General features: G+C 37.0%; 7 protein-coding genes, 2 long non-coding RNA genes and 1 other non-coding gene across 13 annotated transcripts; 3 read left to right on the top strand and 7 right to left on the bottom strand.

Moving 5' to 3' along the window:
• Positions 1 to 4,156: 4,156 nt before the first annotated feature.
• On the bottom strand, positions 4,157 to 6,713 carry c9h1orf52 (chromosome 9 C1orf52 homolog). Its single transcript, XM_032573107.1, has 3 exons — positions 6,280 to 6,713; positions 5,092 to 5,302; positions 4,157 to 4,943 (listed from the first exon to the last, which is right to left on the bottom strand). The coding sequence occupies exons 1-3, from the start codon at positions 6,562 to 6,564 to the stop codon at positions 4,789 to 4,791; spliced, it is 651 nt and encodes a 216-aa protein (XP_032428998.1). The 5' UTR covers positions 6,565 to 6,713; the 3' UTR covers positions 4,157 to 4,788.
• A 666-nt stretch (positions 6,714 to 7,379) lies between these two features.
• Positions 7,380 to 7,452, bottom strand: trnak-cuu (transfer RNA lysine (anticodon CUU)). The gene has a single exon. It is a non-coding gene; the product is annotated as a tRNA-Lys (tRNA).
• A 6,783-nt stretch (positions 7,453 to 14,235) lies between these two features.
• LOC116725955 (uncharacterized) lies at positions 14,236 to 30,005 on the bottom strand. The gene is made up of 4 exons (XR_004340512.1): positions 29,540 to 30,005; positions 29,386 to 29,460; positions 15,439 to 15,515; positions 14,236 to 15,033 (listed from the first exon to the last, which is right to left on the bottom strand). It is a non-coding gene; the product is annotated as an uncharacterized LOC116725955 (long non-coding RNA).
• Positions 30,006 to 30,230: 225 nt separating this feature from the next.
• On the top strand, positions 30,231 to 114,026 carry col24a1 (collagen type XXIV alpha 1 chain). The gene is made up of 60 exons (XM_032572380.1): positions 30,231 to 30,723; positions 39,900 to 39,970; positions 42,952 to 44,327; positions 49,830 to 49,883; positions 52,602 to 52,655; positions 54,872 to 54,925; positions 58,627 to 58,680; positions 60,698 to 60,742; positions 61,429 to 61,482; positions 61,767 to 61,811; positions 64,223 to 64,276; positions 65,981 to 66,025; positions 66,541 to 66,594; positions 67,154 to 67,198; positions 69,677 to 69,730; positions 69,941 to 69,985; positions 70,969 to 71,022; positions 71,682 to 71,735; positions 73,262 to 73,315; positions 75,812 to 75,865; positions 75,946 to 75,999; positions 76,760 to 76,804; positions 76,910 to 76,963; positions 79,150 to 79,194; positions 82,272 to 82,325; positions 83,537 to 83,590; positions 85,194 to 85,247; positions 85,854 to 85,907; positions 87,839 to 87,892; positions 88,143 to 88,187; positions 88,444 to 88,488; positions 93,518 to 93,571; positions 94,217 to 94,270; positions 94,399 to 94,452; positions 94,671 to 94,724; positions 97,334 to 97,387; positions 97,894 to 98,001; positions 98,712 to 98,765; positions 99,197 to 99,304; positions 99,489 to 99,542; positions 99,747 to 99,800; positions 99,942 to 99,998; positions 100,588 to 100,641; positions 101,261 to 101,314; positions 101,467 to 101,520; positions 102,188 to 102,241; positions 102,888 to 102,995; positions 105,314 to 105,421; positions 105,548 to 105,655; positions 107,156 to 107,209; positions 107,314 to 107,376; positions 107,801 to 107,854; positions 107,972 to 108,007; positions 108,714 to 108,749; positions 109,023 to 109,049; positions 109,515 to 109,580; positions 110,431 to 110,602; positions 111,565 to 111,674; positions 111,824 to 112,054; positions 112,690 to 114,026. Exons 1-60 carry the CDS (start codon positions 30,671 to 30,673, stop codon positions 112,834 to 112,836), a joined length of 5,172 nt encoding a protein of 1,723 aa, XP_032428271.1. The 5' UTR covers positions 30,231 to 30,670; the 3' UTR covers positions 112,837 to 114,026.
• On the bottom strand, positions 70,326 to 70,541 carry LOC116725956 (uncharacterized). The gene is made up of 2 exons (XR_004340513.1): positions 70,469 to 70,541; positions 70,326 to 70,401 (listed from the first exon to the last, which is right to left on the bottom strand). It is a non-coding gene; the product is annotated as an uncharacterized LOC116725956 (long non-coding RNA).
• Positions 114,027 to 115,596: 1,570 nt separating the features above from the next.
• Positions 115,597 to 145,303, top strand: znhit6 (zinc finger HIT-type containing 6). The gene is made up of 10 exons (XM_032572979.1): positions 115,597 to 115,781; positions 116,102 to 116,167; positions 117,829 to 117,935; positions 118,516 to 118,601; positions 119,466 to 119,569; positions 132,354 to 132,422; positions 132,571 to 132,651; positions 134,880 to 134,960; positions 141,036 to 141,160; positions 144,691 to 145,303. The coding sequence occupies exons 1-10, from the start codon at positions 115,666 to 115,668 to the stop codon at positions 145,122 to 145,124; spliced, it is 1,269 nt and encodes a 422-aa protein (XP_032428870.1). The 5' UTR covers positions 115,597 to 115,665; the 3' UTR covers positions 145,125 to 145,303.
• A 10,624-nt stretch (positions 145,304 to 155,927) lies between these two features.
• On the bottom strand, positions 155,928 to 158,797 carry ccn1 (cellular communication network factor 1). The gene is given in 5 exon segments (XM_032571539.1): positions 155,928 to 156,936; positions 157,057 to 157,259; positions 157,364 to 157,708; positions 157,987 to 158,215; positions 158,360 to 158,797. Coding segments are annotated over 5 exon segments (1,503 nt in total). The 5' UTR covers positions 158,783 to 158,797; the 3' UTR covers positions 155,928 to 156,633.
• Positions 158,798 to 165,157: 6,360 nt separating this feature from the next.
• On the top strand, positions 165,158 to 230,875 carry ddah1 (dimethylarginine dimethylaminohydrolase 1). 2 transcript variants are annotated; one of them, XM_032571541.1, is made up of 7 exons: positions 165,158 to 165,176; positions 166,369 to 166,708; positions 209,568 to 209,667; positions 210,938 to 211,011; positions 215,216 to 215,335; positions 221,115 to 221,258; positions 227,840 to 230,875. In XM_032571541.1, the coding sequence occupies exons 2-7, from the start codon at positions 166,415 to 166,417 to the stop codon at positions 227,954 to 227,956; spliced, it is 849 nt and encodes a 282-aa protein (XP_032427432.1). In that variant the 5' UTR covers positions 165,158 to 165,176; positions 166,369 to 166,414; the 3' UTR covers positions 227,957 to 230,875. The 2 variants fall into 2 exon arrangements, with proteins under 2 accessions (XP_032427432.1, XP_032427433.1); XM_032571542.1 differs by lacking the exon at positions 165,158 to 165,176 and adding an exon at positions 166,193 to 166,211.
• Positions 230,876 to 231,836: 961 nt separating this feature from the next.
• On the bottom strand, positions 231,837 to 249,614 carry mpl (MPL proto-oncogene, thrombopoietin receptor). Its single transcript, XM_032571538.1, has 12 exons — positions 249,278 to 249,614; positions 247,099 to 247,219; positions 245,755 to 245,930; positions 245,149 to 245,300; positions 244,531 to 244,681; positions 244,313 to 244,421; positions 234,969 to 235,129; positions 234,455 to 234,597; positions 233,626 to 233,779; positions 233,338 to 233,419; positions 233,054 to 233,141; positions 231,837 to 232,448 (listed from the first exon to the last, which is right to left on the bottom strand). Exons 1-12 carry the CDS (start codon positions 249,390 to 249,392, stop codon positions 232,008 to 232,010), a joined length of 1,893 nt encoding a protein of 630 aa, XP_032427429.1. The 5' UTR covers positions 249,393 to 249,614; the 3' UTR covers positions 231,837 to 232,007.
• A 3,346-nt stretch (positions 249,615 to 252,960) lies between these two features.
• Positions 252,961 to 277,461, bottom strand: tie1 (tyrosine kinase with immunoglobulin-like and EGF-like domains 1). Of its 3 annotated transcripts, XM_032572774.1 has the most exons (24): positions 277,141 to 277,456; positions 274,897 to 275,187; positions 274,704 to 274,814; positions 274,412 to 274,567; positions 270,992 to 271,123; positions 270,463 to 270,609; positions 270,242 to 270,370; positions 269,740 to 269,885; positions 267,883 to 268,027; positions 267,626 to 267,784; positions 267,005 to 267,145; positions 263,234 to 263,536; positions 262,569 to 262,859; positions 261,984 to 262,177; positions 261,727 to 261,873; positions 261,569 to 261,632; positions 260,932 to 261,042; positions 258,312 to 258,502; positions 257,878 to 257,991; positions 256,904 to 256,974; positions 256,022 to 256,062; positions 255,639 to 255,735; positions 255,388 to 255,487; positions 252,961 to 254,744 (listed from the first exon to the last, which is right to left on the bottom strand). In XM_032572774.1, exons 1-24 carry the CDS (start codon positions 277,202 to 277,204, stop codon positions 254,673 to 254,675), a joined length of 3,417 nt encoding a protein of 1,138 aa, XP_032428665.1. In that variant the 5' UTR covers positions 277,205 to 277,456; the 3' UTR covers positions 252,961 to 254,672. The 3 variants fall into 3 exon arrangements, with proteins under 3 accessions (XP_032428665.1, XP_032428668.1, XP_032428667.1); XM_032572777.1 differs by lacking the exon at positions 263,234 to 263,536 and having other exon boundaries at positions 277,141 to 277,457; XM_032572776.1 differs by lacking the exons at positions 252,961 to 254,744; positions 255,388 to 255,487; positions 255,639 to 255,735 and adding an exon at positions 255,742 to 255,923 and having other exon boundaries at positions 255,975 to 256,062; positions 277,141 to 277,461.
• Positions 277,462 to 288,358: the final 10,897 nt, after the last annotated feature.

Below are 288,358 nucleotides of genomic sequence, written 5' to 3' on the forward strand. Positions count from 1 at the left end.
GTAAATAAACTGAATTTAAATGAAGTATGGTGGAGGATCTGTAATGCTGTGGGCCTGACCTCTGCCAGGGGATAAAATGGTTAATTATTGGGTCTTTTAACTGCACAATCACCCAAAACATGGTCAACACAATACAGAAATTGTTTACCAGTCAACTCCATCTCCATTTGCAGATCTAATTTGTATAAAAGAACTGTGAAGTGAGTGGAGGAGAGAACATGTGAGAAAACACGGCGCTGATAAACAGTCAGAGATCGATTTGATTGCTGCAACCCTGTGAAATGTTACAGAAGGAGATTTAAATTACGTTCGGAAAAAAACATTTGACTTTTTTTTTTTTTGTCAATGAGTGTGGAGGGTGTTGTAATTATCCAAGAAAAAATGATACACAGAGAGGGGAAATATTTGTTTCCTGATCCACAGAGAATTAGTTTTTCCCCAAGCACCTGTTTCACCACTGTCGAGCAGATTACTGGTGTGAAAAACAACCGTTTACCTCGAGACAACAGCGTAGAATGAGTGAAGCTGTTTGAGATGTGTGCAGACATGGGTAAACATAAGCTGAGAGAAAACACACCATAAGGAACCTGATAGCTAGCTTTCACCAAAAATAAATCTGAGTGTCCCATGGATTTGTTTCCAGCAGCGCTTTACTTTCACACTGTAGTTCAAGTAACAGCATCATGAAAACCAGAACAAGTTCAGGGATAAAGTTATGAAGAAGTGAAGAAATATCCCAAGTGTTGAACATCTCACAGATCAATATCCAAAAAAAATAAAAATAAAAACTGGCACAACTGCAGACTTAGGCATTGGCATCTTCATTTCTCTTTGGAATTTGAAAAATGATAAAGAACCACCAAAGTTTTTAAATGTAATAACAAATGAAGGTTATAGCAGTAGTTCTATCTTTTTCATGGAATGTCCATGACAGAATGGCACTACAAGCACAAGTATTATTTTTACTATTAGGTTGGAAAATATGTTTCCTTTACATCATTTCCACAGATATCAACATTCCATAGAAAAAAAGTTTCAATCTTATCTTTTTCTTTTTCCAAAACTGTTGAAATTTCTGTTTTCTTTATTTTAAAACCTAAAAGCAGAAAACAAATGTTGGATGACTAACTAAAGTTAGTATTACTTTATAATAATCAGTAAGATGCATAAAATAGGTTTTTAAATGTAAGAAAATGGAAAACTAGCAACTGAATCCTAACATTGAACCCTTACACACAAACAAGTATGTTTTTAAATGAAATAGAAAAGTAGCTATTGAATCGGTTCTGTTAGACGACGAAAAGCTCCAACATTGTGTGAACTGTGTGACAATGCCATAAGTCAGACAGTAGCAGCTGCTGGCAGCCAGCTCAGTGAAGATCCCTGAATACTCAGAGGAGATCATGAGGTCTTGACCTTCCAGTAAATGTGTCAGAGTAACAAAACATGTCTGTGACTCACATATTTCACAGCCCCTTGGGGAGCAAAGAAACAGCTCCCAGTTTATGCAAATTTATTTCAATTTGGCAAACAACCCGCAGTCGCTTTAATTCAAGTGATTCCACGTTTTTAAAAATTCAACTTACTTTCAGCTTTTTTTTTTAAAGTGGAACAGAAGTCTAAGACGTTCTCTTCCTAACATGGAAGAAAAGGTCAGTCATGTGTAACATCCAGGGGGATGGAAATGCTTTCCTCTTGTGACTTGATCTCTACTAAACAAAGAGGCTACAGTCAAAGAATGCACTGGGTATTATATCAAAGACAGTAACAATTCACCACCAGGAGAAAACACAGCACTCAGGGCACGTCCCTTTTCAAAGCATCCACCTGGGAAATTTCCAGCTCCGAGACTGACACGGAGATGATTAATTCCCACCGTGGCCTCGCCGCCGGTCGCCGCTCACACAGCCGCTCCACGGAGGGAGAGTTATTTGTTCGTAAATATGGCTGATAAAAATCACAGCGCCGCCGCAGTGGAGCAGGCCCAGGTAGACGAGGCCAGGCACATACCCAGAGGCTGGAATTTTATCAGAAGCACATTTACCACCACTTCATGTCAACCTGTGATGACAGATACGGCAGGAATTCCTCTGATCACTAAACTGTTGCAAAAGAGAAACTTTTTCAACACTTGGAAAACCATTATTTTTACTCCAGAGGCTATAGAAATCTTTAGAATGAACCTGGAAAATTATGTGTGATGCTTAAATATATACATTCTAAACAGGCATTTTCTAATTTTCTTTAAATATGAGTAACAAAGATCAGATATCTACAGACAACTTACTGTGTTCCTCCGTGTCTGATATTATTGGACTAAACATCTACAGTTATCCAAGATCACCTAAATTATTTCTATATGCCAAAGGCCAAGATAATGAGAAATTTTACATATTTTCAAAAAAAAAACTGGACCTCTTGCATAAAATATTTTGTATTATTCTATGAGTTAAGTAGTTTGCTGGAATTTCGCCTCATTTCTGCTGATGGAGTCAGTGCAAATAGTCAGCTTGGTGATGGCCGCTACAAAAAGTTAACTTTATTTTTCTTAATGGTTTACTTGAGATCATTAATTGTCAGTATTTACAATGCAGAGCAACTGTTGATTTGTTTTTATATTGTTCTTATAATGGTTTGTTTGGTGTAATTCTTTTATTTGTCATGTTTTGTATTGATGCATGTTGAATTTTAATACTACTATATGTCTTATTAGTACTTCAACTATCTAAGGTCTTTTTGGCTTTTTGGTTCAAGTCTTCTCTGCATCCTCAGAACCAGAAGCTAACTTGGAGAAGCAGCATTCAGTTTTTAAACTCCTCTAATTTGGAATAAGCTTCCAGAAAATTGCAAAAAAGCCAAATTCCTTTGAACTGAGGCAAAAACACTTTTGGTTAAGTGTTACTATTAATTAATAAGAACTGGAACATCATAAACTGCTGTCTGTTGTTCAATTGGAGATCATTTTCCTTTACTTTGCAATGCTCTTAGTGTACACTATTTTTATTCTTATTCTGTTTTTATATTCTTTGTGTGAGTTCATTTGCTTTGACTACATGTCACGTTGCTGCTGTTGCACATAAATTTCTCCATTGTGGGACAGTAAAGAAGGATTTTTTTCTGTTTTTGTTTGCTTACCACCTGCTGAAAAAAATCCATCTTAACGTCACTTTATTATCAAGTTTTCTTTGTTACATGGTGGTAAATACACAGATAATCACCAGATTGTGCCTGGCTGATGGAAGAAGAACTTTACTCTTCTGTTGTCAAACTTCATACTTCCTCTGGATTACTTCAGACTTCCAAGACATATATCGCCATGGAAACCAAGATATGAAGAACATGCACTTCTCCAAAGTTTGGTTTCTATTATAATAGCTTTTTATTCCTGATAGAGAAATGTTTATAACTGATACTTTTTGGCATTTCAAATTTGAGTGAATATATTAGGGCACCTAAATTTATTAATTACTTTTCAGGCTTAAAAAATATAATAGCCAGAAGCCCATTAAAATGCTGTCTACATCGTTTTAAACTGTGTGATTGTGAGCGTGAGTGGGAATAAAAATAGCAATAGGTATTTTGTTCCATATAACACAGTAGGAGTGTAACAGGTAAACCTTTTATGGATGCAAACTCGACTAAAAACCCACCTGTTTAAGATTGTATTTGAAACATAATCAATTACGAATTTATTGATGGAACCTGACTTAATGTCGTGTTTTGATTGTTGATTCTATGTTGCATTGTGTTTCTCTGTTTGATATGATGTAAAGCACTTTGAAATGACTTGCTGCTGAAATGTGCTATACAAATAAAATTTGATTTGATTTTGATTTGGGCTTAAAAAATATTATAGGAGTTTCACATAATGTCCTGTGTTCATGAGATGAGAATTGTTCTCCTGTTTTTTATGTCATATGTTGGAATGTGTTTTTCTGATAAGAGAAACAGCTTATGTGAAGTCGCTTCATCACTGGGCCGTCGGCCAAATGGTATCATGATGCATCCAGATGTTTTTTCAAAACATTTTTCACTCAAAATTCTTCTGCCGTAACTGTACAGGTATTCACTAGTTTCCAAACTCAGCACAAGTATGGCAGGAGATTTTAAAGCAGCTCAAGTGCGCCACCAGGTGCTCAAATGCAGAAAGAACAGGTTTAAAAACTGATATTATTAAATTTATTCCCATTTAAACATGTATTTGAAGAAGAGTCACAAAACAGTACTGAAAAAACACTCATGATAGAAATGACTAAGTACAAATAAAGCCAAATAATCAAACACCACAGTTATGTTACATAAAACACTGGCAGTTTGTCAGCAGCTTAATGCCTTTAAATTCAAATATTTGAGCTTTTTTTGGTTTTATTCTTGCTGCTTAGAGCAACAAGGTATTCATCTGCTTCACTGTCAAGTCAAATGAACTCAAATTGCATGTGTAAAAGTAAGTCTTCAATCCCTTCTCTATATCCAGAGAATTTGATATTGTGTAGTTATTTTGAGAATCAGGAGCAAATTGTAAATTATTACATTTTAAAACAAAAAGTCTCAAATCAGGTTTTATTCTAGATATTTCAACTTCTCATAGATACTCCTCAGTGACAGAAAACCTAATTAAAACATCTGAAAACAAAACCAAAACAGCTCTTAAAAAACGAGACATCAGACATCACACCAGATAAACACTAACAAGCCAGTATTTTTGCAGGACTCTACTTTCTTGTCCAAAATGATGACATCTGTGAATGTTCCGTGGTGACACATTTAAATCACAAACCGCTTTGTGCTTCACTCCACCTTTTGCCTGAGAATTCTTTTCTCCTCTTCTACAAAGTTCTTGTCAGAAGTGGCTTGTCCCAAATCCCTCTTCCTCTTCTCCTTCTGCTGAAACGTCTCCACTCGTCGTTTCTTGGCAGACATCGAGGCCTGTTGAGATTCCTCGTCTTTTAGGCGGATTGGAAGGGAAAATGGAAAAAGAAAAGTTTGAATTCTCGTCAACGCCAAATGTAGAATGTTGCAAATTAGGTTTTATTTCAGAGTGTTGCAGGAAATCATGAAAAGTAGAAATGGATGTTATCCTGCAGGACTCACCTGAGTCAGAGGGCTGTTCCTCTTCAGGTAAGAACCGGGCTTTGCCAGAATAAGCTTTGGGCGCATCGTCACCGTTGTCCTCATACACACTGGACCATTTTATGGCCATGTCCATTCCTGGTGGAGGCCCTTTCTTCCTCTCTGGCTCTGGAGCATAGGTCTCTGGAGGCGGCACTGCATTTGTCTTCCATGGCTTAAATTCTCTTGCAGGCTTCAGGGGAAAAAAAAGCACACAAGAAGGAAAAGGTAAAAAAAAAAAAAGTAACCTGATACTTGAACTGATGCTCTATCAGTGCTGTTACTGTACAAGAAAGTAGATTTGTTGCAATAAAGCTGCACCATGAGGAAGAAGCCTTAGAAAAAGTTATAATAAGGTAAATTGGTAGTGTCTCTCTTCTGAAAAACAAAACATTCTCAGAAAGTAGAAAGTAACTAGAACATAACAGTGACCATGAAAAGTTTCATTTCATTTGATAATTATCTTGGATCAGACTAGATGAAGATTTCATTGACCTTGGGAAACAGAAGACATTAAGATTCTGTACATTCTGCTTACAAAGTCACAATGAAGTTTCCAGTACAAGAGTGAAAATATGTGGTGGCATAAATGCTTATCAGACAATATTTACTTCAGACTTTACAGTTTACCCTGACCTTAAAACGGTGAGTTCTTAAATAAAATAAAATGTACTGTTGCAATCTTACTCTTTATGCAGCCCTAAATAATATTTAATGGTTGACACACAATAGTTTGCATTCACACCCCTTTAAGAATTTTGTTGCATTGCAACCACAAATGTCAGTGAATTTTATTTGGATTTTAGTTGATGGGAATGGCTCAGTCAGATTCAGTACAGTAGAAACCTTAAAGTTTGTTTTTTTACTCTTGATGCAGATTCTCATTTGAGTCTATGTCTGGAATTTGATTTCTAACAAACAAATATGCTCTCATCTAAACCATTCTATTGTACCGCTGTACGTCTTCTGGAGCTGAACTTTTCTCTTGCCATTTTTAAATGGCACTGTCTAAAATAATAACAAAAAATTGAACATAGAATATTAGCATAGCATAAACACAATTCAATATTATATCGCATTTTCATTTCCTGATTTCATTACATTGGCTGTAACACTTCTAATTTCTCCTCCCCTACTTAAACAGTAATAATTATAGCTCTCTATTTTTACCTCTTCAGGGGGTTTGACAGTCAGGCTGTCCCAGTCTATCTCCTTGTTCAGTGGGTTGTAAAGGAAAGTGGGCTTGGACACGGAGCTGAACAGCTCGTCGGGCCTTGGTAAAGCAGCTCCAACATCAGTCCGCTTGGCGGTGGACTGCGTCCCGCTCCCCTCAGCTTCTGTCCCCGCTTTCTTCTTTCGACTATCTCCCTCCTCTCCCGAGTCGCTGGTGCTGTCGCTCAAATCGTCGTAACTCGAGAAGAACCCCAAGCAGCCCGATTTATTGTCATCTGTCATTTTGTACGTGTTACTAGTTTTAAACGAGGAGCAGTCGTTTAAAGTTTCACAGCCAATGGGTCAACGAAAAACTGGCTTAAGTGTGCTTGGCTTGAGACGCTCCTCTGTAGGCTACTCCATTTTGAAAGAGCCTCCAAAACAGTCGTAAAGTATTTCGTCACTGTCGTGCAGCAGTCGCAAAGAGGAAAGGAACGGACATTAACCTTAAAATCAGAGGTGTCAAAAGTACATTCTCTACATAAGTAGAAGTACAGATATTTCTAAGAAAATATATTCTAGTAAAAGTAAAAGTACAGGGTGAACTATTTTGCAAGTTTCTCTAAAAAGGAGACATAAGCCGGCTCGTTATTTAAATAAATATTTATTAAATATTCCATAGCTTGTTCTCAGAAACATTTCCATTTTGAAAACTTAAAATACATTCAGTCCTTCATTATAAAATGTAATTATAAAATTCAGTTCAAAAATTTTTATCCTAAGACTATGTAAAAAGGATAGACTATGGATAAAACATATACTGCTTTATTAGAGGGTTGAGAATTAGGATTGTTTTTTTTTTTTTTGCAGTTACTTACTCCTAGACTGGAAGCTGTCAAATTTGGCAACCCTGCTGAACGGCGCCATCTTTGTTTTTTTATGAGCTTGACGCCCATAGACGATGTGGAACATGTTAACGGTTAGTGGCGGCGTCTCCGGAGAAAATGGCCGCTTTTAAAGTAGCACATTTATCTTAAAATGTACTACACAAAATGTATCTAAGTACAGTTTGCGTATATCTGAATATTTTTTTTCTTTTACAAAGCGTCAAAAACGTACGCCCAACGTGGGGCTCGAACCCACGACCCTGAGATTAAGAGTCTCATGCTCTACCGACTGAGCTAGCCGGGCTAACGTATTAGCAAAAAAATTGTTGGGTCCTTGTTACATTCAAGTCCGACTTTGCTTTTCTTTATGCTTTACAATAGTTTTTTCTAAGAGAGCACATAATAATCAGTATTCCAGTTCCACCAAACCACCGCGCGTTGTTTTAGCAATAATACTCCTAATCTGCAACTTGGTAGATTTGGAGTGCATAAAAACAGTCCTCACTCAGAACTTGATGATTCCACATACCCCTTAGACTTAATGTACAATCTTCTTTACAAGGGAGAATATTTTTTTAAAATACAGAAATAATTTCGCTAGAGCACTGCCCAGGACTCGAAACTGATACTATCAATCAATCAATCAAATTTTATTTGTATAGCACATTTCAGCAGCAAGGCATTTCAAAGTGCTTTTTTACATCATATCAAACACAGAAACACAATGCAACATAGAATCAACAATCAAAACACAGCATTAAGTCAAGTTCCATCAATGAATTTGTAATTGATTACATTTCAAATACAATCCTAAACAGGTGGGTTTTTAGTCGAGATTTAAAAGAAGTCAGTGTTTCAGCTGTTTTACAGTTTTACTGTAAAACTATACAGTACAGACTATACTACTAAGTCGAACGCCTCATAAATAATCAGTAATTGATCTCACCGTTTTCGCCACACGTGATTGCATTACACGCCAGCATTTTAACACAGCATAAGACGATGAGACAACTCTACGACTAGAGGGCAGCATAGTTACACAAATTTATGGAAAAAGTTGTTCGAAAAAAGCAGACTGGTGAGTTTACGATTGCTTCATTTTAAAGTATGCATTTCCCCATTTGGTGAATTTGTGTGTTTAGGGCCTGGTATTGATAATACAAACCATTTTTTTCTTTGCAAAACATTTGAAATAGCCACCAAAACTGATGAATTGTATATTGTATTAAATTTTCACCATAACACAAAACCTCCTGCTTATTCTTAAATATTAGGACCTTTCTCTTCTTTCTGCCCCTTTTTTGTTAAACATTAGGCATTTCACTGTTTAGGATTTTGTTGTGCCATTTGGACTATAAGTTGCGTTTATCATCCCATTATTGGCATTTGAACATGTTAAGGATCCAGGTGCTTTGGACATTGATAAACAAGACAGCATCTATTCATTGACTACAGCAATTGGCTCTTCCTTCTCCACTCTTTTCCCCTACTATGTGAGAAATTCCACATGGAGCTGAAGAGCCACACTCTCTACCTCTCCAAGTATTCATAATATCAACATACTGTAGGTACACAGCAGTTTATTCAGATTTACACTTAAAATTGATTTTTTACAACCAAGAACTTTGATTCTAACAGGAATTGAGATACGAATCTTAAAAAAAAAAATAATAAAACAATCCAAAAGAAGTATTCATTTTGAAAAATAAAATCTGTTTATATGTATCTCAAGGAAAATGGAAAAATAAATATTTACTGGCATTAAAATCAAATTGTTCGTATAATTGGTGACCAACGTTTTGAATGTTTCCATTGGTATTTTGAAGATTTATATCTGAAATATCTCTAATGATGAACTTTAAGACTTTGAGGTATGAAATATTTAGATGCAATTATGTTTATTTTATTTAGATGCAACCTGACAAATAAATTGATACATATCTTTTAGCAAGTTAAAAAGATTTCCATGAGCTTAGTATATATTTTTTTAAGCTGGGAAGTTTTCTGGGACAGACCCAGTTGTTAATAGCCGAAGCATTTCCTTCCCATTCAATTCTACCTGTTTCTCATCTCCCTTCAGTCCTCTGTCTTCTCTGTTTTCTCCCATTGAGGTGGATTTCTCCAAATACAGATTCTCTGTACAAAGCAAAGCGTAGAACCAGAGGATGGTTTTTACCAGGCTGAGCTTTTAAACAGTCCACAAACTTTCAATAAGGTTGAGGTTTGGGGAAGCTGTTTCTGAAGAAAATTGTTTTAATGTGTTTGGTGCCATTGTCCTCTAGTCGGAAAAAACAATTGTCTCCAAGTTTCAACCATCTTGTCCAGACTGTTCCTTATAGATGAAATAAAATTGGATAAGATGTTTAGCAACAACCCAGGAACAGCCAAAGGTCAAGTACCAGGCAACTTCTTCAACACTACTGTCTGTGTCGTTTAGCTTCTTTTTCAGTGGACCATTGGTTTTTCTGTGGAACATAATTCCAAATTTTTGTGGAAAACCCACCTGACAACAAAGCAGCCACTTATTTCCATTGATGCTGTTTGACTGTACCCCCAAGAGCAGAGAAAAGGAAGACTGTAGTTTTTCCAGTAGTGTGAAGACGGTTTCCACTGTGTGTATTAATGCAGGTTATGATATATTTGCTGTGTGAACTTTTAAAACAGGTGGTTACAAGTGTTTATAGAGGGATCTTAAGGTGACTAAGCCCTGAGAATACCACTACTGTTTCCACTAAAAGCTGCTTGGCATTGTCAGAGGGAACTTGGCAAGAACTTCATGGGTACAAACACAACTCTGCTCCTCAAACCAGGAATATATTTTTCTTACAAATGTGGCACTTTTCAACAGGTTTTAATGGTTTAAGTTTAATGGTAGAAAACCATTGGTACAAGAAACATCCAATTATAAATAATTATACATTTTAACCAATTCTTTTACTGGTTATTTAAGAACCTGTATGTCAAGTTTACTCCAGGTGGAGAAAAGAAAAAAGTTGTGAATGAATTAATAGTAATACATTGAAAACAACAAAACAACTTTTATGTTATGGCTAAATAACATCCACACAGAACTGTGTCAGCTGTGCTTTTCTCTAAATTATAGATAGATATTCCCTTTTTCTCTGTTGCTAATTTGGGTTAAGTGTTTTCTATGAGAGAAATGACCAAAGACGTTCATCGTTTTAGATGTTTTACTGCTTCACCTGCAAATACTTAAAATTTCTGGGCATATTCTACATGTTAATCATTGTGATCCTGTTAATGGGTTACGTAATTAAGCCCATAATTGCCATCTTGAAGATGTTTAACAACACCTGGAGGATAAAAAAAAAGTGGCTTTGTGATGTTCTCATAAAACCCAGATGTTCCCTGTAATCTACATATGTTTATTTGTAACCATCTGTAACTTTAGGATCAGCAATTGAAGAAGTACATCTAAATATTTTCATTCCTATGCACAATTTAATTTAAACTTACTTAAAGATTAAAGAGATAATAAAAGTACTGGCAACATCTGGTTGATGCAGCTGATCTTTCACATGAGACAGAATTGATGTAGGAAGATGACAGAATCATGACCAACAGGAGGTTAATGGAGAGAACAGACGCATCCCATCATGGTCAACATTCAGTTCACGGGGGAAGAGAGCAAAAACGACTCATCTGTTTGGATGTAGAGATGAGACATTCCTGTTGAAACATGTAATGTCACATCTATAAATGCTGCTTTTATTCTTGCTTCTGCAGACTTTGCGTAAGCTACCTTTCTTTAGCTTCAACATGTTTCCGATCCTCCTTTCTCCCCCCTCCTTTATTCAGTTTCCTTTGATTGCATTTCATTCCTTAGCCTCCTGTTTTTGTACCCCGCAGACACACAAGACTACACATAGACTCCAGCATTGTGTTTTTGCTGGCCATCTAATACTGCTCCATGCAATTTCAAACCGGAGAGGTGGCATTCCTTGGCTCATTACATTAACTACAGGCTCTGTAAGCACAGTGGCCTGTTGGGGCTCGTGGCTGGAGAACAGGATCCAAACGATGTGGATAAAGGAAGGAAAATTCAAAAAGTAAAGGGAAAAAAAAGAAGGCATAAGGAAAGGTAATGGTGGATTGTGAGAAGGTGTGAGACATCTGGGTCAAGCGGCGAGTCAGCGGGTGACTGGGGTGGTAGTTGGGGGTGTTCATCCTCCTCACGTGTTCAGCGGTGTCCTGCAGCGTACATGGCTCTGGACTAAACACACACACAACTCAACCTTTTGCCCTTTCTGATGCTTTGATTTTCTCTATAGCCTTTTTTCTCTCAAACCCTGGAATATTCTTTTTTCCGAATGTGCAATTTTAAGTGGATGACTGAGATATTGAGAGAATTGTGAGTGACAGCTTCTTTCACCCTCAAAGCTTTACATCTTTGGGTGAATGTCAGAATGATAAATGTGATAGTATGAGGTAACCACACAGTCAGCGTTTGATTGTCTCCAAGTTCAGCTACTTGAAAACATGCAGTGGAAAGCTCCACATAGACAGGCAATTTCAACTAAACCTCAAACTTACAAATATTTACCCTATCAACTGCATTCACAGCTTGGAAACATAAATAAATATATATTATATTTACAAGCTACAATATATTATAGCTTGAAAATATTCACAAAGTAATTCTTCATTGCTGTAGCTTTTATCAATAATGCTTTCTTGTGGTTTTGCTGCATGAACTGTCAAATACATGGTTGTTTTGGAAATGATATATCTTGGCTTTCAACTTTCCTTCTTGAAGGGCAAATCTAATTATTTTTAAGCCTTTTCCTTCAGTTGCGTTCAGGCTTGTAGCACGATAGTTGTAGTAATTTAAATGTCCAAAACTGAGAAATAGGTCAAAATGTGTGAAGCAAAAGATAAAAAGAGTTTATTATTTTTGCTGTCTTTATAATTTATTTGTTAGATTTGAATTTTTTAAGGTAATGTATAATTTCCTGTTTCTAACTTATGTAACATGTTTTTATGTGTCAGTGATTACAGATGGAAATGAGCTTTGATATCTGGAATCAGACATAAAACATATTTTCTTTTGAGATGAATGCTCATATACATGGTCCCTGCTAGATAAACTAATTGAACAAACAATCTCATGACATTGGAGAGCACAACCGAAAGTTCCTGAAGTGTGCAGAGAACTAAAGAATGACACGTAGACTAACCTAAAGAAAAGCAGATGCCAAAGTCTCCAGAGAGATTTATATGCAGGGTTGGTGACCTTGCAAACCAAAAGAAGAGGAGCTAAAAATGTTCACAGATTATCTGTCTCAGACTATGTTGCCACAACACAGACAGTTCCAACAAATATGTAAAAACATATAAAAAAAGTTACATGTCAGGATTAGAGTTCTGTGTGAATCTATGCAGGAATGAATGAATGCTTGTGACAAGAACTGAATATCAACGCATAAAAAAAAACATGGCGTATTCAAGCAAAGATTGGAATTGTCCTCCACTCTGTTACTCAAATGTGCATGACCATAAGCAAGCAGCTCACTGTCATCCAATAATTTTCTCACCAAGCTGATTTACATTAGAGAGCTAATGTAGTAATTAGTAATTTTGGAAGTCTCACTTTTTCCCACATTCCCACTTTTAGTAATGAGAGTTAGTGACTTAGCATTCTTCAGGTACATTAGCACATGTTTGTTCAACTAATTGAGAAAGCATAAAAAAGTAGAAATTATGGTAAAATTACAGATTTTCTATTGCTATCAACTTTATGCTCACAAAAGACACCCATGATGGCCTCAGTGGTCTGGCAAACATCCGCTGTAGCCATAACATAAAATGTGTCCACTTCCCTCAGGTTTGTGCCTTTTTTTTCTTTACTTAATTCTAACATTCCAATTGTTTTATAAGTCTGAGGCAAAAAATTGTTTCTAATACTGAGGTCATTTATGGTGTTTTAGGAGAAGTCCAGCCTCTTGTCCTGTTTACGTCCATGGAGTTTACCAATGTTTCCAGGGAAGCTGATGTTTGGATCTGTACTGCGTAATAAAAGACCACACATCTGTTTGACATATCCACATTTAAAATGACTCATTAAAGAAAAGCCTCTTTTTTGTTGTATGTATTAGACAGTCACAGGCTTCCAGACGGCGAGATAACAGAACTCGATGTTATCCAGATATATGCTCAGTGAGCATATATCTGGTTTTGTGTGTGTAACTCAAAAGGATCTAATTCTTTGTTAGAAAAGTGCATTTTAAAGTTATTTAATCCACTGCTACAAACAATAAAAATGTCATTTGTATTATGTTGATGTTTCACACTTTTCAAAATTTTAGGGCTTTTTTTTAGCTCTGAAATATATTTGGCTTTTGATGTTTGCAACATGTCCTGGAAAGTACTGGTGATTAATTATTACCTTAACTAAATATTACCTTAACTAGCACAATTACATCCTTTTCAATTCTTGTGCTACAAACTATCACATTTGTAGGGACATCAACAGATACACTTGATCACAGAGAATAATCTCAAAGACGACATCCAGACAGAATGTACAACACAGAGAAAAGCACAGAAGTGCTCTGCAAAGCACTCAGGTCACCAAATGGAAAAGCCTCCCTGTCTGCATGTTCTGCACATGTCACAGAAGAATGCTTTGAGCTGGAGCCAGAAACAGCTACTTTTCAACTGCATCATTTAAATAGCCCCATTAGGATCTCTCTGCCAATTATATCCCCAAGCAAAAGAGGATTTTTTTATCAAGTGTAGATAGAAGGTTATCATATAAAAAAAATATCTTGTCAGTGTGGGTTTGTGGTTTGTTCCTTTTACATCACAGAAGTTTTTGGTTAATTCTTTCCTTGTTTTCCCTCAAAGCTAGTGATTTTAATACCAGGTACAAGAAACATTTTTTAATTTTTCCTTTTAGAAAGAGAGCCAACAAGAGCTGTCAAAGCCTTGTTGGTATGAGTAGAGGTTTGAAAAGCTTACTGTAACAAGATTTATGACATTTTCTAACTTTAAGCAAAAAATATTTATTATTTTTTTTAATTATTATTATTCTATTTTATATACTGAGTTGTTTATAGGCTGGAAACATCGTCAGCCGTCAATGAGCAAGGTAAATCTTGGCCAGATTAACATGACATCAAAAGGGAACACAGAGAGAAATGAGAAAATAGGACTGCAAGGAAGCAAGAGTACCCAGAGAAAAGCCACTCATCCAAATGGAGAACACACAAAGGCTACACATTAAGAGTCTGCCTAGAATTTGAAACCATGTTGAGAAATAAACGTTTGTTGACAACTGGAGCATTATGGTATCCAGCCACAGGTTCCCAAAATGTCAGAAATACTGTCTCAACCTCAACTCAGTTATCCTTTTCTTTCTGCCATGGTCATAAACTTTGGTTTCTGTGTCTGTAATTGTGCCAGTGTTGTCTGGCTGAAGGTGTGATGTGTGATTAGGCATGTAGAAAAGGATCTGGTGAGACATTTCACACCTTGGGGGCATCGTAATGGGGGATTGACAACTGGTTGATAAACAGAGTCCACCTGGCTGAGAGCTGAAGCCCTTTGCACAGTCATGGTTTACAGATCAAAGGAGCAAATCCCTTCAGCCAATCGCATTCTCCACCTCCTACGCCTTTTCCTCTTTAAACTCCTCGAAGTGCTTCAACTCTCAAAGTGTTTGACAGTTTGCAAAATCCTCTCAATGAAACACTTCTCACCCTTGCTCCAGTGGACGCCTGAAGTACCTGTTTCACCTGATTCCAATGGCGAACCCTGAAACCCCGATTGTGGGATTTTCCAACTCATTAGCTCTGCTCAGTCAAGTGGAGGAGGCTGCAGATTCCTTCCAGCCCAGGTTCATCAACATGGCCTGTGGCTCCCGCTGTGAGGCAATAAGAGAAAGGAAGGTCCAGCCATTAGACACTGCTGCGATTTTGTTTAGTGTGAAATCAGATGAGAAGGGGGAGGACAAGGCTAGAAGATGGGAGTGCTAATCAAAGGTCACAGATGGGTTGGGATGGGGTCGGATTTGGGCAGCAACGCAGCACCTCACCTTAATGCGGTGCAGAGTATTAACACAGCTTAGCAATGTAGTTACAGGAGTGTTAACGCCTGTCAGTTACATGGCTACTGGTCTTTGCAACAGGTGTCTGTTTGACCCTAGACCTGATGCTCTCTCAGGATTTGTTTACACAAGATCGCTGTCTGGAAGCTGCTGATACTTTTGGATGTTGATTGGGGAAAAGTTTCATATTTAGACGGTATTGTGTCGAGATTATCAAAACACCTTGAATCCACTGTAGTTGTCATGCCAGGGCACTATATGGCGCTGTGGTTTTAGCATGTTCTTCTTTGCCTCAGTATCTGCAAAAAACACAAAGTCCATCTCTGTTGAACTTTGCACACACAGTACGATATGATCCATAATTTTTTACAGACATCTGCCTGTACATGCGTAGAACAAACCTACAGCCTTTCATTCTGTGCATGTGGGCTGGCAATTAGTTGGCAATTTTATAGAAGAACTATGGATTCAATACATTTAAATAACACAGATTAACAACTTGAAATGAGGTTACTGTCATGGTTAAATGTGAATCCAATCCTCAGGTCTCAAATCTTTTCTTAAAGGTCTTATTCCAGCGCCAACCTTTATTTAGCTCCTTTCAACTTCCCTTAAACTCTTACCATCTTCTTGGAACTCAGTAGCTACTTTCCATTTAAAGTTAAACAAGTTTACTTTTTTGTAAGATCAATGTTTTAAATCTGCAGGACAGACGTGAGTCAGCCCGGTCTCTTTAGTTAGAATTTTTTAAAGCTGCTGCGCATTTAAAGGATTAGCTGAGAGAAACTTGGCAAATATCTCTGAAAAGACTTTGTCCTTCAAAGTGTTACTGGAAACCTGACAGATCAGTAAGTGCTAAACTCTAAATAGTATCTGGATTAGATTCCTGGATACATTAGTTAAACTATCTTCATTTTAGTATTTATCCAAGACTTCCAAGTAAAAAAAGATTGAAGTTTTATTCAACAAATGTAGGCTCCTTGTGGAAGAAGCTCATAATTTTCTTTTTTTTTTTCTTGATTAAAGCCTTTGATGTTGTTCTTGTATTTTCTACTTGTTTTAGATGGATTTGGAATAAAAAACAAAAGGGACTTTACATGGCCTAGAAAAATAAGAAGACTAGGTGTCCTTCTTCCTGAGTTGTAAATAGATGAGTCAGACTGGACAAGCAGTCAGAGTGCCTCAAATGATAATATAGTATTATCTAACTCTAAAACATAATGATGATCCACAGGGCAAAGAGCAACATTGTGAACAAGTCAACCATAGACAGGATGCATAATGATGGAAACTGGAAGAGTTTGTTCTCCCTGTGTGTGCGAAGAGTTATTTATTTTTTATTTGTTCCTACTGAGCCTCACAAGGAACAATGAGAAAATGCATAAAGAAGTAAATGGATCCAGATTCACACTTGCAATATCATGCAAATCTTCAAAATATCGAGTTGATTTGCTTGATGTGTTACTTCGGTCTGCAATTCTATTTTGACGTGTTTTCCTTAAAGTTATCACCACGGCGACGTTTACGTTTTGAAGTACTGAAGATATGACACCAAATCAGTTAGTTATGGTGACATGCGCAAACACAGAAACTGTAACTAATTGGTCCTTAATTAGTCTAATTAGGTGAAACATATCAACAGAAAACGCAGCATAAACCTTAGTAACACCTGCTAAACTGTTCTGATTGCTGCAGATGAGCGTTAATGAATCAAACCAAAACTCTGAAGTAGAGTAGAGTTTACATTGAATGAATCTTCATGTGCTAAAAACTCCCTTGAGATTTCGCTCCCTCATATGAAACCATCATCTTGTGCCAAGCACTGATTTAATGCGTTTATAGTTTAGGGGAAGCTCAAAATAAAAATCTATAAATTGCACTCATGGATGTGTGTTCTCCATTGTTGTGGTTTAATTATATGTCTTGTAATTTACCATAATTAAATGTTAAACATTTTTGAGCGATATCGTAAAAGACTTGCAAGACTTTTGCAAGATCTTGTGAAAGCAAAGTCAGGATCTTTTTTTTTTTTCTCTCCTTGTGACTCAGCTCCCTTTCTCACTCCTGAAACCTAACTGGTTATACTAACTGGACCCTAGAAGCAAATCTGACTGTTACAGAAGTCTTTATACACTTAAGGTATATTTCACAACGATTACTACAATATTACTACACTTTCATACTCAAGGGATGTAAATGGTGCTGGATGCAAGTCGGGTTGAAAGGCAGAGGAATACCAATTCGAACTATAGGTGAGAAGAAAAAGAAATGTTGAATGTTGACATAAATGCAGTAATGTCTGTTAATTGTTCAGTACTTAATCTAATATGTCTTATTCCTGATCATATAAGTTCCATCACAGAATCTCAATTTGAGTCTGGTCTATTTTTGAACTGGGCCATTCTAATAAATGAACACACTCTGATCAAAATTGCTTTGTTATAGGTCTAGTTGCCATGTGGTTGCCATTAGATATCTCTGAAGCTCTTCTTGGCTGGTCTGTAAATTTAGGACGACAACCATGCTCTTTTCATTTTTGAATTATGTATTGATCTGTGCTTCATGAGACATTTAGCGCTTAGAATGTTGCTTTAACATAAGTTAAACATTGGTAAACATATATTAACTTCTCACTGTGAATGAGCTTCTGTGACAGGGTTAAAATATGCTTGAAGAAGAAGCTGACTGAGTTATTCTGAAGCAAAAAAATAAATAAATAAAAAAATTCTTGAAAATGGGCCACAGTCGTGAAATCACAGACAGATAGAGGTGGGTCATCTTGTTCCATTTTGGCTGATTCCCTACAATTTAGCTCAGTGTTTTCAAGAAGAGAATCCACTACATGTGGTGAACTACCAGCAGGCAGAGTGCAACATGCAGGGCAGCGGGAATAGTTAGATACCTTCACTGCCACAGGCGGCTCATTAGAGGATAATTATTCACAGATCACCATTGTCTAAACAAAAATGTCTCTTTCCTCCCTGAAATTACTGTTTGACTTTATACTTCATCTTGGAGCTGTTCTTATTTTTAAGTTTGACTCTGTGCTGTACTTTTTATACATTTTCTTACTTTAGAGGAAATCTGGTTTGTCAGCTTGGAAAGAATCAAGTCTTTTTTATGTTTACATTATTTTTTTTATCTCTGGTATTTTGGCTAAATTCTGACACAAGACAATTGTCAGGTGGCATGACATTTCTTGTAGAAATTTAAAAACTATTCTAAGTTGGTTTTTAATGTGTCTTTTTTTAAACAACCCTTTGTTGCCAATTTTAACATACAAAGGAAGAAGTGAGTGAAAGTTTCTACCAGTGAACACTTTAAGGGGAAACTCATCCCTTTCTTTTGCTCAGTCAGTCTCATTACATAATACGTCTACATCTGATCTGCACACTGTTGTGGCTTTTCAGTATTTGGGTTTCCAGTATTCAGCAAAGTCAGTCAACTAAAAACAGTGCAGAAGTCATGACATTGTTGAACTCAGGCCAGTCTCTGTCTGGTGCACTTGTACAAATCTTTTTTTTTAAATTATATTCCTAACAGGGTGTGTGACAAGGAAGAAAACAACATTCATGTTGTTTAACAACTGATGTTATTTTAAAACCTAAGGTAGTACATGTAAGAGCACGAGACTGATATGAAAAGTTGTTATTTACTTAATGCTCCAGCTTTGGTTTCGTATATGGTACCACGTAATAATAATAATATCGTGTATAATATTTTGATTTCACAGATTCAGCAAATAATTAGATAAAAATACTAACAGAAGTCCTCTTGATTGTCACTATTCTCATATTTATCAACTTCCTTTAACCATGTGGCGTGATATATTTTCATCATTTAACATACTCTAATTAACTACAGAAGAAAATACTAAATAGTGTTTAGTATTTTAGTGGTTAGTGTTTAGTATATAATTAAAGGCACATTTAGAATGTGCCTTTAATTTTGCTTGGAAAACTTTATAGTATAAGAAACCTTTGGGTTGTTTTAGATTTAGGCATGCATGTTGGTCAAAAATATCATTCTTGGTGGGTGTTCCTTCAGTAATGAGGTACTCTGAAATAAAATCCCTGTTCTTGTAAAACAGACCTCAGTAATCAAACAAAATTGTTTTAATTAAAGACATATTTGCATAGATTAAAAGACAGAATTTCAGATTTGAAAAAAATGACACTTTGTTATTCTGAAGAACAAAGATTTTTTCCATATGCAATTTAGGGAGTGTGTCGACTTTAATCATAATTTTATTCTCAAATTGTATTTGACAATCAGAGTAAGCATATGCTAAGTGGAAAGACTGCAAATGTCTTTATAGAGTTTGGTGGAAAGCATAACCAAAATGTCAGCTAGAAAAAAACTGAAAGCAATATGTCGAGCTGGAAATGAACACCAGCTTTATTCCTAATGTGCAGAAACAAGCATTTACTTAAGTTATGAAAATATCACAAAGATTGGGGAATGGCATACAAAATGCAAAACATAAATCATTATCATTAAATCATTAAAAAAGATTTGTTATTTAATTAATTTGTGAAAGAGAAGGGACTTTCAAAGGTTATTTTTAGGAAAGATATACCAAGAAACTGACAGGTTCAGTGAACAGTTTGGGTCTCAGGCTGATTAAAAATTTATAGACCGTGACGAGGCTGTAGAATAAAATTTATTATCTCCCCGTTTTTTGTTTTTTTTACAAGCATTTCAAAGTTTGACCTTAGCTGCTGGGATGTTCACTCCCGAGGAGATTGACAACTGTACTAAATGTTTTCCACTAGTAGCTAATTTTTCACTTTAGAACTACAGACTTTGACTAGGTTACCTACTTAAGCACTCTTCAGAATTGCTGTTATCGAGTGAGAAAGATAATGTAAACAAGTCGCTGTTTTTTAGACCAGGACACTGAGCTGGGAAGTGAGTCATCATGAGATAATGAATCATGATAGAAAGAAACAGATTCTGGAAACGTAGATAAAATCATCTTCCACCTTAGGGTTCACTCAGCCTTAGTGATAGGCTCTAGGTAGATACTTGGAGTACAGCCTTTGTTGCTCCGTTTAAAAAAAAAAAAAGTCAGTTTAGATGGTTTGAGGATCTGAACAGAATGCCTCCAGAACGCAATTCAATGATTGTTTTGGGGCACATCCTACTGGAAGAAGATCAGGAGTTATGTCCAGAACCCTGGAAAGGTGTTGGGATCCTCCATAATAAGCAATGAATGGTTGGATGGAGAGGTGAGATAATATAAAATACATTTTCTTTTGATGCAATACAATCACTGTTGAGGCAATTCTTAAAATTGCATCTTTTTATCCTAGAGTTGACATTGATCATTGCTCTTCTTGCTTTTGTAAAACTGACACGTGCCCAGGCGCCTACACATATGAGGTCATGATTGTGAAGTGTTTCGTTGCCAGTCAGTCGCACCAAAGCTGGCTGTAACCATAGCAGCAAACACATGAGGTAGTGGAGATTGTCCATGACTGACTGTTGCTTGGCTTTTTATCTTGAGCTCTGGCTGACAGGTGGTTCAGCTTTGGTCTGTCAGCCTCCAGGGAAGGAAAGTCTGAGCTATTTTTGTCTTGGTGACAACAGACTTTGACATGGAGTAGTTGATGGATGAGTGATAATCTGATTGTGAAAAGCATTTAGCCAGACCTGGTTATCTCCTCCTACAATGAACCTAAAACTGCACTCCCTCCCCCACTTGCTCTGTGTTGCACCTCAGTTGAGACAGGGAACAATTTTGGGGGCATTTCTTTTTAATCTTTATAGAGACACTTTATTTTTTTGTGTTCTCCCATGAAACAAAGAGACTGTCTGCTTTCCATTTCTTTTTTGGTTTGAAGTCTTCAAATCAAATCAAATCAAATTTTATTTGTATAGCACATTTCAGCAGCAAGGCATTTCAAAGTGCTTTACATCATATCAAACACAGAAACACAATGCAACATAGAATCAACAATCAAAACACGACATTAAGTAAAGTTCCATCAATAAATTTGTAATTGATTACGTTTCAAATGCAATCCTAAACAAGTGGGTTTTTAGTCAAGATTTAAAGGAAGTCAGTGTTTCAGCTGTTTTACAGTTTTCTGGACGTTTGCTCCAAATTTGTGGTGCATAGATGCTGAATGCTGCTTCTCCTCGTTTGGTTCTGGTTCTGGGGATGCAAAGCAAAGTCTGACCCAACTCTCCAGTCGATTCAGTAATATGTCATGGTCAACAGTGTCAAAAGCTGCACTGAGGTCCAACAGAACCAGCACTGTGGTTCTCCCACGGTCCGTATTTATATGGATATCATTGAACACTTTTACGAGGGCGGTCTCTGTGCTGTGGTGAGCACGAAAACCAGACTGGAAGGAGTCAAAGCGGTTGGTTATCGTTAGGAAGCTATTTAATTGTTTACACACAGCTTTTTCAATAACTTTGCTGTGAATGGGAGGTTGGAGATCGGCCTGTAATTCTGCAGTAGTGATTTGTTCAGATTGTTCTTTTTTATCAGCGGTTTGATTCAACTATTATATTTTGAGTTTCTAACTGCTTTGTAAGGCTGTAGTTTTTGCTATAGATAAAAAAGTGGTAGTGATCTAAAGACAGGAAGATCAGATACATTTCCTTTAACTGACCTTAAATAGGCGCCAAAAAAATCAATCATAACATGAAAACTGCATATTTCTCACCATGTTTTTCTGTTTTTTAATTTTGAGTTTTTTGGCACTGGACATCTTTTAGCCAGGCTACTTGAAAGCAAGAAGCTTGTAAAACCCAGAAAGAGTTTTGCTAACCTCACAAGAGTTTCCTGTGGTAGAATGATAATGGTTCATTTGTAAATAGTAACCAATAAGTTCCATGTCTGAAGATGGATTTTTTTTTTAAATAAATGGAGATGACAATTATGTCCTGTGCAGAATCACCTTCTGCTAAAATGAATAATTACATGATGAATAACAGACATAATGACATCCAGACTGACAGAGTGGGCAGGATGGGCGTTGACCTCTGATGTGAAGCAGCTCTGGGGTCAGAGCGGACATGCGAAATATTTCTGTCTCCCTTAAAGTGAGGGAATGGCAGCAGTAAGATGGTGTGAAGACATTTTTCTCTGAACAGGGAGGATGTATTGCTGAACTTAGTTGAAAGTAACACCAAGGTTACTGCCCTGCACCACTCCATCTGCAGTCTAATGCTGTCACTCTCATATTTGCACCATCCCCTCTAACATATTCTATATGGTTTAAACTCAGAACAGCAAACACAACAGGGACATACTGTATATGTTAGAAAATTGATGTCAGAATACCAGTAAATGTCTTATTTATGGAGTAGTGCCTCATTTACCGAACCAATAAAGGGACTTGTTCCTAACAGCTTTCTTGATTAAACTTCTGTGGTGAAATTGCTATGGTTTGTTATTGTTGTAGCATTACACCAACATCCACGTGCAAATCCTGCTGTAGCATCAGTGGTTTACCCACAATATGAGACTGGAAACTCCAAAGGGAGTTAGCCACTAATTACTCACAGACTGGTCTTGGTATTTTTCCAAGCAATTTAATGCAACATTTCTGGTCCTACTACAGCTTTGGATGCAACCAAAATGATCTCACCAAGGAGCAGAAACAAAATATCCACAATCTCCTTACCAGCAAACACAATGCCATTATCACATAGAGTTTGTTATACAGTATTAATCTCCGGTTCAGGTTGGTGAGAAGCATCCACATAGACGAATTAAAGTTGAGATCCAAAATGCATTTCTTATGTTTCTGAGAAAAATTCCTGGAGCTGTGTTTTACGATGAGGACAGCGGACACGAAGGCTGAGAGACGCAGAAGCCTCCGACAGATATTGGAAAATTCTGTCGATTTCAAACAAATATCTGAATGCAGATGCGATATTGCTGGAAGGTAGCAGCAAAGAACCCATTTTGTATTGTTTTGTTTATATCTTCAAGACTTGCAGAGAAATGGTCATTGAGATTTTGGACACTGTGGGCTGGGATGGAAGTACAGATGCTGGTTTCATACTTAACAAATCTGAACAGTGAAAAGAGGAATTTGATACTTTAGACACTTTGCTCAAAGATTGTAAATTAAAATATTAGCCTGGCTCTATAGAAAGGTGGTCAACTCTGACATCAAGCTCCTTGATAATTCGAGTACCTGTAAGAAATATTCAGAAAAAATTACATAATGTATGAGAGGTTTTTGTGTTTTTAAGGAAAGCTTTTCCAAACTGTTTGACTATGTCAGGCATATATCTTGCCTAGATGCTGGCAATGGCTTTGGAGGGACTGTACACATAAGTATAAAATGCAAACATTATGCAAAGTGTGATAACACCTGCCGCAAATACTACATGGATACATAATTGATGAGCAGGAACCCATAAAATAATACGTCTTTGACCCTCTGAGGCTTTATCATCACTTTATCATTGCATAAAGATTAGCATCATCAGCCCTGGCATCACTTCACACATAAAAAAGACATGGGATTAGGCCAAAATTGCAAGGAGACTATTAGTATCACTGAGATACGAGTCAACATGCCTTTCAACCTGCTCTCTCAACCCTCCGCTTCTAAAAAAAAAAAAAATTAAATAGGATTTTGTTTGAAGCACATTGTAGTTAGTAAGCATAAAGCCAGTCTCTGTTCCATGGCCAGCTCCTTTGAGACCTCACGCCAGGCAGAGGATGAACCCCAGAGATGAAAGTGAGGTCAAAGTGGCTTTTTTTCTTCTTCTTCTCTGGCTACTCTTCTCTTCCTTTCAAACTGGGAAAAGGCAAAGCTTTAGAAAATGTTTGATAGATCAGTGTTGATAAAATTGATCTTAGCCATTTTTGGCGAAGTGCAGAAGCACCAGACTTTCTTAATTATAAGTGAGAATCATGCATCCTATCAAACTAGATCAGTTTTACAAAATCCAGACCATAACAAAGAGACATAAATAGCAATACTGATAAGCAAAACAAGTTTCTTTATCTGTTAAATGGCCACACAACAATTTTTGAAGTCTTGTGTAAATAAACACCCAAAATTTAGATCTGGTGAAAATGTAGAAAATCATTGAAGATTTCTGATATATATTCTGGAGTTCATGACAAAAATAGAAGGATAGAGTGTCCTATCATTAGAAACATTAACAGTTCGTTGCGAAATAATTCAGAGTCTTAGGTATTTCCTAAGTATGTCACGTTGCAAGCTTAGTGACATAATTACAGTTGAAGCTTGATTGTGATATGTCTACAGCAGCTTTAACACATAGAAATCATTGTTCTTCGCAATATAAGTGTCTATGAACAAACCATTAGCCCTTAGAACCGCCAGTTGAACTGGCAAGCTCAGTTCACATCATTTACTGTTCAATAAATTTTATTTCAGGCCTCTGTGTCTGCTTTGAAGTCTCTCTATGTGGGTCAGAAAACTACCATTAAACATGACAAGATCTGTGGCTGAATTTTAGGGTGTTTGTTTTGCTGTCCAGTCTGAAATGCTTTGCAAGCCTCTAATTGGTTTTCATCAACGTTACCCTGCATTTAGCTCCATTTATCTCTCAGTAAACCCTTACCAACCTCACTGTCCCTGCTAAAGAAAATCATAACCACCACATTATGCTGTCAACAACAGTTTTCACCATTGCTATGGTAAAATCTGTTAGTTGTCCTACAACGTTAGGTTAGTTGTTGTAATGTGATAAAATGTGATAAAATTAAGGGCATTAATAGCTTTGCAAAGCACCATACATGCAGCATAGTTCAAAAGGTTTGATGTCTGATCTAACTCAGTAGATTCAGAAAGCAAAAGGAAGACTCCAGAAATTGAAGAAACTGAAAGAAGATCAGGGATTTAAAACTGGACAGAAACCACTTTTAGGTAAAACATACTTGACAGCAACTTGGAACCACTTGTGTACTTTTATCTAAGGGCTACGAGAGAAAAATCTCTGATCTAATGAGCCAATAAACTCAGAGGACTGGTAGAGATCGTATGACAGAATTTCTCAGCAGCCGCGGCACAGAAACTAATCAAGATAAAACAGGAATTAACTCCTAATACAAAGAGTTCCTTGAGGAAAAACAACTCCTATGGGTCAGTGATTCACCCATCAATACTGTGATGACCCAAAGCAAACGGACGATACTGCATGAAGCTGCCAAAGGATTAGGTGGTTCAAAGAAAGCACATACTCAAATCTCAAAAACATTATCATCACCTGTAGAGCCACCTGAAGACGGAAGCCTGCAGGTGTTTCTCATCCAGTTTCAGGAAGCTTTGGAATATTTGCCAGAAATAATTGAACAAAGAGCAAGGATTTAGCTATGCAAAGCCTGCACAGACCTAACCAAGATGTACAACGCAAATCCAAATTTATGAGAGCGCTCCACAGAGCAACTTCCTGCCGGGGTTCCTCTGAAACAAAACATTTGCTTAGCTCAGAGATTGCATACTTTTTCTTTTCACACTACAGATGGGAAAGCCAAAGGAATTCCACTTTAGGTGAGGGCCGGTGATGCGAAAGTGGAAATGAGGCAGGGAAAATAAATTAATTACATCTACTGTAATGGAAAAACAAGGTTTGACTTTTATCTCTCCCGATTTTAATTTCTTGTGTGTCAAGCATTTATTTTTGTTGGAGGCATGATGAAATTCATGTGCAGACATGGCTATGGTTTCCTACAGATGTAAATTGATGTTGAAGAAAACACTCACTTATTAAACATCCAACGGGCTAATTTATGGAGCCGTGGCATATGATTTTGGTTGCGTTCAGATTCCGCTGCTTTTTAAAAGTTGACAAATGAGCTTGTTTTTGTGGGCTGGGGCCGACTTCCACTCAGCATGTGCAAAACTAATTACACATACACAAGCGTTTCTTTTGCTTCAGCCGCACAGTAAGTTTTGGAGAGCAGTCTCTTTCTGGTGAACTCCTTCCAATAAAGAAAGACTGTAAAAGATGTTTGCTCTTAAAGAAATAATGAGTTTACATAAAGTAAGTGAAAATCGAGTTATGATTTTTAATGAACCATAAGCTAACTTGGAGTTGTTTCTTGAAGTCAGAACTGTCAAAAAACATTACAACTAAAGTAAAAGACACTTTTCCAGTGAACACCATGTGTGTTCCTCATCTGTGCCCTCTCTCCACCCCTGTGACCCCAGTAGGAGCCTTCACTTTCCCTGCATGCCTCCACACTTTCTCCCTGCCTGAGCACCCCCTTCGCCCTGCACTCCCCTGGCCCCTCTCTCCCCACTTTCCCATGATCCCTTCAAAGCCCTGCTGCCCACCACACACACACACACTGCATCTCGCTCACACACGTGCCCTTAGATAGAACATTGTTTCAGCTATTCGGCGCTCCATGTTTCACCATCTGTTGAGCACTCCCCCAGCTGTTGCCCACTCTCTCCTTTGCTGGGGAAAATAAGAGCCTTACAAGGCGGTGACACGCACACAGGACAGAAATTATACATGGCCCTGTCTGCTAATTAGAGACAGAGGCAGGTTCAGGATTTTGTCTGTCTGCAGGTAGTCAGCATTTAAAGAGACACATGCTGCATTTAAGGCAGACACTGAAAATATGTTGTGCTTATAAGGAACACTTAAAGTGCCTTTGCAAGCATAATTCAAACTTTAAAGCTGCAGTGTGTAGATTTTACAAATAATATGATTTTTAATATATTTGTTAAAACTGTCACTATTTTGTTACAGTATAATGAGACTAATAATCTGTGGGTAAAAATCAAGCTACTCTTCCTCCTCCATGTGATCCTACTACCACCTGCAGAAATGCGACACTCCTGATCAGAAACAACCAATCAGAGCCAGGAGGAGGGTCTTAGTGCTGTCAATCAATAAGTAGTAACGCCTTGTTCAAAAAATGCAGTTTCACAATATACACTAATTTCTATACAGCTAAAAATCCACCTCATCCTAGAGCTTGTTGAATTGAAAACGTGAGCTTTTTTGTAATTGGCATGCTTCCATTAAGCACATTTATTTTCGCCATTTCAGTTTGCGCATTAGAAACGCAGCAATGTCACAATGTAACAATGTTACATTGTTACTCTGGTCTGTCACATAAAATTATGAGTTAAATACATTGAAAGAGAATGTGAAAAGGCTAATGGGCTATGAATACTGGAAAACATTTTAAATGCACTGTGCGTGCTGCATTTTGTTCAAAATGCAAATGCACAACACACAACCAAAAAAGGCTATAGATTCTTCCCCCACTTTACAACTGACAGAGTCTCTTTTCATCCTGATTCTTCCTTTGTCTTCACTCTGCTTGGATAATTCACCAATGAGGTTTAAAGTCAAGATGCTCCCCGAAATTTACAAGCTGTGGCTTAATTTGAAATGTTATTCTGAGAGGCAGGACGGACTCCTTCCAGGACGTTTGGATCAAGGCCCTCCAATAGGGAGCTCTGAAGCTGAAAGTGTTGAAAGAATAGGAATTTGCTTGTAGGGATATGTACTCACATCTGCTGGGACAGAGACCTCAACCAAGCCGTGTCCAAAAGCACAAATCATTTCTTTATTGTTTTCATAAGCCTAACACCAGCACACTGCCAGTAAATGCAACATTTAATGAAAAATACAAAATGAATGTGGAAAGATCTGGTTTTAAAATGCAACTGATGTCAGAGCTGTTTATTGCTTCATAACGTCTTTCTGTTCTTAGGATGTTTGCTGTTGCATTTGATCATCTAGCTGTGCAGACCACATGCTGAGAGACCAGCATGTGATCAGAGGGATGTCTGGACATTGTGCACTTCTAAGCCACTGTTAGTGAGGCAACGGGTCTGCAATGTGATTCAGATTTAATTACAGATCATTGACTTGTCACCTAACAGGAAACACCTCTGAGACACCGGGAGGGAGACACCAGACGTTTCAGGAGGATCAGCATAAACTCATCTGCTTTTGCAGCTTCATCACGAGAGAAAAATGAGACAAGAGGTGATTTTAATTATCCATCACTGTTTGGGCCCAAGGTCCTGATGCTCGGCGCATGCCGAACTGATTAGCACGCATCTGGACACAAGGCAAAAAGAAGCAATTCGTCTAGAAAAGTTTGCTTTTAAACTAAGGATTTTTTTTTCCTGAAAACATTTTATAATATAATAAAAACGTTTTACAAGGCTGCCTGGCCATATGGGAATCTGTAACTTTATCAAAGGTCTATTAATATAATCCACATTGTTGCTTCTTGCTCTGTTTTTGCATCCCAGAATCATGGTTTCCCAGCAATGCAGACTGACATCTGCTCAGAACATTGTTAGAACAGGTAGATGGAAAAGCCAGAGAGAAGAGCGCACCCTGTGCACATCTTCTTTTCTAAGAGACCATCTTCTTTGATGAATTTGAGTGATTGACCCAAAGCAGAAGACATTTAAACATCTCTGCTTTGGTTGCTGACAACATGAAAGCTTTTAATAACTTCCCTGTTTATGCAGACTGTACGTTAGCCTGACATTTCTGTGTCAGGCTGACCTTTTATACATTTGGTCATTAAATCTACTTATTCTTTTTGTTGTAACCAAAGTGGAAAACCGTGTGAGTTCCATCTGGCACCAGAATCAGACACTGTAACATCCCACCCGCCTCCTGAACTGCAAACCATATGGACCGTCTCTCAGTCCGGGCCGATGTGTCGGCCGTCCAGAGGAGGATGCTGAGTTGTGTTTGATGTGTGTGTGGGGGGCGATGGGGTGGAGGTTGGATCTCCTCTGGGGAGATCCAATGGGGTGGAGGTTGGATCTCCTCTGGGGACTTACAGAGCTGTGTTTTGCTGGAATTAGAACCTGTTTGGGCAAATCTGCAGCAGACAGTGGTTTGCAGTGATGTGAAAAGAAAATGAAAAGGAGTTCTTTCAAAAATGAATCAATGCCAGCAGAGATGTTTTATGACAACATTAAAATGCAATTACTAAATGTCTGCAGCAGGAGCTGTGAGAAGATCCAAACTCCTCAAACTAGGTTGCCACAAACATTAACTTCTTTTATTGGGATTTTATGTGACTGAACTAGCACATAAAAATATGTGTGGTCAAACAGAATCCAACTGGCAGGTTTTGGATAAAGTTAGGGAGAAATTCAAAGCATTATCTCAAGGTTCAATCAATAATCTGAAAATGGAACGAGTTTGGCACAAGCGCACACTTACCTGGCGGTCCACCTGAGTTGGCAGGGTGTGCAGCAGAGCATTAACGGTAAGTCTGCAACTCTATAAATCTGTCCTCTGAAACAAAAGTTGCAAGAAGAGTTATTGTGAGTTGCTGTACCATTAAATTAGAACAAAGTTAAACTTTACAACTTACATGAGCAGAAAGATAACACTGCACATGAATCATGGTGAAGCATGGTAGTGGCTGCATCATGGGGTGGATGTTTATCTTCAGCAGAGACAGGGAAGCATGGTTATGGGTTGTTCTGTTTCTGAAAAGACGTGAAATGGAATCTACAGTATGGGCTCTACTTTTATTTTTATTTGTCTTATTGTTACAACTCATGCCAGTGTTGGATTAGGTTCTAAAAAAGAACATTTATGTCTTTTGACTCTAACTCAAAAACTGACAGGGTTTTCAATCAGTACAATCAGTTCAATCAGTATTTGTGCTAGACAAATGTGTTATGTAAGGTAACACTTAAAGAACTTCATCTTCAAAAATTAGAGTTAGATGTTGAATCCTCCCCAGTCTTCCCTACAAAGGATTAGATTGCTTATTATATTATCAGCAGTTGTTAATAAGGATCATAATTTATTGCTTGCACGAGTCAGATCAGAGTATTCCCTGAAAGCTGCTTCTATTCTTTGCAAAGTTCACAAGCAGCGGAAGCGAATTAACCGCGTTTTAGTGTAACAGTAGATGAAGACATCAGACATCCAAAGACCACTACCCAAAACTCTACGCGTGATGTCACGGAGAAGTCTGATGAAACCCAACACCACCAGCTGGTTTAGAGTTGTGATGGGGTGAATGCGGGTCCACTCGCATCGCTGCAAGTCGAGGCACATAGCTGGAACCAGCGCCTGGAGGAGAAGACGCACACAAGTCCGTCTCATGTTGTGGTGATAGACCAAACCGAAGACATTATCTGCATCCGTCAGAGCAACCGCGTTGATCCAGCCACAGGTCTACTTGCTGTCAAAGCCGCTTCCTTTTTTTTCCTCCCTCAAGTTTGCTGTTGTTGCGCGTCTTCACTTTGGATAGCAACAGCCAGACTAACCTCCTGCGCGCCGCAGAGCGCACTAGGTTTTCTGGACTTTTTGAAAAGGGGGAGACATCTCACCTCAGGAATTCGGTGCGATGAAGAATTTCTGAGGGCTTCTCGGTCCACTTAAACGCTTCCTTTTGAGCGTTTCCGAAGGGTCAGCCCATGTGCAGGCATCCCATTGAGTGTGATTCTATTTTCGCCCAGATCTCTGCTTCCTGGACAAATGCATACAAATGCATTTAGGAGCCCAACGGACAAGGAGTGGACACGTTTCCGCGGCTGCAACGTAAGTTTCAACGTACAGCATTGCATTTCCCTGCCTGTATGCACATTTAACTCCAGTAGCTCCATTAGCTTTCTGATTGGCTGTAGAACACTGGTCTGTAATAAAGGTGCCATTCTGATCTTACTTTATTTTTTAAATAAATGTATGATTTTTTTTTCTGTAACTGCATTGTCATCCCCATTTAGAGCTGATAACTGCATTTCTATTGTACTTACATTTGAACTTTAAACGTTTTGGAAACATTTTTGTCACATGATGTTTCATACTTGACTACAGAAATCTATGACCTGCATAATCTGTGAGAAACTGTGGAGTTGTGTAAAGTTTGGAGTAAAATGCAGAGGCTGGAGCAGAAAGATGAATGAGCACGCCTTGGGAGGAATTAAAAATAAATATTTCTAGCATGGGGATAAATCATTTGGGTGATGAGTGTTTGAGGTGGAAAGAGTTTAATTTTGGCAGCCTAACTAAAATTCCTCATGGAAGTGTGTGTTATGATGTTTGTCATGTAAGGTTTTGTTGTCCTGTTACATGCAGCTGCCACTCTAGAATATCAGGACTGTGTTGGAGCAAAAAGGGGCATTAAGCAGCAAATTTAATGTCCTTTATTTGAAGTGAGTCCAAACTGTCTTGGAAATCTCTTCCAGAAAACATCTGAAAAAGGAAGATGAGATCACAAAGGCCTCTGTTCCACTCTGAGACATCCAAGTTTTTTAATAATTGAGAGTAAAACTGAGCAACCTGATCTGACTGGGACTGACGGTGTGGCTCCTGAAACCCCCCTCTGTTAGAGGCATTGCTCCTCCAATACTACTGGCAACATTTTGACAATATGCAGTCTTGCCTAAGTGATGAGCAAGTGTTTGATCACCACTTAGGCAAACACTTGCTTATAAGTAAATTGACTCTCAAGGCAGAATTTATAATCACCCATCCATTGTCTACCAGTTTTTTTGTGCAGGGTCCCAGCTGTTTGTGGGACATATAAGGTGCTTTTCAAAACAATTAATGGTTTTCAAACCATTGTTTTGTATGTTACAACCAGAAACTTCCATATATTTTAGTGACATTTTATGTGATTGGCCAAAATCAATTAGCATAGAAGTATGAAGTGGAAGGAAAATTATAGAGATTAAATGTTTTTTTTATAAAGAAACATTCAAAAAGTTCATGGAAATTTCCAAATATTGCCAAAGCTTCTCAAGCAAATGCTTCCTTTGTTGTGCTTTGCTAGAAAATGAACCTCTGCTCCAGTCTCAAGTCTTTCACTGCCTCTAACTGGTTTTCTCCCATGATTGTCCTGCATTTGGCTCCATAAATCTTCTCATAGCCTTTGATTAACTGCCCTCTTCCAACTAGAGAAAAGTCATTCCCACAGCATGATGCCACCACCCTTGTGTTTCATTGTGGGGATTGGTTGTCAAGTATGATGTGCACTGTTCGTTTTCCACCACAACTCATGCGTCACATGTTGGTCACATGGTTACATTTCGATCTAATCAGATAACTTTCTTCCACATATTTGCTGTGTCCCCTGCATGGTTTGTGGTTAACCATAAATGGGACTCCTTATGGATATTCTTCAAAGCTAAATTTACATTTTTCATTCTGTCATAAACACCAGATTTGTGGAGTGCATGACTGGTTTGTTAGGTGAGGTGAATGAGGGTCTCTTGGTGATTTATTGTCTTTAAAAGCATCAGAGTATAGGAGGTTAAGTTCAAATGCATATCACCCTCTTTTGATTTGTATTCATTTTGGCTTGTCTCAGTAAAATACATATACATTTGTTATAATGTCACAAATCTCACAGATCGAAGAATTCAGAGGTTTTGAAAACCTTTCCACTGAGAACCTTGACTGTCAGTTCACCCAAGTCCTCACAAGAAGCCTATGGAGCTGCTGTAAAGTGTAACTACAGTTGTATAATAACTAACATCATATTTACTATTTTTAATCTGATTCTGAAAGGTTGTTGCAGGGTTTTCTGTTCATAAAATCCAGTTTTGATCCAAGAAGTACCATTTGAAGGAATGGAAAATTAGTGCTGGATTGAAAATCAGGTGACATATTACATAATACTTAAGAGGAAGTTTTTCATTACAGGGCGTACTTACGTTGGTGCTCATTTGGTGAATCAGAAACATTTACTGTTTGATTTTCCTGGAAAGTGATTTTTTTGTATATTATGTAAGGACATTCAACAATAATCCTGCTGTATTATTTAATGCAAATACTGGGAACAAGATATTGTTGACTTGTTAAGTCACTGCTGAGTTGGAAAACAAATGGTCATTAGTGGTTGTGATTTTTAGGAAGTAATGTGTGTGGTATTTTGAAAGCTTTTCCACCTTTTATTGCGCATATTAGTGTGTGTGTGTGAGTTAATCTTTTTTCGCCCTCCTAACATCTGGAACTGGAAAGAAGACAAACCAATAAAGAGTGGTAGTTTACTCACAGCTCTTTGTCTGCTTACTGTCTTGTGGACTAAGTCAATCTTTGCTGTGGCCAGTGCTGACCTTTTGACTTCAGCTGAAAGAAAATTACATGCTTGTTCTTGAAAATCACTCTAATATTTGCATTTATTCAGCAACTTTTTGAATTAGAATTCCTTCATTTTTCATGCCCTCTAGCCTTAACATACAGCAAACATTCAAATTTTTGCTGGCTGTCATTTGGAAAAGCTCATTTAGTTCTTTCATAATGAAGTCACTCAGATAAGGAGACAGATACTGAAGCTGAAATGCAGCCAGCAGGAAAGAGATGCTGGCTGCAGATCAGTTAGTTCTTCATCCCTCGGGAAGTCAGCAAAGCATGCAACAGCAGAACACCTTATTAGCATGAGACGTAAATGGACTTCCTGTTGAGTTAGCATCAAAACGGAGAAACTTACCGGTTTTAAAGATAAAACCAGTTCCTGTTTGACCTGTTCAAAAAATTTTGCTACTTCAGTGTTCATTTTCAAATTGAATGTGTTTTGTATTCACTACTGAATTCTCTGAAAATGTCAAGATGCTAACTTAGATTTAATAATTACAATTCATGACTCAGTCTTTGTCACAGCACCATTGTTAACACCAGAGTTTTACATACTCTGTATGAAAAGACACATGACCAGAATATATATATATTATTGAGTTATATATAACTCAATTATATATATTGATAAGTTTATATATATATAACCTTATTGAGTTATATATGACTCAATAAAGTGTATGTTAATTTTCCTGTTTGGTAGAATTGTGCTGAAATTGTATGGCTTTAGTTAAGTGTTTTGGTTACCCATCCACAAGCTTTTCATTAATTTGCTATAATTTTGTCCCATTCCTCTTGTAAGTAACTGAGTCAGGTTTGTAGACCTGCAAATTCATAACAATTTTAAAAGCAAAAGCAAATAGGCAAGTTATTATCTGAATCTGAAACACTGAAACATCTGAAATAATTGGAAAGATGACAGTCACTCCAAAACTCTGTTGAGACAGGATAACGGTGGAGCTTCACCCCTTTGAAAGCAACAAAGTAAAATCTGAGAATTGATGGTTTTATTGTGACCATTGAAAACATTGACATTGCTGTCCTTTACCCACTTTGTTGTAACTATTGTGATGTTGTGATTAAAGTCATTATCCATTTAGAAGATCCATTTGCACCCACTGTTCAACACCCTGGCTGATAGCTTAATATAATGCTTTAATATTTCCACATTATGTTATTCTCTCATCATGCCATCTATTATGTAAAGTGCACCAGTCCCTCCTGCTGCAAAATACCCTCACATCATGCTGCTGGCAGTGCTGTAATTCACACTTACTGTAAGATGGTGTGCTCATGCTGCAAAGCTTTCTCTTTCTTTTCACTAAATGTAACAATGGTCATTATGATCAAACAATTTATTTATAGTCTCATTAGATCACAGGACATGTCTCCAGAAATTAGGCTATGTTCTCCTGACTACATTTCCAAACTGTAATCTGATGTTTTTATGTTGCGTCAGAATATTGGCATCTTTTTTTCTCCGAGTGTCCTTTCATGTCAGCCAGGGACTTATTTCAATCTCTTATCAGCTTCAGCTGACATCTCTACAAGATCTTTTGCATTCAATCACAATGCATGTTTTGTACCTAAACAGGTTTAGGTAAGAGACATTTCCTGTCTCCTTCCTGAACAGTATGATGTCTGGTATTAATACTTGCACATAATTGCCTGAATAGATGAACACAGCAGCACACATTTCCAGTCAACTGGAAATTGTTTCCCAGATTGAACCAGACTTGAACCAGACTCTCTTCCTCGCAGGAAGGAACAGTTTGTTTCAGGTGTACCTTTAAATACATTGACATGTGAGCAATGTTTAAATGCCAGTTAATTAAATGAACTTATCCATGGCTGACAAATTCATGACATTATAATCTGAGTTTATCAAAATTGTTTGAAGGCATCATAGATTTATATTTTTTATTCTAATTTATGTCAGTGTCAGAATCAAAAGCTATCAACTGTATGTCTGAGTTACTGGTTTTTCCTTCTTTTGTCAAGTTCATAAAGCAGAGGCAGGGCTTTTACACTGGGTCTAAGGCGAAGCTTCATAAACCTTAATCACATAATGACTGTAACTATGTGAATCACCTCAGCTACTGGGATGATTTTTGCTAAAAAAAAGAAAAAAGCCATACAGCAAAGTGGGTTGAATTTTGGTCAATCGAGGGTCATGATATTCAGGTGCTACAATATGTCTTCTTATAAATTCAAGAACTTTCACTTTAAAACTGAAGTAAGAAAAAACAGCAGTTCAGCTTGTGTCCACCACCGCCAGTCAGTAAAAGAAAACAACGGGATCAATTACTATTTAATGTGTTTAATGTATTGAAGCTGCTTGGGGTAAATCAACAGCTTCACATACTTTGTTTCTCATTAGCAGATATATTTGATAGGCAATCTGCCAAGTCACTAACAGGCTCTCAAATTGGGATCCTGACTGAAATCTCTGAATAATGCAAGCAAATTAATAAACCTTGAGTAGAGCACTTGGCCCGTTTCTCTCCTGAATGAATCATTGTTAGAGATCCAAGCTAATTCTCCCATTCACTGCTGGAATGGGACTTTAAAGTTGTGATTATTTATAGTCTTGACATGACACCCACTCCCCACATACTGTACAGTGAAGGATGCTACCCAGCTCCTTGCAGTTAATGGAGCTGGCTGCTGAACACAGCACAAAGCTCCCCAAACAGAGCTCTGTTGACTGAGGGAAATACCAATACAGTACTGCCAGGAATGGCTTTCTATTTAAAGTGAGAACAGGAACAAGGATTCTAGGCACATAAGACAAAACAAAAATGCTTTGTCATGTCCTGGCGACAGTTATGGAGGATGTCCAACACCTTGTCTGCATGTGTTCCTCTACTTGTGCTGAAACAATGACCCAGGTTGTTTGATGTAGTAACTTAAAATCCACAAAATGGAGCTTGTGTAAGAGATAATACTAAGAGACTCTGAATCAGTATCAGATGCCCCACACATCTGAAACGTAATGGTAAATCTTATATTTAGCATTTCTCTTCTTTTGCCAATGTTTAACTGGAAGCAGATACTTTTATCCCTTTAAATGTTGATCCCATCATTTCAACAGATGAATTACTGTAATCATCCACCCCAAGTTCGGTTTTCTTCATTGCATTTTCTGGCTCTCCGTTCCCGACTGTGGAATGTCACACGACCTCTCTGAATGAGGAACAGGTGACAGTACAGCTTCCCACTTCTTGACTTAAAGCCAGTCTCTGTGTTGTTCCACTAGATTTCCTGTTGTCTTCTTCTCCTTTTTCCTTGTTATTTTCTGACTTTGATTGTATTTTTCTTTTCCCTACCAGTCCACAGAGCCACATTGAGCTGAAAAAACAAACAATGGTGTCTGTCTTAAACAGGACACTGGAAGCAGTTTTTTTGCTTGTCACTTTGAAAGGGAGATGCCTGTAGAAGGTCATGCTGTTTTGTGGAAAACAATCCCCTGTGATTTACAGAGTAACGAAAAATCTTGGTTGACAAAGTTCCCTTCAGTCGTGCAGAGACACATTTTAAAACAGCGGGAGTACTGTCTCTTCATGTCCTATAAACATCCTTCACAGTGTCAGCTGAAAAATTATGACTAGTTATTATAACTACTTTAACTTGTGAAAGCAGCTGTTGCTGGAGACATGATTGATCTGGTTGCAATATGAAGAATATATTTTAAAGTGTTTTTGGTGGTTTACATTTGACACAGTGTAAGGAAGGAGTCTCCAAGTCCAGTCCTCAAGGGATACCATCCTACCATTCTTTCTAGAGAGATTTTTGCTCTAAAAATGTCTGAATTCTCTCACCAGCATTCATTCAGCTCTGCAATAGACTGGTAACGAGCAGTTTATTTGATCCAGGTGTGTTTGATGGGACCCCTGATATAGAATATTATGTAAAAGTAATTTCTTATTGTTTTATGTATCCTGAAATGCTATTGGAGTTTTTCTTTTTTTTTTCCTTGATCCTTTTTACTCTTATTTTGAAATAAGGATGTAATTCTTCAATTTCTGCTCAGTTATGTTGAAGGTCAGCTAATAAATGCTCAACAGCAGACTTGCTTAGCAATTTGATTTTATTCCATTTTCAATCCATTTGTGATATTTTTATGTCGCAATTGTCAGATCTTGTAGTCTCAGAAAATTTCTGATTTTTTTTCTCAGAGATTTCTGACTTGACAATGCCTGCTGTAAATATAGTAAATCCATGCCTTTAATCCTGGAAAAAAAAATATTTTTCTTGTAAATGTATAACTTTTTGACATCAGAGACTATCCAAGTTTTTTCTCATAAATATAGAATATATCTTTTAATTTTTTTTTTGTTTTTCGGGGTGGATGTTTACTCCCTTGTGTCTATTTTCTTTCATCTATAGTAGCTCTGATATTCTGTAGTAAACACATACAGTTGAGGAAAAAAAATGACTATCTCCTCAAATGAAAATTTCCAAAGTATTTCTTGAGTTCTTTTAAACAGAACTAGTTCTTGTCTCAACCATCCCAGATTTATTTTGGATGCTTTCATTAATTTAGTTTGAATGTAGATGCAGGATTACTCACCCTGATAGCAAAAATCTACCGAGGTCAAAATTAGTTGCTTTTACTCATAGTGTATCCTCTTCTTCTGGGTAACAACCTGCAGGGAATTGATTTTGTTTTCAACAAGTCACATCTCTGTTGGAATTAAAGCTCATTCATCTTTTAAAATCTTCACACATTCTGCATGGTTCCTTCCACCACAGAATGCTGTCGCACTAACAAGTAGACTCATGCATTACTCATACTAGAGAACTAATTACATTTCTGTGTCAGATGCTTTCCCCCAGGTATTTAGTGTTCAGATGAGTGTCTTTATATAGACAGTAAAAGACGGAAACAGAAAGCCTGGTGCTCCCCTGAAAGGCATCTTAAAGATTAAAACGCAAAGTGTTTTTTACAACCTTAATTTTAAGGGCCGGATAAACACTTGTCCTATTAAATTTTAGTTCTGTTTTTTTTTTTCTCTTTCATGTCTTTTTTATTCAATAAAAAGCACTAAGTGTGCAATAAGCAACAAAAGCTTAGTAGGAAGAGTCCATCTTAGCCTGGAAACAATAAAACATGAGTCGGCGATGTTCACTGCATGGCTCTCGGCTGCATATTCTAACATAAAAATGTCAAATTTAAATGCCTACCGAGAAGATGGGTTACTTTTTAAGAACTGCAGGTTGCTTTTTGTCACATTTTGTCAATCTTTCATTTCTTTTGCATACAACTATGGATTCTGAAATGTAATTTTTGTCAATAATATGGAGATAATAAAAATGAAGAGGGAAACTGCAGTGATGTCACATTTATGCTACTTTGTACTGAAGTACAGTTCTCAGTTTTACTTGACAACCAGCTCTGTTCTCTAAATAACTGAGAACAGTTGTTTCTTTTAGTTGCTTTTATAGTTAGTTGCTTTTTCTGTTAGAAATGCTTTTATAAGTCCTGTTTGATCAGCACTAGACAAACATTCCTGTATCCAATCCCATTTGCTTCCAATACAAATGGATTTTGATTTCTTTTATTGTTGATTTTAAGTTTCAAGGCATGCATGTCATCTATTTTCTGCTCTGATGCTTTAGCATTTGCCAGTTTTGTTTGTTACTTTTTCATCTAAATTGTTGACTCTTAACTTTTTTGTTAAAGTCTTCTGCTTATAATTTGCCAGCGTCGAATACCTTTTTAAAATCTGAACACTTTCTTACTTAGACTATGGTTTCACATTAAGAGATGTCTAATTTGCACTCTGTGATGATATAACAAAGGTATGTAAGGGAAACATTTTAAACAGAAATGAATGTTAAAAATTGCAAATTAAATACATCAACAGCAACAATAGCAGTCAGTCTCACTGACTGACTGCAGATGTGTCTGCTTTCTTTATTTACAATAAAAGTCTGCAAATAAAAGAATAAAATAAAAAACAATAAATAATAATACATTTGCTCATTTTGCTCAGCTGCAAAATGAGCAAATTTCCACAGAGCAAAATTTAATATCTCAAGATTCAACTTTATTTAATATGTGAGTGGAAGTGGCTGCCATTAATTGCAGATTATCTGAGAAATTATATATTTCTAAACTGAGATTTTAAAAAAGCAGTTTTTCTCTTTTCTATCCAAATTTTCTATATTAATTGCTGTAAGTATCATTCTTTCTTGCAAACTGAATGAATGACAGACATTTCTCAATGTGTCATAGAAATTATGGCATTTCATTATTGTTTTTGAAATAATAACGGCTTCATGTTAAACACCTCTTTGATTCTGATATTAGCTAACTTGTAGCTTTCTTCTCTCAGTATCAGCATCTGCACCAAAGAGTGGATTTATTGGTGCACATTTGACAACAAGAACTTTCTTAGACCAGATTTGTTGCTTTGTGGCCCAAGAAAACAAATCTGGTTTTCTTGTAACATATTTCAGGATTTACAGAAGGCTCACACTTGTACAACAATTCTTATATAAAATCTTCCAATATTTGGAGTTTTATTGAATAACTGGTGCATTTTTACATGCATATATTAAACATGTAATTGTTTTTCTTTTTTTTGTTATGCTAATCTATAATAGTTACATATTATTATTTGCTCTTGTAGGTGGAACTTTCTCCTGCTCCTGTCAGTATGCTCAGCAGTACCCTCTGCAGAAGACACCTACTCTGCTCAAGGTAAAACAGCAACACTGCAGGCCCAGAGCTTATTTTACAGTTACAAATGTGGCATTTAGGGAGTTACATTAAAGAAAATAAAAATCCACAGGACCACTTCCTGTAATTTATATTACTGGTCTTTATGGCAAACATAACTAGCTTGCTTGTGCTTTTGGTTAGAGATTTTTATTCACCCATATAATGACTATTATAGTTAATTTTCTTCAGAAATAGCAAAACTATCTCCAAAATTATCTTATTTTTATCACATATTCATGAAAAGATTTTTTACTGAAAGGAGAGGGGATTTAGATTTACAAAAAAAATTGCATTTTATTTATTAATTTTAGTAACTGGATTCAGTAATTGTATATACACTGCAAGTAAAGTGATACATTGGATGTAAGTGAAGTCACAGCTTGTCAAAGCTTTACATTCGTATTCAGTCTTTACTGCTCCTCTCACCGACTGACTATAATGCCTCAAGGCTTCGGATTTTTCCATCTTGCATTGTCAATACTCCACATATCTACTGTAAATCAGATGATCCCACGCCAGGAAAAATCAATCCATCATAATGCAGGGTGGAGGAATGCACACATTGAAGAAGCAGCCTGTCTTAAAGTCTGAGACAAGTTAATTGGGATCTCGTCTGAAGTTGCCAACAGGCAAAGATACCCTGAACAAATTCTTATTGTGAATAAGAATTTATTAATATCTCACCTGGTTAAATAAAGGTTTAAAAATAAGACCTGATTTGTGGTGTGACAAACTTTTCTATCTGTGCTGTGGGACATTTTCCTATGTGAAATATTGTTCCCTGTGTCTCTCTTATGTTTATTGTACTTTCTCTGTTTTGTGCCTTCCCCTGCTGCTGAAGCACTGCAGCTCAAACTGAGTTATTTTCTGCCCTCATCAAACACAGAGGACAAACACAGTTCCTTCAAAAGTATGGGCAGTCCTTGAACTTTTCCTGATACTTCGAAATAAAATATTATATAACCAAAACCCTTCAGAAGGCACTTAGTAATTATCTGTGCATTTCTACACAGTATACACAGTTCTGAAAGTTCTCAGAGGTTTGTTAGAAACTGTTCTTTTCAAAACAGCATCATGAAGACTAGGGATAAAATGAATACACCATTGCCATGATGAAACATGGTGGTGGAAATGCTTGAAGTTGATTGAAAGATTAAATCTGACTTGAAGTTATGCAATGAGTTGTTGCATACATGGTAAAAACAAACAATTTCTCTACTTCTAGGTTAACAGGTTACAGTTATATCATCGTCATATCACACCGAAAACAAAATCTCTTAAGCGTTACGAACTGTCATAAAGATATCCAAAGAAAGATGTCAAACCTTGCAAGGCTAGGAAGTAGAAGATTTTAAAGGCACTAGGAAGCAAACTTGTGACAGAGGTCTATGAAAACCACAGAGCAGCTGCCACACTAATAAAGAGAGGAATTGCAGTGTTCAGGGTGACAATCAGCTCTGCCCAGGAATAAGCAAGGTAGCAGACCAAGAAAAAGAGGGGAAAACTTCAAGCCGGATGAAATATGCTAGCTAATGGCACATCACATGCTTCTCCATGTTGTCTTCCAAAATAACCATTACCCGCATTTTTAAAGTTAGTGAAGAACTTCCATCAAAAGTTTATGTCATTGACTGCCCTGCACAAAGTTCTGAGTTGAGTCCAACTAAAAAATCTGTGAGAACTAAAAACGAAAGTCCAGGCCAGAAAGCCGTCAGATCTGAAGGAAATTGGGTCTTTTGCCAAAGAAGTATGGGCTGGGATTCTTCAGGAGATATGCTGAAAACTACGACAAACTACTACAGGCAGTAATCCAGCAAAAACACAAATACCTGAAAGCATCATGGGACTTAAATGTTCTCTGTATTCTCATTCCCTCATGCTGGATTTTTGTGTCAAACATACCTGACCAGCATACAGAGACTCCAACGTTATATCAGTTACACCTTATACTTGGTATATCTGTTGTTGCTCATATTGGTTCTTTAGACTTAACAACATTGGAATTTATTATATTTATTTCTGAAGCAATGTTTAGTTCAACTTAAATTATCGTGCTTCCAATGTGAGCTCTGTGTATTGTTCTTGTCATTTTGTTATGCCTTTTGGGGTTTTTGCCAAACTGTGTATCACCTTTGACATATTTAGCATAAATTCTCCCTAAATTTGAAGTAGAAAAAGAATGAACAAGTAGTTTTTTATATACATATCTGATTACATATTGTTTTAATAAACTTTAAATGCTGGTTCTTTGAATTATTGTGCTGTCTCAAGCATTCCAAGTTCTTGCCATTCATCTGGACTGCAGCTGCATTCATCCTGTTGAGGAAAAGCAGAAGTGAGACGCTGTATTAATAGCACTGTGGTTGATCACCATCCAGATACGTAATATAAGACATAACTTATCCTTAGATCCTGAATTACATGTTAGCAATGTGTAAAAATAATATTGGCCAATGTCTTTAAATGGTAACAGAATGGACAAGACTTGTTGCCAATGTTTGGCACGAACCAGTATTTAGACTTTATAAAACCAATAAAATTGCTTAAGGTCTCACAAATTTATTTAAAACAAAAGCAACAATTATTCCAATTAGTGCAAAAAGAATGCAAAAAATGGCGATTATTCCACTTATGCCATAATTGAGAACAATTTTGAATTTATTGCAGAATATTTAGAAAAATAAATAAATAAAATAAGCACCAGCTAAATGTTGTTTTTACATCGTAATGGTTCAGAAAATCATCCTTGTTTTCCATTCTTTGAATTGGAAAGAGTAAGACAAGGAGAAAAGAGTAAGACAAGTTTAACAAGCTCAAAATCAGTTGCTTAGTACACATACTTCTTGTAACTTCAGGTTTGAATTGCCCATAAATTTTGTGAATAATTATGAAAGATGTAACAATAGCTTTGAGCAGAGTCTGGTTATATAAATCTTACCAATTTCTTTTCTTCCCAACAGGTGTGGATATTCTCTATCAACTGGGGCTTACAAATCAAAGCAGAACAGACGATCCCTACCAGAGGACAGACTCGCCTCACACCACTCATACCGATGTCCCTCTGCCTTCGAATATCCCACTTCCTGGCTATGGGGTGGTTTTCGACACAAACTCCCTCTATGAGATCCCAGCAAGCAGTCTGTTCCATTCAGAGTTTGGAGTTGAGTTTTCTTTTGTGATTAGCCTGAGCTCCTGGCGAGCCAACAATGCTTTTGTTTTTAGTGTTACAGATGGCAGGGACAGACTGCGTTTTGGCATTCAGCTGCTGCCACGAAAGGTAGTAGTCTACACTGCAGAGAAGTCCTCCAGCTACTTCACCCACAACTGGCAGGATGGACAGCAGCATGCTTTTGCTGTTGGTGTTCGAGCACGTTCAGTGTCCTTCTACGAGGACTGTGGAGCAGTGCAGCAGCGAGAGCAGACCTTGGGGAGGTCACAGAGATTGGGAGAATCTGGCAATCTCTTTACTTTGGGTAGGATGAACTCAAAGGCAGCTCAGTTTCTTGGTCAAGTCTGCCAGTTAGATATCTATCCCTCAGCTCAAGCTGCTGCACACTACTGCAAATACCTTAAAAAACAATGCCGGCTGGCCGACACCTATCGATCACCTTTGTCACATTCTAGTTTGGATTTTGAGGCTAATGACCATCCTTCTTACCCTTCGACAATGTCCACTTTTGGAGTAGCAGCTACACATCACGTTTCTAATAAATTTACAACAGCTGACAAACTGTTAACAAGTAGTCAAGTTGACACACAGTCTTCAACTCTGAGCCCAGTGACACAACTACATCCAAGGGAACAAAGCCACATTTTCACACTGAAACCGTCAACCTTCTCAACCCCGTTTTTGCTTGAGCCTAACAGCTCCACACAAACAACTCTGAGCGGGCAAGAATCGGACATTGCTCACAGTAGAAGGATCACCACTTCAAAAAGCGAGTTGGCCAAACAGAGTCAACCCAGGGTAGAAGAGAATCATTTGGAGAACAGTACAGAAGAAGAGAGCACTTCAGAAGATCTACATGTTTTTGAAGCTTCTCCAGGTGTTACTTTTCCAGTCCGGCAAAGTCGGGGGAAAGAAGGACTCAGGAACTCCTTCAGGGACTCTGGCCTCAGGCATCGACAGACTCATCAAGTTCTGGAGTCTCATTTCAAAGCCAATGGCACTACTTTGTACAGGGAAAACCAGGTGGACACTGCAGAACACCATGCTTTGGATGGCAGCTATGAAGACACAGACTATGGAGGATATGATTACGGATATGAGGAACCAAACATCTTTTATGAGTATGAAGATGGTTTAAATGGTCCTAAAGGAGAGCCAGGTCCTCCGGTAAGTGAATTAATGTGTGATTTATAATTTTTGGGATTTTGTAGAGTTTGGTTTTACCACTTCATTGAGCACAAAATGCAAGAAAACCTAAATTGGTTTAAGACCATCAAATTCTTATTGTAATATGACTTTCTAAAATAAACAAAAGGATACATTAAAGATTTTTAACTATCATAATGCAGTTCTTAAAATGTGAGGAAACTCAAAGCAATTGTCATTTTTCATGTGTAATAGCACTTAGGATTTGCAACTATGGCAGATGAACAAACTGTGATGTGATCACCACCTAATTGTACTGATATTTGTGATTAACATTAGAATAAATCTCATAAAAATACAATGGCTTGTTATGTAGTTGTAGGATGAACTGATAGCTCTGGCAGAAAAGATTTGTTCTTTGTAGAGGATTACCATGACGCTGACTGGATGGTTTAATAATGTTCTCAAATCAGTTTTTCTGGAGTTGATCTCAGCCCTGGGAGAACCTTGAGGACTCATTTAAAGTTGTCTCCACAGAGGAAATAAAAGTTCCAGAAGTGCTTTTATTGGACAATCAACAGTCAGCACCATAATCTCTATTAAATTGGATTACCCTTGTGATTTGAGTGGTATAAAATCAGATTTTTTCTGAAGTCTCAAACTCCACTTTCCAAAAACCAGTCCATCAACTTTTAGATGAATCCGAAGCACAACATGTTTGAATCTTGGGTTTTGCTAATGTTACTGTTGTTATTTGAGGCAGGTGTATTTAAGCAGATATGAATCTAACAGCTGGAGTACAACAACGCTGATGTCTGGAGTTTCAGACCCCTGGCCAAGACTCAACGACTGAGGGATATGCCTCTTTGCCTATCCCTCAGTCTTTAGCAGGTTTTTTGCTTGACGATGGAACTTTGGGCATTAAAGCCAATTTAGCATAATTGTGTAGCCCCTGGAATAGCGATCTGGTCCTCGTATTTATCTCAAGCAAACCCTTTGTTCCATATGTTACAAAGACAGAGCTACAGTTGGATACATCCAAATAAAATGATGCACACATTTGTTCCTTGCTGTCTCTTTGTAACCACTTTGTTTATATTTTTGGAGTTATTGTTCATTTGGAGGACCCATTTGAGCCCATGCTTTAACTGCATGGCTCATGTCTTTTGATATTGTTTCAGTATTTCCAAGAAAGGATATTTCCTCATGATGCTGTCTATTTTATGAAGTGTACCAATATAACATCAAAGGAGCTCCACAACATGATTCTGCCACCTCCATGCTTCATTATTTGGATGGTGTTCCCAGGTTTACCAGCAACCCTCTCTTTTTCAAGTGTAATGATGGTCATTATTGTCAAACAGTTTCACTTTAGTGCCATCACACTGCAAAACATGTCTCCAAAAATGAAGGCCTTTGTCCCTACAAGTGGCCAGATATATTATTTGAAAGTATGGCTGCACAGTAGGAGGACAATATTATGTTGTCTGGTACTGTTTCTAAAAATTGTGATAGCGATTTTAAATGTAACATACTCACATTTTTCTGATGCTTTGCTTTTATATCATTACACACTCTCTTATGTAATTTAGCATCTCAGTGACTAAATATATACTCTGCATCCGGTATGGGCATTAAGGGCAGAGTCCATCCAACTGACCGTCTATATTATTATACTGATTTGAATGCATGAAACTTGAATGCAACTCTATTGAGAAGTATAGTTTAAATCAATGTTACCTGAAATGTTCCTTAGAGGATTTAAGTGATATTGACCCCAGATCTTGTATGATTTTCCTTAAATAGTATATGTCTTAGCTACTCTGACAGTTTAGCTGCAGACATGTTTTGAATGTTGCATTAGTTGAAGGTCAGCGGTTTCCTCTGAGTGGTCAGCTTGAAAGTGTACTGAAGTACTTAAGAACAAGAACATTAATTCTAACATTTATTGTTTTTAAAGCCAGTTAAGCTTCTTAAAAATAAGACTCCTTATGACAAGTTTGGAAAATTCTGATTTAATTAATTGTTTTTAAGCTATAAGGAACAAAACCGAACCAAATTATAGTTAGAGAAACTCAGAACTCTAACTATTTTAAACCTCCATATAGCAGTAAACACCTGCTACCTATAATCGTATTCTGGTCTTTTAGCGTCCCTTCTAAAGCACAGAAGGCATATTTAAATGGACATACGTGATCGGAATAAACAGCCAACCAGAATAAGCATATGTCTTGTAGACGCCACAGTTGGAATAATCTGATCGGAATCAGCTTGATTGGAATGAATTGTAATCCGAATGAGTAAGGTGGTTTACGCTGATTGATCATTTGAGCAGTGTGCATGTAAACACTTGTTTTGACTGTGACAAACTCACCTGACTGCAAATATGTGCCATATGTCTTGGACAGATGTTTAGCAGCCACAGTTGGAGGCAACACAGAACTTTGAAGGATGTTCATTTCCTCACGCTCTGTCATCATGTGACGCAGGAAGACCAACAGCATGGGCTGCTTAGCTTGCAGCTTAATTATGGAGTGCAGTAATGTCTCAGCTGTTACTAGAACCTGCTGTGGGTCCATTCTGGGCATTTATAAGACTCAGAATGAACACACTACTGCGTTTATTTTTATGTTCAGTACAGACAGAACTACAACTACTTCTCTGTGTTTTCTTAGGGAAGTTTTACAACTCAGTGCATGTCAGTGATTCTGTTCTTAGTAAAGCCTGGTGCATGTTAACACTCATCATGATCGGATTAACTGATTTTGTGCCCATATAAATGATACATTTGGACGATTTAATCTGAGTACATTTCAGTTCAATGAAGGAATCTTGCACATGTAGACATAGTTAAAGATTCCCTTCTTCCTGCGACCTGTATATTTTCCTCGTAATGTTTATGTTGTCCTGACAAACTCTTGTGTTCTGTTTTAGATCTGTACGTTTCAGGATTTCCCCCCACAGAATAGAGTTTGTTTCTCTGTTTATAATAGCCCCATAAAGGAAAAATATAAGGATCACTATCATTTTCTCTTCAAGACATTTCTGACTTTTTTTTTTTTTGAAAGACTTTTATCGTTTCACTTTTGGGATGTGTTTGGTGTGGTCTTGCAGCTGCAAATAGTAGTTTTCTATGTTTATATAGTAACTAGTCTTGTTTGTTTAATTTTTAGTTGTTTTTTGTTTTTTGGGGGGTTTTTTTGACTAGTCTTGTCTCGGCATTTCAGGCAAAACTAAATAGAGAGAAACCGATTTCCTAAATGTGCTTTCAGTTCTGCAGCATTGATTATTTTTGTCTTGGAGGCCAGCATTTTCTTGTTCCAACAGCTTTTTAGTCTGTGGGAAGAATCTGACCTTGTGGTTTCTGGGATATTAATGACCATCTAATACAATTTCCTTTCACATAATGATCACAGTCGTTTATTTTTTTCAGACTTTCAATTCTAGTAACTTGCGCTTTCGTAGCAATTTTTGAATGTTATAATTATGGAATTTGACAGTATGTCTTATGTAAAGTTAGAATTTGGTTTCCGAGACTTCTTTGGGTCCATAAGACCAATTTGGACCCAGATAAAAGTCTAAGTAGTAGCTAGCTTACTGAAAAGCTAGCTACTTCTTAGTCATCATCAACGGAAAACTCTTAATAGACTTTAGCAAGCTAGATTGAGTTTGTTGCTTTCCACACTAGTAAATAATAATAAAACCTAAATCTGCACGTACCACAGTATAAATATTATCTCTCCTTAGAAATGAAAATGCAACAAATTTGAAGATTTAATAAATCCAAAATGAAATGGAATCAAATAGTTATGTTTTGACCATGTGAGTGTTTCTGTTTCTCTGGCCTGCACTGTTGTGTAGGCGTGGTGAAGATTCACTGTTTCCATTTCCCTGTATGTGGGAGTTTGGAGGAACAAACAGCTGTTTCTCTACTGATGTCCCCTTAGTAATCATTCACCACTCTGACTAATATTGTGAATGCACAAGTGGAACTTGTTGGATTCACTAGCTCGTGCAAAACTTTAAATATCAATTTAGCATTGAAAATATAGCACATAGAACATCATACAGACATTGTTCTTCCCCTTTCTACTCTTTCTCTACATTATATTGTGGATGTACTACATTAGAACAACAATATTTTTGTAGTTCAAAGTCACAAACGTCCACATCAGGGCAGAGCTGGGAAAGTCAATTTGAATTACTAAAAGTAATATAGACATGAAGAGTATAAATATGACTTCATGTACATGCCTTGTAAAGATAATCTTTTTTTACCTTTTTTTTTTTTGCTTCAACCACAAACGTTAATGTATTTAACATGAATTTTAAGGGATAAACGAACATAAGTTAGTACATAATTGTGAGGTGAAATGAAAAAGATGTATTGTTTTCACCTTTTGTTAGACAATAAAATCTAAACGGTTTGGGTTGGGATGTATCCAACCCCCAGTGTCACTATTTTGCAGAAATACTCTAAGCTGATCTTTTCTACCAGCTTTGCTGTCATCATCAGCAAAGGGTTCAGACAAAATAGCTGAACTTCTGTCCAATTGAACAGAGAGCTGCTGTGAGCATCAGATTTTACAGATTCTCAGTTGGATTTTGTTCTGGGCTGTGATTGTATCATTTTAACATCTTAACATGCCTTCAACTAAACGGTAGCGTCGTACTAAACTCGACCCCAGGCACTGCTGAGGTTCTGACAGAACAACTTTCTTTGTACATAAATTAAATTTCTTTGTGTTTGATCTGTCAAAAAAAGTCAAAATAAAATACAATGATGTGAGGCGACAAAAAGTTCACCTTAACATTCACTAAACTTTTTTGAACAAATCCATCTTTAAAAATGTGAATGCAGACATCAGCGTTGGGTACGTCGGTATACAATACTTTTGTAGATCTTGTGCTTTTGTAAAGATAGAAGCATCAGATTTAAATGTTTTTTTTCTTAGCCTGTTTTTACTTATTTAATTTAAGCTTAAATTTGAAATTTTCTGGTAATTACAATTAATGATGAACATGTAGAATGTCATGTGTTCTGAACTGACTAAACTTTTGTTGGCAGGTAAACAATCAGTTGTCTTAGTTACAAAGACAGATAAATAAAATATGTTTCAAATATTATGATAAAAACAAATGATATATGTAAAATTCTTTAAAGTGTAATAATTCTCATTATTTCATTAAACATTTTCAGAGTAGTGTTTATAGAAACTTAACTTGGTGGGCTTCATGTCAAGACAAGTGCTGCTTACAAAAAGTTATTTTAATCTCACTTTCTCATTAGTGTCTATCTTACTTACAGTTTAAAGACAAATCAAGTCTCTTTTGAGTTATAGAATTCTTGCAAAAGTGTGGAACATGCTTATGGAGTCCTGGGCGGCAGGACTACATGTTATCGCTTGCCATTAACACACACGGCCTCATCTTTCTTTTTTTTCCCGCTCACTCCCCTTTTTCTATTGATGCTTCTTTCCAACTGTCTCGATCTTTCCCTATCCTTGTGTCTCCCGGCTTTAGGGTCCTCCTGGCCCTCCTGGTTTACCTGGTCCTCCGGGAAAGAGAGGTTCAAGGGTGAGTCATTCATGCATATATGATGGCAAACTGCCAACAATGTGTAAAGTGGATGTAATTCATCGCACAGGGTGAAGCATACTGACATCCAGATATGCGAGGTTTTTTTCCATCATTATGCAATCAAAATATTTTAAAGGTGAATTCTGTATTTCTGTCTCTATGTAGTTTTTATACGAACACAAAGCAATACATTACAAAAAAGCACAAGTGTTGGATTAAATTTAAATGTTTTACTGTAAACAGAATTATTGCATCTTTTTGCATCCTGAGGATAATGTTGCAGTTTTCCTGACCTCAGGGTTGCACACTGATTTAGTGCAGACTTTTCTGGTATTTTGAATTGCAGCAGTCTGCTGAGCTGATTTGGAGCTGACGAATCAGATCAGTCAGAGCAGATGTGTGAGTGTGGGTGTGCGCGTGCGTGTGTGTGGGGGGTGTTTTTTTATTTATTTGGTTAGGTGGGGCTGTTTCTTCCAGCTGCTTATTTTACAGGAAGAAGTGTAAACACATGGAAGCAAATAATATATAAGGCTGAACCCCTACTATCCAAAAGCATGTAGATGGAAAATTTCGTTGAATTCTGTTCAATGACAATAAATGCTATCTATCTATCTATCTAACTATATTTCAAGAGTTTAACATATTATTTGTAAAATTGGCCTACCTGAAAAAAACAGCAGTTACTTTTTTAGACAGAGTTGCCGACACATGCTTCTGTTGTTGGTGTGACTGTAGTTAGGAAGCTTTGTAAGCACATATTAGGATGAAATAATTCACATAACTCAGGAAACACTGAACTACCGCTGAGCATCAACATTATAACAACTATACTGTACCATCTGCAACCAGCAGCTGCATTTAAACTAGATACATCTTCACTCTGATCTTCAGACTTCTCTTTAAGCATCTGCCAAGGCAGGGCTGTCATGATGCAATGCTGCAATAACGCCATGAGCCCCGAGGGACTTCTGGAAACAAAACACAACACAGTGTGTTGAATGGATAGGTTACGTGGAACCGTAAATGTCTATTTATACGATCACTTCTGGTTGTTGCTCTTCCTCAAATAGCATCTTCTTCGTGGATCTTTTATCAGAAGGAATTTTCTGTAAATCTCTACACTGTATAAGCTTCTCTGTAATGCCTTTAAAAAGCATAAAAGGCTTGAAGGGAGAGAGGCTGGCAGACAGGAAAGCATGTCTACTACTAAAAATTAATAAATAACTTGGCTCTTACAACGCCCACTCTAAGCCCCAAAGGCTACATCATAAAGTAAAACCAGAGTGTAGCTTGAGATCGCTCTGTAGTGAAAAGCTATTGCGTGTATTGTGGCTGACTCTCTGATTGTAAAAATTATCCTAGTTTAATCCTATGAATCACAGCGTACCACTTGATGTGGGCCTTTGTGATGAGGTGCAGACTAGTTAGAGTTTACTTTTAATTAGTCAAAACTGGATTGTATAATAAGTTATTGTCTAAAATTTACTGGATTGGTCTGCAGAACTATATTAATTCTTGTTCTTGTTTTTATGATCTAATTTCTATAATCTTTATGTTCTGGTACATGCTCTTGTACATACGTAGACATGCACAGATCAGAATTTAGTGGTTTTTATTTTTCTTCAAGAGCTATGTGTAGGAATATATAAGAATACCAATGAAGAGCAATCTGTTATTGTTTATGTTGGGAGGAGAGTAAACCTCACTGTACTGTGTGAGATAACAGTAATGGTAAAACATAAATAAAATTGAGCATGTTATAGCAATGTGCATGTGTATTCTCACAGAAATGTTGCCAATATTTCCAAACCCAGCATCTTTCCCAACAGACAGAGGTTGAAATCATAAAGCGATGAAACAGAACTCAGCTGCACTCTGTACATCCTTCCTGGTATCTGTTTTATACCTTTCTCTCTCACAGCCTGACTGAACAGACACATCTCAAGATCCAATGGAAAAATCTGGTTCACTTTTAAATTGTCTTTTAGATCATTATTAAAAAATGTTAAAAAATACATTCACACCTATAATCTGCCTCACTGACACTGAAAAGGCAAACGTTGAATTTTCTTTCACCTGTAATAGTAATTTTATTCAAGGATGTTAAACATTTTCTTCTATCACAGCATTAACACAATAGCAGAAGAGTTTAACATGATCTTGCTACCTGTAAGATCAGGGTAGCTGATACAACTAAACTAGCTATTTAATTAATCAGACTATCTGCTGTGGTAAGAAGTTCTCATTCAGCTGCATAATGGAAATGTTACTCTTTTTGATAGCTTCAGTTTTTATAAAAGAGTGCTGGAGCTTCTTAGATTTTTACACTGCTGTCATTAGTGTTATTTGCTGTAATTAGTGTTATTTGTAAGTGAAAACTGTAGCAGCCTTTTCCCCCAAATATGTCTTTCTGCTGATTAGTGGTTCACAGATGGAAAACCAGCTCAGTATTCTTCCTGTCACTCTTCTGTAACATTAAAAAGCCTTTAAGATGAAAGAATGGCATCACAGAAAATATTTGAGATTTTAAAATTGTACCTATTTAAAACCTCAAAACAATTTAATTATGGGGTCCGGACCATACCTGATTGTGGGCCTTTTCTATATTGATCCAATGAAAAAGCTTCTTAATGGAACTATGATACCTCACTTATGTTGATTTCATCTACATAATGAAAAGGATTAATATGTTATATTATTTTGATTTTGCTCTAGGGTCCAACTGGTCCTCATGGAAAACCTGGACAACCTGGACCACCGGGGCCAAAGGTGAGAACTGCTCTACAGTAAGAGAGAGAGAGAGAAAAGTTCCTCACTGTCTGTGCAAGAAAATAGTAATTATATAGATACATGCAAAAATTAATGGCGTTTTAGTGTAAGTCATGTCAACCAGTACAAGAAATACACAGGGCAATAGTTTTTGTGAAATGAATGCCTCAGAAGCCTTTGTATTCTCCAAAGAGCTCACAAATGTCAGAGCAAGGCTGATGCAAAATCAGAGAAATTTATTGCATGAAAAAGTAAAGAGCCTAAACAAGGTGCAAAAAAACCACAACCCTAATTTTCTCACTGTCTGATATTAAATCAGGCTTAAAGTTTCTGTTTTCAATGTGTATGGATTAACAATGTCATTTCTGTCAGCTAAATGTCAAAACATTTAGAGAACGTTGGGGTCAGAAGTTCACAAGCATTTCTTTATTATGAGATATAATTTCCTGTATGTATTATCTCAAACATTTTGGCAAACTTTCCTCAAGCTTTCACCATGAACACTTCCAGGATCCACCCAAGAGACAGTGAGGATCAAGCTGCTCCATTGAAGCACTGAGTCTGTATCAGGGAGATGACATTGTGATACAGGGGATGATCCTGGAACCGCACTTTCGGATGCACATCTCTTAAATTTACCAAATCAATCTTTGAGGACTTCTGTAACTTTATGTCACAAATGTTTGACTTTATAATCTCAGAAAGATACAAACATTACAGTACAAGTTCCTGGAGCTTGATGCCTCGATTTGTTTTAAATGTTTTCCTGCTGCAACAGCAGATTATCAGTGGTTATCAGTCTCCTGCAACACTTGATGGCATGATGAGGATGTAAAGCAGTTATTAGAATAAGGTGTACTAGAGCAGATACATCTAAAATATGAAGAACAGTGGTTCTTAGCGATTCATTAGACCACATTGTGGTGATGTCAGAGGCTCATTAAACTGTCTCATTAATCCTTCACTCTAACAAAAATGTAGACACAGTTTTTATTGTAGTGCAAATGAGTTCAATTATGGCGACTGACGAGATCAACATGCTGCTCTCTGAGGAAAAGAGATTGTGTGCAAGTGGAATTAACCCAGACACAGCCAGATGTTGCTAGCAGCTGAGATAATGAGGCAATGTGTCGCCATTGTGTGACAGGAAAGAAGAAAAACTTTGTTGATGGAATTGATTATAAACCATAAAGAAGGTAGGGGATCTAGACCTGATCGTGGGTCCGTGTGGTTTGCCACAACGCATAATGTCAGTTTCAGCTTTTAAGACACACACTTGATAAAATAAATAGGAAGAGAAAAAACAGGAAACATGTCTGGTCAGTTTTCTTCCAGTGTAGGAACAGATATGTTGGTACAACTATGCAAGGATGTGGGTAGCCTCAAGCAGATGTTTGTGGTAGCAGTTTTTCTAGATGGATGCCACAAAGAGGCTGCACCATGCAATCAGTGGTATATGAAGTAAGCCATGCTGCAGGCAGAGAAATAAAATACCAGTCGGTCTTCAACTCTAACATTGTTAAACAGATTTATCATCATTTTTAGTTTTAAACGCAACATAGATTTAAAAGTCGGAATTATTAAATGTTTTAGATCCTGTGAAATAAAACAGCGGTGCTAGATGGTTTTCTTCTGAGTCTTTTCTGACATTTTTGATTCACTGACATATGTTGTGCACACGAGCAGAGAAGTTGGCTGACTGCATGAGATGTTCAAACAGTCCACTTTGGACTTAAAAGAGCCTGACATTGGGCTTCATGCATTGCTGACTGTTGTTCAAACAAGACAGAGTTTTGGTTTTTGGGTTGTATGCCTCGCTGGGAGAGTGTCAAACTGTGGTCACATGATTCTCAGAATCTGGTTGATGTTAAATTGTTCTTGAGGAAATTCTGAGCCCTGGAAGGAACTATGTTTAAAAGATATGGGGTCTAATAATCATGTGGAGTAAATAAGCACAGGTATTTGAATCCCTTTTAGATGTCAGTACATTTCTTTATAGCTTTGGAAACATTGTGAGATAAGTTACGATAACTTGCTTCATGTCACTATGTCAAGGGTTCAAATTTTATTGAATAAGAGAGCAGATCTTTTTGGATAAATTTGCAGTAGTTGGAGTTTTGTAATGTCTGTGAAGGTCAAAAATGCTTCTCTGGTCTTCAACTTTTTCCCACTGTTCCTCAAAACCAGCTGACATTGTGACCTATTTTCTATTCCAGGGTTCAAAAGGAGACCCAGGTCTCTCTCCAGGCCAAGCTATGCCAGGGCAAAAGGTAAAAAAAAATCTTTGATGAATATTAAGAGCAAATATATTTGTTGACACAAAGATAAACAAAAGCAAACAACCTAATCAATAACTTCACCAGAAAAAGGCCCAGACCTGAATCTGACTTAAAATCTTGACAGGAGAAAGATTCATAACATTTTCGTCAAAGAACACTGGATCATTTTTCCAAGTCAAGATGTGGCATGCAGTCTTATCTATTATTAGTCTAAGTATATGTGTACTAATGTAGCAACATTACTTTATTTACAACCTCAAAGGATTTAAGTAGCTTCTGTAGCTGATGATCAAACCACCAAGGTTCCTGCCTTTGGTCATTGCTTTGGTTGCTCCCACAAGTAAAATGGCGTGTACTTGTCAAGGCCATTGTCAGACCCCAAAGAGCTTCACACTACATTCAGTTATTCACCCATTCATGCACATCTTGCACAAGATCACAACGACAGAGGCAGACAGACAACCCATCAAATGAGGGACGAACTGCCACCACTATTGCCACCATCATCCCACAAGTGATGAGCCCACGTTTCCTTTTTGGATTGTGCCTGACTGGGCTGCGTGGGTAAAAGCTCAGTCATCAGGTTCTCGCCAGTGGATCCAACCTCCACGCATGGTGTCACCACAGCTGTTCTCCAGAGGAGGGTGAGACATGTCCAGGCGAGGGAACACTGCTCCATAAAGAGTTAGCAGGCTGCATTTTGTCTGATCCCTCACCTAGAGCCTGTTTGCCATGGGTGAACCAACGCTTTACTGCTTTCCTCTTAGGATCATTCTGTCACTCAGTTTCAACATTGGCCTATACTTATATGAACTTTAACTAATCCATTTTCATAACCAAAACAAGCTAACCCTACAGTATAATGCAAGGTAAACTTTTTAACAAGCCAACATAGTCTGACACAAACAGCAAATGTTTACTTATAACACATTGTTTCATGTTAAGTATTTACTTTGTTTGATGCTTTACTACTTCAGTAACTTTTTTTGTGTTTTCATTTTTATAAGAACTTCTTATTCCCTCATTTAACATTTCTGAATCATGCTGCTAACACTGATCTATGTGGCGTCACCACAGCTGTTTTCTCTTATTGCGTCGCTCCATCCTCGTTTCATTCTCGTCCAAACACCATGAAAGTAATGATTTTTCTGAGCAGCACAGATAAGTATCTTGAACTAATTACATGCATCCTGATTCCATCGAGTTCAACAGTTTCTGTACTCAAAAAAGATTACCAGAAGTTATTTTGCTTTGAAATACTTTCTTGATAGCAAGACATTAAAGTTGAATTAGTTACAAACAAAATTTTATTGCTGTATTTATGAGGTGTCGCTGCAATGTCATATTGATGAGGTTTTCAAACATAAAACCCTGAATATTGAAATATTATCACGGTACATATTATGCCTCTTTCTGCAGGGGAAAGAAGTGTTTTTAATAAAATGATGCTGTTTGGAAAATGAAACCCTTTGCACTCTGCTTGGGGTTCCCATTGCCCCCGTGTGCAATGCTAGACAGTTAGAGACAAATGTATCACTCAAGCTGCTGCTGCTTTAAAGTGCTAGTCATGCTGTTATCTCATTTTAGACTGGGCCTTTCACCTCTTCGACTATTAGGAACCAAAATACATCATTCTTTCTCATAATGACTGACTGTATTCACAATGTCTTTTTTTATCTCCGTGGTTGTATTTTAACAGCCAAAATCATTCCCAGTTTGTTACTTTGATGAGAAGCAGCATTGTTTAAAATACATACAACGATGGAGAAACACTAACTTCAGTGTTATTTGCTATTTTCTTCAGAGGAGTTTTTTTTTTTTTTTTACTAGTGAGTAGTGCATTCTATTCCTTTAGCTTTTAAGTGGTATATGATTAAAAATGATTTGCTTTAATTAATTTGGTGGCAGTACTTATGTCATTGCATATATGAATTTATACAAAGGTATAAAAAATATTCTCTATTTTTTCCAAAATTGTTAACAAAAATCCATTGAAAGCAAACTACAATAATCTGGAAAGGGGGGCTGAAAAAGAAAATATGACCTAAGACAAGTCTAACTAAGGATAACAAACAACTGCTCTCTCACAATGAACATTCAGGGGAATTTATGCACAAAGGCTATTCTGCAAGAAACGAGGAGGGAAGGGGAAGGAGACCAACAATGGACCTTACCAGAGCGGCCGCTTTTCATTGGCTGATGCCCATTCTACGTGGTCGTCTCACAAACACACTTAGCTTCCCGTTAGCTAAGTACAGCATAATGGCAGAACTGATGCAACTTCTACACCTTGAAGCCTGTCTGCTACACAGTCTTACGTTAGCTAAACAGATCAATATGTATGTGTCTGTATCTGACATACACTAAAGATTTTATTTTAGCAGAAAAGGCTTTGGACTAAACTGTTACTCGTGTTAGCCACGTTAGCACCAAGTACAGCTAATCAATCAACCGTCGCTGTTTTCAGGGAAGCGCTGATTAATAATCCAGAAATAAATATCAAGCCTGGAAACTTGATATGTAACGGACTGAATGTTATGTTTTTAACGTAATCTTTGCTCGTCTTGCGGGGCGCAGGCGGTTGCCACGGTAACAGGTGTGCTTAAACTACAAAGAGAGAGAGAGAGTAAAAAGGTAGGAGTGGTTTTGAGTTGATCACCTGTTCGGGTTATTTTACCTTTGTTTACCTTTGCTGTGGCGCATTACAGCCGCTGTAGTTTCTAAGTTGGACTAATTACCTCGTTCGTTTGTGAGTTTACGTCATTCACAACAAACATCAAATAGAACAAATATATTTCATAAAATTTAACAAACAAATGGCTTCTACCGCGGTAATTATGTGAAATTAAATTAATTATATCCCAGCTTCAGAAGATTTGCCTTTACCTTTACAGAGCTCTTTGGTTCCTCCTATCAGTCTGTAGCTTCTCATATTGACGTCATCAAACCAAAGTTCAGATCTACCATAACTGACTGACACCTGCTGGCCTCAGGTTTGCAACCAGCTTGTAACTGAGAAACCAGTAACCTCCTCCCAGATGATGACATGAACTTGTTAGTTCCTCTGTCCATTGTAGTAGCTGATATATTGTGAAAATCCGGTAGAAATGATGCACTAATTGAGTTGTTTACATAGAAATAACGCTGCGAGGCTTTGTTTGTGAGACTTGCAGGGTCGGTTGTGGGCGGAGCTTGGTAAGGTCCATGATTAAACCAAGGCAACTAATGCAAATCAACAAACAATAACTACAACGCACATGTGAAAACTAAAACATCCTAACATCAAAAATGTTTCTAAATGGTTGGACTTAAAGAGATTGGTAGCTTCTCCAGAGTCACGTCCCCTGCTTCCAGCAGCCTAATGGATTGGTCCACTTCCTGGTGTTACATCATAACCAGTCCTCTCCCACAGCCACTAAAATAAATCTCAGCAAAAAAATAAATATAACGATTAGCAACCTAAACATATCTAGGTTGTTTACTAAATGTGTGCACCCATATTACCAAACATCTTAAAGTAGTATTACAGATAAAGGGAAATTATAAATAACTGTACTGCATAAAAGAAACTAAAATAAATAAATAATAACACAGAGAAATAACTGAAAGAACCTCCACTGTTGGTTTAATTTTTACTTGTTTTTTAATGTATTTGTTAACTTTATGCAATTTGTCTGTGTTTGTGTCAATAGGGTGACAGAGGACTACCTGGTTCACCTGGGCCGAAAGGATTTCCAGGACCGCCGGTAGGAATAAATGTGTCTGGTTTTGTGTGTAATGCATGAGCTGCATTACACACAAATGCAGCTCATTCATTTGTGTTGCTATCAAGACAACAAAAGCAGCCTTTGAATCAGTAAGAAACTTTGTGATTGCATTTGAGATTTAGTTGGAATGATACAATTTTAAAGGTGTATATTGTTATGTCATGAAAATCTAATTTTATTAGTCTTACCTCTTCAAAAGTGTCCATACCCCTTACATTTTTCCACATTACAGCCACATACTGGTGTATTTTATTAGGATAAGTTAGACCAACAAATTGTTGTACATTTTGTGAAGTGAAAGAGAAATAATACATGATTTTCAATTTTTAATAAAATTCAGAAATGTATGAGGTACATTTGCATACATCTCTAAACATTAGAATCAAAACCAACTTTATTTTGCCAAGTTTGCCATTCCATCAGCACTCTGAGCATCACCAGCAGTTTTTTGTTTCGTGTAAATATGTAGATATGCAATTCTTTTACAAAAATAGAAGAGAATACAAAGCAAACCAGCAGCATCATTAAAACCGAGGAGCACACCTGAAAGACCAGGGATAAAGCCATGGAGAAGTTCAAAACAAAATCACAAGTTTTAAGGAGCTCTGTTCATCCAAAAATAGAAAAAAGTGTAGCACAACTTCAAATCTATAAAAAACATAGGTGATTGGTAATGTCCTCCACAAATCAGGCCTTTATGAAAGAGAATCTGAAGGAAAGGTAGTGTTTGTTAGCCAAAATGAGACAAGACAAACATGTGGAAAATGGATGGAGCTAAATGCACAAGTAATGCACAAAGAAAACCTGATGGAAGCTACCAAAGAGCTTAGACAAAGGTGGAGTTTATGTATATGTCCCCAAAAGGTCTAGTCAAAGTCCAGGTATTTTACTGTGAGGTGTGGCATAGCAAAATGTGATTATTTAAAATGATCACATTGCAAAGCACAATTTCTTAACATATTTTATTCAGAAGATTGCTGCTGTGGTTTTTGTCTCGTGTAGCTGCATGTGTCAACATGCATTATGCACAGTTGACTCAGATTGTTATGTGTGAGTGTGGTCAGTGTCTGGCTGGAATGGGTTTAGTGTTGAAATTGTTTTTGGCTGGGATCACCTAACTTCAGATTGGTTCTGATCGTGATGACAGCTGTGTTATTGTAGTGGGTTCTTGTGCTGCTCACAGTCCTTCCAATGCAGCTGTTTCAGTAATCTACTACTGAAACTTTTATACGTTCCCTGTCAACATAGTTTACATTAACTTTGACCCCTAGGAAACCACACCGGTGTTTACCCTCATTAAACCTAATATACCCACCACACTCACTGTGTCGTATCAGCACATTTCAGACGGAATGACTGGCTCTGTGCTTTTTACCCCATGTGCGTTTTTAATTCAGTGTGGAAGTTCATGTGTCCCAAAATCTGAAGCACTACATGACAAGTTGCTCTTATTACTCCGGAAATAAATTGACCAATTGGAATTTTTTGTTGGTCGACAATTACGTCAAAACAAAATAGACTATAAATTAGCTTATAAATTATATAAGCTTATAAATAGCTTATGTAGAGCATTTGAAAATGGGTTTTGTTTTATAAAATTATCTGTACAAAACCTGGCATAACACCATAAATACACATATCCCTATATGTGTCAGTCAAGTACTAATGTCACTTGATTGACATTAGTACTTATGATCAAAAATATCTTGACAAGGAAGTTATTAATTTGGTATTTTTTTTATTTTATTTATTGTTTATTTTTTTTATCTATGCTGGAAATGTATTATGTTCAATATTCTTTTAGTTTATTCTCTATAATTTTGTAAAAAATTTTGCATTTTCTAGAATATTTTCTTGTCTCAAGTCATCTATCAGCAATGCATAAACAAATACCCACAAACTGTTGAGGTTCTTGTAGAACACACTTGTAAACTGTTCTCTGATGTTTTTCTTTTTAAAATTATGCTAAAAATATTTTCTTGTTCTAATTTTGAAGGGTCCTAAGGGTTATCAAGGTACACCTGGCCAACCAGGGGAACAAGTAAGTAATCATTTTTAATTCAGCCTGAATTCCAGTTAGTCCCTTCGGTTTTCTGTGATTCATGGAAATTCACGCAAAATGAACAGTTCCCTGCATTTCTTCGCACTGATGTACAATTGTGACTTAGCACAATTGCTAATTTTCCACAGAAATGGTCAGAAACATCGGCTTTATGTGACTGCTTACTCCCATCCCTAGGTGGCAGTATTTCTTACTATGCTAAACTGCTGCCTCATCCTTATTTGATATCAAGTTATATTTTGTAATGATACTATTTAAGTAAAAATGCATGCAGACACTTATTTATTTGTACACTCTCAAAACTCAGACAGGTTGTGTGAATCTAAGGACATCGGCTTGCACAATCCAGTCAGTGTTTTCTTTTATCCTCAGTTTAAATCCCACTTGTCCTTGATGGAAACACCTTCCAGGTTGTCAAAATGGTAACAAATGAGGTTAGTTTAAAAAAAAAAAAAGACAGTAAGAGGGGGCGGGTCGGGTTGGAGCTCTGCAGGAAGCAACAGTTAGCAGACGGGTTGTCTGGACTGAACAGTGTGTGTTTTATTCTTGCAGACAGCAGCAGCAGAAGCCTGTGTTTCTCCTCTTTCAGTTCATCCATTCCACCTAATCTCATTCATTGTTCATTCACGTTCTCTCTCTTGTTCTCACTCTTTTTCTTACTGAAGGGCATACCAGGACCTCCTGGGGAATCTGGAGCTGCAGGTTACCCTGGCAGGCAGGTGCAGTGAAAAACACAAGAAAAGTTTTTTCATGAATCCATTTTACAGTAAAACTTCCCTGATATCATCTGCTCTGCTGTTCTCTACACTCGTTACACTCTCATTTGATTTTAATTTAAATGATTTGAATGCTGATATACTCTCAGGTTTTCATCCATCTGACAATAGCAATTTTTTTGTATATAAGTGTGTTTTAAGTGTGGTTAGAATTACATTTTCTGATAATGAGGATGCCTGTTCTTCAAAAATGTGTCTTGTTGATCAAAACCTTGTTTTTCTTTTAGGGTTTAGCTGGGCCACAAGGTAGCCCCGGACCTAAAGGTGTCCGTGTAAGTAGCTTTCCGCTCTCATTCTGCCCTCTTTTCTTCTATAGCTTTGGATTAAACACTTCATTTCCTGAAGGGATCAAGACGATGTCAGGTGCTTAACTTTGCTCCATAGAAAAAGATCAGGATAAGACTCGCATTTTCATCATACCGCCTTAGGGGAGTCCTCATGTGAGGGCTAGTGTGACATCGGGTTGTCGCTTTGAAGCCTCACTTTTTCTTCTAACTGTAGTTCATTCTTCACAGAGGAATGCCCCCATCATAAAAACAAGAAAATCAAGGGAGGAGAAGAGGATAAAGGAAAAATAGATTAGAGAAAGTCTGAAAGCAGACAGAGAGGATGGCTAAAAGAGCTGGTGAGAGAAAGGGACTTTATGTGGAAAACTGCAACTGGGAGAAAGAGGATAGCTGGGATTACAGTGTCAGGCTGAGGTTGGCATGGGGAAAAGGACAGAAAGAGCTTTGATAAGGCTGAAGTGTAGGAGAAAGAGACATGGCGAGTTAGAAACACACTGACATATGCATAAAAAGAACAAAGATGATACATAACGTTTCTGTGCAGCAGTTTGTCAAACCATTGTGTATTGCTTTCAACAATGTATTATTTTCCTTTTCTGAAGCTTTTTGTTTACAGTACATTGCAAAAGTATTCATACCTCTTAAACTTTTTGTAACGGACCAACACAATGCACCATATCACTGTAAAGCGGAAGGAATGAGACAAATGCATGCACACCTGAAGATCTAAAAAGTGTGGAGTGTATTTATATTAGGTTCTCTGAATAATATTATGTGTAATATATTACCTTCACAAGCTTCCTTACTTATAAACATAGTCTACCTTTGTATAAGCGTGTGTTTTTCTGACTTCCCACTCATAACGCAACAACAACGCCCACTAAGTCGGAATTCCTATTGGGAAAATCAGAGTTCACAGAGCAAATCTGTCTCATTATCTAATACGGCTATTATTACAGATAAAATGGAGTAATATGGACAATATTCATTAGTTCTTCTGAGGGGTTGTATTTCAGTAAACCAGTGCAAATATTCCATTTGTGTTTGAATGCATATAATGGAAAGAAACATATTGATATTGGTTCGTAATATCCTTTATTCAGCACAAAATCAAACAGGCAGTCTCATAATTTTCTGATTAGCAGCATGATAGCACTCTGCTTAAGTATCCTGTTTATGATTTGCTATGTCCCGAATTGGAGGAAGGGTCAGCATGTGGATGAAGACCTGGTCAGATGAAACATTTTTAGCTTTTAGGCACAATGCTGCTGCTATTGCTATGTTGTAGGATCTCAGTAGAGTTAAATGCAGAACAATTGTTGAAGGAAATGCGCTAAAGGACACAGAAGACTTGAGATTAGAACAGCAGGGCAATAAACTAAAACACACAACTGTTACTCCAATGGAATGGTTTAGAATAAAAATATACATGTGTAAGAGTGGCCCAGTCAAATCAAAGAGCAAACATTTCATAGATGTGCAACGCCAAAGACATACCCCAAAAGACTCGCAGCTGTGATTGCAAAAAAAACTGAATTTTACAAAGTATAGATTCAAGGGTGCTAAATACATTAACAAACCACACTTCTTAGATTTTGACTTGTTGAAAAAAATCAAAAATTTCCATGTCTGCTCATGATTCGTTGTGGCTTTGTCTTTAACTGTCACCAAGAATCCCAATGAAACAATAATGGTTTTTTGTTGTAAGGTGGAAAGATGTGCTCCAGTGATGTGGGTGTTTTCACAAAACACTTTATGATCATATGAGTCACTGTTGGCTGCAGCTGTATCCTAACTTTGAAGCTTTACGTATTGCACAGTCGTCATAATGTGCTTCTAATGACTAATCTGAGGCTCATCGGGTTTAACGGGCTCATGGTCCGTTAAACTAAATTATGTAAAAACAAAAGCTCTGGAGCAAAATATCCTTGCTTTTCTTCTTTATTCCTTTTCCCTTTAACAAAGAAATAAAAGAGTGGGAAACAGTCCTGAAGTGCTTTGGACATGAAACATTACAGATAATTTAAAGGCTTCCCAATACATGTTACAAAGGATTTCCAGGAAGAGACAGTTCCTCTGTCACTGTATCACTTTCTCAGAACAACTGTCCCTGTCACATATATTTTAGGCACTGTTTCATGGTTTAAAAATTACTTCCAAATGCTTATAAGTACTACTTTTTGGCTAGCATTAACCAACAGCTGTAAAACCAAAATTTCATTGCTTTTAAAGAATCATTCAATTTTAATTGAAAGAATGTGTTCTGTTAATATAAAACAGGTTTATTTTATATCTGCAATAAAAAAGTTTAGTTTTAATTTTTTCCCAATTAAATATTGTTTAAAAGTATTCATGTAATGTATCCCAATGTTATGATATGAAATTGTTGTTTTTAGGGTTTCATTGGGCCTCCTGGCGTTGCTGGACCACCAGGGCTGGAAGGGGAGAAAGTAAGTGTATTATCTTTTTAGTAGTGCATGTTTCATACATGCATTAAAATATAAGGTTTTTTCACAATCTGTCAAGTAATCAGACTAAATTTTTGCCATTTTTAAGGTAAATTACCATTAGCTAAGTCATTTCCATTTGTCAACAGCCAGAACAATGAGCAATAGTATGTTTTTAGATGTTGTAGTTATTATTTTTCTAAAATTCAGAAAGTGACATGTATTAAAATTACTAAACAGGATTGTCAGGTTAATTCACAACATTTTAGATAATTAGAGACACCTGTGGATTTATTTTAAGGCAACAACTAAAATAGTCTGCTTTCTTTTGTGACATCATTAAAACACCTAAACAAATCACCTAAGATATCAGGAACTCTGGTATAATTTAATATGCATGAAGTGGTATTATTTGTTCAGATAATGATTTAGCAGTACAAACAAAATGGGAATGTTCTGTTAAGAAAAGAGACAATGGCGGTGCAACATGAAAAGGAATAAGGACATAAAAAAAACCAGATTGCACTTTTGCAAACGCTTTCAGATGTTCTTAATATTTGGAGCGATGTCTTGTGGTCTTCTGAAAGCGAAACGGATGTTTTTTTGTGTGTGTGTTTTTTATCATCGTTACATTTGGAGGAAAAGCATAAAAAGTCCAAAGAAAAAAGAAAACATAGAAATAAAATTAGCTTGAAGCTTGAAGAGATGAGTGTGAACAGTTTTTGAAAAAATATCATTGGCTCTCCACATGTAGGGGCAATGGTTATGAAGGCTCTGTGTCCTTCTGTCATTACCTTGGTATGACCTTGGTATGATGCTCAATCAGCTGGCCTTAATCACAGGGCCAGGAATATTCTAGAAACCAGCAAGACCACATGAAGGGCTAGCAGCTACTTTGATGTAGCTGGGCAGGAGCTTGTTCATGTAAAGTTCTGAGAGCGAGAAGCTTGAAGCTTGAACCTGCATTCTGAAAAACCTGTTTGATCCGTAAGGAGGAACAGAACTCCAAACTTTCTGAAAAGCTTGTGGAAGAAGAATACACATACTCTGAATTTAGAGAACGTTAAAAGAATATCTTTCATTTTTTTATTTTGGCATATAGGGAATATAAATGATTTTGGTAATACTAACTGACCTAACTCAGGAGATTTTTATTTTGATTTAATATCAGACAGTAAAAAAGCAGAAGGTGTGTATTTTGTCTGCTTATAACCGTGTCAAACTTTTAAAGAGTTTTTCTGAAAAACTTTACTTATGTCATCTTGTATATGCATAATGATGTGACTAATAGGATAATTGATTTTTTTGCCATATCAAGACATTTCAACTTAATCAAATTAGCAGTTTACATACACATTATGTGGGGTTTTATTCAAGGTATTGTGTCTGATTTGTGCTCCAAAGTCCAGATTTCTCAGTTCTAAGCTGGGAAAGAAACAGCAAATGCTCACTTGGAAAAATATGATATATAATAATAATAATAATAATAATAATAATAATAAAAATTCAGTTTTAGTGTAAATCTTCTTTCCAGAGTTGCACATTTATATACGTTTGACTTTTACTGAGAAGCATTTCTTATATGGATATCTCTGCAGAAGTGATGTGTTTTCCATCCATCCGTTGATCATACCTGCCAATCCCTGCAGGGTCACGGAGGTCTGGTGCCTTGGAAGGTTTGATTAACTACTTGGTATTATTTTCTAGGGCATTCCTGGTCCTGTTGGAAAACCTGGCCCAAAAGGAAGACACGTAATACAGTTTGTTTTTGATAATATTTTTTGTACTTATCTGTTTTTAGCTGTTTGAGGGTCAGGTGAGTTCTCTCTATATTAGTCTGGGAAATCCAATAGATTGTTGGACTTAAAGTGAACACATCCTAGAAACACTAGTGAAGCGATTTAGATCCACAAATATGTTAAAATAGGTGTATTTTGGTACGCTTATGTTTTCTAGGGCTTAAATTGGAAATAATTTCTGGTACATTGTAAAACGTATAAATACATTTTCTGGGTTTGGGCTATTAGTGTGTTTTATGCTAAAATTAGCCTGTTTTACTTTAAACTTTCATCTTAAACACCATCTTCCTCTTAGTGGTGTGTTTGCTTGTCTTTCCCTTATGGCATAGTGGCCAAAAGAAGTGTAGGTCTCATATATTTGGGACTTAAACTGTTATTTTATGCAAAAAAGAATGGAATAAACAAGGTGTGTCCTCCTTTGTAAAATTAATATTTTTACTTCTGGTATATTTTCTGCTTCTTCCACAGGGTGTGGTAGGAGAAGTCGGGGAGAGGGGTCCACCTGGTCCAGATGGCAGCCAGGTGAGAACGCTAATCTTTGAAGTACCTGTGGATTGGAATTTAAAAATGTATATATTACAAATCTCAGATGAAATTAAAAAAATTGCTGTAAAAGTAAAATGCTCCTTGAATACTCCATTTACTCTATTGGTTCCCTGCTTAAGTACCCAACTTCTGGACTGAACATTATTTCTCCAGTTGGATTCGAACTTTTACTGGACTGGATTCAGATTTGTTTGAGAATCTGTTTCTGCTTTTATCATCTTGTATTGTAGGACACTCTTTTATTTTACAAAATGTGGTTTTAAGATAAGCAATGTTAAGTTTAAAGTGTGCACACTTATCTTTATGTTTGTTAATGCCCAAGAGGGGTCTATTTACAGTTGAATGCATAGAACATAACATTATAACTTATCAAAAGTAGTGCATCTTTTTTTATTATTATTGTTTGTTGGTATTAGTGGCAACATAAATCAAAAGGAAAATGCATGATCCAGGGAAATAAATCTTTTGAGATTAATATTATATGTATGTTTGTAAAATGTTTCTGAAAATGTCTTGTGCTATGATGTTTCAACAGGGGCCTGTTGGTGGTTCTGGTATTACCGGCTTTCCTGGTTTGAGGGTGAGTATGATATTTGTCTCGTTTTCTTCACACTGGTACATTTTTATAGTTTAGATTGAAAGACACCACCGAAACCAGAAACTTACATTATATAAAAATTATATAAAAACTATATAAAAACTTTTTTTTATTTTCATGGTTTAACATTAAATTAAGCTAAACTTTCCTGTTTTGGGTCAGTTATGATAAACAGAAATAGCTATATTTGCAAGATACCACAATTGTAAAAAGATAATGAATGTCTTTTGTATATTTTTCATTAATCTTGTCAAATTTAGAAGCTTACATACACTAAAATTCCTATGCCAGAATTGTGAAGCTCAATAAGATCAGATTATCTTTGGGCAAAATCTCTAAATCCCTTTAGGTTCTTCATTCCAATACTTAGGTACAAGTAAAAATGTCAAATCAAATCAATCCTAGAACAAAATCAAAAAACCTTCTGAAGATTCTGGTTAAAGTTGGTGAGAGGGTGTCATTAAACATCAGAAAAAAACTCCTGTACCAACGTGGACCGAAAGGCCAGTCAGTGAGGAAGAAGCCATTACTCCAATAGCAATATACAGAACCCTCAATAATTACATTCTGAAAGTGAATCAACCTTAATTTTGGAGACGTGTTCTGGAGTCTGATGGAGCTTGCAAATGAGAGAAAACTAACTCAACTGTGCAGTTCGGGGGTGGCAGCATCATGTTGGTTGTTGCTGCAGGCGCACTTCACAAGACTGATTGCATCATGAGAAAAGAAAATGAGGTAAAAATATTGGGACATCTCTAGACATCAAATTCACACATGAGATCAAGAGGAACACGGAGATCACGCTGAGTGGGATCTGTAGAAGTTCCCACTGGGTTAATGATGGATGAAAATGTACAACAATTAGAATTTAAACATGGACAGAAGACAGTAGCAACACAAATTGGGATTTTGAGGTCATGAGATCTTCATAACAACCAGGACCCATAATGTGCATCATGAAGCTGTTTAGGGTTACGGTTTCCTGCATACTGATTGGACAGAAGAGGTCCAGAGTTCTCAAAAATGTGAGGTGTAGTCATGAGTGTGTTTGCTAAGGAACAAAATATTAGTGTGGGTGCTGAGGTTTTATGCATATGCATTTATTTGAATGAATTCAACCTTGTGTACACAATTCTTGTTTTCAAACTAAAAAATGATCACAACATACTGTAACTATTTGTAGCTCCCTATTTAAATTATTTCTGTAGGTAGACTGAGAGACAAATTGTTTTCATAGTGTCCCTCTCTAACAAGTATTATGCATAAAATACTTATGGCAGACGAAATCAAAAACTAGAAAAAGATAATTTATGACAGCATATTCCAAGCACACTGAATGTTGCTGATTTATTTATTTTTTGCTTTCAAAGCTGCACAAGTTGCCAGCTGGTTATGAAGTGCACAGTTAGCACTAGCATGAGTGGGAGAGCATATTTCAATGATGCACTGCTCTTCAGTCCAGATATGTGCCCTCAGGTCACAGAGTCAAGACCAATTCATCAAGGAGATACTGAGATAGGAGAAAGAGGCCAAACTATTTTACACTGAGAAGTCGGTATGTGTGTGTGGCGGGGGTGTGTGGGGTGTGTGTGGGGGTGTGTGGGCGTGTGTGTGTGTGTGTGTGTGTTTAATAGCAATCACTGGAGCAAAATCAGTTCATAACTAGTAAAAAATACTAACAATAAGGTGCAGCTACAGTTAGATCATATGGTTTATCAAATAAAAACTAACAAAGGGGAGACTGCAGTCATGATTATGGAAATACACAAAATGAGGAAACTAATTCCTGGGAGATTTTCTCAGGTTTCAGATGTAAGACACCAATGCCTTAATCTTCAATGCTTTATTGGTAGCTGTTATTTTTTTATTTTCATTTGAGAGCTTGAAACATAGAACTACATTAAGGTTTCATCTGTTTCATGTAGGTACCCAATTAGCCTATTTATAAATCATACTTGGAGGCTTGATTTAGATGCATACTTTACCCTCCATGCTTACTAGCCATGATAAAAACATGACTTTATTACAGTAGCATCATGTCAGAGTAACAACTTTGTTGATTGATATTTTGAGACTATTTAGACATGTTTATCAGAGATGCCAAAATGGATGGAGGGTTCAATATCAATGTCATGGCACCATTTTTATTACTAACAATTGTTGCAGATGTTTTGACAGCACGTTCTCTTGTGGGGGGGTCTAGCTCCATTTTCTGGTTGTTTTCAATCCAAGCCTCTTGGTTGGTGTAGATGTTTGGGCTGTGAGTAAGGAAGCCCACAGGCTCATCCAAAACAGATGGATACATTATTAACTCCGCTTATTTCTCTGGGTTCAAAAAATATGTTTGCCTTTGTGTAGCCAAAAGAGTTGAAGTAATAGTTTTGGGTTTTTTATCAAGAGCACGTGAATTTAGTTTTCAGTTTTGAAAATGCATATTCCGTTATTTTCTTCTTCCAACAGGGGGATCCAGGGCCAGAGGGACCACGAGGGCTGCCTGGTATGGCAGGACCTCAGGTAGCTTGATCTAGTAAATATTTAACTTATTGCACTGTTACTTAATTACTGTGTTTTAAAAAAGTCTCATTTGGTAAAGATGATAAGATCTAAGACATAAACTAGTAACAAAAAACGTAATGTGCAAATGCTAAACAATTACCTCAATGTCAACTTTATTATTGACAGTTTATTTTTTAACTTTTTTCTTTTCTTATATTCTTGCTGTAGGGCCCAGCAGGACACGTCGGCCTGCCCGGATTGAAAGGTGATAAGGTGATTTAAATATTTATATTATTGTTGTGAATATGTGTGTTATATTCCACTAGCTCAGTTCATGTAATTACACCAGTTGCAACTACCCTGTTGACAGTTTGATACACAACACAACTTCTACCACAAACTGTGACAAAAAGGCCAGAATAGTAAAAACAAAATGAGGGATTGGAGCAACAAACCAAAGCTGATGTCAAAGTGAATTATTTGTCCAGGTCAAAACCTCCAACGTGACATCAGACTGAAAGCACTTTGACTTTAGGGTTTTATGCAAACTATTTGGGTTTTAGCAGTGTAGCAGCTCCCCAGCAGTTGAATTTCTTCAGCCAGTCTCGACGGGTGAATTTAGCGTTTTTATTTTTTCTTTGGGTGATTCGTCACCACAGTCACCACAGTCACCACAGTCACCGTGAAAACTAAAACATATACAAATATTAAAATACAAACATAAACATACAATACAAACAACAAAACAAAACGTACCTCGCTGCTTTCACTGGGGAACACTTGATTTCTGCATGTTACTCAGCTTGACAGTTCAAGTCGTTGATTGGCATGAGATACTACCGGCTTTTAAAGGGCCCGCCCTCATTAATTACGGCAGCCAAAGAGGTACAACAAAAAAACCCCCAAAACATTACAAAGTGTAAATACCATTAAATCAAACAAAAAAAAAAAAAAAATACTAATCAAAACAGACAAACATCCATAAACAATCTGTCATACTTAATTTAGAAAACACTTAATTTATTTTAAATAGTGTATCCGTTACAAGCAGCTTTTTGCAACAAGTCGATTATGTGTATTCAGATAAATTTGTGGGATGACTAAGGATTGAAATAATCAAAGTTTAAAATATAGAATATAAAGTGCAGTGTACAAATATTTCGTGTTAGAATTGTGTTTATTTCTAACTTGTTATATTGTGATTACTATGACAGGTTAGTGTTGTGTTATATCTTGTGTGATACTGTAAAATCTAGGGTGAAGTGGGTCAAAGGGGAGAGCCAGGAGAGATGGGCTACCAAGGTGACAAGGTAAGAAGTGGCAAGTTCTAAAACTGCTCTGAATTTTGTGACTTATGTCGACATGAAACTTGTGCCTTGCAGTCATGAGTGGTACAGCCCAGGTCAGTGTGATGCGGAATGCTTTTTGATGATCCGGTGTTTTCAGGAGAGCGTTTCCACTGCAGGCAGAGGGGGTTAAAGCCAAACGCCAAATGTTGCGTCATATTAATGCGACGACAAGCAGTGACGTTTTTCTGTTCTCCAATCAATGCACTGTGATGTGTGACGCCAGTAGCTCCACCCTAACCCTACCATTGTTCTACGGACCCAGAGGCTTGATTTAAATGCATAAATCATTTTGCACAACTGAAGGGGGTCCAGGAATGGTGCGGTACAGGTCGGTTGTTTGTGCTGCTTTTACTATTGAAACAGACAAAGTAGTGTACCGAACCGCTCTGACTCATATCATACCGCTCTGTGGAAAAAAGATATATTTGAGATGTAAAATCCAATGACATGTCTGCAATGAAACCGCTTTGATTTGTTTGTATTTATATGCATTACATAAGTATGGAAAACCTAAAAATATGAAAGTCTTTGCAAATGTCATCAGACTTGCATTCTGCTGTAATGTTGCAATCTCACACAAAGCAAAACCAGTTGAAGATGATTGTGTTTGTATGTTTTAGGGTGCTGCTGGTCTTCCTGGTCCTGCTGGGCCCAGAGGGAAACCAGGACCACCGGTACGTTCCAGTTCTCCATGGGAGGGAGGGTTCTTTAATTGTTAGGGAATATGTTTAGTCTGGCAATTTTATAACTTGGGACAATTTTTACTAGTTTGACTTAGATGTGATGAACAAGGTGACATGGCTACAATAATTTTGTGAGTTTCAAAACAGAAGTTTAATTAAGAGATGTCCTAATTATGATGTTTGTCCTTAATACTGATACAACTAATTTAACAGTAGATATTGATCATACCAAGTCCTAGTCTATTACTTTCTTAAAGTTAGCAAATTCAATACCATGTATGAGCTCCAGCATTTCCACCTACCCAAGATATGATTTATTTCATTACCCTATATAAATAATGGCAGATCCTGTCATTGTGTCAAATATGAAAACAGCATAAACATGCTGGAGTCAGATTAAACCAGACCCTGATATATATAGAGACTACAAAACCCACAAACACAGTGCTTTGGTTTGACAGATGCAAATTTCATAAGTGTTACATAAGATCTTTGTCCAACATCTAGTAGTGTTGGTGAAAAGTGTAGCAGTGAGTGACTTAGACAGAAAACAGCAGCCACTTATATAAAAACATCATATTTTGGGTGAAATACACTCATATTCCTTATGAAAATTCTGTTAAAGATAATTTTGTTAGCCTATTAGCATAACTGACTAAGCCATTTTTTTAATGTTTCAGAAAACAAGAAGAAACAAATTTTTAAGCAAGCCTAGCTCAAAGGAAAGACTTAGGCAAATATGGATTTTGGACTGCAATAAGTGTTCTGATAGGCTGAGGAGATTGCAATTAGGCAGGGTGATATAGCAGTGTACAGATCTGCAGAGATCTGGCCAAAATATGACTTAGGCAGTTATGCAGTGAGGCTAAGGACTTTGCAAAACTGTAATATCATTTTGGAGGAAATAATGTGTGACTTTTATAAATTGCCCTCGAAAAAGCAAGAAAATTCATTTGTTTTTATAGGAGAGCAGGTGACGCAATTGTAGAAGTTGAGTTTTGTATGTAATTCCCAAAGCCATCCTGAGAATCTCAGTCTAATACCTGAGATCAAATCAGGACATCCATGGCTTATTTGTTCACATTATCAATGTACCTGTTTTTTTAATCACACCTAATCATAAAGATCACTGCTGGAAAAAGTGGCATAATTTTAAGGATACAAAGTAGAATAGATTAAGACTTCGGAGTAACTACTACAAAGAGGACTTGATGTTCAGCCAGGTTTTGAGAAGATTTAAGGGATTTATTTTGATGATGGAAACCTCTATTCTATTTCTGTGATGAAAAACTTAATCACTTTACTGAATGTGTTTTTACTAACTAACGTTTGTGTCAATGCAGAAACCCACCGGAGTAATGAACAGTTCATTTTTGTCAGAGTTCAATTCTGTCTATTTGTTCTCTAATTTCAGAGAAATAGGAATATAACTGTGCTCCTTATTCACATTTGAACATTGTCATATTCAGCTTTATCATGTGGTGATACATATATATTATATATACTTTGCTTTAAAGGGTAGAATTGGAGAAATTGGGACACAAGGACCACATGGGCCACCAGGACCAGAGGTAGGAATGATATACATGTTTTTTTTAAAATATATATATTAGTGTATAGTGCTGTAAATATGTGATACGTTTTAGGTGCAGCACACTTTAACGTATGAAGTGAGAAATAATAGCAGAACTAAAGTCAGACTGTTTTGAGTCCATTGAATTAAATATAGCACTATACTTTTTTTTAATTGTTGGAAAACTGAAAGAATGGTGATATGAAAAACTTTTAGTAACATGTTAAAGGAAATGATTGATATTTTTAAAGTAACTCCTCTGCCAGTACTAAGAGTTATTTTTGACAGTGTTGTGGTGATCTTTGAAGAAGCATCTGGCTAAAGATATAAATTTCTTTATTTAAAATTAATTGCTGCATAGTAAGCTTAGAAGCATTATTGCTATTGTTGCTTCTGTGGGCTCCTGTCAGTCCACACCACAGTGATACTTTGCTCCATTAGTGTTGGCATAGTTACATACCCAAAAGGTGAGAAGATGCAAATATATATATATTTTTTTTACCATGGAAGCATTTTTCCATGTTTTTTTTCCATGCTGAAAAAAATGAATGACAGAGTTCAGGTTAGGACTAGACAATGGCACAGTGAAAGATGCTGAATAAAGAAAAATGTATTGTGTGTCTGTCCAAACATTAACAGCTATAAAAGCATACTGAGTTTAAGTCTTCACTTTTGTGTGTTGTGGGATTGGAGCATAAACAATATATTGATTTTCATAGCTACCCTCTTTCTGGATTCCAATGACAATAAAGGGAATTCAGGTTTAATAATACTGGTACCATTCACATGCAAAACAGATGGCTTTACACGAAAACAAAGGAGAGAAAAATAACAAAAACCTTCCTGTTTTGCTTAAAAAGAGAGCTCAACATCTGAAGTTAGCTTCACCTAAAAGTACCCCATAAAATAATTTCATGTTAAAATGTAGGTTCAAAAGGCAGAGTTCAATCCGCATTAAAAATCAAGTTTAAATTTAGAATAAAATCAAAATGTGAACCCAATTCCCATGCGTCAGCTTCTGCAGCTTATTAGTCAGATTCTTTTATTGAAAATTGGAGGTATTAGTTCTGGATAATTAAAAGAGCGAAAGGTTTGTGCACCTGTCTGGTTTTATTTAGTTATTTAACTTGATATTGACAGACTGCAAATAACTGAGTAAAGAATGACTAGAGGATTGCATGGGGACATTTTTGATAAAAATCTGAAGATGAAAGACGTGTGGATCGGCAATAGTCCCAAACACAAGGCCAAGGAACTTATGGTCCTTGGTCTTGTGTCTTGTTTGAAACTTAACTGGGTTCAAACAAAGAAATCACATCTGCTAGAATTGATACAAACACCTGGCTTGTATCCAATATAAATCTTCAAGATTTGAAAACAGTTGTGTGGAAGAATGTGCCAAAAGTCACACCTGAGCATTGCAACTAATTCCTTCATACATCTTGAAGTTGCCAAGAAAATAGCCTGCCTTGAAGATATTAACTATCTTCAAGTTACATTTATTTAGTACATTTATTTAGTACTAAATGCAGTACTAAATAAGTACTGCATTTAGTACTTATTTGTTTTGTCATTCTATATTCTTATCCTTAATTCCATGTGCGGATTATTTTTACTTTGATTGTCTTTGCTCGTGTGGATAACTGGGTTACTGGGTGGTTACTGACATCTGGTTTGAATTTTGTAATTGGCTCCAGTTGAAACACTTAGACTGAGCAAAATTATGTGTTCAATTCTTATTTTACCCGCTGAACAACTCAACCACTAGAGTTCACCCAAGTGGTCAAGAAATGTTTCTTTAATCAGTCAAAACACACAACCAACCCTGTGATGTGTCAGCCATTTACAGCCTTCAGCAAACTAAATTAGCAAATCATAGCGTAGACAGAGCATCTGCACAGCATAGCATGAGAGTTACATCATCGAGCCGTTGGCACAACATCTATGTAACTCTTAGGGATATTTTTAAAACATGCGGAGTTTATTTAGAGTCACTAAGTTACAGCACCCATGACAGAAAAGTTTTTATCCGTAGGTCACATCACACACACTACAGTGTCAAACACACAAAGATAATACAATGGAGAGTATTAGTCACCGGAAGCTCTGTATATCCATGTGTTAAAGGAAAGCAAGCTAGATACACAATGGTGTGACAAAGGCATTACAGTTAAATCAGTTAGCTAGTTTTACTTTCTTATGGGTTATTTTGTTTTACAGTAACCCTAGCTTTGAAATTATGTCAACAAATGCAGCTCTAGATGGAAATTAAAGATTGTGCCAGGACAATCCTGCATTAAGGTTTTCAATCTCAGTCAGCTCTATTTGGCATTACAGTCTTTGTTTATACATAAACTTTGTAGAAAACTGTTAACAGATTTTGGAAGCCTAGGCTACTTTTCAATCTGTCAGTAGTCCTAACTAAAACTTGCTATTTTTAAATGGAGTATAAATTTGTCCAAGCATCTGTAATCTCTTTAATACTTTTTGTAAGGGGTTTCCTGGAGACATTGGCGTTCCAGGCCCTAATGGCCCACCTGGACCGAAGGTAGCAACTCTCAAATCATCCACAAATGAAGCATTTACTTCACCTAATTGTTAGTAATTGTAAGTTTGGTTGTGTTGCAGGGTTTACAAGGTGCGAGAGGGCTCCAAGGCCCACCAGGGCCAACAGGAGTACAGGTGAAATTGTTCAACACTTAAAATAGCTAAGGTATCTCATATTCTGCTCTGCTCCTGTTTCACTGCTCCACAGAAATGGAAAATATTAGACTAAAGCTTGATCGATTATCAAGGTAAAAGTCATATTGGAGTTAGATCTGAGTGGAAGACATTTTTACTGAAAGATCGCAGGGCATGTTCCACCAGGTGAAGTTATAATTTAAAATCGGATGCATATAAAAACTACTTTGAAAATTTTTCCAGTCCTGGAAAAGTGAACAGAAACCTTTGGAAGGAGTACAGCACACACACATGTGTACACACACAAACACTATTTTATGCTGTGTTGAAAGCATTGAGTTGGCACACATTCACAAAGGGGCTGAGTTGGCCAGCACCTGCCTTACTCAGAAGTACGAGCTAACTGAATTGCAGATCTTTTTCATTAGAATTTCTTCCAGTTTGGTATTAGTAATTCCTCTTAGGATTTACTAGACGTCTTAGAGAATTTAATGAATATGGAGATTTGCTCTTAGTTCTGTTTACGTTGACTTACAGGAAACAGGGGATGAGAACTTTATTGCCTGGGTTGGCATTAGTATTGCAGAGCTATTTTTGTTCATTAAGCTTTACTGGTGGACAAAATAAGTTCACATTTCTTTATATTATTAAGTGTGCTTCTTTTAGTCCTTTAACATTAATTATTCATACTTAAAGATATGCAGTTGTGTCTGTATGTTACAAATGATTTGGTTTTAATGACTGTACTGTGTTTATGCAGGGTGATGAAGGCCCACTCGGCCCACCTGGCAGCATTGGCCCAACTGTAAGAAATCTCATCTAAATGTGCACATACATATGTAAACAGTTTAGATTTTGGATGATATTAAATAAACAGCACCGCTTCTTTTGATTGCCACTTTTTACAAAGGGGAGATCTGGGAGGAAAGGTCATGCAGGTGAATCTGGACCTGAAGGCCTACTGGTAAGCCTTTATGTCACACTCTTTGTGTGTGTGTGTGTCATGAAACAATTGTTTTAAAATCTCTAGTTGTGTTATTGATTTGGCATTCTGTGGTTTTTCACCATAGAGATTCGCCAAGCAATTGGGCAACTGAATATGACTAATGACAACTATTAAGCCGTGTCCAAATTTTTATATAACAGGCCAAACATTTTATATGAGACTAAGTTCCGGGTGATGTGATTTCCTCTCACACACATGAAGTTTATTGTTCTTCAGCCACATTATAACTAATCTAAGTGTATCATTGCAAGTCATTGTTCGAAATGCCCATTTGTGTCAAAGATTTAACTCCTAAAGTTTTGCCATAATGTGTACCTGTGATGTCAACATACCAACACAACCCATTCTCACTCCCAACTCGTCATATATTGACGCATGGGACGGTCCGTCCTCGTCACATGTTGACGCGCAGGGTACCCCTTTCGCGTCAATATGTGACGCGAGGTGTTTTACACTATGCCTTACCGTAATTTTTGCCCTAAACCTAACCAAATCGTTGGGTTTTGAAGGTTCGGCAGCGGTTACGAGAACCCTTCGCGTGAAAAATCCACGTAAAACATGTGACCTGCCCAAATCGTCAACATGTGACGCTGAAGGACCCTGCCCAAGTCGTCAACTTTTGACGTCGTCAAATATGTGACGCATGGTCAGAAATTGTCCTAACTCGTCAATATATGACGAGTTGGGAGTGAGAATGTGTTGACCAACAACATAATGCTGCCACCACATATCTAACAGTCAAAATCATGACATTTTAAAATGTCCCTGTTTATCATAGCAGATATAACAATGATTATTCTGGTAAATGATCTCTTTTTATGAATTTCCCTCTGGAATTAATAAAGCATATTCAAATGCCAAAAAAAGCCTATTTCCAAACACTTAAATTTAAGTTCCATTTTGACCACAGGATATGTCAAATTTATTGTCCCTTAGTGCATTTGCAAAGTATAATCAAGCTTTTAATGTTACTTTTGTAGTAATGATTTCTTCCTGTCTGAGTGACATTGCTGGTCATGTCAGTAGAGGAATCATTTCTCTGTGGTAAAAAGACATTTTACAAGTTTCCTTCACCATCGTTTTGCTTTTGTTCTGGGGTTAAAATGGACATTTTGAGTCAAAACTCTTTCACATCTGTTACTCTGAACCGGTCTACTTCCTGAATGGTGTGATTGACTAGACATTTTCATTGGGTTTGTACTTATATCGATCTCTTGAAGGAAGGAAGCAATGGGTTTAAGGTGTTGCTCTAAGATTCATCCACAGGCTTGCCTCCATTTAACTCAACTGTTGTAAGCTGCTAAAAGCTTGCAAAGCCATCAGCATTTGGGGTCTTGCAAAAATGATGTTGGTGTAGGTAAGCATTAAAAGTATTCCCTATTTGGCAGTTACCAAGTAGAATTAATCATTTACTGATCTAAGACAGATAAATAGTCAAATTTAAAGTCTCACACTGGTAATAAAAAGTTAAGTTGTATGTGAATATTTTTATCCATTCATGGTTTTAAATGATTTATTCATTCATTTATTTTTTAATTTCTGTATTAAATGACAGAGGTGGATTTTGCCTTGTGTCAGTGCTTGGCATCAAACATGACTCTTACAACTGGAAGCCAACCAATTTGGCAAGATGCCACACAGCTACGCCACAGCTGGAAATGTTTTCCTCACTACTGACTTGTATATGTCAGACATATTTTTTTATGTTTCTTCTGGTTGTTTTATTTTAGAGTAATTTATTGACAATTTTTGTGAGTGTTTGTTGTGTTTAATAGGCAACAACTAATTGATAAGCTTTAAAACTCAATCACAAGAAGTTACGTTAATATAGTTAGAATTTCTCTTCTTAACCTGTCTTTTTATGGTTATCTTGTGCTTATTTTGACTTCCAGCCATTTAAACACTTAGTCTGTGCTGTAAAGATGGACTTAATTAAGAGGGAAAATTATTTCCTCCATGGTCGTCATCATGAAATGCATCATGGAACACCAAATTATTCACAGGCCTGTGCAGTCAATGTGTGTGTCCTGTTTTACACTTAATATCCTGTGAGCATACTGCCAAATTAGGAGTGGACTGATTATAGAGATCTCTTTAACTACAGTAGCTAAATAGTAAAGTTGTTCGATGTTTGCTCCTTGCAGGGAGAAAAAGGGGACATTGGCAATGTTGGAAAAGTTGGACCACCGGTAAGACTTTCCCACGCCTCTAATTGCTTGAATTAAAGTGAAGCTGCTGTGTAAGTTGCAAAACCTTCTAATGTTTCAATCTTGCCTCACAAAATTTAATCAGACATCCTATTCCTGTCTCCAAAACTACATAAATTAATGCAAATCATATATCTGTTTAAGATTTTAGAGTTTTACAACAAGAACTGGGCTCTGTCTCTTTTTGTGAAATTTCCACAAATACAACTACTTTGAACATTGGAAGAAGACCTGTCCCTCCAGTAGGCCCCTTAATGTTAATATTTGCATTCTGGGGATAGTAGAGGCAACCAATTGGGCCAAGCAAGCTGGACTGTGTTGTTGCTGTGCACATATGAGAGGCATTAAGCACTTACTGAACAGAGGGCCCTTTGAAGCCAAACAGGAACCATGGAGCTATGCAGCGAGAAAGAAACTCTTAAACATATGTTGGCTCTAATGAATCCCATATCATCACTTTTCAGATAAATAAGATGTGACTGAAACTAAGAAAGGGTTGATGACTTGATGCTTTAATACCACCTGTCTTCACTAAGTGACTCCTTATCTGTAAAATGTCTCAAGTGAAATTTTACTAGGAGCTTGGAACTGTTTTAGAACCACAACACACAAAAGATTCACTATGCAGCATTGTTAAAGTCAGCAGTACGTCTGAACATGTCAGCCTGCTTGGACTTGCACGCTGTCCTACTTAGATGAATCTAACAATAATGTCCTATTTGACCCACTTTATGCAAACTCTTGTTCGTTTGCCTAGAAAGTTTGGTTTGTTTAGGGAAATATGAATGGCAAGCTTGGACCAAAAAAGCAAACTCTGGTCCTCCTACAAACCTAGGTCTCGGTTGAAGTAAACTCTGATGCGGTTTGAATGCAGATGTGGATGCAAGTGGACCGGAAGCTGCTCCAAATACAGGAAGCAAATCACAGCACAGGGCATTCTGGGTAAATGCGCCCTAAATAAGAGTCTGACGCTAGAGAGAGAAATAGGCGATGGTCTTTTACCAAAACAAAAGAGAATTTCTACAAGTGCTAAAATATTACTCCACTCCATTTTTGTTTACATTTTGCGAAGACTTAAGTTGCGTTGGATCGTTTGACAGTGCAATGTGAAAGCAAACCACATAAGCTGAAAATTTAACAAATGTTTCAATGGGGTGGGGTTTTGGTCCTCAATTGAACTGAGTTTACCAGACTATCAGGTGTGAAAACACCCTAACGCTTATATTACAACTTCTGTCATCCACATTAGGCTTCCTAAGCAACCAGACTACCTAACCACAGAACCCCCACAATGAGTTATTCAGATCAATTTGCCATGTCACCAACTTTCTGTGTAGATTAAGGGATCAGAGATCAACCTTGTGCTTGTTCCTCCATCTGTAATCTGTATGTCTCCACCGTCAACTGGTGCTTATATGAATTCAGCAGGTTACTCCTTCTACGGTGATGATATATGAGCGGCATTTTATAGCTGTCAGATGTTTTGGCGAAGCTACAGAATTGCAAAAGGAGCAAAGCTTTATAGTGTTTATGTTAGTGGCCTGTTTCTTGTCTACTAGTTTGTTTCATTCTCAGGCTCTTTTTTTTTTTTACAGCTTTCCATGTAAACACACTGAGGTACAGGAATAAATGAAGTGTGATTACACAATGAGAATGCGTGTTCACTGTGTGAACACTATAAATCAAACTCTGCAGTAAAACTCTGTACAGTGTAAAGAGGCCACTATTGTCAGACTACTGTATTTTTTCTCATATTGGTCTGTAATTGTGTCAGCATATGAAATATTACCATGACATCATAAAATGAGTCGAGCCCAGCACTGTCTTAGTTTTGCTCAAGTACTTTTGGTGCTGTAAACTATAAGAATTGTGGCCCTCACCTCCATTTTATATTACTGTAGTTTACATCCAGACTAAACATAGAAATTTGTGGATGTGATCTACCAAGTCTCAGATTTCCAGTTTTAGCAAAGATACTGAAGAAAAGTAGCAGAGTCTGTAAAAACTGCTGCAGCTCCCAGCCTGTCTGTGTAAAGTCACTGATTCAAATGAAACCAGTGCAGAGCTGAATTAATTCTCCCTCAAAACTGCAGGAAAATCTGACAAAAAGAATAATTTTTTATTCTTTGCCACACTTTGGAGGAAAATCTAAAATTTATAAAGGCAAACAAATTACACTCAATGCAACTTAACCCACAGGAACAAAACATATGAGTCCAGAGACAAGGAGAGTTAGAGTTAGTCGCCATCTTCAATAAAATCATAAGGAGAGGTGAGATGCAAGTTTATGGATGACCTTTTAGATGTCCTGAGCCAATAGCTGATAAAAATATTTAAGATGAAGTGTGCTAGAACATTTTAACAAGTTTGGGAAACCTTGTTGCAGAGTCCTTGTTCAAACCTCGTAATTTCTTGTCTTGTCCGCCTGTTTTTCCATTTTACTAGATAAACATTTAAAGCAGCATTCTCATTAATTCTCTAAACATTTCTAACTTTGTTGTATAATCCTCTTTAAGTAGTATCAGATGTGTTGTAAATCAGTTCTGGAGCTGTTATCAAAATAGGTTGGTTAGTGGAAAAATGTGTTTACTAGACCTTCCTTTTCTTTTCTTTTCTTTTCTTTTCTTTTCTTTTCTTTTCTTTTCTGTGTAGCGTCACTTTCTTTTACATCTTTTATTAGCTCTTTATACTGAAGAAATGTTTTGATTTCCAGTTACACAAGGTTAGGTTGTTAGGTTGTATTTGTCCACAACTTTTTCTAACATTTCTAAAAGTATAAAAATTAATTAGGTTAATAGTTTTTTAAAATAAAATGCTAGGTTTTCAGACTGTGCTTATGATTTTTCTAATATTTTTAGCACTCTAAATCTATTATTTAAACTTCATTTTAGCTGAATGAAACTCACCCAAGACTTACAGAAACATTTCACTGGAACCTGAAGCGTCTTACATTCCCTGCATCACGGCAGTCTGGGAAGCAACCCTTACTACTTTCTCCTGACGTGTTTGTGTTTAACACGCTTTCTTCTTCTCTCCTTTCCTCTCCTCCTTCTCTCCAGGGTCCAGTTGGCCTAATTGGAATAACTGGGGTGATGGGAGTTCCCGGTGAAAAGGTAAGGAGTGTGTTTTTCTGTCATTAGGCTGTCAGGCAGCATCAGCTGCTCGCCTGTCAGCAACAGACCCCTATAATTAAGCCCATGTCAAAGCAGCCTGGACTAGAGACTAGAACACATGCTTGTGTAAACACTCAACACTCCCACATCCACATCAATAGCAGTATCGTCAAAGCTGTGTCACCTTAAACAAGCAAGTTTAAGTTGAACATAAAAATTATTTATAAGATGTAAATCTGAAAGTCTTTTCTCTTAAAATACTTAAATGAATCAATCATTCCCAGCTCAACAAGAACCTAATAAGTCTTTTCAAGTGTTTTTATTGAATCTTCTAAAGAACACCGAAGGTTTTGCCTTCCATCTCCATTTTTCCCTCCCTCTATCCCAACCTGTTTGCCTTTTCTTTCCTATCCAGAAGGCCCGTTTGTCAGAACATGTTCTTGTGTTGAGAAGCCATCTGCTTGTCAGATTCTTGCTTGTCCTCCAACTCCTCTCCCACAAACCTCTGCTCCTGATGCAGTCTGTCAGCACCAGTCATACCCTGACAGCCTACAAATTCTTTTGACATTATGCATAATTTTTTATTCTTTGCCACACTCTTTGTTTAAAATGTTGAGCTCACTATGAGGAAGTGCGTAGGTGGACTTATTGTGTTGTACAATGATGGATTTTACCCAGTTTGTGAAAAGAAAATGCATATTTTCAGTCAAAAAAGTTTGCAGGTTTACTGTTGGACATTGGCAGATTCTGGTCTTTCTGTGGATCCAATGGACTGTAACCTATTTGTGCTTTATCTTAGAAAGAAAATCACTGACACATTATCAAAATATTTTAATATTTTTATATGAATGCCTTAAAAAGCTTCTATCTTCACCTTACTTAACAAATATTTATAATTTTTTTAGTTATTAAAAGGCAGTTTTAACAATTGATTTGGATCTCTTTTTTTAAATAATAAAATGTCTTTACCTAATGGAAAGCATACACTGTAAAATGGTTTCAGCAATAAGAAATGAAATGAAAATCTAAGTAAAATTGGAATAGCAGTGGATTAAAAAAAAAGTGTTCCAATTGGGAAGTCAAAATTTTACAAATTCACTCAAAAATACACGACATGATCCAATTTTTGCTAATTCCATGAATATTGCCATAGTTGAACAAAAATCAGTTCTCAGAATCAAACCTCTTTTTCTTTCCATGTCCTTAACCAGGGTGACCGGGGGCTACCAGGTCCAACAGGTCCTGCTGGAGAGAAGGGGCCCGGGGTGAGTAAAGTCACAAGAGATCTTAAAACAAATTTTAATTGGGTTCTCACAGTGTCAGCCATATTTTATTGAGCAAAGGGAGTTTTCTAGTTATGTTATCACACCTAAAATTCACCTTTCTGCACAAATGTCAATATTCCAGTAGCGGATGTAATTTAAAAAGCTCTAACAATGGGAAAGTGGATTTTTAAATTGGAGATCATTTGTTGAACACAACATTTAACGAAAAATTGGTGGACCGTTTAGGTAACTAACTCTATAATAAAATTACTTAATTATTGTACATTACATTTGTTGCCAAATATCCAGGTTCATCTATGACTATCACAGACATGATCTGTCTTCTGCAGAGTGAAAGGTTAGGTCATCCTTTCATGTTAATGCACAGCAGAACAAAAACAGAATTGAACAGACTAAAATATTATAGTCTATATTATATTCACTTTCAAAAAATAATTTATTTCTTCTATTCTTCCCCAAAGATCAGATTTCAGAAACATAAAAAACACAGCTGTTAAAAAACTTAGATATTTGATTGCTGTAACATGACAAAGTTGTAAATGTGGTATAACATCCCGATGAGAGGAACCCATTTCTTTTTTTTAAATCATCATCGTTTTAAAGACCAGTGTTTTTATCAACAGAGTACATTGACCAGATTGTCCCCAGACATCAGGACTTAATGATAATGGGACGTCCCTTCACTGATTCGTCTGCGCTCGCCATGTTCTTTCATTCTACTGTATTTTTATGGGCGACTCTTTAAAAGTTATGTGGTGGAACATTGAGTCCGGTACATTCTTCTTGTGAGTATGGGTTTGAAACATCCATTGGACACATATGCATTAGTTTATCTTTTATGACGAGAAGAACTGCCGCACCCCTAACTAACAATGGCGTTAATATTTGGCTAATGTGTAAACCTGAAAAGATGACAGTATTGTCTTCTGCGTCCACTTTGATACATATAATGAAAAAATGCCTCAGGAAGGAATGTTGTTGGAGATTTTAATGGAACAGAAAAACCTAATGTATCAAGTCTGAGTGCTGTTTCAGCCTCAACGTTTGCAAAATCTGTGTGTTCCTTCAAGCACATCCTCACAAAACTTTGACTGGCAAGTTAGTACTGGTAGAGACTTGTGCTCTATTCCACAGCATTTCAATTTTTGCATTGAAGTGATCATTATACTGCCCAGTTTTCTGTGTCTGCTGCAGAGCTGTGAGTCTGTTGGAGTGCTTGGCCTTCATCCCACTCTGTCTCTGGGTTTTGGATTAACGTCAGATCTGTGGTTCTGGGCCTTGAGCTCTTATCTCACTGTCTGACACAGTGCCGAACAAACTGAATGATAGGTGCATAAACGGGGATTAACTTGATTTAACGTCTTTACATATTTGTGTGTGAAATAAATTTAAAATCATTTTTGTAACAGACACTGCTGACCTGCTAAAATCATGGATTTATTCTAAATCTCTAGTGTTGCCTGTATTTATATGAAGCTCACTGTGTCTTTCACCTATTTAACCGATTTAAACAAACAATGCCACAGTGTCCCATCTACCTGCACATATTTCTATTTATTTATTTTTTTCTGTTTTCTATTAGGGTTACCCAGGATCACCTGGAGGTCCCGGAGACGTTGGCATGCAGGGTTCACCTGTAAGCATTTTCACAAATTATCAACATGTATGCCCTTAGTGTACAGTATTTTATTGTTTTCTTTGCACAGAAAAAAAGTGTGGGACAATAAAGGATATTTCTATTCTATTTATGCTGACTGGATAAATAAATAAATAAATAAATAAATAAATAAATAAATAACCCAACAAATACAATGAAAATCAATCAAATCAGACTATTTTTATGAAGAGAAGTATCATTCTTAGCTGTACTTAATTTTAAAATCTCTCTGAAGTGTTAAGGAAACAAATCAAAGTACAGTTCATGTATACTTTCTACTTGATCCTGATTCTACTTGATCTACTTTCCCTTCTACTGATGCCACTGTGTGTTGATCAATTATATTATTAATATACCCACAACTTCCCACTGGTGGGAGGTGATTTCTCCCAGGATCCAGTGGAGTTGTGTTCATTTGTGTTCAAACATTTCAAATTAGGACCGAAATACACCATCATGTATCAGCTTTGGGACTCATGATAAAGCTACAGCTTTTTCTTTTTTTTTTTTTGAAAACTTACTTATTAATATTGGTAATTTTTTTGTCAGTACGTTTGTTTTTAAACGTGTTGTTTTGATTTACAGGGTCCTCAGGGACAGAGGGGCAGTCCAGGAATCGCGGGGCCAAAAGGGAGAAGGGTAGGGCCACATTACTTTTACAGGAAAATGTCTTCAAATGATTTCAGAACCAATTCTTTGTATATTGCAGTTGAGTTTATAGTTTTATTTCCATAATAAAACTAAAGCACCAAAGCACATACAGTTCCATTTTTTTCAGGTTTGAATGTTACACTGGAGGAAAAAATTATAACTTCTGATGAATGTATTTTGGCTAAGAGAAAAATGACCCTGAAGACAGAGAGATAATTTATCCCTGAGCTCTTTTTTGTTTTCTTTTTTCATTTTAGTCTTTTAAGGTAATAAGGTGACGTGTAAGGTAATATTATATATAATTCCTGACCACCTGTTAAAAAGTTTAAATCATGTCTGACGTTGGAATTAACTTACTCGTAAATCCGCTTCAGTTGTATTTGAAATCTTAAGATACAAAACAGTTTCCATGTGACAAATAGTTTTTATTTTACTTCACAGTCACATAACTGTGGATTTGTGCATATTCATTTCACTTAACTCAGAAAAAAATCAAAGGTAAAAAGGAAATTTAAAAAAATCTATTTGAGCTACTGCAGAAATGATAACTCTAGGTATCAGATGTGTATTTTTTTTTCTTCGATAGACTGATCAAATGCTAAATATTTAAGTAGGATTCTTAATTCACACAAAATTGAGTGTTTTTTTTCCCTTCTGCTTTTCATCTTTATTCCTCAAGAGTTAGTTTCCCAGATGAATTTGATTTTCCCTGAACTCAACACACCTGACTCACATAAATGGCTGATTACAGCCTGTGCAGAACTTGATTACATCCTGAGAAAGTTATTCAGCTGTGTAAATTCATGGGTGCATGGAAAACATGTTGGACACCAGCTCTAGAGAACCAGACCTGCTTGGTTGCCAGCAGTCAACTGCTTACACATTACCCTGGTTCCTTGATGACTAGTTTCACAACTGATTTACCATGATAATAAATATTTCCAAATGATCCTTTGTCTTTAAAAGGCCTTATTTAAGCAGCCAGACCAGTTGCACAAGTCAGCAAGCCGACTTCCGATATTCATAGAAATGGAGAACTTGTTAAAAACTCAGTACTTTCTTTGTCATCTCATAGAAAGGAGCTTAAATCTAAGGAATGGGATAAAAGAAAATTTTAGCTGTGTTAAATTAGCAACTTCGGCAAACCTGGATTTACGTCGTTACTCATAACTTCTCTGTTCCCAAATGTCATTCAGAATAGGTTTTGTGGGCTTTGTATGTGGAAAAACTTTAAATTTTCATCCCAACAGCATGGAAATTGCTGAATTTCTTTACTTCTCCAACTCTTATTACATATAGTATATCAAAGTCAACTTCTGCTGGGAATTCACTCATCGTTTATTATTATATCCATATTATTTATGCACAGGTGTATTTTTAAACTCCTGAATTTGAGGAACATTAAAATAAAATTCTCTCCCCAACTTTTCTTGAATCTAGCAAATAGAAATATTTTTTATGTTTGTCATACTTAACCTCAAACAGGACATGGTTAGTCAGATTTTTCTGTATTATCCTGTAATTTTAACGTTAATTATTTTATCTCACTTGCAAGCTTTTTAGAGTGACATCTAATGTAAGTAATCACTGATAGAAATACATGGAAGTAATGCTGAGATTGAGATATTTTGAGAAATATTTGTAGGATATTCGCCCAATTTCAGACTATAACAGAAAACAAGATGTTAAGGTTTAAATTTAAGGTTTAGGGTTTTTTTTTATTTATACCATTGAACATATAAGGTTTGAAAGCCCCTGACAATATAACCGATAATAATGAAGCATAGTCCAGAATAATATATCTAAGAAATGATAGAGCCATATATCGTTCACTTAACATTGCTTCCCTTTGTAAAGTAGTATATCATGCTCTTCTCTGAGTAAACGTCAGTCATGTGCCTCATGTTGGTGTTGTGCAGGGGCCCCGGGGTCCAGATGGCGCAACAGGAGAGCCAGGATCTGAGGGCACCAAGGTAAACAACGTCCATATTCTTATAAACACAGCGTAAATGTGGAAAAGGCAAAAACATGTAGCATGTATTTAATAAATGGGCAGCAGTAAAGTTCATGCCAGCTGTGGTATTTGTGCCAGGATTATAAGATCATATTTGGAATTCTTACTTTCAGATTTATTTCTTGATTTTCAGCACACTATGATGTATTTATAACTGTTTTGGGGGGGGAAAAAAAGAGAAAAACTCAATAATATTTCTTTGTGTCCAGGGTGAAAAGGGGGAAGTTGGACCAAAAGGAGAACCAGGATTAATAGTAAGTATTTTTCTAGATATGCTTAAATAAATGTACCAAAGAGTAAGAGGATTGGGTGCTTAAATTACATAGTTCAGAGGAATACCTACATATACCTATGTAATTTCTTCATCCTTGTTTTCATGCTTGCAATGCGTCACCTTTCCAAATGTAAACCAAATGTCTTGGTAATGGTTTTGTCGTATTAATGTGATCAAACCTGACCTGATTTAAACTGTTTTTAATCTGTTTCCGTCCTGATTTTGTCTCTTCAAAGGGCAAAGCTGGCGTTCCCGGAGAAAGAGGCCCTCCTGGAAAACCCGTAAGCAAAATCTTTTTTCTTTCACAGATTTAATCACCACCTACACATCCCCCGTCACTATAGCTACAGTGGAATAACACTCATAAAGCCCATCTGCCTCCTTTTTTCTTCCAACCTGCAAATCCCAATTTACCATAATTTAAGAGTTTGCTCCAGTCTTGTCATCCAGGAGGAAGTTTTTCATTAAAGAGGATTTGGTTCTGCTTCTGAGCATGCTGGCAGGTGTTAACAGATCTTCTCCCTTACCTTACCTGTAGGCTTTTAATTCTATCCTAAAATTGGTCTGCTTTGCTTTATATAAGAATTTAAATTAAAAAAAGCCAAACTTATTCACAGTCACTATGCATAGTTGCCTTGTACAAGATTTTGCTCAAAGCCGATGATGACTTCCAGTGTCAGACTGAAGTGGTGTGAATGGGCTTTACTGATACATTTGCATTTTTTTTTCTGGGTGAATTGAGGAGATGACGTACGACTGGAATTTTCTGTAATCCAAGGAAGTTCAAGTTAAACCTCAACTAAAAATCGAATAAAATATTTGTCTTTTCTCGCTACATCAGAATTGGCAGGGCTCATTTAGAGTGAATGTTTTTCTGGCGCAATTTAATTTAAATTCAATTTATTTATCTCAAAGGGAAATTAAGTGATGTCATAGCCAAGAGTTTTTGTGAATGGTGATGCTGAGAGCAGGAAGGTCTCTCTGGTAGCAGTCAGTCTGGTATTGAAATTGAAGACAGTGGATGCTTCAATATAACAGCTTGTTATCTAGACAGCAGATATAATATTCCACAATAATCAGATACTGGCTCACACTGCTAATCCACCTCATTTGCTTTTGCTGCTCCTCTTTAAATCCTTGTCCGGCCATATGATCAGAAAGCTGATCAGAGAGACGCTGGAATCAGGGTTACAATCTTTGTCCGTTATCATTTATGGAAGGGACTGTGTAAACTTCCTCATTCTCTCTCTGCTCTTTGGTTCTGCTCTGCATCCCTTTTATCTCTTCTGGATTTTGGATGTCAGTTCAGGTATTTTTGAGCTTTTGAGATGCTTAACAGTGGCTCTCAGTTCTGAAAGCAAAACCTTGTTGCCACAGTTTAAAAGTCAGAAAAGTAAGAACAAAAATCGTTCCAGCTGCAAAGCATCCAAAACAGCCCCAATGCCTCAACCCAAAAAATGATGGATAAAAGTCTACAAAAAGAACAAATTAGAACTAAAGTAATCGGGTGATTCCAGGATGCTGCCACCATGAGAAGTGTAGCTCTAAACACCTGCAAGACTTGCTTTTAACTATAATCTGTAAATTTTTATAATTAAGGTCAGGGCCATTCCAAAAACATAATCTTATCCTGCTCTGCAATTCCAAAACCAACTCTTCAGTGTGTTGGGATCAGGGCTCTGGCTGGAACACCCAGCTGTCTCAGAGTTACACTCATCTGGCCCAAACTTTGGTCTCTGATCAAAGGAAATTTGCTTGGGATGTTTAGGAACAACTCCAGAACAGCCAAGGCTCAAGGACCTCATAGACTGGAAACTTCCACAGCAACAGTTTTACTTTTTACTGTGAAGAGTTTAACATCAGCATGGACTGAGAGGGTGCCAACCAATAAAAACTCATTTCTCCAAATAGGACATCTTCAGTCAACACTTACATATATTTGCAGCCTGTCAAATGGATAAGCTGAATACCCTTTGAAGAAAGGCTTTATGGTTGGACAAGACAAAGATGGAGCTTTTTTGGCTACAGCAGCAAGAAGTATTTTTCAAGGAGACTAAATGAACCTTTCAAAGCAAACAATGCAGCAATAACTGTCAAAAAGGTCGTGATAGGAATCTGTTTCCCAGCGGTACTGGTTTTCTGCACAAAATAATTAATACATTGGTAGATTTTTGTGCCTCAAGCACATCAACGGTGCTTTTGGAATAAATAAAGCAGGCTTGACATCAACGTTCTGGTATGGCATAGAGTCCAAACTTATAAAACAATTGACTGACACTACTTAAAACAAGATATCAAGGAATTAGTACCATTTCTGAAAAAGAGAAAGTGAAAGATGCTTGCTGATTCATATAAAAGCATGTTGTTTCAAAGACCTCAATGGACTTACAAATCAAACAATGCAACACTAACTTGGTCAACTAACCAAATATTAGTTGATTACAGCCTTCATACATATATTTGTCTGTTAAAACTTATTGAAGATGCATGTTGTGTTATCAGACCCACAGTTATTATTCAAAACTAAATTCCAAAAGGAATATTACATTGAAGATGATTGCTTGTAAACATTCACTGGCATAGTATTTTGGTGAGCAAGGCTGTATATTGGTTATGATTTTGCCTTTGTATCAATGAATAGTAGTAGTTTAAGATGAACTGTGACTGCTTTCCTGCAAACAATAGGGATGCCTTACTTCAGATCAGCTAGTCATTGTCTCATTATTAACAAGAAAAGTGGACGAACTTTACAATGTCTTTTAATCCCAAAATGCTGAGCAAATCAAAACCAGCCTGCTTGGGCATACTGAATAACTTTTGCAACTTGTTTACATATTAATGTATGTTTCCTGTTTGCTTTAGACTAGGGCTTACGTCCTTTTTTGTGTGTTTTCAACAAAATGTCAATGGGGAGAAAATGCAGAGACACAGATTTGGGAGACTTTTGTTTCAGCTTAAAGTGTTTTTATGTTCTAAAACATATTTTCCCACTCGAGCAGTTTATGAATTATATTTCTTATATGGCTTTGAAGGAGGTAAAATGGATAAAAGAGCCAGTTTTCCACAGACGGGAGAAGAAGCAAACTAAGATCAAACAGAAAACCAGAAACAGAGCCATATGCACTCTCCAAGTGATTATACTAAAATACATCAGCAGAACATTTTTTTATTTATTCCATGGAGTAACTATCAGCTGCATAGTTAGTTTTGCTATGTTTCTACAGTGACAAATTCATTCCTGTACTTTTTCAATCTGGTAATTACTTTTACTGCTTCAAAGGTTGTTTACTCTTCTGTTTTTAGCCAAATGTCCTTACAACCACACACATACAGCGCATTCAGGCATTTCTCAAAATTTTCAAACCACCGTGCAATTAATATTTGAGATTAGATCGCAAAACTATTGTCCGAGCATATCTTTTCTAGACTAGCTGCAGATTTAGAGTGGCTGCCCAATATTAAATAAGAAATTTCTGCAGCTTATACATAATCGTAAACAACATCACTCTGACAAACTTCATGTGTATCTTGTGTGGGTTGGAGACTATAAACTTTTGTTCGTTTTACTGTGGACTTATGGCGCCATCGTGTGTCTGATAGCGTCACCTTCAAAACTTAAGCTCTGAGAAAATCTGATTACCTCAGATGTGTGTAAATGGTAGCAGTAAAGGCAACTTTAAGTGAAAGCACTTTTCAGTGGTTTTAGCTTTTATCCAAAAACGTTTATGCATTTCCATAAGGACTCTTGTTTCTCTACATGTCCAACACTTCCTCTTTCCTGCATTTTTGGGTATTATCTTATCTCTATTTTACTTTTGTTTTGTCAATAGAACTCCAATCCTAAGAATGCAGATGATGTTGAAATGATTTAAACAATTAAGCAGGTTTTTAGAGTTTCTTCCAATAAACAAAAATAATACATTTCAAATTGGAAAGTATTTATGTGATATTCAAAGTAATTGACATTAACGAATTACTTAAGTCATTTTATTAAATACAGCCATTCACACACACAGCAATTTCCACAAGCTTAGAGCTCATTAAACATCTCATGCAGTCAGCAGTTTTGTGCCCAGGTGTGATCTTCTTTGTTCCATGTTATTTATATCCTGTCAAAAGAGAGCTTTAGGAATGAGAAGGAAGCCATCATTACTTTGTAATGACAGACTTTAAGTTGCAGCCAAATCAACACCTTGCTACATCTTTTAAAAAAAAGAGGAATGCACTCATGAGCCAAGATGGATAAAAATGTCATTAACATCATCCTGCCACGTTATCTCTATGAATAGAAGAAGAAGAATGTAAAAAGTTTGCCTTGAAGAATAAAAATGCTGCCATTACACAACAATGTAAATGTAAAAATCAAATGATTAAACGTTCCTTGAATTAAAAGTGACCCATTCCAGAGCTTCCACTGTATGAAGCTCCCTGTTTTTTTAATTTTTTATCTCATCCAGAAATTAGATGTAGTGTCTTCCCGTTTACGTATGGGTGTTGATGATGTAATTGCATTAAACCAAATTCATTGAACTCTGATGTGTCTCTTTATGTACTGATTCTCAATTACTGTAAGTTCACAACTGCAGATTTGTGTCTTTTTTTTCAATTCCATAAACAATATTTAATGTTTATTTAGTATAAATGTGTGTAAAATACAAGTTTTTTTTAGTTCTGCAGTTCTAACACACAATGTACAGTATGCAACATGTGTAACTGGTACAAAATCAGACACTGCAACTTAAACATTAAAAGAACAAATTGGACATTGTGTGACTGTATATTTCTCTGTGCTGTACTTAGCAGCAAAACACTAAATTTCACACTCTTCCTCTCAATGTACTTGCACTATTCTGGAAGACATTGAATCAAAATGTATGAAAGACCAAACTGGAACTGTTTTGTTTTCCATAATTTCTCAAATTTTGTCACTTCTTTTCTGTAGAAGATTTAACTATTAAGGGAATCTTTTCATTTACTCCTCATTGATGACCCATTGGTGTAATAGTAATGAAACTATCGCTTTTCCTTTATTTTTAGCAGCACTATGGTATCACTACTTTTTTTGCAGTGTTTCAAATTATAAAATCTTTGTTACACATAATTCAATGAGCCCCAGATTACACCAGTGTCATAACGTTACAGGGTTAGCCTGACGATGTGTTGATTGGGTTCAACAAATGAGGCACTACAGGATTGTCGGTACTGTCCATAGCAATGGTCAAAGAAAGTTTTTTTTCTTTTTTTTGTTTGTTTTCTGTGTTCTTGTAATTGAGTGAAAGAATGTGTCGACATGACTGTGTTTGTTTCCAGGGAAAGTCAGGTATTCCAGGGAACACTGGTGAGAAGGGCCCACAAGGGGAACCAGTAAGTATGCTCATCGGCTCAATGCGATTGTTTTAGGAAACTGTAATCAAACTACACACCAACCATCAAGCTCGTCTGTAATGATAAAATACACAAAATGAGGACTGCTTAAAAGGCTTTTTAAAGTGGAGGTTGGCCAGGTTGGAAGTATTTATTAAACACTCAAGAACCTCTGATGAACATCATCAGAGGTTCATCAGAGGTTTATGAGGAACAGTTTAGTTCCTCATAAACTAAACTGTTTATGAGGAAGATTAGTGGTATGATAAATGTTTCTTTATGTTGCTTCCCCGCTTCTTTACACCTGAGCGCTCCCAGCCTTTATTGGATTAATCTTCAAGTTCTTGAATTACCTGGAAACCCACCAAATGCTCAGGGGTAAAAAGCATGTCAGACAATCAGACAAAGGCATGTTTTAAGATGGGAACATTGAGAAAAGCTAGAGGCTCTGGTAATGTAATGAGTCTTATCTTGTTTTTGGACAATGTTCAGCATCTTTATTCTCAGATCTCAAGCTGCTTTTCTCAAATAACTTCTTTTTTTTCATGTTGTGTTCCTTTATCATCACAAAGGAAACATTTTATTCATTATCAAAAACATCTATGAAGTATCAAATGACCATTTTTCTTTATTGGATGTTCGTAGGGACCGAAAGGACCAACTGGGGAGCCTGGATCCAATGGAGAGCAGGGACCTGAAGTACTTCAACATAACTTTTTATGACAAATAGTTTGTCTTTTACTTGACATTGACTTTAAAATCAGCATTGTTATAACTCCCTAAACATTTTTGTGCACTTCCTTCCTCTTCTTGTGTATTTCTTTTAGGGTGTTCCAGGTGTAGAGGGAGGACCAGGTGCCATCGGAGAGCCAGGGTTAAAGGTTAGCAAAACATCGAAACATTTTTACATCTTTTAAAACCGTAAAAGCTGCAATCAGAAATGTGTAAACTTAAGTTTGTTCAAGGAAACACTGTTACCTGTTTAAAAAGAAAATATATATATATTTTAATGACTATGAATGTTATGAATGCTGACACATGTATATTTAGTGTGTTTGATGAGCAGACAGTCATGTGTCGTCTCTTGCGTTTACTGTAGGGGGATGTTGGACTTCCAGGACCTGAAGGGGAACAGGGACATGAGGGAATCAGAGTGAGTGATTAAAAATTATGTATTTGATGTTCTCCTTTCATATGTCTTCAGATCATGCTTAATATTCTGTGTATGAAATATTTATACACATGCTTTTTTTTAAAGACACCAGTAAAGAATAACCTTACGCCTGCATTGTTTCTCAAATCCAGCAGGGGGAGACTTATCTGCCTGCCAGCAAAAAAACAACTTTCCGTTTCTAATTTCATAAACAATGTCAGTTAACATCTTTTTCATTATCTTGTGATGCTCATCAAAAATGTTAGACAAGGTTTACAATAGCTCTTCCACAGATGTTTAGCTGCTGACTGTAAAACATCAGTCCCTTAAATAACAGTTCAACATATGTTATCCATATGTTATTGTGACATAGAAAAGTATTTTCTTAGGACTGTTGTTTTTTCATGGTGGAGTGATTTGGAGTTATAGCAAAGCTATAAAACTTAAGAGATTTTATCAAAACAAATACTGAATAGATAATATAACATTTTATGTGGATTCTTTTTAATCCATGCTGTCATGGGTACATACCAATAAATTACACTACTGAAAAGGCACTTTTTTTTCATTAATTTAATATAAAATTTTCCATGTAGCATAAATCTCTACAGCTATCTTGGACACATGTGTGTGACTTGACTGTTGAAGTTGCTGTCCACACCTTATAAATGTGTCCTAAAGCCGGCAAAGTCGTTGCTTCACAATTCTTGCTCATCACACTTTTTCTTCCACTCGGCTTTCTATTATTATTATTTCATATAGCAATTTCTGAACAACTAACTTCTAAAACAATGATCTTTTATGGCGTAACCCGCTAATGGAGTGTGCTGATGACTGTCTGCTCAAACTTTGAAGTTTTCCACATGATTATGTACTTCATTTGTTATTGATGGAACATTTAACCCCAGAACTATTAAAACCTCTGAAAGATTTAAATTTAAAATGACCAGACACCATTTAACCTCATAGTCATGTTTTTGGACTGTGAGTGGAAACTATAGTGCCCACCCATTCACAGGGAGAACATTCAAACTCTATGTAGAAAGACCCCAGGCTGGGATTCAGACCCAGACTCCGTATTCTGCCCGGCAACAGTGCTGTCACCTGCCCCAGTGCGCATAGCCATGCATTCAAAACCGTTGCTGCTGTATGTTCTGTAGTCATTACAGACAACTCAACTGCTTTCCTAAAAACCCATAATTAATGTGACAGTAATGCCTGTGATGTGTGTAAACATCACATTATTTGATCCAGGTGTGTGGAACCAGAGAAGGAGCTAAAGCATGCAGGATCCCGCCTCTTGAGGACTTCTCCACCTGCTCATTGAGCTCCTATTGCCACCTGCAACAATGCACAGCTCCCGGCCAAAAACAACCAATCAGAGCCAGGAAATCAACACTGCTCAATGTACTAATGGTGGAAAAATGACTTACTGTTCCAGGAAAACTATTTATCCACTGACATTGGTGGCCATGCTAACTACTGTTAGCATTCATGGTGGGCTATGTACCAGATGTAGCATAGCAGAGATCCAGGGGAATGGATGAACATGAGAATGATTGACAGCACTAAGACCCTCCTCCTGGCTCTGGTTGGTTGCTTCTGTATTTCTGCCGAGAAGACAGAGGAGCTCAATATAATGCAGCTTTGAAGACATGAAAAATATAATATTAAATGCATTCAGTTCTTTATCTGTTTTTATCTGTGCCAAGCAAAATTATATGTGCAGTAAAACTTAAAACAATAAATAAAAAGAAACCACAAATTATACTGAAGTGACAATCAGAAGTCATCTGAGTGCAGTTGTCTTAGTTAAAGCATATATTATGAAATCTTAATTCTGTCCTAGTCTTCCCTTTCTCTCTCTGCCCTTCCACCTTTCAAGCTACTGTTGAATAAAGGCCACTAGTAGAGTATAAACCTTTAACATTTTTTACATCTAAACAAGCGTTAGGATATACAACAATCTAAGATCAAGAGTTCATGACTCAGACCGTAGTCACATAAAATCTGCTACTGACTCACTAAAACAGAGTGTTTTCCTTGTGTGTCCCAGACAGCTGCAGTCGTTCACCACAGAGACGTCCTTGTGCAGATTGTGCTGTGAATGTCTCATTGCTGACTCACTAATGGACTGAACATCTTAAGTGAAGTTTTTACAGTGCACATTAATAATGTTCAAGTGCTGTGATGTTCAAAGCACTGTGTTAGACTGCTGAGGCTCTGTGGACATAATATGTCAAAGTGCCACAGAAAGTAAAGGTGTTTTATCCTCTTTTATGTCTCAATGTATCTAAAGTCACGGAGGCTTTAGAGAGAAATGACAGTATTGGTCTATTAGAAACCAGACATTTGCACTTATCAGTTATTCTGAAGACAGCTTTGATACTGTTCAGTTAAGAAAAACAGTTGTACTGTTAAGTTAATGTTCTGGCACCACAATAAAGACGATGCTTACTATCCTAACTGTTCTTCTGAAATACACATTTAGTAAGAAACATGCTTATGTAAGCAGTCTTTTTTTTATTTTTCTTGCATTGTCTCTGATTTAGCTGGTAGATCTCTTCAAGAAAAAAAAGTTTTTGTTTCAAACTGTAATTCACTCACAGGGTCCGCCTGGCCCCCCAGGAGAAGATGGCCCACAGGGGAAAGATGGAGCGAAGGTAAGAACAGAAAATCTTTTTTAAAGACTATTTAAAATGTTTTTAATAAATTTGAGAGTTTAGATTAAAGCTAAACCTGTTTAGATTTGGAAAAATAATCCATTTAATTCCAAATCTTCTAATAGAATTTCAAAATCTTATAACAAAATGAATATTCAGTTGTTTCTGTAGCTTTTTTTAAATTTTTTCTTTAATTTTGAATGGAGTCAGTTGGAGCACAAAACAGGATTACAAGCCTCCTACACATGCCCGAAAAGTTTGGAGAAGTATAATATTTGATTAATATATTTTCCAGGTTTTCATAAGTATGGAAAAAGAAAATATGAATAAATATTTAGACTTCCAAAGCCATCCATCCCTCCATCCAAAAATAGGCTAAAAACAACAACGTATTCTGGAAAGTTGGGTTTGGAAACTATGGGATTTCTGCATGAAAAACATGAATCTTACTTGTCACCTCACCCACCCTGGGTATGTGTTTCACTCTTTGTCTCTGAATCTTTCAGGGTGACCCTGGTGAGCGTGGTCCTTTGGGGGAGCCTGGGGACAAAGGACTTGAAGGAGATCCAGGGCCCCAAGGACCAGCAGGAATACCTGGGAAACAGGGCTTTCGCGTAAGCGCCTTCCAAAATTTAATGTCAGATTTTAAAATTACATATAAATCATGCTCATAATTAATCATGGCAGAAGAAAAACAGTTCAGTGCATTGGCACTGTTGCCTTCCAGTGATAAAGTCCTGGGTTTGAATCCCAGCTTTAGCTGTTAGGTTGATTTTTGTCAGCACTGGAAATGAGCATCAGCACTCTCCTGACGCTGGATCAGCAGATAGATTTAATGGATGGATAGTTTCATTTATTCCAACACAAAGATGTAGTATTTTAACAGTAGTGTGTAAAACAAATGGCAGCTTGCAGTTTGAGATACAATGCAGCTAAGTCTTGTGTGTTTGAGGACAACTGACAATCTTCCCTAAACAAAGACTTTTATGATGATACATTCATGAATTCTGATGTTCTGCCACTAAAGCATCAAGGTCGTTATAAAGCAATACGAGATGTGATGTGGTTTATATAGTGTCAAAAATTACATCAGTCATGATAATAATATCACTGACGCAATTGTTTTCAGTAAATGCAACCAGATTACAAGCTTTGATGAACTTTTTGGTTGTTTTCTAAAACAAATCCTTCTGAGTTCCTTCACAAAAGGAAGTGCCTAAATTATAAAATCCTCTCAGGCAGTTAAATCAGGGGTTGACATACAGCAGTCCAATCAGTTGTGCCACTAAGCATAAAAACATGTTTTATTTCATGTTGTTGAAAGGGCCCAGAAGGAAAACTTGGCCCTCCAGGGAACAGAGGACGCCACGGAAAGAAGGTTAGGATCTTCCATATTTAAAAGCACCTTGCAAAAATGTACCGTACTGTTACCCTAAGTAATAAGAATCTATAGAGCGGGTTGTGGATTTGTGTGTCAGTAGTTGAGATGTCTTTCACCCTACGGCAGGCCTTTTGGGTAATGTCTCCACCAGTTTTCACCCTCGGAAACTGATATTCTTCTGCTTCTCTTCAAAGTCCAATTTTTGAGTCTCTTACTTGATTTACTGTTTTATATGCACATGTTTTTTTCTGTCCCACTGATTGCTTGTTCTCTTGTTTTTAAAAAAAAAAAAACAGTTTGAAATAAATAAATGAATAATATGACCTATCCCTGATCAAAATGTAAAAGGTGAATTTCTTTCCGTCTCCTTTTTATTCTATCCTGTGCCATTTTTTCCAACCATAAACGGATCTTTTGGATATTTGCAGGGAGAGAGGGGCCCTCCAGGTCTTGCTGGTGAGATTGGCTCTCGAGGGGACATCGGCCAACCGGGCGAGGCAGGGCTGAAAGGGGCCCGGGGAACTCGAGGCCCTTCTGTTAGTTCAAATTTGTTCTACTTTTCCGTTTGCTTTGGATTGCCTTAAAATCAAACTAAAACTACTGTAGATGGAAACAATATCATTGAATATGAGTTGAAAGCTAAATTAGTGAGAGTCACTATGGTGTTTGAGTAAAATAAAACAAAAGCTTTATGTAGTTATTTGATTTTTTTTTTCTCAGGGTCAGCCAGGAGTCATGGGGCTTGAAGGGCAACCAGGACTGTCAGGATATCCAGTGAGTTTTTCATGTGTATTATATTACAAAACACTTTACACTTCAGAAATACTACATGATCAGAGTCATAAGGATATTTTTGAGTTGAGAACACCAGTCCTCAAATTAGAGAACATTATTAATGATAAAATATCACATTTGATTTATATAGGACAGCCATTTATGTTTATTATGTATAACTAAGACAACTTTTGTCTTTCATAGGGGCACCCTGGCAAACCTGGGCCCATTGGACCACCGGGACCCAAAGGTGAAAAGGTAATATGATCTAAATTAGCTATCCAAATTAAAATACTTCCAAAGAATTTAAAGGTGTTTAAGTGTGAAAATGTATTGGCTTGAGTTGTTGCATAGATTGTGACTGTGACTGTGACTGTGTGCTCCTGCGATGCATCCCAGGGTTATCCAGGCGAGGACAATAAGACTCCGGGACCACCAGGGCCCTTAGGTGAACCAGTAGGTCTTGCTTTCCTTCAAACTCTGCTTTTTATGCAATTTTTACTCTGCCATATAAAAAAAAAAAATGTTTTTATCTTCCATAAAAACACTTATACTTTAGGAAAACTGCAGTGTTCTCTTTTTATTTTCCTTGCATTGCATTTATTTCCTGTGCATTAGTTGTTATACTGAGATCTACTGTTGTGTCAAATGGAAATTTGTTTAGTAAAAAGTCATGAGGCCTTTCAGCTTTGGTTGTGGCAAAAATAATCCAATATAATTTCAAGACATAATAGAAAACGTCCTATTTTCATCACAAAAAAATAAGACTATAACAACCTTACTCTGGAATTAATAAATGGCAACCTTATTTTTAGGATTTACAGTGCAGAGTATGATCATTAAAGTGGGAGTCACTTCTTTGATGAAGCTGAACAAGTACTGTATGTTGTACTTGTTCAACATACAGTACTTGAACAAGTACTGTTCAAGTACTTGTTCAAGTACTTGAACAGTACTTAACTATGTTCAAGTAGGATTGCAGCCAAGGAGAATCAAGCCAATGTATTGCACATGCTTTCATGTAGCTGCATGATTGTCTACTCAGGGGCCTCCAGGAGAGCGTGGGGAACGCGGGGAGCCAGGAGACGAAGGATACAAGGTTGGTAAAACCACAAAAACAATGCTGTGTGTTATAGTACAGGGCAAGGCTATAATAAATGCTAGTTTTTCTTTGTTTTCTTTGAGAGGTTTAGACATTTATATTTAACCTGTAAGTGAAGTGAGAAACTGTGTTCACTGATTTCAAACACTGATTCTTTCTCTGTTTGTTTGTGCTGCTTTCACGTGATCTCATAAATATAATAGTAATCTGTCATTGTAAGTGATAGATTAAGATTAATCTAACTAAGCAAATCAAAATATATATATATATATAAAATGCAACAAATATATATTAAAAAATAATGTATTATTTTCTTTAAAATGATTTGCAATAACATTTTTTTGTGGAAAGTTGACATACAAATATAAATATCTTTTAACATTGTTTTACTAAAATTTACTAAAGTCGCTGAAAATGTGACCAAAGTTGCCTTATTGTGTTATTAGATAAAAAATAAATGAACAATTATACAGTACTATTTACTCTAGTGACATTGTGGCAGATGGCATCGAACATGCAGCAACATTCCTTCAATCCAGAAAAATTAGTATCTAGTTTGAGTATTTAAAGTTGATTCGAAAAGCATATGATCATGTCTCAAATACCAATCTTCCAGGGTCATGTTGGTGTGATTGGACCTCGTGGCAGAATTGGACCACCCGGCCCACCGGTGAGTCAACAGACTCAAGCCTCTAATGGAATTAGCAGTATAAACAGAGTTTTATTCCATTACCTACTGCTCTAAAATATCACATTAACACAATTTTGATACGGATAATAAGTTTTATTGGTTGTAAGTGTTTATATTCTTGCATGGTGAAGGGACTACCTGGCCAGCCTGGAGAAGCAGGAGTTAAAGGAGGAAAAGGGCCTCCAGTGAGTCACTGCACATATTTTACTTGCACATTTAAAGTGTAACATATGTAACTTAAAAACAACTTGAAAACAAGATTAAAAAGTGTCCAGACTCTCAATTCAGAGATGTTCTAAGCTACACAATGTCATCAGACAAGCAACTAGGTAAATAGTTTGTCGTCGCCACTTATTTACCTGTTATTTTCTCTTTACCTGTTGGCTTCGGTTCAGTCTCTTTTTGTGAGGAACACTAAAAGCAACATCTGCTGCCATCTGTTAGTAACGTTCATCATTTGGTCTGACATGAAAACACTGGAGACTTTGTCTGGTTTCCTGTTTATGCCTGTTTCAAATTAAAACCTTTAGTAAACCATACCATGTTGGAAACCTCTGAAGCTACAAATAACTTCAGAGGTATTTTGTCTTTCTGGATATGACTTCTGTGTAATTATCTAGTGTGAAAGTGTGATATTGCTGTTTAATTTTTTAGTATTCAAATTTTTTATTATTTTATGATTTGAGAAAAAATTCCGCTTGACACAATGACTTGTTTACAGATGTTTATTCCATGTTTTCCTGACAGAATAGTTGAAATATACAAACACTGCACGACTTAAGTTGCTTGAAAGTCTTGTCCTCTACATTGACTTTTATTTGTGCCTTACATTTCCTGTTTTTCACATTTTAGGGCTCAGCTGGAAAGAAAGGAGTGAGGGGTCTGAATGGAGCCCCTGGTGCTGAAGTGAGTGTCACATTACATCAAACAATTGTCTGGTTTAGACAGAAACTACTGCAACATTTTTACTGCTGTGTAAATTTCATATATTTTTTAATAAAAAACAACTTTGCCTGCTGAAAAAGCCAGATACTATTTTATTTTACTCTGCACTGAGCAGCGATGGAAAGCATGCCTTCTGAAGAGACTGTGGCTTGAGTGAGAAATATTTTCATTGAAACAATTATGTAAAGGAAATTAACAAAACCAAGCTTTCAAGCTTCTCAGTGTTAAGTAATGAAGCTTTTTTAGCAAATGATTAAAGAAGGATACCTAGTCCCATTCACTTTGGAACAAAACTTAAAATTAAATTTTAGGTTTTCAAATATAGCTTTGGAGTGTCCATACAGCAAAAATACGACTTATTTTTTAAGGTTTATTTTAATCTTAAGACTCCAGACACTGATGTGTGTCCCAGTGTAAGAGGAAAAAGAAAACTGTTGACACCAGGTGCTTTAACAAGAATGCATTTGGGATTATCATCATATAAGGACAATGTTGGTATGTACAAATGGCCTTCAGCCTGAAAATTACTATAATTTAATTTCCTTTTGGGATCAATAAAGTATTTTTGAATTTGAATTTTTAAATAAGTGATGTTGTAATTCTCCAGGGTCCAACTGGTTTACCTGGGCTCACGGGACTGAAAGGTTATGCAGGTCCAGATGGTCTTCCAGGACTGAGTGGCTTACCAGGTCTGCCAGGAAAACAAGGCCGACAGGTAACAGCTGCATTGCATTGCGGAAGATTATGGCTGTTTGGTTGTGATTAAAGCCTTTAGCATACACAAATGCTACAAACAAGTCTAGAGTGCACAGATGTTGGAGATAACTTCTGACCAGCCTTAAAAGTATGTTTTCACAATCTGGTGGTTTTATAATCTTTGTAAAATAAATTAGTAATTTATTTTACTAATCTTTGAAACTTTTTTCACATTCATATCTTGGTCAGTTTATATTTATTTTGGTTTTATTTTCATTTATTGTCTGTGGCCTTTTATTTTTGCCATTTTTACCTTTAATCATTAATTTTTTTTTAAAATCATAACATTATTTTCTTTTATTTCACTCATTCCTTGTTTAGCACTTTGGTCATTGCCCTTTCTAAAGTGCTTCACAAATGAACTTGGCTTTGCTTGACTTGTTTGATTTTATTGGTCTCACCTGATTGTAGCACTGTGGGTTTATTTCAACATGTCAGCAGCCAAACTGGAGAATTTTATACAGGCTTGGAAAGTCAGGTTCCCTTGTGTGAATTTCATTTACACAACGTCATATGAAAATCTAGTGTGACTAATTCAGGAATCTCTTGCTTTTTTGGTAGTTTATCTCACAGAGTAATGCAGATATTGCATTTTAAGTCATCGTTTTTGGACAGGAATGTGTCATTTCATCACATTACCTATCCAATCAGTGTAATTTTGTTGACGTTTTATTGTATTGTATTTTTTTTTAATTTACCTCCATAAACCTCAGCCAAAGGAACGCAGATGGCCGAACCTAAGAATAGTTTTAATGTGCAAAAACATTGCATAGTCTAGTGAAGAGGATGTTAAAATGTTATGACATGTAATTTAAGTTGAAGTAATATGAGACTGACTTGCCAAGCTCCACAACAACATTGTAAAATTATCACCCAGGCCACGTAGGAGCCTCTGCTGAGCAGTTCCCATTTTTTAATGGCCTAGTGTGTGTTCAAAACCAGATATGCATTGATTTCTAAACAACCCATAAAGCCTATAGCCTCTATACTCAAGAGGGCTTGCATGTTCACATGTGTTTTAATGGCCACTGCCGGAACTGTGGGAATTTTCCTTAGCGTGGGATTTTGCCCAACTCTACATCCAACTGTAAATCAATCATCTTAGTTCTCCACAACATTTTCCATAGCTCCAGTATTCACCATGCATATGCGTGAGAGAGTTGCTGCTCCATCCTAATTAAATCTCAAGAAGTTGAAGGATTACAAAAACACCTTTAACTCCTTTTGGGGTTTCATGACAGCTCTGCAATTTTTGTCTGGTTCTCAACTTGTCAAATCGTCTAAAAGAGATTGAAGAATAGAAGCCGTATCTGGGATGACTGCGAGCTCTGTGTGTTTTCTAATGAGTCTTTCCATTTTGCTTCACCACGCAACAAATGGAGCAGAAAACCACCATACACTACAAAGGAACAACTGTTACTGTTTTAAAATTTTTTAATTAAAGGGGAAAATACTTGGTTTTAGTATTCATTAAGTTTTACTAGCTTTTATGGTGAAGCAGAATTAGACAGTAAGTCATTGACCACTGGTAGAGTTTGTGTGGCACCCTTAAAACTCAAGAAACAGTGTAATCAGAAAATCACGCAACTTTGGTATTTTCTCTCATAACTAACAAGCCCTCCTACCCTACATCAGGACATTTTCTTGCTGTTGTATTGCTACCTTCTTTGTTGCATCTAGCTGTGAAGCAGAAGGCATTGAAGAAGAAAGATACTTGTCGAAAACATGGGTGGAAATTATTTTTGGGTTCATAACGTTTAATACAACAATATGTTTTGTTTTGATCACATATTTAACATTAATTTGCTATTTTATTAGTCTCTTAAAATTAAGTGGCAAATTTCTGATAACTGGTTATGTTGTTGCAGCTGATCACAACAATGATCTTCTTTAACGTTTGTTCTTATTGTCATACATCATGCAAAGAGAAAATTCTGCCTAACCAATAGTTTCTCCCAAATACAATTTTCCCCACATTTAAGTATTATCACTCTGCGTTATTTAAAGATAAGTCTGCCTACATTTATTTATAAGTCAGACCAAATTGCTGTTGATTCCAAAATACTAAAGCTTTTGCCTCAAGACAGGTTGTGTGGAAAAATATCTTCTACTGAAAGTTGGTGATAATCCTGAATTATGGGAAGAAAGAGCAAAGCCAATGTTACTGATTTTGAAATGTTTTTCCAAACATGATTCTTACCTTATATTCAGATGTTCTTCTTCAAGTTGCCAGAAGCAACTAGCATTTTCTTGATTACACTTCTTGTTCACCTGAAGGGTCAACGAGGCTTGTTGGGCCCAGAGGGCCCTGCTGGGCGTCCAGGTTCCAGGGGAGAAATTGGACTTCCTGGAGCACCTGGAGAGAGCGGACCACCTGGTCAGAAGGTGAGAAGAACTAGGACGGGAGGAAAAAATAGAAAAAAGCTAAATTATCTGAAGTTGGTGTTTTACATTAAATTAAATATTTTTTTAAATAAATTTGTGAATAAATGACACTTTATAATAATTTAGGGAGAACTCGGCCTGCTTGGAGACAGGGGAGCTCCTGGATCCAAAGGCGTAGAGGGGTCGACAGGTGACCAAGGCAGGAAAGGTGATCCAGGACCTAAAGGACAACCAGTGAGTGGAAACTCCACATAGATACGACCCAAAGCTGTATACAGAACCCCAAATGTTTCTTTCAAGGGTGCTGTGCAGTTTAGAAACTTTAACATGAAAATCTACCTTTTGGCAGATTTTTACCTTCATCCGATTTGCATATTTTATCACCTTTTTTCCTGATGTGTATTTAAATTTCTCTAATTGTTATTCAAATATCAAGAATGTACATTGCTCCCTAAAGATGCAAAAGATAATTGCAAATTAAGAACTAAAGTGATTAGGTAAATGGGGCTTACACTTTAATTTATGATACAACAAAATAAAATTAATATCGCAAGAATTCTATGAAAGACAAAAAGAAAAAATAGAAAATGTCTAAATAATAGATACACTCTAGGACACAAACAAATGATTGATAAGAATTGCAATATACTGAAAGATGAAAGCATGACTGGGGAGCTGGAACCAAATGGGACAGAAAAGAGAAGCAGGCTCAATCATATTAAATATGAAAAGGAATCTTTACACAATGTAGGTGGAAAAATGATTACAAAATAAAGTTCTTTGGGCTACGTGACAGAAAGACGCACAACACAAACTAAAACCAAGCAGAATCTCCCAAAATAAAGGACACATGAAAACTGATCAGAATAAAAACATAACGGCATAATCCACCAACCGTACCACATTAATCTGGATAACTGATACCATCCTTGGAATGTTCTCGTAGACCAGGATTATAAACCGGCTTCTTTCCTAAACGTCTCTCCAAATATAACTTCAGGCTGTATGTAACTGATATGTATTTAGTCAAAATATCTGTGCCTGATGCTTTTCCAGCCTGGATAGAGCACCAAATTATTTGGGCGAGAACTGAAATGGAAACATTCCATTTGAAAAGTTATGTAAGAGCAGCATGCTGCAGTGTCCTGAAAAAAAAGGTGCTCCACTTATGTAACTCCCTCAAAAAAAAAAAGAGAATGAGAGAAAGGAAACAGTACTCAGTCCCCCCATCTCCCCTCTTTCCACTCGTTATCTCCACTGACATTTCTAAAACAGAGGGGGGATTTTTACCCCTGGGTCAGATTCCTTTACACTTCTCAGTGAATGCAGTTTCCCAGCCAAAGACGCTGGTTTGAAAACGGAGCTCTCCAAAGGATGTGAAAGACTGGCTGTACAAACATGCCACTAGAAACACCTGGGAAGCAGACAGACAGAAAAAGATGCAGACGTTCCCCCTGTGTGCGGGGTGTGCGTGTGTGTGTGTGCGTGGGGGATTTGGGTGTGTGTGTGTTTCTTGAAAGTTACGTGGAGGGTTGTTGGGGCTACTGTAGATCCAGACACAAAAGCAATATCTGTTCAAGTTCTTCCAAAATAGACACAAAGGGAATTTTTTGTGGGATATTGAATGCATTGCTTTGAAACGCTTTGAAGCATGACATAAAATCATAAACACTATGCATGTTCTTATTTTTTTCATATGTCTTTTTGGGGTCACTGATATTTTTGTGTCTGCAGGGAGAGACTGGAGATTTGGGAATGGTTGGGTTACAAGGCTTTCCTGGGCCAAAAGTAAGAAACATTTCAGTTGTGCAATTATAATGAAGCATAATAAAATATATATACTAGAAAGAAACATATTGATGACATTATTATTTATTTTTGCCTGGAAACAGGGCCCAAATGGTGACTTGGGACTGAGAGGCATCCCAGGCCCTAAAGGGCCTGTAGGTTCTTTGGTGAGTTATAAACTGTGAATGTTGATTTTCTCTCATTTGACACATAATATCAAAGTTTAATAGTAAAAGGTTGTCTTCAGTGCATTTTTAAAAGATCTGTGTCATTTCCATTTTGTTGCTCTAGTTAAAATTATGTTTTTACATTTAATTTTAGTTTTAATATGAGACCTAGTATAACCGAATATCTACTCTTATATTACTTGCGTGAGTATTAACAATCAATCAAGTTTTATTTGTATAGCACCTTTTAGCAACAAGGCATTTCAAAGTGCTTGTATTACAAACAATAAGATAATTTTTGGGACATAAATGGGTACGCAAAATACATGCAAATAATTTTTTAAATTAAGGCTAATGATAAAAATATTGTTTTGTAATTGCATTGGCAATTTGTGTTGATGTACAAATTTATTTCACCTTTCAGGGATTTGCTGGACCTGTGGGCCCTGAAGGAATGATTGGTCCACTAGGAAAACCTGTACGTTTAAACTTGTCTAGAGTCATTGCTACACATTTTATTTGCCTTTCATAAAATCAGCTTAGTGCAATGTGTTTGAAGTTAAAGTGAAAGGTTATTTTTTTTAACCTGCTTTAGGGCCCAAAGGGTCTAAAAGGAAGCAATGGTGAAGTGGTGAGTATCTTAAGTTTGTGAAGTTTGTGCTGCTCAAAATATATTGTTGTTTTGTAAGATGAAGGCGTAGATGGCAAAAAAGTATTCAGTTGTAAAGAGACATAGAAGAAAGCTTTAGCAATCTAACTACTATACATGACTTGTCAGAAATATAGCTCTTACTTCAAAAATCATGGAGCAAGCCTAAGAGTCTCTTGTTTTTCACAAAGCATTTGGCTTCTCATTTTAGACCTCTGGAAATTTTACATGTGCATGAAGGACAGTGACACTGACACTCCAACGTCTTCTGGTTTACGAATAGTTCATTTGTTGTTCCTAAACATCCTGACCAATTTCCACTCATTGGAAGTGAATGTTCTGGCCAAGTGATTCAACTTGGACACTGTTTGTTACAACAGTAAAATGGTTCTAAACACCAGGTCCTAAACTGGTTTAGGAAAAACAAATCAAGTGGATATTAACCCTCCTGCAGTCTTAAGAGATGGAATCATTTGGATCCCACAAATATTTTACGTTGTGTGTGGTCTCACTGACCCCGCGTGCGCTTTTACAAGGTTTTTTTTATGTGTGTTGTTTCGGGAACTGACGGTCTTGTTTTGAAATTAGGTATTGTTTATGAAAACATAATAAAAGAATAAAATTAATGTAACATTGATAATAATCATGAGTGTATGTAAATTCTTTATACTTTATGGTACACTTTCAGGGGCCTCAAGGACCACATGGAAGTCCAGGACCACAAGTAAGTCTTTACTTCAATATGACATGTCCATCAAACAAACACTGTACAGAATATGTTGCATTTAAATGATCTTAAAAGCTGGACTGACATGCATTAAAAATGTTTAATACTAAAAATCATATTTTTAAGTATTTTGTGTTTTGAGATAAAGCTGTTAAATCTATATCTTCTGGTAGTGCCACTTCACAGAGAATATCTTAGAAACTGATCTGATTGGGACCATTTTTTTTTTGCCAGTAACTCGTGTAATCTTAATCTTTTTTTCCTCTTTAGGGACCACCGGGCCCCCCTGGACCCACAGTAAGTGTTTTGTGGCAGGAATGTTTACACAGAGGGTAGTTTGAAAGTATGAAATTCTAAATGCTGAAAAAAATTTGTAACATTTTTGGAGAGGCAACAACTTTATAATGTTCCCATGTCCTGTTAAAATGTGTTCCTTTTTTTCTAGAGTTTTTTCAAAAACGACTAACCAACAAATCATGAATTTCAGAAAATTTTGTCTTGTAGCTCTTGGCAAAGTGAATCATTTATCAACTCCTATTATCTTTACTTCCAGTTTTACTTCCACTTTATCAGATTGCTCACTGTTTATTTAATCAAAGACTATCTGTAGTGTTTATAAAAGATTGTTACTGTTAATTCTGCTCAAATTAATAATGTGAGACTTTGTAGATACAAGCCTTCTACTGTTTTTCTCTATAATTACAGTAGATAGTGACTGTTATGGTTTGAATGTGTCTCATCTTGTTGGTTCTGAATCTACAGAGATACATTTATGATGACTCAGCTCTCCACAGGCAGTCTGACACCAACGCTGCCATCAGGACAGAGGTACATCACATAAAGACTGTTCTCACTATATTATAATATCATTGAAGGATAATTTGTTTTAATCATTATATTCAAAAATTGAAGCTTATAGATATCTTATTTTCAGAGGGATATATTTTAGTTTTTGTGATCATGGTGTAAAGCCCATGAAAACCTAAAATTCGGTTTCTCACGAAGTTAGAGAACTGGTGATAGGACAAATTTAAAAGATTGCTTAATATTGTAGAGCATATGCACATTTTTGGAGATTTTGTTTGAATTACTTCATCAGTGTAGCATTGCATGGAGGCAATCAAGCTGGGGCTCTACTGAAGAAAACCTTATGTTATTATTCCATTTCTTGTTTGCAGTGTTGGGTCTCATGTTTAGATTGTCTGTTGGGTTTTGGTCTTGCAACTCTCCTATTCATGCCATCGTCATTAAAGCAAGTACTGGTCATTTTTGTTCCAGAAGACAGGTGCTAAGTGATGCTAGTCTCCTCCAGGTTGGAGTATTTTATGGAACTGACGATTGGGATCCTGAGCAAGAGCTTTCAAAAGCTTCAACATATTCAAAACAACACTGGCAGGATTCTAAAGAGGGTGTGGGAACAGATAAAGGATTACACATATCTGCTGGACACTTCACTGGTTCCCATCCACTTCCAACAAACATTCTTTCTGTGCAATGAATCTGTATGATAGCATGTAATTTTCCCTTTATGAAAATTCCCTTTCAGATGAAACTCTAGTTTAATGAAGTTCACCTAATACAAATAAATAAGGATGCTATTTTAAAGGATGATTGTAATAGAGGTTTTATATCCTCATTACTCTGTAGTTTGACTCCTTTGTTTGCCTTGCTTAACCAGATCTTTCAGAACATTGAAATGAACCTGCCAGACCAGAACATAGAGATACTGAAGACCCTGCGTTACCTGAGCGGCGTGATTGAGAGCATCAAAAAACCTCTTGGCACAAAGGAAAATCCGGCTCGTGTCTGTAAAGACCTCCTGGACTGTCAGCACTTACAACTCAAAGACGGTAAGTTTTCTGAGTCACATGTTGGACAGATTAGCCAAATTATACAACACACCAGAATAAGATGGACTGCTATCTAAGCAAATGTGTTTTTAGTCTTGATTGAAACAAGCTCAGTTTTTTAGCATTTTGGCAGTTTTCTGGAAGTTTGTTCCAGATTAGTGGTGAATAAAAACTGAGTGCTGCTTTTCCATGTTTAGTTCTGATTCTGGGGAAGCAGAGTATTCTTGGACTAGAAGTCCTGACTGGTCTGGGTTAACAACAGGCCTTTAGGGTAAATTATTTTACAATATATTCTCTGAGCTATAGGGAGCAAGTGGGAGGACTTTAAAACTGAGGTGATGTTTTCTATCTTCCACGAACGTGAGCAGTCGCATTCTGGATCAGCTGCAGCTGTCTAATTGATTTTTTTAGGCAGACCAGTGAAGACACCGTAAAGTAATCAGTTCAACTAAAGATAAATATGTGGATGAGTTTCTCAAGATCTTTGTGGGACATTATTCCTTTAATCCTGGAATTTTATTTCAGCTAATAGAAGGCTGACTTTGTAACTATCTTTATGTGTCTGAAGGCCCAGATGTGAGTCCATCACTACACCCAGATTTCAGGTTTGATCAGTAGTTCTAGCTTTAGCTGGGGCCTTGTCTGCAGTGATGTGGGTGCTTCTCTGATTTTTTGTCATGAAAAAAGAACCTTGATAAATTTGTCTAGGTTCCAATCTTTACCCCTGGTCATGAGAAATTGATCACAATGGAGAGGCCAAGATCTCAGATACAAGTGACTGCAATCAGGTAGGGTGGCTGTATTTAGCCTTAAAGATTGGGTGCGGAACCCAAAGTCCTTCCTTCTTGACATGTTTCCAGGATCCATAATCTTGGATATTCAGACGACACAAAATTTGATGAATGTGAGTGTTGCATCTCTGTGTAATTGAACATTTTCTCCATTTTATTTGGGACTTTTAGATTGGTTCTGGATTGATCCAAACCTTGGCTGCACTTCTGATGCCTTCAAGGTCTTCTGCAACTTTACTGGAGGTGGACAGACTTGTTTACAACCAGTGGCCTCCAATAAGGTATCAGTGAAGAAGTAAAATACTAAACATGTCAATGCTTTGAGCATTAGAAATTAAACTAAATAAATTTTGGTAGCCTGAAAGAGATCTCTTACTATTATCTTTGTGCTTGTGATACTACAGTCATACTTTCTACTCCTTTCTTATAGCTGGAGTTTGACATTGGGAAAGTCCAAATGAAGTTTCTCCATTTATTGAGTTCTGAAGCAAGCCAAAGGATCACATTTCACTGTCTGGGTGATCCAGCCGACAAAACTAAAGAGAAATTCAGCTCCTCAGGATCCATGCAAAGAGAAGACTCCAAACCCTGGTTTATTGGTTGGAATAAACATACATCTAACACACTACTTGAACCACATCTGATTCAGGATGAATGCAAGGTAATGACATGGGTAGAAAGCACATTTTGAATACCAGGTGTAGTTAGCTTAACTCAGTCAGTGGATCTTTTCTCTAAAGGAGAATCATTCAAATGTTTTCTGTAAATCGAATACTAATGGAAAACATTTTAGTGTGAAGTATTTGTGGTTGTACGGTGTCGCACTTGGTGGCACCAAGAAGGTTTTGGGTTCTAATCATGAAACCCAAAACCCAACAACCACAGCAGTTAGACTTGTCCTTGGTTCTGAAAAAATAAGAAAGCACGACATCATAAACTCATTAATAAAAATTTTTAAACAACCAAATCTGTAGAGTATATAGCAAAACAACACTGAAATGGTTAAACAGAAACCAAGAGAAATGACTAACAATCCTACTACAAAAAAGTATCTTAATTAAAGGTTTGATCAAAAGTTGGATTTTCCATGAAAGACTATACCTCTGTCATAAAGTATTATTATTATTATTTGTATTTCAGATGGTTGTTTTTGCACATTTGAACCAGGGATGCTAATATGTGTGGAGGCTGCTTTAGATGAGCTGGGGAAATGGAAAACATTTGGATTGTTGAAGTGCTATAAATCATCTGAACCATAAAAAACTAAATATATTAATCACAGTTTTTTTGTTTCAGATTCAAGATGGCAGCTGGCACCAGTCTCATTTTTTCTTCCACACTCAGGACAGTCGTCAGCTACCTATCATAGACATCCAGGAATTTTCTTCTTCACTGCCTAACCATCGAAAACACTTAGAAATTGGTCCTGTCTGCTTCCTCTGACCCCTACATTGTCCTGTAACTAGCTCTCATAAATCACTCACGCCTACAGATGCTCGAACACACTTTCCTTTCAAAGAGATGCTGCCTCAGCTAGATCAAAGGATGGGTTCAAGGGAGTTGGTAGATTTTATTGAACAGCATTATTGAGACTTTGGAGAGTAACAATTTCCAGGTGCTGAGAACTCAAACTTCATGGAGCATTTGTGCCAGCAAGGAAAAGGAGATCTGTGCTTTCAGATAAATGCATAAAAATGGTTTGCTTGACATTTTTATAGTGCTTTGACTGACTGCATATGGGCTCATGTGTTAATCCTAAACACAGGGAAGGGCCTCCAAATGCAGCAGCCTCTCCATATTCTGAACCTTACACAAAGAGTACACCCAGACCATCCTATGCAGGGGTCAAACCAGAAGGAATGGGCCAGGCTTCTGCACTGGGCACTGTCTAACAAAAGTGTATGGAAGTGCAATAGTGTGTGGATATTATGTAACTGCTTTAAAATGCAAAGTCCCATCTAAGGCAGTATTTTTGATAGCCTTTTTTTTTGTCTTTGGTCTTGCCCAGTTGGACTCTGACATCTTGACCAATGGTGCTCTACCTCTACCTGGTTATTTGCTTTCTAGACTAGTTGCTATTGTCAAACAGTCCTTATAAATGATGTGTTGTATGTACCGGTTACATCAAGATTTTTTGTGTTATACGAGTACTTATGTTGATTTGGTCATTCCTAATTTATGAACCAATTTTTGATAGACGCAGTTTTGTAGCTTTTTCTCTTTTTGGTAGGTCCATGAACGTACCGTTGGTGCTGCAACAACAGACAACAAGTCATCAAAAGTTACTGTGTATATATTGACGGCATATTTTTATTTTTTATTTATAATCTTTTTTTTTATTCACATTGCTGTAGCACAGTAAGTTATACTCTCAGATAAACTGTTTGGCCAATCACAGCTCTGTTATTTATGTCTAAAAGGTACATTTGAGAGTTCATTCCTGTGACTGTTCATCAAATACTTTGTCACATTCAGAGGTTGTTTGCTGACTGGCAGCTATTTTTGGCCAGAGTCAAACAGTCAAAATAGTCTTAACTTATATTATATTATTAAAAGCGTTCTGTGAAGTTTTTGGAGTATAACAATGGATGGAAATGTGTAAATAAATAAATAAATGGTACATTTTATTCACAGATGGTTTGCTGCTTTTTTTCCTTTTTTTTTTTTTTTTTTTGGACAAACTAAAAATATTTGCATGATAATAACTGCCAGTATAAATACCACAGGTTTTAAAGGCATTTCCCAAGTCTGGCAAAATATGGAAAAAATGTGTATCCGTTTTATTTTCAGTATTCTGAACATCTAAAACTACAGTTTTCAACCAGTATGCAGTAGAAGCTTTTCATTTTAAACAATGCATGCACATGGAAAAGTTACATTCGCCCATCAATCTGTCCAAAATCCTTTTATCCACTCATCAATCTATGCACAAATTTGTCCATCCTTAATTAACATCTGAATTTTGAAATATCAAAAATTCATAGTGAACATTTATATATATGAAGTGCATAAAAAGGTCTGCATATTGCCTTTAAGATCTTATGCCTTGTGATGAAAAGCAAAAGAAACACATGATAAATTCTTTTAGAATTTTTGACATTTAGTGCGACCTAGAACCTGGTACAACTGGAAACAAAAAGGAATGTGGGTAGTAATCGATACCACAATTAATCACACCTCACTAAATTGTTACATTAGTGACAATTTAAGTCTTATAACTTGAGATGTGGCTATGTTTAAAACTTGTTTCTCGCCATTCAAATTTTATCACTACACCCCTACTGTCATTTAAGGTTCCTCTGATTAATGTAACATAATGTTCAGCTGTTCTATTTGGACAGTTTCTTAGTCATCTCTAACAGGAAAATATGTGGTTCATCAAAAGGATCTCATTGTTAAAAGGAATCAGAAAATAATTTCCAAGATCATGGAAATCAAGATCTGTAACATAATTAAGAACTGGACGTTTCTCCAAAATGGATGAAAAGATGAGACAAAAATTGCTCCTCAAGCTGCCAAGTGACCTACAGCAATTAAAGAAACTGTAGGATTTAGGTAGTAAAACAGAAGCCTCTGATAGAAGACAGAAACATAAGTTCTTGTCCAAAGTCCAAATAGTCTTGTCCAAATATGTTTGGTGTAAAAGCAACACGCACATCATCAGAGTGGACAGAGAATGCCTTTGAAATTCAGGATTTTGTGCTTTTTACAAAGAGGAGTAGATAAATATTGCCATAACAAGATGTACTAACCTGTTAGAGTCCACCTGAATAAGACTAAAGATTTTAATAAAATCAAAAAGTTCCTCAACAAAGTATTACCTTAAGTGTGTGCACACTAATTCAATCAAGTTGTATTACTGATTTTGTTTATGAGTATTATTCTTATTATTTTAACTTATAAGAACAGGTAGTGGCTCCATTTTGAGACATTTTATTTTCATAAATAGTGATCATCAAAATTCCAGTCATTGGTTGCAAACAAATTATACAGGTAAATCAAGTCTTATTTCACTACAGTTGAGTTAAAAAGTTGAGTTTTTAGTCCATTTAGTCCCATTACCAATGAAATCTTCTGAATACTGTTCAAAATGCGGGACATCTTTGCTGACTTCAACTTGAGATAGTTGCAGATTCTCCTTGCAGACACAAGGGGGCATCAATGAGCGGAATTTTCAACCGGAACTTGTTTCCACGTGCTGAATCGAACGGAAGTAGGTTTGTTTTGATGCCGCCAGCAACCTGAACAACGTGTAGTTGCGTTTTTCTTGCTATGTGCTCAATAATTTTGCAGAAAGTACAAAAAATGTCCAACTTGGAGGGTCACATCGATAACTACTGCCCAGAGGAGGAGCAGAAAAGGACCAAACGGAAGTTGTCTCTCTCAAAGTAGGTAGACATATGAGTCGTCGCTGCTTGAATCGTCAACTTGTGAATTCTAGAGCCTGCTTTTATATTTGTTGTACGGGGTTTAAAGTTGTTCCAAAAGGTTGACACGCTGTCATATACTTATGTGTTTTCACACAGCAGACTATCGTTTCTCTTACAGCTTCGTTTCTCTTACAGATTTGAGTTTAGTTTTTTTTCATTTATGTTCGTTATCACTCCTTTTTTTTATTTTTTTACCCCTTATTAGATTGTTTGTTTTTGTTTTTTTCCCCCCTCCAAAATAAGCCTATATCTTTTCCAATTTGTTTACTCTGGTCTAGTTGTGGAGTTTGTGGATCAGAGGAAGCGAAGTATAGATGTCCTGCCTGCCTCACACACACCTGCAGGTGAGTGGTTCTTCTTTTCTTTAGATAAGGTTTTTTTTTCTGTCAACCGCTTGTTTTCTCATCAAATGTAGACTAAATAGGATTGAAAATACTTTTTTGCTTTTTGATAGTTGATGTTTTCAACTCCTCTATTGTTTTGTCTCTTTAATGCGTCTATGTTAGCTTACCAAGTCTATGTTAAGGTTAACATAGCTTAGTTGTTAAGTTAACCTAGCTTAGTGTATGTACAGGAGATGCACAGCAACATTTCTTGAGGACACATCATAATGTGTACAGACTCTGATGTATGAATTTATCTTTCTTCCATTCTATAGGGCTTTTTATTTGTTTTGCCATATTTTCCCCCAGTGCTGTTTTTATAATATTGTGTTCATGTGTTTCATTTCAGTGGCATAGAAAGACAAAATAAAGAGAAGGTTTGATTACTTTAACAAGAAGGATATTTGAAACTGAAAGTACAACTGACAACATAACCTACATTCTGATAAATTGGGCTGAAAATGGAAAAATAAAAAATAAAAAGATGACACAGAGCTTTGTGAATTCTATGTTATTCGCAAAATATGTTCTCTATTCAGAACAGGATTACATTAGATAATCCCACAAAGTTTTGACTGCACAAAATTCTCAGAAATCCGTTGCATTTCCTCATGTTTAGTTCCATGTTTTTTTTTTCTCAATACACCAGCACATAAGGCATAGTAAGAAGCACTGCAACAGCAATTCAAAAATTATATTAAACATATAAAAAAATAAGTTTAAAAAAAATTCAGCTCAAAGTTTATGTGGGAACAGATATGTTTAAGTACTTACAGTTGTTTTTATATGGGTCCCATTTTATATTGCAAAAAGCAAGTTCTAGATTCTGTATTTTTGGTGTGTAGCAGCAGTTAAATCACATGTTTATTGCTTCCTTTAGAGTTCGGATGTCACATTTAGCTGGAATGACAGATGTAGTTTAATTTCATCAGTGGAAAAGAAGGAAAATGTTGCTATGTTTACCATGAAAGAGTCACTGTAGACTTTGCTAACACCAGCCTATAAAAATCCTGCACCTTTTCATACAGAAATCTAAAATTTATGATCAACTCCTGGCGGTGTTTTTGTTTTTACTGTCTGAACTTTACTTTGATTCACTTCCAGTAACAACTTGCCAATAGAAATGATTCATACTCTGTTCCTAGAGTTCTAGGGATCCTGAAGTATTTATAACCCAACCCTCAAATACAAAATGTCACAGCAGAGGTCATACCTGGAATATTTATTTGGCTAAACAGTCCTACCAAATGTCCTTCCCATTCTCATGGATGCCTGTTGGTTTTGGTTGCTGTTCGGCTTTCTTTATTGCGCCGTTTACTAAAGACACAGTCTCTGTTTGACATGAACCAGATACTTGACTGTGTGTGGAAGTCTGAACACTGTGTGCGCTAGGATTAACTCCCACTGTCACAGATTTAGTCTTATCAGATTCAACCAAAGTACTTGTATACTAATTCATTCCAAAGTAGTAATCCATCTAAGGAAACCATGACACATGCTACAGTTGTCACAGAAGTAATTCCAGTGTCAGAGTTTTAAAATGATATTGTTTGATTTTCATTCTCTTTGTGATTTTTGCTTAGAATAACTAAATTTTCATGTTCTGTATATTTATTTTCCAGTTTGCTGTGTGTGAAGAAACACAAGGATGACTCCGGGTGCAGTGGTGTTAGGAATAAAACAGCTTTCGTGACTTTGTCACATTTTGACGAAATGACACTTCTCAGCGGTGAGAATCTGCTCTGCAAAATATTTTATAAAGAAGACTTTAAGAGAAATATTTACTTAGACAACTTTTCAAAAGTATTTGTACGGTTTGTACCAAATAATTGTAACTTGTGTGGGTTCAGTTTTACCCATGTGTTACTGTTCTCGTACTCACAATTGTGTTTGCATGTGTGTGTTTGGGGTGGATGTGTGTGTTTGGGGGAGTGTTTTTCCAACACATTTATTTTATTGTTTTTAAATCTGTCTTTTTTTCTCTGTTCGGCCTTCTGTTAGTCTCTGTTCCTGGCAGACTTCTCCACATGCTGATGCTGCTACCTCTGTTTTTATTGGGGCTTTGTTTTCTTGTGGAAAATGACTTTTACTTTTACACTTCATTAGCACCAGTTTGCAAATCCAATGAAACATATACTTCTCTGTTATTAGCTTTTGATTTTTTTTTCTCTACAGTGCAGAACTCAGAAAAACAAAATATAAGAACAACTTTTTTTCCAACCATAATAATAACTGGCTCTTTTAGTACTTGGATTGTATTACATATCTACCCTTATATATTTACTGTTTTCCCTTTGCCTGTGATGTAGACTACAGGTTTCTAGAAGATACTGGCAGATTTGCTGATGGCGCCACCAGAGATGAATTCATCCAGGCTCCACGTACAACTTTGAAAGTAAGTCTGTGATTATGCATTCATTTACCACCCTTAACTCTTGCTTTTTTTTATTGGAACACTATCAAAGAATTAGTGTAGGATGTTTGAAAGTTAGGGTTACAAATTTTCCTGAAATATCTCTGTTTTATTTCACAGAACTTGAGACAAATAAATGCTGAGCTTAAATGAACAGTAAATACAGCGTTTTGGGTTGTGGCTGCAGCTGAACAGTAAAATAAAGCAGTGTAGCTCACAACAACTCTTTTTTCAATTGCAGTTAAACCCTCAGAAGCATGAAAATACATGATTAATAAGGATGTATCTATTTTCTGTATTTTACGTTTTATTCAGATTTATTACATCAATGTAATGTTCAATATTTAATGCACTATCTATGATTGCACAAACAGTAAATATTGCTATGAGCTGTAGTAGGGGGGCACCGATCTATTGGGCAGCCGATTGCCTTAATTTTGGGAGATCGGTGATTGGCCGATTTTTACATGTGAAGCCGATCTTATCCACTGATGTTATCAACGTCGGCAAAGGTCTAAAAATCAACCACTGTGCTTTTCTTTTCTCCTGTGATAGAGGTTTGACTGACAAACCAGCTGACAAGGTCATTTCTGTACATTTACAGTTAACAATAGTCACCCCATTGTTGCCAATTCAGCAACTTTCTTGATATATTGAGCAATATTTCAGACAAAAAACTGGTATCGGCCAAAATCGGAATTGTTAAGTTTGGCTTTTTAAAAGATCGGTAATTGGCGATCGGCCAGAAAACTGCAATTGGTGCACCCCTAAGCTGTGATAAAACCCCATGTTAATTGCACTATTTTCCTTATATTGTAACTGGATATTTTATTTCCTGTTGAACAGGCAAAGAAGTTGGCCTCCCATGCTAGAAAGATGAACATCACCCTGAGGTTTCTCCCTGTCACCTTCACAAAGAGCAAAGAAAACTCCACCTTCTTTCTTACAAAGTAAGAAAAACGATCACTAAACGAACATCAAGCCCATTGTTACACATGAGAAATCATCATCACAAGATGCATTTAGCCAGTAATACAGAGGCAAGCTATTATTTCAGAGTCTACTTTTCTATCCTGTGTACTAATTTCTTCTCTCCAGTTCTTAAATATTCATCTTCTCTTTTTTAAATGAATTGATCTTGTTTTCCAAATCCTGTTGAAACATCAACATAGTGAAGTTTCTCCAGACTATCTCACGTCGATGTTATGGTATAGAAGAAGAACCAGTTGCTGCTCCTATTGAAAATACAACAGTGGTCATATTCTTGCAGTCTTATCTAAACATTAGTATAGACTCAGTCACCCTGATGACATAAAGTCCTGATCCATGTGTTGTTTTGCCACATGATGGCACTCTTGTTAAGTCGTTGGTGCCGACTGTACTTTGTTTAGCACTCTTTTGTGAGCTGCTTTTTCCATGTCTGAAATTATACACCAGCTGGGGTAATTAAGCAATGATTGATGTTATTAGTTGATATTAGTTAATTCTTGTAAGCATGCTTGGCCTGTAAAACACATTTATTTGCTTTAAAATACTAGATTCAATTTACTTTCTGTTAACTGTCATTTCAGTGAGCACTTTAAAGGACAGATGTGTGCTTTAATAACCAGCCTTACCCCGTGTGATGTTGTGAAGACTATGAGATCAAAGACAACAGTATATTTCTGTCAATATGTTTAAATTAAAATGCTTAGAGTTGAGCTATTTCTTCCCCCATTTTTTTATTTCAGAAGTTTGAAGTTGTGCTAAAGGTTATCAATGTCACTGGTAAATGTAGGATTTGTCCTTCAAACTGATCAGTCATTTTAGATCAGGCATTTGCAGACACTAATCCTATGCAAAATTGCAGTGAATATAATTAGTGTTTTATATATATGCTTTAAAACCAGTAGCTTTACAAGGTAGTAAAATCACAAATTGCATTAAATGAGTATTACATGGTCTCTTTCCAACATAGCTGCTTCAACAGGGTCTTTCAGGGCTTCTCTCTTATCCATATTTCTTCATAGCAGCTGATATGTCACCACATCCACAGTTACTGCAGGGCAGTATTAATATGCTGCTTCCCATACAGAGTTAACCAGCTAATAAAAGCTACTATGACAGTGTACCACCTCGGACACTCTAAGCTTTATAATTTGTTTCTTAAGGTATTAATGACTCAACATATACAAACTTGAATAAACTGACATCTTTTTGTCACCATGTTCCTTCAGACCTGTTAGCTTTACTGCTCAGTTAAAGCTACCATGTGTGCTTTGTATTTTAATTTGACTCGGCTTCAACGTGGTTCCAGAGATTCTTGTGAAGAATAAGCTTACAGAAAAAAAGTTGACCTGTTGCTTCATAAAATTAGCTGTTTGTGTTGACCTCCTACCCTGATGAGCACAGCAAGCATTGCAGGTCATTTGTCATAGGCCTGAGTTGCAGCATCCAATTTATTTATTTTTTTGTTATTGTATATGCTATTATAAAAAACGCTTGGGCTGCAAAAGAAACCCCAGGTTTCCCCCAGGTGTGCATATTACAATAGGTCTGGATTCTTAAACTACAGCAGCATAATCACTTTGAGTGCAGCTGGTATGAATTGTTAGGTAAACACATCAAGTGTCAGCAGCTTGAGTTGAGCAAGTAGTGTATTTTAAAATATTTTGTGAATAGTTGTTAAAATTGTATTTTAAAAAATGTTGTGACTGTTTTCTGTTTTTTGCAAAGCTTTGAATTGCAGATTGAAGCTGCATGATATTAGGAAAACATGCAGTATGTGGAAGTATTGGTGAAAGTTGCTATGGCAATGTGATTTAAGATGAACAAATAAGTGTGAATGTTTTTCTACTTAAGGGTCTACAAATATAAACCCCAATTAGGTTTGTGTATGTTAGGCAGGATGAGATGGGTGCCAAGACCCCTGAAAGGGACCAGTACATTATTTAAGAGAACAATTGTAAACTGGTGCAGCATCGGATGAGCAGATTGTTTTTCTTGGTATTGACTCAAGGAACACTCTTGTTAATTGCAATACTTTTGAAGACATGGTGTTTTAGTTAAAACCAAAAGTTTGGTAAATACATTAGAACAAAACAGCTCTTCACTTTTATTGATTTTCTCCTGTTATTGTCTATATTTTCAGGTGAATGTTCTTTTCAATCCATAAACTTGTATAATGGTATTTTTGTAACGTCTTCAAAGCTTGAGTAGAATTGCTGGGTAATTTTAGGCATGTTTCATGGAAAGATTCACTTATGTCAAGTTGTAATTCAGTCATTGAGTCTCATTGTTGAGTTCACATTCACAGATTTCTTCATTTCTAACTTCCTATTTTTTTATCAGCCATCCACTTTCTTTCTCACCAGCGGCCTTCTACCACTCTTCTTACTGATTTATTTAAGGCAGAGCCTTTCTATTGTCATTCTCAATTGGGAAAATGGAATAAGAGTAGTTATAGGACTTCATCTTAAAGTTTTATACGTCTGGAATGTCAAGAATAATCAGAAGTGCCTGTGAAAAAAGTATGTTTTGTCTTTCCAGGAGATTTTACCCTGCTGCTTTACCTTTTACCATCTTTCTTACTTCAGAATACTGATTCGCTCTTGACTTTTGAAGCTTTACTTCAGGGTCTAGTAACAGATTCCAACTCCATCTGCTCCATATTTTTTCCTAATTCAGTAGATTGATGAATGTGGCAGAAAGTAATTGTGGGATCCCCTTGAAGTTTTGGTTTTTCATAAAAGTTTGCCACCAGGAAAATGCTTGAAGGTGCCATAATCACACAAGCAGAAACAAAATAAGCATAATTACTTTTATTGAACTGGAATCTGAGGAGGCTTTGGTACCCAGCTGTTTGTTTAGTCTGCTTAATCTCACAATGTCTGACAGAAGTTCTTTTCAACAAAGGTGTTTCATTCACAGGCCAGCAAATGAACATCCAGTCTGGGATGGAAAGGTAGACAATTATTAGCCTGGGATCATGTGAGAATGTGCTTCAGAATGTACCAAGTACATAATATAAGAAGCAGATGTGGGAGCTGTGTGACTGCAGCTGGTTAGCGACATACTCATGCTACATACTGCTGCTGCCAGAAGAGGATCATTACTGACAAACAGCTGACTGGAGGGCTTTCATGCCTGGCGATTGTGTGTGTATGTGAGTTTGTGTCCTTGATTAAATGTTATATGATGACAATGCAGCTGCTATTGCTTTTAGTTTTTGCCAGCATCTAACTTTAAGAAGATTGTACAAACCACACCAAGATTTACAAAAAGTCACAGACTGGCTCCCAGTTCAGCCTTTTGGAGGGTAAGTATATAATCGCTGGCATTTGGCAGAACATTGGGAGTAGTTGTGTTAGGGTGGAATTATGTTTTCTTTTTTTCTGCCTCAGCCTGGCATGGCTGGACATTTTCCTCGTAGACAGCCTGAGTGGACTCGACAACACATTCCAGCAGCAGTAACTGTGGGTAATAACTGAGCATATTTCTATAATAACTTGAGATAATTAGCAATATGAGCTGGTGAGGTTTTTGTGGCTGGCATATTATTTTACTATATATTGGAAATCAGGCCCAATTAACCAGGCTTTGAGGGTCAGAGGAGAATTAATTTTGTTTCCAGTTATTGACAGGTGTTGAAGAACACCAAACTGTAAAATTTAGTATTTTGTTGATAGAAGTGTAGGAAAATAGAGCTTTACTCCATTTGAAGATTAACTTTTTTTTTCAAAGTATTGAAGTGTCATCACAATATTTTTCCTTTTTCCCCTACAGCTCCATTAAGAAGAAATGATAGCTATTTCTATTTCATCTGAAAATTTGTGACAGAAAAGCTCCTATTTACTATCTGTTAAATTGTTTATTCATTTAGTATAAGTACCAAAGCCTGAAGCAGCCTGTTTTTTGTGAACTGTCAATAAATATTGAAATCAAAACCAGTACCAACATCATACCATGTGGGAGGAGGTTGTCAGTGTTAAGCTTTAATGATGCTTGACACGTCTATCATTACATCATGTCGGCAACCACACCCCTTCGTGCGGACCAAATTTTCCACACCTCCGAAATTTTGTGACTATGCTGACAGTTGCGTTCGGAAAAACATGGTGGACAAGCAGAGGTTTTTAAAGACAGACATCTTAATGATTCAGCCCATAAAGACAAAAATTCCACCAGCACACTCACGAGTGCCGCCATGTTTCAAATACAACTGTGTTTTCTTTTGTTTGTTTTAACTTCTATACATGATACAGTTCACATAGGCACCCAAGACTGCCCTCTAGAGTCTGACTGAATAAAGGCTACAGTGAGAATGAGCCACACAGAGTATAAATTCTGCAAAGGTTTTGTTGGCCTGATTAAAAGTCCAGTCACAAATGTATTTTTTGTTACATCCTTAATACATGCATTACATGGTAAAATTCTAAATACAGAGTTAAGTGCAACAAAGGCTTGTATGTTTATGTAGGATCAGAATCACCAGATCAAGATGAAAACAAGTTAGCTGTACTTTAGTCTGTAAAGATCTAAATGGCAAAGCAAATGTAAAAATCACATTATCCTGATCCTGCACACATTCAAGAATCATTTGAGAATCCAGTGCATCCTCTCTAAACCTTATGCCATGCCTAATATGTGGTTGCTAGTGTAATTTGTCAAACTTTCACCAAAGCTCAAGTCAATTTAAATCACATTACATCATTAAATGGACATTTGTTGCCCAAGACACTTGCTGGCATTGACATCATGGCATGACTCCCTTGTTTGCAATGGAAATACCATTATATAAGCCAAAAAAAAAAACATGCAAGTACAAAGACTTCACTAGTGTGTCTTACATGTTTTAAATGGCCAGCAAGGTAGTGTGTCTGATGGTAAATCTGGCTGTTTGGCATTACTGTCAAGCATAGTGAAAATATCACAGATTTGCAATTATCCCTTGCAATGGGCAAGCTGTGAAGGCTCACATGCATATTGTAACAGCCAAACTGTAATTTTGGCACCTCCATCAGACCAATTAATGCAATTTTAGAAAAGCCTTTAGTTTAGTTTTGACATTCATCACAGATTTTTTTTTTCACTTTCATGGCAGCTGAATGATTCAATGTGATGGATGACTGCGCAAATTGATTAAAGCGTAGAAAATCTTATTTCTCCCCCAGATTGGTGCGCTATCAATAGCGCATCAATCAACGTGAGCTCACCCTCATGTGTGTTACGACCTCTGCTTTCCAAACACTCAGTTGAACTTTAAACAGTGTTCTTAAGCTCCAGCAGACAATATTTTGACTCTTGTTGGCTGATGCAGGGCAGAGTCTCTTTTAGTTGTTTTTGGAGGCAAATCTTACATCAGACTGACAAGCAGTAGTTTCGTCAAACCTAGCCATTATAATTGGCTTATTGACTACAGTCTGAATGGTGCTCAAACTGAGTTAACCAGGAATTTTCCTATGCGCTCTGTTTATCAGAAAGTTGAATTAAAAAACTTCCAAACTTGAGCATCAGAAAAACTTTCTCTTCAGATATCTTTTCTGAACATCTACTTTGACAATTTCATTAGAATTATTGTAAAATTGATACAAATCTTATGTAAAAATAAATTTCCTCAGTTTTCATATTTTTTGTCGGCATGGGTTCCTTTTACTTGAGTTCAGTTCAACTTAGTATTTCTCTGTAGTGTCAATTTACAACAGATATCTCAAACGCATCCCAATTCAGCTCAAACCAGCTTTAAACATGTTTATTAGAGTTGGAGTTTGCAATGTTAATGGGTCTGATAGCTCAGTTGATGTTGCACAGAATCTATGTGCCACCATTACTTTCTGTGCAAAAGAAAAAATGAAAAGGTTACAAATAGTTATGGCAGCAATAACTTTGTCAGTGGTACAATCCAGGAAGGAGAAACAGCGAAACACAATGGCACTGGACTAGGCGTACTTTCTTTGGAAGAGAAACATAGACAAAGCACAAAGTTAAAGGAAATATGAATTGCAATGAATTAATAAAGTGACATTAATATCTTCAGGAAGCCCAAAGCTATAGCAATGTAGCCAAAGAAATGGCTTAGGATAATCTACGCCACTCTGTCAGCTTTATTTAAAAATTTTAAGTTTTAAACCAGTCGGCAGAGAGTCTGCTTCATTAAAATAAATTTGGTCATTTCCCACAACAGATACCTAAATATTCTTCTTCTCAATATCTATATCCTTACATTTTGTACCAATTGGTATTTTTATACCTTTTCTGGAACAGAAGACTCACCAAGGAGTAACCTATCTACACTACACCAATGGATAAGCCTTTGGTCCACATATTGCTTTAATTTCTCCTTTTGCCGTTTGCTTTTTTTTTTTTTTAGCAAAAGTCCTCAAATCCCACCATGTTTTTCTAGTAGCACCCAGTTCCACCAACATCCTGGCATGTGCTTTTGAGAAGAGGAAAGCACAGACTTGCGCATTTAGTTCCATTCTTATTGGATCTGTCCCATCTTTAATCCAGCCAGATGGATTTCAGCTCTTGATTGCCAGATTACCAGTCAGGCATTCTGTTAAAGTGATGATGGCACAAGTGACTCCAATTACTTATTTAATCAACATTGTGTGCTCTTGTTAATGAACTCATTCATCTTCGTCTGAGTCTGCTTTATTTCTTAGATGGTTTCTGGCACCAACTGTAGTTGGCTCACTAAAGTTTAACAGAATTTGTTCTTAGTTCAACATACCTAAAAGAACAGAGTTTAAAAATCGTGTCAATGTAATAAAAAACATAATCTCTGACTCTTTTTCTTGTGCAGGTTTTTGCTAATAAGTGTCTTTTAATTAGATGTGTTAGAACAGGGTAACAACTAAAACAAACATAAAACTGGCCCTTGAGGACAGAAATTTCCTGTCCAGGGCCTCTGGATAATCTCCACTTGACGACAAGACCAAAAGCTATCGTCATTGGATTCTAACAACATGTATCTTCTCTGTAACACTGGATAAAACTTGTGAGGTCATGGCTAAATACAACTGATTATCCTCCAAAGTTTTTAAAGTGGTGGTTCATTCTCTCTCTGTGACCAATATGCTTTTATGGTATAGCAAGTAATAACTAAAAAAAACTCAAAAGATTCACAGGCTTATGTATGAACTTTAAAGTAAATTTTTCAGTTTGACCTTTTTCACATCCATCCATTGTCTTCTGCACATCGAAGATCAGGTTGATGGGTCAACAGACTACGGGTTAACCCCAGACATCCCTCTGTCCCCAAGAAACACTTTGGGATTCTTGGGGATCCCAAAGTGTTTTTTGTCTTCCTGTGGGTCTCCTCCCATGAGTCATGCCCAAGTGGCACCCTGACCAGATGCTTGAACCACGTCAACTGACATCTTTCTATGCAGAGAAGAAGTAGATCTACTTTGACCCTTAGGTTGTGGAGCCCCCTCAAGGTGGGGGCACACTGTGAACTTCGTAGCGTTTTTCATTATGCAAGAATCATGAAAAAATCCCTGTTCGGAGGCTGTATGGGTGGTCTGTAATCAGTCAGTTTGACAGAAGCACTGACCAGTAATTTAGTTTGGGCCTGATTAAGGATGACCTATTACAAGTGTCAAACAGTGTCATAAATTTTCTGGGAAAGTTGGACTCCTCCTATGACTAGCATTTTGTTTTTGTCCCCTTTCGCTAATGAGCACTCCCAGAGCTGTTTCCTTTTCTTTTCCCCTCCGTCATTTCAGGATCCAGCTCTAATTAGATCATCAACACCTGTAGGTAGATTTGAATTTGTTGTTGGACTGATATCTTAGTTGTAGCTTTCTGACAGGACTGATGGTGTTGATTACTATGCTATTTCTAGAAAAAATATTTATAATATAACTAACTAAGGTCTGGGATTCATAAAGAAATAAACTGTCAGCTGTCTATTCTTGTCACAAGAATAGATTACCTAATAATCTTAGCATTAGTCTGAGCACATCTGCACTAACACCCACCTGCTGCCAATGTTGAACAAGAAGTGCATTGGTTGCAAACTGATTTGTTGCAAACTGATTGAACTTGGGGAGGATGATCCTAAAACCTTTAATGTTGCTGAACTTCTCACCTTCTACTGCATGAAGGTGCAGGAAGCTGTCCTTTCATGTGCAAACATCTTAGCAACTGTGTCCTTGCTTGAACAAGGATTGAATCCTTTTGCTAACAAGATAATGATATTACCAGGTTTGAAGCAAACATTTTTTTAATTAAAGTGATAGGATTTTATTGTTGTCTTCTGCTACTTCATTTTTATGGCTAACAATCTATTAAAACAAAGTTTTAGAAAATAGGCTTCCTGTTGTGGATTTAATGCATATTTAATCACTGTTCTCATTAATCAAACATTAGCTGTCAGGGAAACCAGAGCAACAAAGCTGGGAAAATACAGTGTTTGCATTGCTGCCAAAACTTTTGACCATTTTTGTATAAAATTACCTTTCATAACATGTTATATCAGTCAGGATGGTTTATGATTTGACCTCTGGGTATAAACTAAAGTTTACTATTTATTGCTTTTTGTTTCCAAAATGATCTATTCTATCATAAACACATTTTACAATGCACACATTTAATTCTAGGTTTTTAATGGCCAGCTAGTTTTAGAGATTGGTGATTAAAAACTGCTTTTTACAGTTCAGAAGTCAGTTAGGAGTGGGTCTCAAAGTCATGTCAGAGTCTTGCACAAACATCTAGCATAAAACAGTCGGAGGGCGGAGCTGAGTAGGAGCCAGAGTCAACGGGAGCTCAGGAGATTGAGTGAGGGAAAACAAAAGGGGAAAAACCCAGAGGAGGAAACAAGCCAAAAACATAAAAGAAACATGGATGAGAATATGACTTTTATCATTTATCTGTTTGTTTTTTTTTACATATGGCTTTATTTAATTAGTTATTTATGGAAATATTGGTGACTGTGGTATGCAGATCTCATGAAGCCTAGTGATTGTTTTTGAAAATAACTTTTCAGAAACAATCAAGTTTATTTGTATAGCACATTTCAGCAGCAAGGCAGCTCAAAGTGCTTTGCATCATGAAAACATTAAAACACTCTCTACACATACAGTCAACAATTGTGAAAACCAGAAAAAGCCATTGCATTTTGTCAGGTTCCATTGTTAAAATCAGCAATACACATCAAATATGTTTATCATTCTATCAAGTGTTATCAACGTCAGACTATTGCATCTAAATTGGAAAATTACAGAGCCAGAAAAGACGGACTATAATTCCCTTGTGTCTCTTTGGAAAGTTAGAAATCTGTTTTTTATATATATATTAAAAATATTGTGCTTAAGGGCCTTGTTAAGTAGTTGTGTGGGGTTCAGATTTGGCCCATTGGCCTTGAATTTGATACATGGTTTATATAATGTTGTGGATTATTTTTGTACCACACTAATAACCTTGTATAATGATGTTGTTTTATCTTTTGGTAAAGGAAGCAATGACCAGATGTTAAGAATGTTCACATTTGCAGCCAGTTTATTACAACTTACAGTATATAGTTTTACAAATTGTCTTTCTAATTCATTTGGGTCTTTTACAGTTGAATTGTATCAGACAGGATATGTATTACTTTTGGGAAAAAAGGTTTTGATAGAACATATCACTGCCTCAATGGATTACATCACAACAACCTGGGATTTTAAAAAGGGTGTTGGGGAGTTGGAGAAGGCTGTAGCTCAGTCAGAGCTTTAACAAAGATTTAAAAAGATCAAGTCTACTTCTTGAACACGTGTGTTGCATTAATGCTATTTGTTTACTTTCTTAAAAACTTTTTTTTGGTCTTGTAACAATCCGTATTCATTCAGAAAGACTTAGTTTCTGTTTGAAGAATAATCCCTCTAAAGCAAAAATGTTGTTAAATCCCGGCAGTGTTAGGTAGCAGACAGCTTATTGATAAGAATTGTAGCCCTTTCATCATAATCTCTGCATAGTTCAAAAGCCTTTTTTTCTGACAGGCATTTTTCCAGTGTGCATGATTGACCTGTTACACATTTATACCCTAATAGTGTATGCCCTGACTATCATTTAGAGTTCATATTCTGTGGATGAACTCTGCAGTGTGACCTCTGGAATGCAAACCTGTGTTTTTGAGGCTTCTGTTTTCAGTTTTTATGCTGCTTCCTTTCCTTCTTTTTTTTTTCCCACCAATGAGTGATGGTGCTTACCCCAGGAATGCATTGTGGCCTTACCTGAAGTGATTGAAAGCTTCTTTGGGCAAGTCCCTTTTCCAAGGAAAGACATAGTTTCCATTTGAGGTAATGACAGACTAATGGTTTCATCACACCTGCTGCTCCACCCCCTGTATGTATTTGCATGTACAAACATTTGCATCTGGAGACGTGCACTTAAGGGTGAAACTCTGCTGAAACAAAGCAAACATATTTATTCCAGTTCCTAAGAAGTGGATGTTGTTCCATATCTCCTGAAACAGGAAAGGCAGTCCCTTCACCCTAACCTTGTTTACGCTCCTAACATGCCGACTGCTACTCTTCTTGCAAACATCTCCCTTTCATTACAACAAAATACTGATAAACACCTTTCGTTGAGTATTTTAAACACACAATCTTTCTCCCTGCCTGTCCAAAAGCCCACTCTGAAGGAACCCTATGTTCTAAATCCATAAATAAATATCAAAGCTATTTAAGTGTAAGAGCTCATGAAATATTACTGTTATTTTTTTCCAATATGTTTCTATTTAATGTTTTTTTTTTCATTAGAAGGTATCTGTTCTCCTACACTGTTGCTCTCTGCTTACACTGTATAAGAAATTGCATAAAGATAAAGAGTAGAGCTGGTTTTCCTAGACTGATAACTTTTTACTAATTGACTTTTTAGACATCCCTTGACCTAATTGAGTGGAATTGGATTTTAACTCTGTGGTGCTAGTCTCTGTGGTCTGCTGCAGCTGAAATTGATTTAGAACTTAGATAAGTTGTTGCACTCAGGCGTGTATTTAAATAAACTTGAGTTGAACTGTAACATGTCAGGAAGATGTGCAACTGCGATGTTACTGTTGAATTTTGTGATCCATATTTGGTTGAGATGAGCCTATAGTTACCTAATCATATTATTTATTTCCAATCAATATAATGTTCCCTTCAGTTTTAAAGCTTTTGCATGAAGCCAGTGTCATCTGAATCTTAATGTGGGCAAGGAATGTAAAGTGCATCAAACTTAAATCTTCTACACAACAAGACATTTTGAAAAATTTCATGCTCTCAACTTAGTGGGAATAGTTTAAGCATGGTCTCTTCCTGTCCCAACATGGCTGCACATCAGGGCACAGAGCAAGATTCATAAAGAGATGGGGAATCAACTTTGGACTAGAAATGCTTGTCAGCCTGATTGGACATCTTTGGGATGATAACTCACCTCACTGATACTTAAAATAAACAACTTTTCGACTTTTCACCCAGTAACATCATCACTGAAGAGTGTAGTTAGAGCAACCTGACTGGTGCTTAATATGATGTGTTCACTGATGAGAATTTATTTTATTTTTAAGTGTCCGATAGGTTCATCGTTATTTAGTCGATCATGCTAAAATATGGCCCATTCTGGTTACCAGCTGCCCTTCCATCATTAGAAAAAAAAAAAAGGTAAAAAAAAAAGATAATTTCATCGCTCTGTGGATTTTCTACTCAGAGATGTTAGAAAATATTTTGCAGGCATGTTTGTTTCACCACTCCACCAATCCAAAAGTGGAATTCTTGGATTCATCTTTGCTAGTTGAAAAAATAATGGCAGCTTCAAAGACAATTTATTGATCTCATTTTAGTCTTGAACTTGTTTCTAACAGGAGACCACATTTCTCTTCCAACTCAAACAGGGTTGATACCTCTACAAAGTGAGTGTGCAGAAATTTAATGAATAAAAAGAGCTACAGAAACAAATATCTCAGATCAAACGAAAGCTCTAAGCTATGCTCTGAGTCTTTCTTAGAGAGTAGTGAAGCCGTAATAACAAGCCCTTGTATGTGGCATACAATTATACTTTTTCATCTTTCTGAGGTTGTGCTTGATCTCCATCTCATGGATTTCATGCAAGGCCTTGCTCTGTATACTTTGCCAAAGAAAATGGTTGATGAACCAGCTTCATCTTTAAATATAGTAAATTCTGTGGCTTTGGTCAATCAAGTCCTTGTAGTTATGTTCAGCATATGTAGTAATTGGATTGTCACACTGAAAAGAAGAACTTGCTGCTTTATTTGAACCAGAAACATTTAGTCTTTTCAGTCTATGTGGCAAAATAAACTTTCGGTGTTGTCTTTTTTATATTTAAATCTTGTGTATTTTTATGCTATCTGGAGTAGTTTAACATAGTATTAAGAGAGTTATTAAAAATAACATAACCCTGTCTTGTTGTCAATTGAAAACATTTATAAAGTACATTTTTTTGGCTGTTGTGGACAACTTGAACATGCTTAGAGGATTTTTTTTTCTTAAATACCATGAAAACTAAACTCTGTCCATCTTTACATGCTAAAGTATAGCTCTTAAAGAACTCAATATTCTGTGATATACATTAGGCCATTTTGTTCAATTTTCAAACAGAAGCAGAAGCTTGTGTTGTCCAGGACAGATTTTGGCCTAATCATTTGAGTACTACAATTTAAATATGGGAAGTTGCGTTTATATTAACATTTTGTGGTGGTTTCACAAAAGCAGGCAACAAGATGAATACTTTTATTTTTTTTAAATTAATTTATATTTTCTGCATCCTATTTAGGGAAAAGCAATTCTTGTGGTATCTGAAGCTCATATTTCCTCAGAGCAGCTCAGAGTTCAGTCAGAGGAGGTAAGTTATACTTTAAAATGACATATTTCTGGTTTGTTTCTCAGATGTTACAATACAATAATGTTGATTATGATATGACTGTGATTTGATTTAATTTTGACATTGTTTAACTCAAATTCTTTTTTCACCTCACATTTTTTTCTTCTAGGGTGTCTGACAGCCAGACCTTGATCCAGATCTTGACTGCTTATATTCACCCCACAGAGTCTGATCCTGTAACTCGTCAAAAGTGAGATTTCAGCTTTTCTTTCTTAATTCTTTTAATCTTTTTTTTACAATAATGAATATTAATCTCATGGAATTGCCAATGTTTTCAATCAAATTTTCCAACATAATTTCTACATCACTCAACTCTTTTTTTTTTACTTCAAGCACTTTTCCCCTTGATGTAGATTCTAAATGTCATCATATTGTGTAAAGTGAATTTGCCATGACAGATGCCAAAGTTTAACAGTGAGATTACAGGTTTTGAAATGTTACTTTGGCTTGAATAATCCTCAAGCTTCAGCAGAAAATTTATGGAAAAAATGTAATCTAATCAAGATCTAATCCAAGTTCTAATCCAAGTCTTGATAATAACAGAAAAAGAAAATATACATAAGGGATACAAAAAAAAGCTATCCAAACCAACCCTAGCTTTACCTTGTTAAGTTATGATTCAACTATGACTAACCACATTTCTTTGGAAAGCTTAGTTCAGTTTGACTAGCCACACCTCAGCGTGATTACTAACAGACCCTTGGAGTCAAAACACTGAAATCGAACCAGTCTGAAATCATGAAGTAAACTAAAACATCTCAAAAACAAGGCTAAATGACTCCAAGAATTATAGGGTACAAATTAATGGAACAAACGTAACATGTCATGCCCCAGTCTGAAATACAAATAGAAATGATTTTAGTAAAATAACCTCTGTTTTGCTTGCATTGAGGCTCAAAAAATTTAGAGCTAGGAAGGTGTTAGAGGGGTCAAGGTGTTAGAAGAAGGTAAATCAGGTAGTCATCTAGTAGTAGCAGTGGAAGGAGATGCAATATTTTCCAAGAATAGACCCAAAGGAAGCATGCGTAAAGAAAAAAAGAATTGGACCAATAATTGATACCTGAGGAACCCCACAAGAAAGAGAGGCTGAGGTGGACAGACAAATTTCTGTATTAGCACTAAATGGTCTATCACTTCAATAATAATGAAGCCAATCCAGTGGCACACCTTAAATCCAACACATTGTTCCAAACAAAAGCTGAGAGTACTGTGGTCCACAGTGTGAAATGCTGTTGAAAAAGTACCCAATTCACAAAGCTTCCAGAGTCTTTTGCTAAAGGATTTCAATAAAAAACCTTACCAGCGCTCATACTGTGAAAGGTAAATGTTTAAAACCAAACTGTAATGCCGTCAGTGCCCAAAAATAGATTCAAGTTGGTAAATTTTCCTATATCTATGAAAGGAATGGAGGTTTGAAGATCTATCTAAATTTAGAACAAAGTTAGGGATCAGAGCAATTTTTTTTTTCTTTTACCAAAAGATTTACAATTGGACATTCAGGGTTTCCCACAGAAAACTTGCTAAGCCCGGTGGTCGGGGCGTCGAGGCGGTCCACCATGTTTTTGTATTAAAAAATGTTAAGGTCACAGGAAATGTAAAAACATTACTGGGTAACTATATGTTACGGGAAAACGCCAGTGAAACACTATTTAAATCCACAACTAGCCTTAAAAACAACAAATGAAAACATACAATTAAAATTAATATCAAATATTTGCACTTCTGTTTAATCCAAATTAAGTCAGCTGCTCCATCAGGCCTCCAGGGCTTGAGGGGCCCATAAATGCTAATATTTTAACACAAACCACAGATACATAAATGTAACATTTATTTATTGACATTATCAATGGTGTTTAAGGAGCTGGCAAGTTTACTTTGTAAAACCTCAAATAGTATAGAAGTATAGTATTTATAATGTTGTGTTCTTTAAACCTTTCAGTCAAAGTTAACTCTCCAAGAGTTAAATAAGGCTTAGACCGTGTTGGTTAGCATACCTTCTGATGAAGTTCAGGAGGGACAGGGAGTGAAGCAGAGTAGAGCTTGGAGAAAACATTAAGCGAAAAGCAACAAAAAAGTTGTTTATGGTAAACTGAGCTTACGATGTCTAGCTGAGGGCACAAGTAGTACACTCCAGTGTGTGTAAACCGTCTTTAAGAGGGAAATTCCCTCTTTGTTTGGAACCTGAATTCCCAGCCTTGGAAATATCGGTCAGGATATTAGAGTGTGTTTAGGTTTCTTCTTTGCTGTGCTCAGTCAACACTTTGTGTTTTTCTCCATTTCTGTGACTATATGAAAAAGGTCACATCAGTCTAAATTGTATGCTTTTGTTGTTTTTTACTTTTTAGAATAAATCTCAAATGGATATAAATTTTTTTACAGTTATTGAAGTTTTTGTATGATTGTGAATTTCTATTTCAGATTGAAGATGTATGTGCATCATCAATTCGAACATGTGAAAGTTTTCATGAAAGCAGAGGGGAGAAAGGCTAACTCTGTGAGGTGAGACATTTTTCCACTTTTTGTATGTTTTCCTTTTTGGTGTACTTGGATTACAAAAATTTTTATTATTATGAAAGATATTTTTTGTCCTTAATCATAATGCTATGCGTTTTGTAAGTATTTCTTGCAATTTAGTATGCAGCTACAATTATTTCACTTGTCTACAAAAGCTTTGAAACAGTTTTTTAAGTCACTGCATCTTTGTTGTTTTCAAATAATTTCCGGAGCCTTTTAACCACCACAAAAAACATCCTAGAGTCACATCACTCATCTCACGCCCTGTTCGTGTGACCGCACTGTGTGCGGTGTGACCATTTGATCGATCTTACTAATCTTGAGTGATTTACTCAGTATGCTTGAAATCAAAATACGCAGTTTATGGAGATGATATCACTGCCTTGTAAATTCCACCAAACCTACGCAGAGCTTTGGCAAGAAGGGTTTAACAGCATCAGGTTCTATTTTCTTGCCTTTTTTTGGTGAGATTCCAGGATGGATGTGCTTTATCTTTATCCGAAATCCACTTCCCTTACATTGTCTCCAAATCTTCACAGTTTCTGTCTTGTGTGAGCAGCTTGATTTCTTGCTTTTTTGAGCAGATTAAAAAATGAGAGTATGGCGATTACGACATCCAATTACCTTGCCCAATTTTAGACTCTTTCTCTGCTTTCCATTTCCGTTTTGTCGCAGAGTGACTGATGATCATAAAATGTTCATAACCGTTATTCTTGGCCCAAATGAAACGTCATGCAACCTCCCATCCCATTTTTCATCCTTATAATACGCACAGATACTTGCTTCTTTTGTTTGGCCTGGTGGGCTGGGCTGCACTCCTATTTCCAAGCTATAAATTATATTTCCTGACAGCATAGTTAAAGAAATGATTGAAAGATGAGTGTAGGTATTTGCCAAGATTTAGCACAGGCTGTCAGACTGTCATGTTTTGCTTGCTTGTGTTAACACTTGAGAACAAAATCCTGGTCTTATGCTTCACCTTTACAATGTTACTATTATAAAAACAGTCATTAAAAGCTCATCTCTATCATGAAAAATGACATGCTGTTTCATTAAATTGCTATGCCAACCCTTTAATAGAAAGCCATGTTTTTATTTCTTGAGAAAACTGTTATGCATCCTTTGAAGACAATGCAGTTCAGAGTATTTAAGGGATAAAATCCCACCAGCTGGAGCCATGTCCAGCATTAGTCGACATCCTGGCTGGAGATACACAGAGTGACTGAAAACCGCTTAAATTTTGCCATCCTGTGGTGTAAAGTAGATATGTAGATAGTAAATATTACTGCCACATTCCCACATGACTGGCCTATCCCAAAAAACACAAACAGCAGCAAGGTAGAAATAAACAGTGGTTATGAATATCTGCTCGGTTTTTCTTAGATGTATGATACCCATATGTTAAGAAAGGAGAGTAGGTAGCGTTTCTTTTTCAAAACATTTTTGTAACTTCTTGAAATTCAGAAGTTGACATTTCCTTAACAAAACGTAGAATAGCCTTTTAAACTGTGTTACATTAATAAAGTTTTTTGGGGATCCTTTCACAAGATTATCTCAGTGGTCTGCTTCAACGTTAGTGCCATCATACCACAGGACATGTCTCCAAAATTAAGGTCTTGGTCTCTCAGTACATTTGCAATCAGTGTTTTTATGTTGCTTTTGGAGTTTTGGCTTCTTTGTCTCTGAGCAGCCTTTTAGCCTGTTCCAGTATAAAACTCATTTCACTACATATAATGACAGCAATTCTTCTCAAGATCTTTTGCTTGAGAGACTGCAAAACATACACATTTAGAGAGATACAAGAATGTCACCGTGCAGACAAGATCTCTATAGATTTCTATAGCTGTTAGCCTTGTTTTTGTCATCAGTGTTGGACAGCAAGTCTGGAAAGAATTCTTGGTGTGTGTCGGGTTAAGTCTACGGTAGTGAGTCACTAAGGGTTATAAATCATTCTTGCCCTTTTTCTTCTTACTTTGGATGACTACAAACCTTTCCTGCCCCACCTTACTATCTATCAGCAAGCGGTTGAATAACAGCAAATTGAGTTAGTAATGAATATTAATGGGCCACATTAAAATGAACATCATGGGAATTATCTTACATTAACTCTGCGTAGTTACATAAGAAGTCTTGGCCACTGATTACACCTCTAATTTGAAGTTGGGGCGCTGCAGAGTGACATCTCGTCCAAAACAAGTCTAAAACCTTTTGCAACCAAATGGGCTAGTTCTTCTGGAAAACTGCTTTTCATGAAGAAAACTCTTAATTTTTCTTGAGCTGCTGATTTAATGAAGTCATGGATACTGGTGGTAACGGCTTCTAGGAGGTTATTCACCACAAAGGGCATGACTGCATGTTGTTGTTGAACGACTTCGAGAAATATCCAAGAAAGAAGTTCTTGTGCTTAACTAAACATAGCTGTGTTAGCAGCATCCTCTTACTGGAAAAGAAGGCAAGCACATCAAAAGTACCATTCACACCTTCCTGGATATTTGTTTATGTAATTTTTTTCATGTTTGTTTTTTTTATTTTATTTTATTCCACTGCTGTAATCCAGAGGATGCCCTCTCCCTTTTTCCCTGGACTTCTGCTTTTCCTCTCAGCCAGCCAGGCATCCATGCCTCCTGATGTGTCAGATTTACACAAGTTGTTTTTACATTTCTGGCTGAAAAAGGAAACACCTGTCTGTACTTTGTTTGTTTTTTTTTGCTTATGCCAATGCCCTGTGAGACAGGGATGTTTTTGTCCCTTGTAAGCTGAGCCTTCTCTTACATATTTGTGGCCAACCTTTTTCGGACCTTGCTCATCAGCTGTTGCCCATCTTGCCCCAAAGCTTGTATTTATTTCTGCTTAACAGATGCTTCCTCGTGTCTCCTGATATGATCGTGTGGTGTTGTTATTGAAATTGTTCTAAATTTACAGGAGATAATATTCCATTAAGTTATGTGTTTAGGTCACACATGAAAAGCATGATTCTGCTTGGATTATTGAAACTAGTTTCTGTCACTCTTTTCCTGAATTTTTATAGGTTTGCTTAAAGAGCTGCTGCTGGTAATAAGGATGAAATAAAGGCGTAAGGACAGGTTTATTGTGCATGCTTGAAAAGCCTGGAAAAATATATAATTTTCTCAAGATAATTTTTGGATTTGTAGAAGTATGAAAGTCCCACGTGGAGTTTAGGAAAATACAATCCTCTACAAGACTGTCAGACCTCTTTCAAAATGTGTACGAACTACAAAATAAAAACACTTCCTAAGCTCCCGGTTAATGCTGGAAAGGAGATGTGTAACAACTGAACAGGACCAACTGCTTTGACATCTTTCAGTCTGGTTTCCGTCTTCACCACACTACTAAGACTCCCCTAGTCTAAGTGTTCAATGATATCCACATAAAGACAGACTATAGAAGAACCACAGTGCTGGTACTGCTGAATCTCAGTGCAGCATTGGCACTGTTGGCCGCTACATATTATTGAAGCAACTGGAGAGCTGGGAAAGACTCTCTGGTACAGTAAATACTTGACTGGCTCCAGTCTTACCAAAAGAACAGGGACTTCTTTGTGTTTCTATAGGTAACTTCACATCAGAGTGTACAGAAGTCAAGGGTAGGGTATCTCAAAGTTACAGAGCCAAGCACTGAACCAGTTCTTAGAATAGATAAATGTGTGGATGTGCAATGCCTTTTTTCAACTGAGCAGAAACAAAACTGAAATTATTGTTTTTGGACCACAAGAGTTGTGATCAATCAAGAGTTCAGTCATTACAACTAGAAATTACTGATCAGGCTCAAAATCTGGGTGCAGTGATAGACTCAAATATAAAATGTTTACTGGTTTCAAATGTTGACTGTGTGGCATCTTTTATGACTTTGTATTTTTATGTTTTTATGATATAAAATACTTGTTGCTGAAATGTGCTATACAAATAAACTTGATTGACCGATTCCCTGCCATAATACAGCGGTTGCATTGGTCTGCTACTGTGAAGAAAGTAAAGCTCTCAATTAACTGGTGCAAGTCCATCCCAAATCTTACCTATGGACTGTTGCACCAAGAACAAGATCCCAGATACAGCCAGGTCAAATCAAGCTGGTTGAGCTCCATTATTTGGGAACAGGTGTGGGAAGACTTTTTTAGTGCCATCCTGTAGGGATTTTCCAGGAAGAGACACTGTTTCCGAATCAGAATACCCAGAATGTTATGTTCTTATTCCTGAGTAAATTAGTACACCAAGTTCACCGTGGAAATGGGATTTGTTACAACAATCTCCCCCATTTAACATGTCACACTTTCTAAACTGGTTACGTGTAATTACCTTTTAAACCGGAACAAAAGTAGGTTTTTATATCTGCCCTGTCTCACCAGGTACCAGCTTGTGAACAACTTTCGATTTGTATTTATTCAGTATAGTAAAAATAATAATAAAAGAAGGGTTGATTTGTTTCTTCCTTTTTATACCAATGGGTTTTTTTTACAGGGGTTTGAGCAGAACGGTGGAGAAAACAACAAAAACTCCCCCGTAAGAGAGCATTAGCTGAGTCTTCTGTTCATTGAGAGAACGTTATATAGACACCAGATGTGTGCATGTTCTTGGCAGAGCTGTACAGCTCTGTATGTGGAAGTGGACAGAGGTTTAATAATCTCATTGACACCACAGGGAGGAAAAATCTGCTTTCTTTTATAGTTGTTTACAAACAAGGATGTATAAAGAAATTTATTAAATTTTTTTTGTTTGTATTCGTTAGATTTTTACCAATTAACTAAATGTCATGGACATAATGGGCGCCTCGTAAGCACATTCTAAGTATAAGTTTCTGCTTTTGCTTGCTATTTTTGCTTTTTACACACCAAGCAGTAATTTTAAAACTTTATGCTTTTTAATTTTGTTACATGGATGGAAAACAGTGTTATTATTGCTGAATAAACTTCGCATGTTTACGTTGTGTTAATAATGCCACTTTGGCAATTTGACAATTTCCAGATGTTTTTAAATCTACATCAGCTGTTTGTACTCATTTGACACGGCCTATTCAGGGAAGTTGTTTTCTTTTGGAGGGCAGTTTCTTTTAAGCTCCTTTTCCAGTGAAATTTCATTTATGGGCTTGTTCTAATAAAGCTTTTGGACTGACTTTAGAAGTGGGATGTTCCTTGGGTAATTGTGTCATTGAACAAAACAAGCAGGAAGTCCAAAATCTTTTCTATACTTGTACATTATTTTCACAAATGTTTAAGTGATTAAATAGGTAGACATATAGATATTTGTAGCAGGGATGTAGTCAAGACTCGTTTTTCCTAGACTACTCCAAGACTATGATCGAGGCTGAATCATTTATAACAAAATTTTTTTGGAGGGGGCCATGAACAAAATATAAAAATTAATGTAAAAACATCTAATTACTCTACCAAAATACCAAAGTATTACTCTAATGAATGTCAAAATAAGCTAATATTTCAAATGCAGCCACATTTTGATACACAATCTCTAAACTGAATTGATGGACTGACATTGTAGAATAGTTTAATTTAGAAAACCAGTAAGAAAGTAATGAAGATTTGTCAAATCAGACTTGGAGTCAAGGCCAGTTCTTTGGAGACCAAGACCAAGATGGAGACTGCACCCTCCAAGACCAAGACCAGGAAATAACAGCTCGAGACCGGTCTTGAGCCCTCCATCCCTGACATATATAATACATCCTATTTATCCAGTGAACCGTTTCGTCCTGTGATTTATGAAATTTCTTGACTGAGGCAATCATTGATGTCATCTTCTGCAGATGGTTGCACAAGGGTGGGGAGTTCTGCCCCATGTGCCTTAGTGATGCTGCTAAGTCTTGGCCAAATACTGCATCTGTCAATATGTGATGCCAGAAAATGATATTCATTTGGCTGTTGAAAACTCAGATCTTAATTATCTATTAATCCTTTGATTATTGTCAGCAATAGCTAAAAAACAGCTGCGCCTTCTGCGTCTTGTGATCATATAATTTACCTGGCATTCTGTAAAGATATTACATTGTAATCATGTCTTTGTTTTGCTTGATTCTCCCTGTGATCTGACATAGGTACCACGAGTTGGACGTTGAGAAAAGCCTCAGGGATAACCTGAGTTATAAAACAATCATTGAGTATCCCGTACTGCATGTTGTTCTCAGAGATCACTGGAAGGACTACCCACTCAAAGGACCAGGTAACCAAATCCCAAGTCATATATTTGATTCAAACTTTGGTTGATGAAAAACACATTTATCCACAGCTGCATTTGGATTAAGACTCAGTGGCAGTTTTTAATAGGGATATAGATTTTGATACAGTTAAGTCTAAACAAATGGAATTCGTACAGTCCAACATGAGTCAAGACCCAGAGCAGTCCCAAAACACCAAACTCTCTCGGCTCTGCCGATTCCAACCCCATTGTATCATGTCCCGCTTTCTCCAGCTGAGGCTCTGAAACAATCTGTTCCCTTATTTTTCTCTATGGTAACGCGTTAACCCAGCGGAAATGAGTGTGCTCTGCTCAGGATCAAGCACACCAGCTTAGCCTCGACAGAAACAGTAGCCAAAGAGAAGATCAAACACAGCTTGCTTATTCGACTGTGACTTCATGAGCTCTAAGAAGGAGAAAACAGGATATCGGTCTTTGTTTCCCCTCATTTTCTGCTCGGTTTCCTCTGCCCCTGAAGTGTTTTAAAGTCTACAGGTGTCAGTCGCGTGAAAATACTGCTACATTCCATGAAAATGGACGCTCATTGATGGATTTCTTCTCAGGTCTGCACACGGGAAGCAAATTGTGTGTAGAGCAGTTCAATTTTATGGTTCTAAAGTAGAACTCAAGCCTCGTTTCATTATGCTGTCAGAACAAACTGTCCAAATGACAAATGAGGTAATTTTAGTCCGAGAGTGTGTTTTCAGTGATAAGCCCTTGGTACCATGTTGTTTTCCTATAAACTTTGCCATAGAAACATCCTGATAATTACCCATGCCAAGCTCAGGGAAGCAGGGCAGGAAGTGATAACACACAGTCAGATACTGTGGCAGAGGATAGATTCTTGCTGAAAGACTGGCAGTGTATAAACAGAATTCAACCTGTATCTGTACTCAGCACGTAAAAGATGCCTGTGAATAAACTAGGTTGAAATGTTGGTATTTTAAGGATCAAAATGACAGTAGTGTGCCGATCGATCGGTCACCAATCATAATCGGCCGATTTCCTTGAAAAAGTGTATGATTGGTGATCGGCAACAAGAGACAGTGATCGGCGATCACTGTCTCTTGTTGCCGATCACCAAAACCGATCACATGTATCTCACTTCGCAGGCTGCGTGTGCAGCCATCTCCTCTTTCCTTCGCACTGCGCAAGCGCGCAGCGACAAATCCTGTCGTGTGAAACTGTAACGCTCTGAGAGTGAATGGAGACGTTTGCGGTGGAAAATTACCTCAAGGTTGAAACACGTCAAAATGCATCGACACAACTAATTTAATATGATATTTAAAAAACAAGCGCTTGACGGAGTTTGGCTATATCGAGGCTTAATGCAGGAAGAAAGGACATCTTTAGCAGCCAGATAGCAGATAAAGCAGCGCACAACTACCAACACTCACCCGGATTAGCATCACGGTCAGAAAGCTAAACGAATAATCTGAAAAATAATTAAAGTCTTCGAGCTGGCGATGTAAGACCCTGGGATCTACTCTCGCTTTTGGATTGCCGCAATGCGCAAGTAATATTTCACAGACAGAGCGCCACTCAACCCCCACAGACAGTGAACTCTCACACCGAACATCTGCTTAAAGCTGTAGCATGTAACTTCAAAAAAAAAAGATTTTAGATCTGCATTAATATATGCCTAGTATGTCTAAATTAGGTGAATTTATTGCCAGATAATCTTTCCATTTTGCCAGATAACATAGTACCATTTATAAATAAAGAGAAAAATTAACAGCCATTGCAGGCGATCAGCAGTGATTGGTGATCGGCAGAGATTGGCCTCATGGATGATCGGAATCGGCAGCAAAAATCCTGATCGGAGCATCCTTGTAATTCATACATGTACCAAAGAAATTACAGAATCAGGCAAAATGAATTTTTTCCAAATCAGTTTCTTTCATCAAAAAACTTATGAAACTAACAAAGGTGTGTGTCTGGTGAATCTTTGGTTAAAAATTCACCAAACATGTTTTTTTGGGGGTTAAACATGTTTTTTTTTTTCATTCAGTGGGTAGAGAATACAGAAACTTTACTCAAGTGAGAGTAGCGATACTTCATTAAGTCCAAGCATTTTGTTGGTTATCCACATAACAGAAAGTGATAAATTATTAATCTAATTTCTTCAACAAAGTGCAATAAACTTTGCCAAACCAAATTATGCTAGTGAGTTAGCTAACACTTAGAACAGCTAATTTTGCTACAGAAAGTACATTTTAGATTCTTTATAAGAAAGTTTGCTGATTCAGACGAACTAGATCTTATCCACTGTTTATGCCCTTTTGTACTGGCAATTAAGCTCAAGTAAGATTTCATTGTGACCCGAACGCAATGACATTGTGTACCGATAAATTGGATCAACAATTGGCCGATACTTAAATTTAATTAAAAAATATTTTATTGATCCCAAAGGAAAATTAAATAATAAGTAATTATCAACTGATCTTATACCTACTTAACAAAGGTCTGATACTCAGCCACTGTCCCGTTTTGTTCTGCTGTGGGTGAGGCCTGACTGACAAACCCGCCCTCCGACCCATTTCTTCACATGCGAGGTCAACAGTAGTCACTGTTGCTAACTTTGAGACTTTGTTGGTCTATTTAGCAACTTTTTAAACAAAAAAACAAAATTGGCTGAAATTGGAATTGGCTAGTCAGGCTTTTCAAAGATCAGTGATCAGCCAGAAGACTGCAATCAGCATACCTCTAATTTTGTCATTATTTTAAAACTATTCATTCTACTTTTTTTTTTTATTAACGCATTCTGTTAAAGGGGTAGTATTACATGTTTTACAGGTACATAGTGTCATTTTACAGCATAGTCAAGTAACTGTTACTTTTAGTTGTTATAAAAATGCCATACAGTATATGCCAAATATGACTTAAAATACATTTTACTTCCTGATTCAACGCCTTGAAATTGGGCGTCTGTTGCTTTAAAAACTCTGGCTCTTTCTGAAACTCCGCCTCCAGGAAGTCATCACAACATGGCTTCTCTATTAATCCTTTAACAACATTTTACCAGCAATGCACTGAGAAGTAGCTTGTATAATGAGCTCAGCAGATTCTCAGTTCCACAAGGTGTTTGCTAATTGCTGCTGGCTAGTCTGAAGGAGTGGAATGGGGTTCTCTGTGAGCCAGAAGCTCAGTAGCTTAGACACTGTAGCTCAAGGGAGCAGCTGCACCTTGAAGGTGGTGCTAGGTCCAACCAGGCGTTTTGGACATCTGCATAGTTGCTATGGGAGAGGAAAGGATTTCTCAAACATGAATGAAAGAATCAAGGCAACACTCCAGGTATGTTTTTGATGAGGGAATAGTTTTCCAACATGATGTAAAGTTCAAAAAAGTTGATTTTGCATAAGACTGCTCCTTTGATTAAACTTCAGTTGTGCTCCAAGTTTATGTTCCTTATGGAGATCATTGATCATCTGTACACATGACCAGGCAAGAATCTGTTCTGTATCCAGTTAACATAAAAACTATTGTTATTGAAAAGTTGGCTCATATCGTTTCAGCTGAACCTGCATCAGCCCGAACAAGTTCTGCAACAAGGTGTGTTTCAGAAGAGCAGACAGAGGAAAAGGGGGCCCAAGATCTACAACCAATTCAAGGGTCTTGCGCTACGCAGGAAGCAAACATTCACACAAGAACCCAAGACTTAACTCCTGAAACGGAACCACCGCTGCAGAAAAAGGCCAAGAGGGGCACAGGAGAGGAAGAACAAGAGGAAGGAGAGATTGTAGACAGCAGTGATGAAGAGGAGGAAACTAGCAGCAGGGATCAGTGTTTAAGCAACTACCTTCCTGGTGATGCCTCAACTTGTAGAGAAAGTGCTGAAGTCACAGTGACCAAGAAGAATAAAGTTGATGAAACAGAGTGTGTTCTGACTCATCACATTCAGGTTGGAAATGACTCAGCTGCTTCTTCAGACAGCTGTCAGATGGAATGATGGTAGAGAGGATGCTGTTAAACTGGGTGACGAAGCAGATTTGGCAGGGAGTAACCAAAATATGCCTTTACTCGGTTTATTCATACAGACTGTGTTAAAAAGAAAGAACAAGTACATTATTAGATCCAGAATCATGTGTTTTAAAATGTTTTCTCAAATAAAATTGTTCTTTGAAGTAATTGTTTTGAAGTCCAAATGTGTTCATGTTCAAGTTATAAGCAACGAAATATACAAAGCCATAAATTTTCTTAGAAATGTTATGTTGTCATGAAAGAAGGGGCTAATAAACCTCAAAGAAAGAAAAATGCCTTTTTAAAGATTAAAGAGATTCCATTCTGCTTAGCATTCATTAGGTAACATGTCCCTCCTGATTCTTTTTAAGCGAAAACTAAGACAAGACGCCAAAAATAACCCTCTGTGCTCTTTGAAGTTCCTAGCATCCCCTCGGTGTCCGCTTCGCTAACATTATTAGGCTCCCTTTTCCATTTACTAATAAAAGTTAATGTTGACATGCTCACTTTTCTGACACCTCTGGGTGTCTTCCAGTGTGTGTGTACTTGCGCATGTGGAGCCTCTATGTAACCTTTTCTTAGCTAATGTTAGCTTATTATGACAACAAGCTGCCAGTAATGCCTGTCACTGCAGGCCGTCACAGGGGCAGTTTTTATGGACGTGTTTTTAAAACCCCTGCTAACCTCTTTTTGACGACATCCGCGATGGATGGGGTTCTCTTTGATGCCTGGCCTGAGGTGATGCATTTTCCACCCTTTTGCAGTCGCGTTGAGCTCACATCTGTGAACTGACTCAGATCCACAGCTTAGGTTGGAAAACACCATATGACAAACAATTACCACAAAACATCAACCTAAACTAAAAGTGTCCGGTTCCATCCCCGAAGGGCGGGTGCCCTGCAGATTTTATGTTAACAACACAACTAAATTACCTCCTTAAAATGTCACCTAGTTTTGCAGAAGTCTGCCAAACTATCTATTTGATACAGATGTGTTGAAACATGAAGCATGTCCAGGCCACCATCTCCACAGTGAAACATGGCAGTGGCATCATCATGTTGTAGGGATGCATTTATCCACCAGGAACAGGTCAAATGGATCAAGCTAATACAGTGACTAAAGGGCTCTAGACTGGGGAAAAGAAAGGTTTGTACTAGTGCTTGCAGTTCTTGAAAGTGATTGAATGTCAATAAGGTGTTTTCAATGTTTGGAAAGTGCTTGATTTCTCTATGATGTAAGAAAACCCCAGTCCGCATTTTGATGAGTGAAGTAGGTGAATAGGACTGGCAGCTATAAAGGAGGTTAAGCGAGGATCAATAAATGAAGCCAAGTTTTTTTATTATTATTATTATTATTATTATTATTATTATTAATGATAACAGTGTTATTATTTTCCTTCCACTCCACAATTATATTACATTGTAATTTACTGTCATATAAAATTATCCCCAAAATATGCTAAGGTTTGGTGGTTTTACTCTTCTTTTTATTTTTAAATTAAAATTGCAGAAGGTAACAAAGTCCACCTTCCTGTAGCTTTGTTTAATAAGCCTCCCACAGTGTAAATCGAAATTGTCATTTTTGCTTGAAAGAAGTTATTAAAATGTAAGGATTTAGCCGGTTTAGCAACAGCTTGAAGACAACCTTGGTCTGCTGAAAGAACTGCCTGTCGACACCAGCCACTGCAAAACTGTGAGTTGGCTGTGAAAATAAGAGTATTATATGCAAGACTGTTTTCATGCAATTTTGATTGTTTCTTTTTTTTTTTTTCTTTTTTTAAATAGCTGAGCTATAACAATTTTAGACCACCCTATACCACACCTTGGCAGTTCTCACAGCATCAACTATTTATGAGAAAGTTTCTTCACATACATCTTTATTAGATTATAGTTAAAATCTGTTGTCCATCAAGTTTCAAAACTCTTCTGTAAAAAGTGACTTATCTATTTAAAAACTGATATCATACATCAGCAGCCTGATGAAAGCATAATGTTCTAATCTGTGATGCCTGTACATCTGTTTCTCCATTTTTTTTACAACTTTGTTGAATTACTACACGCTTTATTTTATCAGATCTTTTAACTTTCTGTGTCCATAAAATGACTCAATGAGACCACACAAAAGCATTTTTTTGTTTCTGTTTGCTGTTAAAAGTAATCCAGAGCTGTTTATAGTTTTTGATTATGTAAGTGTTGGAAATAATGTCTCAGTTTAACTTAATTATGCTTTGAACTTTCTGAAATTGGTTTTCACTTAATTTGCCTTAATTTGGTGGTTAGGGCACAATTTTTGCAGTGTGCAAAACGGGTTGCTATAAAGGCAGCTACGAGGGTATGAATTTACTTTGGTGGCCTAAACAATAGATTAGTTAAGTAAGGGTGAAATAAAAAAATAAAAAAAAGTTTCCCAAAAATGGTTTATCCCTAATTTTCACAAATATGAGTCTAAACTAAGAGTCACAGTAAATGTTTGGGAGCAAGGTTTATAACTAAACGGAAAATGTCCATGCAGCGTTTTAAGGTTTTAAAAAACATTCAGCCTGATGTAAATAATAATGAGCACTTATATTGTTTACTGTCACTCCAAGAAATGTTATAATGTGCTGGTTGGCATTATCTCATTATGCAGAGTCTTAGTCTTATTTTAGAAAAGACACATTTTGCCCAGTGGTTACTAGAGAATGCTTTAGAACAATAAGAACATTTGTCTTTAATTGATAAATATGGACTTACTGAATAGTATGACCTTATACTGTACCGTATACTCACTCAGTATACTTGAGCTCATCTTGCATGAATTACCAGGTTCATGTGGTGTGGTATGAAGGCATCAGAGGTGCCTTAAGGTTGCCTTAATACAAGCCTTCCCCTTGTCTGCATTATTGAACATTTCTTGTTTTATTGCTGACATTACTTGTCAATCAAACACGGTGAAACTGTGAGGTAGCATAGTCAGAGTGGCAAGAAAGGTGATATGAAATCAGCATCAGCAGACCGTGCAATGTTCCTCCTGGTAAATTTTATTCTTTGCCATCTTGGTTTCTGACATCATAGCGTCACAGTAGCCAAATTCTTACTGGTGTTATACAGAGTTGGCAACAAACTTCATTAAATTTAGTCTGTACCATTAGAAAATATGTCACAAAGAAACAGGAATAAGGTTACGGACCTAATTTACACTCATCTACTCAACTAAACATGTTAAAACGTCAAAAGGTTACTCTAACCCGGACCTATCAACTTCTATTAGAAGTATTGGCCTATTGAACTGGTCCTCTTCTGGGGCCTCATGCATAAAGCGTGCGTGCGCACAAAAAATGTGCGACGCCATATTTTACACACAAGTCGGCATGTATAAAAATGAACTTTGCGTCAAAGTTTGCGTAAATATACGCACACTTTTTCACTGGCGTGAAAATGTGCGGCAGCCATGCAAACTTTTTCTGTGGACAATATCAAACTACAAAGCGTCAAAACTCACCTAAAAACACTGAAATCTGACTACACTCGGTGTTATCTAGACCAAGAAGCATCAAACCCGATGTTTTTCATGATTTTAATATTTTAATGTTTAAACGTCAACGATGAAACTGAACCGCATTTATCCTCAGACAATAAGCTAACACGCACACAAAATAAAGAAAATAAAAGTATGTGAAAACCTCGCTCGAATGTAAATAGTACTTTTTCTCAGTTTTTGTCTCATAAAGATGTAACGCATTGGTCCGTGCGCCGAAGCGCCTGAAATGCATCTGTGGGGTCATTTCATTCTCACTAAAAGAAGAAAACAGAGTTAGATCAGCAGATTAACTCAAACCTGCTGATTAAAAACAATCAACAGGTTTGATTATTTTTAAGGTGATCAAGGTGTTTATGCAATCACACGTATATAAGTAGCTGCGCAAAGGTGAGCCGTGTAATTGTGGAGCGCTTTGGCTCTGATGGAGCACATCGCCAATGGGATGTCGCCAGAGGGAGCGATTGATCAGAGATCATACTGATCTGCTGGGAAATGTTGATGATGGTTTATGAGGGTTTAGATTGCTCAGACTGATCATCCTGGAGATCTGAGCAAAAAAAAAAAAAAAAGACGTGCGGTCCAGCTGCAGTCTTCCTTCCACCCGCTTTGTGAATGCGCCTTATGGACATAAAGCATTCTACTATTTAGAATAAAAGTCCACATTCCCCACTCAAATGACTCTCTGACACGCTGTCTGTCTTTAAATCCCGGCTGAACGCGCTACTGTTCAAAGAGGCGTTTGCACGATCTCTTTATTTTTTATTTATCAATTTAAACAAGAAAGGCTGGGCCGGTCCCTCCCATACACCTGCTCTGGCTGCAGTAACTAAAGTGGTGAGTGCAAAAGAAACAGAAGTAATGTACCAGAAATTTACCTTGCAACCCCTCCCGACCCCATTAGGAACAAGGGTGTTAGAAAATGGATGGATGGATGGATGGATTTACCTTGCAACAGAAGAAACAAGAAATATTCATGTGTTAGCTTTAAAAACAAATGTTTCAATGTAAACTGCAACATAATTCTATCACAAACAACCCCAGGATATTAAGTGAAGCAATGTTTAAACTAAAGCATATGGCCAACTATAGAAAGATTAAGTACATCAGAAAGATGTTTAAGGGACATGTAGTAAATGTGTCAGATACCTAGGTCATTACAGCAGGTATTTGTACTTTTGTCAGTATGGACAGTTGTCATGTCGTGCTGGGAACCAACATCCTGGTCCAGGAATGGCTTAATAAAAGAAATGTGACAGTTGTAGGCCTTGTTCTGCATATGTCTGTGTGTGGTGGCTCTTGAAACAATGATTGGAAGTCTCTCAAAACCTTTTGCTTTATGAAGACTAGGATTTTCCTTAGTCTTCATTGCTTGTGCACCTTTTTCCTACTGCAATTTTACCTTCCTGTTAACTTTTTATTTATATGCATGAATCCAGCACTTTGTGTACCTCCAGCTTCTTTGCTAATGACTTTTTAATGCTTGTCTTCCTGTTGCCAACTGATTTACAGCTATCAGTCAAGTTATCCCCATTATTGTACATTCTGTGATCTTAAAATGTAACAGAAATAAATGCTTGAAATATATCAGTCTGTGAAATATTACGTCTGAGTTTCACTTTTTTCAGATGAATTGCTGAAGTAGATAAAATGTTACGTACATTTTCAACACTTTTCATAAGACTGGCATTGCACGTTAGGACTGAACAGTGATTACTACTGTTGCCTAAAAGAAAAAAGATCCTGGAGTTAAGTATCGACTCTTTCTGAGTGAAGCTTGCATAGTTTGTTCGTACATTTGGGGGTTTTGTCCCTTTGTGCTCTATGTTTCACTACTTTACTCTGCTGGTGACCTGTCCAGACTTTATCCCAATCCCGGTGTGATTCTGAACAGAATCAAACATAGATGGGCATTCTATCTGAAAGCGTTTTAGTCTTGTATGCTTGAATGAATTAGATTTTTCTCTCAATAAAATAAATGCCACTGCTATGCTTCAGCCCAAACAGATCATTATCATTGCCCAGTGTCAATCATACAGTCTAAGCAAAAATACACAAAATGCAACCTATTTCTTTTTTTCTTATCGCTGTTGACAACTCTTTGTTGGCTAAAAATGTTCACTTCCCCTTCAGATCGCTTTTTCATCCTGATTCTTTCAGTAAGAAAGACATTTTGACTGAACTTGATCCAATGAGTTTTACAGCCTTCCACTCATTGATTTATCTGTCTGTGAGCTACTATGCCTAACCATCTGGAGAATGTCAAATTTGGAGGAAGCATCTTGTGCACAGGGATAGCTTAACATTGAATCATCACTCAAATCCAAGCAGTTTTTCACAAAAAGCTGTAAAACCTGTGCTATGTTTCATTGACTCTCTGGGTGGCCTTGTGGCTCTTCAACCTTGCATACAGTATAAGTAGAGTAAGTGCAGAAAACAAATAGCGTTGTTTTAGACTCTAAAGCTAGGTCACTGTTCTTCTTGAAGACTGACATCTTCACCTAAGTAACATGTGCCTAAAGAGAACTACATAATAAGCAGTTTCAGAAACACAGACCTTCTGCATGTTGATTGACTTGTAGCATCACCAGACTAAAATAGTCGGTCATCCTCCTGGTTTTTGTTTGTATGGTCTTGCCCTTGGAGAAAATGAAAAAAAAAAACAGTGATTGTCCAAAATCCTAAGTTCTTCTCTCACCATGTAAATTCAAACATTTTGAAGTTGGGGGGGCGTGCCGTGGTGGCGGAGGGGTTAGCGCGACCCACATTCAGAGGCAATGTGGCCTCGACTCGGCTGTCGCGGGTTTGACTCCCGGACCCGACGACGTTTACCGCATGTCTTCCCCCCTCTACTTCCCCCTTTCCTGTCAGCCTACTTTGGAAAAAGGGACACTAGACCCCACAAAAAGACCCCTTGCGGGGCGATAAAAAAACAACAAAATAAAAATATTTTGAAGTTGGCTAAGCAAGGCTGAGCCTGAGATTGACAGTGTGAGTTATGCATGATTGACTCTGGCAGTGCAGGGATTTTACTAATCTACACCCACATCTAAATGTTCATTCATGGTCATGAATTCAATACCTTCAAGACTTCAAAAGGAGAGTCAAAATGGAGCTCCTTAGCATTTAAAGAGACCAAAATAAAGTAGAAAGGCTGCCAGTCTCTCACTGCAGAGCTATAATTCACCAATTACACAAAACTCTGATAGTGTTTTTCACGCAGAATGTAATATTTTTTTAATTGGTGGAGTTTATGTTGAGAATCTGGAGACTTAGGTAAGTATTTGACATGTTTTAACAAAAGCAAAAGAATAATAAAATGTCAGATTCACAGTCATGGAGCAAAATCAGTTTAGCTTTATACTCTTAAGATGTTGTTTTATCTCTATTGACAAGGGAGATAAGATGATTAATGCTCAGCCACAGTTGATAAGCAAATAAGCAAAATATGTTAAGTCTTAACATCTTTTTAAATTTAAATACTCAATTTAGCTTTCATTTCATATGAAAGCAGTGAAACTACTGCATCAAAAATATTGTCAGTATTTCAAATATTTTAAAGTATGACACTGTATCAAAGAATATCCTTCTCATTATTCTGATTATTTTTATTATTTTCTCCCCTTATATGTGTCAGTGACTTTACACATGTAAAGGAGCCCTTTGTTTTTTTAAAAAAAAAATAAAATTACTGTTGCAATAATCAAGGTATGATGAAATGAAAGAATGTGAAGGAGTCTCCACCTTTACATTGATTAGTAAAAATCTATGATTTGCTATCATCTTCATCTAAAACATTGAGTTTCTTACAAAATGTTAAGAGTGATGCTTAGGAGCTAAAGATTCCTTTGATTCAACAAGACACAGGATGCTAAGGCCCCAATATGCTACTTAATCGAGATGATTTTATGATCTGGAACAATAATTTGGGTTTCTCATCTGTCAGAATATAGTTGTCAAGGTAACCACTGTTTGCATATTGTCAAGCAGCTGATGGAGGAAGGCATTTCATAAAAAAACTGGAACCGCATATACTGTACATCAGTAGAAAATGTCCTAAAACTGAACCTTGAGGTACATCACCGATAATTTCTGCACTAATTATTGCACTAAATTATTGTTTAATTTGAAAACTTGACTTTGTCAGCTCTATCAACGATGATGAGAATAAATTTCCCAGCAATGACTCTTACCTATTTCAGACAAGAATTGTAATTAAGGTATTGGTCAGCAGTTATGTACCTGTAAAGGTTTTAAAGTGGGCTTCTGGAGTGTATATGAATAATGTTTACAATTAAAACAAATCACTAAAGAGTTCTCCTTTACAGTTTTAAGAGAGTAAATCTTTTATTGTTGGACTTATCTGGTGTGCCTGTGCCTGCCAACAAAAAGAGTAACAAAAGCTTGGATGATGGTGTCCACCTCTTAAGACGCCCAATAAGTGAATCTGAGCTAATAATTTCTGCAGTAATAAGTAGTCATCTAGCTATAGTCACAAACAGGCCAAAGCCTGGGAGGAGAGGACAGATTTGCCCTTTCCAGGCTGCTCATCAGTTATATTTTTTTATGTAATTACAGCTGTAGATCCTATGGGTGTGACAGAAGACTTGCATCACTATCCATATGTCTCCATGTGTCCAGGCTCATTGCAACAACTTTCTCACAAATCCTGTGAAAACTTTACTCCATTTATTAATTTAGTTTAAAAAGTGAAAGTTAACTTTTAAAGACACAGAAGCTGATTACTTGATGCAAGATGTTTTACAATCCACAGTTTAAAAACAGAATGCTGTTTCAACTTTTGACCAGCAGATGGTACTTTATGTAACAAGAAGCTGCCTCTGTGTTTTGTGACTACCTTCCAACCCTCGTTCCCTCCTGCCTGTATAACAGTAAATATTAACTGAAGGTTATAGTCTAGGGGACTGTAAAATTGTTGACATCAGCCTTTAGCAGTATCCAGCATGTTGTAATGGTCTCTCTCGGTTCTCTTAGCTGCTGGTTGCACACAAGATTACGTAGCTCTCGATGAAACTTGAATGCAAATGTGTTTGTCATATAAACACATATTGGGTTTAAGGAACAAGGTAGCTGGGGAATTATTTAATTGCAGGAGCACCTATGTGTTTCCAGGACTGTTAGTTTTCACATTTGTGCTCTGTTTGAAGTTTGTCCTTGCAATAAACCCAGTTGTTTGGCTCCCTGAACATGCAGAAGGAAGGCCTGCCATAAAGGAATTTTATAGTTGATAGACGGCATCACTCACATAACCTATATATACCATTACATAACTGAGTGCCCCGCAGTCCGTTATCAGAATTGCTGATAACCAGATAGAACGACAGTTGGCAAAGTCTCTGAGACAAGACGGAAAGTTTCTCCTGCAGGAAGCGACAGAGCAAAAACAGGGCACCCTGAAAGTGTTTTGACTGTAAACCCTGGCTGCGAGGGGGGCAGCCACACATCTTTGTGATTAGGTAAACCTCAGAAGCCTTTCATGTAAGCAATCTGTAAAACCTCAGCTGGTACATCCTGTGAGGCATTCAGCTCAATCAAAGGCTATGCCCTGCTCAGTCTCTTATTAAACACACTTGATCAAGATTTACTGCCAGCAGCCTTGCAGGAAAGATAACAAAGATGCCATACAGTGTCAGCTAGACAAGTTCTTAACTGTCGCAGAGCAATAAATTGCTTTTGGTTTACACAAGAGAGTTCTTGGGAGTGTTTGGCGAATTTGGAAAATTTTTCCAGCTAAAGTGAACATGTTGCTCTGAAATATTTTCCAACATCTGCCGCCCATCAGGATGTCTGCTTTCTGAGCCACTGCTGCATTCCTGAGCCGCTCCCTCTACCTGGGTCTGAAAAGAAACCCTTCAGTGTCGTTGCCCCTGAGCTGTACTCTGTATGCGTCAGTTCAAACCCCACTGGTGGTACAAACATCAAACCTGGGAAGAAATAAAAACACCTCTGTGCGATTTGTTGTTGTATTCTTTAATCATTAAGTTTATATTATGCAGTTTTCATGGATATTGAAGGCCATAAAATGATAAAGAATACAGCTCCAGTGTGAAGTTAGGTCTAGTGCTGTAGTAGTAGATAAGCACATAGCAATCCCATTTTCTCCCCATCTTTAGTTTTCTCCTTGTTTTGTCCTCATGATAGTCTTTGCTAATGCCTGCTGATCTGAAACCTGAAAGGAATGGGTGACATTTCCTGCCAGCTTTGACAAAGTAATTTAAAGAAAATTTCTATAATCAAAGTCTATTGTAAAGAGATGTTTTTTCTCCTCCAATAAATAGATATGTACAAGTAGCAGGTAAACTACTTTACCTGCTACTTTACCTACTTTACCTGCTACTAAAGTAGCAGGTAAAGTAGTTGACTGAACAACTTCAGTTACAGTTGATCAAACTGTAACTTCAATTTGATCAAGGGGCAACAAACCCAAATATGGATGAGAAAAGTTAAACCAAAATATACTTAAGATTTTTCTACATCTCTCATGAAAATACTTTACAACAGGAGAAAGTAAACTGATATGCAGTGGTCAAGTGCATGAGTATAGACTAGCAGCACGTGGGCACAAAATCAGAGTACAAATAGACGAATGAGTGAATTGACCCAAAGCCAAAAGGGAGACTTGAGCCTTGTCTGCTCCTGAGGGCTGTTTACAACTGTTTAGCAGACCCCTGCAGTTTAAGAGCTTCTATAGACCAATGAAGCTAACTCATGTTTAAAGGCAGCTGCTAATGAATTGGGTCAATTTGGTAGAACTACGCTGTTATGTGTGAGAAGAAAAAAAACATGGAATGCATTCATTAGATACTGGCTATTGTACACAATTATAGTCTTTGTCCATGTTGCATGGTGTCTAATCCCAGCACATTGAGAGCAGCACTTAAGATTCTTGGCATACTACTGCACTCATTGCTACCCATGGACTTAATCTCCCTCTGAACCCTTCTCAGAATCAGTCAAGTGAATGGCTTGGGCAGATCAAGTGAAAGCAAGCTAGCTCTCCGCAGAATGGCATTCCAAAGCACAGAAAGTCAGTGGAGGGAGACTCCAAGGTTGGGTTATATAAAAACACAGTGACCCTGCTCCTTGTCTGCCTGAGAATCTTTACAGAATGACATAACTTGAGGAGTTCCTCTTTGGATATCCTCCCCCACTTCTGCACATGCGAGCATTGTGTTTTTGTTTTTTTGAAGGGGTGGCGTTGAATGTTTGTACCATCCTACAGCAAACTTTCAATAAACCAAAGGAGGCAAGTGTAATTTTTCATAAATAAATCAGTTTTATTGTTGCATATAAAATTAAATCATTTTACAATTTATTCCAGTATTACACCTAATATCCAAATAAAGTAGCTACATTTATTAGATAAATAATATTAATAATAATAAAAACATTCATCCTTTGACATGTTTCACTTTGTCTTTTTTTCATGAAGGGACATCAATAGCTGCCACAAAACATGAACAATAATGCCCACGTCAGGAAGGAATGAAACTACGCGCCTGTTAGACAAGTCGCCGAGTTACATTTCGTTGTCTTGTTCTTTAAGATATACCATGGTATGCTAATTGAAGATGCGCGTGTGCATATCAACATATACACACACAAGTCTACAGTCTGGGTCATGTTGGAGAAAGGATCAAAATATACACAGTGAATTGATATCAGCATCTAGCATAAATGTACAATTAGTAATTACAACCTGCTCCATGACGAAGCTACTTTCAAAGCTCCAATAATATGAAGCGATTCATGTTAAGAATGCTGATGTAGTCACAGCAAACAGTGCACTTCATTAAGTCCTCATGATGTAAGTCCACAATTCCTTGGGAATCTAGTTACAACAAGAAGATGGTAGTTGGCTGATGGTCTGCCTTCACCCCTGCAGTCATCTAGACTGCCATTGGCTGCCAATGATGCAGCTGATCTATTTCTCACTGAGGGGTTTGGATCCTCTTCACCAATCAGTCTCTGAATTTGTGGATGTCATTGGAGAGGCGGTAGAAAGGGTAGGAGGCTTCGTTGGCATGTGGACAGTTGTAAGTGCACTTGCAGGACTCAATCATCATGACGTTCTTGTGGAAGGTCTCGCCGTCCTCACAGCGGAACTTGACACGGATGGTTCTGGTGTCGTGGGGACTGCAGCAGCGACCATCCACGCAGGCCCCGCAGTATTTGGGCCGGTACTTCTTCAAGCTGGAGCAACCAGCATAGTTGAACTTCACTGGCTGGCTGGACTTCTTGGTTCTGCTGCACTTCTTTCCTTTCTGCAGAGGGATGAGAACAAAAAAGATGGCGATCAGTTGTGTGAGCAGAACCAGCAGTAAGATATTTTTCTGTTTCATGCATATTTCTATATCATTCAGTTGTGATTGGCTCAAGCTTACCTTCAGACTGGAGTAAGGTGACTGGGTGCATGGGCGCACTTCACAGATTCGTGTCTCTTTGACCAGCTTGCACTCGCTGTTGTTGTTGGTGACTCTGGTGGAGATACCGGTTCCACAGCTCTTGGAGCAATGGGACCAAGGTGTGGTTTGGACGATGCACTTTTGACTGTCAAACCTGTGGACTTCAGGTTCTGCTCTGAATGCTGAGAACAAAAGAAATAAACCAAATTAGCAAATCATTATATGCTTCAAATGTTAAGATAGAACCTACAACTATTTAGAAAAGATTGACTGAAATATTTCTTACCAGGTAGGGATTTGAGTCCTCCTTTGAAAATTGCAATGAGCTCATTCTTCTTGGTGAGGTCTTTCTCCAGCTCTTCACTCAGCATGTCTTTGCCAAAGATCTTTTCTAAGATGTCGGTCTCCTTGCCATCATTACACACCCATTCTTCACAGCACTGGCCAGCAACTTTCACCAGCCTGGGATTGGCACAGCCCAGGTTGGGCAGGGAGAGCTCTTGTGGACAAAGCGGGACGCATCCCACTGCTCCATCAATGCATGTGCATTGGTGTTTACAGTTGGGCTGGAAGCTCTCTCCATTCTGGTAGATCCTGCTGTTGTACTCACAGGGTCTGCCCTCTGATTTAGCTGTAAGAGGGGGAAAAACAGAAAGAAAGGAATGTTATTCTTTCCTGCTCTTCTCAAAGATGTCTGCTAAAGACATCACATGGCTGCCAGATAAGGATCAGTTCAACTGAGAAATTATTCAGGCTGCCTGAGGAGTCTCCCTCCACAGTGGGCTTTGAGGTTTGGACTACTTGCATTCCACAGTGTTGAAATCACCTAGCTCCTACTCCTCTCATTTACAGAGAGGGGAAAACAGACTGCAGGCTAATTCAAAGAGCAAGTGTAGTCTGAATACATACCACGACAGATGCCTCGAGTTGTAGCAGCAGCAAAACTGGCCCCAAAGTTACACTCCAGCCCTTTGGTGTGATCACAGGGCTCGGTCAGACTGCAGTCCTCATTCAGCTGCCTGGCGCAGACCTTGCAGCACCCGCAGCCGTCCAGGACCACACTCACGCCGGGCGCGCACTTGGGCATCTCCGAGGGACAGTCACACATGGAGGGGCAAGAGGAGGATGAGGAGAGGACCTGCGCGGTTGACAGAAAAAAAAAAATCTTGATTTAGACTTTAAATCTTGACCTCAAATCCAAAGGAAAGAACAAGTTGTTCTTTTCTCAAACATAATAATTGAACAGGATCTGTGAAAATGAAAATAACGAATAAAAACTCACCACGTGATGGCTTACGAGGAAGAAAAAAGTAGAGATGGTAGACATCAGCATCTTGGACAAATTTTCTTTGCGCGTAAAGAGGAATCCTTGTGAAAAGTCTGCGCCCGGTACTATTCCCTGTCTTGGTCGTTTGTCTCTCTTGTTTGCTGGTAGTCTTTGTAGCGTTAGAGGCTCGTTTAGAGCAGATGAGGCTCTCAGTAAAGCAGTTGCTGTCTGCTGCAGTCTGGCCACCTCCGCGCTTATATTGGTTCATGGGAAGCTGACGTCGTCCCCGCTGAAAGTCGGCCAAACTATGCCAGGAATGTTTCTCGGCGCATTTTCCATCCAAGACCTAAGCTCCACCCTGTCTATACCTTTCTCTTTTTCTTCTTGTTCAGATAGATTCCCCTTCCTCTTGGATCCCATCTGAATACTCTTTTCCATATTTTCTGAACTTGTTTATCCTCTCTTTCATTTCTTCCTCTTCTTGCTTTTCACGTCTCAAACAGATTACCTAAGATACTTCCGAGCATGTGTGATTACCCTGTGAAACTTTGATATTTTTATTTAGTTCTCCAAATTAAGAAAAACACGACGCTATAAAATAATATACACAAGTGCCACTCAAATCTAAACAAATCTGCAGCGGGGTGAAAAAAGTGTTGGTTTCACCTTAATTTGGCTACTATTAGTGACTAATCCCGTGGCATCGCTTATGCACATCGAATCCGTTCATCTTTATCAAATGTTGCAAACCCTGTCTAAGGTAAAAAATGTGTTTTTCTCTCTGTTAGTGTTGAAGGTGTGGGCAGAAATACGTTTAACAGCGTCTATTTCTGGCTCTCCGGTGCCTTTATTCAGAGAAGTCTAAGCGTTTCCAGATGCGCACCAAGAGCTCAGACGTAACAATATTGCCATATTTGGTATGGCAGTAGCCTACATTATTGACATATTTCTCCCTCTTTGGCCGGCATTCCTGACAGCTTAAATGCTGGTAAAATATGTTCCCCACGCAGGGAGATTCTTTTTTTTTTTAATTATTTTTATTTTTTTTGCACTCATTCCTTGGGTTCTCCTGACTTTTCACACAAACTGTCCACTTTTTGCTGGGTGGGGAAGAAATCTGCTCCTTTTGTGTGTCCATCTTTCCACATGATGTTGGTGGTGGGGAGTACAGAAAAATACTCGCCTACCTTTTACCTCGGGGGTTTCAGTAAGACCCTGCTACATGAAACGATTCCGATTTATTGATAGTTTTCAACCAGATGGGAAAGCTGTGCGTAAAGACGCAACAACATGATGCTTTAAACAGCTGGTAGACTCCCAAAACGTTTATAAGAATATGAACTTTTACCATTTCTATCTTGATATAGTCTTTTATATTTGTTTTAAATTACTTCAAATGCAGCGCCGACCAAGACGGCTGATGAGCCTCACTGGTGAGTTTGGATTTGGTTTTTAGTTTGTTCGTTTTTTATTTCTATGTTCTTTTTTTACTCTGTTCAGTATTAAGTATATGTTAGTAGCTTTTCCTTTACATGTATCTGATCTCTTTTTCAAAAAGAATTTATCAAATGGAAATATTATTCAATACTATCGTGACTTGTTAAAATAAATTATTGAAACCTTTCCCCCTCTGCGCAAAATGTCTTAGGCTGGATTTTCTTTTCCTTTCCTAGTTTTCATACTTCCAGTTGAGGACACTAGATGGTGATGTGACGGGATGAGTTTGGAGGATGATGTGTTTTTTTATTTTGGGACTTGCAGGGCATATCTTCGTGGTTGCACTATAAACCCTCTGCTGATGTCTGTTTGCGCTCAATGAACAGCCTTATGAGTGAGTGCGTGCGTGTGTGCGTGAGTGCACTCAGTCCGTTAGGGTAGGGGGTGTGTCTTTTGAGCACATGTGTGCTGTGCTGGACTGGAATGCAACTCACTTGTTATACAAAGTATTTCACAGTACTTTGCAAAAGTAGATCGTTTTGATATATATATATATATTTTTTTTAAATTGTGAGTTTATGTAATGGGCCAGCAAAGTATTTTATGATTGTGAAGTGAGAGGGAAATCTCAAACAGGTTGTCTTTCTGAATTAACTTATGTTGAGATTGTTTGATCTTTCCAACAACTTTGACCTGTTTCTTTGCAGAGGAAGGGCATCCCCCACAACATGATGCTGCCAACACCATGTTGTCTTGTTACCTTTCCGACAATGGATTATGAAGGCTATTTAATTTACCGCATACAGTCAGATTAAATGAGACTGACAACAATTTCATGCCAAATCTTTTAGTTTTTTATTGGTGAGAACGTTTGACAACCATATATTATTTTCCCTTGCCTTCAGAATTATGCACAACCTTGTGTTGGTTTATCTCAAAGCATCACAATAGCACATATCTCATATCTCAGCGTTTTTTCATTGTAATGTGACAAAATAGGAAAACATTTTAAGAGGTGTGAATGAGTTTACGTGTTTGTGCTTCTGACCCTTTGTTAATGTGACAGGAAACAGTGTTTTCATTGTACGTCAAAGGAAAAATAACATTCAGGAAACATCCCTGAAGGCCAATGTGTGTTTCTTTGTCCCAGTTACAAAATAGTTTCCATTCAGGCTTTTTGAGAACCTTCATAAATTATACATCACACCATAGAGACAATCTTTAAATATTCCTAAATGTTCTTCAATGTGCCTGTCCTTGCAGTTTCTCTGTGTCCAAAGGACACGTTTAAGAAAATTCACTGTTCATCCCAATCCAAGACATTGCGTGACTCCTTATACCTCAGTGTAATGGAAACCTGTTGTCACATCCCATAGTTCAGAAGACAGCAGCTCTCATAATCAATGCTGAGGAAGTCTGTGGCCAGCAGCCCACCGGCCTCTGCATTCAGAGAAACAGAACAGGACGATGTCACATGTTTGGACAATAGATTCCACTGTGGCGTTTTCAGGATTAAATATCATAAGCAGAATACTTTGTGCATGAGCAACACATCCTTTCAGTGTCAGGACATGGAACAGCCGGAAGTCCAAAAAATTATGGTCGGCACTCTTAAGAATGGCTGCCAGAGTGAATCCAACAATCAAAGCAGAGTCAAGCGCTGAAGAAACGCAGATCTTTAAACACTGACAGAAGGCAGAAGTTAATGTGTACAGACCATTTTTTACTGAATCTGTTTATGAAACAGTTTTCTGCAAAGGATTAAGATGCAATCCAAGACGATCCCTGTTGATATCTTGTTTGTACAAGGGCCATAAAAACGGATTATTTCAACAATAAATACCAGTAATAAATGAAACACTATTTGCAAAAGCATATTACACAGTACATGTGTTACCTTGTCATATGGCTGTGTGGCACTGAGATGACAGAGAGAGCAGATAATGAGTTTTATTCCAAAAGCCTTACATACCCTGACTGACTGTCAAAATAATCAAAGTGAAAAATATGCATAAAAATCTCTGAGAAGTGATGACTAAGTTGAAAAGAATGGGGATTTCCAAAGAAAGTGGAGTAAAGAGCTTGATGCCTGCAGGTCAGATTGCATATCCTGTCAGAGCAATCTGGGTTTCTTTTTTATCATTTTACAGCTGATTGTACAGGCAGTAATCAAATACAAACTCCCAGAGACAGCTGCTCATGCACAGCTTGGAAATGATCATGCCTGCGGGTCAGGTCAATTTTCGCTGCTTATCAATTAGGACAACATTTTTATCATATAGCAATAATATCAGTCACATGGTTGGAAAACCAGGGATCAGGAAGGCTTCCTGGTTCCTGGTGCAACCCTGCCTTCCTCAGAAGCACTCTTTGTGGGATGACTAAAGATGCCTGATCCCTAACAAAAGGCAGGTGTGGGAATAAGTGAAGTAGAAAGTGTTGTGCTCCTCAAATTAATAGAATTCAATTTTTAAAAAGCGGACAGAAAATATGTATTACAGGAGCAAATAATACTAAAACAGCTCAATAAAACATTGAATAATAACACCATCTAGCTCATATTATTTATGTTTTCTTCTTGTATCATGTTGGTAGAGTTTAAAGCAGCAAAAATGCACTTTTCCCAGCTTTTCTTACTATATACTTAGCCAAATTGTTGACATTTTAAAAATTTATTCTTATGCATTCCTAATGTGACAGATCCAGATTTTCTGCTTAGATATTGAAAAGAAAATGTAATTATGTTTGGGTGTGTTTAAGTTACTGTCCCCTCCTGACACATGGTACTGCTCAACTGTTCCCTCACAAAATAAACAAATTTAAAATGTTGCTTCACACAAACCATCATCACTATTGTAATTCTTTAAAAAGAATGTGCCAGATGAGGTTTGTAGCATTGAAAAAGGGAAAAAAATCCTGTTCAGTCTTTGGTGACAAGTTTACTTCAGTGTGGAAAGCACATATTGCCCCACTATGAGGAATGTGTGTTGTCAGCTGTGATGCTAAATACCAAAATTCAGCATCATGATGCTGCTTTCCATTCGTCAAAAACTCGAGCTGATCGGCCCCTAACATTAACAAATCCACACCTTCTAAGTAAGCCATCACCTTGCAAAAGAATTTATATCCCTTCAACATTTTTGCATTTTCTCAGCTGAAAAAAACAAAAACAAAACATTTACAATTGTTGTGTCAGTCAAAAAGGAAAACTCAAATTTTTGTTCTTTACATGTTATCTTAAGGCACTGATAAATCAGAACCTCTAATTCACCCGACTTTATTCTTGACAGTTTCTGGTGGCAGAACAACTTCATAACTTTTTCTGTAAAATAGTAACAAGACTTTAAATGTATCTTCATAAAGTAGGACAGATGTTAATTGAATATTGATTTATTTTCCAGTTGCTCTGGCACAATCATTGGAAATGATTGATTTGTGTTGTGTTACTTGTATGTCAAAACTGGATTGGAATTTGATGAAAATTTAGACAGAATAATGTTTTTCACACAATAATATCTTAAAGCTAGTCTATCTTCTGGAAAGTAACAAACGATGCAAAGGAAGGGATTTAAAATGAATGAAATGAACTCAGCCCTCCATCCTCTGTTATAGAGGAATAAAAGTAAGAAAACTCACTTCTGTTCAAAGGGGGGAAAAAAACATAAGCATTATCCATTCAGAACCAAGAATGATGGAAAAGAAGGGGGGCTGAGCAGGGGGCAGGTGCTGGTATTGGGAAGAGGGTGGGCAGTGTTTGGCCATCTTGGCTGGAGTGGAAAATGGAATGTGGGGCTCCTCAGAATGTGCTGGAATGTTTAGCGCAGTTGAGGATAATTGAGTGAATCTGGAACAAGAAAAGACAAACTGAGATCTTGTGGTGGAAAAAAAGTGCTTCTGGGACGTCTGAACAAAACATTCCATCCATTCAGACGGCTTCGCCAGGCCCAGAACCTTCCTTAGATGGCACTGTAGGGAATAGAAGCCCCCACCCGCCCGCCATTCCTCCCATACTTGCCCTACACTTCACACAAGCAGAAAGCCCCTTTTGATATTCTTTGCCCTTGAAGTTTGTGTGTGTTTTTTGCTTGAAGTCTGCCAAGAGCAAAGCTTTTAAACATTGGGTTGAAGAATGGCGCTGTGCTCTTATCTTCTTGCTTTTGAAAAGCATTTTATTAAACATGGCTGGAATAATGAAAATCAGTGCTGCAGAAATCAAGTAAGGATACATTTGTTTTTCTAGCATTTGAACTTCTTGTTTTATGTTGGTATGCATGTGGTTGTTCTCATTCATTTTTTTTTTCTCGCTTAAAGGTAAATGTAACTTTTATATTAACACCTTCATTAAGGTGAACCTCCACTTGAAGCTCAAGGTTATTGTAGTTGTTATACCTTATGTAGGTATTTTTCAAGAGTTGAAATAGCTTGATCCATCTTCCCATCAACTCTGACCAAGTTCACCGAATCTACTGAACAAAAGAATCTCCACAGCATAATGCTGCCACTACCTGATTTCAAACTGAGAATGGTGTCTTAAAGGGTGGTGTCCAGTGTTTCTAGGCCAAAAAGTGTCATTTTGGTTCTAGCTGCTGTAGACAAGATCTCTTATTAAAATAGGACTTCTTGTGGCTTGTTTTCAACAATGCCTTCGATGCCAAATAGACGTCCTAATAAGAGATTTGACCACCTGAGCGGAGCATTTCAGCAGCTCCTGCAGTTACCATTGGCCTCTAGGTGGCTTCTCTAAATAATGTTCTCCTTGCTAGTCTGTTTATCTGGTCGGTTTTAAATTGTGTCATACTCTTTACATTTTTGTATGATGGGTGGACGGACTTTGCTCTGTGAGATAATCAAAGCTTGGGAAATTGTTTTATGACCAAATGCTGCTTTAAACTTCTTGAAAACTTTATCCCTGACCTGTTTGGGATTTTTCTTGGTCTTGATGTCATTGTTTGTTCTCTGATTTGCCCCAACACCTCTAAGGCCCTCATTGAAAAGCTATACTTATACTTTTTTCCCCACATTATTTAGGAGTATCAGAGTAAAGCACATTAAATACACATGAATCCACATTTTTCACATTTTTATTGAATATTTTTTAATTGATTGCTTCTACTTTACAAATATGTGCAACATTGCACAGTAATTTACACCGAAGTGATAGTAAGATCCATCCATCCATCCATTTTCTTCCGCTTTATCCCTGGGTCGGGTCACGGGGGTAGCAACTTCAAAATAAAACAAAATCAAGAGTCATGAATACTACAAGTATCATCCAGAATCAGTGTTACTGCTACCGAGCAATACTGATTCTCGGTAGCAGAATCTTTTTGGTAATTGTTTTTTTTGTTTTTCTGATTTTGAGGTGTGATGAAGAAGTTGACAACAACATCTACAGGTAAGCCCAAAAATATTATTTCCCCTGGGAGATTTTACTTAAAATGAGTTTTATTCAACCAAAAAGCTGGTTTCTGATAAGAAACAAACCTCTTGCCTGATAAGTTTGTTTCTTGCCAGAAACAAACTTCAGGTATCTCACAGAAGATAACTAAACAATGTAAAAAGACTATAAGGATTTTAAAAATATAAAAACTATAATTAAGAACAAGGGGCATGTTTGATTTTTTTTAGGGATCTTTTTTAATCCTTCTGGATAATCAACAGAAAAATCCTTAATTGTGTTGCAGCATTTAAAGGATCAGGACCAGGACCAGGATTTTGTATGTTTCTTTTTAGTATTTTGACCACAAGTCCAAAAAGTCTTTAAGGTTTGAGGCCTCTGTGCCATCACCCTAATCTTTAACTCTCTCCAGAGAATCTGAATTGGATTCAAATCAGGACTTTTTTCATACCAATCTAAATATTCCTAAAACGTCAGTCAGAAGAAACAAGCTGATGTATTTAAAAGATTACAAATCCTGGTATAAAGATATTTGGGCTAAGTTACAGTTCTGCTAGTTACTGTTTGACTAACTGGAGTTACTGTTTGACTAACTGGAGTTACTGTTTGACTAACTGGAGTTACTGTTTGACTAACTGGTCAAGCTTGGTAAAGCTTAACGTTGCATATTTTCTTTTTGCAAATAATTAAAACAAAAAATAATTATTCATTTCACAAACTACTTCATTTTTGTAAACATGTTAACAGTAAGACGCTGGTTGTGGGTAATACCGTACACTGACACAGGGACAGTTTGAGGAAAAAAAAAGAAAAAGAATAAAGGCGTTTTACTCCAGCAGTCCTTTGATTTGAAGGCTCTGCTGTGCTGAGACAGCGTGAAACTGATTAATCGATCAGCCTGGTGCGTTTCGGTCACTTGTTGGACTGATCGCCTCTGAGGGCTGACAGCCTCGTAGCGCTACACGTGATGATCGGCGCGCGTCACCGAAAGCTGTCGCTCGCCCAGAGACTGGAGCTCGGCTGACTGACACTGTGTGTTGCAGGCTGTTGTAAATAAAGAATAAAAACCCAACAAACTGACAGAAAATAAGCAAGACAGGCAGCATTGCGTCAACAGGGTGGCTTTTTTTTCTTATTCATTCGCTGAATTGTCTCTTAAGGTGTTTTTTTCCCAATCCCTTTTCCCCAGATTTGAGCGTGCCAAGAAAGAGAGAGAAAAAGAGGAAAGCGAAAACATGGCTGGTTTGATGGCAGGTTTTGGTCACTACACCCATGCGGTTGTCCGGGGAATCCCCGCGTCCCTGGCCAAAGAGGCGCTCAGGACCAGCCAGGCGGAGGTGGACCTGACAAGGGCGCGGACGGAACACGAGGCGTACGTCGAGGTGTTGCGGACGAGGCTCGGGCTGGAGGTGGTGGAGCTGCCCGCGGACGAGTCTCTCCCGGACTGCGTGTTCGTGGAGGACGCGGCAGTGGTGTGCGGCGAGACGGCGCTCATCACCAGACCCGGGGCGGAGAGCAGGAGGAGAGAGGTAAGGGATGTGTCAGTATGATTCAACGTGCCCAAAATAATACAATTGAAGAAAAAAAGTTTGATGTGGGATTGTATGGGTTTGCTTAATCCCTCCTCTCCTTGTTGTCAATTGGATGCAATTAATAGGTTTCAGGGATGCACAGAAAGGTGACAAAACCTCCAGGTGACCAACATTAGAGCAGATTACTCAACACATAAAGCGCCCATGTGTGTGACGATGATGACATAGTTAAATATTAATTAAACCCTTTATCTCTCTTCAATGTGCAAATTGTAAATGCACAACATCCTCAGTTATGGATATAAAACAATAATAAATAACCAATATGTGCAGTCTGTTAACATGTTTTGATAACTTTGCAAGACAACATCCATGTCAGTCATATTAAATTTTGTATTGGGTGTTAATGCATTTTTTTCCTGTATATTTTATTTCAAATTAATTCGCAAGTTCACAGTGTTTGCTTTCTTTTATTGTAGATACTATGCATTTCAAGGCATCCAGTGCAGTGTTGCCTCATAACTTACAAAATTTTACCTAAGTTGGAACACATGGCTTTGAGCGAAACACAGTGTCTCCACAGATATGTCCAAAAAATGAAATGACTGGAAAACAAAGGAAACAAATAAAAACATTGTGTGACTGCACATGGTGGCCTAGAGAGGGGAGTCTGCAGTGTGGGGTATTCATGTGTGAGTGCTTGGCAATGAGAGGAGTGGTAGGACAGATTCTGTGAAAGCTCCCTGTCATTCCACATCAGAGTCACTTTACTTGGCTCACTGGTGATAATGGTCCTCCAGCCTCACTGACGGCACAGATATTGATCGGAAAGCTCAGTGCAGCCACCCTCAGCCCCGCCGCGTTTCACATCTGACGCACATGTTGCCAGTTTGGTTTGTATTGCATATGAATGCGCCCCATCAGCACTCTCATAATAATATGTGCATGCTTTTTGTGCACTGGTTTGGTTACTTACCTTTATTGCAGTAGGCAGGAAACATAGCAAGCCAGGGGCATATATAATGACAGTACACGCTTGTGCAAATCGCAAGTGCAATTTAGCAAAATTAATATTTGGCACTTATTTCTGCACACATGGTGTTTTAATAGCACTAGGAGATAAAACAAAGTTAGCTGCTTAATGTGCTGGTATGGTTGCAAATGAATTTTTGCGTTAAAGTGACAAAGAAGGCTTTTATTCTGGAATTGAGATTATGTATTTTGGTGGCCAATGATAAATTATGCTTTCATATAAAGTGTTTGGCAACTTTTTGCACTTTTGTTTTGCAGCGATGCATCCAAGCGCTGTCAGAATTACACTTAACCATTTGTGATGGGTTTTAACATTTCAGCTGTTCACAATTTTAACTCCAACATATTCCTAGACTTGTCTCCATTTTTTACTGCTGCCAGTTCCCTGTTTAGATCAGTAGTGCAGTGTTCAGGACTGCCTGTACTTGTTCTTCACATGGAATCAGGACGCAGCTGTGTCTGAACATGTGCAGACATTAATACTCCATTGGTTGTAGTCAGTTCGTTACAAGGTTTCATGAAAAACAGCTTGGTTTGTGTTCTTCAAGTAAAATTGTGAACTTTGCCCGAATCCTTCAAAGAGGTTAATTATCTCTTTGCTTTGATCTTAGAGAGCAGATATTGTATGTGGGACGATTGACATAGGAACCAAGGTGCTTGTCTAAGCTTAAAAGAAAAGCATTGAGTTGTTGGTTTATAATAGACATTTCAACCCCCAAAATCAGCTTAAAGTATCTTCATCTAATTATATCCCAAACTCACTTCAAAGAAACTTAATGACTTACTTGATGTATTAACATACTTCCTCCCTCTGTTCTTGGAATTGTGAGACTATCAATTCCTTAATAGAGCTGATGAATTATAGATTTTTATGATATGCCATTAAATAAGGTGTAGAGCCGCAGCATGTTCTCAGGCATTGGAGCAACGATCATCTTGAATGCATGTTGAAAATAAAATCTGCCATGACTTGCTTTTTCTGTACCTTTTAGGGTAGAGATTATTGTCTTGATTTGAATAATGTTTAGTTATTGTGACAAAAAATGTGTCTGGAAAATAATGGAAGATTTGGGTGCGTATCCAACAAGGCCATATTCATTTTCAAGCTGAGTTTGACGTGCCTGTGATTTATGTCAGGGTTAAGGCAGGATAAGAGACAGAAGTTAACCTGAGGCTTGTTGCAGCCCTGAGCATCCCACTGAGGCAAACTCAAAGCATTTGTAAAAAAGATCAATGATGGGCTGTAAAACTGAGCTTCTTTCAAAGTCAACATGTAAACCACTAGAGCAGGCATGTCCAGCAATGATATGTGCTCATATAAACAATGCCTGCATGAGGAAACTACCTTCCTAAAAGTACCTCTAAACAGTGGGACTGCTCACTCATTGGCCAAGTTCAATCATGAATTCCCACATCATTTTACGGTATACAGTGATTGATTTGTCAATATTCGAAGGGGGTTGCTTAAGTCCCAAGCTGGTTACATTCATAAAGTAGGCCTTGTCTCCATAATTAATTTAGCCAGAAATGATTACGATAAACGATAATATTGTTGTTTTGACACCATTTTCAAATGATATAATGATAATGACACTATAATGCAGGAACACATCAACAAAGATGTTTAAACTTTAAATTCTAGTCATTATTTAACTCTGGAACTGGAAGATTTTTTTTAAATGTCCAAAATAAATAAACAAAGCAACATAAACCACAAAATACAATGAATTATAAACAAAATTATCTGAAATAAAGGTCTAGTTGACATCAACGCACTAGACTTTTGTCCTCCAGAGAAGAGAAAAATGATAAATCATGCAAATGGAAATTATTGAGGTAATTTTAATTTATCAGGTGATTAATTGAATTCTTGATTACTGCCACAGACATATTCACAAAATGCTAACAGCCCGGCTGCTTTAGGTGAATCAGACAGAAATATAGGGTGTGTAGTCAGAATGATTACTTAAAACTATATAAGTAAATCTAAAGCTTTGCTTGAACCAACGACTGTATTTGTTTTGCTATGGACTATAATATGTCACACCATGTGAGCTCTACTCAATAAAATATCAGCAGTAACCTCTGTTGTGCTACAGAAGAAACAAGACTTCATGTTTGGATTTTTTATTTGTTTTTGCTTCAGCTGTATCATGACAGACAGATCCAACAGAAATATGAGTCCAACAACAAAAGTATTAAAAGTTTAGGATGTTAGTCAGCTTGATAATTGAAAGAGGGAAAGACGACTGAAGAAAAGTAGAGAGCAGAGGACACTTAGGGCTTAAAAAAGTGGACAATAATCAGATGTCTGTCAGTGACAGTGGTTTTCACAGAACATTTCTAATACTGATTGATGTTGTTTGTTGGTATTTGTTTACGAGAGTGCTCAATAAAGCAGTCAGTATTTTTGTCACCCTCACGACCTCGCCTTACGATCATAACCAGAGAATTTATTCATTTCTTTTTAGATGGCTGATAACCACACAATGTGAGCCCGACATTAGATGCAAGTATTTCTGACCTTAACACTCAAATATAAATGACGTTTCTATTGACAAAAAAAGTAAGATAGCATTCTAAAAATCATAAATGTACTTTTTCCAATTTACATAAAAGAAGGAAACGTGTGCTCTGCAGATATCGCATTGCCGGATGACTGCTTTGATAAATTCTCTGTCTCCTCTATTTTCCATTATTCTGAATAAAATCCTATTCAGGTTAAGGTGATAAGAAACATTTTTTTCTGTAATGTTTTTTTATAGGTTGTTAATGTCCTCATTTAATGCCGTAATGCTATACATGTGAACATTGTCACTGTCCCTGACTTCTGATCACACAGTTGCTGCGTAATAAAGTAAAGAGAATTGGAAATAGTAACAGTGGGGGAAAAAAAAAAAAAAAAATCCTCAGCGCTTTATTTTCAGTAGTTGTTTGTACTGCTCTTTGCTCATTAGGTTACTTCTGTTTATGCATTGGCATTTTAACTGTTTTTATCCACTATGACTTTTAAATGAGGAAGAAAATTCAGGTTGCAGGGTTAAAGGAAACTCATATTCAGGAAGTACCAAATCTGTGTTGAGGGCAATAATACGAAAAGAAGATGTAAAATGTAGGGGAAGAATGTAAGAGTGCAATAGAATTTACAAGTAGAGGTTCCCTTACATGATACAGTCTGAAGATGTCGTGTGGTTTCCATAAAGAACCCACAGAAATGTATCTGACTAAAATAGCCTTTTGAGCAATCCAAAAAAAGGTTTATGTGTTAAAAGCTGCAGTCATGCAGGATCATCAACCCATCCAGCCAAGTCTCCATTTTGATTTGTGCTGCCATCGATTGCTAGCAAAGTTCAATGAGAAGCAGAGTGACATGTGACCTTTTGGTTGAAAAGACACCAGATTTATCTTTGCCTCGTCCGTCTCTGGGGATTTCCTTTCTGGATCCTAGAGTAGAAAAACAGAAGCAGGAGATAACCATATCATCTGGAGCAGGGGCCCCCAAAGTCGATCCTTGAGGGCCGGCATCCTGCATGTTTTAGTTCTCTCCCTGGTGGTACCAACAACCTTTACAGCAAGTCAATGCTCTTCTTAGGCCTCTAACGAGCCATCATTTGATCCAGGTGCGTTAAACCAGGAGCCGAGGACCGACTTTGGGGATCCCTGATCTGGAGGAATACCAAGTTAAATTGAACAAATATGGAAATATTATGTATTGCTTTTTAATTTTGTATTAAGAGTGAAGCTGTTTTCTCCAAGTTTGAGTGTAAACAGTTAGCTGAACATTATATTTTTCTCAAACTATGAGTTTGAGACAGCCTACTTGACAAATTAGATTATTTTACCCTCATATTTTCATTATTCAGTGATTTGAGCTAAAAATCAGCTTAACGATTAGTTTTCAGTGGAACAGGGAGTTGTTGGAGTCAGGCGGAAAAAACAAAAACAATAAAGAGTCCACTCAGACGATTTCTTGTTTTTTTTCTCTGTGACAGAGTGGGCACTTGAGAAGTTTCCCATCAGTCTGCTTCTAATAAAATGTTTCCTTGATCTTGGTGATTCAGTAACATAAGGTATGATAAAGATCAAATTTGAAAGTGGCTTTCAAAACAGCAGCCCACTGTTTGTGGTTTTTCTTTGTAATAAAAGATGGAAGAACAATTTCATGGGCGAACGGTTTGAATGTTGCAATTCAACACACTATCTACTCAAACACAACTTTTTTGTTGCCTCTTCCCACACCAGGAGGTTAGCAGCTTGTCAGCTCTGAGGTTTTCAAAAACGTCAGAACATTTTCAAGAACCCCGACACAGGTAACTTCTGGAAATAAGAAATAAGATTTACTGCAGGAGTTTCAGAATCACGTTGCTGAGATTTGATCTCATACCTTCAGTTTCAGCATTGGATTTTTTAGAACTAATATTATTTAAGATGTTTTTAAATCAGTTAAAATCTGAAAACATTAATTTGACTTTAATATTAACTCTTCAGAAATATGTTCCGTCTATTATACAGCATTTTACAGAGCTGTAAACAGGATTACCCTTTTTCTTTTTCTCTTTGCTAAATGCCAGAACAATGAAAAGGAGAAAATTTAAGACAATTTTTTATTATTCTAGCAAATAGAAAACATTTTGGTCATCCTAATTGATGTAAAGGGAAATGTTCATTCTGATTTCACATCTGACAGTGTGGGAAAAAAATGCATGTCTTTGTGTATATAGTGTATGCAAACTTCTGGTTTCAACTGCGTCTTCAAATATCGATTGTCAGCCGTAACATTAATATTAGTAGCAAATATGGATCCAAATCATTAATAATTATTTTTGCTGATGGACTGTCAGGTTGACAATGCTGCCAAATTTAATCACCCAGAAGTACAGTATTTTTCTTTCATTTTTTTCCATTTTATTTCATTTTATTGAAACAGCTAAAACAGTTCACTTAACACCAGAGAACTTGGAAAATGAGTGCAATTAAAAAATTGCTAAATTCTGTTATAAAATAAGTATAAAAGGGTTGGGTAAGTCCAGGTCTGCAGTCTGGACAGAACCTTCTGCTCTACAGCCACAATATTTAGGTCATGTTTTTGTAGACCTAATATTTAAGTTCGGTCCTCGTTATTTGTGTTCCTGTGGGCCCCCTTTCCGGTCAGGCCTCACGTTTCCACCCCCAAACCATCACCAGACAGCAAAAGAGGCCTTGTTTTGACTAGACAACCTGCAGATCCTGATTCCTCTCCGCCCTCCTGCCTCTTATATGACTTCCTTTCCGGAAACAACTTTGTTTCCTACAGGGAGACATGACATCCGAGTGTGATCTGAGGGGAAGAAGGTGACTCAACTGCGTCCCACCTGCAGCAAGTGGGTCGAGGTGAACGTGCCTTGTCTGACACATTCCTCCCACAGTTAACCCACCCGTCCCCTTGCTGTTTTTTTTGCCTCACTGCTCAAATAGATGAAAACACTAAATTCTCCATCCTAAAACACTTGAGGGGTCAGAAAAAAGTTTCAATTGACTATAAAGAAGGTAACTCTGTTTTCAACAAAAGAGAATAAATATATTACGTAATGGTATTGGTAGAATACCACTCTACTAAAAAATATAAATCAGATTAGAAACTGGGTTTTAAGTTGGCAAAAGGTCTTTGAATTTAAATGAGGCTTTGAATAACTTAAAAGGTGCCAAGACATTCAAATATATTGACAAAGTGATGACTTTAAATAATTTAATGACTTCCTTTGGCAACTGCTTTTACAGAGATTGGCATGCATGTGTTTGGTACTCCTAGGAATAAATATAAAATATAACCAAACTATTAAATGGGTCTTAGAAGGGAGTTCACCCAATCATAAGTGGAAATTAACTGGGATAATTGGCTACTTTTCCTGTCCTAACTTGATTTACAGTGTCTCGCAATAGGATTTCAGCCCCTTAAAATTTTTTTTATGTTTTTGTGCATAGAGATTGAAATCTTTAGAAATTCCAATAAAGTCAGATACTTAACAGGCTATTACATCTCGTTGCTTGTACTTGTGACAGTGCAATGACACTAAAGTTGAATTCTATTCTATTCTATTAATTTCTTATTAGTGCAGGGTTAAAAAACAGCTTTAGAGTTTCAAAAGGGTCACTTGATCTGCAGAGTTCATAGCAAAGACAGTTGATTTTCTTTCCTGTTTGATGCGCCTGGTGTTTACTTTTCATATATGTGGAGTAGAAACAAAAATGTAGACCAGATGGCCCCCTGTGCCATCGCCTTGACCTCTAGTCCATTTTAGTTTGGTCTACTGTAACCGCCACCTCCCAGTACAGTGGAGAACTCTGTGAAACAGCTGCAGGACACTTGCGAACAGGAACTCCTTGCAGGATGACCCGGTCACACTCCGCCGTCACTGTGGGTGTGTGAATGTCTGGCTCGGTGTGAGTCGGAGTAGTGGAAGACACAGGAAGTGGGCCAGGCAAGGCGGTGCTAAGAGAAGTCTTGCTGAGCCCAGTGAGGGTTCACCACTGGTTGAGACAAAAGCCCTTTTACAGCTTGACGCCTTAGGAGCAAAAAACATGACATGTAATCTTCTTTTCTTTGTTTTGTAAGTTTAGCCTACTGCACTGTTATCAGCTTTCTTAGAAGACACAGTGGGAGGACATTTTCAGAAAATGCTGTTGTTTCAAGTAAACCTTATGGATAAAAGATAGGTACTTTTATGGCTTCATGTTCTGCTTCTGTTTTTCTCAAAAAAGGTTCAATGATTGACTGAGAGGCTGTTAATCTTTACCCTTGAAACTAGTTTGAACAGTCTCATGAAAATACTAGAAAAAACACACTAAGCTTTGCTGTTTCATGAAGTCTGAAAGCAGAAATAATGTCCTAATTCCTACAGCTTTTATTCATTACATTTTTTAATCCCATCTGTTGAACATTTGAATATTAAAAAAATAAATTACATTCTTTAAACACATGGTCATAGATTTATTTGCATTCTAAATCTGGAGATTTCATTGATGTCCTTAAACTGTAGCTTGTGCCAAACCATACAAACAACTCAGCTGCAGCTGGAGATGCACTAATAAATTGGTTAAAATTTGTTGAGTTTTGTTCTTGTGACCAGCCAGTCAGACACTGAAAATACACAATTTTGCACATAAACACATAAAGATAACATGGCATGAATGTTGTTACTGACTGAAGAAGACTCGAGTGATAGCTAGAAGTACAGAGATGTAAGACATTTTTTAAAGAGACTATTTATATATGATGCCAAGACTTGTGTGCAGTTCCTTCATTCTGCGATTCGGTGAGAGAGAGCGAGTCTTTCAGCTGATAATAGAAAGGATTGAATTGGAAAGGACATGCTGGATTTGGACAGGTTTGCAGTCTTTAGGAAATATTTATGTTGAAGACCTAAATTCTCTCGGGGATAGACATGAAAACATGAAAGTAGGCATTGCTGTTATGGCAATGCAAGCTACACTAATTATCATAATCACTAAGATTTTGACTTTCTGTGAAATTCTGAAATCCTGTTTTGCAGTTGCAGGTTTCTCAATGACCAGTCAAGGGGTGAATTATAAGAAAAAAACATGTTTTAAATGCTGTTCTTATACTTTTAGAGAGAGATTGAAAGCATCTAAAAGTACTATGGAAAAGTCAAAACTGTGCAAAGCTGGAGATATTCCAATTATGAGTCTCTAATTGGAATATTTTTTGTCATTTTATCTTTGTCATATGTGTAGATACATATCTATCAAGACTGAAATAAATCATTGTAGGTTTTATCTTCAATATTACAAAACCGCACACTTCCTTCCTCTCTCTCTTTTCCCTCCCTCTCTCTCTGAGATATAAACTGTCAACAATGTCTTTATTGATTGCCAGAGATGGAGAGCCTGAGGGAATATTTTATACCTTGCAGGCTATTGCCATTAGTCTTGTCTGTCATGCCAGCTGTCAGCTAGAATTAAATGTCCAGTTAACTCTATTGCCACAGTCAGTCTTTTAGGTTTTTCTCTTGAGGAGCATTAATGGGATTTAACGGTCACCATTATTGGCAGAAAAATTCTAAATTTAACCTTGCAGAACTTTTAATTAAATTTTAAGTTATTTATTATCACAGTTATTTGTTACCACAGTTGGTTATTACTGTAGTAGAACATGCAGTAGAAGCTGTAACTCTGATTAAAGTTTTCTATCCTGTCTTCGCAGGTTGCCATGTCTTGATAGGTTTGCAACTGGGTGACAATTTTTCTGTTGGTTGATCAGTGTTGTTTAAAATACCCAAAGCTTGGCATGTTGTTTTATAATCTAGCCAGTCGCCATAATGCTGTTTGCTTGCTGGTGTTCTTCACCCTTTGAGGCCTTGAGAGCACAGCTGTATTTAAACTCCAAATAAACTACACACAAATCAACTTTGTTTAGCTGTTTCCTAATTGCACAATATTGTTTGTTGAACAGTGGGTGTTGAACAGTGGGCTGCATATAGAGGGACATCACAGTTTTCAGATTTTTCAGTCCTTAGAAAGTTGCAAGAATTCAATGAACTAAAATGAACTTGGTACAACCCTGGGACAACGCTAACATCCATTCTGATGTAGGCTGCATCTTAAAGTAAAGTAGTTTTTTTTCCACAGTAGGGTGGGCTTCTTTCACCTGCCCTGTTTAACTTGTACATGGATGACTTGTCAGTGGATGTAACAAATCGGCTTATTCAGTTCTAAGCCAAAAGGACATGCATGTGTCTTTCTTTGAATTCCATTAATGTACAACACTACATAGAGAGAGTCCTGTGGACAAACTTGTTTTGGCAACAAGTGTCAAATCTATGGATCCTCAGTATCCCTGCTCCCATAGAAACACTGTTTTCACATCTGTTCAGAACATCCTGTTAATGTACCTTTAACAGGATTTTTCTGTCAACATCAATAAGCAATGTTTCTGTTGCACACACTTTATGCTTAATTTCTGTCAAACATTTTCAGTCAGCTGTTCTCTTTTTTCCTTTCATACATCATTAATTTACATTTATTTTATCCACAGGACACCGGGGAACTCATTAATACAGCAGTCAGTCGATATTAATCTCAACTATGACTTCAGCATATAGCCATGTGAAAGTCGTTATCTGGAAACCTTACTTTGACTGAGAGCTGATTTTTATCTCATGGAAACTTTGAGAGTTGATGTAAGAAATGATCGGTAGTGTGTGCGGTTTGGGACCTATTTGTGATGAACTTAGTATGATCTTCATGAAGAATGAAAGGTGTGACCTGTGGTCCTATGCAAGTCATTAATTTTTTCCATCTACTTTAAGATTAATTTATTTTTATTTTTGGCCACATTGCTCAGTTTTATGTTTTTGGCTTTTCATGTAATTTCACTCTTAATATTTAAGAACTGGTTATAACCACATTATTGTGAATCCTTACAGAGTTTACATTGTGTTCATTGAGTTGTTGGTCTGTGATACAACATAAAGCTGAACATTCCTGACAGTGTGATTATCATTGGCCTTGTAAAGAGCCAATCATCAGCTTTTAACAAAAGTGATAAATCTGTGTTTAGTAGTGCGGCTTTCAATTACAGCCCACCAAAATTAAACTTTATAGTTTACAATTTTGCCAAACTAATGAGAAAATCATATGTATTTTATGATTTTTGAACAGAACATTCTGTTTTATCTACTCTTATTTGCAACGTGAAAATTACATAAATTAGCCTTACTGGTAAACTAATTATGTAATTGGCAAACAAGAAGTCCAGTGATTTAGAGGATTGAGGAGAAGTACTCAGAGCAAATGTAAGGAATATCCTGTCCTGGCTAGAGAACAAAATCGGTTACATCAGTTCCTTTTGAAACAGTTTGAAACTAAATTACGATTCATTCTTAAGTTGTTAATGTTCAAAAAGGTAATCAATGTGTCAAGAGGAATTCACGTAGCTTCTCTCCATCAATGGAGGGTAGGATGAAACGGATTCCTAGTTTCACTGCAGGAAATTATACAAACGCAATATACACACGTTTTCATTCATACAAATATGACTAATACATGTGCGTCTCTGAAGGTGAGACTGAGCTGTTTAGTTTCCACGTCAGGTTGAGTCAGAGGGAGATGTTATCTATCAAATGGATGCTAAAATGTTCTCTTAGTGTCAGAAGGCTGGAGGCCCCTGAGGAGAAGGCATGTCTCCTGCACCTCTTTCACCTACATGTAAGTTGTGTATGTGTACAACATTGAGACATACATCTTTGTGGGCTTAGCCTTAATGAATGAAATTTGAACATTTGAACGTTTATGCTAACCCTAAACAAAAAACAACCTAAAATCAAACAAATTTTGATACTGTATTATTAATTGCTGGGGACAATCACTAGCTAAATGTAAAGTGAAGTAGTATTTCACTTTACATTTCACAATTTGATTGACCTAGAGTCAAGCTCAACTTTGATTCCATACGCAGCAGACCCTCACCTATAAACGGTTCAGTTGTTGCAGATTCTCCTGTTTGCAGATATTTCTATGGAACGTAACTCTAAACTATAAGCATTTGTACGATTGCAGATTTTTTTCATTAAGCACATCTAGTCTATGCTACATGACATTCTATTTACTGGCATTAGCAAAGTGGCTAATCCGGAAGCTGCAATGATTTTCCTTTCCATTGATAACCTCAAGAGGGAAATAAGGAAGATAGTGGATGTTAGCTTCTGCGGTAGTGCCAAGATGGCTTCCACAGTGCATATTAATGCATTTTAACATGTATGTTTATACCCATAATGTTGGTGGGTGAAGTTGATTCTGATTGTGATATCAGAGTCAACATTATGGCACTTGTAAGAGAGAGGTCTACATAGCACAGAGCACAAAGAAAAAAAATGAACAGAAATAACATTTTCAATCGTCCATAGGATCATTAATCTGAAAATCATCCAGTTCAGCAAATTTCTTGGTATATCTTGGCAAATATCTAAAATGTATGAAGCATATTCTCAGCAATACAATAAGTTGAGGCACTTTACTGGTGTCTGTTGCAACCAGCTAACTACATTGTGTTTTAAGTTATGTTTCTATTTAGGCAAAACGGATTTGATATATGCTTTTTACCTTTTCAGTTTTTTCATGAAAAAGTTGTTATTACTTGCATTCATGTATGTAGTTACATGTAGCAATTTTATGTTGATGGGTGACAGAAATAAAAAGGGAAGCTAGGCCTGGAAGCAGGGTTAGAGTGTGATAGAGAGCCATAGGGAGGTGTGTCTGTAAAAAAGTGTGCATGTGGGTGGGCGTGGGGGCGTGTGTGTGTGTGTGTGTGTTCCCTCCTCTGTCTGCCCTGTGCTGTCACAGTCTGGTGTTATATACACTCTAAGTCTGTTCTCACGCCAAGCTACACACTGGAAACACTCTGTCTTGCTTTGCTCTGCTCTCCTCAGTCACGCATACTCAAAAAACGTTGATAATAACTGAATATTTAAAGCTCCATAATAGTCTTCTTCTTAAAAATATTTGCAGAATTCAGAGATTAGGCTCCATAAACCATATTTGTCTTAGGTTCTCAGAAATGATCAACAAGCAAAGTTGTTTTTGTTAGATGTTGTTTGATGATTCCAAGCCTCCAGCATTGAGCATAAAATAACTTGTATTATCATAGTTTTGGTGATCCTTAGGAAAATTTGATTGGTCTACCCATTTTTCATTTTTCTACGGATCATTCACTAAACCTTGCAGTCAGAAAAAGAAAACAATGCATGCACAGTAAGAATGCTGTGTTTGTGCATTTATGTGTCAGTGGAAGGTTATTCATGTCTAGGGCTGTGAAAACTTACTTTTGGGCCACTGGATGGCTTCTTACATAAGATCCTCTTTCCATTGTGTAACTATGTTTATTTAGCTTTCCAGCAAGTGGTTTGGTGAAGAGGTGAATGTCGCAGACAGGCTACAGAGGATACACAGGCCTTAGAGGTGGAGCAGATGTTGTATTTTGTTTTCACTGTGTTTGGAAAGAAGGAATTAACCCCGCCGAAAAATTCCAATGGACTGTTTAGAGAGTTGACAATGACAGATTTCTTTGTTTTTTCTTTCATGTAGATAATTTTAAGATCATGTTTTAATTTGACCGTTTTTACTTTAGATGTGGAAAAAGTTAATAATTTTGCTTACTCTAGTGTCATGTTGGGGCCAAATACTTGAGATTTGCTCAACCATGTGTTACCTCTGTTGATATCTTTTTAAGCTGCTGTATGTTTACAGAGACTCTCTCTGCACCCCATAAATACTCACAGCACTAACCTGTTACGGCAGTTTTATCATTTGAGAATAAACACTGTGATGATAGACACCTTAAATGTGACAGGAGACTCGGAGCTGCTTGCAGTGTTTTCCACTTTTACCAGTAATCTGATGTGTAAAAGGTTTAAGGTAATAACAGCTTTAAAGCAGAAGCTTACTCTCACACTGACAATTTTGCCACAATTCCCAGCTAGTAGATCTTGTTTTTGTTTTTTCTTTTTGCACAAAGAATGTTCCTCCTGCCTTTATGCTTTTTAACTGATTGCTCTGACTGGCAAATTTAGGTTGGAATCTACTTTCTTGTAGTCTGATTTAAAAAGTTCAAGGCACTTACAAATTTAAGGGTAGATATGAGTTGCTGTGTCGAATAAAATGTATACCTCTCCAAAGAGTCATGAATAACTAATTAAAGGTTCCTGGAAGACTCCAGTCCACCTAAACATATGTTCTTACAATTTCTTTTACAGCTTAGTCTATCTCTGTGCTCTCTCTGACGTCATTTAAACATCTCACTATGATTAAGCGTAGCAAACTTCCAGACACTTTTCAGAAAAAAAAAAAAATTAAAGTCTGACTTTTCAGGCAATAGACTGGGACAATTCTTTTTATTGCATATTTACCTGAGATCTACAGTACTTTGATTGAAGGTTAATGATATTATACTTTGTCTTTTGAATAATATATTGCTTGACATTATAGTAACCATGTCGCTATTTTCTTCAAAATGTATAGGAACAAAAAATTTTGAAACAAAGTGAGAGCTGTAGGGTTAAAAACTTTTTAAAAAAAGTCCTATATTTGTCCACACTTTACAGCCCAGTGAAGTAGATGTTTGAAGTGAAAGGGGAAATCAGCTCTGACAGAATGGCAAGGTTCTCTGCCTCTTAGTGCTTACCATAAACTCATCTAATTGCTCTGAGGCTCCAAACCCACAATAAAAAGTCATCCGTTGGGGCCCAGAGCTGTGGGGGGCTCCGGTAGACTTCCGGAAAATTAGAAAGTGAATGAAAAGCTTGCATACAAGTACGCACACACACATACACGCCCACATGTAATGTGCTTAGTTAAAATGTTACATTTTCCTCCGCTAAGTAACCAGTTGTCCACAACACACTCACTTCAAAGGGTCATTTAGTACATTTTTTAACATTAAAGTATACAGTATTTGATAGCAGGAAAAATGGGAGTGAGAGTTTCTGCAAGTGCATGTTAAACTCATGTGTGGTTGCCTTTGTGTCGTCATGAAATCAAGTTAATAATATAAAAACAGCAGGACAGAAATCTCACTAGTTAAGCCAGTCTGCTGCTTACTGAGTTCAGTGTAAGAGGAAACAGTCTTGGCATGTGATCACAGGTCAGGGGCTCCGGGGTTATGGAGACAGACTGATGAACTGGAGCCTACTGCCCAGTAAAGGATGTGGCATATCACCCTGTTAGCGGACAAGATTAGCACATCAACACCCCAGGAAGCCAAATTGCCAGTATCAACTTTAAAGGTCACACAGTTATATGAGCAGCTGTAATTGAGTGCCAGTGCCCTCGCTTTGACCAGCTTGATAGTGTGTATCCTCTACAGTGTACTTATTGTGACTTGTAAAAAGATTACTTCTGACTTCTGAGTCTTTGAACTCCAACAAATAAGATGGAGTCTTATTTGTTGGAGTCAACAAAAAGCTCACCACCCAGACTGATTGATTCTGATTGATTGCCATCTTGTTGTATTGCAACTTCTACCCACATATAAGTTGCAATACAGAGAAATGAATCCTGATTTATTTGTAAAGTGTTAAATTTAGTTTTTTATAGGCACAGCTCTGTTCCTCATGCTCAGTGTTTCATCTGCCTCTGCCACAATCTGAATTTCATTGAATTGCTCGGATAGAGATGCAGGATGAAGTGGATTGAACACATTGAAAAAAAAAATCAAAGCACATGACACTTCTTGCACTTTCTGTTGGAGCAGGTACATGATGCCTCAGGATATTAAAGAAACTAGCTTCAAAGGATATCAGTAACAGTTTCAATTATTAATTTTAAAAGATTAATGAAACTGATGGCTAATCTGTTTGGCACGGTTTACAACACAAATATGAATTAGAATTTGTTGTAACAGGCTTTATAATTATCCTGGAATGCATTAGTCACAGTCTCTCCAAACATCCACACAAACATTTTCAGTCATCATGAGTGGTAGAGAACAGAGAAAAGTATGGATTTCTCACATAAGAATTGACTAGAGCCCCTTCTTTACATAATATAAGAATACATACATCATACAATCGCAACCATGCAGTCATTATAATCTTTTTAAAGCAAAAAATCTGATTTGTTTAGGGCCTAGAGCAAAGTAAGATGAGATTATTCATAGCTGTAACATTGTAAACTATGCTGTTCATAATTCTCTGCAGAAGCCGACTGAGACTGAGAAATGGCCAAGCATCTAAATGAATGTCGGGGTAGCACAATGTCATGTAAATGCCAGGGCCATTACAACAGAACTACTCGGAATAATTTACCCGTCCTTCTTCAAGTTAATGTGTTCATTTCCTGGTTGCACCTGTTGAAGGACATGAGTATAATTGTCATATAAGTCTGAGGATTAGTCAGAATCTTAAAGGAGTTATAAACAGACTGTACATGGAAAAATTTCTAATACTTTCAGACACATGTCAATACTTTTGGACCACTGGAAATGTCACACCCTGTTAACCAGAAGGCCTGCATGTGATGGAGATGAGAGTGCAGGGCTTGTTGTGAGTCTTGTTTGCCTTAAATGACATAGACAACTACAACAAAAATTCATTCGGCAGATGAGACTGCAAAAATAGCACCGTAATTTAATAATGGAAGAGCAGATCTTCCTAAACATCAGACAGAATGTTTGTTCTCGGGGATAGGCTTGTGGCTGAATGTTCTCAATAAAATGATACTGAGATAAGCAGATTGCTGACAAATTAAAGGAATAGTTGAACTGGGAGTCTTGTTCTGTAAAAAAACTCTTTTGTAATAATATTAGTCTAATTTGAGTGTCTGCAAAACTGCTTAATTATGTTTCTTATCTGATTAGAAAGACACAAAGTTCACATTTATGTAAGGACTTACCGAAGGGTTTGGCAAGCAGAAAACTATGTGAATCAGAATTTCTCTACAGATCTCAATCCAACAAACAAAGTAGGGCCAGGATTTTGAGAAGATGTATCTAAATGACAGTCTTTGAATTAGAGAAGGTTAATTCATTAAATGGTGCACCATCCCATTCTTGGACTCCCACAGCAAAGACTCTCACTGTTACCCTTTGTTAGATCTATTCCTAGTTAAAACATTTCCTACTGGTTTCTTCTTTAATTTTTTCAACATGCTAAACCTCTATTGCCTTTGCACCAGATTGTTGCAGAAAAGTGTATTTTGAAATTGCCAATACCCTATCTCCACCTAATAACTATTGACATATTTGTAGCTCCAATAAAAATGTTTAATTTGGTTTGCTTCTTCATTTAGTCTGTTTTGATTAATGTTAAGGGATACTGTAAAAACATTTTTGGTGGCCTAGATATGAAAACAGACATTATTTATATGTAGCATCACCTTGATGCATTTTTTAATTTTAAGAAGACAAAGCAAAGAATAATCAAAATAGATTTGCATGTCATGTTGTATTATGAGTATTGTTAATAACAAACTAATGGTTTGAAGCTCTCATCCGCATTCTTTGTACATTCCACTGAGTTCATGCTTTTTGTTTCTTCATGGCCACGTTCGTCCAGCCTTGGCTGTATAATAGAAACATGGAAAGCCAGTTTTGACTATAGATGTTTGTGGGTGGTGCGGTTGTATCAGTTAGAGGAATGGCCTCAATGTCAGACATGGGAAATCTTTGCTGTAGACTACACAAACAGTTCTAAGTAGTCTGGAAGGAAACACTAAAAAGAATCTGCCAATTTGGAATCCATGACTTGTTCTGTTCACTGTTGGTCTTAGTCCTCACACAGACGCTCTCAAAAGATTAAACAGACTATATACAAATACACCCTCAGGCAGACAAATACATGCACATACTGAAAATAAGTTCTGAAGCTAAAATAAAATCCATACACACAGACATCCCTTTCAGACACATACACAGTGCAGTTCATCCAAACGGGCGTAAATGTACTTCCTTAATATTTTATTGTAGTCATAACAGGCAGCACAGTTCCTCCTCATCAACTCTACACTGTGGGATACTATTCCTCTAACCATGTCAGGTCAGCCGTTGCTGCTCTGTGTGCGAAACAGTTTGTCCCACACATCAGTCCGCTGGAAGTCTCAGGAGAAATTCAGATGATGACTGCCATAGAAATTACCCACAGAACTGCCCAGAAGCAACAGGAGCGCTCTGCTGTTGAAATCATCTGCCTCATTAACAACGGCTACATAATAGCACATAGCACAAAGCCACAGTGTTAATCAACATCATAATGTATTTTAAGGACACCGGCTCTTGTTGAAGAGCTATGGAAAAAAGTCATGAGAGACATCACTTCTTGTTAGTAGCATGTGACATGACAGAAGAATAGAATAAGACAGACATAGATTTATAAGCCCCATGTTGGTGTTATGACAATTTTCCAGTGCAGTTAAGTTTTTACTGTGTTTTCTGTTATTTATTAGCTATATTCAAATATCCAGGTCAACTGTTTATAGTACTTTGATTTATTTGATCTAATCTGACTTACTCAAGGCCAATGTAAGATGTATGCCAATGGGTCTCTGTTTTTAAACCTGCATTCACAATGTTATTTCCCTTGCTTATTCTACAGCAATATAATTTTGTGGTGATTGAGCATGTGTTGCTTTAGGACATAGTTGAAAATATGCCTTTTGTGAGTGCGGCTTTTTTACTTCCGTTAGTTAACATCTTTCTTTTTTGTGGAGCTTTACAAAAATCTTTGAGGAAATATGAAGCATTATCCATTTTATTGCTGATTCTTGGCTCCCATTTATTTAAAAAAGTGCAGTTTCCTTTTAATTAGATAAAGTAGAGCAACCAATGTACCTAACAATTATGTAAAAATACACTATATTTTAGAATTGCGGGGTCAGGCAATGTATTAATTTACATTGGAGCCTCTAGTACATTCTGTATTCTTCAAATAAATAAATAAATTATAACAATACAAGAGCCACTAACTATTCAGCATGCATGAAGATCCATTTCAAGATCAAGCATTTTTGAGGTCTCATAGTCAGATTTATTTAATCAAAGCTTAATGAAATGTCCCATATCTGGGTTTGTTTGGGTAAATCTTTATTCTATCTATGCTGATTTGACTCAGTTCTGATGTCTCTTGAAGATCTGTAACTAGATTTGTAGATCATAAATGTCGATCATAATTGCAGTACCAGTGTGTCCAATATCAATTGCAAAGATCTGCTTGGATGGCAGTTCATTTTATTTCAAGTGTTATACACTAAAGCTGGATATGAATATGAATATTGAAAATATTTATTGTTTTCTATAGTCTAGTCATGTTCTCTCTTGCTGTCATGCAGCAAGAATAAACTTCAAATGTGTCTGGACAAAAAATAAAGTTTTCTTTAAAATATGTTCATATACTTCTATGAATTCCCTAACTTCATTTGAAATACTTCACATATACTGGAAATGGCAAACCAGGGCTCTTTGTGCAATACTAACTTCCACACTTTGTTCTTTTCCCTCTATCCTTGTAATTCTTGGAATGTTAAAGAAAAGATTGGATTTCTGAGTTTCCAGCTACCTAGACACCGGTAAAAGGTGAAAATTGGTCCATTCTGGTCACTAGTTGAGTTCTTTGCTTCCTCTTCTAAAGCACGTTACCCTTTAATTCAGTAATTGCTAAGAATAAGACTTATATTCTTATAAGTTATAAGTTTTAAGTTACTTATATACAAGAAAAGTAAAAGCTATCATCAATAGCTCTACTACAACATAAACGAGAAGACAGCAGTACCCTCTGCATGTTAGAACATTTAATGTAATTAAGCTTGTTGAGTTCATTGATTTGTCCTACTAACTGAGATGCTAATTGAGGTAACCTTTACCGATTGCTGTAAAGTAGTGAGAAAGAACCAGATGCCATTTCCCTTTTTATCTCAGATAGTTCATACGAATTTTATAGCTTGTCCACAGCTGTTGATGTTTAATTATCAAACTGAGTGTGTTGCTTGTATAGAATTAAATTGTTTGATTATGTGAGTTGGATTTCTTTGTTGTATGTTGTTTTTTTAAAAAAAAAAGTAGCTCCCCATAAAATGCTTATGAGTTTGGAACTAAAGATAGGTATTACATCAGCCCTTTAAAAAACATGACACACTCAAACAAGTATCAGCATGCTTTCTGCATGCTGTCATCCACTTTGAAGGGCCATTCTGCTGGCGTGTAGATAAAGTTGAGGTCATTAACCATTTCTGCCCCCTGAACTGCACAAAAGCCCATGTGTTGCGTCATTTGATGTTGCTCTGTGAGTTTGCATAATATTGATTGTTTCTCCAGGCTACTGTCTATAAAGAAGATGACATCAGTCTGATATCTGCTAGAAGACACTTCCTCTCCACACAGACGAGACCAAATATCCGCATCCTCTTCTTTTCCCATTGCACCCACGTATAATTATAAGTCTAGGAGTTGTGCTGGCCGGAGCAAAACTAATCCCGTTGCGTACTCTGTCTCACACAGAGAATAAACTAATGCTCAATATGTTCCTATTTCCTCACTGATGAGCCTGCCAAGAGTTTGGAGATGTGAGGTGTAAGGGTTGAGGAGGGGTAGGGTGGTTGAGTTTACTACAGTTTCTAAACTTTATTATTCTTTTCTAAATTGGCCTAAACTGTGAGATTTTACAACATTTTTTTTTTTTTTTAAACGTTTGGACTTTTCTGATCTTCCTTGTTGATGATAGACCAAATCTACTGATCTCACAGCAGAGGAAAGTGGCGGCTAAATGCAATCAGACAGAGTTGGACCTTGTCAGAGAAAATTGGGGTAAAAAATGATCATTGTTGTAATTTTTCTCTCTCTACCAACATTTCCCCTTAATTTTTTCTCCTCGAATCATAACACCTGTTTTACCCATCGTCTCTATGCATCCATCCTGCTCGGTACACAGTGCACGATGTGCTGTTGTACGGCCCGCTGACTTCAAACATGAGCCACTTCAGGAATGATAATGATAGAAACATGCCTGGAAAAATTCAAACTGACGACCAAAAATACACTCTGGTCTTTGTGTTTCACGTCCTTTTTTTTGTTGTTTTTATTCTTTTTTGCGGTTCCGCATTTGTGCATGTAAGTAACAGGAGTTTGGCCTCAGTGTACAAAGTGATTGATGGCTGTTTTCGTCTACCTGTTCACCTGTGTTTTGCATGTGATCGGCTGCATACTGTGTGGCAATAAAAGGCTTTCTGGGCAATAATCGAGATGGTTCTTTCCCAAGAAAGCACACCTGTGTCATAGCAGACCTGAGGAGGGACAAAATCATTGCACACTCGCGCACACACACACACCGCAAATTATGAGACATTCCCACTGTGCTCGATTTCACATTCCAATCTGGTGACACCATGTCTGCATAAAAATGATCATATTCAACCTTTGCAAAAAAATAAAAATGACACTTTCAGCTTTTGAAATAATAGTTCGTCTCTGATTTGTCTGCCATTTGGAAATAGAACCCAGTAATTTCTCAGATGGATATCAGTTTGGTTGTATTTCACAGAAAACCAGACAAATCAGTCTCTGTTTGACTAATTTTATATTTTTGGAAGGCAATTTTGAGTTTTCTGTGACATTATCCAGCTTTTCATGAGGTCCACATAAAAATAAGACCCGAAATAAATGGACAATTTGAGAAAGAGTAGTTATCTGAAACTGCAATTAAATATACAATTTCACATTATATACTCAATCTCAATTGCTTTTGACTCTTTTAATGGATAAAGTCAGTGAAAGTTGAAGAAAACTGTGCTTCAGTGAACAAAATAAAAAAAGGCATGGGTGTGTTTACAGAGTTTGGCTTTAGAGTTCAAAGCTGAAGTGCAGCACATTTACATGTAAAATGAAGTTCTTTACACTCAAGACTCACAAATCATTAACCTCATCAACAGAAAGAAAATTTCTGTATTTCATTAAATGTCAGTGTGAAAGGTTGAATCTACTGGCTTCATTGTTCATTTCCGGTGATAAAAGTTGAATATGTGAAGGGAGTCAAATAATGCTCTGCTAATGATACAAGTTAAGGTTGTACCTCAGATCCAACTGGAGGAAGGTGATTAGCATCACAAAAGCTCAAATTATACATGAAATATGAAGTCTAAATCCTAGAAAAGTTTGGAAAGCAGTCTTCATGGAGGCAGAACAGAACCACTTTGTATTGCCTTTTTTCCTGAAAATGTGCTATATAAATAAAATTACCTTTACCTTTCCCTTTAACCAAAGAGAGAGAAGGAAGGACAAAGTTCAAATCATCTCTTCCTATTTTGCGAGGATCATATCCGGTACTCCAACATCTCTTGCCATCAGCGTGGCTAAAGCAAGTGAAGTATTTTAGCAGTGATTGCTCACAGCTGATGGTGTCTTCCAGGACATGTTGATGTGAAATATAATCTCTGTTGCCCAGATATTGAGCAGATAGCATATCTTAAAAATGACAGTGTTCAGTCAGAGGCCTCTTTATATTTGATATGGTGAAGGTTGAGTGGTACTGGTGATCACTACAGCATCAGCATCCACAAGGACTACTAAGGAAAATACTACAACAACATTTACTTTCCTTCTGGGTTAAATGGTTTTTTTTTTTATTTAAATTGAATTAAATTTCAGTTGTGTAGACAAAGGATTGACCGCAATGTTGACAATATGCTGAGACTTCTTATTTCCAAAACATGAATGAACTATATTCATCTCACATGTTGAATGTTTCTGGTCAACATTGTGTATGTTTTCAAGTAACCACAAGTGTTTTGAAAGGGGCAGCACTGACGTCTACAAGTTTCTCTGATCAGTTTTTGGGAAAACATAGAACTTTTACTAATTTTAAAATCATTTGAAAAGGGTGAAACATTCTGTACTTGTGTAGGTTAGCTGCAGAAGCTTTCTTTATGGTCAAAAGTTAATGAAAATGTAAGATGTACGAGTTATTTAAATGTCACATTACCACTGATGTAACTTTACTGATAAACAATTATAAAAAGGCAAGTTCTTCTTCACATATCAAATTTATATATGTTGAATATTATTTTCACAAACCCTTAGTAATACTTGAACTGCTCCTTTTTTGCCCAGTAAGAGTTATGACATCATGTTTGTCAACATGCTGAGCACATTAAAGATGCACACAGATAAAAATGTCACAATGGAATGTTCTTACTGTGGTCTAGTGGCATTAAGTTTCTTCTGGAATGTTGCAGTACCCTCGGCCTTCAGCTGCTCGCTGTTAGTCAGAGTGACTGCTAGGCACACAAACAGATAAGGTGACCATGAAAGGCTTAGGTCCAAGTATGGAGGGTGACTCTGTGCCATATCTGTGACCTTATCATTCAGTCATTCACAAAAAATGGATAGAGAGGGAGGACTGCTTTATTAAGATAATGCAGTCATATTAATTGCTGAAAGTCAGTTTTAACCTTATTATTTGTGTTTATACAATCTGAATACTTCTGCTTAATATTATTTGTTAATTTGTTAATTTAATATAGTCAATTTTTCAATTAGGGCTGCACAGTGGCGCAGTTGGTAGCACTGTTGCCTTGCAGCAAGAAGGCCCTGGGTTTGATTCCCGGCCCGGGGTCTTTCTGCATGAGTTTTCATATCTCTCAATTAATGAATGGTGCCAATAGGGTCCAGAAAAACTGTAACCCTGCAGGGATAAGAGGGGGTAATAGACAATGGATAGATGGATGAGTGCATATTTTACTGAGTATAGGTTAAAGATTATTACAGGCAACCCATGCCAAAAAAAACCCCCAAACCTACTTTCACAACTCAGTTCTCACTTTCAGAACCAACTTTTCCAAAATGTTGATTGATTGAAGATTTTGTCCCCCTCCTCCATCACCCCCAAAAAGTATGAAATAGTTTTACCAACAATGGCTTTGTACATGAACAGAAACCAGTGACTGACTCATGGGGGGAAAAAGTTACATAACAGTGGAGCAAATAATGATGAGTCAGAAAGCCACAGTACATTTTGGTGCCCTGTCCTATTCACTGTTCAACATGTGAAAACGACCCCCTTTTGCTAATACTGTAGAAGAAACATGCATCTCAATTGCTTGAGGTCTAAATAAAGAGTTAATATGATATTGTAGCTGTCAGTCCCAGTGTTGCCCGAATATTGTTTATCCAATTTGCAAATGATGTGGAATTTGTTTGGGAAAGTGACTGTGATGCAGCAAGAGATTGTGAGGGGGGTAACTGAAGCAGAGAAGCAATGTCAGCAGTATGGGTGTTTTTTTCTGTGTCAAAAGAGTAAATGTATATTAATTATTGGTGTGACAAGCTCACTTATGCTTGACTTAACTTATTAAAAGATTTAAAGAAAAACTATTTCAGTCACAGTTCCCACTTCCTGACCTCAAGAGGCTCTTATTGGAGGAAGACAAAGCCATTTATGGACTCTGTTGGACAAATGAAGATGCACCAAAGCAGACCTTTTTGAAATAGAGACCTTTTTCATGACAGATGCTCTTAAAATAAACCCTGCTGAATGTAAATTATGTGTAATTTTCAAGCCTGGAAGGTTTTATTTGTCACACAAACCATATTTTATCACTTAGTGACCTGAAGTATTTTGTTGTTGGAAAATGTGCTGCTAAGGTTGATATGTGATGGAATGTTATCACAATCAGGGGGTGGCTGCATTCTTTCACATCACTTGTTCTTTTCAAGGATAATGACTAACATGACCAAAGTAATCAAATCTTTTGCTCTGATTGTTTAGCAGCTCTTTTTGTTCACATCCTTTTATTGTCTAAGGCTGATTTTATTATTTCCTTGCATCTTTAAGTCACAAGTTGCCCATGTTTTGGAAATAAAACCTCAAGGGTGAGATGTTTTTTGTTTCCATCAAATCCTTCTCCCTAAGAAGGAAGAAATAAAAGTGAAGGCAAATTCCTTCTCATTCTTCCATAGTTTGTCAGCAGGAGTTCACATTTTCCTTGTGCGTAGACTCAGTTCATGTCTCCTACCATCTGCGTGATCTCCTCATGCTGAATGCATGAGGTCATCGGGAAATGGAAAGCTTTCAATTTGCAAAATGTTAAAATGCTAAAAGGATTTTAAAAAGCAGTTTCTGATAGGTGCCTTTTCTAAATGGCTACCAGTAACTAAAATTGTTTACTTATATAATTTTTTTCTGTTCCTTTTGCAATCTATTTTTCCTATGCAAAAGTAGGATAAATAGATTTATCCTACTGATTTCTCAGAGTAATTGAGACTATATCCATATATCTATAGTATATCTGTGTTTGTAATGATGTAAAGCACTTTGAAATGCCTTGCTGCTGAAATGTGCTATACAAATAAAATTTGATTGATTGATTGATTGATCCACATAACTGTTACTGTTTTGCTTATGTACCTTTTTATACTCCAGATGTCGTGTGTTCTTTGCTTTGCTGTGAACAATCATTACTTGATGAAGTGGATAGACTAAAATGCTATAAACTATGAATCTTTTCATGGTAATAAAATTTTAACGCCTACTAAGATATCTTGTCTTAAATGTCAAATTTCTGAAAATTTGTTGTGTCTATTGTTTGTTTTTGAAATGGCTGTTTATTAATAATTTTCCCAATTTTATTCATTGAATAACTTTTCATATTTTGCGACATTTCTTATGTAACATAAAAGTACCATAGTGTTACACATCTGCCATTTAGCAAACTATCATGGCTATGCATATTGGATGCAACATTGCAGTCTGTATGAAATAATAGTTTGATCACTTGTGAGAAGGTTTGACAAAAAAAGAATATCGCGTGTTTCATGGTATACTTGTCAGTGTCGGAACGCAGCCCAAACCTTATATGAACAGGTTTAATTTAGCTTCCACACAGGTATTTGTCTTCATGTACTACATAGCTATGACCTGTGATTCACTGAGTGAGGTATTTGTATAATCATTGGCACTAAATCAGCACACATGCATGAGTACCTCAGCAGCTGTTGATTGGACAGTTGTACAGCACATGCACGCTTAACTGATTATGTCAAGGCTCTGTGAGTTTGTGCTTTCACTGTGATTCACTGCTGGGGTCCTGGCTGTTGAACTCTGTGACCTTGTCCCTGTAAGGCAGCAGGCTGCACATACTATTTCTTCGTGTTTGCCATAACGAGGACACACAGTGTATGACGTTACTATGCAACATCAAAGATCTAAGTGACTCAATAAGTATTGCATTTCAGACCTCAACAGCCATGAATATCTGTAACATTCTTTTGGTTCACACGTATTTTGTGTCCTTGTGCGACAGAACAGATGTAGCCTGGACATTTTCTACTATTGACATTACTTTTTCTACATTTGTAACTTGAATGAAAGATGTTAATCTTTCTTTTGAGATGTATAAAAAGTTAAAATAAATAATACACCTTTTATAGTAACATAAACTCTATAACTCTTATAAACTTTATAATTTAAAAAAATGCACCTACAACTTTATTTTATGCTCACAGTCCCTTTGGAATAAAGGTAACTGATGCATTTTTGTTATTACTTTTTAACTGAGTAGCTTCTGAAAACACCTAATTAGTAATCTATGTCTTTCAGTTTCCCAAAAAATGCTTGCCACAGTCACTGATTTCTCTTTGCCTCTCTTCAGAATGGGAACAGAAAGAGAACATGTCATTCAAGGGCAAATGTGGATTCTGTTTAGGTCAGGAAACGGACAGAAAAAAAATAACCTACCACTAAACTGGGCAAAAAGATTTAAGTTTATGTTGCTACCAGGTGCTGTCATAGGGATGGTGAGCGAACCAAAGATCTCAACAGCTCACTGTCAGAAAACTGCAGGAATGAGCTGCATCATGGTAATTAAGTCTCCATAACAACCTTTAGATGTTATCTGCATGACAAGATGATATTTTGGAGGTGAAAATTAAAAGTTTGCTAAACTGTATTGAGACTTTAAAAGAACGAGATCCAAACACTCCATTTGGGTTTGAGGTGAGATTAAAAAGGCACATGTAGAAAAATAAACACTCCCCACAGTTAACTATGGAGGAAGATGTGTGATATTATGGGTTTGTTTGTTTTCCAAAGGGGCCGGGAACCTTTTTAGAGTGCATGGTATTATGGATATTTAAGATTTTAAATGAATAACCTGTTGGACTTCACTAGTAGACTGAACACAAAACATGAAATTAACTGTCAAAATAAAGAGTTCTTATGAGAGTATCCAAAGAATCTGAGGAGTGGTCAAAGATGGCTCTCTATTTTATTTTCTAAGTGTACACTAAGTGCTTTCCCATTGGCAAAATAGGCTTTTAATATAATTTCATAACAGGATTTCCCCTACTGAATAAATATACTTAAAGTTTTTTCTAAAACATAACATTCTGCTGCAATAAAAAATGCTTTTATTATTATTTCACTCATTTATAGCAGTGGAAATGTTTATCTTCTTCTGCATCTTCAAAGCTTGCTGATTTTCTTATGATATTGATGTCAATATTCCTAATCCCAAGAAGCAATTGCTTGGATGTTCTTAGATGTAAATCCCAATAACCTTTCCATAGAAGGATTATATCCTACTATGGAAAAGACCACAGAGGTTTACTGCTTACTATGCGGTTTCAACAATTTTCCAGACAACCGTATATGTTTGCCTAAATGGTTCAGAAGCTTCAAGAATCACAAAACCTTTGCATCAGTGGTTGCTTGGATTTCAACAATGTTCCACCTCAGACCACCACCAGTAGGTTCTCTGTGTGTGTGGGTGTGTATGGGGTGTGTGTTGATAGCATGGATTGGTTAAATGGAGCAATGTTGGATCAAGCAGTAACTGTGGAATTTCTTTGGTCATCCACCTCAAGCTTTCCCAAACCACTACTGACAGCGCCAGAATCATCATTTCTTCATGATAACAAAGACTCACCAGCTGGCGGAAATATTCTTCCCTAAAACTAAACCTGGCTTCCACAGCCTCCCTTCAAGCAAAAAAAGCTGGTCTGGTCATATAAACCATAGAGACCCTTATAAGGTAAAATCACAAGTAGTTCAAAATGCATTTGTTCAAAGTTGGCTTTTATATTTGCAGCTGCAAAACGCATCAACTGCTCAGAAAAGACTGTTTGTTTATTTTGCTGCTTCCCAGTATTCACCTTGTGTATCTGAATTACTGGCTGCTGGCACTACGTAAAAGCCAGACTACATGCTTCTAAACTTTTTTTCCATCTTATTTATGGTAAATGATTCAGCAGAGACTGACATAATGGATGTTTTTAGTTCCGGGATATTTCTCTTTATGAGAGTATGTGAGGAAGTTTTTTGTTGATTACTCAAAACTCTGGCTTCTTTGTGTTTTGTACAGCTAACAGCTTAGTGTTAGGGAAAACTTGGCTAAGATCTGATTAAATATCCTTGCCTTTTTAGGAAACAGATCAATCTGTTGTCATCTGCGTGCAAGTGCATGTGTTTGTGTGTATGTTAATACCTGTCCTCTTACACACAATTATTTGTAGTTATTCATATCCAGTCAACTTCATTTGGTAAACCCCAGTAAAGTAAGAGACCCACAGCTATTCCACCATTCAACATTCATGTCTGTTTTGTAATCACGCGTTAGCAATTATGGATTCCAGTGAGAGGTCTGCAAATAACTCGGCACAAACAAACAGATTTAGCCTGATTAACAAACCTAATGGATCAACTTTATTTGTATTCCAGAATATTGCTTAAAGCAGAGATCGTGTAATTGTTTTATGGTGTCAAAAACTGCCACAAGCACAACTCCAGGGCACCTTGAAGGAATCTGATTGCATCACTAAATTATTCATTAAATAGATGAAAGCTAACATTTGAATAAAGACTTTTGTTAATTTATACATTGTCAAATGGAAGTACGTTAATAAGCTATTATCGAAATCCTAATGGAGTCTATATTGTAAGCTAAGTTAGTGTACAGAATTTTGTGTGATTCATTAGCCTTTCATTTTTGTGGCATTTAAAAATAGAGTACATTATAAAAAATAGAGCTCAGACATAGTCTTTCTCTGGATTTAACGCTGTAGCATAAACATATTAACCAGCCTGCTACTAATTATTTGGACCTGTCCAAATAATAGTAGCAGCAAAGTTCTCACAAGTCATGTAATCTGCAGATAAGCACCACTTGAACAGAATCAGTGCATGCTACCTGGCTATCACAGCTACAGCACTTTAAAAACAATATTTACTCTCAGGGAACATTAGTGCACAAAGAAAATTATGAAGACTGCTGAACACACCAGACAAGTTAAAGATGAAGTAGTGGAGAAATTGAAATCAGGGTCAGTCTAGAAAACAATTTCCCAAGCTTTGAACATGTCATAGATCACTCTTCAATTTGTCGTTTGCAAATGGATAGAGTGCTGAACAACTTCAAACCTACCAGGACATGACTGACTACCTGAACCTACAGGCCTGACAAGCAGAGCAGCCAAGAGACACATGGTAACTGTAGAGGGCCACAGCTAAAGTGGGAGAATCTGTCGACGAGGCAACTCTTAGTCACGCATTCACAAAAATAGCCTTTATTGAAGAGTGGGAAAAACAGAAGCCATTGTTATAAGAAAGCGGTAAGATGTCATGTTGGCAGTTTGCTATAAGCTTGGGGGTCAGGTGAGAACAAACTGTCATTTTCTGGACTACTTGCAAAAATCTACAGTAGATCCAGCCTAAATGGCTGTGTTCAGATATGGAAAGTACAGAATGTGGCGTTGTCGGTGTTCATTGCTCAGTGTATCCTGCACACATGTGGAAGACGTATAAGCGTTTCACAGCAAGGGTAGGAAATTTGAAGCACACAGTTTGCACATACAGTCTGATCATCAAATTGTCTGCAGAATGCACTTTCAGAAGGGAACATTTTGTTTTCACTCAAACTTGACCACAGCAACAGTCAAGTTAATACGAAGTCATGCATTTTTGTTAACTTAAGTTTCCATGTTGAAGCAAAGGCTCAGCCGGGGGCTATTTTCCTACTACCTCTGCTTGCCCAATGAGATCACACCGTCCAGTATCCAGAGAATGTGAAAAATGGCGAGGTTTAAGAGCTTCTGAAGAGCACTGCATGTTATCAGATGGAAGAGGCTTATTGAGAGGAGGGGTTGGGATGAAACGTGATCCACTTCTATTACAACAAAATGAAGGAGAAGGGAGAGACTGAAATGCTTCTTCAAGTTATAGCTGCTTCTCTAATCTGCTTTCACCTATAGCAGATGCCAGAATTCACCTCAACACCAGTTAATTTTCACAGTTTTAAATATTATTTGGCGCTTATGTGTTGTGTGGTTAAAAAAAAAAAAAAACAGGATTCAAAACAACAATCTATATGATCTGAATTAGACTCAAATATCTGTTTAAATGTAGAATATGTATGACAAGCTAAAATTTTAACCTCGACTAAAATCTGGGGACATAAAATAAATATATTTGATATTACAGAGGTGCACTGTCTGGTTAAACTAAGCAATTAATATCCATTTAATAACCAGTTTCTGAAATCCATGCAGCATTTTTCATTAAATATTAATTTAGTGGATATATTCAGTACATAAGCTTGTCAGATCAGACATACATTCAGACTTAGCAAATTATTAATTAATCCATTCATAATCTATCAAAGATAATCCATATTGGACTGTTGATAGTCGTTTTTGCTTGCCAAAGCCCACATTGGGAAGTAAAAGTTACACTAAACCTTATCCTTAAATATGTGCAGACCTCTGCACTAAGTGTGGAATGTAACTTCCACAGCCAAAATGGGATACCTAAGATCCTTTAGGACTTGGAGCTCCGTACTTACAATCAGGTAACGGCTAGCCAAGCAGACTTCATAGTAGTGTCCAAAGTTGACAGGCAGGCAATAATGATTGACATAGCAACGCCAAGATAAACGAACATTGAGAACAGGGAAAACAAGTGCCTTAATAAACATTGAAACCTTAAAAAGCAAAGATAAGTTATCAAGGCTTCAATGGGATCAAGGATCACCAGAGCACTGAGGGGGACACCCTTCCACTCTGCAAGAGTGGCTATTGCAAATTTCAGAAAGAAACAATTTACCCAGAGGAGCACATTCTTTAGGAACACCTTCCATCTCACAGGCTGCATTCATTTGCAATATGATTGTTATGCAACACGGTTTCTACAATTTGAATCAGAAACATGTCTCTTTGCAGCAGAAGCTCTGAATTCAAATTAGGAAGAAAACAACTGACAAAATCAAACTATGTGGTCATTTATCTACATTTTTGTTTTACTTAAGAATTGATATCATGTTGTTTCTGCTGTTTCTGAAATGTTAGATTTGGTGGTTCATTATCAATTGTGCAATTTTGTCATAAAAAAATCTGCTGTGATATTTCCCATCAGTGTCCCTCAGTTGAGACATGGTAGGAGCCATGATTTGTGTTTTTTTTTTTTTATGGGGCACAGTCATAGATGCTTGTTGTCCCCTAAAGTGTCTGGAAAGTGTGCTGTTTCCATTACAGCCTGTCTCGTTTTACTGCAGTACTATGTTTGTGCGTGGAGAGCCAAGGTTTAGAGGCGACCATTGTAGCCTCCAAAGTTTTTGTGTGTGTTTGTGTGTGACTCTTCTGGTTACACACATGGGCTACATGTGGAACTTCAAAGACTTAGCGAGTCACTTTGACGGCTGGCAGTCGGTTATCACTGACAGGAAAGCAGAGGGAGGCTGCCTGGCACTGGGTTCCAACTAGTTATCTGGATGACTGTTGTTGCTGAGAAGTGGGATAATAGGGGAAGCCGTCAAATTGCTGACTTGCTGACAAATCGGAAGAAATACCATAGTGCATCATCATATTTGGAGCTACAACGTGGAGTCCCTGTTTAGACTTAGACTTACAGTACAGACCAAAAGTTTGGACACACCTTTTAATTCAATGAGTTCCCTTTATTTTCATGACTATTGACATTGTAGATTCACACTGAAGGCATCAAAACTATGAATAACACATGTGGAAATATGCACTAAACAAAAAAGTGTAAAACAACTGAAAATACCCCTTACATTCTAGTTTCTTCAAAGTAGCAACCTTTTGCTGTGATTACTACTTTGCACACACTCTGCGTTTTCTTGATGAGCTTCAAGAGGTAGTCACCTGAAATGGTTTTCACTTCATAGGTGTGTCCTGTCAGGTTAATAAGTGGGATTTATTGCCTTATAAATAGTCATGAAAATAAAGAAAACCCATTGAATTAGAAGGTGTGTCCAAACTTTTGGTCTGTACTGTACACTTAGACTTAGATTTTATTTTATCGTCATTGCACAAAGAAACTAGTGAAATTGGCAATGAAATGTCATTGCTTGGCCACCGAAGCACACACTAAAACACAAGTGTGCCTATAATTACATAATAAACAAATAATGTTTTGCTAAATATATAAAGCATAGTATTTTTCAAGCATTCTCAGACAGTCTTAGTGATGGGATTGTTGAGCAATCTGATGGCCAGTGGGAGACAGCTATTTCTGAGTCTGGCTGTTTTGCAGCAGATGCTACAGAATCTTCTGCCTAATGCCAACGGGATGAACAGACCATTTGATGTTTGATGTTGATGTTCATTAAAAACATTTGTTTCACCACAAAAGATTAATATCATGAATCATTATTTAAACCTGAATTTCTTTAGTGCTTTTCTGGAGATAAAAACAGGAGGCAATAACAAAAATTACATCCAATAGCTCACCTTACCTATAAATTGATTGATTAATAAGATGGGATATTTTCCAAGGGCATTCCTGGTCTACAGTTATGTGCACCAGGAAGGAACAGTAGAGAGCTGGTGACAGTGGCACAGATGGCCTAAACATGTCCATGTAATCTGATCCAGGAAAAGCTTAATTCCTGTCTTGCATGGTGTTGCATTTATGGCAATCATGGGATTTGAACCTGGGAATTTCTTGCAAGAATGCTAGCCACTGAGTCACAACAACCTAATATTTTTGCTTTACAAACATGTCTCTCAAAATTATTAATAAAACATGTGAAATTGTCAGAAATCTAGATTTTTTTCCTTTTTTGAAAATGTCAGCACTACACATGTGAGTGCAGATGAGGTTCCTCAGGAGATTCTTTGAATAACAGATGAGGTGTAGAATTCAGCCTGTGGCACTTTAAGAAAACACTTTTTCTTGACACCTTTTACTAACTTGGGACTGCACCATTTTTAAATGTATAATTCAGTGGCTTATGAAGCAGATATTGACTGAATTTGTAGCGACAAGTTGCTTAAAAGGGTGCTTGGTCAGAAATAATCAGTTTTTATTTTGCTACTACACAGTTATAGATTGAAACTTGAATGTTAGGCTTCAATGTCATATTGCTTTAATACGTTTCTAGGACAACACAGAGGTTTTCAGCTCTTATGCCAGTTATTTTTAATAGTACAAGATGATTCATGCAAGTCTGATTTAGGCCCTTTTATGACTAAGGCATGTTGGTTTCTCTGACCGATCAGGCATTGTTAGTCACCCCTGTAGTACCTCTGCGGTAAGATTATCTCCACGTGGTTTTTCTCTTGTGCACATTAAAGGAAGATTTCTTGATCCATCCCTGCTGTTTAGCATTAGCATTTGACCTCCTGTTTCAGTTTGTAAGAAGGAAAAAAAAATCTTTCTTCTGGGAAAGCCCTTCATTAACATTTATGAGAAATCTTTTGGTCCATCTTTTTTTTCCCTTTCTGCAATAAACATAAGCTTGGTTTTCTAATTTTTCCATACAAGGCTGTCCAGTATGTTTAACTTCACATACTGTGGAGGTTCTTTTGGGAAATCCCTTTTAACTGGGCGTTAGTGGATAGCATGCATGGCAAACTGATTTTCCTCTTTTGGGACTATTTCCAATTTCTTTCTTTGGAAAATGTGGGTGTAGTCATAGTGTTATGATAGTGTTTCCTCTTCACAGAATGTACTTTTTCCATTTTTGCCATTTTTATGGAACGCTGGACAGAACAAAGGCAAACATCTGGTGGAACACCTCAACAATGAGCAGAATGCAGATGTGAAAGTGCATGAACAGATTTTCTTTCAACCTAACCAATATGCACAGCTTCAAAAATTACTCACGTTCACAAATATTAATGAAATATTAGCTGCATTATGGGCTGGGCTTTGCTAATACACAGAAAATGCACTTGTCTTTCACATTCTTCAGCTTCTGCTGCTTGTTAAACAAACAGTGAATCAACCAATCATGTCAACAACTCAGTTCAGTTGGACTTCTAGTCATAAAATAGTGGTAGTGAAGATGAGTTATTGAACTTCAAGTCAAGCATCAGACTGGGGAATAAAATCTCCCAAAAAAGTAGGAAATATCCAATGAGCATGAATTATTTGAACAGTAACACTTTGCTACTGTCAGAAGGCAACGAGCAAAATGTTGTTGGTGTTGAGAGAAAGGTAGCAGTAGCTAAAATTGTTCACCTTTGGGATGTGTTGAAACTGGAGATTTACAACATGAATCTGCAGCTGATAGGTCAGCAGCCACTTCATGATGCTACAGTGTCAATATGAACCAAAATCTTAGAGGACACCTTGTTGGATTTTTGCCACAAAGTATTGAGGCAGTTTTGAATTCCAGGCAGGGTCTAACATATCTACAATTACTATTACTTCTTGCCTGGTACACTTAATAAAGTGGCCAGTAAGTGTAAGTGACGTAAAGAAAAATAAACATGATGAGAGGAGTTTGAAAAGGAATAGTTACTTTCTCACGTAGTCCTTGTTTATACTGAGGTTCAGATTCTCCCTCTGCCTCTGTGAATCCTCCCTATGGCTTTCCTGACCTTTGAGCCTGGGATTCCTCTATTTCACATAAAGCCAGTGCCATACATAAAGAGGACTCCCTTCATGGGAGTTAAGAGCAAGAGAGGGAAATCCTGCAAGGAAAACTTTAACTTTATATGACTCACTCAAACTCTCCGCCTCTTCCTTTGACCCTCTCTACTCCCCAAACACAAGGCATATTTCTCCTCGCCTTGAAAGGCCATGATAAGTCAGACTCTGGGCCACATAAATCTAGAGAAACCTTACAGACTCTGTGTGGTTGGACATTCTGTTCTTTGCCCCATCTTTGGCCTCACAAGTGTTGAGATAGCTGAACTGTGTCAAAGCTCTAGGTATTTTTTACTTTAGCTTTCCCAGGGCCTCCAGAAAATGGAACTAAAACAAACACAATGGGGATCCCTGCTCAAACCATCTCAATTGAATCATTTTTTGTACACGTGAGGCACATGTCGAGCTTTGCTTCTGTCAGGCTAATAAGAGTTTGTTGGCCAGAGGTCTGGGAAAGCCTCACAAACTTTGGGAAAATATTTCTTGTGACAGGAATTGTCAGGAATTCCAATTTCCATTTAGCTGTGAATTATCCAACATCTTCCAAAAACCTTTTTTTGCACGTCTCCTGAAGGTTGAATTGCTTTGCTGTCATGCATCAGCTCAATATTTTAGATTTTGAATCGTCAAATTTAAGTTTTGCGTATTTTATACACTTTCTAGATATTATGGTACAACTTTTGCTTTATAAAACCATTTTCTAATATATAAAAACAGAGCTTTAGCACTATGAAATGAAACTGCTTTATGCAGAACACTGTAGTCACGTGCTTTTTTCAGACTCTTGGAGATGACACAAGGCAGAGTGTTTACATTTTTTTACTGATTTTGTTACTTCATACATTGGTTATCTTTTGGAAATTGCTTTTTGTGTAAAATACTTTGAGTACTACAGTACTACGTTAACTTTGTAGTGACATTTAAACTAATGAAAATTATTTGCAAAGGAATGAATGTTCTGCTCTCACGTAGTGTTGCAGTTGAGTTAAAAATTAAGCTGATAGAGCCAAAGGCATTCAATAAGTGATTTCCATCTTTTACTTTCATGGTGGTTGTTTTCATAATAAGTTATGTTTATTAACTTATTATGAAAACAATAAGTTATTACTAACTTATTATTTAATAAGTTAATAGCATAGAAATGAAGAACATTTTCTATGCATACTTTTATGTTCATGTACTTCCTGTTATTTCACGAATAATTAAAGAAATATGTTATATTCATGAGAAAAGTTGATTAGGTCTGTGGCCACACCCATGTTTTTGCATGAGTACTTCTACTAGATTCGCCTATCTTGTGGATGACTTTTCTTTATCACTGTAAATGTTAAGTATCTGTTCAGGGTTTGAAGGCCTGACAGGCGCTCACATTCTTTTCCTTTAAGAAATAGCAGCCACTGCTGACGTTCTATTAACCTGCATTGCTGCAAATGTTGGCCTTCCCCCCCACACAAATCAGTTCAGCATGAATATTTGGCCGAGTGTTTGGTGTGTAATAAATCTTCCCTCTTGTGGTAGCAATACTTTTAAAGAGCTATTGTTTTATAGAACCTGTTTTGCCAACCAGTAATGAAATGAATTTCTCCATGAGATATAGTAGTTTATTGGTTTTTCCCACTTGTTTGGTACAGAGGTTCAGTCTGCAGGGGTCAGATCCAATAAACATGGAGGAGTCTGTGCCAAGCAGAGATGTGTTTGCTAAAGCCCCCCCAATGTTTTTCTCCGCAGCAGAGGCTCAGGTCCATTCATAAGCTGCTTTCTCTATAACTCGACAGTCCAGCCGCTCCTAGCCTGCAGCTCTGCTGTGTTTGTGGAGCCATGACATTGTGGGTTATGCAGAAGCATATCTCTGCAGCCCCGCTGATCGGAGCAAGTCCTTTATTTGCTCTGGGACACACACTAGACTTGTCAAACATACTCATATTTCTGTTTATTTTTCTAGTGTTTGACCCTGCTTCGGTGTCTACGTGGGCTACGCTGTGAGCAGCAAGATGTCGCTGTACAAAATGTTCATTGAAGAATACAGTGCCTTATTGTTAATTAAATCATGAAAAGAAAAATGTTGATAGATATAAGATAAAAAACATATTTTTATATGACCATTTTGCCTTCATTTTATAATGAAAAAGCTTCCTTTTTTTTTTTTACAAATAACAGTTGGAAGCTTTTATTTCTAAGCTTCTATCTTTCAAATAAAATCTACAAATTGTAAGAGGTGACTGCGTATATATCACAGACAGTTAGGGTGTCTCTTATCTAAACATTAAGTTGCTTCTTTCTTTGCCATTGAAACTGCTGTGTGTGATAAAGCGTTGCCATATCTAGTCAGAAACCATTAAGGTACACCTAGGCCTGTCAGCAAACAAATGGAACCATCTCTATGACGTCCGCTTTGCTGTTCCTCAAAGGTTCAAATCTTCTTATCCGTTTAGCTGTTGCATAGTTGAAAACATTTATGTGTTCATTTTGAATTCCACTTGCTTGATTGCCCTGATCTGGAACCATTATTCCAATTTTGTTCTCCATTGCTCTTTGAACTTTACATGAAGCCTCTGATATCAGTTAGTCTCATCACCGGTGTCTAAAATCTCAAGCCAAAGTTCCAGTTATGACGCACAAAGTGCATGCATCAAGCATATGTCTGTCTTATTTGAATAAAATCAGTTGGCCTCTCCGTCATGTCCGTTGACGTTTTAATGTCAGTGAGTGCTTTGATAAACGAACCTTGCAATTTAATCAGTTCTTTACAAAACTCTGATGTCCTCAAGTTAGATTTTTTTGTTCATTCTTAAAGCTTTTTCTACTTTACTCACTTCTTCTTGGCTTGATTTTTCTCAAGGAAACTAAATGAATGCCAATAAACTGTAAAACTGAACTGTCTGTCAGATTTTTAATGAATGTAATAATTTGGCTAACAGTGACAGCTAACAGTCATTCAAGTAGGTTAATCCCATTGTGTTTGAGTCTGAGAGGAATGCTGCATCCCCATTATACTGGAGCGTGGGACTCTGTTGTCTGGTCCAGGGAGGCTAGGATGACCCTCAGGAATGCTATTGTTGTGTTCTCAATTCCCTTTTCCAAGCGAACCATGCTCTATCAGACTGATGGTCCTCTTTAGCAGAATGCGATATCCACGGGTACCAGGGGCAAGAGAGGGGAGAATCGCTCCATAAAAAGGCCCATATAAAAGGCTGTTCTCTCTTCTCCGTCTGTGCTGTCCTGTGTTGGAACGGCAGGAATGTGGCAGGCAGACCGGCTGGCCCTCAGAGCCTTCAGCCCCTAATGAATTTTAAAAGGCCTTTTTCATTCAAAGTAGGGTGCTGACTAACAGCATGTCGCCTGGCCAAGCACTCAGAGGGGAGAAAAGGGGAGTGAAGAGAAAAAGTAAAGGATGCCTGGAGAAGGAGGACTGGCAAAGTGAGTTAGCACCTAGACAGACTTTGGTATTGGATGTCCCTAACTGTAAGAGATAATGGCCACTCTGCATGAGAAGACACTCTGGAAGCATTCTTGACCTCGCCACGAGGGTCCAGAGAGAATAGAGAGAATGCGGGACAAAAAGCAAAGCTACATCTGCTTACAGGGTGTTACGCAGATGTTTCTGGGTCAAAATGTGTTTATTTTGTTTTGAATAAAAAGCTATTGATACCTTATGGGTCATATGTGAAACTGTTAATCCTCAAATGTTAAATAATAAATTAACTATTATAAATCATTTTTTTGGAATGCTGGATTTAATTTCACTAGCCACAAACTGAACTCAAGAAATCACATAAACAGAACCTTTCCTACAACAGTTAGGCTAAATGACGAAACAACAATGTGGATATTGATCAGCCTGGGAAAGGTTACAAAACCATATGTAAGACTTTGTACCCCAACAAATCATTCTGAATACATTTATCCACAAACAAACAGTGTTCAAACCTTGAATATTGGTCACCCTGCTGCATTTAAAGAATTATGCAACCATCCATGTAGGAGGTCACAAAAGAACCCAAAAATACTGTAAGTAGACTAAACAAAGTTTAGATGTAAATGATATTGAGAAATTCGATATTGGATGCCCTTTACATAATTTTTTCCAATAAATACTTTAAAACATGGACATATGTACTTTAATCTTTTTAGGATTCTCTATGATTTAAGTGTTATTGGTTGAAACAAGATAAGAAAAGCACATGTGCTGACTTTTAGCAATTAAGACATGAAATGACTGAAGGGAAAAATTCTTTTGCACACAACACTGTAGATCCTCACTATTTTTTGCACTTGTGAATTTTTGCCAAGCATGTGGGGCTCAGAAGTCAGTGGAGAAATGCATAAATGTTAAGCCTAATGTACTTTAATTGGCAGTGTGTCTGTGGGGAATGTTTTAAACCATTCTTTTAGAGACCTTTGACAAAACCTATCAATCTTTTTTTTCTTTAAACCAAAATGAGAATAGAGTTACATTTGAAAAAATAATTTGCTTTCAGCATGAGCACACCTGCTGGTGTCTTCTGTCAGGAGTTTGGCTTTGACTTTAACTGTATGTATGGCAGAGATATGAGCTTAGGTTATACTTGTACATGCTGTAATAGTGCATGTACAATGATCTCATTTTAAGCACACTCATTTATTGGGATATACATATTTTAAATGACATGTCAGCAATGTTTTATAAGCAGTGAACTTTGCACTTAAAACATCGTTTTTTTTGTGTATTTTATGGTGGCATCTTGAAAATAATTATGTTCAACTATGTCAATACAAAATGTAATTGGTCCTAGATTTTACAGGTGTGAAAGTTGGAAATGATTTTATTTTAGTCTTGTCTGCATCTCATATCTCAGTCTTATCTCAGTTATTCAGTTGTGTGTATAATAACTATGTGTTGACTGCAGCCCCAAAACACCATGAACAACATGAGGCATGTGTTATATTGCCACCAACCGTACTGCCTGTACAGACCTTATGACTGAACAGACGAATCCATTTTGGATGCTTCTTACATCCTTTTTTTTTTTTTTTTTCCATTTTTTTCTCCGAAGAGTTTTTGCGGCGCTAGTGGCTCGTATTTTTTGTACAGTAGGCAGACAGGAAGGAGGGTGAGGAGAGGGGGGGAAGACATGCGGTAAAGGTCGTCAGGACCGGGAGTCGAACCCGCGACGTCCGCGTCGAGGACTAAGGCCTCCAAACGTGGGGCGTGCTAACCCCCTGCGCCACCACAGCACGCCCCACATCCTTTTTTCCAATGAATATATCAGACATGATTTAATCCTTTTAACACTCTAGGTTTCTCATGATTTTAACTGCCACTGCACTTATCTTGATTAAAACAAGATGACTGTTGCATCTGGGATTTTCAGCAATGTTAGAAATGTTTGGATGTGTTTAAAGCAAATTTCACAAATTCTTACCAATCCTAAGACCTTCCTAAGACCATCTACTGGTCTTAGGACGTAAAATCTTATAATCCATTACAATTAAAATTTACATTCCCAATCTGAGAACTAACAAAATGCTATAAATTCTACTCTGGAAATAAAAAATATATATAGTTTAAAGGTAGTTACATATTGGTTTTTAGGAGACAACCTGTTCTAACTGGGGACATAAAATGTATTGGAATCATTGATACAATGATTATTGTTCAGATAGGTAAAAATGTGGCAGTACTAATAACCTAAACCTAGTGCTAATAACCAAGTTTTATTTACATGTTATTGCTGTTAGCTGAGGAGCCTCTAAAATGAGCCGAGTATTGTGGGAATATGTCTGGATGGATAGATGGTTGGACAGTTTACATTTTACATGGCATCTTAAGGACTTTTGCGTGTAACTTGTTGTTCTTTCTCCTTTCAAATAAGTCTGTATTTAATTACAGCTAGAAGTGGATGAAACCTTTTGTCTCATTCATTCTTACTTTTCATTTAGATTTGAACATGAAGTTTATTTGCAAATGTGTCAGCACATTTAGAAGATACCATACAGTTGAGTGGCGAGGCAGCGTAAACACATTTTGGGCCACATTATTTTCAGTGATGTTACAGGAAATACTTGAGTGTTGAAAGAAGGGAGTCTCATTTATTTTACAAAATTCCAAAGAAGAAGAATTCTTCAACAAGACCCAGCTTTTTCACTGCACATGTGACCTTGGTGGAGGAGAGACTCGCTCAAACATTTTTCCTAAAGAAATGTTTTTGATGAACTCATTTAGATGAAGTTGATAATGTTCGATGAATCACTGATTGCACAGGAAAAATGTGCAACAGTCATTGATTATTCCACTGAACTGACACACAGAGACAAAAATGTGCTAGTTGAATGAAAAACAAACATCTTACCCACCTGGCTTCCGTTTTATTCCTACTAAATAAAACCAAAGGTGTTTGGCAGTTCAGAAATAGAAATGAAAAACAGCTGGATTTGTTTCGACCTGTAGTTATTATGCTGTAACTTTTAGAACATTTAAGAAACCATCAAAGGATTTGTGAGCACAGTTCAAAGCATAGAAGCATGCCGTGTTCTTGGAGCAATAATGAATGATATCTGTTAGTTACACCTCAGTACACCTCAACAAGACTATCCATACTTTTTCTTCATCTGAGATTGTCCTCATGCTTAGACACAGCTTGGAAGAATGCTGGGTGGAGACTGTGCCTCCTTTGACAACTGAAAGAAGTACAGCTAGTGTAAGGAACATCTTCTATGCTGCTACTATTCGGTCATTAGGAATGACCCTCAGGTTGCAAGTTTAGGGTCAAGAAAAAGGCAGCTAATATCTCTACAGACCCCACACATCCTGGACACAAACTGTGTAGACTTTACCTTCAGGTTGGGACTATTTGCAAAAACAAACTGCTACAGAGAGATTGTTGTGTCTCTGATGAACACACAACATCAGAGCAGCATATTTTTTTTTATTTTTATCACCCACCAAATTGATATACTTGTTTGAAAACAACATGTACACTGAGAGCAAAGTAAACAAAAGCCAAATTTCTTGTTTCTAGGCCAAAAAAGCTAATTCTGATTCTGGTATTTTTTACACAAAGCTCTGCCTGTGTTGTGCATAGGAAATTAAATCTGTGGATTCAAAGGGGAGAGAATGATCTCTGACCCCCGCTGCATTATCTGGGAGCACAAGCAGCGTACCTGGATGACCTCATGGTTCGGTGTTTCGTGGCTGAGGAGAAGCAGAAGCAATGTTACCCAAAATCACTCTGAGCAATGGGCTGAGGTCATAGTGAGATAGGGCTTGTGGAAACACTGATGCTCACGGTAACATGGAAAGTACTCCCAGAGGAACCTCAAAAAGCAGGACAGTAAAATCTCTCATGGCGGTTCGACAGGAGAGCAGACTTATTGGGAGCTTTTTGTGTTTAGTAGAGATGATATGGAGACAGAATGTGGATTTCCTCTAATTTTACTTCAGGTGATTCACAATAAAATACATCTTAATGTTAAACCGGTGGTATGCCTGAACTTTCTCCTTGTAAATTTATGAAATGCAGGTGGTTCTGAAACAGGAGGAGAGGAAGAGGCATTTCTTGAATTTGCAATGATCTTTTAGCATACCTATTTTCCCTGGTCACTGCCTTGTAAAACTTTTAACGTGCTTCCTACTAAATTACATCATGACCCGGCTCATTTAAATGATGTAATGGCAACCTGCAGGATAGAAAGTGTTTAGTTACTAGTCTCAGCAACTATCTTAAATATGTTGAAAAGTTGAACCTGTACAATTTTTTAATTATGTGAAAAATGTATCTTTTAAAAATTGAGTCTTATCATCGCATTACTCTGTACAAAAAATGGCTTGAGGTAGCGATTTCCCAATTTGGAAATATTGTCCTCAGTCTCTGTCTGAGTCATCAGACTAGGATTTCATTGAAATTTGTCTTGATTTGTAAAGTCAGAAATTCAGCAGTTTTAAAGGGCAGTGAAAAAAGTTATAACATAACATCAGTGAAAAGTGATCTACATTAGCACTGGGACTGGGTCCCACTTACCTGACTCACCTGTGATGTTGGTGATGTGTTAAGGCAGGGCAGCATTTATATAGTGCTCCAATACGGTTAGTTCAGCTACAGTGTTCTGACAACACAGTAAGTCCAAATATCCAAATCAGTCTGTCCTTCGCTGTGGAACATCATTGTAAATGGTGGAAAAAACTTAAGCTTTGGCTTAGGATATGTAAAAGTAAATAAAAAAAAATTAGATCTTTAGCACAGTTGCCATATGCACATATGCTAACTGTGCAAGCAAACAAAAATACATGTTTAATAACTGGCAACTGAAGGCTCACTGGGTGTGGCTATCGTAAAATAACAAATCACTTTAATACTAATCATTTGAAAGTGGCTTGATTATAAGACCGTGACCTGATACTTGGGTGTGGATCAGGATAGTTCTACCTGGAAGAGCTCAATTTCATTTTATTTACAAGGTATCCTTTTCTTTAAATATTTGTTTTGTTTCAGACTGAAGTGATGAAAGAGGCTCTAAAAGATCTAAATTTGAACATAGTGGAAATGACGGATGAGAATGCAACGCTGGATGGAGGAGACGTTCTGTTTACAGGTAGGTTTCAGTTGCAATCTGACTACTCAGCGATTTTCACCTGAGGCTTTTCTTCTGTGCTTAACTTTGCCTAATTATGGTTGACTCATAAGTCATCAAGGTATGTTGTAATCTAATTACTGCAAATATAAACTTGATCCAATAAAAGCACATCCTATCCCTTTGATTTAGGGAAGATTATGGTGAAAAAAAAAGGTCTATGAAAAATGTTATAAAAGTGACTTGCTCAGCTGTTATTGCTTGAAATATTTTAGGACAGTATGATGAATAAATACTTTCCTGTAGGATACACCATTTGACTTACGCATATCACTTATAGTGCACCTTACTGTTAGTTAACATTCTGGTGTGTCATTATTTTTAGAGTAAGATACACTAAATTAAGAAGAGGACATTTGGATTTTATTCAGTTCACTTTAGTACACAATAACTCAGATGACCATTGCTTTTCATGTTGTCAGCAAATATATTTCACTTTATTTGAAATGTATGGCTTTAGTTACATTTTTCAGCAAGACACCTGCAGAGAAAATATACATCACTTTGAGCTCAATGTAAGAAAGTAAATGTATAAGTGGCAACTAAACGGGAAATTGCAGAGATGGATGAAATAAAAGAGCTCCTATATTCCATATGCGAGCAGACGAGTCTCTAGCAAAACATTCCTATGTGTGACCCCCATGTCCTCATGCCCATGTACACACACCGGAGTTTCATCTGTAGTAAAACTGTTGTGCACCATCCTGCGGATCACCCCAACTCACCACAACTGTTAAATGTGTTAGGCAGCAGCCAACAAAACCAATGAACACACTCAAATCAGAAACATGGTGGTCTACATTACACTCAGAACATTGTGTTACACTCCGTGGCAATGTAAAATGTGGGTCAGTGGCGTCTTCACTGCATGAGCCAGATGGAAAAAGTACAGTACACCTAATTGAGTTCCTAGACATTGGCTCTGTGGTGTCTTTCTTTTCAGATGAAATCGGTTTCACATGGTAGGGTAAGAAACATTTCCTGCTGGCAGGGCCCAGACTAATGGCTCATATTGTAAAGACTCAGCAGCAACATAAGGAACCCGTCCCTGAGCTCAGTGTGCGGCTGCATTCTTGCTGAGAGATTCAAGGATTTTTTTATATATATTTCCCACTATGTCTCCACCGTTCATGCTGAATGTAGTGAAAATTAAACTGATAAAACTGCCTGATTTGTTGACTACTTCTGCTGACTTTGCAAAATTCTAATTTTGAGATGTTCTTTTGTCCAGGTCGAGAATTCTTTGTTGGTCTTTCTAAACGGACAAATCAGAGAGGGGCGGAGATCCTAGCTGATGCATTTAAGGTGAGTTTATGTTGTATATCCATTAAAACATTTAGAATACCTTCTTATTCATTACTGGGGCACAAAGCCAACATGAGTTGAGACACAACCATGTACACGCACACATCCTGGGGCAACCTAAAGTCATCATTTACCCTTAAGTGCATGTGCTTTACACTGTGGGAGTAAACTGAAGCACCAGGAGAAAACCTACCGGTACATGCGTCTGAACCAACTTCATTGTTGGCCCCTTAGGAGCCAGATGTATTTAAATAAACACAATACTGTAAGTGAGGAGCTCCATTACATTACATCCCTGGCTTGCTTGTAAATTGATGTTTTAAAATCCTGAAGGAAAAAGTGAAGTTTCAGAATGAAACTTTAAACCTTTAACTTGATTGGTTGGTGAATGTAAAAATGTCTGTTTTCAGTTAGGTAGCATTGTGCAAAGTCTAACATATTTTATTTGCTGTTGTTGCTGCTCAGCATCATTGAAGCGGATGTTATTGATTGACACATCTGTAAAGAGTCCCTGTGATAATTATCTTTTAATGCTTTGGATGAAGCCTTAGCTGGCTTCAAAGCATTTTTAATCAACATTTGATGCAAACTTTTGCCAGTTATGTCCACGGTGATTAATAAAGCAGACAATAAAAAAAGATTTTAAAAGCTGATGTGAAGGAGTAAACCTTGCATTAATTACCTTATGAACAATTTCCTCTTTTGTCATTATTATAAATCATCTTGTTTACTCTTGGCTGATGTGTTGCTAAACTGTTTATGTGTGCCACTTAAGCAGATGTTTCTCACTAGGCGCTGATGATTCATATTTGTAATTTGAACCTATAACTTGGGTTCAAATAATCCCTTCATAAGCAAGTGCAACCTGTGTCAAAATTATGCTTTTGATTATAACATAAAGAGTCATCCAATATGGCTCTTTATGTGATATTGCATAACACATGCAATTGTGCCAGCATAAGCACAATTGCATATGCAGGTTGGTACGTATCTCCAGTAGTCATTGGGTGAGAGGTAAGGTTCACTCTGGGCAGGATGTGGACAATTTAGAGACTGACTGCTGTAGGAAGCCAGAGTATCCTGAGAGAACATGCAAACTCCATACAGAAAGACCCCAGGCTGGAATTTGAACCTGTAGCTTCTTGCTCCAAGAACCCATGTTTCTAAGTATTTAAGGTAATAATTATCTAACCTCTTGGAGTTATCTGCATAACTTAATGATAGAGTGGATCAACATATAAAACAAATACAACATCTATTCTCTTTTTCAATGCATGGCATACTTGAGCATCTAAGTAACTTCAAGACATGTTACTGCACAAAAAGTGGGGCCATTCACTGAGTTGTGGAGTCTGATTTGATGGGTCAAACATCAGTTTGTGGTAAGTAAAGGAGCAATACCTATTGGCATGATTTTTCCTATTTTGTAGAAGTTTGGTCTCAGTCTTTTCAATGAGTGTTTGCACAGAATAACTTCAGTTAATTTTTATTTGGCTTGATCATTATACCATGCTCACCAAAACCTGCATCTAGCAGTTATGAAAATATGCCAAAAATTTCTGCAACAGCAAGATTTATTTCAAGCAGGATTAAAGGCATGCCGCCTTCAAAAAGAGTCAGAGTGACTGATCTAATCCATCTCCTTTGCTGCCGGTATAAATTAGAGACACTTTCCGCTGCGATCTTTTGTTCATCACATTTGGCCTCTCTCCGAGAAGGTGTAGCAAAGCCGAGAAGCACGCTGACAGGCAGATTCAGCGCTGGGTCATAATGTCAAGAGTTCAGCACATTACGGTAACTTGAACTGCCTTATTCTCCCCTTGTCCCATCTGTATCTGATTTGAGAACCTCATTACGGATTCCTCTGTGTTTTCTGTTATCTTTGATAAGATGGGACTAAATGATGCGTTCCTGGCAAATAACAAAAGGAAAAATTACTTAGCCATCAATTAGTGTTTTTTCCACTTTTTATCTGATTGCTCCATCCTATCACTGTTGGTTTTTCCTTTAATTATCAAATGAAGGATCATTGTGTTTCCAGGTTTGTTTAGTGCTACACAACTGCATGCAGATGTGAGGGCTCTTTGCTTTAAGGTTCTTACAGATGTTGGGATAATGGTGTTGCTGATGGAATCAATTAGTTTGGGAAGTAGTGCAGAGGTTAAATTATATTTTCTTCTATTTCCATGTTGTAAAAGTGTTGATTTCTTATTTGGGGTATCTAGCAAGGAACTGTCTGACTTTCTTCTAAGTAGTAAATAGACTCTTTTAGTTCAAAGTATGAAAGTATCTCAGTCCAGATGAAAAGTAACAGTTTCTGCTTCTTTATCACATTTATCTTGATAAGAGAAGAAGAATGGCTTCCATTTCTAATTTCACACAGACACTTCCTGTTTGTGGATAAGGAATGGAGAAAGAACATCCTGTAATTTCCTTTGGTTCCCAGTTGAACCCATAAGCACACTCAAGAAAAATAGTTCAGGAGTATATCATACCTGGCTTTTTTTGGCATGATGGAGTACAAAGTGCCATACTTCAGTTTGTTTTTAGTGATAAATAGAAGTATTGTGCTTAATTTGAACTAACAATGTGCTACAATGTGGTCACAGGAACATTTCACAATGGAGTCTATCAGGAAAACAAAATGTTTGTAAGTTTGTGTAAAATCTACTAATTAAAAGAACAAAAAAATATTATATCTATGACTTCAGATATTTTAAAAAAATTTCCTGCATTCAGCAACTGTTTAAAAATATTCCAGAAGTGTACTTTCAACATTCAAAAGGAAATTTCCATCATGGTTTGTCAGGATGTTGCTTCTAAAATAAAGTTGATTTTGGAAATACAATGTTTTCCCAGGCTATGCAATAAATTTTATAAGCGCAGGTCACTTTTTAGCTGGCTTTTGAGCCTATCCGTCCAAGATCAACGGATGAAGCCTTAAGTTAAGCATGAATCTTTAGGTCCTAAAATCGTACCTCTGAATTAATTCTGTTATAGACAGGATGTATTCAAAGTTGTTGATTTGAATACATGCTGCGAAAGATTTTGAGAGATTTTAATTCCAAAAAAGTTTATATTCAACATTATCTTGTAAAAACTTAATAGAAGCGTTGCGCAGTAGTGTGCTGATTCAGGTTTCTGTTCAGATGTTTCATTTTCTCTCTTTTCACAATATTGAATTCAGCATTCTGTTCATCCACAAGTCTAAGTTAGGGAACTATTTGTATTACTGCTGTTTGGTTAAACATGTTCTTCTGCCAGTTTTGTATCAACTGATTAAAGATATGGGGAAAAAAAGCAAACAAAAAAGAACCACAGTGGAATAATTTTAGACAGAAAATAAAATATCTAAATCCAAATTTAAGTACATGTGCTCAATGTGGAGTCTTAAGAAATAGTTGTTTATGCTATAATCACATATTTCACTGCTGGCACCCTTTATAATTATAAAACAAACGTAAACAGTACTATTCATTGTAATTCATGTGTTCCATTCCCACCTGTTCTGATGTTTTCTTTCACAAAAAGACAGTTTACTGCCTTCATTCTTTACTCACAGACTTGAGTAGTTTTTACCTTCAAACAAGCTAGATAGATGGAAATAAACTGTTTTCAGTTTCCCGCTGTGAAAATACAATTTTATGTAACTTTTGTTTTTGTAACAATAGTAATAACAGCATTTGGCAAGCAGACTTCCTGCAGCCAGAGAAAGTGGCTTAAATCAGGTTCTTACAAGTCCTGTGTAATCTTCCCGTGAGCCTGAGGCTCAGTGACATCACCTCTCAGACACTTCTGCTGTTTCCACCCCTAAATGGTGTTACTTTATTATAAATGGGCCCTCTCGAGAGCCCTAAACACTGTTATTATTTTTATTATTATAGTGGAATCAGATGTATTCTCCTTGATTTCTTTCAAGGCTTTAATTTTTAAACTCTATTACGATAATTACTTTTTTGTAAAATGCCTTTGTCAAATGTTCTCAACCCTATATAGCCAAGGTTATTTTACCAGGATTACATTTTTGGTGAAAATGTTAGACAGCAGGTGGAAAGACACACTTCTGAAAAGTATTTTCACATCACTGGTTCTATGTTTGACTCTGGAATGCGTAGAGACTACTGAAATCATTTCCATCCTGTATGCATCCTGTGCTCTTGGGACTTATTTTATTTAGCTCCTATAATTGGATTGTGTTTCACAGGACTATGCTGTTTCCACTGTGCCTGTGCTGGAGGGGCTGCACCTGAAGAGCTTCTGCAGCATGGGAGGACCAGGACTTATCATCATCGGCTCCAGTGAACCAGCTCAGAAGGCTCTTAAAGTAGGCAGCTGCTTATTCTACAACGTTGGTCTTGACACAAGTTGACAGATTGAACTTCTTTATAACTTTATACCTTGATGGCACCCTCTTACTGCAACCATATAAAAAGCATGGTCCCTTTAATCCTTCTACATTAATTCATATTCTCTGCTAATTTCCAGGGAATGCCTCTGGCATTTGCTCTCCAGCTTTAATTACAAAGGTTTTGTCCTCCTATTACACAGCTTGAGCTCATTACCGCATGAAAGGCTTCTAAATGGAAATTCACAGGATGTTGGGCGTCCAGACAAGAGACAGCTTACAGCCTGACAGAGACAGATTGGTGGGTTACACCAAGAGAGTACTAAATCTCAGCACATCCCGGCTCGAGAACTATCCCAAAAATTCACAACCATCTGCAAGTCAGTTGTTTGTTCATGCTACACTGAAGTGAAGCTCACACACACATACGCACACCCACCCCCACACGCCTACACACGTTGATTCTCTAATTCTATAAGTCCAAAAACATACACTAGATCATACAGTACACTCTTGGCGTTCTCCTGTCTGGTGTGACAGCTCTTCTCCGCCGTTGCTTTCAGAGTCAGAACTCCCCCTACAGGTCAAGCACATCATTTTTATTGTGTAAAATACTCGTTTGGTGTATCTCTGCCAAAGTGTACACAACAATAGAAGAATCCGTGAATAAGTACATGAGATAATTACATTTATTTTCCAGCTCCAACTCATTAAGACTCCTGGCTGTTTGATCACCCGCAGTAATTAGCTGCTGGAATGAGGAGTGGCCTTTAGCGATACTTAATAACAGAGGGTTCGCTTGCTAATTATGGCTTACGTCACCCTCTCTTGCAGCAATTAGCTTCTGTTTTAAAGGACTTTCAGCACCCCAGCATCTGCAGTTAGGTGATATTATGTCTGTGAGGAGAGGGCGCTCTTATGAATGCAGCTTTAATGAATTCGGACTGCTTGTTTTGGATATGGATGCTGGTCTCATGACAGTACAGGTCTTCCTATGCATACTTATGAAACAAATTCAGTTTTTTCTATAGACAAAGAAAATGTTAAATGGAAATTTTATGGAAAGTTCCACTTAAACCTTTTCACATTTTGTGCCTTTTTAAGCACAAACTATGGTGATTTTTTACTGGAATTTTATGTCACAGATCTACTCAGAGTGTTGCATGTGAAGTGTAAGAAGAGTTGTTTCTAAAATGGTTTCTTCTTTCCAAGATCAATTGGATTTGATGGACAACATTTTGCATTGCAATTTTTAACACTTGCTCTACATCAGTGGTTCCCAAAGTGTGGGGCACGCCCCCTGGGGGGGGCGCAGTGCCATTGCAGGAGGGGCCCGGGAAGCGGTATGGATAAAAAAAACAAAAACAAAAACATCTTTACAGTGAAACACAAAAGTGTTTCACTGTAAAGATGGTTTGTAGTGTGTTTTGTTGCAACCTGAAGTGTGAAATAAACTTCAGTGGAGTTTGAAAACAAAATATGTGTATAGATTTATGTCTGGTTGAACAATGTGTGTGCCCAGTTGATTCTTTTTGTTTCTGTTTTGGGGGGGATTTTATTGTAATCCATAGGGGGGTGCAGAAAATCTTTGGGAACCACTGGGGGGGCCCAGAAGAAAATCTTTGGGAACCACTGCTCTAAATTAGTAGTTAGATTTAGTTCTGGAGTTTGACTGAGCTGTCCTGTTGTCCTGCCAGGAGATGTGGTTCAACCGTAGTCTCATGTTTTTCAGCCTCTATCCAGCTGTCTTCTGTGTTTATTTGGCTCCATCCATTTCCCATCAATGCTGACAGCTTCCGTGTGTTGTCGGTTCATTTTTGTGTGATGGGTTGAACAGCACTTTGTGTTATAGGCAGGGTAACAATCTAACCCTGCTTTGAATATTCCCACATGTGTTGTGTTCCTCTGTCTGCACGCTGCTGTTTTTCACTTTATAGATTTTTCCCCCCTTGTTTTATGCTTTTCTTCCACGAAAGATTAAGGGAATTAAATTTATCCCTCATAATGTTTAAATATCTATTATAGGATTTTTCAAAATATTTTTTAAAGAACCACCACTTAGAATTTTATTTAACTAAAAAAACATGTAAAACAGTTACAAATGAAGGATGGATATCCTTCATTTGTAACTGTTTTACATGTTTTTTTTTATACATTTTATTATTTAGGATGTTTATTTGTGGAAAATTATGTAAAGTTTCCAAGTTTCATGACAAGAAAAATAGGCAGCAATAAACTACTTGTACTTTTAGTTTCATTCTGTTGTGGAAATTCCCTGCAGTTATTTTATAAGAAACACAAAAACATATAAAACACAAAAACCTGCATTTTTTTATTTATCTTTAAAAACATTAGTTGCTTCTTTATAATTTTTAGCCAAAACTATTAAGAACCAATGAGTTATGTCCAAAGAGCCTCTTAAGCCACATGTGGCAGATCTCGGGTCTAGTGTATAAAATCCCTGAAATTTGTTCCTGAAATGGGAAAGAAATGTGATAAAGTTCATGGGGCATGAATACTTTTGATTAAACACTGTTGTTTTCTGATGCTTAAATAAGCTGATGGCTTTGCTTTTGCCTATGCAACGGGACTCAGAACTGTGGATCTGTGTTTAGCTCTCATAGGAATGGGAGTACACACTGATTTTACTGATTTCGTCATCTATCTGCGGCCGTCAATTCCCAGCTTCACCCAGAAAGTCATCATCCTAAAATACAGCCCCTGTCACAAGCCTCAGCTCCCACTCCCTGTAATCACACATACACACTAACCACACCCTACAGCAGACTGCCGGCAGGTTTGACATCATCAGTCACCACTTCACATAGCCCTGCTTGATTTATGAGGTCATCCCTTCCCACTGGTCAGCATCTGATCTCTGCCTCAAGGATGCTAACATGCTTCAGTTTTCAAAGATGATGAGCTGACCACACACTAAAGGTCAGATTGAGCCAAATTGAGTAATTTTTCCATATTTTGTCAACATGACTATAGGTTTTTTGTTCCCCTCTGTATTTTCTGGAAACAATATATATATATATATATATATATACATATACTGTATATACAGTATATGTTAAGTTTTAATATTTATAAGGCCAAGATGTTAATCTGTAAAAGTAGGTACTTTTACACAGATTAGAAAAATCCTCTTGCTTTTAGGCAATATAACTATAGTTTCACCACAGCTCCATAGAACTGTAGTATTTACCAGAAAGACAATAACTAACTGTGTTCTTCAGTAAGAAAAGTCTGGCATTTTTCCTCAGGATTTTGTTGGAACCGTAAGCAGAATTTACTTCATGTGTTGCTGTTGCTTAGTGAAAAGGAGAGTTGTAAAACTTTTAAAGGCACCATGGGAAGTTTTATAAATATTCATACCGGGGTTCAAAATGCAGATTATGCTGATTATCACAGTGGAGGGCATCAGATCCAGTAAATTGTGAGACTCCTTGTTATCTGCTTGCCAGTTCTTTGCCCAGTAGGGATTTAATTACTTTCCCGTAAATATTTAGATTTACCACCTTTGACTGGGCACTTTATGCTGCCCCGGTAACCACTCTCTGTATTAACTGGATCTAAGCCAGTGTCCAGGCAAGAGTCAATGTTTATTTGCGTGAGACTTAGACTACCATTTGCAGCTAGGATGACTATATTGAACTTCAGGCCCAAGGTTTTATTTCATAATTTTTGCCTGGGATTCAGTCAACTTCTAAATTATTTGAGTATAAAATTAAGAAGATTAATAAGGTTATGCTATTTGGAAAATAACGTGATGTTTGGTGGAATCAAGGTTTAGTGCTGTGATTTTAATCCTCCTTTATAAGAGGAAGCACATCCACTCATGACCTGAGTATTTACCTGGTCTGGTTGCACATATAGAGACATTTTCACTCACACTGCCTATACTTAGCAATTTGGAAATTATTTTAGCATCATCAGTTCATTACAGGGTCATAAGTTGCCAGCTTTCAATTCTGTTATATGCATGGAATTATTAGTTGCACATAATAACTAATATGACTAGCAAAATTGACCTTTTGCTAGTCCATTTCATAAATATTAGATTCCTTATTATTAGTTTTTAGCATTTTTGCCCCCAAAATTTTCACTTTAATAAAACATTTATTAAAATTTAACTAAACCCTGTGAGTAAGTCTAACCCTACCCCCAGATTTTTTTTTTAATTCCACAAAAGTGGGCGGAGCCAAGAGACTGAGGGACACTGTCAAGTGTGGGGATGAGTGCAAGGGGTTAAGCAGGACTGTTGCCAATGTAACAACTTTGTTGATATATTTAGCAACTATTCAGACCCCTTTGAAATTTGTTTTCCCTTTTTTTTTCAAAAAGGCAACTTTTTTGTGTTATTGAAGACATACAAAGCACCAAACACTACCTGTCCGGACTGTGTCAGAAGTGAGTACTGCTGTCAGTCCTTCCTACTTCCTAATCACTGCAGTGAGTCTCAAGCCGCCTGCAGTCAGAACAGAGGAGATCCATTCTACTCCGTGTACACATTGCAAATTAATCGCACATGTGGATAACAGAAAAACACTATCAATTAATTCACACCACAATCGCTTTTCCAACTCCATCTCAGGACTGTGACATAGACATCAACCAAGCTGTGGCATTGTAAGAAATAAGAGAATTCAACTGCAGCAACTACTTTTCAGCCCAATAAGACAGCAATAGCATGTTTTTAAACCAAATATTGGAGAATTAAACAAATTTACATAAAAAATGCAATTTGCACAAAAGCATAAAGATGGCACTCTTATGGACCAATTTAGACAACTTTTCTAAAAAAAAAATGTATTTGGAGTTCAGTTCTTTTAGAGTAGTGACAATTTGTCGTAAGCCTTCTCTTTAAAAGTGGTATTTATTACTCTCTAATCACAGTTTTTTTTCCTTAATATTATTGATACAACTGATCCACTTCCTGCGAGCTGTCTAGGTTCTCCTATGAAGATAATAAATAAATAAATAAATAAATAAATAAATAAATAAATAAATATACTTTATACATATGTGTGTGCATGCGTGCGTGTGTGTGTCAGTAGAAAATTAAATTAAAACTTGACCAAATGAAAACTTTGTGCTTGAAAATTTTCACCAGAAAAAAATCTATTGCTCCTTTCAAAAACACTTGGCTGAGTTCAAAGAATTCCCCAAAATCACAGTCAAAATATGAAGGCAGGCTAGTGCATGCTGCTAAAATGTTATGTGCCGCTATTTAAAATGCAAATCAGTAGCAAGTATGGCCCCCACATGTTTGTAGAGATCCAAATGTTTCTGTTACAACGTCACGTGCTTCCAAGGTGCACAGAGATGGACAAAGAAAAAAAATATCTCTTGAAGAAAAGAGATATTCATCCACAGATGTTCTGCTCATAAACCTGCTTTACTTCGAGTCATAACATCCTCAACACTGACTTTTTCTCAGCAATATGACCATCTTCTTTTCCTGGCCCCCACTTCTTAGCCTCTCATCCCACCTTAAGCTCCTTCTGATTACATAAAAACATGACATCTGCTGAGAAGGAATGTCTGTCTGCTCCTGTGTTCTCCATTAAGCCCCCCCCAACCCCCTCAGTCACCCACAGCGGTTTGGCGAGTCAAAGGATGCTGAGCTGCTTTTGGGATTGTGGGCTCGATTCTGAGTCAAGGAATCTGAGTGGAAGTCTGTTTTGTGTTTGTGTTTCTATCCACTGTGTGGACTCTCATATTTACATCAAAATGTATGTTTCCTCATCAGATTATGCAGCAAATGAGCGACCATCGCTATGACAAGCTGACGGTGCCAGATGACATTGCTGCCAACTGTGTCTACATGAATCTTCCCAACAAAGGACACGTGCTTCTTCACTGCACAGCGGAGGAGTTTCCAGAGAGTGTGAAGGTAATATTCATCTCAAATCCCATACTTACTTTCTCTCAAATGCACAATTACACTGTCATCAAGGATGCTAACGGTAACACCTGCGGTAGGAAGGACCACCATCAGGACAGCCAGATTGGCTTGGCGGCTTAGATTTAAGGAGAGGCTGTCTATGTTGCACTTCATCCTCCCCAGAACTCTGAAAAAAACAATTGGCAAGAGAGAGAACCCCTGCATGAGCTACATAGTTATTTTCCTCTGACCACAGTGGGCTTTTTTAAACAAAAGAAGCTGCAATTTTCAATGAATTGAACTGTTGTGGACCAGGTTCGGACAAGTCTAAAACCAAGGAAAGCGTTTTATCTTCTCCATCAAAACTTGAGTCGTTCATTGAGGCGGGTCCAAATGGATGTTTTCAGTGACAATGAATCAAATATAATTTTATACACAAAAGAGTTTAGTTATAGCGATTACATTGAAAGTCTCCAAACCTTTACATCTTCGTTGAGAGGTGCAGATTTTTATCATGCCTGTCCTATCCATTCATATACATCCGTTTGTGATGGTCATCATTATGGGTGAGTCCAGAGGAGTCCCAAGGAGTGGCACTTTTTGGAAATATGGCTCTCACCCATGGCAGCATAGATAGCTCTGCAGAGATCAATAGTCTTCTCAGTCACTCCCTGGGCAAGTTTTTTATTGCTTTTTTGCAGCCCAGCTCTTACTTAAAATGATTTTTATTCCATTTTGAAGGTCTTTCAGCTGTGTTTGAAATCCTAAATATTTAAACTAAAACCTTAACTTGACTACTCTAAGCTGAAAAGTAATTAATTGTTGTTTCAGACAGGTACCAAACTATAGATGATAAACTGTTAAAAGAGTACATTGTGAGAAAATATTTTTCTTGATAACTTTAAGAAAATGCCACATCAAAAATTATTTTAACCCCCCCCCCCAATAATCGGACTTTATTGAATGGTACAATTCCAAAGTTTAAATTTAAACCTTTTATTCTCAAATGTCTGCACAGTACTATTATGTAAAAATATATAAATAACACTGACCATTTTCAAGTATTTTTATTGTTGAATAATCCATCCATCCATCCATCCATCCATCCATCCATCCATCCATCCATCCATCCATCCATCCACCCACCCATCCATCCATCCATCCATCCATCCATCCATCCATCCACCCACCAATCCATCCATCCATCCATCCATCCATCCATCCATCCATCCATCCACCCATCCACCCATCCATCCATCCATCCATCCATCCATCCATCCATACATACATACATACATACATACATACATACATACATCCGTACATACGTACATACGTACATACGTACATACATAAAACACCTTTCATTTGATTTTCTAGATTGAAGTGAACCAAATTGATTTTGTTACCCAGGTAGTCCTTGTGATTTGTGAGCCTCTTCTTCACAAGAAACACCATTCATACCAAGCTTACCAATGACCAGAGGAATGCCATTAAAAAAAAAATCTTTAAAATTGTTTTCTTTTATTGAATCACCCTTTGTGATTAAAATTTAATCACAAACTTAAGAAAATATGTTTGCACAGTCACTTGTCTAGAAACATACACGGCTAAATGTTCCCCACAAATATACAGTACAGTAGCATTAAAGTCTCAAACGGCTTAGATTTAAGGAAAATTGTGTCTCTGACCCATGACATGTATATTCCATGTGGCTGCTTGACATGAATTATGTGTTATTTTCTCCATTTGTCTACTGGGTCAGGGAAGACTGAGCAGTAGCTGTGTTATTTTGATTCTTTGGGGTGACTCCAAATCACAACAAGTCATAATGGTTCTCACAAGATTAAACTTGGCAACACACAGTCTGCAGAGACAGTGTTCAAACCTCAAAATGTACTCTGTGGTTAAAGGCCCAATCCTTGCCAGCTATTTTTAGAAGGAGGAATTCACAAAATGATGTGTCTTTGGACCTAAATCTGCAAAGAAGTCTCTGTTTTTTTCCAGGAAGAATTGCTGATGGAATTTAGCTTGAGCATGATAAAAATCTATTTGTGTATATAATGCTGCTTGCTTTGGGAGTACCTTTTAACAGTCTATTTGGATAGGTTTGTGAAGAATGTACAGTGCCTTGCAAACGTATTCCTCCAGAACCTTTTTGCCATCAGCCTCAAACTCCAATAAATTTTACAGCGATTATATTGGTAGACCAACACAAATTAGCACATTACTGAGGGTTAAAAAGGAAACATCTGTGAACTAAAGCCTCATGAAGACTAAGAATCATACAAGGTCAGGGGTGAAGTTGTGGAGAATCATAAGGGGAGGTTACAGTATATAATAATATCCCAAGCTTTGAACATGCTATACACCACTACTCAGTTCAATGCAATGATAGTACTGTTCAGAAAAGCAGGTAAGAGTCTGATAGAGACTCTGAAGGAGCTGCAAAGATCCACAACTCAGGTGGGAGAGTTTGTTGCAAATTTGAGACTGAACACAATGACACGCCATGCATTTTTTAAAAATCATTTCTGAAAACCATGTATTATTGTTTTTCTCATATTACCCCAAGTTGAGTTGGTCTATCGCATAAATTCCCCAAACATTTACATTTGTGGTTTACAATGTCTAAATATAAGTTCAACGATTAACACACAAGGCACCATTGCTGATTTGTGATAGAGTTTCATCTATGTTTTTCAAGCATACCAAAAACTATTACAAAGTCTACTTTCTGTGCCATATTTGCACATATATAAGATTTTGTAACTTAGGGAAATATATATTATTAACACCAGACGCAGTAAAACAGCAGGAGCTGCTTAATCAGAGCAGACTGTCATGTTTTGCGCAGTGGGTCTGGAGTAGGTACATTTTTCCCAGGGGAAATTTTTGCTTGCTCTTCCTGTGAGATGTGGAGATTTGTCTACATAATCACCGAGGCACTCTGCAAGACATCTGCCTCCAAACACTGACTGCCCTGACCTCCGCTCTATTTTTAGCTGCTCGTGAAGTTACATAAGAGTTTTACACAAACAAAACCAGGGGGTCATGAGAAGATTGGTGGGGTATGACAGACTAAAGATCTGGCATATGAAAGGGTTAGCTATGTCTTGGAAGTCCGGAGTTAAATAAATGAAGCATATAAAAGCCCCAGTAACTTATGATCCTACTATTTGGGACTATGTCAACCTGACCCAAAACACAAGTCCTTACTGCTGTAATAAGAAATAGGCTTGATATGATTTAAAAAAAGAGGGAATATGAGGGTGAACAGGTTCTATAAACAGAAGAAAAGTCATTAATGTGAATGTGTTTCTAAAAGCCATGCAAAGTCTCATCCTTTCCTGAAAAAACTTTTATTTGATAACCTAAGGGTAAGACTTCTTGGTGGCAGTAAAGCAATCCTCTAAGTCTTTTTCTTGACTGAAAATGGAACTAAGAAAATGAAAAACCTGTCACTGAAATGTCTACTTTTGTGCACAAGGAAATCAAAATGGCAAGATAAAAGCAAATGCCATTTTCAAATATAGACTTTTCAGTTTGGCTGTCTAATGCTTCTGGAGTTCTGGAGAGTGCATGCAACTATGTCTCTTGGGGTATTTTGTATGGGTCTTGTGTTGGAGAATTAATGAGTGCTGTGTTGGAGCTTTAGGTGTGAAGGTTGCTTTTAAGCTGTTCGGTCCTTGAATAGCCAAATTTAGAGCTGCCTCTGCGTTTTGGACAGAAAAATGAAGTCTAAGCCTCGTGGCTTACCCTTGTCATGGATAAAATCTTAAAGTGTGGGGATAATGGGGTCTGATTTGGAATCTCAGGCTCTGTTTTTTTGCCGATGATCTGATTTTGATGCCATTTGAAGATAACAGCCATATACTTATCCTCGGTGAACTGTATGGTTTCTGAGCTGATATAAGAGTCAGCTCTTTTGCCCTACAGCTTGGTGCTGAGCCTTTTTTGCTGAGGAGTTGAGATATCCTGGAGTTTTGTTAACAAGAATATAATGGGAGATGGATAGACTGTCTTAAGGACTTGGGCTGTTGAGGTAAAGAATGAGCAGAGCCAAATAGGGAAATCTTATGGTTTATTATGACCGTTTAACGATGAAAAACTGAAAGAACAAGATTTCGGATATAAGTGGCTAAAATGTGTTTCCTCCATAGGCTGGGTGGGCCTTAGTGAGAGGGAGAGAACACAATCATCCAGTGGCAGCTTGAAGTGGAACCGCTGGTCCTCTGTTATGAGTCATTTGAGGTTGTTTGGGCATCCAATCAAGATGCCTCCCATTAGAGATTTTCTGGGCACCTGCCTGTGAGAGCAGACTCTTGGACAGAACCAGAATTTAAGGCTTGGGTGTTGGGGTCCTGCTGATGAGCTGGATAGTGTAAGTAAGGAGAGGATAAGCAAAGTACAATATATTGATGGATATGTAAAAAAACATAAATTACTTTTTATGGGTGTCTGTATTAACAAAAGGTCAAGAAGTACAGAAGAATGGAAATGTTTGCAAATTTCAATGGACAACTAATACTGCTGAACATTTTAAGCATTACAGCTAAGTTCGTCATCACATTCCCGTTGCCATGTAGACATTTCTTTTCAACAGACGGCAGTTGGGGACAAATGAGCACAGGCAGATTTCCACAGTATAGTAATTTAGACAATGTACGAAAAAGGAGTAAAGCGAAAACTGTGTAAGAACATGCATTAACACCATAGTTTTGAACACTACAATACTGTTTGTGAAAGGGGAGTGTCATTGTTTCAGCTGAGATCTGGCTTATGTTGCTCCATTACACAACATTCTAAGCAGTCATTGTAGTGACGTTAAAGATATCATCTGCATCAACAGAAGCTTTGTACGCCATATTGCATCACTCCTTTATAAGTGTGTTTAGTTGGTCCCCCCTGGTTGTGCTTTAAGGCCTCACTTGATATCACTACAGGGTTGAAGCAAAAGTTTAAAGAGAAAAATGTCCTGGTTTGGAAGTGCAGTAGGAAAACAGTGGTTTTCTTTTGGAAAATGGCCACAGTGTGACACATTACTTTACAAGGGTCTTTTGAGAACGCTGTAATAGTTCTCACTCCATTTTCTTTTCTTTTTTTTTTGTTTGGAGAATTTGCTTAGAGACGAGAAAATGTTTAGAGCTGTTCTCTTGCTTAATATTTTGTGTCTCTCCCCTGGGATCTATGCCAACAAAAGCGATTTAACAATCACTTGTCTGTCCACAAATAATTATATTTCGTTTGTAAAGTTCATTCCGGTTAATGCTAGAAATGACTGGCGGAAGCAGTATTTAGTTTATTTATATAAAAAAGCTGCAGCTACAGTGAGAAAACCCTTAGTATGTTAATACTGGCAAAATTTACCTTTCATATGAATAGTGCTAAATGTCCATAGAAGACATTTTGTGTATTTTGCACATTTCCCTGTGGCAGTTATGTGTTCCTCATACAACATCACTATGATGTACATTATTTTTAATTTGTGGAATATTGCAAACAAAAATAAGTTACTTTTGGGTTTCTTTTTTCTCTGTCCTGTTTTCATCTAAACTACAGATAGCCCAACTAGCATCTCAGGTGATTGGGATTTGTTCTGTAATCGGTGGGTTGCTGGTTCGAACCAGTCCCTCAGTTCTTGTCTCCTGGCTATGATGCTTTACTTGATTTGCCTGCTGGCTGTGGTTAGAGAGTCCAGTGGCGCTGATTGCATAGCAGATGTGCTTGTATCATTCTGCCCCAGAACAGCTGTGGCTACAATGTGGCTTTCCAACATGAATGTGTGTATGAATGGGTGAACTGCTCTGAAATCATCTGACTTGATAAAGTGCTATACAAATTCAAGCTATTTATCATCTTACCTGTGAAAAAACACTTTAACTTGTTTTTATTTACTTTATTTACCCAGGATCAATGGGGGGCTGGTGTCTAACTTCAGTGGTCAGTGAAACAAAATTGGGGTACATCGTGGACAGGTTTTCAGACCATCACGGGACAAACAGTCCTAAGGGCAATTTAGAGAAACAAATAAATCTAAGATGCAAACTTTGGGACTGTGGGAGCAACCGAGAGTACCTGAAGAGAACTTGGAGTGTACTTTCTACTAGAAATGTGGTAATGTAAAGACTTCCCTTGGTAACGCAACTCTTGAATCACCACGATTGCCTGTGGCAATAGCTGTCATGTCTTGCAAGCTTGTTACGGCTAGAATTTTTGCAGCATTCAAATTTTATATTTGCATTTATTAAGTTGTTTAGCGTTTCTGAAATGAGGCAAATGCACAAGATTTCAGGATAGGGTTGTAAAAATCTGCTTTACAGATGGATTCACTCTGAGTTCCTATCTACCTGACTATCTGGCAAGATCTTCTAATTATTTCTCCTAACTTGGATCATCCAGACACCTTTTTTTTGATGCAGCTGAGCCACTGACTGAACTGGGTCAGAAAAGTAATGAACAGAGTCAAATTCATAAGACATCTTTTCCAATTTCACTAGACTGAATGTGGCATAAATTTTCTAAATATTTTGTAAACACAAAATAAAATTGAATGTCTGTGCTGATACTCTTGTCTTTGTGTCTTGCAGGTGTTTGAAAAGCTGAAAGACCACATGCTGATTCCTGTGTCCAACATGGAGAAAGTGAAAGTGGATGGAGCTCTCACATGCTGCTCTGTGCTCATCAGCAAGAATCCAAACATCTGAGCATGTTGAAAAGTGATCTTTCAGTGCATGGTAATCAAGCACTGCAGCTGGTAAACAGCTTAATGTTGAACAAAAAGAGCAAGTTAGAGGAGAGAGGAGCACTTTCAGTGGTTTTTATTGCATAAAATCTAAAGGGAACCATCAGGTCATCTCTCAAGTACGCTGAAATTACAATAAGACTACCGGTAGTTAAAATGTGAGAGTTGTTTAGACGATCAACATAAAGCATCAGGTTACCAACGTCTTTATAAAAAATCAGGATTGATAATCGAGCTATTTTGCCCCAAAACTTAACACTGACAGTGCTCACTATGTAAACGGTGAACAACAGGACCAAAACAGCTGTCTCTTATAATGTTAGATATGGTTTAAAATCAGTAGAGGAATGTATGTGCCATGTTGATTTACATCCTTGAATCTTATGAGGATTCATAGCTTATGTATTGACTAATCTGTGAATACCATTCAGTGTTTATGACCCTTACAGAGAACCTCAATGAAATTAACACAGATTCAATAGATTCCTATTTTGTCATTGTAAGCTGAAATATTAATAACATTGTTCAACAGATCCAAAAGAAGATGTGTATAGAGTTAGCTTATATTGTTTACATGCACCATTTTGACTGTGATTTACCTTTTGTGTGCTCTTGTGCCTACATAGTGTGAGTAAACTTGCATTTTTAAAGAAATGTATTCTGGACCAACATCAAAGAAACCAGTTCAGCTAGAACTGTCACCTAAACCATAGTTTCACTTTTATTACCCATTCACAGCAAAATTCTGACTGTTTCCATACACTTGGTGCTGAATCTAATTCTGAAAATACATAAATATGTTTAAAAATGGCAATGTAGCAAAAAGCTTGAAAAGTCTTCTGGTATGATGATTGTAAACTTCTTTTTTTAATCCATTCTTGTTTTGATGTTAAAATGTCTGCCCCTCAAAATCCATTATCACTCTTACTTTTAATAACTCTTGATTAAACAAATTGTTCGTTAAAATCCAGTTTGCTATGTAATACTACACAACCACCAACAGTTACAGCATGTTTGTTGGAAAAAAAAAAGATTAATTAAAATATAGTGTACCAACCATGCAAAGATCATGAATGTAGTGCCTCGCATAAGAAATCACACACATTCAACTTTTTTCACATTTTAGTCATGTTACAACAACAGATATTGCATTTCACTTCATGTAATAGACCAACAGAAATTAGTGCATATTTGTGAAGTAGAAGAAAATTACACATAGTTTTCATTTTTTAAAGTAAAACTTTGAAGAGTTACATTTATTAGTATTGAACCTTCTTAACTCTGATACCTCCAAATAGCAACCAATTGCCTTTAGAAGTCAACTAATTAGTTAATAGTGCCACCTTTGTGGGATTAAATTTCAGTATTAATGCAGTTATTCCTTAAAGACCCAATATTAGACCCTTATCAAACAATCATGAAGACCAAGAAATACAATCATTTTGTTGTGGCATAAAATACGGAGAAGATTATACTGTACAACCCTATTCCAACCTTTGAAAACCTCGTTTCTGAAGTTGAACAAACCATTTCCACTTTGAAACAAGGTGTTGGTATCGTCATACTATGGTGTTGCTTTTTTATCATCTCTTACCAGGAGCTGGTAAAAGATGATAAAATAATGATGATGGGGAATATGACCATAGTTTAAGGCAGGGAAATACTGGAATAAAAGCTGACTGGGATAGATATTCATGCATTGCTTTGTGGTAAAATATCACATAAAATACAAGGTAATGTATGTACCCTATTTACATAAGGTAAGAACATTAACATTTGTGGTTTTAACATGACAAAATGTAGAAAATACTTTTTAAGGCACTGTATGTTTTTATTGAAACCAACACAACCCTCCTTCCTACTTCTGCCAGTGCCTTTGTGGAAAATCAATGACTTTTTTCCCGCTGAACGACTCTGAGGTTGCTGCACTTTCTCCAACATCATTAGTTCTGCCTGTGTTTTTGATTACACTGGATGTTTGTTATTCTTGTTTGGCAGTTTTTCCGTCAGAATCTGATGTATGCCATCCTGTCAGCACTCTCTATAGCACAAAATTCAACAGGACCAAATGTGATTGCAGTCAGAGTTTTCAGGACCAGTTAACCACAGCCGTGTGATGAGCTTCCAGTAGAAGCCTACCTGATGTTGTTGCTGCTTAAGTAGCTTCATTTCCGTTGTTGGCGAATTCGTGTTTGAGGCCTGTAAACATGACAACACGATAAATACAAACACATGTCCACAACCCTGCATGTCCATCACATCTGAGGCAGCTCTGGTTCTCGGTGTGATTGTCTGTGAAAGTTGAGGAAATGACATCAGGAGGTGACTCAACCTCCCCCCATAGACATTAGCGTATGGGCAAGTGGGCAGTGATGAAACATGGAAAGAATTCATGTCGGGAGGAAAAGCAGCTTGGGGAGTAAACACTGGCCCTTTCAAATTTTCTTCTTCTGTTGCCTCTCACTTTGAACACATTCTGTCTCTCACCTTTCTCCTAATTCCTCATGGACAACATTGGGCTACTTTATGACTGTGACATCATATGCCCTGGCAGACGCTGCTGATCTGCTGCTGGTGTGATAGCAAACAGTAGTTGGACTGGATAGTTTTTTTTCTAATGCCTTAGCTGCAGTATAATGATCCCCCATACTTGGACTGTAATTCAGAACTAATATAGATAAATTGCAAAATTATCTAAATTTGGGTTCAGATAAAAATATCTTAAAGCTGTTAAAACGTCAAACATGTAGGGTTTACATCCACTCCTAGTTGTTAAAGTGTTATTGTTCCATCTCAGGTGTTTTGGTTTTAATTCAAATTGTTGAACTCCTCTATACTTGAGCCTTTTCCTCTTTTATGAATAAATTAACATTAGCTTTCATCTGTGTTGTGAGTCATTTATTAACCTTAGAGTTGAAACTTCTTTTAAAACAAATAATGACATCTTAATCCTCATATCTCATATGAGTATGCAAAAAGTTCACAAGATCACAAAGCCTGAGAAAATGTGAGTTTATGATTTTGGTTCAGATTCAGTCCGTGGCCCCTTGAAGTCCCTCATTGCGGTAGCACATATCGGCAAGTTGATGTGTGCTGCCACCTAGTGGTATTAAACAAGAACTACAGAACAAAGTACAAGGTGCCTGCGCAATGCGCATAATGTACTGTATATGTTTCATACTTTTCCAGATTTACGACTTACTTTATTTAAAACAGCGACAGTATACAGTACACATTAACCACAAGAGGAGAGATGCACTGTATCAGGATATAGCTCATAGTACTAACTTTGCATTTCAAAAATTGCCTGATACAATTAAAAAAAACAAAAAAAAAACAACATAAAAACACCTGAATTATTATTATTATATTACTTCTGTTTTATTTTTCTATACTTATCAAAGACTTTGCAAGATTTTTCTCTCTAAGAACCCTGACGGCCTTTATTTTTTAAAAACGAAATTTCAAATTTATTATTCTTAACATTTACATGTTTATATTGTAAGTATACAAGCTCTGAGGCAATAAAGTAATGGATTACTATACAGAACAGCTACAAGTAGTTTTAAAAAATTTACTACTATATTGCCCCATACAACAGAATGTAAAGTTAGTTGTTAATATTTGAACTTAATGTTACATGAAAAATATAAGAACTGTTATTATATGTTCAGCATAATCCAAAATACTCTAAAAACAACTGCATAAAAAAGAGCATTTATGACACCACTTATTGTTACACCGGTTATAATAAACATTTCAAGCTTTTTTCTATATATCCGTAGTAATGTTTTAACATAAAACTTCCTTTTAATTTTTGTCGTCACCTTTCTTGTTTTTAATTGTTTTTCAAATGTAGATTTTACTGAAAATATAACAGGACAGACCAGCAAGATGATTTGTTCAAAACTTGCTAACTATGCTTTGGTGAAACCAGTATCTGTTAATGCTCTATGTGAATTGATCGCTTCAGTACAGAAAACTTAAGTTGGAAGCACACTTGTGTTGCATGTTTAGTCGAGGGAAAGGTTAGTATAGAGGTTACTTTCATCGTCTCTGACATTAATATTTTTACTCAAGCTGTCTGTAGACTGAGACAAAGGTAGGTAAGAATGGTTAAAATAGTTGTTGCACGAGCAAGGCTTAAGACAGCAGCATGTAGTATAAAGTTTATCTCCTTCTTCAGGATCTTTTCCATCTTTAAACTGCTCATAAACATAACAGTTTTCCTTAAGGCAGTGAATGGAGAGATCTTTCTTCAGAGTTACATAGTCTCTGAGGGTTTCGCTCCCAGAACTTCCATCTGCCTGATCCTCAATGGAAAAGCTTCCATCAGAGGAGAGGAAGTCAAATTCTTCAGTAGGCTTGTTGAGTACTGGAAGCTCAGCAGACATGATTTCCACTACAGAGGAGGTTGTTTCTTCAAAATACAGCTTCGATGTGACTGGAGGGTCCTGTAAGGTGAGTACAGTAACTCATGTTGAATAACTTAGAATTTATTTAGACATTAAGCTTTAAATGTATTAATTCTGTTGGCATTTATTATACATTTGTATTTGTTTTATGATGAAGTATAAAAAAAGAGTTTTTGTAGTGGTGAACATGTGGGGGGACAAAACAAGATTATAATTTGTGTTTTTTTTCTTGAGGATTCTAACAAAATGAGAGCAATGTTAAATAAATTAGAAGTTTTACAAAGTGGTGGATTTTTATTTAAAAAATGTCTCAGTGACAGCAACATTTTTTTATTTAATGGAGCCTCTTCTTTCATTTTTTTTCTGGGTTTCCCAGTTTGTTTCCTGGTAACCTTAAGAGTTACTTTCTGGACTATTCAGTAAAGTATCTGAAATGTCTTACAAAGTAACTTACAAGTTGCAGGAAAGCAACCACTTTGTTTCATGAAATTTTCACAAAGGTGGCTGGTAAGTCCTGGAAATGACTTTTAAGTTCTGGGAAATTACACACTGTGTTATTTTGTGCTACCATTTTGTTTTTATTTGTTGTTGTTTTGTGTATGATTGCTTATAATTACTTTAAATCCTGTCACTAAATGTTTTACCCATTTCTGCTGGTTGATGTCTGTCAGGAAGCCCTGCAGAACCTTTTCAAGGTTGGGCACTGGTGGCCAAAAAAACAGCTTGAGCTTCCTAAAAAAACCAAAAAACAAAAATTAATTCATAAGGATGTTGTTTTTTTTTCCCTAATACTTTTCAATTTCTTCAAATACCAGATCAGTTTCAGAAAATGTATTATTTCTAAATAGTGATATTTGTTTTAAAAAGGACATAAAATAAATGTATAATTGCTTTTACAACAAAATGAAATAGTTGAAAACAAAAGTACCTGCGACAAAGTAAAATGGTTGTGATGAAGCTGATAGTTATGACCAGGATGGAAATATAGAAACACCACACGAGCTGCATGTCTGGAAACAGTGGAACTAAAGTTAGAATTATGCATTTCTGCAACTATGTTTTTATTCATGAAGCAAAATTAATAAAACTACATTTAATTAGGTTGCCATTTTTATTTTTTTTAATAAAAATAAAAATGGAACATTTTCATACTAAACAAGTTAAAAAGCTTTTTTTTTTTTTACTTTAATATTTTTTTTTATTATTTCAGACTTACCTGTATTATCAGTAGTAGTACCTAAGAGGACATCTGACCAGTCACTCCAGTGTCCTGAATAAATCGACCCATCAGGTTTAGCTCTAACTTTTACACTGAACTGGCCTCCTGATGAAAGACGTACACACATGCTGGTGTTTCGCTGTTTTGTTATCTGCGGGTAGAAATAAAAAAAGTAATTAAATAAATCCATATCCATACTATTTGTCTTCATATTTGATGCATGCATTCTCATTTGTTTATGCATTTTTTGGTACATTATTTAAGGTTTTGTAGTACCTCATAAATACAAACCTTTAGAAACCTTAATTTTACATACATTTGAAATTTTGGAACATTTAAGGCCTATCATGTTGACGTGACAATTTCTTTCTTTTGGCGCCATCTTGTGGTATGATAATGAAATTTTCAAGACAGGATTAACACTAACATTGAGTACAAAAGGTTAAAACATAATACATCTTTTTTTTTTTCCTTTTTCAGATTACCAAGAACAACAAGACTGTACATGATTGTAGAACCGTCATGATGAGCTCTGAACTTCTGCTTCTTTTGTTTTTGTTTCCATATTTACATAATAAATGCAATTAATTCTGCAAACCAACCAAAATTTGAAAAGTTTGTCTTTGACTAATGCTGAGTATTTTCTTTGTGTGTCTTGTTTTGTTTTGTGTGTGTTGTTTCCTTTACTCCTTAACTTTTTTCCAGATGAAAAAAAAGTATGTAGGGACTAAAATGTTGCCCACCATTGTTATTCTCATTGAAAGAGTGACTATTTTATTTTTTAAGTTGTTGATCAGTTCCGCTTTTGTTGGTGGATCTAACTTACCCTGAAGTCTTCGACTGCTTTGATCTGAACATCAACCTCAAACACCATGTGGTTTAGCAGAGACGGGAGAGGAGCTTCCCACTCCAAGCACAACTTGTCGTTAATCAGTTCTCCTTTCAGATGACTTGGTGGGCCACTTTTAACTGTTGACATGAATCACAAAAGGTTATGTAAAAATCTTACTTTTTTGATGAATCATGGCCTGTGAGAAAATCAATAACTTACTGCATTGTTTAAGAAATTGAGCACAAGAAAAGATTCCATTAAATTTATTTGTGTACTGTGATGACCTATAGAAATAAAAATATTATTGATTGTCCATGATTGTTTCTCTTACATATACACCAAAGTTGTGCATATTTGATAGATTTACAGAAATAGTAGTGATATTCTGTACTTCCTAATAAGGATTGACCTCATAAACACAACTTCCCGTAAGAACTTGAACTGTTCTAAACAAAGAAAGCACATCTTAGAGTTTCTCTTCAGTGAAGTGTAACTCAGTATTACTCACTGGACTTTTTCAGCTCAATCTCTTTGCTGAAGAACAGTCGTTTGAGTGGAGCTGCAGTGCTGCTGAGCTTGACCTTCATTGCTCCAGACTTATCTCCATGAAAAGAACAGGTGTCAGAAAGATTTCCATCATCCTGACACTCCATCCAGTTCGAAGGTTGACTGTAAGAATTGGAATATAGCTCATCAAAATTGCAGAAAAACAAATAAAAATCACAACTAACTGTTTTGACAAAATCTCTTTGAAGGCTCTGTATAATATGTCCAGAATTTAAGCTATATAAACCCTTTTTGCAGACATCCTAGATGCCCATATAATATCCACACGTAATTTACAGTCCTAGGAAACTGTAAATGCAATTATTTCACTTGTAAGACTCTACAATGACATATCAAAAATGCTTTTGTTGATATTTTTTTGTTTTATATTAAAAAAAAGGTGTTTCCACCCATGTTTCAATATCTTTAAGAACCACTGCTAATAGCAATGCCTTAGATTGTTTCTATTTGTTTACGTCCCCATATTGGCCAACGTTCAACAATTGGACAGATGACCTCATGATTTATTCTAGAGTACTTTGACACAGGGAGAAATTTGTTGCCAGCTGAATAACTTTCCGCAGGTTCTCTGCCTGCAAAACAAGACCAAATCACCATCACCACCCCACCACCATGCCTGACAGTTGCTTTGAGGTCTTTCTCTTAAAATGCTGTTTGGTTCTCATATGGAAATCTCTATTTTGGTCTCATCTGCATTTATAAAGTTGTAGTACTGTATTGTTTTTTTGTGAGAAGTGTTCTCCAGGCACTTTAGAAACTTAGAAAGGAAACGGGTGGCATGGCTCTCCCACAGCTAAAGCATTGTTGGGGCCTGCCATGCAAAGCAATGGCAGGAACCTATTACTATTGTCGGAGAGAAGCGTCTCTTTAATCTTCTTTATTTTTCTTCCGTCACCGTTAATGCGGCTCATACCGCTGGGTGCTGTTAAGGAATCATGGCTATTTTTGATGGTTTGATATAGGTAAGCTAATGCCATGTGTGTTTAAGTAGACCAACATTCCTTTGGACAAAAGCAGATGCAAGCAGGAGTTCACAGATAAACATTCTTTTGGCAAGGCTGTAATTTAGACCAGCCATAAAACACAAAGCTCTTGAAAGGTTTTAAATTAGGAGGCCATAAAGAATATCTTCCCCGGCTCGCAGGTCAGAGGTCGGGGGTGTCTCAGGAGTTCAGAGTTGTATCTGGAGTGGATCACAACTTAGGAATCTTGGAAACACTGAGGTTTAATTTCTGATACACCTTTTTAATATTAATAGCAATAGTGTGTTAGATTAAAGTATATTACCCAAGATACAAATACTAATCTAGTAAATGGAAATGTATTCGAAAATGTACTAACTATGACAATATTGGAACCCAAAAAGGGAATGGTTTGAATGTTATGTTTTACAGGTTGAAAAGACTTCTATCTCATTATTGTTTGTGATAAGGTAAAGATTCAAATCTTTGGAGAAGCTGACTGCAGAGGAGCAAGATAGGTTTTGTGAAAATAACTTATAACTTTAATAACTAGAATGACTCTTGATATTTGTCATTAAAACTCAGGGGAAGGTCTAAGTATTTTCCAAGGTAGCTCTTGGTTGGTCAAAACAGAGGTACGCCCTATTTGCATATATTAACAAAGAGAAACGCCTTCACTAGAAAAGGGAATGCTCAATAATAAGAATTCAGACAGCTGCCCTGTTTTGCTTTTATGCATCAGCTGTCTCCAAAAGCGCTTTTGATCTTATTCTTTTAATTCTTTTGTCTCAGGTAAAGAAATGTACTTTTGTGTACTCTGAAGTTTTCTTGTTAAATTCATACGGTGTTTTCTATTGAATTAAACTTTGTATTTCTGTGACGTCATCGTGCCTTGCCGTTTCCTTGCCGGCCGTGACGACATCCACTCGGGACCCGGACATCCAGGAGGAAAAAGGAGAGCCATGCTTTTTCCAAAATTAAGCTAACCTAATAACTTTCCTCCTTAATAGTGCACACCTACAAATGAGGTATCAAAACGTGCAGAAAATTCACGCCATTGGAGCTATTATTTTTGGTGGGATTTGGGCTTAACGTGGCGACATAATTCGCAAAAAACTGCGAAAAAAACCCCATTATAAGTCAATGGGAAAAATCCTGGAAATACCCTATTTTTGAGGATTTGCTGTGTCGTCACAAATTCACCTAGAAATGCCATTCAAATTTCATTTTGTAGATACGTCTGTGATCTCTTCGAAAGTGAAGACGGCTCGTCGATACCAATTACGGTTTCTCCACAATTTGCCTCTAAGCGACCCAAACTTTCTCATTTTTGCTCAAATTACAGTGACAGCCGATCTCGGTTCAGATCTGGGCACAACATTTCTTTCTCTCATCACTGTAAATGTTCTGAGTGAGGTACAGATATGAATCTCGGGACTATCGCAGAAGACACATTGAACTGTCATACGCTTAAAACGCTTTTCGAATATGTATTACGGTTCCCGAACAAGAAGGATTTGTTTCCAATGCTTTTTGTCAGTAAAACGTGTTTGCTCTCAAACACACAATTGTGTGTTTGAGAGCTCAGAGCTCACAGCTCACACCTGCTGAGACCATTATTTGCCATAGCAACGGATCTCAAGAGGCTATTGGCTGCTGATTTGGACTACGAATACGCATCGCTGTAGTTCTATCTATCCTCAGTTGAAACAGATCAGGACTGAGAACTGGCCTTTAGAACTACCCGCTGCTATGGGCTGTATATAACTGATTTAACTCAGTAACTGTTACACATGGGATTAGTTTGGAACTTTAAAATTAAGCATACTGAAAATTTCAAAATAAAAGCCTTGAATATTTTACATGACGTAATTGCTCTTTTTGGCCGTATATGACTTTTTCATCCAAAGCAATGTTACACATGGGATTAGTTCGGAACTTTAAAATGGAGCATAATAATAATTTCAAAATAAAAGCCTTGAATATTTTTACATCAGGTAATTGCTGTTTTTGGCTTTATGTGACTTTTTCATCCAAAGCACTGTTACACATGGGATTAGTTTGGAACTTTAAAATTAAGCATAGTGAAAATTTCAAAATAAAAGCCTTGAATATTTTACATGACGTAATTGCTCTTTTTGGCCGTATATGACTTTTTTATCCAAAGCAATGTTACATACACATGGATTAGTTCGGAACTTTAAAATGGAGCATAATAATAATTTCAAAATAAAAGCCTTGAATATTTTTACATGACGTCATTGCTCTTTTTGGCTTTATTTGACTTTTTCATCCAAAGCACTGTTACACATGGTATTAGTTTGGCCCTTTGAAATGAAGCTTAACAAAAATTTCAAAATAAAAGCCTTGAATATTTTTACATCATGTAATTGCTCTTTTTGGCTTTATTTGACTTTTTCATCCAAAGCACTGTTACACATGGTATTAGTTTGGCCCTTTAAAATGAAGCTTAACAAAAATTTCAAAATAATAGCCTTGAATATTTTTACATGACGTAATTGCTCTTTTTGGCTTTATTTGACTTTTTCATCCAAAGCACTCTTACACGTGGTATTAGTTCAGAACTTTAAAATGAAGCATACTGAAAATTTCAAAATAAAAGCCTTGAATATTTTACATGAAGTAATTGCTCTTTTTGGCCGTATATGACTTTTTCATCCAAAGCAATGTTACACATGGGATTAGTTCGGAACTTTAAAATGGAGCATAATAATAATTTCAAAATAAAAGCCTTGAATATTTTTACATCAGGTAATTGCTGTTTTTGGCTTTATGTGACTTTTTCATCCAAAGCACTGTTACACGTGGTATTAGTTTGGCCCTCTGAAATGAAGCATACTGAAAATTTCAAAATAAAAGCCTTGAATATTTTTACATCAACTACTTGTGTTTTGAGCATTATATAACTATTTTAACCCAATGACTATTACGCAGGGGATTAGTTTGGCCCTTTGAAATGAAGTTTAACAAAAATTTCAAAATAAAAGCCTTGAATATTTTTACATGACGTAATTGCTCTTTTTGGGTTTCTTTGACTTTTTCATCCAAAGCACTGTTACACATGGTATTAGTTTGGCCCTTTGAAATGAAGCATACTGAAAATTTCAAAATAAAAGCCTTGACATATTTTAGATCAGATAATTGCTCTTTTGAGCAATAAATAACTGATTTAACCCAATGACTATTACACATGGGATTAGTTTGGACCTTTGAAATTAAGCTTAACAAAAATTTCAAAATAAAAGCCTCAACATGCCCCTGAGGTTAGTGCACCGCCGCAGGCAGTGCAATAATATTATTCTGCATTATCTGTTTCTCTCAGGTTAGGGAACTGCCTTGCGCAGCAAGGCAGTTCATTAGCATTAGCATTTTAGCTTAAATAAGCTATTAGCTATTTATTGGACTTATTAGCCATGTTTAGTATACTGAATGGAGTAAGTCCATTATAGAGAACATCCTAGTGATGTCCCACATGCTAGTGACAGCAATGATGCTAACATTAGCATTTTGCTAACTACTTGCGTTTTCAGCATTATATAACTGATTTAACCCAATGACTGTTATACATGGAATTAGTTTGGACCTTTGGATTGAAGTTTAACAAAAATTCCAAAATAAAAGCCTTGACATATTTTACATCAGATAATTGCTCTTTTGAGCAATAAATAACTGATTTAACCCAATGACTATTACACATGGGATTAGGTTGGCCCTTTGAAATGAAGTTTAACAAAAATTCCAAAATAAAAGCCTTTAATATTTTTACATCAACTACTTGCGTTTTCAGCATTATATAACTGATTTAACCCAATGACTGTTATACATGGAATTAGTTTGGACCTTTGAATTGAAGTTTAACAAAAATTCCAAAATAAAAGCCTTGAATATTTTTACACCAGCCACTTGTGTTTTGAGCATTATATAACTATTTTAACCCAAGGACTATTACGCATGGGATTAGTTTGGCCCTTTGAAATGAAGTTTAACAAAACTTCCAAAATAAAAGCCTTGAGAAAATTTTAAATCGTACTGAATGGTGCACGTCCGCCTCGCTTAACGTTCTTGCGGTTCTCCGCGTGCCACTGATTACGTTGCGGCGTTCTTTGGCGTCGATGCCGATTTGTGGCGTGACGACGCCGGGCCCAAAACCCCACGGGCGCGCCTTGGCAGGCCCCGGCTAAATTTCTTCCGAAATTTTCTAGTTATTATTATTGTTGTTATTATTATTATTGGGGCCTGCCCATAGCAATGCATAAGGAGAGCAGTACTGACTTGCGAAGCAAGTCAGTACTGCCTCCATGCATTGCATGGCAGGCACCTATTATTCTACACCCAATAGAATGTCTCTTTATATCTTTATTGGGGCCTGCCATGCAAAGCAATGGCAGGAACCTATTGCTATTGTCGGAGAAAGTGTTTCTTTATTCTTTATTTTTCTTCCGTAACCGTTAATGCGGCTCATACCGCTGGGTGCACACCTACAAATGAGGTATCAAAACGTGCAGAAAATTCACGCCATTCCAGCTATTACTTCTGGTGGGATTTGGGCTTAACGTGGCGACATAATTCGCAAAAAACTACGAAAAAAACCCCATTATAAGTAAATGGGAAAAATCCTAGAAATACCCTATTTTTGAGGATTTTCTGTGTCGTCACAAATTCACCTAGAAATGCCATTCAAATTTCATTTTGTAGATACGTCTGTGATCTCTTCGAAAGTGAAGACGGCTCGTCGATACCAGTTACGGTTTGTCCACAATTTGCCTCTAAGCGACCCAAAGTTTCTCATTTTTCCTAAAGTTAGAGTGCGTCTCTGGCTGCTTAGAGTGAGAGATGAAGACAACTTTTTCAGCCCAAATCATTTTTGAAATCGCCATCACGCCCACAAATATCGCACGATTAGTATCACAATCGGTCCTGACATTGATACGCCTGTCTGCTCCGGTAAAATGTTTTCGAAATTTATCTAGACCGTACGGTTTTCTGTCACGGTGCTTCAGAGCAAAGTCATGCGACAGGATTTTCTGAGGCTGTCTGAGGCTCTCTCCCATGTATTTGAATAGAATTTCAGATCTGGGCACAACATTTCTTTCTCTCATCACTGTAAATGCTCTGAGTGAGGTACAGATATGAATCTCGGGACTATCGCAGAAGACACATTGCCCTCTCATACGCTCAAAACGCTTTTCGAATATGTATTACGGTTCCCGAACAAGAAGGATTTGTTTCCAATGCTTTTTTTCAGTAAACCGTGTTGGCTCAAACACACAATTGTGTGTTTGAGCATGTATGACTCACAGCTCACACCTGCTGAGACCATTATTTACCATGGCAACGGAACTCAAGAGGCTGTTGGCTGCTGATTTGGACTACAAATACGCATCATTGTAGTTCTATCTATCCTCAGTTGAAACAGATCAGGACTGAGAACTGGCCTTTAGAACTACCTGCTGCTATGGGCTGTATATAACTGATTTAACTCAGTAACTGTTACACATGGGATTATTTTGGAACTTTAAAATTAAGCATACTGAAAATTTCAAAATAAAAGCCTTGAATATTTTACATGACGTAATTGCTCTTTTTGGCCGTATATGACTTTTTCATCCAAAGCAATGTTACACATGGGATTAGTTCGGAACTTTAAAATGGAGCATAATAATAATTTCAAAATAAAAGCCTTGAATATTTTTACATCAGGTAATTGCTGTTTTTGGCTTTATGTGACTTTTTCATCCAAAGCACTGTTACACATGGGATTAGTTTGGAACTTTAAAATTAAGCATACTGAAAATTTCAAAATAAAAGCCTTGAATATTTTTACATCAGCTACTTGTGTTTTGAGCATTATATAACTATTTTAACCCAAGGACTATTACGCATGGGATTAGTTTGGCCCTTTGAAATGAAGTTTAACAAAACTTCCAAAATAAAAGCCTTGACAACATTTTAAATCGTACTGAATGGTGCACGTCCGCCTCGCTTAACGTTCTTGTGGTTCTCCGCGTGCCACTGGTTACGTTGCGGCGTTCTTTAGCGTCGACGCCAATTTGTGGCGTGACGACGCCGGGCCCAAGCCCGACGGGCGCGCCTTGGCAGGCCCCGGCTAAATTTCTTCAGAAATTTTGTTTTTCTAGTTTATATCTTTATTTATTTTTCTTCCATCACCGTTAATGCGGCTCGTACCGCTGCGTGCACCCCCACAAAAGTGGTATCAAAACGTGCGGCTCGGTGCCGAGAAGGGAGCTATTATTTTTATAAGGAATCGGACTTACGATGGCGACGTAAAAAGCGTCAAACGGGCCAAATTTCCAACTGCCGAAACGCAGAGCCTAACTGACACCAACTGCCGCTTTTTTAGAGTGAGAAATGAAGAGAATTTTTGACCCCAAACTAATTTTGAGATCGCCCTCACGCCCACAAATATCGCCCAATTGGTATCAAACTCGGTCATGACATCGATACGCATGCCTGCTCCGGTAAAATGTTTTCGAAATTTCTCTAGGGCTTACGGTTTTCTGTCAAGGTGCTTCAGAGCGAAATCATGCGCCAGGATAACTGACGCTCTCCCAGATTCACTTCCATGTATTTCTGAAAAATTTCTGAGCTCTGCATGCACCATTTTTGTCTCATCACTGCAATTACTGTGAGTGAGCTACAAATATGAATCGCGGTACTATGGGAGACGACAAATAGCCCTCTCATATGCTTCAAACAGTTTTCCAATACGTCTCTCGGTTCCTGAACGGCAAGGAGTTGTTCAGGCTGCTTTTTCCATGTAAACCAATGGGGTGTCTCACAAAGATAGAATTTTTTGTCCACCTTTCTCTCACACACACATGACAGTTAGCAGAGGATTGATAACCATAGCAATGGAACACAGGAGGGGATTGGCTGCTGGTTAGGACTACAAATACGCATCACTGTAGTTCTATCTATAGTGGAACCCTCAGTTGAAACAGATCAGGACTGAACTGGCCTTTAGAACTACTTGTGTTTTGGGCTTTTTATAACTGATTTTATCCAACCATTGTTACACATGGATTTAGTGTGGCAATTTAAAATTAAGCTCACTGAAAATTTCAAAATAAAAGCCTTGAAAATTTTTACATCAGGTATTTGCTCTTTTGAGCTTTATATAACTGATTTAACCAAATGACTATTAGACATGGGATTAGTTTGGCCCTTTGAAATGAAGCTTAACAAAAATTTCAAAATAAAAGCCTTGAGAAGTTTTACATCATGTAATTGCTCTTTTTGGCTTTTGTTGACTTTTTCATCCAAAGCACTGTTACACATGGGATTAGTTTGGCCCTTTGAAATGAAGCTTAACAAAAATTTCAAAATAAAAGCCTCAATATGCCCCTCAGGTTAGTGCACCGCCGCAGGCGGTGCAATAATATTATTCTGCATTATCTTTTTCTCTGAGGTTAGGGAACTGCCTTGCGCAGCAAGGCAGTTCATTAGCATTAGCATTTTAGCTTAAATAAGCTATTAGCTATTTATTTGACTTATTAGCCATGTTTAGTATACTGAATAGAGTAAGTCCATTATAGAGAACATCCTAGTGATGTCCCACATGCTAGTGACAGCAATCACGCTAACATTAGCATTTTTGCTAATTTTAGCTGATACACTTACTTTATCATACTGAATGGTGCAAGTACATGTTAGTAAACATTCTTGTGATTCTCCTCATATGATTGCAGCTTTCTTTAGCATTGATGCTAATTGCTAGCATCAGAACGCTGGGTCCAAACCGACGGGCACACTTTGGCAGGCCCCGGTTAAATTTCTTCAGGAATTTTCTAGTTATTATTACTATCATGTTTTCCAGCTTGCTCCATTTCTCTGTTGGTATAATGAGGACTATATGGCTAAGTGGAAGGAAATGTGGGAAACTGGATTTCCTTTAAAAGCCCTGATTTGTGATAGCAGTCTGTTGGCTCACTTGGGAGTGATAAATTGTTGGATACATCTAACATAAAAAAGTAATGAATGCTTACTCCAGTGGTGCCCAAAGTCTGTCCTCGAGGGCCGGCATCCTGCATGTTTTAGTTCTCTCCCTGGTGGTAGAAACAACCTTTTCAGCATGTCAATGTTCTTCTTAGGCCTCTAATGAGTTGTCATTGGATCCAGGTGCGTTAAACCAGGGAGAACTAAAACATGCAGGATATTGGCCCCCGAGGACCAACTTTGGACACCACAAGCTTACTCTTTTTCTATCACAAATATCAACATTTACATGCTGAGCCCTGCAGAGATTGAACACACACCTATAGATATATAAGGATATTAGTACCTAGAGTTATAGAAGAGCTTGTAATCATTTTCTGCACCATATTTGGTGCTATTCCAATGACAGGTAACACGTTGCAGGTCAGAGGTGAAGCATACCAGGGAAATATCATCTACAAGAGAAAGGTTGTTATTTTTTAAGTATAAGCATCAGTTGTAAGAAAGTATGTATATGTATGTGCAGGCATTGCATCCAGCCAGTCTGTTTTCAGTCAGACACACCTGCACTTTGGGGAACTATTGCTCGCACAGGTTTCGACCAGGCACTCCAGTATCCAGGATGTGCGTCTGGTCCATTTTCACATTTCACAGAAGCCTGAAACTCAACCTCCTCACCTGGTTCCAGTGAGAGCAGAACGCTACTGTCTTTTCCCTGCAAACAAGAAGTATTACTATACAGTAAGTATTTATCTTGAACTATTACCTTATAGATTGATTAGAAAGAAATGGCTCATGTTTTATCCTTTCTTCTTTAAAATAGTTAAACTTTCTAGCATATGTTGGTCCCAGACTAATATTTGACCAGTCATTTGTTATTTATTCAAGTATGAATACTTGAATAAATAGTATTTATTGTGTACACAATGTGTGATTGTGTACACATCAGGAACATAAAAGAATGTTCCTGATGTGTCAATCCTATAAAAGTGAGTTGGAAATGCATTTACGTTTTGACCAAAATATGATAAATTCAACTATTATGTTTCATTTCAAGGTGTTTTATGGCTCGGCTTAACTAAACATGGGAAAGATCTGTGAGGTGGCTTTACTGAGCACTGTATGGTATAAATTCAATTTAAGCAAAAAAAGTATAATAAATGTACTTAAAGCATATATTACCTCTACTGTTTTTTCCCCAAGTGTCTTGGAAGAATAGCAAATTCTATATTTCTCTTTCCATATGTGTTTTAAATTTGTGTCCAGAGAAATAAGCATTTTTCCCACAGTGTCTCCTGGCTGTAGGGAGACAATGGAGGGGGGATCCAGAAGACCTGCACATAAAATATAGCAAAAATAAAAAATATTTTTCCTAATACGACTGGAAGTTCTCAAAACTTTGACTAAGATACATCAAAAGGCTAGCCTTGCTTCTTGGTTTTACATCACAGCCCAAATTAAAATGCAAAGCAGACATGAAATTCAAATAGAAATATTGAATGGAATCAGCAGCTTGAGACGAAACACAATATCTCTAAAATAGATTTAGTCTCTATATTTATAAATTTAAAGAGAACTCAAAAGAGCAAGTGTGAATCAAACACCCTCACAAACGGCAGGGAAAACTGCATTAAAACAATATAAAATGCTTAAAGGGGGAGATCCATCTTTATACCTATGTTTATGCATGATCATAGCACTGAACACATCAAACTTTGAGCATACAGTGTTAATGTTTGTTTATGATTTCACAAGAAAAAATTAATAATGTTAAAACAAGTTTCTTACAAAGATCCTCCACATAGACTGTCCGCTTATACAAAATGATGTTTTTGGTCTGATCCACCACTTTCACTTCCGTCCCAACGTATGTAAAGATATCCCACCGTGGAAACGAACAGACATGTAGGAAAGTTCCGTTTTCTGTTCCATCGGTAGACATTTTACACTTCTTACTTGGGTCCCTTTAGTGATAAATTTGTGTATACAAGAAACATGATGTATTAGAAAAGAAAGACATTTTTACAGAAAATGTCACACAGATCAAAAGCAGTTTAAACCAAAATATTTTCAAAAATATAATTTCAAAATCCTCTGCTTTAAGAAAGCTTAATGATGATCCTTTTGGCTGCAGCAGGGAAACAAAGCAAACACATATTGGAGCATATACACATTCTACACCTCCCATATAGTTTTTTTCCTCCAAGCTCTTTGTACAAAAGTAAGTTTCCATCAGACTCCACCTCCATGTTTGATAGTTGTAGGAGATGTTATGCATTTTAGAAATTTGTGCTGCTAATTTGCCACACATCTCCGAATCTCACATCACTCCTGAAGTCCTATGGTAATTTTCATAGATAACTTTAGAAACCTGAGGTGCACTGCTTTACACTTTTCAAAGAAAAAAAATCCTTTCTCTTTTCTCTTTTTTAAACAAGTGATGTTTGCCAACCTTTCTTATTAGACCAGACTGACAGTTACAACTAACAGCTGATATTTGGAAAAGGCTGATATTGAAGTTTCATGGACTTTCCTGTGATTTAGAACTGTTTCAGGATTTTCTTACAATTGATATTTTTCAAACTGCAGAATAATGGACCTCTTGCAGCCCTTTCTAGATTGATGCTATTCTAAAATAAGTAAGTAAATAAACGGTACCTTTTACAGGTAAGAAACAACAGAGTGCTTTACAAAACATAAAAAACTAAGAAGATAAAATTTAAGTGGAGATAAAACAGCATACATGTGACATAGGACAAAATAAAACTACCGTAATTAAAAACCACTCCGAATAAATGTGTAAAAATAATTTTTTACACATGTACATGCTGTAGTTACTACAAACATGGTTTCATACAGTAACAATGACATGTTGTTTTATTAGGGGTGGGTTCACCTACAAAAAGAGAAAAAAGATTTACTTTTTATTATGACTGTTTATATCAGTGGCTGACAATTCTGGTCTTCAAAGGACCAAATTCATGCATTTTCTTGCAGAAGTTGGTGAAAGGCTGCAGAGATAATTGAACTATTTGATTGAAGACAACACGTCCGAAGAGCCCAATTTGTGTACCTGAGGTTTAAACTGACTTACAAGTGTTACAGAGAAAAACTGGACTATTAAAAACATACCATTCAATATTATAGAGAAAATCATACGTCCCGTTGTCTGTGGTCTCAAAGAAGCAGGTGAAATCAGTCATTGTTCGAGTGAAACACTTTGGATCTTCTTCATCTTGTATGAGCAAAACATCTGGTCCAGAAAAAAAATCACATAAATATGATGCATATATGACAGAAAATATAGTTGCCAATGAGAGCCATTGAAACATCAGAACATCAATAGTTGGTAATATCCACTTTGGCTGATAGAACACTTAGTCTTTGTTTATAACATTTTACAAAGTTTGAGCATGCAAAGAAAGAAATCTTTGACCGTTCATCTTTACACAATCAAATGACTGAGATGACAAGAGTTCAGCTTTCTGGTCTGCTCAATTATTTCTGAGTTGATTTGGTCAAACATTTTCCTGTTGAAAGCGGCAATTTCCACGTAGACCAAAAACGACCTTGTATTTTAAAGCCCTCATGACACCATACAACAACAAATGGGAAACAAATGAGCCCACAGCATCACAGATACTACACCACGTTTAAAAGTGGGCATGAAGGTCATGTCTACATTCAATATAATAAAACTTATGTACAGAAATGATTTAGGTTATTTCTTTTAAATGAATTGTTGGTGGTGCCAAACAATTGGGGCAAGGAAAAAAGTTCCCTTTTAATATGGGTTTGTTGTTTCTCAAGTTAACTGTTTTCCAGTTCAACCTGCTGGATTGGTAATTCAGGGAATTACGAATATCCCAGTTTATTTGGTAAGGAAAAAGTGAAGGGTTCACTATGGAACTTTACAACTTAGAAAGGAAACGGGTGGCATGGCTCTCCCACAGGTAACGCATTGTTATTATTATTATTATTATTATTATTATTACTATCATGTTTTCCAGCTTGCTCCATTTCTCTGTTGGTGTAATGAGGACTATATGGCTAAGTGGAAGGAAATGTGGGTAACTGGATTTCCTTTAAAAGCCCTGATTTGTGATAGCAGTCTGTTGGCTCACTTGGGAGTGATAAATTGTTGGATACATCTAAAATAAAAAAATTGGCAGAAGCTGGGTAATTTGACAAAAATGGATAAATCATTAAACTTATTTAGGTGAAATGCATTTGTTACAGAATTCCCTCCCATCTGAGACTTCAATTTTAAATCCTGTGGATAAAGAAGGGTCTTACAATGTGCCTCACACTTACAGAAAATTATATTCTGTTAAAAGTTTCCAGCTTATGCAGAACATACAGTATATGGCTTAAGGAAAAAAAGATTTCTTTTAAGATCTCTAAAATTTTACTGCAAGTGGCAAAACTACACGGTCTTGCGACAGTTGATACAGAATTCTACGAGATTTTAAAGTCAGCGTATTGGTCAAAGACACATTTATTAACATACACCTTTGTTGATAACTGATAAACAAATTATAGGTTATTGTTCCACTAGCTCCTCAAAAGCTAGTTTGAGCTTCCACTGGCTCTTCATTCTGGAAAGAACATTGCTACAAAGCCCTAATAAGATAAACTAAGACACCAGTCCAGGATAAATATGATGCGCATAGTTTGTATCTTTACTATTTGGAATTAAAAAGATGCTATGACACATCTAATATTTGTAGGCTAAGTCAAATCTATGTAAGAATATACTATCAGATTGTGCAGATGTTTTGCAGTAAATAAGTGGTATTGTAGAGTTTGAAAACAAAAAAAGGAAAGATGTTTGTAATAAGCAAAATGTAATTTTTTGTACAGCTGTCATTCTCTAAATAGAAATGAAACAATTTCTAAAAATTCCAGTGTGACATTAGGAATTTATTTTTAGACTTTTCAGGTCTCCTTGACAATAGGTGCGGACCAAAAATATCTCAACAAAACTTGTCATGTTTTTGGGAATACAAAATCAGGCATGAGGAGTCTTAAAGAAAAATAATATTTGTTTTCCTCCAAAGCCAGAGTTGCATTTTTTGTACCTTTGTCTTCTGCAAGATGTTATCTTGTTCTGACAAATATAACTTTAACCTAAATTAAATTAAAGATAAAATTATACACAGTCTGACAACAAACTTAAAATATACAAAATAAATGTCTCTATGAATTGATAGGCATTTCCAACAAAAAAAAAAAAAAGTGCAGTTAGTACAGCAAGGGGGGTAAACATAATTTAAATTTCATCGGAACGTTTCAACATATATACACTTACCTTGCTTTGACAAATTATGCTCAATGTCAGCATTGCAGTGCAAGAAGGGCATCAAGTCAAAATGCATCCACAAGCTAAAGAGAAATATCTCCCATATGCAATGCTGAGTCATCATTGACTGAGGAGTTGTGCTTCCAATCCTGATTTAAGCTCAGCTCATGTTTGTGTTTATTGTGTCTACTTCATGCAGTTTTGAGTGGGTGTATGTGGGTGGGCTTTAACAAGTTCAGAAGGGTCGAACTAAAAAGCTGAGCCTAAAACAGGAAGTGCGCTCTATCTGTGGTGGAAGCTGACACCAAAAAAGGCAAAATAGGAGGAGAAATGTACACTGTTTTTTTTTCTTCTTCTTCATATTTTTAGGACACAAGAGCATAACAAATGACTGCTGGAGATTCCAATTATCATGATCTCCGTTGTATGTATTGGTAGATATTCTTATTTGTTGTGTTGAGTAAAAGATTAGTAGGTGAATAATGATAGTTAAGCCAATATAATCTTTAGAAGACTTGGGACTTACCATTTCTCGGGATAATGTACTTTACAATGTAAAGCACAGGACTTCATAAGCTTTCAAATTCTTTGTTCTACAGTTTGTGAGACAGTCGTGCCATCCTGAAAAACAAATAAAAAATGTACCCAAAGAGAAAACCATGTGTGCTGATTAACCACATCCTGACCTACTGCACAGCACATTTGGTTTTATTTCTCACGTACAGAGGCAGGCCCCTGTTGCTCATAGCCCTGGCAAATTTAGATAATATTAATTACTTTCATTGGTTTGTCTTTGATAGGAAATGAGACTGGCATCTCCCGAAACATAAAACAGCATAAATTATGTATCAATGTAAACCATATAAAGAACGAGAGTTTTTATTTATATATATTTTTTGACTCACCCCACAACAAAATGTGACGGTGTTGTGGGAACCACTGAGGCCAGAAAGTTAAAATTCTCCTGAATACATGTTTATGCTCTAATTTTGTTGTTACAGCAAATAAAAAATACCATATTTTAAAACTACAGAAGTCAGATGTTAACAATGTGTGGATTATAGTTAAATATTGACTTTGTATCGCAGTAAACGTTATAGCAAGTCCGTTATAGCAGCTGTTACACCGCTCGCTGTTGTTTACATCTATGCTGTATTTGCACAGTTTTTCTACTTCTTTCAGAATGTCCTATTTTAAATAACTTGTCACATGCTTGTCATGGAGGTCGAGCAGTCATGGAGGTCGGACCCAAACGGTTGAAAGAATAAAGCTCAGATTGATATCAGTTGAAGCTTCAATGTTAGTGCAGCAGAATAGCCAAACCACACTAACCACATGAACAATGAAAGACAAACTGCTTAAGTAAGAGCAAAAGTAAGAAATCAATGTAAGAGAACTACTAAACTTGCTAACTAAAGAAGAATATTTATACTAAATGAAAAGCTAACGAAACAATACATTATTTATTTACTATAATGTATTTACTACAACACATTATTGTAAACACCATAATTCGTTTACAGCCTACTCCCTGGAGTTGAGTATTCATAAGAACAAACTAAACGGTCATATTTTACTTCCTTAATATGTTTACATTTTGTGTAATTATAGTTTCATTTCATTAAGTACTGAAAAGTTAAATGATCAGTTGTATGTTTTTATCTGTGTGCTAATCTGCATGCATTAATTTTGCATGTCACTGCTGCTGACTCATCTGTATTTCCCCACTGAGGAATAAAAACATGTTTCTATTTCAAATTTTCTATTTCTAAAAGGGACTTTCTCACACTAAGCACTACTGCTTAAAATGAAACTTCTGAACAGAAAAACAAAATGGCTGGTAAAAGAAAAAAAAGAAATCAAGAGGTTAAGTGTCAAACTGATTAAATCACCTATTATCCGAGTTTCTGAAATCAACAAGACACTTCTTAAAATGTTATTTTTTTAGGGGAGGGGTTATCTTAACATCTACTGAACATTCTGTGCTAGAGTATGAACTCCATTTGATTAACAGAATGTAATCAGGTGTGGGTATACTATTTTATTATTTGAAAGAAGTAAGATAGAACCGGAAGATTTTTATTACACAAAACGTACAGCTGAATTGCAATGCTTTCCTGCAAAGCTTTACAGATGACAGATCTGTTGCTGGCTCTGATCAACCAAATAATGGCGGCATCACCAACCACACTGGTAGATACAGCAGCTACTGGTACTCCAGAAAGTTTGTCTTTCAGATCTAACAGTGTTCTTTCATAGTGCTCTGCAAAAGTTGAAAATGTTTCACATGCTGTCACGTTACATCCACAGATTTCTTTTAACAAGTGCGTCCGGCAAGTATTTACAGCGCTTCAGTTTTTCCACATTCTGTTATGTTACAGACTTGCTCCAAATTTTATTACATTTCCTCAAAATTCTACACACAAATACCAAATTAAGACAATGTGAGAAATTGCTTTTGAGTGTTTTGCCAATTTATTAAAACTAGAAAACCAAAAAAATAAGTTAATACTTTGTTGATCCACCACTGGCAGCAATTCCAGCCATAAGTCTAGAATATGATACCTCAAGTTTAGCTCACCTGTGTTTATGCAGTTCTTCCCAAGCTCCATCAGGTTGGATGGAGCCTGAATCCGTCAGCCATTTTCAGGCCTCTCCAGAGATGTTCAGTTGGATTCATGTCTGGACTGGGCCACTCCATGAGATTCTCAGTGAATCTGAAGCATTGAGTTGTTGTCCTGCTGAAAAATTAACTGCTTGCATTGTATTTCTTTGGGGCTTCATGTGATAAAACATTGCAAATTAGTCTATTAGTCTGGAAACTAATGAGTCCATGACTAATGGTATCTCTGCCAACAGATTCTCCCACCTGAACTGTGGATCTCTGTAGCTCCTCCAGAGTTACCACACACCTCTTGATTGAATAACTGATGCTCTAAATCAGGGGTGCACAATATGTCGATTGTGCTCGACCAGCAAAATGATACGTTTTCTTCTCTAATCTTCTCAAATTTTGTAATATTCTTGCTCTAGATCACCTATGAGATACTGAGTTGTGTCTAAATTCATCCTCCAGGGTTTATAAAATGTGTTTGGTTCAGTTTTCAAAACATATCAAAACGTTTATGTGTTATTTACAATAAACCTGCTTAATGTAGGTAAAAATATTATATGGTCAGACAAAACGGTAACACGTTGGTATAAAATCTTCATAGAGCTCACATCATGGGGGTCAGAAGTTCACCCAGACTAGTTCTTTAACGTAAAATTTTGAATGCTGTGAGCTATAAATAAACCTTGGGCCCATGGTGTTTTCCTCACATGTTAGAAGGTCCTCAGGAAGCTTGGTCACAGAAACCGTGTTTGACAGACAGCTCTGTGCATGTGGTCGGTTTGTGGAGGAAACCCGGTGACAGATCAGCTCAGTGCAGATGGGCACATCAGGATTTCTTTTTCTTTTTTCACGTGTCCTGTTGCAGCATTTCACACACACACCATATAGAAAAGCCAGTTGTCGACATGTGCGAAGACTGTTTTGCTCTACAAAAATGTTACCTCAAGACAAACTTTATAAAATCAAGACTGCAGATCAGCTTCCCTTAGCTCTCCCAAGACTCCAGTTCTCTGGGATGTACTTTTTATTCTTATGAACAGACAAAAGATGGGAAAAAATAATTGTTTAAGAACCAATATAAATCCATGACAACCATGCTAACATTTTTATTACATGTTTCCTAACAGTACAACATTCAAACTGATCACTGCTAACACAGCACACTCCATACATAATGACACCCCACTAAACATGAGTAAAAAGCTTAACAGTAGATTCATTTTTGATTGCTTTAGATTAATCACACAGAGAATCACTGGTGGAAAACTTCCTAGCACCTGCTGTTAACACAAAAGCATCTGACATACACTTCTCCAGTAACACTCAACCAGAGTCCTGGATCCTTTGCGCTATTAACCTCAACTCACCCCAAGGTTTACACCAGGGTTTAGACCTTGGGGGTAAGATAAATGTATTTTCTATTTGATGTTAACTGGGCCATGCATTTTTTTAATCCTGCTGAGAGATTCAGTTATGACCCATTTTATATTTGCTGGCAGAGCTCTTTTCAATTAACCCTAACCCTACCTAGTTACATTTCCAGGGCATTTTGTAGAGGAACAGGCCCACAGCATCATAGATCCTCCTTTGTACTTGGACATAAGGTCTTTCTTTCCCAAATTTTGTTTTTCAAAAGCCTCAATTTTAGTCTCTTTTTCAGATTTTTACCTAACATTCCTCCCAAACTATTGGTTGTCATGTAGAATCCAATAGAATCTATGAAAACTTGATGACTGCAACCCTCTAATAGTGAACTTTGGGATTTTTTAATTTTACTTATTTATGTTCTGCTTTCTTTATCCATCCTGCTCATCTGTGTATGGTTTCAACTTTTAAGAGTTCCAGTAAGTGTGGCAACATTGATTTTGTAAAACAAACAACCCCGCTACCCCCCAAAAAACTCAGAAATGTTTTCCTAATAATCCAGATTTTTTTTATAATTCTGTGTGAGTGTGAGATAACAAAATATAATTTCGTTATAAGGTTTTTTACACATATTTACCAGGGTTCCTTAAAGTGTTGAGTGTGCTTTATGGTGTGGAGATAATTTCTGATTTCAACACGCCTTCCACATTGTCTAAAAAATATATTGTTCTACAACTCTGCCTAATTTGAATACATGGCTCTAATACTTTTTCAAAATTCTTACAAATGTATCAAAATACAAACAGCGGTATTTTCACAGGGCAGCGATAGGCAGTACACGGATAATAACTATGACAAATGGCACATATCATGCTACTGTAAGTGCTACAATGGTATCTGTCACAATTCACTCTCAAAAAAGTTTAGAACTTCTGTTTGCAGTCCAAACTGTGTCCTTTAAAGTTTTCTCCACAAAAATAGCTCCTCCTCCACGAGTAAAAAAAATAAAAAATCCAGCAGACACCCCACAGACCCGTTGGTGTTTTAGCAAATCACATAGCTCCACGTTTGTAAGTCCCCCCCTCAGGGATCAGAGGAAAATATAAAATCAGAAGAAAGAAAGTTACGTCTGTTGATTTTTGTTTTTGCATTGAATAGAAAGAGAGGGGTATTTCTTCCAGAAGGCTTTCTAGCAAATGCGTCTTTCCACCGAAGGCTCAGCTATTCTCCACATCTCCTCATGCTTTTGGTAACCCAATAAAGTGTCCTGTCACAGTCCTCCATCTATAGCTGGGTGGTTGCGGTGAAGCGCCCAGTCCTCCTGTGTTGCCGTTGACTGGCGGGATGGTGGCAGTAACGTGGCGGCCTGCCGCTCGTCTTTCTCTTGGAGCTACGTGGCGTGCGAGGGTCTGGGGGGGCTGGTAGTCAGGCCTCCTCTGCGGTGGCATCTATCCCAGCGTAGGTGAAGTTCTCAAACAGAGCCATGTTAACGTAGGCCTGGAAGACAGGTGAGGTTTGGAATTTCAGGGAAACCGATGGAGAAATATAAAAACTATTTACAGCATTCAATTGAAATTAGCAGCTAAACTTCAAGTAAGTGACCACATTTCTACCTAGTTCATCGTGACTGTTAATTTGTAACAAAGGGTTAAAGAGTTCAAGAGAAATTGCAGCAACATGATGATTTATGATGCAACACTTTTTGTAATACAGTGCATGGTGCAAGTTTTTATACCCTTTGAACTTTTTCACATTTTGTTAAACTGTCAGAAATGTTACAAATTGAAATCTAAGAACTATTATGTGTTTTTGTAATCAACCGTGTCAAAGTTGCTGATTGGAAATAGACCTATGCTTTGAGTAGGCCATTTTAATACATGATTAGGCTTTGGTCTAAACCATTTCATGATAGCTAAGGATGTATATTTAGTGTCATTGTCCTGCTGAAAGATGAACCTGCAGTTTCTCTTCCAGTCTGGAACTTCTCAACAACTCTGACTAGCTTCTCTATACCTGCTGAGGAAAAGCATCCCCACAGTATCATGCTGCCACCACCATGCGTCATTCAGGTAATGGTGCATTCAGGGAAAAAGTGAAAAAACTTAAAGCGGTTTGAATGCTATTGTGAATCAAGAATTACCTTCCTGGCTTCCTGCATCCGGCTGAGTTGGACAGAGATTTGTGAGAAGGGTGGTCTCTCATAGGGACGATCCCTCCAGCACTGCCTCATTAGTTCATAGCTGGGATGACAAACAATGACAGAACTTCCTAAATAATGTTTGGATAAAAATGCTAACACCCTATCATTTTGATAAAACTCCCAACAATTACTAAAATAGTAGAACAGAGTTGAATAAATCAGTTAATTGCCTTTTGGAACAGGATACTTACACCTCATCATCACAGTTTTTGGGTTTCTCCATCCTGTAGCCCTGCGGCAGTTTTTCATACAGTTCGGCACATGTCATTCCACAGTATGGTGTACCACCTAATTCACACACAAACAAGAGGCAGAAAATAAATGCAATGTAAAAGATGAGACCAGGAAATGCACAGCAGAGGTTAAAGTAGATCTATTATTCAGACAGTCAATTGTGCTACACGAGTAGATTTGGAGAAGATAGCTCTTCCTGAAACTATAAAAAGAATTAACGAAAAGCAGAAATAAAAACAGAACTTTTCTGGGACTTGCACTGAAAGGCCTGTGGCTTTGCAGTCTGTACAGAAAAGCAAATTGAACCTGCATTTTATTACAATGTTGTAAGCATTCTTACCCAAGCTTACAATTTCCCAAAGTAGAACTCCAAAAGACCATCTGTGAGGAAGAAGGTCAAAAAATAGTTGAGATCAAGCAAGTTAGAGAGAACATAAAAGTTTTTGTTTTTTTTAAGTCATAAAAGAGCAGATGCACTTTGTTGATGATATCTGGTGCCCTGCAAACAGAAACTAGCTGTGCTAATCTACAAATCAAAAACCGTACAACTTCAAAACAATCTTATCTTGCATTCATACAAGTTTTGGCTTTGACAAATGCATGAACTCAAAATGCATGAACTAAAAAACTAGAAATTAAAAAAACTACACAAAGTTTTTAATTTTAATCATTTAGTAGTTGAGGTTTCTATTTAAAAATGAAGATGTGTTCATGTCATTCATTTCCAAACATAAAGCCACAATCTTTACTAGATTGATAAGCAAAACCTTCTGACACGAATAACCACCAGTTTTATATGTCACAAGCTGGTGTGGTAGATTACAAAATCAGACAAAATGTTGTTTGTGCTCAGTCTGTCTTTTTGCCCCACAGGTATCTCTGCTGCACTGGTTCCTACTAACATTTCACTCATTCTTTTTTCACTAATTCTTGGTACTGTTTTAGTCCTCATAAGCAAGGTTTTTTTCTTCTTCCTTTTGCTGTCCTGTGCTCTGCTGGCCTGCTCTCTGCTGTATAAACAGGCTCCAGTTGACAGAGAGTCAACTGGCAGTCTGTTTCCTAGGCTTCCTGGTTTGTGCTTATCAGTTACGTTGCACACTTTTATCAGTGTAACAGTGACAGGGGATGATTTGTTGTTTTCTGAAGAAAGACACTTTGTGTTGTACATAATGAACAACTTTACAACTTTAATACCATCCTTTTGTTCAAATAAAAGACTCACACGTCACTCTTGCTCGTATACACGCTGTAATTCAGGGACTCAATGGCCATCCATCGTACAGGCAGTCTGCCCTAGAAGCAAACCAGCACATTTATGTTAAGGTGGTTAATTTTCACAAAGTAACTGGAATGTCAAATCCTGAACAATATTACACTGTCTTTGAATCAGTTTAAACATACATCTGTTTTCTCAACGTGATGATTTAAGCAATACAAAACACAATACAATTACTACACACGAAGATAGTTTGCATGTTTACAGAACACTGCCCTCTAGAGGAGAACCTTTTATTGATCCATTACTTGTCTGGATGTTTCTGTAAAAGAAAATGGACCCAAAAGTTTAAAAACAATTCATGGGTTATGTGCTTTCTTTTGTGCTGTTATATATATATATATATATATATATATTAAATTTATTAAGGTAAGATGTTAAGGTATTTGTGTGTGAATGGTTGTTGTTGAAGCACTTGACAAAAAAATCTGTCATTAACTGGGTCAGATAATAAAGCTTTTCTATTCTATTGTAAAAGTAAATTAAGATTTGTTCATGCTGTTGGTTGTGTTCTAAGGTCTGGATCAACATAAAAAAAATTGTTTAAGGTTACTTTGCCATTCATAATCACCTTTTTAACCCCTCAAATATTCAGATTATGTCATCTCAATCAACCTGACTTACCCATTGGTCAGGGCAGATTTAGTTCCTCCGCTAGCCGTTCCCCCATTTTGTGCCCAGTGAATGTACAGTTTAATTAAACTGTATGTGAGATTAGACTATGTTAATGAACATGTACAGGATTATAGTGTGCTAAACTAGCAAAAGATAAAGAAAAAAAATGCAGGACAGCAACCCCCAGGTTTGGTATTGGACACCAAATTACACGACTGGTGTAATTCATCTACTCTGAGATGCTTTCATTGCCCTCTCTAGGATTACTTTGTTAAAAACAACAACAAAAAAATCAAACAACTCACCATTGTTTTCTTGACATACACTTCTTCTCCTCTGGACAAACCAAAATCTGCAATCTTTGCCACTAGGCTGTCCCCTACAAGAACGTTCCTTGCTGCCAAATCTCTGTGAATGAACTAAAACCAACACAGAGGAGATGAGAAGGGAAGTAGTGATAATTGTAAAATGAACATGCTTTACAAAAGGGTGAAAATAAACTTTACCTGAAGTGTGAACATAATTTACAGACAGAATAGAATTTTGAGTGAATTAAGTCATTACTGAAGCCTCTTTGCATAGATTAGTGAAATCTTGTATGTAACATTTAAAACATAATGCAGCATCGCAACATCCAATGACATCAACTACTAGAAAACAGCTGTTTTTGAAGTCCAAGCTCAATCAGAGATAGACTATTCACTATGAGGCAAATTAGAATTTTTTTTCCCTATCTTACCTGCTTGTCACTGAGGTAATGCATGCCGGTGGCCACATCAACAGCAAACTGCAGCAGCTGCTGGGAGGTGAGGGTAGAAGCAGTCCCATGTTCTTTTGCAAAAGCAGGATCGGTCTCCAACACGCGACTCTTCCTCAGAAAGTCCAGGAGGTTCCCATAGGGAGCGTATTCTATGGCTATGTACAGGTAGCCTGAAAAAAGACACAGTTCTCGAAAAAACTTCCTGGCTAGCTCGCCAATTTTAACGCATAGTTCTGTTACTGTCAAAGTGGCAGTCACTACCGCTCCAGCCTGCTATGATACACATACGCTTGCTGTACGCTGGCATATCATGCACATTTAGGGTTTTAATGATTTATTTGAAGCATAGCTTTTCAAATTGGCCAATAGCATCCAAACAAGAATTAGATTTTAAAATTAATGTTCAAAATCAACTTCCCACTTTGGGTAGCTGAATGTCGTCTATAAATAACTTTTATACTGTACTTTGATAACAAAATGAAGGTTAAATTATTTAGTGGCACTTCTACAAATTATGCTTCTAGTTGTCAACTTGAGATTTTCATATAAAAAAACACCAACAACTGTCTAACATGGTGTCATCCTTTGGTAGTAGTGCATTGCACCATGGAATAAAGCAGGAGGACAATCTCCAAGTTCCTGTACTTTATGTTAATTCAACTCAGCAGATCAGCATTTCTCCCACCAAGGAGGAAGACATACCAACCAATACCATGATATAGATACTGTCAGGCCCAATCAATATTTAAAGACCAAGAGCCTTTCAGCATCGCATTCAGTTAGTTTAAATTATTCATTTTTATTTTTATTCCACAACAATATCCTGTCTGTCTACCTAAAAACCCTGAGTGAGGCCTTGACAGACTTGGTTGCAGTTGCTCAGAAAGGCAACCGGCTACAGATGGTAAGGGACTTGGCCTTGAACAATTTAAACTTGACTCAGACGTAGGCCGGACCTTTTTATAAAATCCTCATTGAACTCAACCAGATGGCTGAATCTCTGTCAACAGATGACAGCTTTCAGCCTTTCCACAGGCTATTAGGCATTTGTAGCTGTTGGAAAGGTTTCATGCTGATTTCACCAGGATCAGTAAGAGTGCCAACACAATTAGTGAGGACCGTATGGGGAAGGAAGGAATAACAGTCTGATGGAGAGGCTGGATAAATATCTCACACAGAATATTCTGTATTTCCAGCAGAAAAAAAAACAAACATATCTGCCACACAGGAAAAATGTAACAAAATATATTAATAATTAAACAAGATTTGAAATCACTAATCTTATCAAAACTTAACAGACTTTGATCTTGCTTCATGTTTGTAAGTAAGAAGCTCAATACGTTAATAACAACCATGATAATCATTTAGAATTTTATTGTGAAAGGAAAGAATTGCAAAAGGTACCCACTTGTAAATTCTATGCAAATAGTTTTTTTTCCACTGCCTTATGGCTCCTTATTTATTCCCTCAATTATTAACCCACACTTTCTCCACTGTTTCCCCTTGAAAACATATTTAGCTTTCACACATTTGTTGTTGTAACTATTCACAATAACCTAGCAAAGCTCTTTTTGTTTTGTTGTCTTTTTTGTTCATATTATTCAGTAGATTTGTGGCGTAGATTCTTGAATTTGCCAACCGTTTATATTTCAAGGCTAAATTGGATTAGTAATGCTTCATCTAATGTGCTTACCACTAAATTTCCTCTCTCATATGTTATCAGTCTTTGATCAAACAAAAGTAATCACATTATTTGGGTTGGACTGCTATTAAAAGAAACTGATACATCATGGCAGGAATTGTTTTTCAGTTCAGCCATGGAAAACAGATAGCAAAGAAGTGAGATGTATGGACAAATCCCTTCAAGCCTCTGGAGGGCGAGAGGTTTTCATTTTGGATTCCTTCCTTCTGGTGCCTTCAGTTCAAAGATGAGAGAAAACAGTTGGGAGGAATGGCCACTTATTATCATTATAATTATTCATATTACAAAATTGCTCAAACTGATTTTCATGAAAAATACCAAAACCTGGATGTTCTTTATTAAAAAGAGTTTTTACAAAAATGTTTTCTTATGTTTTTTAGATTGTAACATCAAGCACCTCACAAATGCGCTTCAATACCTTTTCACATTTTGTTACGTTGCAACCAGATTCAATGTATTTATCATGCATTGTTTCCATGTATGACACTACCACTATGTTTCAGTATGTAAAATATGAGGTGGAATGATGGGAAATATTAATTTTGTTTCACTTAGCAACTTGTATGAAGGCCAAAAAGTTCATATTTTTTCACGAGATAAAAATTGCAAACTAGGTTATTCACAGTTTTCTTTTTCAAATTTGTGGACTTCATTACTTTTTTTTTTCCAACATTGTTATGCTCTTTTCGTTTAGGATTTTAAATTAGGCAAACAAAGCTTACTTTATTACTTCATAACTTATTGTGGTGAGTTGTGTAAGGAAATAGGTGCACAGGATTTTATTTAGGGGCTCAATGGTGGAACAGTTGTTGGGACTTTTGGCTTGAGAGCATAACCCATCATCGACTTCAAAAATAATTCCAGACCCAAATGCACCACTAGATGTCGCTCACTCACCTCTGTTTTCACAGGCTCCTATCAGGTTGATAATGTTGGGATGCTGGCCCAATTTGCACAACACTTCCAGCTCTCCAGCAAAGTCTCTGTGGTCATTCTCTGAGGCAAACTCTGCAGGCAGAACAGCATCCTTCACATTGTTACACAAAACACAACCAAAAATAATTTTCCAGAATAAATCTCACTGGCGTTCACTAGAATCTCAGAAACTTGTCTTTTAAAAACCTTTCAAGCTTTTCTATGAATATTAGTGGCTTATTCACAAATATCCAGAACACTATTTAAACATTTTTATGCAAACATTTGCTCTAACCTCTGATCTCTCAGTCATTTGGAAATAAAAGAGATTCCTAAATTTCAGCTCTTTTCTCTCTAGATACAATGAACAACTAAGAAAAGAATCAGTTTCACTGTACTTTAAACAATGTAGATCTGTTTTTTTCCAACTTGTAATGCTGTCATAATTAGGTAGAAGGACAAAAATGAGTTTAAAAGCTGTTAATATTCAAAGAAAACCTTGGGCTTTCAATAACCTTGAGAATGCCTGATCAAGACCATTTTAAATATCAAACTGTGTCTCATTGCAAGACAAGTACAAAGAAATTTGAGTTGGTTTAAAATGTTGAAAAGTACTTACCTTTTAGCATTTTGATGGCTGCACTCATTTTGTTGCCATCCTTTTTGATCATAGCTTTAATGACCTGTTATAAAAAATATGGTTAGCTTAATTGCTTAAAAGCTTGATTGCCATTCATACATTGATCAATGTAGTAAAAATGAAATAGCAGTATAAACCTGGCCAAAGTTGCCCTCTCCAATGACATCTTCAAATTTAATGTCCTCCCATTCAAGGATTGGATAGGTGAGCGGTTCTGGCGTGGGCTTGGGTCTTCTTGTTAGGGTCAGGGTTCCTGAGTTAAACTGCAGAATAGTTTCTTCTCCCTACCATAAACGTTGGCAAATAAACAAATAAATGTGAATGTTTTGTTTTCACATGTAGTCTTGAAAAACGTTTTTATATTCTTCCAAAGTTAATACTAGCACACCCTCACCGATCCAGACTGATAGGTAAATGTGCGCCGACGGTTGAGCAGCATCTTCCTGATATAGAACAGAGCCAGCAGGGCGAGCAGTATGGTCACACAGGTAACAGTTACTGAGCCCACCACTGCCACCAGGAGCTGATTACCGTCCCCGATGGGCTTTCCAGAAACACCTTGGGTGGTTGGTGCTAAAATCTGTGAGTCTGTTTACATGGAAGAGACAAAGTACAAAGGAAAAAAATGAGAAGAGAGACGGGGATTATTTCTATCTACGGAAGCAGCAGATGTAGTTTTAGTAGTCATCTTAAGAACTTCTGTTCCAATTGCCAATGTTATCAAAAAAAGAACATAAAACCTACTTCAAAAGAAACAATAAAATATTTATATTCTTCTTATCATAATTGAAAAAGCAGCCCAAGGACATTGGGATTTTCTCTTTCCCTTCATGCCCTGAGACGCAGTGTTGTGAGTGTGTTTTGCTTGAACAATGTTAACGTCATGCAATGCCTTCAAAGAATTTTTACGTCCAACTACATTATTACAATCCTAACCCCCCAAGAAACACTTAAACATAGAGTAGAAGCTCCTTCTTACCATCTCCTTGTGTCTTCTCCTGAACAAATGTACTCCACTCTCCAGGCACTTTGGAGCAAGCTCTTACTCTGAACTGGTAGAGGGTGCTGCTGTTGAGCGCCGTCACGTCTTTTGTGGTCTTGTTTCTGTCATTGATGTCCAGCCAGTGATGAGGGCTTCCCTGGCCGACTGGCTGGTACTCTATGACGTATTTAATTATGCCTCCGTTTGGATTCTCTGGGGGCTGCCAACTCACCTGGACGGCAAATGTGGAAAGGGCTTGGGCCTGGACGCTGCGGGGAGGTGAAGGCCCTGAAATGCAGACACAGTCACTATTAGCTATTTTACAACAAGTTTTGCAACAACAACAAAAAAGCTGGAATAAGAATTTTTTTTAACATTTTCTTTTAGTTTGTGTTTTATGCTTTTTAGTTTTATGTGCTTTTGTGACTTTCGGTAGCTTTGATATGTTATTTGAGACACCAACATTTTCGTGTCAAAGAATTATTTAAATTGGGTAAAAGAACAAAAGTTGGGTCTCGTAGCTCCTGTTTGTCTTGTAAGGTCTCTAAACATCTGTACATATCCATTTAACTATTTTAACAGTAAAATTTGCAGATCTCATTTATTTTTCCACAACCATGAAAAAAATTGAGCAATAAAAGACATCAGAGGTTTCCATTTACCCTGGCTGTTGATGCGGAAGAGGAAAGGTTTGGAGGCTGGCCCCTGGCTGCCACAGTTGATGAGGCGCACCACCACACTGTAGTCATGATGATACTTCAGGTTGTGAAACTCGGTAGAGAGCACATTGAGCAGGGTGGTCTTCTCCCAAAGTTTTTCATTGGACGGTGGGGGTTCAAAGAGCTGCACTAAAAATCCAGTGGCTGTGCCAGAAGTGATGTCACTATTTGTAGGTAGTCGCCACCACACTTTAGCATTATGGCCGTCTACTGTCCTATTTTCGATCTCGGGCTGAACCGTGGGTTCTGCAGCAAACAAGTAGAAACAGTTACACTTACACTTAAAACCAGAAGTTTACATGTGATATGTAAAGCTTTATTTCTTGCTGTCTGAAGTTAAATCAGTCCAAACTTATTTTGATTATGTCCGTTAGAATTACCAAATTCATTTCTACTTGCTAAATGCCACAATCATAAGAAAAATAATATGAGAATTTTTTAATGACGTTTACATACATAATGATTACAGTCTTTTCAAACTAAGAGAGTCATCTGGAAAGCCCAGATGACAATATTATGGCTTTGGAAATTTCTGATGGGTTATCTGACACATTTGAGTTGAGTAATTACACAGGTGTGAATATATTTAAAGGCCACACCTGAAGCCTGCTGGTTTCCAGTTTGATAAGACAGGAAGGTCAAAAGAAATCATCCTAGATATCAGGAAAATAACTGTGGAGCTGCACAACTCTGGTTCATTCTTTGGAACAATGTCCAGATGCTTGAAGGTGCCATTTTCATCTCTTCCAACGATTAAACGCAAGTTTAAACATGGTGGGAATGTCCAACCATCCATATTCCTCAGGAAGGAGATTGGTTCTTTGTCCACAATGTGCAGAATAAAAGCCAAACATCTAGTTAAGATGCTGGCTGCAGCTGTTAAGAAAGTGTCATTAAGACGTTAAGACAGTGAAACGTATCCTGTACCACCATGGGCTAAACAGTCATGCTGCAAGGAGGAAACCATTAATCCAAAAGAAACATATAAGCAAAAGATTGCAGGTTTACTAACACATACAAAGACTGTCATTTTTGGAAGCATGTTCTCTGCATCTGATTTAACTAAACAATTGCACTGTTTGGCCATAACGGCCATCATTACATTTGGAGGAAAATTTGGGTCACTTGTTAGCCTGAGAACACCATCCCGGGAATAAAATATAGAGTCAGTAGCATCAAGCTGTGGTGCGTTTTAGCTGCAGAAGGAACTTGTACACTTCATAAATTGAATGGCATTATGAGGGAAGAACATTATGTGGAAATATTGAAGCAACATCGAAACACATCTGCCAGAAAGTTAAAGCTGGGGTGCAAATGAGTGTTCCAAATGGATAATGACTCAAAGCATAAAGCCAAAGTTGTTACAAAGTGGCTTAAGGACAACAAAATCAATGTTTTGGCATGGGTGTCACAAAGCCCTGATCTCAAGCCAATGGAAAATGTGAAGGGGGATCAGAAAAAGCATAAAAATAATAAAGGGTGAAAACTGGGACATCAAAGGTTAGCACTGTAAGTTCAAATAGGAAAGCTTTAACAATGACAGTCTTCTCTATTTTACCTCTCATTTCTTAAACATAAGATTTGAAGCATATCTACATGGACTAAAGAACAAATATAAACTTTTCCAAAATGCCACATTCATTATTTCAGTGTAGACAGGTCATTCTACATCAGTAGTCTTGCTGTTTTTTGAGTTTTGGGAAGTGTTATAATGGTGACGTCCCCTTGGCATTTTTTGTGTTGGCTTATGATTTTGTCACTCATGCGTAACCCTGTTTCTGTTTCCTGATCTCTGTGTTTAGTTTTTGTTAAGTAATTTCCACCAGTCAACTTCTCTAACTTGTCTTATCCTTTTGATTCCCTCTCATTTGCTACCATTCTGTTAATTAATTAGTAATTAGACTTTCAGTCGCTCCTGGTACCCACTCAGTCTAAATGCCTGTTGTGCTTCCCTCGGTCCCCATGTCTCCATGCAAGTTATTTCAACTCATGTTGCCTGATTTGACTTCACTCCTTCTCCCTACTATATTGGGTTGATTTCATTTTTAAGTTTCTTTACAATTAAGTGTTTTATTTTCCATCTCCTTTGGCTGTTCGCCTACCTCTTGTATTTGGTTTCATCACTGGAACAAATCTTGATAAAAAAAGATCAGACCTGAACATGGACCTCAAAGGTGAGCTTATAAAGGTTTTGCAACATGTGATAATATAGGAAAGCAGCGGCTCACCTTTCTAGGATTGAAGACGTGAATTTGAAAAAGATAATATTGCCCCCACCCAGCAACTCCACTGTTGCATGTCCACGTACCTTTCCTGCGTTCAATACTTTATTGCCACTGCTGTCTGAACACTGCAACGTGTGCTGCACTTCCTTTCTGCCGCAGTTTCAAGCATGACATCACAAACACAACCAAAAACGTCATTGTGAAACTTTGTCAGAAAGCAAGAGTTTGCTAGATGCGTCACTGTAAGTCTTTAATGGGCTGATCAGTGACAGCTTATCGTCCGTTTCTAGCAGCCTTCAAACGCACAACCTAGACCATGGCTTTAGCATTCTACGGACTCCTCATCGTCACCATATTGGATTTATCATCATCACAAACATACCTCCACCAGTCTTTGTTCCTGTGCTCTTGAAGGAAGTTGTGGACGAGTCACATCCACTACAGAATGTTTCAGTGTTCTTGAAAATAATCTTCCTCCTGCCAAAGACTCTTTGAGCAATTTAAGTATGAACCCAGATCTGACTGTTTCTATGCTTTGGGAGCTAGTTCACTTATTTAAATGGCCCAAAAGTTATCCTCTAGACCTAGACCTTTCTGTCCTATGGCTGTATTCTGCTCATACCGCTGTAGCTGTAGAGGGCTCCCCGTTTACTTCCACAGCTACTTGGCCTCCATTTCTAATCCTCTTTGCCAGATCCTTCAGCTTCCAGGCCAGCTACTATTTCTGTCATTTCTCGTAATGGGCTCCAAACCACCCTCCAGAGCTTCATCGTTGGACCATTTAGCTCCCCACCTGAACTCGCAGCATTTTTGGGCCAGCCTCCATGCCCCCCACCTGAATTATTTGCCTCATTTGCCCTTGTGAACTCTCGTTTTTTTCTTTTTTCTTTTTTTTGCTCTGTTCTTTCAGGCTTTGCTTCCAGTTAGTTTTATTTGGACCCTTTTCAATGCATCTAGAGAGGTACATTGGGAGTGGTTGTACTATGCGTAATGTTGAGATTTATGCTAAGTTTTGTCAGCTTTATTTTCACATTAGGATAATATCTGTCCAATGAGAATAATTACTTTCCCTTAAGCAGGTGTTTTGAGTTAAAATTTACAATGTCCATTCACATAGCATAAAACTGTGATTAATTCTTGTATAATTATAGTGTAATTAAAGTGCAACTGTAATAATATAGTAACTGTAATAATATGTAGTTAAGTGAATCTTATTATTCTTTCTCTACTATTGTTGTGCCCCCCCAAAGAGGAAGAGTTTCTTTTTTCAATATCTTTCTTGCATGCACATACTAAGACAGTTGTTTCATTTATGATTGTAATCACAATACTAACTCATGTTTAATTAAATTATGTCTTTATTCTCTGGCAGCTTTCCCTGTCCAGAATATGCCTGATTGTGCTCGGGTATTTTTTTCAGATCAACAAGCTTTTGTTTTGAACGTGTGTGGCTGTCTGAACTAACAATTCAGTTATACATTGATCTCACCAGGACAGTCTGTCTCCATAACAGCTTCTGGGCCAGATTCTCCCTCTCCTCCCTCCCCAGGACGACTCAGCTGGACGCGTACGCGATACCTTGTTGAAGGCTCCAGGTTCATCAAAGTGATGGGTTCCTTGTCACTATAAACTGAAACAAAACAAAGAGTTGATAAGATTACCAAATATTTCAATTGTGGTTGTGATGTTTAATTTAAAGTTTGGCAGTCCAGGTCCTCAATGGTATTCTGCTGCATCTATATGTGTCCCTGGTCCAATACACCTTAATGTGTATAATGTAAATATGTCTAATCAGATACATTTTAGTTTAAGCAACAAAAAATGTGGATATTGGACCCTCCCGTGACCATCTGTTTAGAGATTATTATAAAGAGTATTCTATGTATGTTTCTCACAAATATTAGTTTTGTGAGCAGTCTCTGTGTTTATGATTAATTCTGATCCCTTTTCCTTTTATTGCCAACTTAAGCAAAGCTTTGTTGCTTTGGCTTTGGCTAACATGTTACAACATTTGAGACTCCATGTTTTACAACTGCTAAGGGGGGAAAATTGCTTGAACATAAAAATCATAAAAGCAATTGTACTGGCTTTATGTTTTTTCTCAGCCTACCTATAATTGAGGACCAAAAGTCTCTGTTCTCCACAGGCTTGTACAGAAGTTTGGTTGAGATTATGGGGCCATCGCCTTTGTGTGACTCCACCGGCATCACCAGCAGCTGCTTACTCCTTTTTTCAAGCAGCTTTGGAGCTGTAGTTGGCACTGGGGGCACTGTGTAGAAACATGAGATGAATCACCAACAAATGTGACAAAATGTACCCTTTGTACACACACGTAAGCACTGCTCATAAGAAATTCCACACTCAGACCTTTAATAGTAACGTTGAACTTGCGAGAGTCCCGGCCTCCATTGGTGGACACCCGGCACTCCCACAATCCCCCTTGTTTAACGCTCAGTGGAGGGATCTCAAACAAGGCTGTGCTCCGATTCGACTCCTGAATTGTTTTAGAGGCCTAAGTGAAAAAGATGGAAAATGGCTGAGCAATACAGGATGAAAGCCACATGTTCATTTCCTGTGCCCACTTCTGTTCCTGCTTAACTTTTCCTCAAGAATGTCCTCCCAAGGAAAACGTTCTTTGTTCCTGTGGGAAATGCTGGCACAACTATTCATCAGATTGTTTCTGTTATTAAGGAAACAGAGCAGTAACAATAACATAGTCTGAACATATCACATCAAGGCAATGCATGGTGACTGCTGCAATGTAGAGTGATACAGCCTTATCTGGTCAAACCATTGTTGTGTTGACTTCCTCAAAATGTTACGCCGGCTTTGAAAGCATCACTCAAGGCATAGTTCAAGTACATTTTCCCTCTCAACTTCCACATTTCTGAAACTTTAGTCCTTAAATCTTACAGCTGAAGGGGTCTTTATGCCTCTTTATGAACATTTCTTCTCATCCATTATTGTCAGTTCACGTTTCTTTGCCTTTTTGCTGTTTTCAAAGCGCTAATTAAATGATGAATTGAATTATCTGATATAAAGCAGGGGAATGGGATGAGGCTTGAAAAGAAATTTGCACTACTAGGAAAAGTGATTACAATTTGTGAAAGAGAAGAGAGCAGAGTTTTCCTGAAACATTTTGTAGCAGCAGGGTTATTAAACAAGACAAAATCTTAACATTGTATGAAAGAATAACACAAGAATGACTGAGGGGGCAGTAGTCTATGTGGCACACCACAATCAGCAGCCAGACCATGTAGACTCACTGGGAGTCTTTGAGGAAGCATGACTGTTTTTTTCAAGTCAAAATATGCATTACAAACAAATAAACCAAAATGACATGACCCCCCCCCCCCCCCCCCAAAAAAAAAAAAAAACAGAACAAATATTCTCACATCCACAGACTGTATAAAACTGAATTAACCACAGTTCTCTCCCAAACTTGTGTTTGACCCATAATTACCCGTAGTATTTTAATGTATATATGCTAGCTGTAGAAAAAGTCGTATAATTTGAGTGGAGTGACAGTCGGTGTTCTCGGAAAATGTTTTAGAGGCAACTTGTTTTAGAGTTGCAGAACCCAAATACAGTGAAACTTAAACTAGTTGTGCGCAGGAAAAATGTTAAAAGAAAAAAAAAAGTTTTACATTACCATAAGATGCTAACACAAATAGTTCTGGTGACATAGTCCATGGAGGACTATATCACCTGCACACAGGTCCATCCTTTCTGTGCATTACAGTAACACTGGTAGTTAGAATTGAATCACTTGTGAGATATAACTACATGCTGACTGAACTTCCGTATTTTTCTTTTTTTAATTTATCACCTACAACCATTCACTGTTATGGTAAATCACAGATAGACGAGGCTCACCACAGAGTGCTTTTAAATGCCTGGGTAAAGTGCCAGTCTGTTAGCTCCCCAAGGTAGTTTCAGCAAACATTTCCCCTGAATTCAACCTGATCAGAATATAAATGAATTTCCACAGCAAAAAACCATGTGTGATTTTTCCTTCATTACATTACTTTGTGTTGGCCTATTACTTAAAATCCCAATAAAATACATTCACGTTTGTGATTTTAACATGAAAAAATGTGAAAACAAAATACCATGCATTGTGTACATTTGCATTTTAACTAATTTATATGCTATATTTTCATTGTTTATTTTAGCTAGGCCTTCAATATATTATCCTCCCAAGACTGTTTCTGATCTACTGACCTTCAGCACAGTGTTGTCCAGCTTTCGAAGCTCAAAGCTGTTGTGGCTGGGTAGGGGGTTGCCTGTAGCTGAACATTTGACCTTGGGACTGGAATTCAGATTACACTCCAGGTCACAATCCAATTCCAAAATTTGAGGAGCCCGTTCTGGAAAAGAATGGAAAATATTTGGATTAATGGTTTATAGGTGATATGAAAAGGTTGCAGTTTAATCTATAAGAATATTTTGAAAGTTTTGATTTTGAATCATGGGAAAAAATACAGTTTTATCAGTTTGGTATTTGGTTAAATGTGGTGTATTTATTACTACATAAAAGCTGATTAGCCTTTTAAAGTTTCAGCTTTCAAATGTTTGGTGAGCAATACTCAGACTTTAACAGCTTCTACATCTTTCGAAAATTATGTGAGACTGCTATTTTATTTTTGTTGCCTTAACTCAGAATAGTAAAGCTTTTATTTTTTATTTTTACATAATGGGTTAATATGTCTGTTATGATGCTCACCAGACTTCTCGCAGTTCTGTCCTCTCCACCCTGTGGGACACTGACATCCACTGAAACGGTTGCAAACTCCTTCATTCTGGCATTTGCAGCTTAACCGGCAGTCTGGCCCATATGTGTCATTAACACAAGCTGAAAAAAACAGACAAACCGAACATCATATAAAATTTAGATAGTTGAATTCAACTCTAATATGGCTACAAGGAAAGTCAGGTTTTACACACCTTTTTCACAGAGCCTCCCAAACCAGCCGCTGGCACAGGAACAGCCATAAGGGTCTGGGAGGCAAAAGCGAATCTCTTTGCAGTTGCTGTTGTGGTTGGTTCTGCAGGACTCCTGGCAGTTTCTCCCAAACATTCCTGTCCTGCAGGCTGCTCTCCATCAGTGGAAGGTAAAAATTACAAATGTATTTATTTGCATTCCTAAAAATGTGCTGTCTTTCAAACTGTATTGCAAAACACCCTGACTGTAACCAATCTGTCAGCATCATCAGCCAGAAAAGCTGCTGAAACATCTTTTCAGTTATTTGTTTTGTCACACAATAGTCAATGACGTTATAGTGAAAGCAACACACTCGCAATCCAAATGTTACAGATCATAACATTTACATAGACTAGGTGTTTAGATAAAGTACATTTAAAAAATACAGATGACCTTTTTTGTATATTTTTAAGAGACATACAGACAGATACGGTAGATAATCAACTTTTATGGATATTATTCTGCTGTATTTTGTCTCAGTGTAGTACAAACCTGTCTCACAGCGTGTCCCCATAAATCCAGGAGGGCAGACACAATCCCCATCTAAATCATGACAAACTCCTCCGTTAAGGCAGTCTGGGCAGTCTTTGTCGCAGTTATGACCCCACTTCTTACTGGGACAGTCTGCAGAAATAAAGTACTTTATTATAAAATATGTTTCTTACTTTGTCATGACTTGATAAGGTTTTGATATGTCTAAAAAGTAATTCCTGTATATGTGTTTTATTTTTTTAAGCATCTACTGCATAACCCTTCTTTACAAGGATGCGAAACACTTTTTACATGCTTGTAAATATTAAATAAATTCACCCATACATTTAAATCCAAAGCAACATTTTTTAGTCATTGAAAAGAATTTTTGGTTACAGATAAATGTAAGCCTTTTAATACGTATTAATTACACCATGCCACTACATGTTATTATTGATGCATAAGAGTGTTGGTGTCACAGGACGTTGGTACTAAGTTTAACCTATGTCCAGATGTCTGAACACTAGTAACAAGATGAATTGTGGCTAATTACAAAGCAAAGCTAACAAAGATTCCTCAAGGCTCCTATATTGGCCCACTTCTCTTCTACAGTAGGTCAGGGACACACAACTTTATATTTTAGTGTAACTACATGACCACAATCCATTCAGTCACTACGTAGATGTCCATTTTATTACAGAGTACATAGATAGAAAAATAGAATTTCTCCAGCTCATCACAACAAACCAAAACCAAAGTAAACAAAAAAGAAAACATAAAATGATAGATTTTGGTTCAAAAAAATGAAACATTGTTCAGTTGTTGATGTTGGCATTAAAAACAACAGAACAGACAAGAAACCTTGTTTAGGAGCTTCTCTGTAGCTATTAAACAATCATCTCAAATAGCCAACATGCAGAAATGTTGGCTGATTTAAAGGAAGGCATCACCTTGCCTTTAAATCAGGCCTGAATTTTATTTGTCATCAGTTTTTATCATACTGCCTCTTAAGGCTTGAATTAGAAAAATTTTCATAATCTATCTTTTGTCTTAAGGTCATTTTTCTTAGAGGTTTCCTCTTTTTCATGTAGAGCTTTTTGACTCGCATTATGTATGAATGGGGACACATAAATCAACTTGCTTATATTTTGTCCACATATCATCTTTATAAAAACATAGAAGTAGAACGAACACCAAATCATGAATCTTAAGCTTACTGTGAGCATCTGAGTTTCAGATAACTTTGAATATTCAGAAATTCCAGTGTAGATTAAAAAAAGAGACTGAAGATCAACTAATGAAAATTATCCAACAACACTTGGGCAACAAGTTGTAAGTTGTAAGCAAGTTTTATGCAAGGAAGAGTTTTAAGAATGAAGCAAAAATAGCAAGGACACAAGCCAGGAGGCAACTGATAAATGTTTTATGAATACGCAACCGCATGAGTGTTTTTAGAGCAACATGTTCTGCTTTTTTATGTTTCGTGCAAACCACATGGGTGAGAAGCAGATTCATACCTCTATCTGAATGTCAGCAAAAAGGCAAAAAACATCCACAGAATACATTTGGATTTAAAAATCACAGGCATCACCTGCTTTCTTTCCACAACAGACACAAAATCAAATTGGCAGGGTTTTGTTTTGCAACTCTCTATAAGTGCGTAAGCTCAGCTGAAACATTACTAGTTGGAGAAACCACAACAGCTTTTGTGAAGCTATGAGAAACAATGTGAAACATGAAAATCTCTCAGACTGGAATGCAATCTCATCTGGTACTGTGGTAGTATTATGGTTTGGGCCGGCTCCAACATCTGGGCCAAGAAAGCTTTCCACAATTAATGAAGTAATTCTGGATTAACACAGTAAACTTTGAAGAAAACCACTAATGTGTGATAGAGTAAGACAATAAGAACACAGTGGTTTTAGGAAATACCGTGGCTATTTATTTTCCCAGGGAAAATCTTTTTTTCCAATATAAGGTTTTTCAAATATATATAGCAAGAAACCTATTTAAGAAAACTAAAAAGTTATTGCACAGTTAAGTCAGGCTCATACAGAGCAATGGTCAAAAATGAATTCAAGCTGTTGGAATGATCAACAGAAGCTGGAAGTAGTTAGTTGGAGTTGTTGCTGCACATGGGCTCCATGCAAGATAGTGAAACTGACGGTTAGTGCAATTCTACCACTCTTAAATAAAAGGTTCCCACTTTCAAAGAGCCTTTTTAACCTCATGCTGAACAATGTTTTAAAATGTGCTTCTTATTCTCCTATTGCATCACACACACTCACATAGTGCAGTTCAGTTACATGCAATGCTTTTCATCAGAGTTTAGTGTGCTTTGTCACATTTTATCACACTGCATCAACAAAACCAAAGAACCACGGCACTGTAAAGTAGAAAGGAAAGAACACAATGCTTTTAAGGCGACTGCAAAAAAAATGAAAAAAAAAATTCAACAGAGTGACTTTTATTTGAATACAGCTCCCCAGAGTCAATATTTTATAGCATCACATTTTGATGCAGTTACAGCAGCAAGTTTTAGGGAGTAGTAGGGACCTTTGCCTTACTAGAGTTTGTATTTTTGCCTATCTTTTCTTCTAAAATAAATTTTCTCCAAAGATTGACACACATGTAGCTCCACTCATGTTTCTACTATCCCTAGAGCATAATGCTGCACCACCATCTTTCACCATCGGGCTGATGTTTGCTGGTTTTTTACTCTACATAGCATTCATCAGATACTGTCGGTCAAAAACCAGAGAAGCATCTTCCACTGCTGTCCCCTGCATAGGATGTGACAAACTGCAAACATTGGGGCTTCTTGTGACTTTCTAGAAACAATGGCTTTTTTCATGAAGCTCTTCCATAACAACCAGATTTGTGAAGCATATGACTTATAGTTGTTCTTTTTTAGAAATTATTTCACCTGAGCTTTGGAACTGTCTAGCTCCTCCAAAGTTACTAGGGTCTGTCAACTGCTGCCATGTCTTTGTAGGTTTGAAGTGTTGCTACAATCTTTCCATTTTCTGTTCATCGAACTCTGACATATTGTTTTATAACCTAACCTTCTTTCAATTTTACCGAAACTTTTCCTGTGTGATTCTTCATCATGTTTGTTTTCTGACTTTTTCCTACAATGCTAAGAGACCTTCACAAAACAGCTGTATCCATGCAGGGATTAAATTACACATGGATGGACTCTGCAAGGAAATGCACAATTTTATTGGACAAAGTTCCAATAAATGTTTGACTTTGGGATTGTAATGTGAAAAAAGATGAGAAAATTCAAGGGTCAATTTTACTTTTGCAATGCGCAGCATCAAAAATATGTATACACAGCACTGCTTGCCCTACCACATATGCATGCGAGCAGTCTTACATCTTCATCCAGATATGCTCCTCCAACATAGCAACTGGTCCAGTGTGTTAGATTTCACAAACCTCTAACGATAAGTCTCATCCAGGCGCCGTGGAGGGGGCTATCCGCAAAATAGCTGGCGCTGTAAATGCCTTGATTGGCCAAAGTTGCATTCTCCACTGTCAGCGTAGCAGTGCTGTTAGTCACCTCAATCCAGTGTGTCATATAGTAGTAGTTCCCTTTGAAAACATGAAAACATTTTTTTACAATACACTGTAGAGTGTAGTTTCTGTTTCCACTTCCTTCATTATATTTGTGTGAGTATTTTGACTGGATGGTCTTTTAATGTGTTTTGAATTTCTGTGCTTCCCTTACCGTTAAATTTCCAGGTCACGTCCCGCCGTTCAGAGCCCAGCATCTCCATGCTGAGATGTGCAGTCTCTCCTTTGTTCACAGTCATTGTAAGGTACTTTGGAATGAAAGTAGCTGGAAACGCAAAGACCAATGATTTTCCAGCTAGATAAATAAACTCATACTTCAAATCTGGTTGTCTAGAAGCTGAACATACCTCCAATAAAGTTGTTTATCATTGTGAGCTTAAGTGGTGACTCCTCCGGAGTTTCACAATAGAAGATTCCAATATTCTCAATTTCACGGAAATCCTTTGCCACAACAATTCTGTGAGAGTCCTTCTGCACTTTAAAACTAGTTGGTCTTGGTAATTTGAGGATACTGTTATCTCTCCTGACATTCAACCTAACCTCCGCAGGGCTGTGCTCACCATTGATACAGGAGATGGTGAAGTGACTGACGCTGGTGATCTTTGCTGTTGAGGTCATCGTCAAGTCCATCACTGCACCTGCATTACAGGACAGCACATAACAGTTCCTGTATGCTAAGTTGTTTGCTTTCAAGTCCAGAGTACACATATTTTACATTGAGATCCATAGCTGGATGGGAAGTTAAAGTTCAGATAAAAAGAAAATACACAGGTCTAGAGCTTAAACATTAAAATAATATACCACAAGTAACCCATTGCCATTATTTACTAAACAAAGATGAGGTCAAAACGGGAAACTACTCTTCAAAACTGAGGCAATATTTTGTTGTTAAATAGTTACTTATATGCACATATACATATGCACATGCAGTAATTTCCTGGTCACATAAAATGTATGTATCATAAAATGTTAGGCTAATTAGCCATGGATCTCAAACAGTACAAGTTCCACTGATGGTACTTTTGCAGCATGTAGTGGTACCTAAAAGAAATTTTGACACAATACAAAGTAAACAGAAACAGATTAACTGTGATGTATAATTAATTAATAATAAAAACAATAACTGTTTCCATAGCATGTCATTTTATCTGAAACTACTTATCAATAGAGAACAGAGAAAAAAATATATATATATCCAGAATTTTCAGTTCACACCCAACTTTAGTTAAATTGATATATTCTAGTTAGCTTCAAACAACAGAGCTTCTAACTGAAAATCTCAATGACTGTGCTAGCTGCTGTTAGCAACACAAGCCAATGTTTTTCTCTGTGATTTCAAAAACAAAGTGTGCAGTTTGCTGTAAATTAGTTAATAGGAGAAACATTCGGAAGTGCAAATTGCATTTTTCATTTTCTGCATTATTTTTTTTGCTGCTGGTTAGTTTTTACATGCAAAGCCACCATTATGGATTGATTATAATAAGAGATCTTACTGGTGCATTGAAAAAAGTTGATACAACTGAAATAAATTGCTTCCATAAGTAGCAAGTAATTGAATAAAAAAAATCCCAAATGATTTATAGCGTGTACAAAGTTGTAATGCTAAGCAAACTTAGTAATTTGACTTCAATAAACTTAATTTAATTAGATGTCAACTGAAGCAATTATTTTGCTGGAACAACCTTTTTTTCCAGCGTAATATTTCAAAATTTTAACATCTGCATAAAAATATAATGCACAACCGGATTCTTTAATAAATTTGAAGTGCCAATTGAAAACAATAGTTTTGTTTATTTTTTATTTTTTTGTTTTCAAACAATAACTTTAGGTCCTGTTGTTCTTCTGTCTCAAAAGCGTATATCAGTGTTAGACAGCTTAGTATTGTATTGCAAATTTTATGAGAACAGGTTGATTCCTCTGCAGTTCATTAGCCAAACATTTCTGCATTCAGATTTATTCACATTTATTTTCTCCTCTTTGAGCCACATACATTTTTCATACGTGATCAAATTATTCCAATCCCCAATCTAAGAGCAAAATTTGGCTTCAAAAATTATCGTGCGAGTTGTTTCTTGGTATTCTGAGATGTTCTTATGAAACACTAAACCTCAATCTCAAAACACAACTGATTACAGCTGCGTGATCCAAACATCTCAGGAAACGGTCCCACGAGCAATTTAGGATCATTTGGACCTACAACCTCAAAAAGGTTTCAAAAAAACATAAATAAAAGACTCAAATATGAACGTTTTTAGACTGATACTAGAACAGTTACCTAAGACATATCGCTATCTGTTAAGTCGTGCCAAACACATTAAAGGTCGGCCTACCCAACATCCCTTCTCCCTGCAGTCCACAGAACAATGGGAGGAAACTTGGATGAGCTTCGTTTTCCCCTGAGGGTTTATTGAACTAAACTCTATCATGCCAAAGTTTATGATACTATATCAAATTATTATAATTGCAAATTCACTTAAGTCATAAATTGTTAGCTGAAAGCGACACATAGTCGATATCACGGTTTTCCTTAAATACAGTTAAACATTTTCTGAGTTTATCTGCTGCCATGTCTTTAATAAACTGCCACTCACCTGATAAGTCACAGAAGCAGAATACCAACACCCACAAGATCCCCATGGTTTGTGTAATCCTCATTGGAAAAATAAGACACGTTTTCCACGAAATCACTTGCCGACCGAACTTTTGGAACTCCACACCTAAAGCGGCGCCGCTGCGAGACGACGACGCGTGTTTTTACGCATGGCGTATTCCAGAGCTCGCGGTCAGGTGAGAAAAAAATAAATCTTTTCGGTAATAAAGCAGTTGTCAGAGAAGGTACATCAATACTGTCACGCTGACTGCGGTCTAAGCTGTGGTGAAGCTCAACCTCTTCTGGGTGGGAGAGGAAGGAAGAGCGTCACCAGACAGCGGAGAGCTGCTGGCGCTCCAGACCTTCCCGATGCGAAAGATGTTTTAATTAACCTAATGTGCTCAAGTGATTTTCTCCACACACACAAAAAAAAACAAAAGACACGAACCCCCCCCCCCCCCCCCCCCCCCCCCCCCCACACACACACACACACCAACACACACAAAATAAATAATAAATAAATAATAAAAAAATAGAACACTATAATAACTACTGAAATTAACCTGAAAAGAGATAAAAGAAAATCCGCTTAAAAATAACAATTTGTTAAGGAAACGACAATTTGAAAGTTTTACATAAAGTTGATGTCTTAAAGTATTTTATATTAGATGTAATCCTTTCAAACTGTGTTACTTTGCAGGAACAAAGGAAAGCCTAACACATATTCTTGCTGTCTTCAAAATCCATCTGCGTGTAATTTAAACTCAGTATAAATACAGCTGTTTTTCAAAGGACTCCAAGGTTTGTTAGACAAGATGAGAGAACAAACAACATCATGAAGACAAAGTAACATCACAGACAGGTCATCTACATTCCAGAGAGAGGTTTAAATCATATTTATCAATATCCCAAGCTCTGAGCATCTGACAGAAAGCTGTTCAGTCTGTCACTGGCAGATGGAAAGAGTACAGCACATCTGCAAAGGTGGGCACAGCTGCCCACCTAAACTTACAGTGCAGGCAGGGAGACCAAGGTAGATCTGATCTGATGGTAGATTCAGAAATAGATGACTCAGGTGGGGGAATCAGTCAACAAGATGACTATTGTGCACAGCACAAATTCAGCCTTTGTAGCAGGACATGAAGTAAGAAATAGTTAAAAAGCTATAGGTTAACTCCAACTGTAATGTATGCTGCTGAGAAAAGTGTTTTACTCATTTGTATGACTCATATTCAGCTATTTGGTGTATGTGTATATTGTTTGCATTTGACCCCCCCCCCCCCCCCCCCAAAACACACTCCCTAGTGCAAAACATGGCAGTGGCAACATCATGCTTGGATGTTTTTCCGTCAGCAGAGCTAAAGAAGTTCGTAGAAAGATGAATTTAACAAAATAAGCAAGAAAACCTTTCAAAGGCTGCTTGAAGAGGTTGTAAAAATATAAAGTAGGACCTACAACGTAATGATTTAGACATATTGATGATGAAACATATTGATATTGATTGGTGGTGATTAAGGCATATTGATGTGTTAGAATTGTTTGGCAATTATACCTTTCATAGACACTTTCCACTCTGCCTGACTGAACTTGAGCTATTTTACAAAAATAACTAAAGGTTCAGCATCTAAATGTGCAATGCTATCAACACTCACTCACAGGTGCTTAATGCATGCCACACTTTTCAGATTTATACTTGAAGATTTTTGAAAAAAATATTTTGTCTTTACTCACATGTAAGAAAAAAAGTTTGTTTTAATATAAAAGTTTGTGTATTGTACACCTTTTGTTCAAAGTGGATATTGTACAATTAAACTTGCGTTTTCTTTAAAACCAAATAGATATGAAGTAAGTCTAAATAATGCATCACTAGATGATATGTATTGTTGGATACAAGACCTGGGATTCATGTGTCTTCTAAGACCGACTTACTAATCTGTGCTGAATAACTTGTACAGAGGAGAGTGCAGCAACAAGCCAGTGTCAAGTTCTGCCAAATGTAACAGCTTTGTTCTCTCACTTCGATGAGCTGCTTACAATCCCTGCAGCTTTTATGGTCAGCCAGACTCCCCTCTTCCCCCGTAATCAGTCAGTCTCAGGAAATGATGAACAATATGCTTGTTGTGTCTATTTCTACCACGATGTTTTAAACGCACCGCAGTGTCCCATTCTGAGATGTGTAGTTGGGACGAGTGCCCATGCTTCTTTCTTATTTGCTCTGCACAAAAACAACAAAAAAGAAAAACTACTTGGTTGATTTAGTGCTTTTCCTACATTTCCTTGTGGCTTCAGACAATCGCCTTGAAGTTCAAATAACTTCTTATTGTTTGAGATTTCCTGTTTTCAGTTTTGGGAGATTACATGGGTTTCATTTGTAAGCAAAGCGTTTTCTCTTCTTCTTTAAAAAAAAAAAATTCTGAAAGTAATGACATGTCCTATAGAGTGGGTCCGTAATGTCCCATATTTTCAGGTCAAATACATCATAAATCTGAAAAACATTCCCTAAAGATCGTCTAATTAATTTGTGTTTGAATTAGATGAGTTTAAAGAACAGAGTGGATACTAAGTCATAGTACGAAAGCGATCTGAAATAGTATTGTTTCCTGATGAAAATATTTTTATTTTGCTTTTTTTCTGCAAAGAACAGGGTCTCAATGTTCGCCATCAACTCAGATCGATGAGCTCCTCAGCGACCTGTTATTGTGACCTGTTTGCCTCAGCAGAAGATCTCCAGCCCATTTTCTCTGCACATGCTTTTTGTACGTTTATGGATAAGACTGAGCTCAAAAACATGATCGGTTGCCCATCTTTTTACATGCCCAAATCAATCCTGGCTGAAATCTACACCTCACAACCTAAAACATACATTTACACAACTTCTATCTGATTTTTTGCATCATTTTTAGCACACTTTTCAGAACCAAATGAGATGGTGAGTAAAATAGAAAGTGCTAAGTGTTGCAGACACAGCTTGGTGGAGCCTGCATAGAGCGCCAGAGGAAAAGCCTAAAGGCTGGGTCAGCACCGACGCTTCTGCCTCTGGCTGCATAAAGTCTGTCAAGAGCCAAATAAAAAAAAAGGTGTGAGTGTTTTTTTAGTGACTGTGTGTATCTGAGCATAAAAACTGCACATGTGTCTGTATGTGATGGTCCCTTTGAAGAAAAAAAAAACTGTGAGCAAATATGAGGAGTAGCTGTGCGTGTGTGTGTGTGCGTGTGTGTGTGTGTGTATGGATTGGTGTGTGTGTGCATGTGTAACTACAAAGGAAATGGCTCTTGTTGGTTGGATTTAAAGGGTGGAGGCGAATATCACTTTGACAGTGACCATTGTGTCCTATTATCTTTGTTGTTATGCAGCAATTATGGAGTGTGTTTATTGTTACAGCTACAGCCATTTACTTAATGCGATTACCAGGCAAGGCCATTCCTCTGTCAGTGTGGTGACCAAGTTCAACTATAGCACTTTGTACAGTAAATCATTTTCAAAAATAATACGCTTTATGCATGATTTTGAAAAGTAAGCCTAAAAAATAAGCATGGCTAAAAATAACACAATCTGTATCTATTTTGTTGCAGAGGATGTTTTACATACAGATCTCCTTCGGTAATAAATTGAAATCATGTCAAAGAAACAGTATTTATCTTATAATTAAACTGAGCTTTAATGCTGTAATTAAAAGCACATCTTAACCGCACCCCACATTCTTGTGTTGTTTTTGAATCTGTATTAACCTTCAAATATCTTGAGGAGATTTTAACTTCACATGCTGTCGTGTGAATTTACATCAATGTATGGAAAGGGTGAACGCCTCAATGTATTTTCCCAGGATTGTTTGTGCTGGACCAACAGAATATAGCGCATCACTGTAGTAGAAGGAAGAGTACATATTATTCAAATAAAAATCTGAAAAGTGTAGCATCCATTTGTATTTAAGGCAACTTTAATGAATATTTTGTAGAACAAACTTTTGCTGGGATTACATACGTACATCTGCAACCTTTGTTTATAGAGACTGAAATTTCTGCCCGCTCTTCTTTGCAATCAGATAGAATGAAGAGTGTGAATATTTTCAAGACCTAGAATTTGGATTTCATCCCAGACTTTGACTGGACCTTTATAACAAATGAATATGCTTTGATCTAAACATTCCATTGTGGTTCTCACAGTTCACTTAGGCTCGATGGTGAACCTCCACCCTTTCACAGCCTCCAACTAGTTTTCTTGTAGTACTGCCCTGCATTCAGCATCTTCCCAGAAACGTTTGAACAGGTTTACCTCTCCATGCTGACTTACAAAGACATCCCTAAAGCATAATGCTGCCACCTGCATCTTTAGTATTTGAGATGGCGCGTTCAGGCTGACGAGTTATTTATTCTTCACACCTTATGTACATAACACGCTCTACCAAATTGGCAGGTTTGTGAAATATAAAATTAATAGTTGCACTGTTGACATCTGATCTCTGCAGCTCCTGTGGAATTCCCATGAGCCTTTCTGCTACTTCATTGATTGATGCTTTTCTTCCTCAGTTTGGCAGTTTTGTGGACGGCCATGTTTTTGTAGGCTTGCAGGTGTGCAGATGGCAAAGTGAACAGAAAGTTCAGGATATTGCTTCACAAAGTAACCCTGTTTGAAAATTGTCCACGACTTCATCCAGAACCTTTCTGCTGTGTTTCTTTGTCTTTTCCATGCTGTTTTTTGTCTGATCACAAGTAGTGATTAAGATTGCATTCTGAAGATAAAGGGTTGCACTGGGATGTCAAAGCTTTAGAAGGCAGTTCATCACATTTAAGGAGTTATTTTAAGCATTTTATACTTATTTCTGTTAAACAGCATATATCTCAGTGACATTTATTTCCATGCTGAAAATCAAGACATATAATGATGCACTGTGTTGTGTTGACCTATCACATAAACTATCCACACACTCTCCATTGAAGTCTGCAATGTGAAAAAACTCCATTCAGAAAATGCACTGATTGATTATGGAGAAAGCCTGCCATGTTTGTTTCAAACAGTTTACTGTAGCACACCCATCAGTATGTTTTGGCGTTTCTGACATTTTGTTGTGGTTGTCGCACTGGTGGAGGTGGTGATGGTGAAGACAGGGGTGTGTGCAAGTGAGAACGACAACAGAGGCAGGAGGTCTGAAAGACTTTGTGAGAAAGTTTGTATTAAATTCCCATTTCCCTTCATTGTGTGCCGAGCTGGCCTGGATCCACACGCACTGATCCTGCTGGGCCCTGGGAGCCCAAGAAAGGGGGTCGCTCACACCTCTTGGAGCCCCAGCTCACCCCAACCGATTTCTCCCTAACTGCAGTTTCAAACCCTTGACCTTTATCCCACCATACCCCCTTATCTTTGATAAAGAAACCATGTTCAGTTCTAAGTGTGCTCTTGGAAACAGGGTAACACCAGTGAAATGAGTAAATGTAAACATTGCTAAATGAATTGATGAAAGACAAAATGGCAGAATGTGAGATAAAGCATGCATGTGTGACACATATTAGCAGATTTTAGATGCCTCCATCAGAGCAAGTCGGATTTCCCCAACGATAAGCAGCCACAAAAGCCTGATAACACTGTTTCTATGGGAATTTTGATCGGGTTTTTGTTCTTCCAACAATTTTTAAAGCGCAGTTTTCTTAACCACATGTTAAAGAATGTATTTATATACCAGAACATCTTCTTTACTTTGTTGTTTTCCACTACAAGGTAATGAAGAAACAGGGAAGCCTGCAGTTTATATTGTCAAGACATTCATTGAAAGACCACAATGAAAAATGACGATATTTTAATGTCAGGATGGTTAGTCTGTTGAAAAACAAAGGAGAAAATGACCAACTGCATGGAGAAAGATTTCATCTGCACAAACAAAATACAAATCAGAGAATCTTTCTGGATCAACAAACACCTTTTTATGGTTTAATGACAGACCAGATGTCTACAGCTTTTCACCAAAAGAGAACAAAAAAAAATACACAATGAAACTGTTTTTATTCATTTCTAAATCAGATGCATCGGGGCACAATCATGTTTCTAACCACAATATCTCTGCAAAGAGACGATCCCCATAACATCAAAACGATGTTATGGACCAGCAACAGACAGATGTGAACCAAATGCTTTACCAAGAAAGACAACCTCAGATTTGTCACCGCCTTCACACAAATGCCTCCGAATGGTACAGCTGTGAAAATATCTGAAGAGACATTAAACCACACTCTTGGCTAAAGGACATGAAGGCATAAGTGTCAACGTTTTGGAATCCACACCCTTTGTCACATGTCACTTCCTTTGCCATATTTCCTCTCACTTTCCACTGTATACATTCGCACAAAGAAAAGCTGCCATTGACATAACCTACAGAGGAAAAACCCTCAAACAGATGGAGCAGCGAATGAAATGATGACAATAGTTTTGATAGAAGAGAAAAACAAGAGTTGGCATAGTGACAGAGAGGACAACGTGGATGGGTTTCAAATGACACTAGGAACTTCTTCAACTACATTAGCAACAGATGAATCAGTCTAATAACCAGGTGCAGAATCTATAAAGTAAGTTTGTATAAATCCTTCACTAATCTGTAGAGCAATAACTATCCCAACATAAAGAAAAATCAGGTGTTTTAAAAAAAAAGATTTTTTAGGATAAACTTGATAAAACTTAAATTTAAACTGAAAGACAATTAAAAACTGAACATTAATCTAATCAATTATATTAATTATTAGTCATGCTAACATTTGTCAACTATTTAGAACAAAAAAAATCTAAATAAAATATACTACTTAGTAAATAAAATGAGTTCAAATAAATGTCAGTTTTGCCCCACAAACTACAGTATGTTTCTACATGCATGTATTCAATAATACATGCACTTTAATGAATGTATTATTGAATGTTCAGTATTTTAAGTGTAGGATACAACTGAAACTACATTCAGAAGTTATATGATTGCCAAAAGTAATTATGTTTTCAAAATGCTGAAATAATGACATATTTTTATGTTTTTCATACTTTTCAAAGTCATGACTTTGTAACGGCCTCTCTAAAACATTGACTTTGTTCTCATTAAGCCACTTTCTAACTAACTTTGTGCTATGATTGGTGTCAGTGAATATTTTGTTATGTGGAAGTTTATCTTCCTGGCTAATGCCTTGAGCTATTGCTTCAATATTTCCTCACAACTCTATTTCTTCATGATGTCATCTATTTTGTGAAGTGCAGCTGTTCCTTTGGCAGCAAAACAGCCATAACATAATCCTGTCACCCCAATATTTACACTTGGCATGATGTTACCAGGTTTATAGTATTTCTTCTTTTTTTTTTGTAATCTAAATATAAAGATGGTCATTATGATCGGGATCGGGAAGATGTGAACATGGTTTTCACATCTTTGTCCATTAGCATATCTGCAAACTATAATCTAGATTTTTATGTGACATTTAGAGTAGTGGAAAGTCAGTCATATTGGTGCAGGACTCTTTTTCTTCTGTATTAAAACACTCGCTTCTCAACTTCAGTGAGCATCTTTGCAGAATATTTCACTTTGGTTCTGTGGTTGATTTGCACATTTCACACCAAAACACATTGACCTTAGGAACACAGAACTATTTACCTTCCTGAACGTTTGATGATTGGAGACTTTTGTTGGGTTTATACTTAAATATTCTCGTTTGAACAGAAGAGCAAGGACACCTAGGGAATGTGGAAATTTGCACATTGAGGAACCAGGGTTGTAGAGGTCCCATATTCTATTGTTCATATTTTGGCCAATATGTTTATATTTTGAATAACTTAATTGTAAATATTACATTGATGAATTGGTCATTTTTGATGCTTTTATGTAAACGTCACATAATAACAAAAAACTGTTCTTAAAACTATATCTGAAATGTGCATATATGGTGTGCATATACGCAAAGAGTTAAAGTACAAATGATCTCATTCTAAACCTTCATTTAAATAAGATGCTGTAACTGACTCTCACAAAGTCATGACATAATCATCTGAACTGTATAGCTGCATGGTAATGTCTTAGCATGTATACTAGCTCTCTCTAGGAAAGGAGTTGTCATGAGGTCAAGATTAGCCAATCAGCTCCATTTTCAAGACTTCATGTAATTATTTTACTTTGCTGTCTACAAAGACAGATTTCCATTTTAGAATCTTACATGTTAGTTCATGTTTAAATTCAAAATATAAATCATTTCAACCTTAAAATTAACAAAACAAATATATAATGACAGACATTAAGGGAAACTGATTTGAACATAATACATGCATAGTTTATAAAAAAAAACATAAATATTTTGAAGATTCTGACATTCCACCTGAATTAATAAAAAAGTATTTGTAACTGGAGTTGGTCGAGAATATGTTGATAAAACTCAAGGTGAATGAAGTGTAAGATTGAATCTGTTTTTTTTCATGTACAGTACATTTAATAAATCCATTCCACAGGAGCATGTAATTCAAAGTACCCTTTGAATCCTTTACTTATCTACTGCAGACACCCACATCTAACCTCATATGACCATATCCTAAAGTCGGGTTGGAAACAAAACGAGTTACTGACAAGTTTTACAGCCTCATGATTTGGGTTTCAAGTTTCTAATGACAGGAACACTTCCCTTCTTCCCCTCCCATTTCCTCGGGCTCCACCAGCAGTCTCATTACAATTATAAAACATTTAGACAGACTTTATGGTTATTATCAAACCATAACACAGACTGACGATTATACAGAAGTAATAATGTTACCATCCACATACAGTAAGTCTCTGTCAAATTATAGTCAACAAAATGTTATTAACCCATACCAGAGAAGTTTCAACATGTATGTAGGCAAGTTTCTCAAGATATTAAAGAAGGAAAGATCAATATGATCTATACAGTCTTGGATAGCTGAAAGAATGTTCAACTATGTAGCTTTAAAAGCAGAAAGCTCAGTGAGTAATAGTGGACTTAAACAACATAGGAAGACCATTATTGCTACATCAATAGCTAAAGTGGAGGTGTTTTCTAATACAGCCCATAAAAGAAGCAAAAGAGGTTCTATTTCATCTTAAAGTCATTTCTATTTTACTAAAAATAATAACATTTTGGAAAGCAAAAGCAAATGTAGAAAGTAATAATTCTATTAGATAAATATTGTGATGTCACAACATGGATAACTGTACCATTTCAAATCTGAATATAAAAAATAACATTTTTTACATAAAAGATTTTCTGTAAGGGCATCTAGTCAAACCATTTATCTAAATTTAATGGATAAACTTACTTTAGCCAATAGGTCTATACTAAATTTAAGGCAGGTGATTGACTTCAGAATAACCAGAATAAACAGCTACAAACGTAAAAAGACTGTGATTATGCTCCACTAATCTGAAACACACTTCCAGCCAAACGCCAGGCAGTACACGGAGTTCATTTAAAACCAAGACTAAAAATCTACCTATTTTTAACTGCCTTTGATCATTAACTGGAAAATTGATCCAAATATTTGACATACATTTGATGATAATTATTCTTGATAAGTTTGATAATCTCATTTGACCAAATGTAAATAAACAAACTCAACTTGAGAACAGTTTCCACACTGTCGCATTTTATTTTTGAAAAAAATGCCACAATAGAAAAACTGTGTGGAAAACTGAGATGCATCCTTGATAAAGTGGTTTGTAAGACCATATATTCACGTATTTGTAGTGTCCAAATTGCATCATTACAGCAGTCTTGTGTTTAATTCATGCATCCTTCAGGAAACACAGTTTGAAGAACTACCATTAATGTAAAATCATAGTTCTTTGTAAATTTAGGTCTTTACAACAGTAAAGTGTAGTAGTTTTAACAATTCTTTTATGTCAAAATAAATGAATCAGTTAACACCACGATAAGAGGAAAATCTATTTAGACTGTTTCTTCTTACATGAATATTGACATCCATTATGTTACTTGAAATGTTGTGTATTTTCCGCTCTGAAAAATGATGACTTAATATATTTTTTCCTATCCAAAATGGTCAGTAGTCAAGAAGCTGAGGAGCAGTTCTCTTGCTGTGTCTCCCAACAAAATACAACACATTTTTTAGCCACATTGTTTAGCCACATTGTTTTAAAAGTTACAGATTATACTTTTCAGGCATTTTTTGAATTGTCTGTCTCTGTATGATAGTATCTGCACATGAATCACAGACATACACACCAAAAACTAACAGAGGTGAATCTACTTGGTCACTAACATATTTTGCATTAGTTTCATACACTGACAGAAAACATGGTACAAAACTCAATCTGAATGACCTGCCATCAACCCCATTCTCCCAGTCTGCCTCCTGGGATGAGACGGGGAATGTGACTGGTGTGATCTGGGTCCGTCACCAGATGTAGAGTACAGTGACCCACCAGTCTGACACCACACACACCCTCCATGTTTTCAGGATGTCAACATTTCAGCCCCTGGTGACCTTTCACAGGTAGCTGTAGCGTAACCAGACGTTCACCTCATTAATATTGTTACAGAAAGGCTCTGAAATAACACAGAGGAAGTGATAATCAAAATTGAATTACTGGCTTCTTTTTTTTTTCCAAAGTGACACTGAATACTCCTAGTCTGCCCAGAGTGTTGTTTTTTGGCAATTTGAGAAAGATTTTGCAATGTCCAGAACATGAAGAGACTATGTTCTCCGTATATTTATCCAGATATTCTGCAGCAAACCAAAAATAGCTCCACTGGCTTTATCTTCAGCAGTGGAGTCTTGAGCAGTGAGTTTTTATTGAGACTACTGCAGGTTTTATGAAGAAACTGTATCTGCTATTTTTAGGTTTTTCTGAAGTGCTCCTTAACTCTTGAAAAACGTTTGATTATTCTTTTGCTTCCTCTGTAAGAAATCTTTGTGGTAGGTGGTTTATGATGAAAAGATGTCCTTTCCTCTTCTGGATTATGGTTCCAACGGCGCTCATTGGAACCTTCAGAAGTTTAAAAGTGCAGCAGCTACTATTGCCAGTATGTTTTCAAGAGTACAGTCTATATGTGAAGAATTTTTTGCCTTTTGAAATTATTCCACTTCAGTCTAATACTTTGCTAATTAGAAATCTCTTTTGAGGTAATCAGTTAAAACTGTACAACCTTAAATTGATGTACTGAAATATGTTAAATTGTGTGATTTAACATGATATTGTCAAATAGAGAGTGCTCCAAGAGATAGTTTAAGAAAGCAAA

The sequence above is a fragment of the Xiphophorus hellerii genome, chromosome 9, assembly GCF_003331165.1.
Source record: "Xiphophorus hellerii strain 12219 chromosome 9, Xiphophorus_hellerii-4.1, whole genome shotgun sequence".
Lineage (NCBI taxonomy): Eukaryota > Metazoa > Chordata > Actinopteri > Cyprinodontiformes > Poeciliidae > Xiphophorus > Xiphophorus hellerii.

Excerpts from the sequence above, each read along its gene's own strand:
- c9h1orf52 (XM_032573107.1), bottom strand. The coding sequence starts at position 6,564 with ATGACAGATGACAATAAATCGGGCTGCTTGGGGTTCTTCTCGAGTTAC. Across the intron at positions 5,303-6,279 it reads CTGTCAAACCCCCTGAAGAG|CCTGCAAGAGAATTTAAGCC; the intron begins GTAAAAATAGAG and ends TTTCCCCTGAAG. Across the intron at positions 4,944-5,091 it reads GGAACAGCCCTCTGACTCAG|ACGAGGAATCTCAACAGGCC; the intron begins GTGAGTCCTGCA and ends TCCGCCTAAAAG.
- col24a1 (XM_032572380.1), top strand. The coding sequence starts at position 30,671 with ATGCATTTAGGAGCCCAACGGACAAGGAGTGGACACGTTTCCGCGGCT. Across the intron at positions 105,422-105,547 it reads GCGGACCACCTGGTCAGAAG|GGAGAACTCGGCCTGCTTGG; the intron begins GTGAGAAGAACT and ends ATAATAATTTAG. Across the intron at positions 108,750-109,022 it reads ATGGAAGTCCAGGACCACAA|GGACCACCGGGCCCCCCTGG; the intron begins GTAAGTCTTTAC and ends TTTCCTCTTTAG.
- znhit6 (XM_032572979.1), top strand. The coding sequence starts at position 115,666 with ATGTGCTCAATAATTTTGCAGAAAGTACAAAAAATGTCCAACTTGGAG. Across the intron at positions 116,168-117,828 it reads TGCCTCACACACACCTGCAG|TTTGCTGTGTGTGAAGAAAC; the intron begins GTGAGTGGTTCT and ends TTTATTTTCCAG. Across the intron at positions 117,936-118,515 it reads CGAAATGACACTTCTCAGCG|ACTACAGGTTTCTAGAAGAT; the intron begins GTGAGAATCTGC and ends CCTGTGATGTAG.
- ddah1 (XM_032571541.1), top strand. The coding sequence starts at position 166,415 with ATGGCTGGTTTGATGGCAGGTTTTGGTCACTACACCCATGCGGTTGTC. Across the intron at positions 209,668-210,937 it reads AGGAGACGTTCTGTTTACAG|GTCGAGAATTCTTTGTTGGT; the intron begins GTAGGTTTCAGT and ends TCTTTTGTCCAG. Across the intron at positions 221,259-227,839 it reads AGTTTCCAGAGAGTGTGAAG|GTGTTTGAAAAGCTGAAAGA; the intron begins GTAATATTCATC and ends TGTGTCTTGCAG.
- mpl (XM_032571538.1), bottom strand. The coding sequence starts at position 249,392 with ATGATGACTCAGCATTGCATATGGGAGATATTTCTCTTTAGCTTGTGG. Across the intron at positions 244,422-244,530 it reads AATAGTTCCCCAAAGTGCAG|ATGATATTTCCCTGGTATGC; the intron begins GTGTGTCTGACT and ends TTTCTCTTGTAG. Across the intron at positions 233,780-234,454 it reads AAGCAGTCGAAGACTTCAGG|ATAACAAAACAGCGAAACAC; the intron begins GTAAGTTAGATC and ends TTCTACCCGCAG.
- tie1 (XM_032572774.1), bottom strand. The coding sequence starts at position 277,204 with ATGAGGATTACACAAACCATGGGGATCTTGTGGGTGTTGGTATTCTGC. Across the intron at positions 267,146-267,625 it reads CTTTTGGTCCTCAATTATAG|TTTATAGTGACAAGGAACCC; the intron begins GTAGGCTGAGAA and ends GTTTTGTTTCAG. Across the intron at positions 255,488-255,638 it reads AAAAACTGTGATGATGAGGT|CTATGAACTAATGAGGCAGT; the intron begins GTAAGTATCCTG and ends TTGTCATCCCAG.